The sequence below is a fragment of the Dasypus novemcinctus genome, chromosome 27, assembly GCF_030445035.2.
Source record: "Dasypus novemcinctus isolate mDasNov1 chromosome 27, mDasNov1.1.hap2, whole genome shotgun sequence".
Lineage (NCBI taxonomy): Eukaryota > Metazoa > Chordata > Mammalia > Cingulata > Dasypodidae > Dasypus > Dasypus novemcinctus.
The window spans coordinates 16,520,393-16,808,750 of NC_080699.1; the positions used below are offsets into that span (position 1 = coordinate 16,520,393).

The window sequence follows — 288,358 nt, forward strand, 5'->3', positions numbered from 1 at the left end:
ATCCTTTATCCATTTTAATTGAATTATTTATATCTTTATTGTTGAGTTGAAAGGCTTTATTGTATATTATAGCTACAAGAGTCTTATTAGATATATGACATAAGAATTTCCTTCCATTCTGTAAGTTGTCTTTTCACTTTTTAATTTTGTCATTTGAGGCACAAATGTTTTTAAATTTTGATGAAGTCCAATTATATATATTTTTGTCAGTTGTGCTTTTTGTGTTATATCTAAAACTATTGCTTGATCCAAGTCCATGAAGATTTACATCTATGTTTTCTTCTAAGAGTTTTATAGTTTTAGGGTCCATTTTGAGTTGAATTTGTATATAGTGTGAAAGGGGTTCTAATTTCATTGCTTTGCAAGTATATGTCCAACTTTCTTAGCACCATCTGTTTGAAAAACTCTTCCTTCCCTATTGAAATGTTTTGGAAACCTTGTCAAGAATCAATTGACCATAAATGTAAGAGGAGTTCATTCCTGGACTCTCGATCAATTTTATTCCATTGATTTATATGTCTATCTTTATGTCAGCACAACATTGTCTTGATTACTATAGCTTTGTAGTAAGTTTTGAAACAGGAACTGCTCTTTATCATTACTGTTTTGGCTTTTCTGAGTCCTTTGCATCTCCATATGAATTTTAGGATCACTTTGTCAGTTTCTGGAAAATAAAAAAGCCAACTGAGATTTTGATAGATATTGCATTGGATATGTAGACTACTTTGAAGAATAATAGCATCTTAATATTGTCTTCCAATTCAATGAAAATGGGATGTCTTTCCAGTGAAATGTTCTAACATTTTTTTAAAAGATGTTATTAAGTTTGTAATGAAAGTTTTGTACTTCTTTTGTTAAAATTATTCTAAAGTATATTGATCTTGTATACTGCAACCTTCCTGAACCACTTTATTAATTCTAATAGTTTAAAAAAAAAATAAACCTTCTCTTTAGAGTAGTTTTACATTTACTGAAAAAACTGCAAAGAACACAAATTTCCTCATACATTCCCACTACACGTAGTGTCCCCTAATATTAATGATAGCTTTTCTTTGTGTGTGTGTTTCTTTGTGGATTCCTTAGACTTTTCTTTATACAAGATCATGTCAACTGCAAATAGAGATAGTTTTGCTTCTTCTTTTCCATTCTGAAGATATTTTATTTCATTTCTTGTGTAATGGCCTTGGCTAGAACCAAAGGTAACATTAACTAGAATCAGCACACATGGACTTCCTTGTCTTCTTCCTAATCTTAGGGAGAAAGCTTTCAGTTGTTGCTGTCTGTCTGTAATGACTTCCCTGGGTGAATTCTGTAATATCTGTATTTTTGTCTTGTGTAGCCACTAAAGTCTCTGCTTGGTTAACTTAGTGGTCAGCTAATGCTTGCACAGGTATTTTTTAAAATGCCCTGAATCAATAAGTCTTCCACCTTTGTTGAGTGCCTATATCTTCAATGATCTGGCAGGTAGTTTACAATTCTGCTATAGCTTTCACTTCCTGCTTGCATATAGCCTCAAGATCAGCCGAAGGTAAGAGATTAGGACTTTCTCAGATCTTTCCTGAGGGTGCACAGAGCCCTCCTCATGTACATGGCCTTCTAGATTTCCAGAAATATGTTGGATCTTTTGAAAGCCCCTTAGAGACATCTCATTCCTCAGTATTTCCCTTCAGTTATTTGGTCAGCCTCAACTAGTATCACCACCATAGGCAGTTGTGATGTTAAACAATTGCTGGGGTATTTATTTGTTTATTTGTTTGTTTTTGAATAGGACTGTTTGCAGAGAGAGAAAGCTCTGATTCAGGTTTTTAAAAAAGTACTGAGAATGAAGCTTTTCAGGGAGCTCCCAGAAAGGTCAATTAAGGTGAATTAGTGACAGTTCTCTTGGGATGGGGCTTTTGGGAAGCTAAAAATCCATCTTGTCCCCTTCCAGTGGTTGCTATGCTGCTAGTTTTCATGGCTATTGTAGTTGCTAGGCTGTTGGTTTTCAAGTCTGAGGAACTAGGGTGAAGGGGATGGGAGGAGGACAAGATAAAATGCCAATGGTCTATCTAAGATGCAGCCATTTTTCTTGAATAAACTTTTCTTAGACTGTTGTGAGGCTTGGATGAATTTCTAGAGTTCTGAAAAAGTTGTTTTTGACAGGTTTTTTTTGGGGGGGTGGGTGGCCAGTTTTTATGGTAAAATGTATTCTTGGAGGTCCTTACCCTACCACTCTGTAAATGTTTACAACCCTTTATTCTGAGCTCTTACTCAACCATTACTGAGGAAAGCCAGAAAGAAACAACTCCAAGATGTTTCCAGGAGGAAAAGAAAGTTGGCTTAGTTGATCCAGCCTCAACACCAAGATGCCACTGATGCTGCTATGCCTTATGACCCAGCCATTTGGGCACTGCGTGTATGACCACATATGGTGCCATCAACTGCAAGACCCAGGTCCTATAAATAACCATGACTATGGATGACCCAGCCAATGTTGACAAGGAGTCATTGGGACGTATAGATAGTGGCTATGGAGGTGTGTTCAAGTTCATCTCCAAGAGTGAAATGAAAGCCAATGAGGACCACCTCCTGGAACTAACAAGGAATGACAATGTACCTGAACATCAGTAGCAGTAATTGTGGTGGATAATAACAATGGTGTTTTGAGACTGGGGGTTTCAGTGGAGATGTCAGGTCCCCAACTTTGGCTACTTTGACTGTAGTATGGAGGCATATTCTGGAACACCCAATGCTCGGGAATAATGAGACAAGAGCATATGGAACTTATGCCTTGGACCCAATTACTCTCTGGGAGAGAAGAAAGAAAGTCACTGAGAGAGGTCAGATGAGGGCTCAGAATTATATGAATTTAAATTTAAGATATGTGACTTTGTTTTACACCATAAATTAGTCATGCTGCACATTTTAGTTACACAAATATCAAGAGCCTCATACATCCTGGGAAGATTAATAGCCATTAGGGAATAAGGTTATATTCTTATTAGCCATTAGATCTGTGAAATGTATTCTCCAACAAGTGAGAATAAAATAAACTATAAATGCTATGAAATAATACATTTAAAAGAAACATTTACCATTGAATGGGCACTTACCACGTGCTGCACAAGTACTTTACCTCAAGTTTATCTCAACTTTTCATTGAGATAGTGAGATATCATGGTCCCTATTTTAAAGATAAGGGATTGTGTCAATTTATAAACCCAATGCAATAATATGTTTAAAAGAAAACTATCCAGCATTTAATGAGTACAAGTAGATAAGGCCATTTAGTTGGTGAGATGTCTGACTCTAAAGCACAAGCTGTTAAATGCTGCACTACATGGCCTACTCATCGCCCTGTTCCTTTGCTGTATTAAACTGAAGGTAATTGTTGGCAGGGGTTTCTGGTCACCAAGGCTGACCAGAAACCATGTTCTGTATAGTAGGACAGTCAGAGGTATCAACCAGAGCAAACGGCTGGCTATGTGGCAAGCATCGGAGGATGCAGGCGGCACCACCGGACCCAAAGCTGGCCAAGTTCCTCCCTGCCCAAAACCTATCAAAGGCTGTCAGTGGGTTAAAGTGGAAGTTCCTGGAAAAGACATACAACAGTCATTGTACCCTGCCCACCTCAGCTGAACCAATCCCCACTCCCCCCGGGCACTCAGTTATAGACCAGGCATCAAACATCACTCCCACCTCTGTGGCGTTGCTTGCGACAGGAGCTGTGCCAAGACCACGCAGCTCTCACCCTTCCCTCCACATGACCTCCTTGGGCTTGTCTTTCTTGTTATACCGATTGTACCCAATCGCCATGATTTGCTGGCATTTGGGGCTTCTCAAAGTCTTGGTCATGGATCATGACAGATTTAGCTCTGTGTCCCTAGCATAGAGCACAGCCAGGTACATAGCGTGTGCTGAGCCATTTGTTTTTTTTTTAATTTTTTTTTATTTTATTGACTTTGTAATAATATTACATTAAAAATATATATGTGAGGTCCCATTCAACCCCACCCCCCCACCCCACCTCTCCCCCCCCCCCCCCCAGCAACACTCCCTCCCATCATCATGACACATCCATTGGATTTGGTAAGTACATCTTTTTTTTTTTTTTTTTTTTTTAAAGATTTATTTATTTTATTTCTCTCCTCTTCCCCCACCCCTACCCCCACCCCCACCAACCCCAGTTGTCTGCTCTCTGTGTCTATTTACTGCTTGTTCTTCTTTTCCGCTTCTGTTGTTGTCAGCAGCACGGGAATCTGTGTTTCTTTTTGTTGCGTCATCTTGTTGTGTCACCTCTCCGTGTGTGCATTGTCTTCTTCCTGGGCAGGCTGCACTTTCTTTCACGCTGGGCTGCTCTCCTTATGGGGTGCACTCCTTGCGCATGGGGCTCCCCCATGCGGGGGACACCCCTGTGTGGCAGGGCACTCCTTGCGCGCATCAGCACTGCGCATGGGCCAGCTGCACACGGGCCAAGGAGGCCCGGGGTTTGAACCGTGGACCTCCCATGTGGTAGACGGATGCCCCAACCACTGGGCCAAGTCCGCTTCCCTGGTAAGTACATCTTTGGGCACCTCTGCACCTCATAGTCAATGGTCCACATCATGGCCCATACTCTCCCCCATTCCATCCAGTGGGCCCTGTGAGGATATACAATGTCCGGTGATTGCCTCTGAAGCACCATCCAGGGCAGCTGAGCCATTTGTTGAAAGAGTCCATAAGAGAAGACTATTAGGGATGGGGGCAGGATAGAGGGCTAGGCCTGGAGGTTGAGGCACTACCTACCAAAGGAGAAACCACAATAAAAATAATGATGACGGTGACCACTTATTGACTTTTGACTACTTGTCTGGGATGGTGGAAGACACATGACATGCACTAATTCATGTAATCCTCATGACAACCCTGGAGGTAGATTTATATCCCTTATTTTCCCACTGAGGAAACAAAGGCTCTGGAAGGGCACAGCAGCTTGCCAATGGTTACACCCAGGAAGACATAAAACAAGGACTTGAAAGCAAATGCTCTGATGTCAAATTCCAGTCTCCTGCAGTAGGAAGGGGCAACCAACAGATTTTTCCTGTAGACGCAGCCATGCTCAGGTCCAGCCTTGCACATCAAGGTCAAAGCACAGAGAATCAGACTGTCCCCTCTGGTTGCTTTTTATCTCTAGGAGAGAATCAGGCCAACATCAGAGGCCCATAGAAACCCACCCCCTGAATCAGCCTTGTTACCTAGGGGTACTGAGGAAAGGAAATGGTCACTTAAAATTACCACTAAAAAAGTAGAAATTACACAAATCTGAAGAGAAAGGCCAATACACTTAAACAAATTTTGGCTAGAGTCCTGTCAGTAAAAATAAATATAAACAAAACAATTACATTGCTTAGAAGACCATTTTTCTCTCACTCCAGTGTATTTGCTTAATGGGACTTAAAAAGTTCAGAAGTGGGAAGCGGCTGTGGCTCAATCAGTTGGGCTCCTGTCTACCATACGGGAGGCCCTGGGTTCGCGTCCTGGGGCCTCCTTGTGAAGGCAGGCTTGCCCGCAAACTGTGGAGAGCCACCGGCCGGGACGCCACAGAGTGCTGCCAGCCCGCCAGCGCTGCAGAGAGCTGACTCAGCAAGGTGACACAACAAAAAGGAAGGCAAGCAAAAGCACAGAAGAGCGGGCAGCAAATGGACACAAAGACCAGAAAACAAACAAGGTGCAGGGAGGTGGGGGATAAAGAAAAATAAGTCAATAAATACAGACACAGAAGAATGCACAGCGAATGGACACAGAGAACAGACAGCAAGCAAGCCATGACGGGGGGAGGGGGATTAAAAAAAAGTCCAGAAGTGCCTCTGTAGTGTTACCTACTCTGTGTGCATGCTTTAGGTGGGGAGGCTTATATTTATACAAGGGGGAAGGGGATTAAAAAAAAGTCCAGAAGTGCCTCTGTAGTGTTACCTACTCTGTGTGCATGCTTCAGGTGGGGAGGCTTATGTTTATACAAGGGGGCCCATAATCATAGCAGCTAAGACTTATTGCACCCTTACTCTGTGCTTCTCAAAGTGTGATCTGTGGGTTGGTGCTGGTCCATGATCTGTTTAATGGTGCAAGACAAATAAGTCCAGAAATAATGGGAAAGTATTAACATTTTTATAGCAATTTGGCATTACCAAATTTCCAAGCATGTAATCATTGTCTGAATATAACATTTTTGTTGTGTTTTACAAAAATAGCAGTCCAGGTTTGAAAACAACAACAATAAAAACTGGCTTTTCTGTAGATCCAACACAATACCAATAAAAAATCCAACAGGCTTTTTTTTTTGCAAAAATGGAAAAGTCAATTATCAAATTTATTTGGAAGGGTAAGGGAATCTGAATAGACAAAAACATCTTGAAAAAGAAGAACGAAGTTGGAGGACTCATGCTACCTGACTTTAAAGCATACAACAAAGCTACAGTAATCAAAACTGCATGTTATAGGCACAAGGATAGATATCTTGACCAATGGAATCAAATGAGAGTTCAGAAATAGCCTACACATCTATGACCAACTGATATTTGACAAGGCTGCCAAGTCCACTCGACTGGAACTGAATAGTCTCTTCAGCAAATGGTGGTTAGAACTGGACATCCATATTCAAAAGAGTGAGACGATCCCTATTTCATGCCCTATAAAAAAATTAATTCCAGATGAATCAAAGACCTAAATATAAGAGCCAGGGTCATAAAACTTCTTGAAGGTAATGTAGGGAAGCATTTATTTCATAAACTTTACACCAACTCACAGGCAACGAAAGAAAAATTAGATGAATGGGACCTCCTCAAAGGAAAGAAGTTTATGCTTCAAAGGAGTCTTTCAAGAAAGTAAAAAGGCAGTCTACTCAATGGGAGGAAATATTTGGAAACCACATGTCCAATAAGGGTCTAATATCCAGCACATAAAGAAATCCTGCAACTCAACAATAAAAAGATGAATGACCCAATTAAACAATGGGTAAAGGATTTGAATAGACATTTTTCCAAATAGGAAATACAAATGGCTAAAAAACAGTTAAAAATATGCTCAACATCTCTAGTTATTAGGGAAATGCAAATCAAAACTACAATGAGATATACATTTCACACCTACTACACTGGCTACTATGGGAAAAAAACCAGAAATCTACAAGTGTTGGAGAGGATGTGAAGAATAGGATCACTCATTTACTGCTGGAGAGAATGTAGAATAGTGCAGCCACTGTAGAGGACAGCTTGGCAGTTTCTTAGGAAGCTTAGAACTGCCATATGATCCAGCAATCTACTAGGTATATACCCAGAAGAATTGAAAACAGGGATACAAAGAGATATAAGCATACCAATGTTCATAGCAGCATTATTCACAATTGCCAAAAGATGGAAGCAACCCAAGTGTCCATCAACAGATGCCTGGATAAACAAAGTGTGGTACATATATGTACAATGGAATATTATTCATCTGTAAGAAGAAATTAAGTACTGACACACGCAACACATGGATGAACCTTGAGGATCTTAAGTTGAGTGAAATAAGCCAGACACAAAAGGACAAATGTTGCATGGTCTCACTGATATGAACTAAGGACAGTGAGCAGACTCATGGGAGGTAGAGTCTGGAAGATAAGCCACCAGGAGATAAAATGGGAGTAGAGAATGGTGGGCCGATGCTTATTCTGTGCAGAATTTATAATTAGGTTGATCATGTGGCTTGGAAATGGTCTGAGGTGACGGTGGTACAGCGATGTGAGTGTAATTACCAGTGCTGAAGTGTGTGTGTGTGTGTGTGTGTTTGACTGTGGTTGAAAGAGGGGAAGTTTTGGGTCATACATGTTGCTAGAAGAAAATTGGGGGATTATGTAACACAATGAACTCTGTGGTAGGCAAGGATTGTGGTTAACAATACAAATATAAGAAAGTTCTTTCAGGATCTATAACAAAGGCACATCATGAGGACAGGGTGTTGATAGTGGAGTGGTATATGGGGAACAATGCACCTAAAGTATACTTCTGTGGGATATAAATGTAGTCTTGTTGCCATAGGTGTGTTTTCTGGATTGATAGAGGTCCGCAAGTCACTAACAAAATATTAAACTTACCCCTGGGGAAGTCCTGCTACTTTCTCAAATAAGATAGCAAAAAACTCTGGCATATTTAAGCCTTGACTGATAGAATAAAACAGTCTAATAAGCCAAGCCCTCTATCTTAAGGCGTATACTTAAGAACCTTATCCCTGTAAAAAATAGAGCTTAACCCGTTTATAATTAATTGCCTCCTGAAAACTTCCTTGTTACTCAAATGTGGTCTCTCTCTAAGACACACCCTGCAAATAAATTCATTACCTTCCCCTTCCCCCGCCCCACATGGGACAGGACTGCCAGGGACCAGTCTCCCTGGCACCAAGTGATTATTACTAAGTGTTAATCAGCAGTGCATTTGGAAAAAGACCTTGGGGAAATATTAAAGAGTTTTTATGGCTAAAAGGTTTCAAAGTGAGTCAAGAGGTCATTCCCGAGGTTACAGTTATGCAAGTCTCAGGCAGTTTTCACAAACTGTCACAGTAAATAAAGCCTCAAACAGAAGTGCCCTGGGGACTCTAGGGATGTCTGACACCGTAGGCAAGGCACACAGCCTCAAGAAATCAACTCCCCCTTGACCAGCCCTATCTGGGAATATGTGAAAGTCTATTTCCCCAGTATAACATAGAAATACCCATTTATAATTCCCCTAATCATGATTCTTCTACTCCTTTTATTTGAACCTAAATTTTCAATGCACCTGCTCAGCATATTTCTCAGAGACGTAACTCTTCCGATGGTTCCTATGCCAGCTGAGCGCTGAAACCAGCAGATGTGGCCAACTCCTTCCCTCCAGGCTTAGAGCCTGCCCTGGACAATTAACAAAACGTGGTGGTGGACAAGCCCAACCCCACAACAAGGAGCATCTTCCACTGCAAGCAAAACAGTCCCTTTCCTCTGCCCCATAATCTCCACGTTCCCCTCTCAGCCTGAGGCAGTCAGAGAGGACATCGTCCCCTAATATTGGGGAATGAGCAAACATGGGGGGAGGTGTAACCGTGCACCAAAGTAGATTTATTGTTATTGTAGTAATTATCTTGTGTTCACAGAGTAACTCGTAACAGTCATATAAAAAAAATAGAATGATAAAGTAACTGGTTTTTCACTTTGGCTGGTTTGAGAAGAAAGCTTCTACAATATCACCCTCATTTTACAGATGAGGAAGCAGGCACAGAGAGATTAATCCCTTGTCGCAGGGTACACAGCAAGTAGGTGCTGGGATTCGAACCCAGCTGGCCTGACTTAAAGTCCTTGGTCCAGGGACCATGCGGGGGAGTCGGGAGACGCTGCCCCCGAGCCCACGTCCAGGCCGAGCAGCTGGCAGCCCAGCTCTGCCACTTAACACCTCCGAGGTGAGCAGGGGGCCGCGGAGGGGGAGGGCTCGGGCAGGGGTATTTGGATGATTAATCACTTGCGGCCAGGAATTCAGGGGTCCCAGCCACAGAAAGGAGGGTTCGGCACATCGCGCTAATTACCAGGGCTTCACAGCTGCCATCAATTCACTTTGCGCTCAGGCGCCCTCCGTGGGGACTGATGTGAAGAGGTGTAAAAATAAGTTCTGCTTCCAGCCAGATTAACTCGGGGCTCTGCGAGGCCCCAGCGCCGATTGCCTGGGTTGCAAGATTGATCGGCTCGGGCCCGGGTCCAGCTCTGGAAGGCCACACAGCGCGGGGGGCTGCAGCCCCACCTCTGCCTGCACGTACCTGAAAGTCCTTCCACCCCTTTGCCACCTGCCCAGCTCAGGGATTTTCTGGGAACATTAAAAGGAGACAGTATCTGCAAAATACCTAGGATAGGATCCAGAAAGAAGAGGATGCTTCACAAAGGTTAGTTATTGTTGTTGTTATGATGAGTGTTATTTATTTCTGTTGTTAACTCTTTCGTCAACTCTGTCTCCTCTGACTAAAGCCCGAGTTCCTTGAGGACAGGGACGGTTTCTTGTCACCCTGGGAACTGGCACACCATGGATGCGCTGTCGCTGCTTGTCAAATAAATACATTACTTGCATAAATTGACTCTTGTCAGCATTATTTCATCCATATAACTAACCCATTTCACTCTTACTGGCTTTCTTCATCGCCATATCTGGAAGGGGATACAGCCAAAAAGGACACAGCTCCTGTCTTCAGTGTCTACTGGGGGAGGCAAAAGTAAGCAGGTGATTGGGGCAGTGTTGTGAGTGTTTGATTAGGGTGGGCACACAGGGAGGGCATGGACAGGGCTTGAGGGGCTCAGAAAGGGGTCCAAAGCAGAGGGTGACTCAGGGGAGCAATGATGGCTGAACCGGAGGGGGTGAGAGAGGAGCCCGGGAGAAGAGGTAGGCAGGAGCCAGGAAGGAAGTCCTTCACAAGCCATGGCAAGGAACTTGAACTTCATTCTGGAGCAGTGGGGAACCACTGGAGTGCTTTAACAGCCAGCATTCGGGTAGAGGGGTTAGCAGCGTGTGGGGAGGAGCTGGGGTGGACTTGGTTGGATTTGCAGAGCACCCACAGAATGGGATGGACTGGAAGCAAGAAAGCCTGAGGACAGAGACAAGTTTTGTGAGGTCCAATTTTTGTAGACCACATTTGCCTAAAAATCCAGCATCATCTTTGTTGCCATGGCCAGAATTAGAATGGGCTCCTTTCACCCTTCCACCAGCTGCACAGCGGCTTACATTATGCATGTCAATACTCCAGAGACCAGCAGTGTGGCAGTGTGTGTTTCATGAGTTGGTGAGTGAAGGGAAGTTGTGAATGTTACGTGTGTGTGTGTGTGTGACTGTCCAGAGGTGGTGAGAGGTGTCCATTCTTTTGCAGGGGAATTGAAAAAGCTTCTGTAGGCAATGGGATTTGCTGCGTGAGATGAGAAGAGGCAGGCAGGGGAGGGAGGTGGTGAGAGCTTGGTTAAGCCTGGAAAAGGGCAGTACTTGAGCCTCTGGTGCTTCCTGACAGGCAAATGTCTGTGAATCAGAGGGAAAAGGACTGACGAGGGAAGTCCTGGCAGCAGAGGCAGTGTGTGCGTGCATGCGTGTGTGTGTGTTTAGCACAAGTCAATGGGTACTTTTTGGGTGAATGAGTCCAGCTGCTAAAGGAATTATGAAGGTGGGAAATGACACCTCTGAGGAAAAGCGAAGGAGGTTGGCTCACTGTCCCTGGAGACAGAAGCCAGGGGTGGTGGGGCTGGGTGGGGCTGGGAGACCGTTAGTTTCATTGCTGGTGAAAGAGACAGATTATAGGTGACAGATGGAAATCGTGTTTTCTGTCCCCGTTGATGGAAAGGGGCAATACCCATCAAATGCGATAGTGGGGGCTACGGGGGCTTGTGAGGTGTCCTTCAGGAATTCATGAGGGAAGGGCAGGGATGGGGAGAGGGGCTTCACGAAAGTCTGCTGGGAAGGAGCAGCACTTGTAGACGCCTGCTCGTGGGCCACAAGCCTTCCAAGGCATCCCTGCAGGCCTTGGTTCGCTCTAGAACCTGTAGCCAAACAGCAGCCCGAGCCAGACATGCGCCGTGGGCACCCCTGGACAGAGGGGGTCAGCCAGGAATGGGAGTTACTAGTAGCAATACTACGATGCCTGAGCACTAACTATGGGCCAAGCACTGGCCTGCCTTGTTTTATTAATTCTTCACAACAACCTCGTATGGTAAATAGCAATATTCCCACTTACTACTATGAGGAAACAGCCTTGGTGAGGTTAAGTAGCTCGCTCAAGGTCACTGAGTAAGTACACTTTGGGATTTTTTTTTTTTTTTTGAGGACCCGGGGCTGGAGATTGAACCCAGTACCTCATAGGTGTGAAACCAGTGCTCAACCACCGAGCCACATCGGCCCCTCTGAGTTGGTTTTTTCATTTTCATTTGCTTGTTTGTGGCTTGTTTGTGGCTTGTTTGTGTTGTAGGAGGCACTGGGGATCGAACCCAGGACCTCCCATGTGGGAAGCAGGCGCTCAGCGGCTGGAGCCACATCCTCTCCCCAGCTTTGGGATTCCCGTTCCCTGAGCCTCAACCCCCTCTTCCTCACACCATGCAAAGTATTTTCCTTTTTCTTCCCCCCGCCCCGGGGCATTTCTTCTCCCCTGCTGCGGCAGCTTTGGTGGTGTGTCAGTCCGGCCTGCCCTTCCCTACTGCAGGGGCAGGCAAGTGACACCCAGCGCTCCTTCGTGGGACGCTGAGGAGGGAGGCGCCCGCGGGGGGCCTGCTGGGAGGAGAGTCCCTCCCGCAGCAGCACCCGACAGGACGGCCGAGCGCCCCGCTGCAGGGGTCCAGCAGCCCCCGCCCCCGGCCTGGCCCCGCCCAGGGCCCCCTCCTGGATTTCGGCGGCGCTGCAGCCAGGTGGCCTCCCGTCCGTCACTGCGTGCTGGGCCCTAACGGCCGCCCGCAGTGGCAGGTGGGCCAGCAGGGGACCCTGGCCTTGACCTCCGGCGCCCTCCAGAGCCCGCCCGCCCCGATGCCACCCGCGCTGAGGCGCAGAGGCGAGCCCAGAGCCTCTCTGGAACCCTCAGCGAGGAAGAAGGCGCTCCAGAAGAGCTGAGGAGGCCACCGGGGGCGCCCACCATTGAGCGCTAAGACCCCCAGTTTCCAGTCCTGCGCTCACCCATGCCGCTGGAGTCACCTCTTCCGGTGACTCGGTCCCCAATCCTGAGGGCTACGCGCTGGCTCAGGCCTAGATTTCAGCCCTGGGGCGGCCCCGGCAGGCCCTGCCCGGGCCCGGCTCGGCCTGCTCCCCCACGGCCTCCCTGGGCGTCTTTGCTCCACGCCCTGCCCCGGTCAGGGCCTGATACCAGCCCCCTGAGGTCCTCTCGCCGTGAGCCCCAGTAGGGAAGGCTGAGTTCCCAGGAAAAGGAGCCCTGAGCCCTCTCTGTGAGAGGAGAGCCGGGGCTGGGCCGAGGAGCCACCTCCGAGCACCTGCTCTCCAGGGGCAGGGCTTCTCTGATCCCCTTAGATGGTTCTGCTCAGTTGGCGCAATCAGTGCACAGGAAAGCCAGTTTGGTGGGGAAGATGCCAGCCTGATCATTTTCCAGTCTGGTGTTTCCTTCTCCAACCTGAGCTTCTGCCCTCCAGTTCTCTCAGCACATTTTTTCCTATTTTTCCTGGCTTCGTCCGCTGCTCTCTGGTCCACCTCTTGGGCATCAGGCATTCAGGGTGTGCAGAAGCAGCCAAGAGGCCCAGGGTAGAAGATGCAGCTCTAAGAAAACCTACTTAGAAAAAGGGCAAAGACTTAGTGGTTCAGCACACTCAGCAGTGTGGAAGAGATTAGCTTTCTGTTATTTTACGTTAGAAAGGCAAAACAAATACTAATAGACCGAAACAATCAATTCATTAACCTTGCGATGCCATTTTTTTCATTTGATACAGATTATAATTGATTATGTTCAATTTATATAATTTTTGAATAGGCAATGTATGCAGCTGGTTCGCAAACTAGCCAGTATAAAAACCTGTAGAGAGATCTTCCCACATCTTGTCCCTCAGCTGCCCTGCCCCATGGATAATTCCGAACTGGAATCTTTTAAAATGACTAAAATCTATATTTCAAACCAGTATTTGTCCTCCCCTCTGCTTAGTTTTAATTTAATTTTATGCCACAGATATGAAAAGAAATAAACTATTTTCTCACATTATCTTTTGAGATGATGATCATTGATTTAAAAATAAAAAGTGTAACAAACAATAAACGTTCTTTTAAAAAGTGTGTGTTACATAACTGAGTCGTTCTGTCCCCGAAATTCTTGACTCCGGTGTTTTTACAAGCTGGAGTCTCCAGTGACTTCACATGATCTGAGAAGCTGTTTTGGGTCTTGAAATCCCAGGAATTTGTCGAGCGTCCATTTGGAACTTCAAGTACGCGTCGTCAATGATAAAGGCCACGTGAAGACTCCCCCATGATGGCCATCCACTGTTCAGCGCCCTAAGGATGCTCTCTGGCCGGCTGTACCCTTTGCCCCTCAGAGCCTTGACCCGTCAGCAGGAGAGTGTTCTGGTAGACCACGGCAGGGTCACGTCAAGCAAGCGTGGCCATGCCCTGTGGAGGCTCCGAATGGAAAGAATGGATTGGCGGTCAGGCTGCAGGCGTGGCTGGGGGTGGAGAGGAGAAACAGAGAGTACGGGACAAATGGAGAGGGAGAGTGCCAGAACAAGAGAGAATGGTTCAACCCTGGCCGCTCAGGGGAGCTCTGTAAAGCTTCCCATCCTGAGCCTCACGTCCTAGAGATTCTGGTTTTGTTGCTCTGATGAGGAGCCCAGGCTTGGGTGCACTCTGGAAGCTTCTCTAGGTGATTCTTTCTTTCTTTTTTTTTCTATTTTAAATGCACCAAATATTTATTTATTTAAACACTTTTTAAAATTAAAGTTAATAGTTCACAAAGAACGTTACATTAAAAAGCACAAGAGGTTCCCATATAACCCACTCACCCCCCATCATTTCTGTAAATTGTATTTTTTTGAAATCATATACATCTCAAAAAAATGTTACATTAAAAAACATAAGAGGTTCCCGTATATCCTCTAGGTGATACTGGCAAAGGTGGGTGGGGACCACAGGTGACAGTGATGACCTGAGCTTAGGACCCTTACAACTCAAGCAGTGTTTCCATGCCCTGGAAAGTTCTCGAATCCCTCTCCTTTCCTCTATCCCCACAGCTGCCACCCATCCAGCCCATCAAGACCTCTCGCCTAATCTACTGCAGTGGCTTCCTATCTGGTCTCCCAGCTCCCACCTCCATTTACCCCAAAATTGCAGTCAGAATCGGCTTCTGAAAGCTTAAGCTTGATGATGTCATTTGCCTGCTCTGAGCCCTTTGACAAGACAGATGAGCCCTTGCAGGATCTGGTCCCTGTGTAGCCCTGCAGGCGCCCCTCCCCACACAAATCTGCTTGCACTCCCCAAATATGCTAATCTCTTTCTAGTCTCCTGATTTTCACACATAATTTTCACATCGTGTAACATAAGAAGTTCCAGAGCGTCCCTCCAAAATCCCACCACTGCTAAACACCCATGGCTCTCTCACCTCCAGACTTGCTCTAGCTGCAGAGAATCCCACCAGCCCCTGGTGGAGACACCTGAGGGTTGAGCAGGTGTTTTCTCCTGCCAGATTGCAGAGAACTGGGATGGGGCGAGTGCACGGAGGCTGGAGTTACACACGAGGTGGTTTCTAGGATTAAAGATCACACTGTCCACGTGGTTCCTGAAGCCATTCCACTTGACCAGGGAATAGGGCAGGTTGGAGTGGGCAGGTGAGAGCAGGTAGGACAGAAGGAAGGCCAGGTCAGGATGCCGGGGTCCAGGTGCCAAGTGCCCCTCGGCTCAGACCCTCATTCTGAACTCCAGATCCGGGAAGCCAATCGCCAGCTGGACATCTCCTCTTCCATGTCCCACAGGCACCTTGAACTCTGGACGTCTATATCTGGACTCATCACGGCTCTCCCAAGCCTCCTCACCACTTCCTACACCACGGATAGTATCTCTGGCCTGAGCCAGAAACCTGGGCAGCCCCTGGCCCATGTGTGACCCTCACCAGGTCCAGTGCCTTCTGCACGTTCAGCACCTCTTCTTGGTCAGCCTTTTCCTTTCCACCTACCCCATGCTCCCTCCGTTCTGATGCTCATCATCTCTTTCCTGGACTATCATTAAACTTTTGCCTGGAGTTTCCCTACAGCTGCTCTGCTTCCTGTTGTAGTTTCCTCCAGACGTCCCATAAAAATCCAGGGCACCCTGGAAAAAGCAAGACTCTCCTGATTACAGTCCCCTACTGCTTTTGCGAGTCTGGTCTGTAGGTAGCTTCCTAGAGCCATCCATAGCATACAGGGCCCATGACGACCGCACCCTGCCTCTGTCTGCAGCCTCGTCTCTGATGGGGATCCCCCTCACAGCTCCACCTGCCCACAACGAGCTCCACACTGTTTACTGCTAGGTTGGGCCATGAGGGGTCATGCCTCTGAGTGCCTTTAATTCCTTTATTTTTACATTTTTACACACACTCCCCCCTTTTCCCCTGCCCCCCCAACTTATAATCTGTTTTCTGTCTTTGTGAAGTTGCTATTTCTAGTTGTCCCTTATAAGTGACATCATCCAATTTTTGTCCTTACGTGTGCCCGGCTTAATTTACCTGAACATCGTGTTTTCAAGGCTCCTGCGGGCTGCATTGGGATGTCAATGTTTCTTTCTTATGGCTGAATAATGTTCGTTGTGCTGTGCAGCGCATCCTGAGGGCCTTCCTCACACCACTCTGCCTGGAAAGGCTTTTCTCAGCCAGTGTTCCTGCTCCCTCAGTGCTCCCGCTCCCTCAGTGCTCCCGCTCCCTCAGTGTTCCCGCTCCCTGAGTGCTCCCGCTCCCTGAGTGCTCCCTCTCCCTGAGTGCTCCCTCTCCCTGAGTGCTCCCGCTCCCTCAGTGTTCCCGCTCCCTTAGTGCTCCCGCTCCCTCATGTTCCCGCTCCCTCAATGCTCCCGCTCCCTCAGTGCTCCCGCTCCCTCAGTGCTCCCACTCCCTTAGTGTTCCCGCTCCCTCAGTGCTCCCGCTCCCTCAGTGCTCCCGCTCCCTTAGTGTTCCCGCTCCCTCGTGTTCCCACTCCCTCAGTGCTCCCGCTCCCTCAGTGCTCCCGCTCCCTCATGTTCCCGCTCCCTCAGTGCTCCTGCTCCCTCATGTTCCCGCTCCCTCAGTGCTCCCGCTCCCTCAGTGCTCCCGCTCCCTCATGTTCCCGCTCCCTCACTGCTCCCGCTCCCTCATGTTCCTGCTCCCTCAGTGTTCCCGCTCCCTCAGTGCTCCCGCTCCCTCATGTTCCCGCTCCCTCAGTGCTCTCGCTCCCTCAGTGTTCCTGCTCTCTCAGTGCTCCCGCTCCCTCAGTGCTCCCGCTCCCTCCCACACAGTCACACTCACTCACACACTCACACTCACACACTCCCGGGCACACCCGTCTCAGCTGACACCCTGGAGGCCTGCTAGAGCCCCCCCCCACGGGCAGGAGCCTGTACAGGACGGGTGTCCCCAGTCAGCGCCCCAGGCCCACGGGGGAGGGAGCTGGGGGTGGAGTTCCCGCTGTTGGGCAAAGGAATGAACAATTAGCTCCACAGAAAGCACCAGCAGGAGGGAGGGGGCCAGGATTAACTCTGCCTTGGCCGCACCAGCCCCCTGGCCCGTGGCCCATGTGGAAGCCGAGTATGCCTGAAGGGGGTGGGGCAGCGGCTTGGGGACCTCAGCCTGTGGGATGGCAAAGGGTGGCCGACACCCCTCAGGCCCCTCAGAGCTCCCATTCTTCTTGCTCTGCAGTCTTGGCATCTCAGTTGGAATGTGGGCGTGTTGGGGGTGGGGTGGACATGGAGAGGTGGCAGAGAGGGGAGAAGAGGTCCCCAAGGGGCAGGGCAGGGCCCGGGCTCTGACTGGGCAAGGAGGACGGGGAGATCACCCCTCGACAAACCCCTTACCAGGCCACTGGGCGTCACCATCTCCACCTCCTTGTGCTACAAATCCAGACTCCTACTTCCAGATTGTTTTGGAAAAGCAAGTGTGTGTGTGTGCATGTGTGAGTGAGAGGTGGGGACAGCCACTTCTCCTGCTTGTCATTTACTCGGGACCCCATGACCACAGAGACCCATTTCTCCACAGGGCACACCCCTACCTTGCCCGCAAATGGGAGAAAATTGAGCACAAAGAGCTGTGACCTGGCACAGGCGACCCACTGCTGGCTTGGAGGGAAGCCAGCCTGGCCTGTGGCCTGTGGCCTGGGCTGTGGCCTGTGGCCTGTGGCCTGCAGCCTGCGGCCTGTGGCCTGAGCTGGGGCCTGGGGCCTGGGGCCTGGGCTGTGGCCGCGGCTCTCCTGGCTCCGCTGGGCCGAGGCTCGCCAGCGCAGCCACCGAGGTGCTTTCCCCAACACCGCGCTTCCATTTAACGACATGAAAAAGAGGTTCACTTCTCCAGAAGAGTCCCCCCTAATTGGAAACATGCGTTCTGGCAAAGAGGACTGGAGGAATTCTTGGTGCGTCTCCAACTAAAAGGCCAATCTATCACCCGCTCTGGGAATGACAGCGGCCCGTTCACTGGAGCCTGGAGGACTGAGACGCGAGGCAGCGCGAACTGGGCCTGCCCTGCAGGTAGCTGTGTGGTTAGTGACGCAGATCTAGACACAAAGGGGTGGGGGAGAGGGTTTATACATAGAAGAAGGGGGTGGGTAGGAAAACGTGGACTGCTTCACCCTAAAGCCATAGCAATTTTTTCTCCCGAGAAATGTAACTCAGACTGGTGACATGTGCATAGTTAGCCGGGTGCTCCCTGCTAGGCTCGGGTACGTAAATGATAAACATATCCACGGTATGTGGTGTCGGGTAGAGAAGGGGTTCCCTCTGCTACTTCCTAGAACATTTCTTAGCTTCTCTAAGCCTCTCTTTCCTCATAGATAAATCGGGGACATGATGCCCGCCCCAGAGCTGTCACTGAGGTTTTCTTTTTTAAACTACTTATAAAACTTGCCCAGCACAGCTTCTGGCACTCCACAGTAATGACATCCTTGCAAGTAACTTTTGATGACTTGACTTCCTTCTAGCACTTTCAAGATCTTGACAGCCAGCTAAGGAAGGGAGAAGGGATGGCGCTGCGCCAAGCATTTAAGGTCCAGCCTTGGGTCGCCGGGCCCACGTGGCCTGGGCTGGTCCCTGTTCTCCACAGGCCTGCGGCAGCTCTGCTGGGGTTCACCCCGCCAGCGCTGACCTCATCCTCAGCGGGCAGGGCCTGTCCCCCCCCCACCCCCCCAGTCCTGCTCTCTGTGCCTCAAGGCTTGGGCGGCTTTATTCACCCTCTCCTTCGACTGTGCCTCTGAAAGAAGAGCCAGCTCCCTTTCCCAGATTTGCCAGAAGCTTCTAGGAATCATTACAATGGTAAATATCTATCGAAATAGGAACATTCTCCAGTAGCAGCCTGCCTTTTCCAGCCTGACTTTATTCCTGGATTCTAGAGACAGGATTTCTTGGTGGTGAAGAGCTAGTTTTCGAGACCCTAGACCTGAGCACTAATCCCAGCTCAGTTACATGTGGACCATTTGGCTTTGGGCAGGCCACTTAACTTCTCTGAATTTCAACCATAAAGTAGGAATAATAATAACACCCTTAAGATAATATTATGCAGATTTAATTAGGATCTAATTCTTGGGAAATGTTCAATAAATGGTAACCATAAAAAAGCATACACCTGTAGGTATATAGGTACAGGTATTTGTGTGTCTATGTGTCTATGTGTGCATGTGTCTATCTATCTATGTACCTACCTGCTGTCTATCCACCATCACCTCCTTTTTTTCCCTCTAGTGCTCATCTTTATCCCTGGGGCAGAGAAAACTAGCATATACTCAAGAGTAAGGTCACTCCGCTGGGTCCTAGCATCTACTGCAGGCCCTGCCTCTCATTAGTTGTATGACCCTGGAGAAGCCAGTCATGGAGCTGGTTCTCCAGTGTCTCCTGTGAGGGTTGGGCATAAATCAGGCATTTGCTCTGGACTGAGAGACCAAGAAAGCACTGAGAAGCAAGGCATCTCCCTGGATTTCACACCTGCCAAAAACAAGCTGTGGGAAGGGGGGGTTGAAGGGTCGCTGCTCCCTTTGAACCCAGATTCTCCTCCTCCAGCTTCTTCCCCAGCCTGTGCTTTGGCCCAGCGATCACTTAGACTTTAGGAAAGGGGCCGCTCCAGCCTGGCACAGCCTTTGCCCTCTCGGCTGCCCAACAGGCTCGTTGTGCCTTCAGAGGCCCTAGGTTCCTGCCGCGTGGCAGTGGCTTTCCAGAACAGGTCCCTCCCTGACCCTGGGAGCCCCCCAGCTGCTTTAAAGCTGTCAAGGGGCTTTAGCCGCTTGATCAGGCCCTTGTGGCTAGAGTTGTCCTGCTGAGTGGCCGGTAGAACCCTGGTTCTGACACATGGACAGAACACTTGTAAACACAGGCCCCGGAAAACCAGGAAAAAGAGAAAATTAAGATGTAGCAACAGTGGGGTCCAGAAGAACATAAATTAAGAGAAAGGGACGGGCCCTAATATTTACCCCAGCCCGCCATGTGCCTGGTGTCGTACCTAGCATTTTACTCATGCTCTTATCTCATTCGTATTTCTACAACAGCCCTGTGAAGTAAGCACTATAACCAGCTCCACTTCGAAGATGAAAAACGCTGAGAGCTTTCATGACTTGCTCCAGGCCATCCGGTTGGGAAGTTCTGGTGCCTGGATTTGAATCTGTGTCTTTCTGACTTCACCCCTGAAGCTCTAACCCACTATGCCACAGGGGACTTCCAGGAGCGTCTCAGTCCTCACCAGCCATGTCAGCCGGAGACAGGACGAGCTGCCCTTTATTATTGGGAGAACTGAGGCCCAGACTTTCCCAAAGACTCCCAACAGAGATGTGAACCCCGTTCCACCTCTCGCCAAAGCCTGTGTGAGAGCTGGACCCCCCTCCCTTGCTCCACCGACAGGAAGCGCTGGCTCGGATTCCCTCATGACAGCGCATGTCCAATGGATGGTTGGAGTCTGTGTTACTGAAGAATTTTAATCATGTTCAGTAACACTGACCACTTCTGCCCATTTAATACAAGAAATTTAGCATTAAGAGGAAGCATAAAATTTATAAGGGATTTGTTTAATCTGGTACCCTATAGTGAGAGTCATTTCAACTCACTGAAAATATGATAAGCATTTTGCATTTAAGCAAATAAAAGCCTTATGAGTCCACTGATAATTATGCAACCCCAAATCTGTGGTCTCGTTAGATGAAACGTTAAGTTTAACAACGAACTTGTGAGATTATGACACGTTAAAAGAGGAATGTGAAATATTTATAAGAAAACCACAGGCAAGGATGAAATAGACGGGTTGGGGCCTAATACTTGAGGATGAGAATAATGATTTTGAGCAATCACCAGCTTTACTTTCCGCTCCCTTGCAGTATTCATTACCATCTGTCACAAAAGTCTAGGGATCCAGAAAACGTGCATAAAAATATAATCAATAACCAAGGAACCGTGAGCAGATGAGACAGGCGAAAGTGAGGTACGGATTGCCTTTGGAATGTCAGGAAGTCTTTGCTTTTGGAATGTGCACACCAGGAGCTTAGAGTCCAACCATCATCTGGTTTATCTTCAGCATATATGTTGTTGTTGGTTTGTTGCTGTTTTTTTTTTTTTTAAATAAACTGAGACTCTTCTAGACAAATCCTGGGAACATGCATTATAGGATTATTCTGGGCAGAACCCTCAGTTTTTCAGGTCCCCGCAGTTGCTAGCAGCTTCCCTGCTGAGGCCCAGGCATCAGGGATCAGAGACAAGCCGCCCCTTCTGTGCCCTGTCCAAACTCCTGATCTGCACAAGCATAACAAAAGGGTCGGTTTTTTTTGTGCCACTAAATCTGGGCACAAAACAGCTAACCAGAACGTTGTGGAATCTCCTAAGTTTCAAATGCAACACCTGATTCAAGATTTTAAAAGAGCAACAAAAACAATACTAGGCAGGCCAACATGGGGCAGCCACACACAGAAATGATAAACGGGAAGTTGCTGATGACACGCAGGACGAAAGAAAGAGAACCAGCAGAGATTTCCTTTCCGAGAGGCGGCCGGCACAGTGCTGAGCGAGGCACCCAGAATTGCAACAGGTTTGAAAAAAGTGAACATTAGGTGAGTGAGGGCTCTCGCTGGGAGACCAGGGGACCTTGGCCGTCTGGAATCCCCTGGCTTGTCAGGCATCGTTAACTTAGCCTTTTGAATCCACTCAAGCAAGACACCAATGGCTATTTGAGTTCATAAGTACCAAATATTTGCTCCCTGCAGGGGACCTCGACCTGAGAGGTCTCGTTCCTTTCACCCTGGCCTAGGAGGAGCCGCGCACTAGTTTTCCTGGGTTTGGTTATAAGAAAACACTGGGATGGGCAGGACAAAGGCAGGCCTCATTAGGAGACCAGGCCACTGCATACTGAACCTGTGTAAATAAAGCTTTGTGAACTCATGGGGAAAAAACAAACATTCCCAACTCTTGCATAGGGAAACCCTGCTCATCTCATGGATAGCCTGTTTTCAGTCTCCTCTAGGATTGTGAAACCCACTTACATGAGAGGTTACAGTTAGCGAAGACTGAGGGCCATTCATGGAAACAAATACTGGAGCAAGAAGAGATCATATAGTTCAGACTCCAGATGGGGAAGTGAAGGCCCAGAGAGGGAGAAGGAACTGTTCAAGGTCACACAGCAATTTTCACATTTTGCCATATTATGTATATGTACTTTCTCTGTGTGTGAATGTATATTTGTATATTATAGGTTATTATTTGTATATTATATGCTATATATTTTATGATGTATATTATATATATATGAAAGTTGCAGACACCATAATTCTTCACTCCTGAATACTGTGGCATGTATCTCTTAAGAATAAGGACATAACTACATTGTCATTATTCGACCCAGACACACTAACTTTCATCCATTGGTATCATCTAATACATAGTTCATATTCAGACTTCTCCAGTTTTCCTCAGGAATTTTTGGAGCTGTATTTGGGGAACCAGAGGCCAATCATGGTTCACCTGCATAATGCATTTCGCTGTCTCTTTAGTCTCCTTCAATCTAAAAGCCTCCCACTTTGTTTCTTTTAATGACATTGACATGAATGTCCCATCTTCTAGATTTGTCTGATTCCTTCTTCCTGACGGGATCCCAGTTAAACATTTCTGGCAAGATCCCTGAGTAATTCTGCTTCTGCATCCCTGTAGGAGGCCCGCCGTGGCCGCCGCTCTGTGGGCGATGCTAAGTTTGCCTCCTGGGTTGAGGCGCTGACCCCCGTTCTGAGTAGGTGAGGTGGCCTCCGAGCTGGAGCTGCAGGAAGGCAGGCGTGAGGCCTGAGCTGAGGCGACCGGCAGGCGTCGCTGCTGCAGGCACCGCGGCCGGTTGCTCAGAGCTGAGCCCAGCTCAAGAGGCCTCCCTCCCGAGGGCGGACAGCCTGCATCTGCCTTCACGCCGGGAGCGTGGAGAAACAGGGCGTCAGCGTCTTGGGACCTAGTTCTAATTTTCAGTGAAATTGGGACAAAGTTCCTTTAAGCTCATTATCATTTCTTTTTTTTTTTTTAAACATTTATTTTTTATTTATTTCTCTCTCCCACCCCCCACCCCCCGCCCAGTTTTCCGCTCTCTGTGTCCATTCACTGTGTGTTCTTCTGTGACCGCTTCTATCCTTATCAGTGGCACTGGGAATCTGTGTTTCTTTTTGTTGCATCATCCTGTTGTGTCAGCTCTCTGTGTGTGCGGCGCCATTCCTGGGCAGGTTGCACCTTCTTTCGCACTGGGCAACTCTCCTTACAGGGCGCACTCCTTGCGCGTGGGGCTCCCCTACGCAGGGGACGCCCCTGCATGGCAGGGCACTCCTTGCGCGCATCAGCACTGCGCGTGGGCCAGCTCCACACGGGTCAAGGAGGCCTGGGGTTTGAACCGCGGACCTCCCATGTGGTAGACGGACGCCCTATCCACTGGGCCAAGTCAGCTTCCCTCGTTATCATTTCTTTTAAGCTTTGGGCTTGAAGTCAGAGCATTCTGAAAACTTAGGAAGTTGCTATTGATGGTGACAAAAGGAATGCCTGACAGAGTGCTGTACTTTGCCAGTGCCAGGGGATGATTTAATGTTTAATATGACTGTGGTCAAACCAAGTCTGAACAGAGCAGCAGTCCTGAAGCATTTCCAGCACCGGAGCCAAGTGGCCAGGAGCCCAAAGTGATGTCACTGCAGCTTGCTCTCCACTCTTGAGAGAAGTAACCTTTAGGGCTGGTTGAACTCTTAGACACTCCTTGGTATTTCCTGACAAAGACATTTGGGAAGTCCATTGGAATCACCCACTTGGATCATGTTTTCCAAGGGTCCTTGTCACAGAAACGCTGCCGATACCCGGCCAAGCCAGCCGAGCCCCTGCACGGTACAGTTCCCGACTTCTGCTCAAGGTCTCTCATTTGATTCTCACAGCAGCCCCCATGGGAAGATGGTACTATCCCCATTTTTGCAGACGAGGAAACTGAGGCTCACAGAGGTTACCTGACTCAGGCAAAGTCGCAAAACCATTGAGTGGCCATCATGAGCTCAGGCCTTGCCTGTCCAGGCAGGCGTTCTCTCGCCTGTGGCTTTGGAAGTTGAACAGAGGCCGACAGGTCTTAACTGGGCGGGAGATGGCCGGGAGCCCTTGGCGGCTTGTGTGCGCGCATTGGACGTGGTAGTGACGGTGTGATTGCAGGGGGGGCTGTGTGGTCAGGACTGGCTGGGATGCGACCACCGTCACCGGCCCCTTAAAGCCCCCTGATCACGTTCCACAAGGTCGGGAGGGTTCGTTCCTCTCCACCCACCAATTGTGGCTCTGGAGCTTGGGGGCCAAGGTCACGGGCCTCAGAGGACAGTGAGCCTGGAGCCCAACTCTGCCTCTTGCTGTTGGGTGGCCTTGAGCGGGTTTATTTAATCTTGCTCAACGTAAGTTTTCTCATCTGTAAACTGTGGACGATGATGGGACTTACCTCTAGGTATTTTGGTGAAGATGATTTATTAAAGGTAAAGTGCTTAGACAACAGTGGGCACTCTACAGGCATTAGCTGTTAAGGAATGTGCTCAGTAAGTGCCCAGTCGATACCATTTTGGTGATGCTGGGACATCTCCAGATACAGTACTTGCTATTTGTGCATGGTGTCACTGAGGTCTACATGGTTTTCTTTTCTTTTTTCTTTTTTTCAAAGATTTATTTATTTATTTATCCCCTTCCCTCCATTGTCTGCTCTCTGTGTCCATTCCCTGTGTGTTCTTCTGTGTCTGCTTGGATTCTTGTCAGTGGCACCGGGAATCTGTGGCCCTTTTTGTTGTGTTATCTTGCTGTGTCAGCTCTCCATGTGTGCGGCGCCACTCCTCGGCAGGCTGCACATTTTTTTTGAGCAGGTGGTTCTCCTTACGGGGCACACTCCTTGTGGGGTGACACCCCTACGTGGGGGACACCCCTGCGTGGCAGGGCACTCCTTGCACACATCAGCACTGCGCATGGGCCAGCTCACCACACACCGGTCAGGAGGCCCGGGGTTTGAACCCTGGACCTCCCATGTGGTAGGTGGACGCTCCATCGGTTGAGCCAAATCTGCTGCCTGTGTTTTTCTGACAGAGCCTCAAAGGGGCTAAAGAAACTTCCCCAAAGTATAGAAGCCGTGATTTGTACTAATGAGATGTGCTCTGTGAGCTAATTTTCTATCATGTCATCAGTAGTGAATTTAAGAAAACAAAGATGTGGTTTTTGCTCTCTAGGCACTTACAGTCTGTCTGGGGGTGGCAGGTGAGAGGCACAAAAATTCACTCATTAAAGGTGAAAACCAAGCAAGGAAACAGGGGCCACGTGGAGTCCCCTGGGAGCTGAGAGCACGGGGAGGAGCTGAGAACCGGGGCAGCAGGCCAGGCCTGCCAGAGAAGGGGGGACTGCAGCGTGGTACTGAGTTCGCACTAAGGCTTTCCAACCCCCTCCTTTGCTGACCAGCTTGGAGAAGACCAGCTTCAGGGACAAGCGCCGCCTTGATGTGACTTCAGAGGGCCTCCCAGGCCCTGATACCACAAGGTGGCCAGCTGCCGTTCTCTTAGACGGTCCAGGTAGATGGTGCAGGAGGGACAGTCACAGTAAGGCTATGCACAAGTCAGGGCAGGTCTGTCCCTCTATCTGTCTGTCCACCCAACTATTTGTTTGTCCATTTGCCTGTTACTCCATGGATCTCTTCATTTGTCTGGCCATCTCTTTATCCATCCATGTTTGTCTATCCATTCATCCATCCATCTATCCAACTATCAGTCCAATCTGCCATCTATCTGTCATTCTGTTATTTTTTCCATATTTCTATTTGCCATGTTATTGTACAAAAGATTTGCATGAATTACAGAAAGCACATGCCATAATAAAAACAAACAACCAAACAAACCTAGGATCAGGAAAATACAGGAAGCCATAAAGGGGAGACTGGGAAGAAGGAAATAAGGTTCAGAATATGTTAGAAGGACCTAATTGGTTGCTGCTATTATTGAACCACAAATTTCTCTCCTGGTTTTTTTACAGTTATCTTCACTGAAGAAGAGACAATATACCAATTGCTAAGGGGAATAAAACCTGACCTTTTTCCCAGCTAAAAAGAGAGTTTATCTCAAGAGGCTTCCTTCAGTTTCGGTGGAGTCTGGTGGTTTCATCCAGTGGTCTCTAAGTCAGACATCAGTTTAAAACTCTGAGGCCATCACTCAACAATTGTGTGACCTTGGGCAAGGGACCAGTCTCTGAGTCTCCGTCTCCTGAACTGTACAAATAAGAAGAGAATAGGACCCAACCACAAGTGGCTGTGGCTGGGTTGACTAAGATGGTGTGGGACATGTACATGGCAGCAACCGCTAGTTTGGAACTGGATCAGGTCTTGAGAGCATTCTGTTGAATGTGGTTGGGTGCTTGAAGTCGCCCAGCTTCTGCGCGTAGAGACCATGGGGAGAGGCAGAGCCCAGGAAAGCCCACTAGCCCTAAATGCGCGGAGGAGAGCTCTCTTGCCCCGTGGTCTCTCCTGGAGATTAGCAATCTGCTTTGTCCTTGTCCTCCAGGGTCCAGGCAAGGGGGAGGGTTTGGTCAAACTGCTCCGACTCCGTGGCCCCAGCTGGAAAGCAGACCGAGCAAGCCATGGAGACCACCTGCTCCTACCAGCGGCCAGCCCTTAACATGTAAAGATGATTCATTGCACAGGAGAGCAGATCTGCATCCCTCCCCTTGGCTGGGATTCCCTCGATCCCTGGGTCCCTTGTAGCTGACAGTATTTCACTCTTAACCTTGCAATCTGCCTGGGTCTGATTTGCACTCACAATGTCTCCATGCCCCACATATGTGTTGAACCATCTCATCATAAAGAAGGAGGGGTGGAGGCAGGACGGGGTAGGCTCTTCTGCCCAAGAGTGCAAGTCCACCACTTGATGGCCAGTGTGTGCATTTGTGCGTGAGGGAGGGTGGGGTGGGAAGGAGAATAGAACCAGTCCGTTTTGTTTTTACTTTCAAGTATCACACAAATGGGCTCTGCAATCCCCTGGCAGCTGGTGGACTTTTGATTCAGCAAGCAATGGATTATATCCTCCAGTTGCGAGTAAAATTACAAATATCTTCAAGATGTTCAGAGCCCTGGGAAAGGGCAGCCAACTCGTGTTGGCTCTGTGGGCTGCCTCCTGTCCACGGCAAGTTGCAGCTCCTCTCTCTCCAGAGGGGAGATGGGAGAATGGGGAAAAGAATAGCTGGCATCCACGACAGAGACCCGAGAGGAGGGCGACCTAGGGACAGAGCCTGGGCCAAGTGCAGGGCAGGGCAGCGACGGGAAGGCAGAGCCAAGCCACACGGGCCTTTTGGGTTCTGCAGGTGAAGTCCCCTCGCGTCCGTAACTCAGGAAGGGCTGTGTAGAACGTGCTCATCGCTCGGTGGAAGGCTCCTTCATCTTAGCAGCGAATGTTTACCAAATAACTCGCATGTGAGAATAGAGAGCCAAGACTTTGTGGTCACCAGGGTGAGACCAAAATGTAGAGAAGATTCCAAAAGATCAGATACTGATTCATTCATTTAACAAAGATTTACGAAAAATAAGATCCTTAAATGTACGTTAATACCGGGAAATGCCTTCAATTTCTGTTATTTGGAATACTAAGAAAGCCAAGGCCTGTGTTCACCTGCGTTCCCGGAGGACCCTCTTCATGCCTCTACTGAGCAGCCCCCGTGTCATTCTGAGGCTGCTTATGACACGTTAGGGACGGTCCCCCCACTCCTGTAGACAACTCAAGGGCAGAGAGTGGGTTTTGTCCATCTGCTATCCTCTCTTCAACACTTTCCCTGGCCTGGTAATTAGTAGCGTTTAGTGAAGTTTGCTAAGTGAGGGAGGTGAAGGCCGCTGTTCTTTGTCTCTGTTGATGGGGCCCAGCAGCCTGAGCGGCTGGGGCTCAGGCCTCCCTGTCTGACTTCGTTGCTGGGGGCATTCGTGGGCTGGTCCTCCACAGACCGCGCCACCTCCTGACCCCCGCCCAGCCAGGCTCTGCCCCTGGCCTGGGAGCACCCACTTGGGCAGAGAAGAGGCCACAGCAGAGGCACCAACACGGACGTGGGTGACAAGGTCAGTGTTTATTGGGTAAACCCATGAACCTGACGCTGTACTGGTTGCTGTCAGCGACGGGAGAGGGCGGCTTATTGTAACAATAGCCCTTGTGTTACCAGGCTTGTTTAGGTTCTTGGCTGTGCTGCAGACATGAAGTTCAAGAGCACATCAAGTGAGTTAGGTCAGTAAATTATTCAGGTAGGGAGGGATGAGAAATGGGAGAAAATAACAGATCAGGGGTCTGAGGTAGAGAGGAAGGGGTTGAAGAGTGATAAAGAGGACTGATTGACAGGCTACAATTTCCCATTATAGATTATAAATTCCCAGGCAGAGGAAAAATGGCGAGAGTCGTGCGCAGGGGGCAGGACAGGGGCCCACAGGTGTGAGGGAGTGCACGCGAGAGAGCTTAGGCCCTGCGCCTGCCTTTTTGAACTGTTAACTCTCCCACCCCTTTGCTAATGGCAGGGGAGGAGTTGCAGCTGTTCGCCATTTTGAATGCTTATTTCTCTCATCAATCTCCCAGGAGGGTCCAATGATAAAGTCCTTGGGGGATATCCGGGGCTTCTCCTGGCTTCTGGAGGAAGTCTTCTTCTGAGTGGCAGAAACTTGGGGGAGGTCTTCCAGCAGCCGTCTTGGGGTTACTGATGTCCACGTGGACTTCCCGCCAGGTTCCAGATCTGTCTACTGATTCCCTATCTTACCAGCCTGCTTCACTTGTATATTGAGCTCTTGAGCTGACCTGGCCCCTTCTAAGCACGTTCCATGTGTTACCAGATTTTGTCTAGATTTGACTGTGCTGCAGAAATGAATTTCAAGAGCACTTTGGGTGAGTTAGGCCAGTAATTTATTCAGGCAGGGAGGAATGAGAAATGGGAGAAAATAACAGATCAGGGATCCCACGTAGAGAGGAAGGGTCTGAAAAGTGATAAAGAGGACTGAGTTACAGACTACAATTTTCCCTTATAGATTATAAATCCCCAGGTTTACTTGCATAGTGATCCAAACAGGGGAGAAGGCAGCCAGAGTTGGGGTCCAGAGGCAAGAGAGTGTGAGAGTGCTCGTTCAGGCCTTGTGCCTGGCTTTTTGAACTGTTAATTATTCTACCCCTTTGCTAATGGCAGGGGAGGAGTTTCAGCTGTTTGCTGTTTTGATTGATTACTTCGCCCATCAGTATCTTATGAGGCTCCAATGATAAAGTCCACATGGACTCTCTGCCAGGTTCCAGATCCATCTATTGGTTCCCTATCTTACTAGCCTGCTTCATTTCCCCCTCAGAGAGTTTACACCTTTATTTTTAAAGGGGTGCTGAAGGGAGGTGATCTTTCTTCTGTAGCTACTTCCTACTGGTTAGGGGCAGTGGGGCCTACCTGACAAGGTGTAAAATCCTCCTGCTATTCTATCTCAGTTGGAGAAATATGGATCTGGCATCTTGGGTGAAGCTGGATGAAGTCCCCATATGGCTAGCAAGATGTTGATTCTGGTGAAAATAAACTTGATTAGAATTTTGAGAATATATGGTCTCACTAAGAGGACACTGCACCACAGAAGCCTGCATTTTCCTAAAGTTTGTGGGAAACAGTATTCTTTCTTGAATTATTTTATGTTGTTGGTTAACTCTAGAGAGAAATTGCAATAGACAATGGGGTTAGGTATAAATTGCCAATTTCAGTTCCTATGGTAGGAGAGAGGAATGGGAAGAGGCATTGCCCTTTTAGTTAAGTTAAAGGAGATGAAAACAGACAAGGTTTCTTAAAGGATGTCTGTTTTGCTCTACCACTAACAATAGGCATTTGGGCTAGAGTTAGAGGAAACAACTAACTTTGACATAGACACTACTTAGTTTTTCCCTCTTGAAGAGGTATTTCAGGCTGTTCTATGACTGGCACTCGTGTGTCCCATCAGGTGCTTCTGGCGAGCTGGCACTTTCTTGGGCAGTTGGCTTTATTCAGGATTAGTGTGCCAAGCTGGACATTCCTTTAACTTTAATAACTGTGGGAGTAATCAGAACTACAGAATAAAGTTCCTTACATTTTGGCTGTAATTGAGAATGAGGCTCATTTCCTTGCCAAGTTTTGATCAGAACCTGGTTTCAGGTCCTGGATGAGGAAAGATTGTTTATGGACCATCTTAAAGGGGTTAAGTTGAAGTGGGTTTTAGCCACCTCATTTGCTTTTTCCCTTCTGGTGGGAAATGCTTAGTCCTGGTAGGATGGCATATGGACCTTCCAGTCCTCTCCAGGGTATGAGTGGGACAGGTTCTGGAATGAGGGCTAGGAGGGAGAATTGGGTTAAGCACTTTCATTAACTACTTAGAAAATGAAGTTTATCAGGACTTTTAACATGTTCAATATTTTTCTGCATATGATTTAATAGAAATATCACCATAATCATCAGGCATATATCAAGAATGGAATATAGGTATAGTACTTAATACTGGTTAATATACTACCCAATGCATATGTTTCTCTTTGAGCTGCAATTAATAGATTCAAGTTCCAGGCTTGCAATACTTAATATGTTATCTCTCCATGGGAGTAGGCCATAATGCCAATCATGTTTAAGCTCTACTAACAGTACTTTGGTGATCATTCCTGCACTTGGTATGTTCTTCACACAGTCAGCAAACTGCAGCACCGTTGACCCTAGAGAGAAACTAGGAAAGTAGGTTCCAGTATTCCACCAGCCTTGTGCACAGTGTCCTTTGGCACTATGAAACAGTGGCAGTCTGAAGGCAATATCCATTGTACATCTGGCTATATTGAGCCATCACTGGCTGCTGCAGGAGTTTGAACCTGCAACATTGTCTCCATCTACTTCAGGAGCACAACCAGAGATGTAATAGATACCTTTTTTGTTTTAGGGGTCAGTGACCAACCTAGCCAATAACTCAAATGGAGAGGCAACCTGCAGTGTATCGAAGGCCTGGTTTGACTGCACAAGAGAGTATGACAATACTGAAGTCTACCTCTTGATTTTTATAAACTTTCAGCACACTTCCCATGCAATGTGTTACATATCAAATGAACTTTTTAGTACTTTGCTTTTTACTTTTACACTTTTACCATGAAGACATTAATTAGCAGGTATTTTACTTTAGTGGTAGAGGAAAAACTACTTTTTCCATTTTTTAAAATGAAAACTGAAGATTCCCAATGGAATCAAGGTAACTTTTCATTACCACCATTTGAATATGTACATTGAAGTGGCTTCCCAGACAGGTTTCACTGCTATGAAGTTACATTAATATCAATTTAGGTTTCTAGTTAATAATGTCTTCTTAGAACTAGCCATTTAAATGCTTCAGTATGGAAGATGCTTTTACAAACTCTTCATAATTAAGCACAACCACATAGACTGGTTAATTTACCTTAGATTACAATTAGCAACCAATGGAACTTACTTCATGCATTTAAAAGAGGGCAGATCTACACTTCTTTAACTTAATTTCATTACATATGAACTTAGAATTTTCATTTGTTAATTTGATATTAACTTGATGTATGAAGTTATATACTGAGCAAATAGGCAGACATGAAGAGAGTTTGACACAGAAACACAGGACTCACTGTTATAATTTTCACCCCATTACAAAATAAGTTTAACTGTAAGATACCTTTAAAAGATTTCTAAGAAGGTTCCTTTTAATCACTCTAATTTGCACTGTGATGATGCAGTTTTGCACAAGAATTTTATTCCTTAATTACTGGCTATAACCAAAATGTTTCCAATGCTTTCACATAATTTTCTTTTGCTTCAGAACTTTATTTTTTACATTGACTTTAACAGACCTTGGATGAGCAAGACTAATTCTATGTATATTCCCTGAAGCTACTGAAGCCTCAGGGAAACTGGTTTCTCTCATGAATTGCCACTTTTATTTTATTTTATTTTATTTTTTAATTATTTATTTATTTTTTAAAATTACATTAAAAAAATATGAGGTCCCATTCAACCCCACCGCCCCCACCCCGCACTCCCCCCACAGCAACACTCTCTCCCATCATCATGACACATCCATTGCACCTGGTAAGTACATCTCTGAGCATCACTGCACCCCATAGTCAATGGTCCACATCATAGCCCACACTCTCCCACATTCCATCCAGTGGGCCCTGGGGGGATCTACAATGTCCCGTAATTGTCCGTGAAGCACCACCCAGGACATCTCCTCGTCCCGAAAACGCCTCCACATCTCATCTCTTCCTCCCATTCCCCAAACCCAGCAGCCACCATGGCTACCCTTCCCACACCCATTCCACATTTTCTCTGTGGACATTGGATTGGTTGTGTCCATTGCACATCTATGTCAAGTGGGGGCTTAGATTCCACATGGATACTGGATGCACTCCTCCTGCTTTCAGATGTAGACACTCTAGGCTCCATGGTGTGGTGGTTGACCATCTTTAACTCGATGTTAGCTGAGTGGGATAAGTCCAATAAATCAAAGTGTAGGAGCTGAAGTCTGTTGAGGCTCTGGGCCTGGGTGTTATACTATCAGTCCAGAGATTCAAATCCCCTAAATATATCTAAAACCCCAGCACCAACTACAATTCCAATAAAGTAGCATGCAAATCTTGTGAAAAGAGATCCCCTCTGAGTCCAATTCCATCACGCAGAAACACCAGCTCCAAAGAAGGGCCATCTGCCATGGCAGTGAACCCCATTTGCCATGACCATAGAACCCGTGGGTCTCTTTATTCCTCAAAAGAACCAATACCTGGGGTTGTATCTACTTTATCTGTCTCTCAGACTCTGCTCAGTTGTGCATAAGGGGATTCCCTCTGACAACCTCCAGACTCTTTTTTAGAGACTCATAGCCTTATATTCTCATTTCTCCTTTCCATTTCCCCCTTACATTAGGTCAAACAGCATTTTGAAGTCATGTTATTATATGTAGACAGGGATATTCTGCTGATCCGTGTTGAACCTTTAATTCAAGGTCCTTTTCTAGTTGCATCTTCAGCTGGTATGTGGTAGTGATCCCTCGGTGCCAGGGAGGCTCATCCCCGGGTGTCATGTCCCATGCTGGGGGGAATGCACTGCATCTACATGCTGAGTTTGGCTGTGAGAGTGGCCACATTTGAGTAACATGAAGGCTGTCGGGAGGAAACTCCCAGGCACAGTGCTACTCTAGGCCTTATTCTTATTGCAGGTGTATAGAATTGCCACTTTTAGGAACCCTGACAATCAAGGCAGGAGGCCTCCTTCACTTCCCAGTTCTCAGAGATAACAGGACTCCAGCAGCTGCTGAACTGGAAGAGTGGATGTTCAGCCCCAAGGGTCAAGAATTCCACCAGGCAGCAATTTAGTCCACACCTGGAGCCATGAGAGAAATCAGGGTTACTAATCCCAGTAGGACAGGAGACAGGGATGTCTCAAGTTTGCTTTCCCCTGAGTCATAGGGGCAGAAGCTGTTATGAAATAACCATAAGCAAAGGCAAGGGGTGAGGCTAGGCTTGAAGTGACCATAAATGAAGGTATGATTAGTTGAGAATTTCTACTTACAATAGTAGGTTTAGGCTAAATCCTCCCAAATATAATTTCAGTTATTATCCTTCTGTTTTATAATATAAAGGCATCTATAACTGATCTTAACTCTTAGTTATAATTTCTAGTAAGTTTTTACCTAAAGGTGAATGGGTATCTTTACTAACTAAGCCACAAGAATTTTATTAGTAACAACTTTGTGAATTTCTCTGCTTTTCTAGCTACTGAAAAAGTTCCAATTGTGATTTGTACATTAAATTCACTAGCAACACAGTATTGACATTTAAAGACTCATTTTTAGGTTACCTTTCACCGTTATTCGATTTGTAACAGATGAACTCAAAATCTGATTTCCTAGGCACAAGCAAACTGACAAAGTTAAACACAGATTTCAAAGTTGAACGCAAAGTTAGGCACATATTAAAACAGAAGAGAGAATTTTATACCCGTAGCGTTTCTAGTAACGCTTTGATGTTAATTGATGGCATATGAGGTTTCTTATTTTCCAGGAGAGGTTTAGTAACTGGTCTGGATCTTGAACACTAACCACACTTTTTATAGGCACAATTGAGTTTAAACTGAGCAGTCTGAGGTTTATTTTCTCATTTCTTTAAGGAGATACAACATGAGGTTTCTGGGCCTCAGATCTATCTTCTGTCTTTTCTTACACTGGTTTAACTGGAATTCAGGGTTTCATACAGAGGCTGATCTTGGCTATACTGTGGGCATGTAGACCAGCAGTAGGCAGAATTTCCTGATTCCTGAGAGACTCCCATGGGGAGTTTGCTGGTATGCTAGAGGCTGCACCCATTATTCTAGGAAGAATGAAGAAGCACCTTTGAGTCAACCGTTCTGGCATCCCAGAGTCCTAGTCCGACTAAAATGTTCATCACTCCACATAATTTGGAGCTGAAGCTCTGTCCCAGAGTCCTGAGAATTTTAATTTTCAGAGTCTTTCTGGCCCACAAGCATCCTTGTGGGCGACCTAGGTCTTGGGGATATCTGATTCTGGATATCAGATCAATGTTCCCAAGCTGAATTGGTAGGAGACTGAGCAGTGGCCCCAAATCAAAGTGCCTGAGACATCTGTCTCAGGGGATATTAGGCTGCTCTCTGGATGGATGGGCCCATGGAATGGGGGCCATTCAGAGTGCACTGCTCTGGTTCTCAGCACCCCTACATTCCAGGGTCCAAGACTGACTGCTCTCTGAATAGAAGCACCCAAGCCTTCAAAAGTCTTGGGGGACATTTGGAGTTACTTCCTTACTTCCTGCTACCCTGGAATCAGAGACTCAGCCACCAGGCAATTCTGGGGCTGCCTGGACTTAGAAGACAGATCAAATAGATCAAGCTGAATACTCCAAGCTGAATACTGCTCCTTCCTCAGAGGAGGGGCAGAAAGCTTCTTTCTCCTATCCTTCCAGAAGTCTTAGGCATAGTCTTAGTTCTATGACTTTACTGTCTGATAGTTTCCCAGTTATGCCAGCCACCAAAGGCCATTAAATAGTTAGAGATTAACTGTTCTGGCTAACAGGCTTTGGAGCCCCGAGGCAATAGCTTCCTTGCAAGCAAAGGCATTTTCCTAGTTTCACAGTTATTAAAACCTATCAAAGCATTCTAACACAAACCTGTAAAGAGAAATTTAGTAGCAAGAAGTAGGGAGGTAAAAACATGGGTAAAGTTTAATTATGTGGGGGTGTCCTGGCCTGTGACCACCCTGGGGAAGGGAACTCCCATGGCATCCATTGTGGCCCTGCCTGCCGCCCCTGGCGGGCCTGCAAAGGCATGGACCCAGGAAGCCCCCTGGCTCTCTGGCTCTCTGTCACTGCTGTGCACCCCTGAGGGGAGAGGGTGGAAGAAGGCAATGGCCATGGGCCTTGAGGGCAGAGCCAACAGCTGCTAAAAGGGCTTGAAAGAGCGGCACGGTGAGGTCTGTCCTGTGCCCCAGCGCTCCTGATTGGGGTCAGATCTAACAAGCCTGGGTGTGCAGCACGGACACAGAGAGTTCCTGTGCCCCAGCCCCTTCCCTCCCAGGATTACATCCTGTGGGGGTTCATAGGTGAACCTGTTTAAAATGGAGAACCAAAGGAAGCATTAAACATGCTGTAGGCCATAGTTTCACTCACCAATAAGCTTCTGGCTGGTCCACTAAATATGTTACCAGATTTTGTTTAGGTTCTTGACTGTGCTATAGAAATGAATTTCAAGAGCACATCAGGGGAAGCGGACTTGGCTCAATGGATAGAGCACCCACCTACCACATGGGAGGTTCAGAGGTCAAACCCAGGGCCTCCTGACCCGTGTGGTGAACTGGTCCACGTGCAGTGCTGATGCACACAAGGAGTGCCCTGCCATGCAGGGGTGTCCCCCATGTAGGGGAGCCCCATGTGCAAGGAGTGTGCCCTGTAAGGAGAGACACCCAAGCAAAAAAAAGTCCAGCCTGCCCAGCAGTGGTGCCAAACACAGAGAGAGCTGACACAGCAATATGACACAACTAAAAGAGACACAGATTCCTGGTGCTGCTGACAAGAATACAAGTGGACACAGAAGAACACACAACGAATGGACACAGAGAGCAGACAACTGTGGGGGGCGGGGAGAGGGGAGAGAAATAAATTTTTTAAAAATCTTAAAAAATAAAAAGAGCATGTTGGGTGAGTTAGGCCAGTAATTTATTTGGGCAGGGAGGAACGAGAAATGAGAGAAAATAACAGATCAGGGCTTCCATAGAGAGGAAGGGTCTGAAAAGTGATAAAAGAGGGCTGATTTACAGACTACAATTTCCCCTTGTAGATTATAAATCCCCAGGTTTACTTGCATAGTGATCCAAACAGGGGAGAAGGCAGCCAGAGTCGGGGTCCAGAGGCAAGAGAGAGTGAGAGTGCTTATTCAGGTCTTGAGCCTGGCTTTTTGAACTGTTAATTATTCTACCCCTTTGCTAATAGTAGGGGAGGAGTTCCAGCTGTTTGCTGTTTTGATTGATTACTTCACCCATCAATGTCTTCTGAGGCCCCAATGATAAAGTCCTTGGGGAATATCTGGGCTTCTCTTGGCTTCTAGAAGAAGTCTTTGTTCTGAATGCAGAATCTTGGGAAGGGTCTTCCAGCAGCCATTGTGGGGGTTATTGATGTCCACATGGACTCTCTGCCAGGTTCCAGATCCATCTATTGATTCCTTGTCTTACTAGCCTGCCTCACATATGTTACCTCGTTGGAGCCTCACAGTAGTATTTTGAAGTGTGTTCAATTCATTTTACACTGGTGTTTATGTGTGATGAATCTGGACTCAGATGGGATCTCCCTTCATAAGACTTTCATGCTAATGTGCTGGAGGTGCAGTTAATGTTGGGGTTTAAGATATATTTAGGGGATTTGAATCTCTGGACTGACAATGTGATAGCCAGGTCCTGAGCCTCAACAGACTCCAGCACCTACAATCTGATCTATTGGACTTACCACACTCAGCTAAGATGGAGTTGAAGAAGGACAACCACCACACCATGGAGCCTAGAGTGATTACAACTGAAAGTGGGAGGATTGCATCCAGCATCCATGTGGAATCTGAGCCTCCTCTTGACATAGAGGTGCAATGGACACAACCAATCCAATGTCCACATAGAAGAGGTGGCATTGGATTGGGAAAAGTGGACATGGTGGACGATGGGTATGGGGAAAGGCAGGAAGAGATGAGAGGTGGAGGCGTCTTTGGGACATGGAGCTGCCCTGGATGGTGCTTCAGAGGTAATCACCGGACATTGTAAATCCTCACAGGGCCCACTGGATGGAATGGAGGAGAGTATGGGCCATGATGTGGACCATTGTCTATGAGGTGCAGAGGTGCCCAAAGATGTACTTACCAAATCCAATGGATGTGTCATGATGATGGGAACGAGTGTTGTTGGGGGGGGGGGGGAGAGGGGGGGTGGGGGGGTGGGGTTGAATGGGACCTCACATATATATTTTTAATGTAATATTATTACAAAGTCAATAAAAAAAAAAAAGAAAAAAAAATTCATTTTTCACTATTGTTACCGGATTTTATCTAGGTTCTTGGCTGTGCTGCAGAAATGAATTTCAAGAGCACACTGGGTGAGTTAGGTCAGTAATGTGTTGAGGTAGGAAGGGAAGAGAAATGGGAGAAAATAACAGAGCAGGGGTTCCAGGTAGAGAGGAAGGGGGTGAAAAGGGATGAAGAGGGCTCATTTATAAGGTACAATTCCCCACTATAGATTTTAGATCCCCAGGATTATTTGCGTGGCCACATGGTAGAGGAAAAATGGCGAGAATGGCGCACAGAGGGCAGGGAACAGGTCCAGAGGAAGGAGAGCAGGGCAAGAGCCCACGCTCAGGCCTGTTCTGGCCTTTTTTTTTTTTAATTTATTGAAATAGATCACCCACACACAAACATACATAAACAATAAGTGTATAGTAATAGTTGTGAACTTACAAAACAAACATATATAACACCATACAGGACTCTCATAACTCACCCTACCACCAACACCTTACATTGTTGTTAAACCTTTTTAACTAATGATTAAAGAGCATGGTCAAAATATTACTACTAGCCAAAGTATTTCCCCCCAACACTCCCTATTATTATCTTTGCCATTTATATATGAACATACATAAACAATTGAGTATATAGTAAAATTTGTGAACTTACAAAGCAAACATGCATAACATCATACAGGGGTCTCATACATCAACCCTCCAACAACACATTGCATTGCTGTGAGATATTTGTTACAAATTACAAAAGAATATTGTCAAAATCTTACTACTAATCATAGTCCATATCTTACATTTGGTGTATTTTCCCCCAACCCACCCTATTATTATTTTTTAAATATATTTTTTATGACAGAAGTTGTAAACTCATAAAACAATCATGCACATGTGCAGAATTCCCAAGCAACACCTCTTTATCAACACACCACACTGTGGTGGAACATTTGTTACAGATAAGATAATATCATCTGATTGTTACCATGTCCATAGAATACATTTGGTTCACATTTTCCATACTGCCCCATTATCAACACAGTACATATTTGGCATAATTGCAAGAATATTATATTATTACTGCTAACCACAGTCCGTAGGTCACTCCAGTTGTATTTTTCCCATGCATTCCCAATACCCTGCAGTAGTAATATACATTTGCTCTAGCTCACAAAGGACACTTTTGCATCTGTACCACCAACCACAATTCTCATCCACCTCTTGGTTTATTGTGCTGTTCTGTTCCTAGATTATTCTCTAGCATTCTGTCAATTGGCATTTACATCCCTAGACTACCATTTTAAGCCACATCCCCATTTATAAACTAGCTATTACTCACTATTTGTTACCATTCATTTTACACATTTCCACACTTTTACAGTAAGCCTAATTAAAACTTCTACATGCATTAAACATCAGTAGTCCATCTCAGTCCTTCTCTTTTCTCCATGAAGAATCTACCACCTACCCCCAGGTCTTGAAGGTATTTTCTTACAATTTCTTCTAGAAGTTTTATGGTTCTTGCTTTTATTTTTAGGTTTTTTATCCATTTTGAGTTAATTTTTGGGTAAGGTGTGAGATAGAGGTTCTCTTTCCTTCTTTTGGTTATAGATATCCAGTTCTTTCAGCACCATTTTGCTGAATGGACTGCTCTGCCCGAGCAATGTATGTTTGACAAGCTAATCAAAAATCACTTGACCATACATGTGAGGGTCTGTTTCTGAACCATCAGTTTGGTTCCATTGGTCTATGTGTCTGTCTTTATGCTAGCACCATGCCGTTTTTACCATTATAGCTTGGTAGTATGATTTAAAGTCCAGAGATGAGGGTTCACTTTTCCTTTTATGATGTTTCTGGTTATTCAGGACCCCTTAGCCTTCAAAATAAATTTGGCAATTGTGTTTTCAATTTTTTTAAAAAAATGCTGTGGAATTTTTATCAGGGTTGCATTGAATCTGTATATCAATTTGAGTAGAACTGACATCTTAATGACATTTAGTCTTCCAATCCATGAGCATGGAATGTTCATCCAGTTATTTAGGACTTTTTTGATTTCTTTTAACATTGGGTTGCAGTTTTCTGAATACAAGTGCTTTACATCATTGGTTAAGTTTATTCATGACTATTTGAGTTTTATCTATCATATTTTATTTCACCACTCTTTTAGTTACTTTTATTGATATAGTCTTCATTTCTAGACTCTCTTCCAGGCCTCTCTCTCCTGTCTTTTCAGGTGCTAGCACATCCTTTAGTATTTCCTGAAAATCTGGTCTCTTGCTTAGAAATACTCTCAGCTTCTCTTTATCTGTAAATATTCTAATCTTGCCCTCATTTTTGAAAGACAGCATTGCTGGATATGAAATTCTTGCCTGGAAATTTTTCTCTTGTAGCATCTTAAATATATCAGCCCACTGTCTTCTTGCCTCCATGGTTTCTGGTGAGAAATCAGCACTTAATCTTATTGAGTATCTCTTATATGTTATGCATTGCTTTTCTCTTGCTATTCTCAGAATTCTCTCTTTGTCTTTGGCATTTGACATTCTGGTTAGTATGTGTCTTGGAGTAGGTCTATTAGTATTTTTTGTGCTTCTTGGACATGGATATCTATGTCCTTCAGCAGGGTTGGGAAATTTTCTAACATTATTTCTTTAAATATTCCTTCTGCCCCTTTTCCCTTCTCTTCTCCTTTTGGGACACCCATGACACTTATGTTTGCATATCTTTTGCTGTCATTTAGTTCCCTGAGATCTTGTTCAATTTTTTCCACTCTTTTCTTCATCTGTTCTTTTGTATGTTCACTTTCAGAGGCCATTTTTTCAAGATGCACCAATCCTTTCTTCTGTCTCCTCAAATCTGCTATTCTGTGATTCCAATGTTTTTAAAATTTCATTTATTGTGCTTTTCATTCCCATAATATCTGCTATTTTTCTATTCATGCTTTCAAATTCTTCTTTGTGCTCATCCAGTGTCTTAATATCCTAATCTCTTTAGCTATCTCATTGAATTTATTAAGGAGTTTTGTATGAACATCTATGATTAGTTTTCTCAACTCCTTTATGTCATCTGGAGACTTATCTTATTCCTTTAACTGGGCCATACCTTCCTGTTTCTTGGCATGGACTGTAATCTTTGGCTGGTGTCTTGGCATCTGGCTTACTAGACTGTTTATTCTGGGTGCAGTTTTTCTCTTTAGTTTAGGGCTTCCTGCCCTTTATCCCTTGCTGGTTGTATAGTAGGAGCCAAGGATGTAGTTGGTGCTATAAACTGTGGAGGCTCAAGCTGCCCTCATTGCCCCAGGGACCAATGAAGCTTATTCCAACTTTCTTCTTTTCCAGAGGTAGGGACAGAGTCACAGTTGTGTGGAATAATTTCATGCCCCTTTCTCCCCTGCCTGGGATGTGTATGGCACTGCAGGTGTGGGCAGCAATCTATGCTGTGCGGGTCCAAGACGACCGCATTGTGCCGGTAGACTTCAGATTATTCAGTCTGTGCCAGCCAAAGGTACCCTTAGTTACCTGGATAGACCGATGCAGAGCTAGCCAGCCTCCTCCCTGCCAGAGGTGGGGCTGAAGCCTAGGCTAGGGCTGCAGAGTGATCAGGTGAAAAAAACTGGTTCCTACTGTCACTGTGATATTTGGTCAGCCAGGCTTCCCTCAGGCTTGGGGCTGAGTCAAAATGGCAGCCACTGGCCTCTTTCCGACTTGGACAAATTCACACCCCAGCTGTTCCTAGGGTTATTCCTTAGCCATCTGAGTCTACCAATCAGTAGCTGAAATCAGCAGCCAACCATCTCCTTCCCCCGTTTTTGGGAAAAGGAGCTTCCAATTCCAGGCACAGAACAGCTCCCGGGGTGGCCTGTACCACCAGAGCAAGACAATCACCAGCCTCCGTGACTTGGCTGGCAATTTCCCAGAGAGGCTGGCACAGGTCCCTGCAGCTTCCTCCCTGTTAGAGGTGGCACTGGGGGCTAGGCTAGAGCTGTATTCTGACCTGGATGGAAAGAGGCTGGTCCCCACCAGCACTGAGACTTTCAGTCTGCCCTACTTACCCTCATGCCAGGCATGGAGTTCATATGACAGCTCCCAGCCTCTTTCTACTTGGACAGGCTCAGACTTAAACTGTTCTCAGGATTATACTGTAGCCCGCTGAATTTACACCTCCGTAGCTGAAATTGGTGCCCAATCGTCTCTTCCTCCCCCATTTTGGAGAAGTGGAGCCTTCAATTCCAGCTGTGGAATAGCTCCCGAGGCGGCTTGTGCCTCCGGTGGAGGATGGCACCGGCCTCCAGGGTGGGGAGTGCTCTACTTGAGTCTCCTCTGTAGATGGGCAGTCTCCTGCTTCCATTCCTTCAAGGACTTTGCAGGATGCTCTTCTGGCCTCCCGATGCCACCGAACAGGTGCTTCAGCTAGGTCAGCTAGCTCTGGGTGTTTGCTAACTGCCCTGTGGTGGAGCTGATTCTAGGAGTTCCCTACTCGGCTGCCATCTTGCTGTAATCTCCCCTGTGCCTGGCTTTTAAACTGTTAATTATTCCACCCCTTTGCTAATGGCAGGGGAGGGGGCTCCAGCTGTTTGCTGTTTTGACTGATTACCCCACCCACCAATCCCTTAGTGAGGACACAATGATAAAATCCCTACGGAGGGAATATCCGGGCCTTTTCCTTGTTCCCAGGAAGAAGTCTTTGTTCTGGACAGCAGAATCTTGGGGGTGGGGTCCTCCAGCAGCCATCTTGGGGGGGTTTCTGATGTCCAAGTGGACTCTCTGCCAGGTTCCAGATCCGTCTATTAATTCCCTGTCTTACTAGCCTGCTTCACTATGATGTTTTCTTCTTCTTCTAACATGTTCTTGGTGAGTTGCAAAGGGGTAAAAGCAAGATGCTTGCTTGGGGAAGGTCTCCATATCAGGGGAAAGCTCACTGGTGATGTATTCCTGTCTTCCATATGATTCAAAAGTTTTTTCCTTGTAAGGGAGGAAACTGACTTATTTTTTTTTATTTTTATTTTTTTTAAAGATTTATTTATTTTATTTAATTCCGCTCCCCACCCCGGTTGTCTGTTCTTGGTGTCTGTTTGCTGCGTCTTGTTTCTTTGTCCGCTTCTGTTGTCGTCAGCGGCACGGGAAGTGTGTGTGGCGCCATTCCTGGGCAGGCTGCACTTTCTTTTGCACTGGGCGGCTCTCCTTATGGGGTGCACTCCTTGCGCGTGGGGCTCCCCTACACGGGGGACACCCCTGCGTGGCACGGCACTCCTTGCGTGCATCAGCACTGCGCATGGGCCAGCTCCACACGGGTCAAGGAGGCCCGGGGCTTGAACCGCGGACCTTCCATGTGGTAGACGGACGCCCTAATCACTGGGCCAAGTCCGTTTCCCGAAACTGACTTTAATTAACAAAACTGATTTTAACAACAAAAACAGAACTGTGCCAGCTGTCTGTGTAAACTGGCATTCCACCCTATAACTTGTAATTTTTCTGCTTGACTCTGCTAATTATTTTACTTCATCTCAGCATCAGGTAGCTCTCAGGTTACTGCAGCGGTTCTTAAATGGGACTTTGGCTTTGCTAATGTTTTTATTTGTATGGCATCTGGGGTAGATTGAAGTGCCGGAACTTACTTTATTCCCCTGTTATGAGATTACTCATCCACGCCCTTGGTCATTCAGGTTTGCATTGGTTTTCCCCTAGGGCAAGGTTGACTGCCCATAGACAGTGAGTTTGGTCACATGACTGGACACAGTAAAGACTTTAAAAGCGCTTGGTGCTCGCTTTGTTTCCCTTACCTGTCAATTAGCTTCTACTTTTGTCCTCAGGCATAAAGTCGATGCTTGTAAAGCACCCAGCAGGAGGCCCGCCCACATAATGGACTGTTGGGGAAAGGTTGTATTTACTGCAAGGAAGGTTAATTGAAGGTTAATTTAGAAAGTGGTGTTCTGCTTGATAACCTTTGCCATCAGCTCCAGGCACACCCCGCCCCCAGGCTCCTGGCCACCTGTGCCTTCTCCTGTGAGGAGGTGCTGTCCAGCCTGTCCCTGGCCATCTCAGCTCCCACCCGGCGCCTCCTGACCACGGCCTCGAATGCACGCTCAAGGTCTGATGAGGGTAGTTGCTTTCCTCGGAGCTCTCTTGTGCTGTGCACACACTCAGCTTGTGGACTACATCTGCCTCCAACCCTTCTGCATTTCATAGACTTGACTCCCAGACCCTCCTCCCCAACTAAGCCCTGGCTGGGGACCCAGCTGGAAGGCCATGCCCCAAGCACCGGGCAATCAGATGAGCGGGCTGTGTCATCTTACAAAAGAAGAGCTATCTCCTCTTGACATAAAGGTGCAATGGACACAACCAATCCAGTGTCCACATAGAAGAGGTGGCATTGGATTGGGAAAAGTGGACATAATGGACAAAGGGTATGGGGAAAGGCAGGAAGAGATGAGAGGTGGAGGCGTCTTCGGGACATGGAGCTGCCCTGGATGGTGCTTCAGAGGTAATCACCGGACATTGTAAATCCTCACAGGGCCTACATGATGGAATAGAGGAGAGTATGGGCCATGATGTGAACCAATGTATATGAGGTGCAGAGGTGCCCAAAGATGTACTTACCAAATCCAATGGATGTGTCATGATGATGGGAACGAGTGTTGTTGGGGGGACGGAGAGGGGGGGTGGGGGGGTGGGGTTGAATGGGACCTCACATATATATTTTTAATGTAATATTATTACAAAGTCAATAAAAAATAAAAAAATTAATAAAAAAAAATAAAAATAAAAAATAAAAAGTTTTCAATTAAAAAAAAAAAAAACACAAAAGAAGAGCTATGGAGTATCTTCAAAGAACAGATGTTAAGACGAGATTTGTCTGGGGAGTTCAAAAAACAATTCATTGGCTTAATGAATAAACAGTTTCCAAAAACAGTCTTCTGTCATCCTCACTTGAGCAAACACATATTTAATATGTGGAAATCCAACCATTTGCTAGATGAAAGAGAAAGAGGGGGAGATGCACGCATGCTTGTGAGTACACACCCATGCACACGCACACACACACTTAAATGGTCTTGACCATACATCTTACCAACCCAGCCAAGGTTACAGATGCCGAGAGAATATTCCCTTTCTTCAGGTGATGTTGTAAGTTTTGTTTGTTTTTCAAACAAGACCCATAACCCAAGTCACCTAATCCATTTCCTACTCACCCAAAGAAACAGATCTGCTCTAATCCAGGAGGAAATCTTGCCACTGTTAGCCATACTCACAGTTGTGGTCTTTCCAAGGGTATTTTTGACCATTTTTGATGGTGTAAGTTAAGGTTAGTTTTAGATGCATATAACAGAAAAAACTCAAATAAATGACCTAAACACAATGCAAGTTGATTGCCTTTGTAAGAAAGAAGATTAGTTTAGTTTTCACATAAAGGAAGAAAATATTGATTAATGTAACCTGGCAGCCTACTGCCTCAGTCTCCCACTCCCGGGTTAAGCAAGAACAAAGGAAACCAGCTTAAGCCAGTCCTATAGGCAGTAAAAAAAGATGCCCAAGAAAGAGCTAAGTCAATACCAATTCAGCACTAAATTCCAGTCCTTATTTGGCAAAGGGGAGCAGGTAAAAACAAAAATGGTTGAAATGCGATGGGAGGAGCCATTAATCACAAACTTTTGCATAGGAAAGTTAGATCTTCTCGGATAGGCTGCAACTTCTGAAGCATCCAATCTATGGAGAAGCAGAGGAAGGGCTTGCGTGCTAGGCTTAGGGGTATAAATTGTGTCATTTTTCTTTGTTCGGGGCACCAGCCACGTTTTCTGGTTGTGCGCCCCTTCTTGCAAGATTGAGAATAAATTCTTTTCTTTTCCACAATCGGGTGAGCCTTATTTTCTTCCAAAAGAAGATTTCTTTCTAACAGCTTTTTGCACGAAAAGTGTCCAGAGACAAAGGGGCCAGGGCTGGGTCTCAGTTGCCACGGGGGCCCAAGCTCCTCCTGTCTTTTGGCTCCATTATCAGCACATGTTTTCCAGCTCAAGGTTACCTCATGACCCAAGCAGGCTCCAGAAACATCTTAGAGCCCACATTCCAGGCAAAAAGAAGGAGGAAGGGAGGACAGAGCCAAGAGCTGCCCCTCCCAGCCAAGTAAACCCCTTTAAAGGGCCTTCCTGGCAGCTCCACTCAATGGCTTTAGCTTATGTATCACCTAACTGCAAGGGGACTGGGAAATACACGTCTTTGGCTGAGCATATTGTCACCCAGAATAAAATTTGGGATTCTATTAGTATGGAAGAGGGGGGAAAATGAATGTTGGGGAGGCAACTAGCAGCCTTTGCAAAAGCCATTTTCGCCTAGGAGCTCCAGGAGAACAACCTCCTTGAGAGAGTTCTGCAGGGTAGCTCAAGCCTTGAGGTCCCTCCGGGTTGTTTCTGACTTAATGGTCCCTGGAAGGTGGACATGTTGGCCTCGGCTAACTCAGAAGCCGGTAGTGTTACCGGATTTTGTCTAGGTTCTTGACTATGCTGCAGAAATAAATTTCAAGACCATGTCAGGCGAGTTAGGCCAGTAATTTATTCAGGTAGGGAGGGAAGAGAAATGGGAGAAAATAACAGATCATAGGTCCCAGCTAGAGAGGAAGGGGTTGAAAAGTGATAAAATGGGCTGATTCAGACTACAATTTCCCATTATAGATGGTAAATCCCCATGTTTTACTTGTGTGGTGACCATGGCAAGGGAAAATGGTGAGAGCGGGGCACAGAGGCAGGAACAGGCACATGGACTGGACAGGCACCGGGACAGGGCAAAGGCAAGAGGGCAAAAGAGCTTGGCACTTGCTTTTTAAACTATTAATTTTTCCACCCCTTTGCTAATGGCAGGGGAGGAGTTCCAGCTGTTTTGATTGATTACCCCACCCATCAATCCCCCAGGAGGACCCAATTATAAAGCCCAATATCCGGGGCTTTTCCTAGCTCCCAGAGGAAATCTTGTTCTGAAAAGCAGAATCTTGTGGGTGGGGTCTTCCTGGAGCCATTTTGGGGATAACAATGTCCACGTGGACTTCTTGCCAGGTTCCAGATCCATCTATTGATTTCCTATCTTACTAGCTGGCCTCAGTAGGGCACCAGCTAGACAAGGTGTGAGCTTGCTTTGCCCTTTGGGTGGAGAGAGGCTGGTCCTAAGGGCAGAGAGACGGTTTCTTCACCCTCATTAGATAGAGGAAGAAAGCGTGAGGCAGTGACATTGTCTCGGGAAAGAAGGGCCAGTAACAGAGCAGGTCAGGGCTGGGGCAAGGAAAAGAGGCAGAGGTTTGTTCGCTGGGGGTGGAGGGTGGGACCTTTAGCACTTTGGGTGGCAGTGTTTTGGGGGAAGTGTCCTATTTAGGGTATTTCAGAAAACGTTTTAGGAGTGTACAATGTACCCCTTAGGGGGTAGGCATTCTGCTAGTGAGGAAGCTATTATTTCTTTGCCCATCTATAAAATGTACGCTCGTTACAACTTCTGCTGGAGGAAGCCAGCTTTCTATTATCGAACTTAGCACTCTAGAAGGCCTTTGGTCTGATATTCGCAGAGATATGTTCTGAGAAAACACAGCATGAGAAGATAAACAGAGAAGTGCACAAAGGCAGATATACAGGAATGTTCAATGCAGCTTTGTTCATAATAGTGAAAAACTGGGGACAATCCAAATGTTCTAAATGTTCATCAATCCAATAGCATATAAATTAAGAAATAATCATCTAAAGAATGTTCACATGATCTTCAAAAAAGAAAATAATATTAATATATTCATTGGCATGAGATGAGTTCCATGACATCCGGAGGAGTGATCACAAAATCCCACATTTATAGTAGGGTCCCAGTTATTTTAAATGTTATGTATACATAAGATATGCATGTTTATGCATAGAGAATATCACAGCAGATGTTAGCTGTGGGTGGATGAGCCCAGATGTTAGAAGTGGGTGGTATTTCAGACATTTTTTACTTTCCTTGTTTTTTTTTACACTTTCCTATAACGACTGCATATATCAAGTATATGTTATCTCTACAATCAGATACTGGCTATTTTCATTTAGGAAAAAAAAAATACACATAAGAAAACAAACTGGAAGAAAAGTCCCCAAATGTTGGGATTATAGGTGCCTTTTTCTTCCTTTCCTGACTTTCTATAATGTGATTATGATATTTATAATAGGAAAGATAAATTGAAAATTGTTCTAAGAGAGCAATAATCATTGTTTTCTGGGAGGTGGTTATAGATGATTTTGCCTTCGCAACCTCGTGTCTCCATAACAGCTCAACAGCCTGAATGAACGAGCCAACAGACAGGAGCAGGGAATGCCTAGGAAGGAATATCCAGTCCAGGGAAGCAGCAGCCACAGAACCTCACCTGAGCTGACAGCTCCAGGCGTCCAGGGGGCCCTGGAGGCCACCCAGTCTACTTCCTATTAATGCGCGGACCCCTTCTTCCGTATTCTATCAGGGACGAGCCAGCCGTTCCTTGCACATTTGCAGTGGCCAGTGAGCTCTCTGCCATGGAATTCTACTAAGTTCACTGCTGAAAACTTTCTTTATTAGAAAGTCCTTAGCCATATTGATCAAAGTCTGTGTCCTAGAAACTATTACTCGTTGTCCCTAGTTCTGTTCTGTATGAACCAAGAGCAGGCCTATCCTGCCATAACAATTAAAGTAATTCATATATGCTGTTGGATGAAAAAAAGCAAGTTGCAAAAAGATATGCCTGAGAGGAGACTATTTATGTGAATTTTTTAAAAAGAAAAAACTACTACACATAGTTTGGGATATCTGATAAAAGTTTAAAAAACTATGGAAAGGATTTATATCAATTTCAGACTAGTGACTATCTCTTAGGGAGAAAGGGACGAGCAAGGGAAGGTGGGAGAGAGACTTTAGTTATATCTTGTGTAATGATAAGAATACATACAAGCGGTGGACTTGGCCCAATGGTTAGGGCGTCCATCTACCACATGGGAGGTCTGCGGTTCAAACCCCGGGCCTCCCTGACCCGTGTGGAGCTGGCCCATGCACAGCACTGATGCGCGCAAGGAGTGCCCTGCCACGCAGGGGTGTCCCCCGCGTAGGGAAGCCCCATGCGCAAGGAGTGCGCCCCACAAGGAGAGCCGCCCAGTGCAAAAGAAAAGTGCAGCCTGCCTAGGAATGGCACCACACACATGGAGAGCTGACACAACAAGATCATCCAGCAAAAAGAAACACAGATTCCAGTGCGGCTGACAACAACAGAAGCGGACAGTGAAGCAGCAGCAAATAGACACAGAGAACAGACAACCGGGGCCGGGGGGAAGGGGAGAGAAATAAATAAATAAATAAATCTTTTTAAAAAAAAGAATACATACATACAAACAAAATATATATATATAATAACCAACATTTTTTAAAAAATTGGAGCTTAAAAAAATGATCTTTGGGGTCACACTGACCTGGATTCAAATCCTGGCTTCAAGTGGTACAACCACAGGCAAGTTATAAAAGCCCTGAGCATTGGTTTCCTTTTTACAGAATGGGAACAACAATAATATGTATTGTATAGGGTTTTGTGAGGGTCAAATTACACTAGGTAGGTAAATTCTTTAGTATAGTGCTGAGTCTGTGTAAATGCAGAATAAATATTTGCTGAGACTATTGAAGCAATTCATTATCTTTTACCTTGAAAACGTCCTGTAAAAAGGGTAGGGGTAGAAAATGGTAGGATGAGGAGGGGCGGGGAAGAAGCTAAATCAGGACTGTGTTCATAAGTGGTGCTGGGAAAAGCATCACAGGGGAGAAGAACCCCAAGACTGAGAAAGTGCCTACCAGCAGAAGGCAGGGAATGAAACAGCTGGAAGCATTCAGGGAAAAACCACTCAACTCGGCAGGTAACCCAATCCAGTGGAATGAACTGGGAATCGTGGCAAACCAAGACCAAAAGAAGAAAACACATTTACACTCTTGGAAGGAAACGCAAATGGCAAAACAAATCCCCAGAATGGGAGCAGGCAGGCTTGCCCTGCACCCCTGCCTCAGACCCGCCGGCTGCCCAGCCCCTGGGTTACAGCTTTTTTAAGCCTCTTCAGCTTTATGCACTTTTCTGTCTGAAGCCAGATGGAATGGAATGTTACCAAGTTCTCTTCAAAGAATCTTCACCTGCCCCACCCGTTCGCTTTCAGGGAATGGAAAAACTCTGATGACCTTATAGAGTCTTGTGTTGATAAAAATTCTGAAATGATGGTATGAAGGCTTTCAGAGATAGCTCATTGCTTCACAAAGAAGACAAAGGCTAGTCGAGGTAATTCATTACCTTTTACCTTGAAAACGTCACTCTATTCTCCAACTTTTCTCATCTCCTATATCTCCCTTCTTCAGTGGCTCCCACCTGCTTTCAGCTTTATTTATCTGAACAATAGTTCAAATTTCATCATTCCTCTGCTCAAAAACATTCAATAGCAACCCTCATCCCCACCATTGTCCTAAAAAAGTAAAAACCAGTTTTCTTGGTTCAACCTTCAAGAACCAAGATAATTTTGTTCCTCTACAACCTTCTAATTTTTCCAACTTATTTTCTCCTGCTCCTACAATATTGCAATACTATAAACCAACTAGGCACATAGACATATATAGAACACTTCATCCAAAAACAGAAGAAGACACATTCTCAAGTGTACATGGGTCACTCTCTAGGATATGTTAGGTCATAAAATAAGTCTCAAATTTAAATCATGCAAAATATCTTCTCTGACCCCAATGGAATGAAGCTAGAAATCAATAATAGGGAAAGCTTGGAAATCATAAAAATGTGAAAATGAAATCATATGCTCTTAACCAATTGGTCAAGGAAGATATTACAACAGAGATTAGAAAATATCCTTAGGTAAATGAAAATGAAAATCCAACACACCAAAACTTATGGGAAGCAGCAAGGGCAGTTCTCAGAGGGAAATTTATAGCTGTATGCTTACAGTAAAAAGAAGAAAGATACTCTCTCTGCCTAAAGGGGCCTGCACCAAATTTGGTGTGTATTTCTATCTTTCTCTCCCATTTCTCAGCAAGCTCTGTTCTTTCTCCCATTTCCCAAATAAATTCCTTTTACTGCCCTAATTAAAAAAAAAGGAAGAAAGATCTCAAATCAAGTAAGTATCCTAATCTCACATATGGAGGAACTAGAAAAGTAAAATAAAATAAACTATAATGAGCAGAAGGCAGGAAATAATAAAGATTAGAGCAATAAATGAATTAGAGAATAAGAAAGCAATAGAAATAATCAATGAAACCAAAAGTTAGTTTTTTGAAAAGACCAATGAAATTGACAAACTGTTAGCTAGACTGAAAAATTAAAAATGAGAACACAAATTAAAAAATCAGAAATGAAAGGAATGATAGCAGTGCTGGCCTTACAGAATTAAAAAGGATTATAGAATATACTATGAAAAATTGTATGGCAACAAATTAGATAACCTAGATGAAAGGACCCAATTCCTAGAAACACACAAATTACCTAAACTTACTCAAGTTTAAATGGAAGATATCAGCAGACCAATAACAAGTAAAGAGATGGAATCAATCATCAGAAACTTCCCAAGAAAACAGCTCAGGATCAGACAGCTTCAATGGTGAATTTTACCAAATATTCAAAGAATTAACCACAATCCTCAAATTCTTCCAAAAAGTTGATGATGGAACACTTCCAACTTATTCTATGAGGCCAACATTACCCTAGCATCAAAGCCAGATAAAGATACCATAAGGAAAGAAAATTACAAACCAATATCCCTTATGAATACAGATGAAAAAATCCTTAACAAAATACTAGCACACTGAATCCATCAGCACATTAAAAGGATTATACACACGGGAAAAAATACAACTAATGCAAATTATCGACTATAGTCAACAGTAATATTGTTATTTTTTTCATCAATTGTAACAAAGGTATGATACTGTGGCAGTTTGGTATTGTTTATGAATTCCAAAAATAGATATTAGATTGTGCTTGTAAACTGGTCTGCACCTCTGGGTGTATTAGATTTTATTAGATTCAGAGGTTTCACTTTTACTTTATTAAATCAAGATTAGGGCTTTTATTTGACCACATCTTTAGGGTGACTTGGTTTGAATCCGCCCCCCCCCCCACCTTTGTGGGCTATATAAATGGATGCTCAGTCAAAGACAGGGAAGTAAATACATGGAGAATACAGAGAATCTAGTTTGGGATGCTGGAACCCTGGGGAGAGAGCTAAGCTCTTCTGATAGTTTGCAGTGGAAGAGACCAGAGCCCCTAACAGCTGAGATAGCCTGGAAAGAAATGAGCCCCAGGGAGAGAGACAAGCCTTATTCCAGCCTACAGCTGAGATCAGAAGAAGCTGGGACCACAGAGCCTTAGGGGGAAGACAAAGCTGAATCCTCACAGAGACCAGCAACCATCATGCTCCAACACATGGCAACAGACTTTGGTAAGGGGAATAACTTACTCTTTATGACCTTGTGACTGTAAGTTCCTCCCCAAATAAATACCCTTTATAAATGCCAACAGATTTGTGGTATTTTGCTTCAGCACCCCTTTGGCTGACTAATACCAATGCTAAAGATCTGTAATATGGGTGTATAAGTGGAAGGGAATTTTCCTTTTGGAGTAATGAAAATGTTCTAAAATTGATTGTGATGATGAAAGCACAACTCTGTGATTGTATTGAGAGCCATTGATTATACATTTTGTACATTTTGGAAGAATTGTATGGTGTGTGAATAAAACTGCTTTTTTCAAAAAAGGTTTATACAACACAATTGAGTGAGATTTCTCTCAGGAATGCAAGCATGATGGACATAAGAAAATCAATCAGTAAATGCACCACATTAATAAAATGAAGGGAATAAAACCACATGGTCATCTCAATTGACCCAGAAGTTATTGACAAAATCCTGCACTACTTCTTGATTAAAAAAAAAAATAGAAAACTAGGAATAGAAGGATATTTTCTTAACATGATAATAGGCAAATATGAAAAACTTCCTGGTAACATCATACTCTATGGTGAAGTACTGAAAGCTTTCCCTCTAAGATCAGGAACAAGACAAGGGTGCCCACTTTCATCTCTTTATTCATCTTTGTACTAGAAATTCCAGCCAGAACAATTAGGCAAGAAAAAAAACAGAAGTTATCCAAACCAGAAAAGAAGATGTAAGCTCTCCCCATTCAAAGACAACATGATCCTTTATATAGAAAATCCCCAGGAATTGACAAGAAAGTTACTAGAACTAATAAGAGAATTCAGTAAAGTGGTTGGGTATAAGATCAACACACAAAAATCAGTGGTGTTTCTATACATCAGCAATGAGCCACCTGAAAAGGTAATCAATAAAATTCCATTTACAATAGAAACTAAAACAGTCAAATATCTAGGAATAATCTAACCAATGAGTTAAAGGACTTGTGTACAGAAAGTGACAAAAACATTGCTTAAGGAAATCAAAGAAGACCTAAATAAATGGAAGAACATTCTATGTTCATGGGTGGGAAGACTAAATATTGTTAAGATGTCAAGTCTACCCAGAGTGATGTACACATTCAATGCAATCCCAATCAAAATCCCAACAACCTTCTTTGCAGAAATGGAAAAGCTAATCATCCAATTCTTAGAGTAGGGGCTCTGAGTAGACAAAACTGTCTTTTTAAAATTTATTTATTTATTTATTTAAATGTTACATTAAAAAAATATGAGGTCCCCATATGCTCCCCCACCCCCTCACCCCACTCCTCCCATAACAACAACCTCCTCCATCATCATGAGACATTCATCGCACTTGGTGAATAAATCTCTGAGCATTGCTCTGCACCACATGGTCAATGGTCCATATTATAGTTTACACTCTTCCACAGTCCACCCAGTGGGCCATGGGAGGACATACAATGTCCAGTAACTGTCCCTGCAGTACCACCCAGAACAACTCCAAGTCCTGAAAATGCCCCTACATCACATCTCTTCCCACTCCCTACCCTCAGCAGCCACCATGGCCACTTTCTCCAGCTCAAAGCTACATTTACTTACATTACTAATCACAATAGTTCCAGAATAGAATATCAGTAAGTCCACTCTAATCCATACTCTATTCCTCCATTCTGTGGACCCTGGGATGGTTATGTCCGCTCCACCTCTCTATTGAGAAGGGGCTTAGATTCCACTTGGATGCTGGATGCAATTCTCCTGCTTTCAGTTGTAGGCACTCTTGGCTCCCTGGTATGGTGGTTGACCTTCTTCACCTCCCTGTTAGCTGGCTGGGGTAAGTCCAAAAAACCAGAGGGTAGGAGTTGCAAGTCTGTTGAGGCTCAGGGCCTGGCTATCACATGGACAGTCCAGAGATTTAGGTCCCCTGAGCATACACCAAACCCCAGCACTAACCACAGGTCCGGTAAAAGTAACAGGAGAGGCTTGTGAACAAAGATCACATCTGGGTCCAACAGTTTGTGTCACACAGGAACACAAACTCCAAAGTAGGGCCAACTGAGATGGCACTGAACTCCATCTGCCATGACCATAGAACCTGTGGGTCTCTGTAGCCCTCAGAAGAACCAATATCTGGGGTTGTATCTACTTCATCTGTCTCTGGGACTCTGCTGAGGTGGGCATAAGGGCAACCCCTCTGATAACCTCCCAACTCTTTTACACGCTGAATTTGGCTTAGAGAGTGGCCACATTTGAGCAACACGGAGGCTCTCAGGAGGTCACTCTTAGGCACCCTGCAGCTCTAGGCCTAGTTCTTATTTCAGGCACACAGGCTCACAAGCATAGTCCTTAGAGCTCATTGTTGGACCATCCTTCCTTATTGGTCTCAGTCATTGCACTTGGGAGGTTGTTGCTGTTCCATTAGGGAATACGACAGAGCTCCCCTGGCCAGGAACTCAGCTCTCCTACAGCCGTCGTTCCCAACTGTAACCACTATGAAAATACCCAAACATTTTTATGTACCCTCCCAACCACGCGCCCCCCACCAATAACACCCCATTCCAGTGTTCCTCCCCCGTTACCATCAAACCCCTCTGTGGTCCAAACCCCCCCCCTGAAAATGAAGCCCAATATATTGCCAGCTTCCATTAATGGTGGAATGGAATATAGTGATGGGTTTAGAGGTTAGATATAGAATACATACTAATTTAGAAAAAGTAAAAATAAATTGGGGTATCAAAAAATTAAAAAATGAAAAAGCTTTGTTTTTGAGGTTTTGCCTTCCATCACTGCTACTAAGTGTTGTCCTGTGTGCATATTGGCAAGGCAACTTTTTCCATCTCTTCCTCAGTGTCTACTTCCTTTCTTTTTCTTTTTTTTCTTCTAATTATTAAGCTTGTCTTCACAAAAGTTTTAGATGACAGTAATTCATATATACAATATATAGTACTCCCACATATTCAACATCAGACACTTTGTCCCTTCCCCAGCAATAATCTTTTTACATGTTCATACTATATTTACTGCAACTGATGGACAGATATAGAGACAATAGCTTTCAAGCAAGGTTACACTTGAGTTTACATTGTGGTTTATATTTTAGACTATACAATTTTCTAAATTTTTAATTATGTTTTACATTAAGATTTACATTTTAGCCTACAGGCCCCTATACATTTTTGGTGTAATTTAACATGTCCTATATCCATTCTTGCATAATCTTGTGGAACACTTCCATTGCCCCACAGTTACACTGATTCCACCTATTCAATATGTCTTTCCCCCTCCCCTCAGGGCCCACAGTGACAATCACTCTTCATTGCTTGAAGGGCCATGTTCAGAGATACTTGCAACAGTGTTGAGGGCTTGACATGCTCGACTGCCCTAATGCATTGGGAGCCACCGTTTCTGTTGAGAGATACAATTCCCTCTATTTGAGAACATCAGTCCTCCCCAGGATGTGGGTATAACTTCACTCTCACTGTATGGGTCTCCATCCAATGATATAACCCACTATGACAAAATGAGCACTCACACACTCCCTAGGAGCCTGTCCTGTGTCAGATTCTCCCCTTTAAGCATCTTAAACAGGTAACCTTCCTTATTATATTTTTGAAAAAGTTTTCTCAACATTATACTCTCAACCACATACCTGACAATCTCCTATGTTCATATGTTCCCCCACCCTCCCTCCAATTTCTTAGGCCATATTACCCATCCTCCCATCCCTAGCCCCCCTCAAGCCCACAAAGCCTCAGCCAAAGGTAACCCTATGCCCCCATTTTATATCTTTCCTGTACAAATACTTACCTCCAGCTTATTTCACCCAGGTAGGTGTCAGCTCACACCTTCCTCTACCCCCCAAATTCCTTTAAGCCAATCATCTGGTCTCTAGCTCTCTGAGGCAGCTTCGTTTACTTATTTCATGTCATTGAGGTCATGAAGTATTTGTCCTTCAATGCCTGGGTTGCTTCGTTCACCATAAGGTTCTCAAGATTCATCCATGTTATCACATGTGTTTGTAGTGTATTCATTCTTAAAGCTGAGTAGTATTCCATTGTATGTATATACCACATGTTATTTATCCATTCATCTGTTGATGGGCATTTGGGTTGATTCCAACTTTTGGTAATAGTGAACAATGCTGCTATGAACATTGGTGTGCATATATTGGTTTGTGTCCTTGTTTTCAGTTCTACTGGGTGTATACCGAGCAGTGGAATTGCTGGGTCATACGGCAAATCTATAGCTAGTTTTTTGAGAAACCATCAAACTGTCCTCCAGAATGGCTGGATCCTTCTGCATTCCCACCAGCAGTGGATGAGTGTTCCCATTCCTCCACATCCTCTCCAGCATTTGTAGTCTTCTGTTTTTTTCATAGCTGCCAATCTTACGGGAGTAAGATGATATCTCATTGTAGTTTTGATTTGCATTTCCCTGATAGCTAGAGATTTGAAGCATTTTTTTTCTTGTGGTTTTTAGCCATTTGTATTTCTTCTTTGGAGAAGTGCCTGTTTAAATCTTTTTCCCATTTTTTAAATGGTTGTCTTTTTATTTTCAAGATATAGGAGTTCTTTTTATATGCAGGATATAAGTCTCCTATCAGATATATGGTTACCAAATATTTTCTCCCATTGTATAGGTTCTCTTTTCACTTTTGTGACAAACTCCTTTGAGGTGCAGAAGGCTTTAATTTTGAGGAAGTCCCATTTATCTATATGTTCTTTTGCTGCTCGTGCTTTGGATGTGAAGTTCATGAAGCCATTTCCTATTATAAGGTCCTATAGATGGTTCCAAACATTGCTTTCCAAAGTCTTTAGGGTCTTGGCTCTTATATTTAGGTCTTTGATCCATCTTGAGTAGATTTTTGTATAAGGTGTGAGATGGTAATCCTCTTTCATTCTTTTGCATATGGATATCCAGTTCTCCAGGCACCATTTGTTGAAGAGGCCATTCTCTCCCAGTTAAGAGGGTTTGATGGCCTTATCGAATATTATATGACTGCATATATGAGGATCTATATCAGAACTCTCAATTCGGTTCCATTGGTCAGTGTGTCTATCCTTGTGCCAATACCACGCTGTTTTCACTACTGTAGCTTTGTAGTATGTTTTGAAGTCAGGTAGTGTGATTCCTCCAATTTCATTTTTCTTTTTCAATATGTCCTTGGCTATTTGGGGCCTCTTTCCTTTCAAATAAATTTCATAGCTATTTTTTCTAGTTCATTAAAGAATGCTGTGTTGATTTTTAAAGGGATTGCATTGAATGTGTAGATCAGTTTTGGTAGCATAGACATCTTAATAATATTTAGTCTTCCTATCTATGAACAGGGAAGATTCTTCCATTTATTTAAGTCTTCTTTGATTTCCTTGAACAGTGTTGTGTAGTTTTCTGTGTATAAGTCTTTTACATCTTTGGTTAAATTTATTCCTAGGTATTTGATTTTTTTACTTACTATTGTAAATGGTATTTGTTTCTTGATTTCCTCCTCAGATTGCTCATTATTGGTGTACAGAAATACTACTGATTTTTGCACATTGCTCTTATAACCTGTGACTGTACTGAACTCATTTATAAGTTCTAGAAGCTTTCTTGTAGACTTCTCAGGGTTTTCTATGTATAGGATCATGTCATCTACAAATAATGAAATTTTGACTTCTTCCTTTCCAATTTGGATGTCTTTTATATCTGGTTCTTGCCTCAGTGCTCGAGCAAGTACTTCTAAGACAATGTTAAATAGAAGGGGTGATAGTGGGCATTCTTGTCTTGTTTCTGATCTTAGGGGGAAAGATTTTAGGATTTCGCCATTGTAAATGATGTTGGCTGTGAGTTTTTCATATTAAGAACATCATCCTTTATCATGTTCAGAAAATTTCCTTATATTCCAATCTTTTGCAGTGTTTTTATCAAGAAAGGGTGCTGTGTTTTGTCAAATGCTTTTTCTGCATCTATAGATATGATCATGTGATTTTTTCCCCTTCAATCTGTTTATATGGTGTATTACATTGAAAGGACTCACACTTCCAGATTTTAAACTTATTACAAAGCTGCAGTAATCAAAATAGAGTGGTACTGGCACAAGGACAGACCTACAGATCAATGGAATAGGATTGAGAGTTCAGAAATAAATCTACCCATCTATGGCCAGTTGATTTTTCACAAGGGTGCCAAGTCCACTCAATGGGAAAAGAATACTCTCTTCAAACAAAAACGGTCCTGGGAAAACTGGATATCCACTTGCAAATGAATGTAGACAGCTTCTTCATACCATATACAAAAATTAACTCACAATGCATCAGTGCCCTAAATAGAAGAGCTGAAATTATAAGTCTTAAAAGAAAACAGAGGAATATTTTCAGGATCTTGTATTAGGCAATGGATTCTTACAGTGAGACCACAAACAAAAAAAGAAAAAAACAGGGAAACGGACTTTGGCCCAGTGGTTAGGGCGTCCGTCTACCATATGGGAGGTCCGCGGTTCAAACCCCGGGCCTCCTTGACCCGTGTGGAGCTGGCCCATGCGCAGCGCTGATGCGCGCAAGGAGTGCCGTGCCACGCAAGGGTGTCCCCCGCGTGGGGGAGCCCCACGCGCAAGGAGTGCGCCCGTGAGGAAAGCCGCCCAGCGTGAAAAGAAAGAGCAGCCTGCCCAGGAATGGCGCCGCCCACACTTCCCGTGCCGCTGACGACAACAGAAGCGGACAAAGAAACAAAAGCAGACAAAGAAACAAGACGCAGCAAATAGACACCAAGAACAGACAACCAGGGGAGGGGGGGGGGGGGAATTAAATAAATAAATAAATCTTTAAAAAAAAAAAAGAAAAAAATATAGATATATGGGACTTCTTAAAAATTAAAAACTTTTGTGCATCAGAAATATTATCAAGAAGGTGTTAATAATAGGGTGATATAATGGGAACCCTGTATTTTAAACTATAAACCCACAGTTTCTCTAAAAAAACCCATCCTTGTGTTAGTCAGCCAAAGGGGTGCTGATGCAAAATACCAGAAATTGGTTGGTTTTTATAAAGGGTATTGATTTGGGGCAGGAGCTTACAGAAACCATGCCATAAAACATAAGTTACTTCCCTCACCAAAGTCTATTTTCACGTCTTGGGGCAAGATGACTGCGATGTCTGTGAGGGCTCAGGCTTCCTGGGTTCCTCAGGGCTCAGCTCCACAAGGTCAGCTGTAGACTATGAGGCATATGGCTCTGTCTCTCTCCCTGGGGCTCCAGCTTAAGGTTTCAGCATCAAACTCTAACATCAAAAACCCTAAACGCTGTCCTTTGCCATGTCTTTTATCTGTGAGACCCCACCCACCAAAGGGTGGGGACTCACTGCCCTACTGGCGCAAGAGGTTTACATAATTCCTTAATCAAGTAAATCTACGAATCTAATATAATCTAATATGCCCAGAGGAGAAGATCAATTTACAAACATAATCCAATAAGGGAAATTTTTGGAATTCATCAATAATATCAAACTGCTACAGTTCTCAAGAAAGTAAAAAGACAACCTACAGAAAAGGAGAAAATAGTTGGAAACCATATATCTGCTAAGAGTTTAATATCCAGAATATATTAAAAAACCCCTACAACTCAACAACAAATATACAAGCAACCCAATTTAAAAATCGGCAATCAACTTGAATAGACATTTCTCCAAAGAAGATATACAAATGGCCAGTAAGGATATGAAAAAATACTCAACGTAATTAGCAATTAAGGCAATGCAAATTAAATCCACAATTAGATACCACTGCATACCATGTTGAATGACTATTCTTAAAACAAATGGAAAAATGACAAATGCTGTCAAAGATGTGGAGAAATAAGAATTCTTGTACAATATTGGTGGTAGTGTAAAATGGTGCAGCCTCTATGGAAAAGTTTGGCAGTTCTTCAAAAAGTTAAACAGAGCTACCCCATGACCCAGAAATCCCACTTCTCAGTATATACCCCAAAGAATTGAAAGCAGGGACTCAGATAAATGTTTGCATTCTGACGTTCATAGCAGCATTATTCACAATAGCTAAAAGATAGAAGCAACCTAAGCATCCATGAACAGATGAATGGATTAAAAAAATGTAGTTTATGCATACAGTGGAATATTTCTTTGGCTATGAAAAAGCAGTGAAGTTCTGATATATGTAACAACATGGATGAAACTTAAAGATGTTGTCTTGAGTGAAAGAAGCCAGACATAAAAGGATAGTGTATGGTTTTACTTATACGAAGAAATGAGAATATGAAAAAGCACAGAAACAGAAAATCAACTACATGATACCAAGGATAGGGAGGAGGGGGAGTGGGAAACTAATGCATAATAGAACAGGGTTTCTGTCTGGGATGATGGAAAGTTTTGAAAATGGTTGGTGGTGATGGTAGCACAACGTGGAGAATGTGATTAATGCCATTGACTCAATTGCTTGGGAATGGGTCAGATGAGAAATTTTAGGTTGCCACAATTTAGAAAAAACAGAGAAAGACTAAGGAGATGATGACAGTTAAATGCAATACCTGACTTGAAACTTCAAATTAATAGCAGAGAAGAAAATGCCATAAAAACATTGGTAGGACAACTGAAAAATTGGCATATGGACTGTGTGTTTTATATCAATGTTTAATTTCTTCAACTTGATGGCTATACTTAGAATGGTTACATAAGTCAGTGTCCTTCTTCTTAGGAAATGACATGGAAATGATAAGTGTTAGAAGAGCATGATGTATGTAACCTACTCTTTATTTTTTTTAAGATTTAAAAATTTTTATTTCTCCCCCCTTCCCCATTGTCTGCTCTCTTGTGTCCATTCGCTGTGTGTTCTTCTGTGTCCGCTTGCATTCTTGTCAGGTGCATGGGAATCTGTGTCTTTTTTGTTGTGTCATTTTGCTGTGCCAGCTCTCCATGTGTGTGGCGCCACTCCTAGGTAGGCTGCTCTTTTCGTGTAGGTGGCTCTCCATGCGGGGTGCACTCCTTGTGCATGGGGCACCTCTACGTGGGGGACACCCCTGCTTCGTATGGCACTCCTTGTGCGTGGCAGCACTGCAGGTGGGCCAGTTCACCACATGGGTCAGGAGGCCCTGGGTATTAAATCCTGGACCCTCCATGTCATACGCAGATGCTCTATCAGTTGAGCCACATCTGCTTTCTGCAACCTACTCTTAAATGTTCAGAAAACAGAGATAGATATAGATAAATAGATATAGATGTCAGGTTAACAGAGAAATAGAACGATATAACAAATATGGCAAAAATGTTAACAGTTGGTAAATTTGGGTATCTGGGTGTGACCATTTGAAATTATTTTATGAATCCCAAGAAGAGTAAGTTTATATTTGTAAACTAACCTATTCATCTGGGTGTGATACATTTTGATTGCATTAAATTCAACTGAGGGGACTTTGATTAGATTACTTGACAAGATCAATTTAGGTCTTTTGAATGAACTACATAAATGAGGCGTGAATCAAGTTGAGTCTGTGCCCCTTGCTGGATCTGATCTAAATGGAAACAGAAAAAAACTCATTCAGACAGACACAAGAAGAGAGAGTTCTGCCATTTTTGATCCTGTCATGTGAAAGAAAGGAGAAATTCAAACAGCTGAGGCCTCAGAGATGAACCATTTGCCTTTAGCTTACAGTTGAACTTGGGAAGAGAGTAGAATAGTCAAGGCTGATTAAAAAAAAAAAAGCCCAGAAAGAAACAAGCCCTATGCCAGGAAAGAGGGGACTACAGGATTGCATAAGCATGAAGCCCAAGAGGCTGGGTGCACAGAGCTCAAGAAGAAAGTTGAACCAGGAGGTGAAGGCTAAAACCTCGGCAGAGATTGGCCACCATTTTGCTTCACCACGTGGCAACAGGCCAGGATCATCAGAGCTGACTTCGTGAGAAAGCATCTCTGATGGTGCCTCAGTTTGGACTTCTCATGGCCTTGGAACTGTAAGTTTTTACCCCAAATAAATCCCCTTTATAAAAGTCAATGCATGCTCACTTTGGTAGCACATATTCTAAAATTGGAATGATACAGAAAAGATTAGCATGGCTCCTGTGCAAGGATGACGTGCAAACTCGTGAAGTGTTCCATATTTTTATGCATGCCTCTTCTGTCACTTTTAGTGAACCTGTGGTTGGCGCTGGGTTTGGTGTATGCTCAGGAGACTTGAATCTCTGGACTGTCCGCGTGCCAGCTGGGCCCTGAGCCTCAGCAGAGTTGTAACTCCTACTCTCCTGTCCGTTGGACTTACCCAGGTCAGCTGACAGGGAGGTGAGGATGGTCAACCACCACACCAGGGAACCGAGAGAGTCTAGAGCTGCAAGCAGGAGAATCCCATCCATCAGCCATGTGGGATCTAAATCCCCTCTCAATTTAGAGGTGGAGTGGACATCCCCATCCCAGGGTCCTTAGGATGGAGGAATTAAATATGGACTAGAGTGGACTTACTGGTAGTCTACTATAGAATTATTGTGACTCTAGCAATGGAAGAAATTATATTGTCGATATGGAGACAGTGGCCATGGGAGTTGCTGAGGATAGGGAGAGGGAAGAAGAGGTGTGATATTGGGGCATTTTCGGGCCTTGGAGTTGTCCTTAATGATATTGCAGGGTCAGATGTGAGACATTATCTATCCTGCCATAACCCACTGAATGGTCTGGGAGAGAGTGTAAACTACAGCGTAAACTATAGTCCAGGCTGTGTAGCAGTGCTTCAAAATGTACTCATCAAATGCAATGAATGTACCACACTAATGAAAGAAGTTGTTGATGTGGGAGGAGTGGGGGGTGTGGGGGGTGGGGTATATTGGAACCTCTTATATTTCTTAATATAACATTTTGTGTGATCTATATATCTTGAAAACAAATAAATGAAAACACGAAAAAAAAAAAAGCCAATGCATTTCTGGTACTTTACATTGGCAGCCCTTTGGCAAACTAAAACACGAGGGGCATGTTGGAGTTCTATGTTTTGTGTTTGTAATTGTCCTGTAAGTTTGAAGTTATTTCAAAATTTAAAAAAAAAATTTTTTTTTCAAAGAACGCTACGAGATACACTTCTCTCTATTTAAAACCTTCCAAAGGCTTGCTATTGTACTCGGATTAAAGTCACCACCACGACGTCTAAAGCGTTTAGGAACTGGCCCCTGCCCAGCCTCCTCGGCTGCATTACCGGCCTCTCCACTTGGCTCAACCAAACCTTCCGTTCCTGAAACAGGACAAACTTCTCCCTTCTGACGACTTTGCACCAGGTTGCCCTTCCACTGTAATGTTCTTCCCTGCTCCTTCTTGTCATTTAGACATTGGCTGAAACGCGACCAGTCGGTGAGCCCTTTGTTGACCATCAGCCCAGCTCAGCTACCCGCCTGCTCTCTCCAGCTTATGGCTGACCTTTGTCCCATTTGGCTGCCCTGTCCGTCTCTCCCACCATGTAAGATCCATGAGGGCAGAGGCCTGCCCACGTTCACAGCCGCATCCCCGTGCCTAGAACGAGGCCTGGCACAGAGTGAGTGATCAGCGAACGCTTGTCACGTGGATGGATAGGAACTGGGTGATAGACGAGCTGACGGTGGAGGTTCCCTGGTGTAGGAAAGGGCTTTAGGGCAAAGGGAACAGCACAAGTGGAAAGGAATGGCAGGACTGGTTAGACAGCCTTCTGTCCTTCCCATCATGGCACTTGACCCCCTTCGTTGGACTTGCTTGCCTAATTGGCTCTTTTGCGCAAGGGCTGTGATTTCTGAGGGCGGCGTCCTCATCTATCTTGCTCAGTGTCCCGGCGCATTGTGGGTGCTCAGTGAGTTGCTGAATGGAAGAAGGAGGGGTCTGAAAGAAGGGGCAGAATGTGTGAAGCTGGAAAGGCAGTGTGAGGTTGTTAAGAGCCTTGAATGTTGAGCAAGTGATTCTGTGTTTTATCTTGTGAACAGTGGGGAGACAATGAAGGATTTTATTTTGTTCCTTGCTGCATCATTTTTTTCCAAATTGTGTGTTTTATTTTTTGAAATTTTTGAAATAATTGCAGATTCCCAAGAGATTGCAAAGGAAAATAGAGGGAAGTCTCATGTACATTTCCCCTGGCCTCCCCCAGTGCTAACACCATGTACAAGTGTATAGCCCAGGATCAATGAGAAGAAGCTGATACTGCCTGTTTGAACTTTGCCAGTTAGACATGCACTGAGTCTGTGTAGCTCTATGCAATTTATCACTGATGTAGCCTTGTGTAATCACTTCCACGGTCAAGATATTCAGCTGTACCATCACCACAAGATTATTTCCTGTTACCTTTTTATAGCCAAGCCCATACTTTCCCCCATTCCTAACACTTGGCAACTGATAATATGTTCTCCATTTCTTTAAAAATGCTATAATTATGATTTTTGCATGTATGGAATCATGCAGTATGCATTATTTTGTGATCAGCTTTTTAAAAAGTCGGCATAACTTCCTTGAGGTTCATCCAAGTTCTGGCATGTATTGAGAGTTCTTTATTTCTGAGTAGTAATAAATCTATGTACCATAGTTTGCTTAACTATTCACTGTTAAAGAGATATTTGGGTAGTTTCCAGAAAGTTTTCTTGGCCCTTTTCCTATGCATTTACTTGCATATATAGATTCACAAACAAAAAGAGAATTAGCTATTACATACAACTTCACATTTTCTCTTAATATGTCTTAGCACACTTTCCATATCAGAATGTTTTTAGGTAAGAGTAGAGCATGCTTAAGGTTGTTTTCTAGAAAGTATTCTAGTAGTGGTGGGGGTGGGCAGAATTGGACTGGACTGGGAGTTAGTTAAGAAGAGAAAAGGAAACAATTAGGGTATTATTTCAATAGTATGAGAGGGAGAAGGGAAGGAATTAAGGAACTGGCAGTGGGGATGAGGAGGACATGGATTCAAGAGAAATTTCTGAGGTAGAGCTGACAGAAGGAGTCAGAGATGGATTAGATGTGTCTCAATAGACAAAAGCTTGGTGGGGCAGGTGAAGCAATAAAGGAGAGGTGAAGCTGTAGAGACAGTACGTATAGAGTGAACTTTTGGAGAGTATGGCAATAAAATTTGAGCGGTTAGAGAGTGTTTGGGTGGTATAGCATCATCAGGAACTCACAAAGGCCCACATTGCTGGTGCTCTGGTGTCTATGGGACGCATACTAATCCATGTAGTACATCTCTTCTGCTGAGTCAATACATGTAGTGGCTTGGAGCTATGTACCCCAGAAAAAATACATTTAGTCTTAACCCATTCCTGTGGGTGTGAACCTACTGTAAATAGGACCATATGAGGAGGTTGCTACAGTTAAGGTGTAGCCCAATTGAATCAGGATATTTCTTAATCCACTTACTGGAGTCCTTTATAAACAGAATAAAATTCAGACACACAGGGAGAAAGCCATGGGAAGGAACTGGAAGTCAAAAGAACTCAGAGAGGCCAGAAGAGGCTGCCATGTGACAGAAAAACCAAGGACTAAGAATCACAGGCAACCAGCTCCAGAATCCCAGAGTCTTCTGGGAAAAACAACACCTTGAGGACACCTTCATTTTGGACTTTTCCCAGCTTCAAAACCGTGAGTCCATAAATTCCTGTTGTTAAAGCAAATCCCCTGCTTGGTGTTTGTTTTAGCAGCCAAGAAAAGGAAACAACACATGATCCTGGGTACTCCTTTTGCCACAGTACTTGGGCAGCTGCTACCAATTGATCAAAATTAGCTCTTGACTAATGCTTATTTGCCATCTTGGGGGTAGCCAAGGACTGTTGCTTTAGGACAATGAGAAATGCAAGTCTATGAACTGAGGAGAAGCAGCTACTGAAAAAGGAGAGAAAAGGTAAGGAGTGCGGGGACTTATAGCAGATGAAGTGGGAGAGCGCAAGTGGCGAGGTCAGCTTGGAGCAGAATTTTTCTTCCCTCTGAATCAAAAAATAATTGGTTAAGGATGGGTCAAGATGATGGTTGTTGGGATATCCTGGGGAGGGTTGGGACTGAGGTCTCAACTTCCTTAGTGAGGTAGGAGGTCATTGCCACTGAAAGTAAGAGAGGTGATTTGATTTCCCAAAGAGGGTGATCAAGACCCAGAGCACCCATATTTCTCTGCAGTACAGGTCTCTGTCTGATAAACTAGTATCAGTTTACCATTTGGCTTCTCCTGGTAGTAGGTAACTCCATGCAGGCAAGGGTTCCTCTGACTGAGTCCCTACTATATCCTCAGCACTTAGAAGAGTGTCTGACTCATAGTAAGCCTCAAGGAACATTTATTGAATGGATGGAAGAAAGAATCTGAGGAAGAACAGAATGACTGGTGAGCAGCATGGAGGGCTCCTTCCCCTCTCACCGAGCACTTATCTTGTCTCTTTCTGCCAGTGTATCTTAGTAACTCATAGTCAAGTCTTGACTTCCATGCTGCACGGAACACCCGTCAGAGCAAAGTCTGCAACTGATCCCTCTTGTGTGGGTATGACTTAGTAGGTGGTAAAAAATTATTGGTTGAGTGAATGGATAGAAATGCTAAGAGGCTCTAGGTGTTACAAAGTTCCTGTTATGTTGCATTGAAACATGGCTGCATGTGACTTCTAGAAATTGGTTGAAATTTTGCACTTTTCTCTTCCCTTAGACAGTTCTTCAAGTATTTGAATAGTTGTGGTGTCTCCTCAATTTTTCCCCAGGTAAAGACACATTCCTGAGACTCTTCCTCATTCACCTGGGTCCCAAGCCCCCTGATGTCCTGGTGTCTCTGGGAGGGGAGGTCCTCAGTCTCTGGGATGGTTGGACACTTATCAGACTGTGTCTCTGCAGGGAACCCAGATGTCCCTGATATAGAAACATATGGGGATGCCTGAGGTCTAGTTTAGCATCCATTTCTAGTGTTTTAAAGTCAACCTCTGTGTGAGTCCTGTAACAAGGCCAGTCTGTCATTGGAACTGCCTCCTGACACTGATGGACACTGAGGTCCATCTCAGCTCCGCATAACCCATGACCCCAGGGGCCTGTTGAATCAGCTGCACTCTGCAGAAAGTTTGCCTTTATTCCTTTTTGGGCAAGAGTGGGAGAAGACTGACAAGAGCCTCTGGCCTTCCCATGCTGAATGTTAACAGCTGGACTGGTCCGTTCACCCCTGGGCGGTAGGGAGAGCTGGCCTTTTCCCACCACAAGGCAGAAAGGCCTCTGGTTGAGGTTGCTCTGTTGAAATTTTCATTGCTGTTCCCCCCTTTAGGCCCAGGTTACTTGGGGAGTGCATTAGATCAGATCTCAGGTTTCAGTCTGAGGGGAAGAAAATGGCCTGCAAGCAACATAACCCTTGTGGCTAACCCGCAGAGTCCATATTTTATTTTTAAGGCGAGATATAATTAATACATTAATATAATAAAATAATTAGATCTTAGATGTTCAGTTCAAAGAGTTATGACAGTAGTAGACCCCTATGTAACAACTACCCAAAACAAGATATAGAACATTTCCATTGTCCTAGAAAGCTCCTTTGTGGCCCTTTCCAATTGATTCCATCACACTCCTAACCATTTTCTGACTTGTCACTACAGTTTTTCTGTTCTCGAACTCCCTATAAATGGGATCACACTGATGTATTCTTTTGCCTCTCTTTTCTTTTGCTTAATACGATGTGTTTGAAATTCTACCACGTTGTATCTGTAATTCATTCTCAGTGCTGAGTAGTATTCCATTTCATGAATAGATCACACTTTGTTTACCCATTCTCCTATTGATAACTGTTTAGGCTGTTTAAACTTTTTGGCTATTATAAGCTGTCATGAATATCTGTGGACAAATCTTTGTACAGATATATGTTTTTCACTTCTATGAGGTAAGTACCTAGGGTTAATGTGTGTTTAAACTTATAAAAAACTGCCAGTTTTCCAAAATGGTTGTACCATTTTATTCAGTGACCAGAAATGTAAGTTTCCAATTGTTCCACCTCCTTTAGTGATATCAGCCTTTTAAATTTTAGCCGTTCTAGTGGGTTTGTGGAACTATGTCATTGTAGGTTTTATTTGAAGTTTCCTAATGACTAATGATGTTGAGAGCTTTCTCATCCATTTATTGGCCTTTTCTTTGTGTTAGGCCAGTAATTTTTTCAGGCAGGAAGGGATGAGAAATGGGAGATCAGGGGTCCCAGGTAGAAAGGAAGGGGTTGAAAAGTGATAAAGCAGCTGATTTACAGACTACAATTCCCCATTAGAGATTATAAATCCCCAGGTTTTACTTGCGTGGCCATCACGACAGGGGAAAAATGGAGAGAGCGGTGTGCAGAGGGCAGGACAGGGGTCCACAGGCGAGAGTTTATTGGCCATTTTTATATCTTCTTTGGTGAAGTATATTTTTAAGTCCTTTGCCATAAAAGATTGAAATGTCTTTTTATTCTTGATTTGTAGGATTTATTTATATTAATATGCTATTGACTTGTCAGAGAGGTACTGTGAACAATTTCCCCTTGTCTGTGGCTTATGTATTCATTTTCTTAATGATGTCTTCTCATGAGGAGAAATATTTATTTTAATCTTAATTCTTAAGAGCACTTTCAAGTTTACAGAGAAATTGTGCAGAAGTTTTCCCATATTCTCCACTTTCTTGCCCCCAAGTAGTTTCCTGTAGTATTAATATCTAAATGTGGTACAGTTGTTATAATCGATGAACAAATATTGCAATATTATTGATTAGTCCATGGTTTGCAGTATGGTTTGCTCTGTGTGGTTCAGTTCTACAGATTTTGACAAATTCAGAATGTCATATTTTCACCAGGTATACAGAATAGGTTTGCTGCCCTAAAAATGCCACTGTTCCACCTATTCACCTACCCCCTTCCTGCTGGACCCCTGGAAGCCACTCATCTTTTACTGTCTCTACTGTTTTGCCTTTTTCAGAATGCCATAGAGTTGGAATCATACAGTACATGTCTTTCTCAGACTGGCTTCTTTCACTTAGCAGTTCTTCCATGTCTTTGGTGGCTAGAAAGCTCATTTCTTTTTCTGGCTAAATAATATTCCATGGTATGAATGTACCATGTTTGTTTACCCATTCACCTATAGAAGGACATCTTGGTTGCTTCCAGTCTTTGGCGGAAATGTTTAATTTTGATGGTACCCATTTTATCACCCTTTCCCTTTGTGGATAGTGCTGATGGTCTACTTGTCATGAGAGGTTGTTTTCGGCTGTGAGACATAGTAGGTCTGGGAGCCCAAAAAGAACCTGGGATGAATAATCGGGAGTGTGTGGGTATGGCAGAACCTTCCACTTTGGAGTGCACAGCAGCCCTGCAGCTTGCTCCTCTGCAATGGAACAAGGTTAGTTAGTAGTCAGGAGACCTAGATTCAAGGGTCAGCCATTTACTAGTTTGGTAACCAGTATACTCACCTGTAAAATGGGGACAATCATGCTTGCTCAGCCTGCTTCATGGAAAATAGTGGGATTGAATACACTCCGAGAGCCACCGTGTGCTCAACAAGTGGTAGTGAGTGTTATGGAATTGATAACCACCACGATTATCATCATCAGCGTCACTGTAGCCACGTGTTCTGTTTATGTTCTCTAACCCATCCTCCTCCCTCAACCCTCTCTTCTGAGCAGATCACTGCTTAAGAACATCTTTCTCAGGAGGCAGGCAGGAGGGAAAGGTTGCGAGCCTCCAGTCCATGTCCTGTCCCTTGGAGCCTTTACGCGTGCCCGGCACTGAGTCCCGCGCGGGCGGGGGCTGCACGAGAAGCTGCGCGGGTAACGCTGACGGGGACGCAGAGCAAGGCCCCGAGCCTGCTGCCCACGGCGTCTTTCCCGCCTCTAGCGCCTCCTTCCATTACTTTCCTCTATGCATCCCATTTTTAACAGACTTTCCCACCAAAATCTCTTGTATGTGACTCTAAGAATTATAGTTTATCTTGCCAGAGACAACATAAACTACTTAAGAGTCACAGAAATTTTCCTCATGTTGACACACTAAGTTCATGAATTGCCACCAAAAGGAAAGAAAGCTGATATTGCTGCTAGCCTGTGTGGTTTATAACTTACATTATTTTTAATGTTGAAAATTATGTGGATATCTCCATTCCTTCCTCTGGGAAGCCCAAGCACTTGGGGATCTCTGAGAGTCCTTGTTTGAGAAAAGCTCCGTGGAAGTCAAACGGTCTTTCTTGCTTCGACGCATTGTCCCCCTTGGAAAGAGCAAAGGAAGCAGGCAGGGAATCTTTGTATGAAGCAAATGATCACTTTGTGATGGGAATGGCTTGTTTTCCACCTTTCAGATACTTGGAAACGTCTATTCCTGTTCCTCCGCTACTGCCTGGTAACCTGGGGCCTCTTCGATCCATGAGTGTCACGCGGGGCCGTCAGCGCCCCAGCTCTTCACGCTGGCCACTACTGTCAACCCAGGGACCTGCCCAACTGCGATGGCCCCAGAAGCGATCCCAGACAGGGAAGCCATCTCTTCTGGCTTGGTCTGATGGTATAGGGTGCTCCATTCTCTTCTAGAAGAAGCAGCTTACACACTAAAGAGCCACCTAAGAAAGCCACCAGTTGTGTGTGTATGTCCTGAGTTTATAGAGGAGCTGAAAGACTCCAGACCAAATACTCGAAACCACCCCAGACGGGGCCCCCAGGGTCCACGAGGGCATGTGGTCTGCCTGCGTTAGACACCTCGTAGTCAGGAGCGGGAGGAGATAAGGGCAGGAGAGGGAGGTGGGCTGTGGTCCCACCTGGCTATCGCATTGCTCAAGGATGTGTCCAGCAAACGAAGCGTGTTAAGGGAAATGACCATATCTGCAAGGTTTCAGAGCAGAAGTCTCTGTTCTTCTGCCTGATTCTGAGAGAGAAGAGTTGTGGGGTGAGGGGGAGGCAGCAAAGATAAGGGTGGCCGGTGTTCTATTACACAGCTGAGAGGAAGAAGGGGAGAAGCCAAGACCATGCGAAAAGAAGATCAGAGCGAGCGGTTATTAGGCCGTGTGCCCGGTACAGGCAGGCGGCACTGGCCCTTCCTCTTTCCTGACCTCAGATTCAGGGAAAGCCTTTGTGGCTGCGCAGGGCCAACAGGCAGAGGCTGCGGCGAACGCGAGGCCCGGAAGCCCCAGGCTGGGCGAGAGGCGCAGCCCGGCAGCACTGAGCACCTACCCCGGTCGGAAAACGGAGTCACCCAGCCCCAGCCTAGTCACCAGCTTCCCACACTGAGCCCCCTTTTGTGGTCCCATCCCTGCCATCAAGCGTCCCAGGCCACTAAAGCCCGAGAGCAGATGGGCAGCTGCCAGGCCTGCCAGCAGCCGCGTGTGCAGGGCCCGACCTGCCCACATACTTGGCAGGCACTGCCCCACACTCACGCCAACTCGAGCTGGCTGCAAAGTGAAAACCCGATCAATCAGTTGTTTTGTCTACATGACACCAAACCAACCGGTTGTTTACGTAGGTGCCACGTGCCACCAAGAAGTGTTTTGACTGAAACCAGGCACGCTGACGTGCGTAGCCTGTGTTTGACACGGTGGGGAGGGACGGCAAAGCCACACCTAAGAGAAATCTTCAGGCCTGGTCTGCATCAGACGTAAGTGACCCCGGCACTGCGTGTGTGCCCCCGTCCTAGGACCGAGAGTTTTGGCCCACTGCTACGGCTGAGAATAAGGACGGCACCCACAGGTGTCCCTGCATGGAAGGTGCTGCCAAGGGTAGAAAGGAGAAGGAGCGTTGCCATGCAGTGCTTAGAACGAAGAGGATTCGAACCAGAGCAGAAGAGAGAGATCCTCAGGCCAGAGAGGGCTTGGCCCTTGAGAAATGTCCTAGTGAAGCTGGTCTCTGGGTCACCACCTGGACTTGGCTTGAACCAATGGTGGGTTCTGAGCGAGCCTTGATGACGCCGGGAGGGACATGGGCCCTGGAGAGCACGGGGGCACATTCTTCCACATGCCACCACAGAACCTTGGGCCAGAGGGCCCTCCAAGGGCTCATTTGGGGTTGGTCTGTTGATTTCTAAGGTCACACAAATGTCTCTGAGCCTACATAATATTCTTAATCTTTTGACAAAACCTTGAGGCAACATAAGGAAAAAGAACCACAAGTCATGACATCAGATTCTTCCTCCCCCGCAATACATTAAGTGCTTTATCCAGAGCTCACTGCCTGCCTCCCCTGCCTTCCTTCAGCTCTTTCCTCAAACATCCCTTCTCAGCAAGGCTTCCCTGGGTACCTGATCTCAAATGTCACCTCTGCTCCTGCCACTCGCGTCTTTTCCTGCTTTGCTCTTCCTGGCACTTACTGTTGTCATCTAATGGAATAAATATCTCATCATCTGCCTTCCCCTATTAGAATGTAAACTGCATGAGGGCAGGAGTTTTCTCCTTGTCCACAGCTTGTTCGCTGCTGTACCCACTGTGGCTTGGACAGCAGCAGGTGCACAGGCAGCGACCATACGTATCTGTCAAGTGCATTAGTGCTAGTCCTGTCTTTTGAGTAGAACCAGTATCTCTGTTTTACAATGAGGAACTTGAGGCAAGTGTTTCTCTGCCTGCTGACTACCAACATTCTGAGAGAGCCTGTTTCCAGTGTTCAAGTTTGGAGGGGCAGTGGCCATCACTGCCAGCACTGGCCCTCTGCTGGGAAAGTGCCCTCGTGTTCTTTCCTGAGCAGCCATGTCTCTGAGAGGTGGGTCCATTGTGATGTCACCACACACGTGCTTTCCTCTCAGATACCAGCCCGGCTGGAACACCCTCCCTGGGCAAGAAACTATTTATCAAGAGCATACCCAGGGGATGGGACTGCTGCCCAGTGAGCAGAGCCCAGAGGGCAGCAGCAGGTCTCTGGGTGGGGTTACTTAGGGAAGAGCAGTTTCCTTGCAGAGACAAAGGGGTTGGACCAGCATCTAGACAGAAGAGCAGTGAGCGCTTGACCTACTAGCCTAGACCCAGAGGTGGGCGTGGGCAACTAGCTGGGATGGCCCTTACTGTTGGGACTGTGACTGGCCCTGGGGAGGGCCCGAGACTGCCAAGGGCATGTGACTTGTCACCAGGACCAGCAGAGTAGCCATGGACATGGGGTTTAGCTCAGCCGAAGTTTCTGGTCCCTGGGTGGTGGCGAGTCATGCCCAAGTGGGCTCTGTCCATCTGATGCTGACAGTGTCCAGGAGCACAGGCCACGGAGCACCACGGAGGGAGGGAAGACTTACCTCCGAGGAGTGTGGTTTTTGCACAAGCCTGTGACCCTCTTCTGATCTTCAGGAGGTATCCATGGAGTCTCCTTCTTTGGAGGCTGTGCCTGGGAGAGGCTGGGGAGCCTTTTGTCCTCACGCTGCCTGAGGGGAAGGAGTTCCTGGAGCCCTGTTCTGATAGTGGAGGCCTGGGCCCAGCAGCAGAAGGGTGACTGGAGGGAGAGGAATCCCCACACACTTTCTAGGCATGGGGAGACAAAACTGCCTTGAGATGCATCAGGCTTTCCTATCCCACTGTTTGGAATAATTAATAAAATTCCCAGTCAAGTGGGCACTGAAAATTGCTCTGCATTTGGGATTCCCATCCAGGAATTCCAAATGCACTTTCTGTCTCCACAATCACCTATTCCTGCTGCAGTCTCTTAATTATTTCCATTGCTTCCATTTTTATCCTCTCTAATCTGTTCTCCACTCTGTGGCCACAGTGACCTCTGAAGTAAAACAAGTCAGGTAACATTACCAAACCCTCCAGTGGCCACGTTACGTTGGTCAAAGTACCCGAGACTTGCCACACCTCCCTGCTGCTCAGCCTCTGGCCGGTCTTGGGAAGCCTCCTGTTCTGCCCACACTGTGCTCTGTGCACGTGCTGCAGCCTCTGCCGCGAGCCGGTGCCACCCCCTCCCTCCCCTGCCCTGTTCACCCTTCAAATCTCAGTTAAGATGTCATTAAACGCAAACTTTTTCTGACCACCTCCAGACCTGGTGTCCTTGAGTTTCCTCTTCTTTCTCTCCCTTCATTCCATTTTTATTGTGAAATAAAACCCAAAGAACACGGGTGCATGTGTGGACACTGCCCGTTTCCTAGTCAGTGGCATTTCTGACGGTGGAGTTACGGTCACCACTGCCCATTTATAGCAAATCAACTAGCTCTCTGGACTACGGTAGTCTATTTGTTGAATCCCTTTGAAATGGTGGTTCAGCATACACAGAAAGAACACTCCACTAACTGGGAGAAGGCAAAGATGCAGCAGTCATGAGAAGAGCACACTATTTAATGAAGGTACACTGGGGAAAAGGACTGATGTCTTGATATGTGCAGGTGTCAACAGGGCACTCCCATCGGAATGGTCCAAACTTACACAAGAAAATCCTATACAATCAGTTAAACTGCACTGCTGATTCTTTCTATATGAGAATATAGACTACGTCTGACTCGAGGAGCAGAATGAAAACATAATGCTTAAGAAAATGGGGACTTTCTGTCTAAAGCTTGACTTGTTTGGTAAATAGTAAAATTAGAAAAAAATATAAAAGCTAAAACAATCTTGTTGTAGAAAGACTGACTGTGGCTTATGACTAAAACTCAAAGTTCCAATTCAACATTAATTACATTCTGTGAAATTTCCAACATCAAGCAGAAATCGGACTCCAACAATCCTACAAAGGGCGATCTTGCTCTGGTGGGACTGTTCACTCTGCACAGTGGTATTTTATTTAATAGACAGCATGGACTTCATACATATCCATTATCAGTGCCTTTAAAACCAAAGAACTTTAAAAGTTAGCAGCAGTTTCTGCAAGTACAAAAATACACATTTATTACATAACATATGGTAGTAAAATTTGTCAAGATATATTATACAAACTCAAAGCATTTTAGATAAAGCATCAGTCTAATATATTATAGGTTGATGGAGTATAATAAAATGACATGTAGTCTGTCTTTAAATCATACAATACTTTACAGCAATATTAACAAACTATTCACATTTAAGTATTACGGGAGTATCTAAGGGAACACAGAGAGTAGGAATGGCTACTAAAGAGCCTCAGCATCTCTTTTCTTCTATGCTTCAAAGTTGGGTGGGTGATTTTCTACCTGCCAATATGAAAGAAAAAAGGCTAGACCTATTATTTTGGTAAGCAGAGAAGCAATTTCTTTCAAAAGACACTCGGAGCCGTAAGAGTTTTCATTCACATCTTGCAGTTCTGACAGTAGTACGCCGTAAGGGTAAGAGGAGTCCCTGCTGACTTTATAGAATCATACCACAAAAGGTACACATGGATTCTTAGGCTTCTCAATACAGGAGCGGTTGGTTACAAAGTGAAGTCTACTTCCCACCTGTGACTGAGGGCCAGTGTCAGGGAGGAGTTCTTTGGACACAGAGTTCTAAAAGTCCTTTATAATGTTGAGGGCAAGCAGGGCCATGTCCCCGTGAGGTAGGCAGCACCTGTAGCTAATACTAACACTGAAATGACTTCTGTCTTAGAGAAAAACTTATTATAGACTTCCCCCCATAACTGAAGAATGCAACCTTTGGGACAAAAGGGAAAGAACACTTGGGGACAGTATCCTGGTGGTTGGTTAAAAAAATAATATGGAATAAGTTAGTCTGTGGGCAAAAAAGTCCCTCTGATGGTGGACTAAAGAGACAAAATGGATTCTAAACAACTTCTTACAGGCAAGCAGTTAAAATGAAGGAAGGAGCAGATCCATATTTGTTGCCATGTGCCGTCATGCTGACTGGTAAAAGTCTGATAATCCATTCCTAGGCAAGAAGATGTACCAGTGGAGCCTTTAAGGCAAGAAAGAAAGAGTCTATGGATATGAAATAATCCAAGAGGGTGTAAACCATCTATAAGTCATGAAGCATTTGGGACAAAAATATGGAAACACTTTTGGAGGTAAGAAAACCCAAAGCCAAGAACTGTCTAAGGAGAAAGCCTGGCAGCCACTTCACTGGGTATTCCATTCTGACTCCTAATAACCTGCCGTCCTATGAATTGCTCTCTCAACACTCAAACTACAACAATCAGAAAAGGGACGGCTTATAAATGTTTTTTTCTGAGCGGACTGTAATGTAGGCAGGACTGCAAAGACACATTTCAGCAAAAAGGAACCATACTTTGATCAAATGTTGGTAACAGATTCCTGTAATACAGAAAGGCCTGTTGCTGCAGTCTTTTCCTCCACACTCAAGATAGCAAACACTGTCAGGAGGCCATAGGGAAAGTTACATTTTTAGAGAATGTTCCTAGCACAGGCACCTCTGAAAAGAACACTGAAATGAGCAACCATTTTCTTCTTTCTTCTCACAGCTCTGTTTCCTAGAGATTCTGGAGAGCAATACACCACTCCAATGAATAAAAAATTAACCAATACAACCAGCCAAACATAACTATGATATCCAGTGCCCATGGTTTTTGAACCACTCTTTTTCTCCAGCTGCACTGATGGGCTGGTTCCCAGAATGATACTGTGCGGATGTTACTGTAAGATGTCACAGAAATGGCCACTGGCTTAGATTTAAGGGACAGATTCACATGATTTCCTTCATTACCGGACAAGCTTTTCTTCATAACACTTCAATTAGTGGCATTTTTCTTTGCCTATTTATTAAAAACACTCCAGGGAATGTGGACAGGTTCTCTGCACCCTTCCCCCAATCCTTAATTTATGATCTCACAGACTGTTCACATAAGGCGTGTTTCCTCCAAAAAAGATTGCTTTCTCTAAGCCCTCTGCTAGTATCTCTAAAAATGTATGACAGGACCAATCCCATGCTAAGAAGGAAAAGCTTCCCAAACACTTAGGTGACCAAATTTTTTGAGCATAAACTTTTGTTAAGTAGTCTCACATAAAAAGAATCCTTTTGTTGTCCTAAGTAATAGCAATGATTATGCTTATGCTACCTAACTTATACCAAGGAGTCGGAATAGCTATCATCTCTACACTGTCATTAGCCCAGCTCCTGTTCCTGCAGGCCGCAGGTTCTTACTGGGGTTAAATGTCTGTGGTTAAACGTGTGTCCCCATCATTGCAAACCACTGTAGGCCCTGAGTCTGGGCTGGACATATCACCCACAGTCAAAGAGCTGGGTGAGGGCCTTCTACAAGGCAGAGTACCAGAAGAGCAGGGACCACCATCCTCTACTTCCTCCTGTGACTTCATACAAAGCTTGAGTCTGCTTTCCACTAGGCTGAATGGAGAGTTACAGTATTTCTCAGAGTCCCGGCAGGGATAAGAACTATACCACTGTGCTGTTTGCAGAGCGCCAAGCCCTTCGGCTACCCTTAGGGGCATGTCTTTCCGTCTCTCTTGCAGCGAGTTGGCTTCTGGAACATCAGAAACAAGTGGAGGTGGCTCCATGGGTCCTTTTAGAGAACCCGCTTTTGTTTCCTCTGCTCTAGATGCCCTTGCCTTCTTTCTGAGGGACCAGTTTTTTAAACTGGCAACACCATTTCTCAGCCATGTGCTGGGGTGAAGGGTTACAGAATGCATTTGTGAATGCCAATCTACAGTGTCCTTCTTTGTGTAAGCCAGGCAGCTGCTGGCCTGCTCTGATGAGGGACTGGGCATTCCAGAAACAAGGCTGGAACTGCTAAAGTCAGAAGAAAGCTCTTCCTGTTTCCTTTGAGCCTGAAAAGTGCAATCTATTGGAGAGGAAGTTTCAGTGGGTGTAAACACTGAGTGTTCAGAAATCTGAGAAAAAGCACTGTCCTGGGAGCTCACCGATGAGCCAGATGGGGATGTGCCTGGGGAGGATAAGCTGGAATAGCTAGTCCTTGGGCAAATGTTTAATCTTGGGGGTAAAACCTTCTCAGTGTTTTGGTTTATGGCACTACTCTTGCCCACCTCAATCCCCATGACCAAACTCTGATTAATAAGTTTTTGCCCCTCCATTTGCAAAGACTTTTGCCGCTTGAGATACTCTTCCTCTCCGCGCAAGGGGCCAGCATCACAGCTGGTTTTATACTGTTTCTTTGAATAACTCCCCCTGAGATAGGTCAGTGTGCAGTGCTGGTTGTCTATGGTGGGCTCTGAGCAGCGCCGGTGCCTCCTTGGACCCGGGAGGGCATCGGTGGTGTGTGGCAGGGAGTGTCCAGAGGTGTCGGCATTGACACGCCGGTTCCTGGAGGGATCCTGTGTGGACACGTTACTGCAAGACGCCAGAGATATGGCCACTGGCTTGGATTTCAGGGAAAGTTTCACATGATTTCCTTCATTACCGGACAAGCTTTTCTTCTTGACGCTTTGATCAGAGGCTCTTTTCTTGCTGAAGTCAGTGCCTGTGACTAATCTCTGCTTAAAACACATCTTGTCCTCTTCTTGAAGGGGTTGGTTCTGCTTCAGATAGTCCTCATCTTTTTGAGAGAGAATGACATCACAGCTGGACTTGCGTAGCTTTTTCTGATAAAACCCCCGCAGATAGGAAAGCTTGGAATCCAGACAGTCGATGCTGGGCTCTGAGCAGCGCCTCTGCCGCCTCAGGCTCTTGGGAGCTTCGGCTGCGGCTATGGACAGGGAGCTGGGTGTGCACATGCCAGCGGGGGTCGGGGCAGGACCCCGCAGTGGGGCCTTTGGGCACGCCACTGCAATGTTCACTGGCTTGGACTTGAGAGGCCGTTTCATTTGAACGTCTTCATCTTTAGAACGGGCTAGGTCAAAGTCGCTCAGGGTGAGCAGGCCTTCCGCCTCAGGCTGGTCTAGGTCATAGTCACTGAGGGTTAAGACAGAGTCCATGCTTCTGCTCCCCTGGCCCAGTTTCTTCACCAGGTCACTACACGGAGCATCAGCATCGTCATTGAGCTCGTTCTCCAAGCTGTCATAGGAGGAGTCATTCAGTTGGAAGCAAGAGATATCTGTCAAAAATTCAAACCAGGATTAACATTTTTCCTTACCACAAATAAAGCCCATGCTGCCTTACACAATTCTTTATTTAAAAAAATAAACTATCTGCTTAATATAATTCCCTACTCTCAATAAAGGATCTTTTACAATCTTCCCAACTGTCAGTGCAAGATTGAAAAGATGTATACTAGATTTATATCGATTTCTGATAAAATGAGTTTTCCTAAAGTAAGATTTCCTCAAAGTGATAAGGACATGCCATAATACCAAGAAATTTTAAAAATATGAAGGAATATTAGGTGGACCCAGGTTCTGAATAAGACTCTGCCTTCTAACATGGATTGCTGGTGGTTACACCTAATTAACTAGTCTCACAGAAACCATTTACTAACCCAATCAATTTCTCTTCAATAAAGTCCTTTAATATCCATTACCCTAATTAATGTTTACAACAATCATTAAAGTTAGACATTATTGTTATCAACATTTTACAGATGGTGTTCAGTGAGACAGAATCACTGGCCAAAGATAACACAACTAGTAGCTGGTGGTATAGGAATCCATATTCGGAAGGCTGTATGTCTTCAAATCCCTTCCCCCACCCTAATGCTAGTTGTTTTCAAATTGTTTCATTGCATACTAGAATTCTGAGGTGTCTCACGAACCACTAAAAGGGAGGAGAGGAAGAAACAAAAACAGGCAGGGCTCTGGGCCTCCCACTCCTGTTCAACCACAGCAGTTCGTATTTTATCTTAGGGTTCCTCGCTAAGTTTTATTTGAAAGAAGTTCAAACCGTTATACCATAGTATGCTGCCACTAACGCCTTCTTGAAGCCTGGGACCTCCTCTGATACGTTTCCTAACCGTACCACAGTGCCAAATATATTCTGCCCTATCATCAGGCCTTCCCAGGAAGGAGCAGAAGCCCAGAGCCCTCACCCCGTCACCTCAGCTGCTCCGGGCCTGGACAACCAGTGCCTCAGCACCTTCCACCACCTCCTCGCAGACATGTTGTCCATTCCACACAAAAACCAACCAAATCATTCACAATACCTGAGGCATTCTCTCTATGATCACATCGCACTGAAATCTCTCCTAAGAGGGAAGTGATTTCTTCTCCAAATATCCTAAAGCAATTTTCAATCAGATACTGTATGAGCAGGGAAACCTATACAGAAAAGGACAACAGTGAAGTGTTACTTTTCATATAGCATGTTTATAAATCATGTTTTATACACGAATCCCAATTCTAACCAAAAATAAAAATAATTCTGAGAAAAATTCAGATCTCATATAAAAGTATACAAAGCAGTTTTCCCTAAAAAACCTGTGATACTTTCAAGAGTAGTTTGGGTAAAGAAATTAAAGTAATTTTAATCAGTGGACTAAAGTTATTATTTGTGACCTCAGCTTAATGCTAACACTTTTTTAAAAAATAGCTTGTTCTATCTTCAAAATTTGGGCAATTTCAAGTAATCTCCACAGGGTCTTTGGGATGAAGAGACATACCTTTTTATTAAAATATATAAAGCATCAATTTGATAAAAATTTATGAAAAGTATTTATAATGTCAAGAGCAGACTGTCATATATTTTAGAATAGGGGCATCTTTTATGGGTTTGTTGTGAAACAGCAGCAGCTGGAGAGAAAACATGCCTTTTCCTAGCTTGGGTCCCTACCTATGCACTGTGTTAGCTACCTCCCTAACTGGTGGTGCTTGGGGAAGAGGTAAGATTTTACTGGTGTGTTCTGTGCATCCACTGAGGTATACTGGAACCTTTCAGTAGTTTCCTTGCCTTTGTAGGAGAGGCAAAGATGTTAGCCAGGCTTGGCAGGTGCAGTGACTGCCAGGGGCAGGTGGAATTTGGGAGCAAAAGAATGAATATCCTCAAGCCCCATAAAAACTGTCAGATATCAGAGGCCTATGATTTCAAGTAACTATTGAATGAGCTAGATATTACCACCACCTCTACTTTTTAGATGAGGAAACTGTAGATAAGTGTAACTAACTTTGCCCAAAATTGTACATCTGGCAAGTGGTCAGACTGAGAACTGAACCTCGGCTTGTCTTAACTCCAAAGCCTTGGCTTTTTTTCTTTCCATTTTTTTTTTTTTTCTTCTTCAAATCACTCCATGGCTTAAGTCAGTCAGTGTTTAGCCTCCTTGGTGGGAAAAGGTAAGTATTAGTTGCTGTCCTTTTTCTACTTAACAAATTACCTTCTCTACTGGATAGGATTAAACACTTTCTAGTCAGTGAACTCAAATTTATAAAGAGGAGTATTTAAAATATTTAGTAACTCTTTCAGAGTTAATACCCTGAAATTCAGGTTCATAATGGGCACTCAGTACCCCAGGGCATAAAAATGAAAAACTTCATTACCTTTTTTGTAAATTCGTTTTCTAGTTCTGGACTGAAGGAAGTAGGAGGCCAAAGAACACTTGGAGCAATACATACTGCTAAATTAAATGCCGTCATCTGATTGGATGAGGAATGTTGCTCAATGTTGTGTAATACCCCAAAAAGATACCTTAGTAGAACAACATTGGCTCTTGGAAGCTGCTCTAATAGCCTAAAGACAGAAAAATGAGCTCTTTAAGCAAGGTAATTCATTTCAAAACTTTAAATACAGGCAACCCCTGCTTTGCATGGAGAAACTCCTGCAAAGCAAGAACACAGTTGTGAACAGCACGAGTTGCATTTAACATAGTACCATACCAAGAAAGGACTGACTGGACAGGAAAGAGAAAATAAGCACTGTGGATACATATATACAGTACCCTGTCTACACAACCCCTACATCACCCATGTAAAAGAATGTGGAAATACACCTTATTTAAAAATGCTACCTGAAATATTTCCATGAAACTAAAACAATGTCTTTTAACATAGGCAAACACTGTAACATTTCAGAATCTCAATTAAACTTTCAAACACTTCTTAATGAAATTAAACAGCAATTAAATTTAAAGTTTCCCTTACTTCCAAAGAGCACAAAGGAATGCTGACTCTTAGTGAGAACCCAGTCCTTAGCTATTAAGGTTTCCAGTTCCATTCTCAGAGTTTATGCTCTGTTCTGCCATCATTCAAGGTCAATTTTTCTCACTGGTATTACATTCACATAAGTCAAGCTTGTAAGAGTCCCCATTTTCTAACTGATAAGGGATTTTTAAATTATCATTTACCAAAAAAATATATTTTTTATAATATCTAGTATATAAAAACATATATATATATATGTTCCCAAGTTGATACAATTCATGGTTTTTACTTTTTTCAACAAGCAGCTGCAACCTGATTGGGGTAGGGGAGGTAGTCTGACTTCAAAAGCAGACTGACAATGAGGATAGATGCTAGGGATAAATGAAGATATGAAGGACTTTGGAACAGACTGAAAGAATACTGGGTGGGTTCAACGGAAAATAAGATGATGTCTAGCACATGCTTTTGGATTACCTGATTCTGTGGGAGCCCTAAGTCTTCCTTTGAGCTATTTATAACTCTGCAATTTATATACATACCTATCTATAGACTTGAAAATTTTGTCCATCCTCTAACAGAAAAAGGCAGTTTTGGATCTACTTGCAAATTCGTATTAGCATTTCTGATTCAAGTCTGAATCTAAGTTGTGAATCCCTGAACTCTCCTTTGAACCAGTTCCAACATCTTACTGGTTCCTTAATTAACGAATAATTTAAATAAAATCTTTCACGTGTTCATTTTATACTTATAGGGGAGTTATAATTTTACCTTTTTAAAAAATTATCCTTTAACAATTTGCAGGATATAAAGTTTTGGACAATGCGCAAGAAATTACAGAATCTGATGCTATCTCTGCATGGCTTCTGCCAAACTATAACAAAGTGTCACGTGGCCTTGGTTTCTAGTATCTATCACAGTTGTACTATGTTCAGTTGATAAAAGATAACTATCAAAATCAGTGTGTAGGTGACAATTTATATTTGAAAGTAGCTAAAGAAAAAACTGCTAAACAAGTAAATGCAAATAAATGATACTGAGATTCTTGGATTTTCACATAACGGGAAGTTTTGCTAGGAATCTGTGTTTATGGATACTTCTTTCCTAATTTCTCATAATGCAGGAAATATTCAGGAAGAGGGGCGGGGAAGTTCTGCCAGCAATTTCCCTTTGTATTTATATAGACAATATCTTCTTTGTAGTCGGACTGGGACTTTGCAACTCACTCTCTCTTTTTCCTTCACATTTCTCAATGAATTAATTGCCTCTCTGCTATGATCCCACAATACCTTCCAAATGACTCTTGTTACACTGATTATACACGAATATACAAACACACCAAAAGCTAGATGGCTGATTAAATATTTACCAAATTTAAGATTATAAAACTGTAGTTAAGCCAACAGTATTAGCTACTGGACTAATGGATTTCAGCTCCAGTCAGTTTCAGATATACAGAAGGTGTACAATGGTTAAGTACTCTATATTAATAAGATTAGGGGGAAAAGGGTAACAACAATGACAGTAGCCAGCAAAAAAATCTATTTTTATACTGATCCTTATGGATAGCTATGACTTTAATAATCATCATTATTTTAATAGACAAGCTTATTCAATAGACCCTTTTTTTTTCTTTAGTATTTTTGATGTGTGACTAAATTAGAATAATTACCTTTGGATTGTATTTATTTTCTCTTCATCATTTCCTTGATCCATTACACTGACCCAATGATCATAGAGATCTGATGAAAAAATACTTCCTGGAATATTTCGTAGAAAATCCTTGTATAGAGAGAAAATCAAATATTTTAAATCATCTTTCTCATGCCAAATATGTATTGGAGAAATTAGAGAGTGAACATTTCACTGAAAAATTCAGCTAAGTCCTCCCTTCTTTGAAATACAGAGTTTTGCACCAACTCTCTGTTGATATGCATGCGCAGAAACACAAGCTTTGATTTTTTTCCAAACAAAAAGCAGAGAGATATCCAGAGTCTGGATATGGTGGGAAAGATAAAGGACAAACTATCTGGGCTGAAACCTGTTTGTGTACATTTTTAGTAAATTATTACAGCACGACAAGGTCTGGTAGTAAACAATCCTAAATCCTCCCCACCTCCCAAATAGAAATATATATTGTGCTTCCATATTTGAGCCAGTCTCTTAATTCCTGGAAGAAAAGCTCTAAAACAAAAACAAACCACCACCACCGAAGCCAAAACATCCCCTCACACAGAGGCCTGGGTCTTATGCCCTCAGGTGCATAGCTTCATTATTCCTTTCTTTAAATGATAGGTAAGTTCAACTGCAGACATGAAAAAGGCAGGTATTGGAAACATACTAAAATCCCCAATGGATTACTACATGTTTTCCCTTACAACCCTTTGGACTAGAACATCCTTCAAAAAGAGGGGGGGGGGAAATTTAGATATATTATAACTTCAAGCCCCTGAGTTCTGGGGTAATAGAAGTGGAAATGCAAGTTTACTAAGTGGTGGTCTGGAAACTGAACTCATTTTACAAGGCTGAGGTTTTGATGAACAACTCTTACAACTGGTCCTCCTAATATTTTTGAAGCTTTAACTGTTTTGTGCTAGGTCAGGGGGAGGCAATCATATCTCCTTGCCAAGTTACAAGGTATACTGCTTCCACTAGTCTCACCTAATTAGCCCAACATTTCTGATATTAAATGTTAGTTTAAGAAAATGCATCAAGATAAATGTGGGGATTTCACAATTTGTTAATTATTCATTCAGTCATTCTTTACATATTTATTCCTAAGTGCCAGACATTGTTTGAGGTGCTAGGGAAAGAGGAGTGAATGAAACAAAAATAAAGTCTCTATTATCTTAGATATTATATTTTATATTTTAATGACAGTAGTGCACAATTCTATCCAGAGGTGTTTCTCCTTGTATTCCTCATAGATGGGTTCTCATATATTTGCAGGGATAAGGTATTCCAGGCTCTTGCTGGGCTCTGGGAGCCTGGAACAGCAGCCCATCCCTGATGTACACGAAATAACATGTTCACAGCACATGTTTATTACCCTTTTGGCCTTTGAGAATCTTATTCTATTGAGACCATTTGAGGGGCTAAGTGTGGTGAAATTTACAAACAGGATATGACCAAGGGTGTCTGCTGTTTGGTCTCCTTATTAAAAGCCTAAAAGTAAACTCATTTTGGTATTAATCCTACGTTCATTTCTGATCTAGGTCAATTCTCTCCGATGCTTTTGGCATGGTATTAACAAGGCTGAGGTTGCAAAGTCTATTCTTCACCAAGAGCAGTAAACTCTGGTCAGAGAAAACTCGATTTCATGTCTAAGAACTGTACCAATGGTTGGCTATCCTCTTGCAAGTTCCTGCTTACATCATGGAGATGGCCAAAAGTCTGTAACGGGGCAACTTTATAAACTCTTGCTGGAAAACCAAATCAATGATTGTGTGCCTTGCAAAAGGCAACACACAACTTGTTACTTATACATCTCATTTATATTACTAATATAGAAGTTGTGGTAACTTATTACAGTGAGCTTGTTATGTGTACTTCTCCCCTGGTTGCTTATGAGCTGCTCTAGGGGGGATAGACCCTAATCTTCTATGCACATCTCAATGCCAAGTATGGCCCCTGCCATTGCTACAGGTGTACTCTAAGTCATTACTGAACTGTTGCTATTTGTCATATAGTCAAATATTAAAGGTGGACAAGAGAAGGCCAACTTTAGCTGAGATTCTAAGATAATTTAAAAAAACCTCTTTGTGGTTATGTTCTATCACCATATACTTATTTTTCTGAGTGGTTAACAAGTAGGAAGAAGTATTGCTTCAAATTCTTTCTCTGTTCTATCTTCCAGCAGAAATGTACCTGGATATTTGTGATTCAGAGGTTATCATCACAAAAGTCACCTCTTTTTGGGTGAATCTACTGAATTTTAATAATCTCCAACTAATTTTAGCTGCAGCACCCACTTTAAAAGTCAGATTTAGAAGTGGCAAACTCTGTTATTTCAAAATGGGGTAGTCAATCTCTGTGGAAAGCATACTTATGATCTGTCTTGAAGAAAAACATCATTAAATCTTAAACCTACACTTGAAAGATAATGGCTTGTAACATCTCAATGAACTCTCTCCTACAGCTGGAATAACAAGTTACGAAATACAACCACCATCACAGCTGAGAAAGGACATGAGAGGTGGTTCTGAATTACAATCACCAACTCACAGCACTCAACTGTAAGTCTCTTTCTCTCCAAACTAGAGCCCAGGTCAATAGAACTCCAAAATTCATTTGAGATGAGATTACCACCAGATTAAATATGAATTTTTCCATAAAAGTCTGATGGATCAAAGTTATAGTGTCTTAAGCAATTTTATTCCAATATAACTTGTAGACTAAATTTAAGTAAAACCAGCATAAGTGAAAAATTAAAGGAAAACTTAAGTATCATTTCAAAAGAATCTTAAAAACAAGAAACAAACAAAACAAAAGCTCAAAAACTTTTGGTAAAAAGTATCTCCTTCCCTGAAATCACTTGGGAGTAAAATACAGTATCATGATGATAAAACTTCAATTACTTGGAACCCATTTAAACAGACTCGTCAGATCATTTAAAACACTTTTTGTCCTTTGTTTATTTCTGGACAAGTAATATTTCTGCAATTTGAGACACAATTTAACTCTACTTGAACCATGCTGCTTTGTAATAATAGCTTTAGCAATTTAGCACAAAATTTTAAGCGTGGTGCTTTCAAGAGTAGCATGATAAGGAAAATTTTCTAAAACAAAGGATTTTACTTCTTAAATTGAGATGGGAGAAAACCTAATTCTATTTAGGTATATATAGATTTTAAGAAAAGAAAAATTCATTGTGCATGTATATCCTGGGCATATAGGCTAAGCATGTCATTCATACATGTCTTTACTGTACTTCACAATTGCAGAGAAATCACAAACCCAGTGCAAAACAGATTAGAAGACTCTGGCTTGAGTTCTCTGGTTCTTTTGAGTGGTATTTTATTGCAAAAGTCTATAGCAACAGTTGTCTAAGAGCAGATTTGGCCCTTTTAGCAAAATATATCTGATTATTCATAAATATAAGATTCTATGAGCAGCTGGCCATTCTGCTGGAGAAGGCGTGTGCCAAGAGTCTTTTTATCAGTCTTAAAGTCCTGAAGCCTTTGCCCTCCCCCCCTCATTTTCCTTAATTTGATTTTATTGCTTCAGGCCCCAGGATGCAGATTTTGGCCCTACTTCTGCACCTGGCTCCAGTGCCATCTCCAACCCTGGGGAGATGGGAGCCTGAGGCAATTCTATAGAAGCTATTGCTGGAGTCAAAAGCTCTGCTTAAAGCTGGTTTTAACTCTAGTTTTCCAAAAATGTGAGGCATTTCCAAGAATGTACGGAGGAAAACATTTTAGAAGAGCTCTATAACTCTGTAACTTTAAGAATTTTAGTAATGCCAAATGTATAAAGGTAAAAGAAGGCCCAGATGTTGGAGTCATTCCTATTCTGCTTTTAAATAAAAGGCAATAGAAGACAGGGGAAGGAATATATGTGGGCATGATGATTACCCAAATGAATAGAATTTTTAGTGTCCTCAATGAACTTTTTTTTTTTTGTCATTGCTGTTGTAAGGCAAATATTTGCTTAATATGGTAAACATCTGTAATTATTTTCAGAAGTATAATAAAAATTTATTTGTAAAAACATCACCTTCTTTAGGAAAATTAAGATAGTGAGGAAGTATATGTTTGTTTTGGTAAACATCCTGTGTTTTGATTATTATTTCATTTTATTTTTTGCATGGGGTGGCAGGAGTGAAGAATGGGAGGGTGGTATGTGATGAAAATTTTAAAAAACCATATCTCATATGCCATATTATTGGCAGTGGCTTTTAATGACATATGTTGACTTTGTGAAATGTTTTAACATTTTATCAGATGCTAAATCTGTCACTGTTCTCTGCAGATGGGAGTAAAGTTCAAAATGAAAGAAACCAGCTGACTTGATTCCAAGCTATACCATGGGGGAAGATGAAGGGAGAACTCTTCATACCTTTAAAACAGATGCTATCACAAAAATAGATTCACAGTCTAGGTGTGCTTCAACTCCACAATTCAGTTTCTCTTTTAGTTCTCTGCAGGATTTCACATTGGCGGACTGCCTGAAGATACCTTTTGTGAGGGGCCCTTTTTGATTAAGAAAGAAAAGCATATCCTATAGGGAAGCCAAGAGAAAAAAACAAAAATGACACTTCACATTCAAGCAAGGGAACACCCATTTGCCTTCTTCGGCTGTCAAAGGCTAGAGTAAGGATAAAAGCACTGACGTTTGGAGCTGGATGGACTGCTGCAAGGACGGCAGTGAATTTTTTTTTGGTTTCACTAAATCTCTTTTCTCTACTACATTTAACAACTAAAATAATTTTATCTAAATATTTACTCTGATAAGACTTTTCTTTGGTCAATGTGGCATTGAAAAAAAAAAGTGATGGAAGAAACCAGTTGACTTGATTCAAAGCTACATGGGGGTGAGTGAAGGGAGAACTTTTCGTACCTTTAAAACAGATGCTATCACAAAAATAGATTCACAGTCTAGGTGTGCTTTGACTTTCTCTGGCTGCTTCAAGGTCCCTGCTAACCTACCCTTCTCTTACATCACTACCGTTTTTTTCCTTATTCTCTGATATGGACCCTCTTCCCTAAATATGGAAATATTCTTGTATACTTGCTCTTTTTCTTGCTTGTCTTTTCCCTGTATGCTACTCATACTTCATTCCTACTTCCTATATTTACTTCTTTCTTTTAAAATCAGGCTCAGAATCATCTCCTCTAGGAAGCTTTCTCCAATTAAATCACACTGTGATCAATCTTTCATTTTCTTTACTTTCTATTTGTATGACCTCTGCTTGCAGTGTAGGAAAAAAATAGGCATTGGAAACAGGCAATCTATGGGATTTAAAACTTAGTTATGCCTAGTTATTCACTGTGTGACTTTGGATAAATCTCTGAGGCTTTTTTAAAAGAAAGAATGAGGTAATAGCTACCTCCTGTTGTGAAGGATAAGCAATAAAACATCTAGACTAGTAGCCTGGCACTTATATAGGCAAAATACAGCATAAAGAGCCATACATCTAGTGGACTACTTGGAGGATACCTGATACTCCATAAATGTTGCTTAACAGTGGCCGTTTAACAGATCAGTTGAAGACAATACAAACTCAGTGGTTTTCATCTGACAAATTCCATATACAAAAGATTAACACATGCCAGAGGAGGTGCCTTTATACTTAAGCACTTGAAATAAAATATATGTAAGGTTTTCAAAAAGCATAAGATTGAGTAGTCTCTGTTGCTGAAACAATTGAAGACTTCAGAATAGTGTGAAGTTCAAGAAAGGATTTGAGAGAAATGTGATAGAGATAATGCGGATTCTCTGACACAGGGCAGGCTTATGTGGCTCTTTCCTGAAACTGCTGGACTAGATTATCTTTTCCTATTATGTCTGCCTTATGCTTATGCAATAACTAAATCATATTTTTATTTTGTAAAGTAATAATAAAAATAATAAGGATTCTCAGTCAAAGCCAGAGAGTATCTGATTTTTTCCATTTGGGGATACATTTTTTTTCCCAGAGCCCTCCCTTCCTAACCTCCATTCCCATTAGTTTTACAGACCAAAATGAGACTTACCAAGACAGGTTTGGGCAGATTGTCATTCTCACAAATATTTGGCAGAGAAATTCCAAATAGCTGCCCTGGCATAGGAGATGTCGGCGACATAGGCAAGTGGTCCAGGTGAGTGCTAGAACCCCGCCAAAAGGCCCAGTTTATGATAGATCTTCTTCTTTTAAATGTCTTCTGACCAGAATCTAAGGAAGAAGTGAAGATTATTAGAAAAACTAGTTTAATTCATTTCACTTTATTTCTACAGTTTCCATTTTGCAGTATATTCATTACTATGGCTCAAAGAGAAAAAAAAACGCATATAGATGTCCTTTGTTACTGACAACTCAACCTAGGAAATTTCATTACAATATTTTAAAAATTAACGAAGAATCAATTAAGGAAGAATCAAATGTTAACGTTCTTCTCTTATCCATTTCTGGGGATAGGACTGGTCTGTTTGAGTTTTGGCACTGAATTTTAAAAGGTGAGGGAAAAACTCCCTTACTAAACTGTAACAACTTAAAGCAAAAGCTGTATAATACCAATACATGTTTTCCAGTTTAAAGATAAGACTAGTCACACAAAAAAGTTGAAGAGCTTGCATAGATTTAAAAAAATTATACCACAATTAAATAGAGAGAAAAAGAATGGGGTAAGAAGAATGAAGAGCAAAGTCTCAATTTCAATGGTGAAATCCTAAAATCTTTCCCTCTAAAGTCAGGAACAAGACAGGGATGCCACGATACCCCTTCTAGTTAACATTGTGTTAGAAATACTTGCTCGAGCACTGAGGCAAGAACCAGATATTAAAAGGCATCCAAATTGGAAAGGAAGAAGTCAAAATCTCACTATTTGCAGATGACATGATCCCATACATAGAAAGCCCTGAGAAGTCTACAACAAAGCTTCTAGAACTTATAAATGAGTTCACTAAGGTTGCACATTGTAAGATCAATGCGCAAAAACAAGTAGCATTTCTGCACGCCAGTAAAGAGCAATCTGAGGAGGAAATCAAGAAACAAACACCATTTACAACAGTAAATTAAAAAATCAAATACCTAGGAATAAATTTAACCAAAGATGTAAAAGACTTATATACAGAAAACTATATAACACTGTTCAAGGAAATCAAAGAAGACCTAAATAAATGGAAGAATCTTCCCTGTTCATGGATAGGAAGACTAAATAATATTAAGATGTCTATCCTACCAAAACTTATCTACAGATTCAATGCAATCCCAATAAAAATCAACACAGCATTTTTTAAGGAACCAGAAAATCCAGCTATGGAATTTATTTGGAAAGGAAAGAGGCCTCTAAGAGCCAAAGACATATTGAAAAAGAAAAATGAAATTGGAGGAATCACTACTACCTGACTTCAAAACATACTACAAAGCTACAGTAGTGAAAACAGCATGGTATTGGCACAAGGATAGACACACTGACCAATGGAACCGAATTGGAAGTTCTGATACAGATCCTCATATATACAGTCATATGATATTCGACAAGGCCACCAAACCCACTCAACTGGGAGAGAATGGCCTCTTCAACAAATGGTGCCTAGGGAACTGGATATCAATATGCAAAAGAATGAAAGAGGATTACCATCTCACATCTTATACAAAAATCAACTCAAGATGGATAAAAGACCTAAATATAAGAACCAAGACCATAAAGACTTTGGAAAACAATGTAGGGAAGCATCTACAGGACCTTGTAATAGGAAATGGCTTCATGAACTTCACACCCAAAGTGTGAGCAGCAAAAGAACAAATAGATAAACGGGACTTCCTAAAAGGAGTTTGTCAAGAAAGTGAAAAGTCAGCCTACCCAATGGGAGAAAATACTTGGTAACAATATATCTGATAGGCGACTAATATCCTGCATATATAAACATTTTACTAATTGGCCCTAAAACTATCACTCACCCTTTACTTTCCTGGGCATGGTAAGTACACTGTCAGTGTGCACACACTCAGGCGTCAAGCTCATGGACTCTGGAGTTAGAAGCATAGTTAGACCCATGTTTCATCCATGAATTTGGGCAAGTGAGCTTGTTTCCTCAATTTTAAAATGAGAATGGTATTACCCATCCCTCACAGGTCTATTGAGAGGATTAAGCAGGCTAATGTATAAAAAGTACTATTTTTCCTGGGGCATGGGTCACAGCAATCTTGTTAAAAGTAATTTCCCCCACGTATGGTGTCCAAGGCTGCCAAGACACCAATCTCCTCCCCGCAAAATAGGACCCTTCCCCACATCCCCCCCTCCATTTGGTTTAACAGTCCCAGGAGGTATTCGGTCAGGAAGGATTCCTGCTGCTCTGCTTAACTAAAGCGCATCTTCTGCCTGACATTTCCAACTGCCATCATTTAAAATAAATGAAAAAGGAAACCAGCTCCATTCTTAAATCCAGGAGGTGGTTCCTGTATGTCTAGCAAAGTTAATCTGTGCAAATGTTTGTTAATGTGTATGCTGAGTACTTGTACTCGGTATGATTTCCTCACATTTAACTTGATTTTATGTCTAACCTACCCAATTTGTTTATTTGGTTAACTTTCATAAAATTTTTAAGAAGAAATATCTATCTTAAAGTTATATAACCAGCTATTCTATGAGTATAGACAGAGGCTAAGTAGAAATTAAGTCCTATCCTTTACTTTATCATAAACACTTTTGGCCTCAGCTGTGCTTTTTGTTATGTGCATTCTATTTGAAAAGAGTTCATGTTCTTTCTGGGACTGAGAGAAAAAAATTCATTAAAATTTACTTTCTTGCACAGCTTTTAAAGAGTAACAATAGCTTTCTAAACGTCAAAGTATGATGACAAAACCTGCTACTGCTATAAAAAAAATAAGGGTGATGTAAGTGTAAAACAAACTTAATTTCATCTAAATCTAGCTTTCCTAAACCACCCTGGCAAGATTCAGGATAGTGTTTCTTCATGCTTCAACTAGGGAAATTAAATAAAAATATATAATTCTTAAAACTTTGTGCTTAAAAAATAACAACTACAAAAAAAAAAAACTTTAACTGGAAATTCTACTTTGGTCACACAACTCCCCAAATTAAGAATATCTTTTTTTTTCTCAATAGGAAATACATATGGAGGAATACTGGAATGACTGGGTAAACAGGTAGAATGAAAGAATGTGTTCACATTTATCACATGCCATAACATTAAGTCCAATTCCAGTTTAATCCTGGATCTGAATCAAATGTGGAAAGTGAGTCTGCTGTGGGCATAGTACTGGGAGTTCAGTTCAGGCTGGAATCCCAGGGACTACTTGAGATCACACCCAGAACAGATTCTCCTTTAATTCCAAAACTTTCCTGCTCCATTCAAGTTCTTCCATACTAGGTAACTAAGCCACTCAAGCATTCATTTAACTTTTGCTATATTATACACTGGGATAAGCCCCAGGATGGAAGAATGATGACTTCCCAGGCCTTAAGATACCCATATTCTAATAAGACATGCAGCTAAGAAAAAAATCACAATGTTGTTTTTTTATGGGGTATACTAGAGATAAACAAAAATGCTGTGGAAACACAGAGAAGGGGACAACAACCTTGAGGAACAAAGATTTCCTATAAGTGACATTTGAATTGGGACTTGAGGTGAGATCTTGAATGTCTATACCTTAAATCCCCAATTAACAACATAGATGTCTCAATGGGGACCAACCACCCTGAGGATGAGTTATGGCGATCTAAGTCTCACAGGTGGCCTTCTGAGGGCTCTACTGCTACTCTGATTTCAATATAAGACTATTCAGTAGGTGATCTTCCCCACAGTGAGGCAGAAATTTGAAAAAAAAAAAACCCAAAACATATTGGGGGTGACTATTTCACCCAAAGTTAAGTTGATTAATTAGGTTATTTTCCTTAAGCTAAACTAGAGAAGTCTCCCTTAGAAATGGAGCTATAGAGTTAGTCTTTATTCTAATTGTGGCTTACTATATCCACATGGGAAATGAGATTATTCTCATAAAAGAGAACATGAAAAATATCTACTTAAAAACTAAGCAATTTAAATTTATGAGCTCTGTGGATTTTAAATATATCAGACAGATTGTGATGGACTCTGAGTATAACTAGTGGTACTTAGAAAAACAGATCCAGGATCTATATGTTTATAATATTTACTGAAGAAGTATTAGTTCATTTTCCCCTAGTGGAAATCAGGCTAATAAGTGTTGAAGAGATGAAAATGAAGAGAGGCTTGTTCTTAAACTAAGAGGTTTGCCACCCTCTGATTTAGGTGAATAAAGTGCACATTTAATCGAAAACATAGAGCCAAAATCTCAGTTTTCTGTCAAACTTTGTACCAGAGCTTCCCTAAGGGATTTCCTTCAAAATTTTGATTTATGAAAGGAATGGGGTGGGGAACTGATGGGAAAGATGGTGACAGAAATGTAGACTTTAACAGAACATTAAATTTTGATACTGAATTGTTTGGTCATAGACATCAAGAGCAGTACTAGAGGTAGTGGGATGCTGACAGTGTGACAAAAAAATAACTACGTAAAATGGTCTCCATATTGTAAAATGAGTTAGTGCTAACACGTCCACCTAATATCATGGCAGACTGGTTGAGGTTTCAGCTCTACTGTTAAAGGCTTTGTGATCTTAGATACAAAGCCCGAGTCTGCTCATCGGTAAAATGGGATAATAATGTTTTAACCATACATGGTTGTTCTGATACTTAGAATAAATTATTTTTATAAATTGTTACATTCTATGTAGAGATTACTTGCTAACATTACGATGAGTGTCATCACCTAGGAGCTAATAATTGTTTTTAGAATTTCTAGACACTTTTTAGTTTTTCATTCTCTTTAGATACCTTTAGGCTTTTCTACCTCTCATTAAAACACTCTTATACGAGGATATAAGAGGCAAAGGAATAAAGACAAGTCAAACAAGATGGTTCTGTTACTTTTGGGAAGCTCTGGTATAAAGTTTGATAGAAAACTGAAACTAACTGGGATGTTTCTGATTAAATGTGCATTTCATCAGAGGGTAGCAAATTACAATTCTTGGGCCAAATCTTTTTTATAGCCTGTGAGCTAAGAATGGTTTTTACATTTTTTTAGTGTTTGAAAAAAATCAAAGAATTGTATTTAGTGACACAAAAATTACATGAAATTCAAATTTTAAACTGCACAATAAAGTTCTACTGGAATAAAGCCTCATAAATTCATTTATGTATTGGTCATGGCTGCTTTCACACTCAACGGCAGACTTGAGTAGTTGTAACAGAGACTATATGCAGTGCGTGCCCTTATTGCTTTGCACTACTGCTCACTGTATTACCAATGCCAGGGAAACAACTGTATCTTGACGATGTTTCAGGTGCCACATGCATCATGGTACTGCAACATTTTACCCGTCATGTCAAAACAAGAAAGGAAAATGGAATTCTAATGTTGACCTTTTAAGGCACAGTGAAGTGTGGACAATTTTGTTATTGAATTAGATGGCAAAGTATTGTGCTTATTGTGCAGTGATATTAGTTTTGCTAAAAGAATGCAATATATATCCAACATTACCAGAATAAGCATTCATCAAAATATTCCCAACTCACAGGAAAGCAATGAATCAGAAAACTTAGGATATTTAAAATGAAATATGTCCTCACTGCAGAATTTCCTCACAAAAATAAAAAATGAAAAGGAGGCTGCAACAAAAGTAGTTTACAAAAGAAAACCAAAACAAAAAAAGAGAAAGAAAAAAAAGTAGTTTGCAAGTGGCTCATGTGCTAGAAGCAAGGAAAGCCATTTACTTACAAGTGGTGAATTGACTGAATCTTATTTGCTACAGTAGCTAGAGAAATGAGTCAAAAGAAAATAAGTCTAAAACAATTTGCCTTTTGATGAGAATGGCTGCTTGAACAGTTGGGACTTTAGGAGCAATATCAACAATCAACTAAAAAATAAGGAAAGGGGAGTGGGGGATATATGGGGACCTCGTATTTTTTTAATGTAATATTAAAAAATAAATAAAGACCAAAAATAAATAAATAAAAATAAAAAATAAGGCAAATGCTTTCAAGTAACTTCCCCTGGTTCTTGATGAATCGATGGATGTTACCCATGCTGCTCAGTTATGGTTTATCTGAGAAGTTAATGCTAAATTTGAAGTCACTGAAAATTGGCATGACCTCCATTCCCACAGAAATTTACAACATATATTTTCTGAGCTCAAACTACAGTTTTAGCAGTGTTTGATGGACCTTAATCCAAGTGCAAAGTAAATTTCTACATTTAAAAATTCTCTTGACTGTGCAACTGAAGAGTTTTCACCTAACATCTAACCGGAAAGGATTAATCTGCAATGTAATGACATGCTTTTAAAGGCAACTATCAAGAGAAGACTCAAACAAGAATTCTATAAATGCCTCCCCAAAGAGGAATATACTCAATTAAAATTATATGCAGGTATAATGATATCAGTATTTGATAGTGCCTATCTAATCTATGTGAAATGGTATTTTAAAAGATTAAATATATAAAATATCATTACAAATAAGAATATTTGCAATCAGTTTTGATGAAAGGGAATATTAACTTTGAACCCCAATTAAGTGAAATGTTATTCCACAAAAGAATGCAATCCCTTCCATTTGTAGACCTGTGTTATACAAAATTGTACTCAATTATTATTATATTTTGAATTTCAACCATAAAATATTATAGAAATTGGTTTTCTTTCTTGATATATTAGACTTACATAAGATCTTTTATTTTGCTTCTTGGCCTGGACATTTTACTATCTGGTCCTTTACAGGAAAAGTCTGTTGACCCCTGATCTAAATCAGTGACTTCTAAAATGGGTACACATCAAAATCTCCTACGAGAGATTAAGAAAAAAATACAGAACTGGTTCATCTGTAAGTTTTTAGTTACACAGTATCTGATGCTCAGCTATGCTTTCACATCACTGATCTACTAGTCTTTCCATCTCTGGTCCTGTTTACCATGGATCACCTACAGCTGAAACCACCATTATCCATTATCCTTACTACCAATAGGAAGAAACTAAGCAGACGATGCTGTAGTAGTTTGAGGCTGCATGTTCCTCAGAAAATCATGTTCTTTTTTTTTTTGAAATCAAGATGAGCCACCTTTGTCTTTTTATTTATTTATTTTTATTTATTTTTTTATTGACTTTGTAATAATATTACATTGAAAATATATATGTGAGGTCCCATTCAACCCCACCCCCCCACCCCCCTCCCCCCCCAACAACACTCGTTCCCGTCATCATGACACATCCATTGGATTTGGTAAGTACATCTTTGGGCACCTCTGCACCTCATAGACAATGGTTCACATCATGGCCCATACTCTCCTCCATTCCATCCAGTGGGCCCTGTGAGGATTTACAATGTCCGGTGATTACCTCTGAAGCACCATCCAGGGCAGCTCCATGTCCCAAAGACGCCTCCACCTCTCATCTCTTCCTGCCTTTCCCCATACCCATCGTCCACCATGTCCACTTTTCCCAATCCAATGCCACCTCTTCTATGTGGACATTGGATTGGTTGTGTCCATTGCACCTCTATGTCAAGAGGAGGCTCAGATTCCACATGGATGCTGGATGCAATCCTCCCATTTTCAGTTGTAATCACTCTAGGCTCCATGGTGTGGTGGTTGTCCTTCTTCAACTCCATCTTAGCTGAGTGTGGTAAGTCCAATAGATCAGATTGTAGGTGCTGGAGTCTGTTGAGGCTCAGGACCTGGCTATCACATTGTCAGTCCAGAGATTCAAATCCCCTAAATATATCTTAAACCCCAACATTAACTGCACCTCCAGCACATTAGCATGAAAGTCTTATGAAGGGAGATCCCATCTGAGTCCAGAGAAAATCATGTTCTTAAAGCTGGTCTATTCCTGTGAGTGTGAACCTATTGTGGGTGGGACTTTTTGATTAGGTCACTTCAATTAAGAGCCTTTTGATTAGGTTACTTCAATTAAGATGTAGCCCAGGATATGTCTTAATCCTCTTATTGGAGTTCTTTATAAATAAGATGACTATGGGAGAAGGAAAGAGAGAGAAGACAGAGAGAAAGCCACAGAAGCAGAGAGAAAGCCATGGAAGCCAGAAGCTGAAAGCAAGAAACCTCAAAGAAAAGGGAGAGGCCAACAGATGCCGTCATACACCTTGCTGCTTGACAGAGGAGTCCAGGATTACGGCAGTTGGTCTTCAGGGAGAAAGAATCACCTGATGATACCTTGATTTGGACATTTTCACAACCTTGAAACTATAAGCTTGTAAACGAATAAATTCCCATTGCTAAAAGCTAATCCATTTCTGGTATACTGCTTTTGGCAGTCAAACAGGCTAAAATAGATGCCTACAATATAATTGAGGAAGTCATTGGAAAAGTTGGGGTAAAACCCTTAGGATTCCTGAGTCCTGATTACAGGTCAAATTAATTAAAGCAAAATTGACAAGGAATCCAGAGAAATAGTTTAAAAGATCATGGGTACAAAGGTATAAGAATAGGAGAGTATTATTTTCCTCAGTCTAGGTATAAAGGCAATGTTCCCTTTGTATCCTTAATGAGCAGTAACAATAAACCTATTCATTCATTCTCAACAAATATCTAGTAAGTACTTATTTATATATGCCAGGCATTGTCTCATATGCTGGGGATAAAGCAGTGAACAAACAGATCAAAATTCCTGCCTTCATGGAGCTCACATTTTAGTAGATGGAAAATCATTACATCTCCATAATGCCCCTTTAAAATGACCCAAAGATTCCAAGTAAACAGCCTGATAGTCCAAAAACTCAATTTCCTACTACAGGAGAGATGTTGACTGATACAGGTACAAGGTAAGTTTGGCACAGCTGGTATGGACAATATGAGGGGAGTCTGCCTGATGGTTTCAATAATATTTTATGAATTTTGAGGTCAGGTCATCAACTGAAAGTGACTGGGTTGGATGTACATGTGTGCAGGGATGGTTTCAAATAGTCATCTCAGGGAACAGGAAAAGTGACTTGGAGAAACAAAGTTAAGACTGCCCAGGCAGTATGGAGTGTCCACTTGAGGTTGGTGATTAGGAGTTTATAGTGATGCCAACCTGCCCTGCTGTTATATGGTCTCCTCTAGCAATATTCAGAGTTCATCTAGAAGCAGGATTTTACTAGAAGTCTAGGAAGGAAGGAAAGTGTGTCAAAGAAGCTGAGGTTATTGGTAAGAAAGGAACTACTATCATAACCATGGAATCTAAAATGGATTAGGGACGAAGTAAAGATAGGGGAGATTAATGGCTGAAGAAAGTGGTAGAGCTCAATAGGTCAGAAAGAGACCAAAGGAGTCTAGGCTTCCAGGGAGGCAAAACATAATGAGCAAAGGCTGGAGCAAGGGGAATGAGGGCAGTAACATTCTTTTTCCCTAATAAAATGTCAAAATCTTGATTCAATGGGGTGAGAAGGAAAGTAAATTTCACACTAGTGTTGCAGTTGTTTTAGAAACAACTGGATGTTTTAGTACAAAAATAAAATTCTAAATTAAACTATTTTAAATGCATTAGAGGAGGTTCTCTTTTAAAAGGATCCTGGTGTTGTATTAACAATTAAAGCAAGAAAAATTTCATGAGTATAGAGCTGATTTAATTTATGTTTCTTCTATGTTTGGATAGCTGTGTGAAAATTTTAGATCATTCTGCAATGCGACGAAAAAACTGTGAATGATTTCATTAATGATACGTCCGTTGGATCATATATAGATGAAGAATTTCAGGTGGTTAGGACGATGCCAATAATCTTTCCAGGACTTTCCCACTGGGTGGCTGCGAGATGGCCTCAGTGATACCATCCCTTTAAACACTCCTTAGTCCTGGGTTTGCTTGCTTGCAAAAAGCAATGTCACTGTTCATTAGAAAACCCACTTAGTTCAACCTGACAAAGGCACCTGCAGAAATAAAGCCTCAGTTTTCCACTATCCCACTCTCACTTTTTTGTGTCCATTTTCTTGTTTTGCACACAATTTAACTTTCAGACTGAGGGCTTAAAACTCAAACCTGTGTTATGTTAACTGGCAATCCTCCTACGTTAAACATCTCTTTTATAATTCTAGAGTTTTTATTTTGGGGTATATTCAAGACAGCTATGGACCTGGGAATTCAGATTAGATTAGGAGGCTAAGGAGAACCTTCTGAGGAAATCATCTTAGTCTTCACAAACCTATCAGTACCAGGATCCCAAGAGGCCACTGCAGTCTCCTGATACCCATCACTGCCAGCTTCCCTTTTATTATGTGACCATTTAGGAGAAACATACAGTGGAGAGGTTACAGTACAAAGAAGCACTGAAACACCTGCAGAATTGCCTGTTGTCTCTGGTTCTATAGTGGGCATAAGGTTAAAGGGGATCTACTGGCACATGGATCGACCAAAAATTTAAGTTCCAACACCTACTCTCCAGTTCATTGGACTCACCTAGGATAACTAGCAAGGAAATGATGAGGGACAACACCCATCCCAAGGAACAGAGAATGTCTGCAACTGCAAGCAAGATAGTTCCATCCATCTGCTCCATGGGATCTAAGCCTCCTCTCAATTTTAGGGGCAGAGTGGGCATCACCATTCCAGAATCCTCAAGACTGGGGACTAAACAATGGACTAAAGCAGACTTATTATTATTCTACTATAGACTTATATTATTCTAAGAATGGAAGAGCTCTTATTGTTATTTTTGGTGTAAAGGCAGTGGCCACCAGAGGTTCTGAGGGATGGGAGAGGTTAGATTAAGTGTAATATGGGGGCATTTTTGGGACATTGGCATTGTCCTGCATGACACTGCAGTGACAGATACAGGCCATTGTATATTTTGTCGTAACTTACAAAATTGTGCAGGACAGAGTGTAAACTATAATGTAAACTGTTGTCCACAGTTAGCAGCAATGCTTCAATATGGGTTCATCAGTTGTAACAAATGTACCACACTAATGATGAATGTTGATGTGGTATAGAAGGTATAGAAGGGGGTGGAAATGGGGCATATGGGAACCCCTTTATAATTTTTATGTAACATTTATATAAACTAAGGCTTCTTTAAAAAATAAAAAAAAAATTAATTAAAAAAAAGTTTTAAGAGGAAAGAATAGTGATGAAAGAAAGAGAGGACCTATTGCTGCTGGCTGCCGATTCCAAGTCAGTCACACCCATGGCTGATTTACAAAACCATCTTCCTCTCTAAAACTCCAACTTTCCTTTCAAAACATTTAGCGAAGTTGAAAGAAAAAAAACCTCATCTGGCTGATAGTTTGGGTCTCTGCCCTATGTACTAAGTTTGTTTTCAGGAATGAAAACTTTTGCTGGCAGCGGGCTCGACCAAGGAGGAGTAGCGACTCACCACTCAGTTGCTGGGCCACAGCCGGGCGGCAGGGCTTCAGGATGAACTGACACTGCATCTCCCGCGGCAGCTGCTCCATGAGGAAAGGTTCTTGGAAGCTGGAAGGGGTGGCGGAGTCCTTTGATCTCTGTGTCAAGAGTGCAGAGTCTCGAAGATGGCTCATTTTAATTCCATAGGGATATTCATGCCCTACAAAGAGAAAAGTTTAAATGGAGGCTTCAGGTTGACTGGTGATGGGTGTGACCAAACCTACCCTACTGTGAGCATGTGTGCTACTCGCTGGACTGCAATAAGCTCCTGAGATTTCAGGTGTAAAGAAGCCTTTTACTGGCTGAATGATCACCATGCACCCTCCTGAGACTTGGAGAGACCACTGCCTAAAGCAGGTGGTTCTAACAAAGTATTTTTAAGAGGAGGAAGGGGGAAAAAGAAAGAAAGAAGTAAAGAAAATCTTTTCAAAAATCTTGTTTGGAATGGACAGATCCATTTGTGAGTTGACTTTTCCTATGTTTGCATCTAAGAATATTTAAAGGTATTTTACTTTCTTCTTTGACACTAACTCGATTGGTAAATCTTCAGATAATCCTTAAACTCTCTCAGCCTTAAATCCACAATTTAAAATATATCTGCCCTACTTATCACAAAGTGTTATAAGGATTAAATAAGTAAACAACAGTGGTTAAAATTATTTAAATAACAGGGAAAAAAACCTGTACGTTTTACTATTATTATTATTCTCTAACACAAAATGTCTGAAAAGATATTTCATTACTTTTTATTATTTTTACAATTAAAAGCTATTCAAGAACACTGGGAAGTGGTTTGTTTGATTTTATGCTTCTTCCCAACTGCTCTCAGGTTGGTGTTTATAGGCAATAACTGAAGGAACACTGTAGAATGTCAGAAACATACAAACAAGATGAAAAAGGGTATTTATGTATTTACAAACTGGAAAAACCCTGGACATTGAGAACTGACTGCCACAAAAATTTTTTGCTCTTTCATGCTCTAAATAATTGTATCCTCTTAAAGTAATCCGTAAAGACCATTGTACTGTAGATTAAAATTTCTTAAAATACAAGGAGTAAGTTCCCTTTTCATATTCCTGATTTATCACTGAACATAACTCAGTGAATTTTCCCTTTTCTTCTCGCATAAGCATACAATGCCAATGTTCCATTATACTACAGCAATTTCCAATATTAAGACAAAAAAGGCTCTAATAAAATAAAACCAATTTACAGAAAAATCAGCAGTTAATCTGCAGTTGAGGAATGCAAGCCATATTAAAATATACAAGAAGAATTGTTGTTAAATAAAATCAAGGTTATTAGTGAGAGCTAGCAATGGGGCTTGAAGCCTGAAAGTTACTGTGTTTATAGTTTTAATTAAATTTGTACATTTTATTAAAACAATCATTTTTTTAAGTATTTATTTGATTTTAATAACTTTAATCTACTAACTTTTACAAAAATGTTAACATTAAAAAGTTTGGTGTTTTAAGATTACTCATATCATTTAAAACATCCTCCATTACACAGTAGTAACCTTACAGCTAAGTGGCTGTGAGCATATGATATGCTCTGCACAATATCTGACAGATAGTAAGCACTTTAAAACTGTTTGCAGAAATCACCATCATCATAATTGTTTTCATCATCTCAAGATATGATAAAGATACTGTCCCTTGTTTTAATTGCTCTATTGCTGTTAACCACACTGAATGTACTTACTGATCAAGAAATGTTTTTAAAGTAAATGATACAAATGCTTCAGGTATAACCTATTTACCAATAAGTCCTCAAGAACAAATGCTGGAAAATTTGGGTAGAATAATAATAATAAAGTAAGTTAGTGAAGCAGTAGTTGTTGGTAAGTGTGGAGACTTTCAGATGTCTAAATGGGTTAATCTAATTTTCTTTATGATGTCTAGGAGTTCTGGGAACAGTGCTCACTGATGAACTGAGGCATGACTGGATTACTCGCGGTTTTCCAGAGAGGTAGCACAGTAGGTAGGAAAGGGAATGGAAATTCAAGAACTGAATATGAAAACTAAATGTATGGAGAAAGAGGAATACTAATATTTATTGCTTTTCTACATTAAAAAAAAATGTAAAAAGATTGGGCAGAACAGCTGTTTGTAAGCAGAAAAGCAGAGGGGGAAATTTACATGTTTTTTCCCAACTATCCCATGACTGCTTGAATGAAGAGATATTATTTGTCTGGTACATAGTAAATACTTGATAGATATTTATTAAATGAAAAAAAATAAAGTTATAAGTTATAATTTTTAATAGTATTTAAGCTTAGGACCATATGACCAATTCTCAGAGACACTTAGAATATAATTAAAACACAATCCTATCTTAGATTTTCCCAGAAACTTACCAATGAGTGGGTATGGTGCTTCTTCTCTGCCAGAATTGACCCATAACTGGTAATCTCTCTCAGAGCCCTTGAAGATAAATGTCACAGTAAATTTTTCAAGTTTGGTACTTTCTTTGCTTTGCTGAATTGTTTTTAAAAAGTCCTCTAGGAGAGGATAAAGTAAAAAACGTTTTGAATGAAGATTGAACAGATATTAGTCAAGCCTCTTGGCAATATGTCATATGCTTGCCCTGATGCGCTAAAAATCATGGCTTTGCCATCTGTTATAATGGAGGGTCCCAGCCATGGTGACTATGACACCAGACACCCTACAACTCCACACACTATCAGTTCAACTCTCACACTACATCCCCTGTTAAAAAGATTTACAAATAGAAAGTACAATAGAATAAAAATTGTTTTTTTTTTAACACTTTAAAGTTAATAGATCACAAAGAACGATACATTAAAAAACATAAGAGGTTCCTATATAACCCACTCCCCACCCCCCCACCCCCATAATTTTTGTAATTTGCTTTTTTTAAAAGATACGCACATCTAAAAAACTGTTACATTAAAAATATAAGAGGTTCCTGTATACCCACCACATCCCCACCCCACTCCTCCCACACCAACAACCTCCCCCATTGTTGTGGCACACTCATCGCACTCGGTGAGCACATTTTGGAGCACTGCTGCACCACATGGATAACAGTTTACCCTGTAGTTCGCTCTCTCCCCCAGTACATTCAGTGGGTTATGGCAGGATATATAAAGTCCAGCATCTGACCCTGCAGTACAATTTAGGACAACTCAAAGTCCCAAAAAATGTCCCCACATCGCATTTCTTCTTCCCTCTTCCTGCCCTCAGCAACTGCTGTGGCCACTTTCTCCACCTCAGTGCTACAATTTCTTCTATTACTAGTCACAATATTTTTATAGTAGAATATCAGTATGTCCACCCTAATCCATATTTTATTTCTCAATTCTGTGGAACCTGGGATGGTGATGTCCACTCCACCTCTAGATCAAAAGGGGGCTTAGATTCCACACGGATGATGAATGCAATTCTTCTGCTTGCAGTTGTAGGCACTCTTGATTCCCTGGTGTGGTGGTTGACCATCTTCACCTCCCTGCTACCTGACCTGGGTAAGCCCAATGAACCAGAGAGTAGGAGTCGCCATTCTGCTGAGGTTCAGGGCCCAGCTGGCACATGGGCAGTCTAGAGATTCAAATCTCCTGAGTATGGACCATCCCTAGCACCAACCACAGGTTCAGATAAAGTGACAGAAGAGGCATGTGTAGAAAGGTCACACCTGAGTCTAGCTCCATCACATTCAGGAGCACAAATTCCAAAGTAGGGCCCTCTGACATGGTACAGAACTCCAAATCCATCTGCCATGACCATATACCCTGTGGGTCTCTGTAGCCTCCAGGAGAACCAGTACCTAGGGTTGTATCTACTTTGGCTGTCTCTGGGATCCTGCTGAGGTGTGCACAAGCGCAATCACTCTGATGACCTCTCGACTCTTTTTTGAAGACTCTTAGCCATATAAACTCATTTGTCTTTGCCATTTTCCCCTTTTATTCAAGGTCAAAAAGCAGTTTTTAACATATGATCCTACATGTAGGCTGAGATATTCTGCTGGTCTGAGTTGACCCTTTTATTCAAGGTTGCTTTCTAGTTATATCAGCAGCTAGTGATTGGTAGTAATTCCTCAGTGCCAGGGAGGCTCATCCCCGGGAGTCATGTCCCACACTGGGGGGAAGGTAATGCATTTACATGCTGAGTTTGGCTTAGAGAGTGGCCAAATTTGAGCAACATGGAGGCTCTCAGGAGATAACTCTTAGGTACCCTGCAGCTCTAAACCTAGTGCATATTTCAGGCACACAGGCTCGTAAACATAGTCATCAGCATCAAGGGCTCATTATTGGACCATCCTTCCTTGTTGGTCTTTGCCGTTGCACTTGGGGGATTATTGCTGTGCCACTGGGTAATGTAACAGAGCTCCCCTGGGTAGAAACTCAGCACTCCTTCAGTTGACATTTGTAACTGTAACTACCCAGCATATCATAGACTTCACCCATGTTGGCACCAATTCACACCTTCCTCCCCCACCCCCCGACTTCTTTTAAGCCTACTTCCAGTCTCTAGCTCTCTGATATATGCTTGGTTTGCTTGTTTCATATCAGAGAGGTCATGTAGTATTTGTCCTTCAATGCCTGCCTTGCTTCACTCAGCATAAGGTCCTCAAGATTCATCCATGTTATCACATGTTTGTACTGTATTCTTTCTTATAGCTGAGTAGTATTCCATTGTATGTATATACCACATTTTATTTATCCATTTCTCTGCTGATGGGCATTTGGGTTGATTCCAATTTTTGGCAATAGTGACTAATGCTGCTATGAACATTGGTGTGCATATATTGGTTTGTGTTCTTGTTTTCAGTTCTTCTGGGTATATACCCAGCAGTGGAATTGCTGGGTCATATGGCAAATCTATAGCTAGTTTTTTGAGAAACAGCCAAACTGTCCTCTAGAATGGCTGGATCCTTCTTCATTCCCACCAGCAGTGGATGAGCGTTTCCATTCCTCTACATCCTCTCCAACACTTGTAGTCTTCTGTTTTTTTGATAGCCACCAGTCTCATGGGAGTAAGATGGTATCTCATTGTAGTTTTGATTTGCATTTCCCTAATAGCTAGTGGTTTTGAGCATTTTTTCACTTGCTTTCAGCCATTTTTATTTCTTTGGAGAAGCATCTGTTCAAATTTCTTGCCCATTTTTTTTTTAAGATTTATTTATTTATTTATTTATTTCTCTCCCCTCCACCCCCCACCCCAGTTGTCTGTTCTCTGTGTCTATTTGCTGCGTCTTGTTTCTTTGTCCGCTTCTGTTGTTGTCAGCAGCACGGGAATCTGTGTCTCTTTTTGTTGCGTCATTTTGTGTCAGCTCTCCGTGTGGGTGGCACCATTCTTAGGCAGGCTGCCCTTTCTTTTCGCGCTGGGCAGCTCTCCTTACGGGGCGCACTCCTTGCACGTGGGGCTCCCCTATGCAGGGGACACCCCTGCATGGCACGGCACTCCTTGTGTGCATCAGCACTGCACATGGGCCAGCTCCACATGGGTCAAGGAGGCCCGGGGTTTGAACTGCGGACCTCCCATGTGGTAGATGGACACCCTAACCACTGGGCCAAGTCTGCTTCCCCCTTGCCCATTTTTTAAAATGGTTGTTTGTCTTTTTATTTTTGAGATATAAGAGTTCTTTATATAAGCAAGATATTAGTCTCCTATCAGATATATGGTTACCAAATAATTTCCTCCATTCGGTAGGCTGACTTTTCACTTTCTTGACAAACTCCATTGAGGTGCAAAAGGCTTTAATTTTGAGGAAGTCCCATTTATCTATTTGTTCTTTTGCTGCTCGACCTTTTGGTGTGAAGTTCATGAAGTCATTTCCTATTACAAGGTCCTGTAGATGCTTCCCTACATTGTTTTCCAAGGTCTTTATGGTCTTGGTTCTTATATTTAGGTCTTTTATCCCATCCTGAGTTGATTTTTGTATAAGGTGTGGGATGGTAACCTCTTTCATTCTTTTGCACATGGATATCCAGTTCTCTAGGCACCGTTTGTTGAAGAAGCCATTCTCTCCCAGTTGAGAGGGTCTGGTGGCCTTGTTGAATATCATACGACTGTATACATAAGGATCTGTATCAGAACTTCCAATTCGGTTCCATTGGTCAGTGTGTCTATCCTTGTGCCAATACCATGCCGTTTTCACTGCTGTAGCTTTGTAGTATGTTTTGAAGTCAGGTAGTGTGATTCCTCCAATTTCATTTTTCTTTTTCAATATGTCTTTGGTTATTAGGGGCCTCTTTCCTTTCCAAATAAATTTCAGTTTTTCCTAGTTCCTTAAAAAATGCTGTGTTGATTTTTATTGGGATTGCTTTGAATCTGTAGATCAGTTTTGGTAGGATAGACATCTTAATATTATTTAGTCTTCCTATCCATGAACAGGGAAGATTCTTCCATTTATTTAGGTCTTCTTTGATTTCCTTGAACAGTGTTATATAGTTTTCTGTATATAAGTCTTTTACATCTTTGGTTAAATTTATTCCTAGGTATTTTATTTTTTAATTTACTGTTGTAAATGGTATTTGTCTCTTGATTTCCTCCTCAGATTGCTCATTATTGGTGTAGAGAAATGCTATGGATTTTTCCCTTGCGCATTGATCTTATAACCTGTGACTTTACTGAACTCATTTATAAGTTCTAGAAGCTTTGTTGTAGACTTCTCAGGGCTTTCTATGTATGGGATCATGTCATCTGCAAATAGTGAAATTTTGACTTCTTCCTTTCCAATTTGCATGCCTTTTATGTCTGGTTCTTGCCTCAGTGCTCGAGCAAGTAATTCTAACACAATGTTAACTAGAAGGGGTATTGTGGGCATCCCTGTCTTGTTCCTGATCTTAGAGGGAAAGATGTTAGGATTTCACCATTGTAAATGACATTAGCTGTGGGTTTTTCATATACACCCTTTATCATGTTCAGAAACTTTCCTTCTATTCCTATCTTTTGCAGTGTTTTTATCAAGAAAGGGTGCTGTAATTTGTCAAATGCTTTTTCTCCATCTATAGATATGATCTGTTTATATTGTGTATAACATAAATTGATTTTATGTTGAACCATCCTTGCATACCAGGAATGAAACCCACTTAGACATGGTGTATAATTTGTTTAATGTGTTGTCGAATATGATTAGCAAGTATTTTGTTGAGGATTTTTGCTTTTAAGTTCATTAGAGAGATTGGTCTGTAATTTTCTTTTCTTGTGGTGTCTTTGTTTGGCCTTGGTATTAGGGTAATGTTGGCATCATAAAATGATTTAGACAATGTTCCATCTATTTCGATTTTTTGGAAGAGTTTAAGCAAGACTGGTGTTAGTTCTTTCCAGAATGTTTGGTAGAATTCACTTGTGAAGCCATCCCGCCCAGGGCTCTTCTTAGTTGGGAGGTTTTTAATGACTGATTCTATCTCTTTACTTGTGATTGGTTTGTTGAGATCATCAATTTCTTCTTTCATCAATGTAGGCTGCTTATGTATTTCTAGGAATTTGTCCATTTCCTAAATTGTTGTTCTTGTTGGAATATAGTTTTTCAAAGTATCCTCTTATGATAGGTCTTATTTCAGTGGGGTCAGTGGTGATATCCCCTTTCTCATGTCTTATTTTGTGTATTTGTATCTTTTCTCTTTTTTCTTTGTTAGTCTAGCTAAGGGTTTGTCAATTTTATTGATCTTCTCAAAGAACCAGCTTTTATTTTTTCCAGTGCTTTCTTATTTTCTATTTCATTTAGTTCTGCTCTTATGTTTGTTATTTCTTTCTTTCTTCTTTCTTTGGGGTCATTTTTTTTTTTTTTTTTTACTAATTCTTCCAATTGTGCAGTTAGTTCTTCAATTTTAGCTCTTCTTTTTTGATGTATGAATTTATGGCTATGAATTTCCCTCTCTGTACAGCTTTTGCAGCATACCATAAATTTTGCTATGTTATTTGCATTAGGTTCAAGGTAGTTATTGATTTCTGTTGAGATTTCCTACTTGATCCACTGTTCTTCTAAGATTGTGTTGTTTAATTTCCATATCTTGGTGCCAAATCATTCCATTGTGGTCAGAGAAATTATTTTGTATGATTTCAATCTTTCTGAATTCATTGAGACTTTCTTTGTGGCCTACCATGTGGTCTATCTTGGAGAATGATCCATGTGCACTTGAGAAGAATGTATATCCTGCTGTATTTGAGTGTAATGCTCTGTATATGTCTATTATGTCCAGATCCTCTAATATACTGTTCAAAGTCTTTGTTTCTTTATTGATTCTCTTTTGAGATGTTCTGTCCAAAGGTGACAGTGGTGTGTTAAAGTCCCTCACTATAATTGTAGAGGCATCTATTCCTTCCCTTAGTTTCTCCAGTGTTTGCCTCACGTATTTGGAGGTGCTCTTGTAAGGGGCATAAATGTTTATGATTGTTCTTTCTTCTTGAAAGATTATCCTATTCACTAATATGTAGAGTTCATCTTTGTCTCTCACAATAGTTTTGCATTTAAAGTCTATTTTGTCCAATATTAATATAGCTACTCCTGCCCTTTTTTGGTTATTGTTTGCCTGTAAGATTGTTTTCCAACCATTCACTTTCAATCTCCTTGAATCACTGGGTCTAAGATGTGTTTCTGGTAGACAGCATATAGATGGGTCATATTTCCTTATCTAATCTTCCAATCTGTGTCTCTTAACAGGTGAGTTTAATCCATTGACATTCCGGGTTATTACTTTTAAGGAATTACATATATTAGCCATATTTTCTTTGGATTTGTGTTTGTCATATGTTGTTTGATTTTTTTTCTCTTTTTGTCATTTTAGTTGTTCTTACACTCTCCTCCAAATCTGTCTCTCCTGTTTTTCTCTTTCCTCCTGCAGAACTCCCTTTAATATTCCTTGAAGGGCAGGTTTCTTGTTGGCATACTCTTAGTTTCTGTTTATCTATGAATATTTCGACCTCTCCATCATTTTTGAATGCTAGCTTTGCTAGACAGAGTATTCTTGGTCGGAAATTCTTTTCTTTTAGTATCTTAACTATGTCATACCACTGCCTTCTTGCCTCCACCGTTTCAGATGAGAAATCAGCACTTAATCTTGTGGAGCCTCCCTTGTATGTGATGGTTCTCTTTTCTCTTGCTGCTTTTAGTATTTTCTCTTTGTCTTGTGTATTGGATAATTTGACAAGTATATGTCTTGGGGTAGGCCTGTTGGGATTTATGCTCTTTGGGGTGCTTTCTGCTTCCTGGACATGTACATGCATCTCCCTCAATAGGTCTGAGAAGTTTTCAGTCATTATTTCCTCCAATGCCCCTTCTGTCCCCTTTCCCTTCTCTTCTCCCTCTGGGGTGCCTATAATGCATATGTTTGTGCATTGTGCTTTGTCATTCAGGTCCCTAAGTCCCTGCTGGATTTTTTCTATCTTTTTACCAATCAATTCTACTATCTGATTTCAGATGTACTGTCTTCCACATGACTATTCTTTCTGCTGCCTCTTCAAATCTGCTGTTATTTGCTGAGAGTGTTATTTTTTTATTTCTTGGATTGTGCTGTTGATCCCCATCATATCCATCCCATCATTATCTTTTTGAGTATGATTACAATTTCTTCTGTATGCTCTCCAAGTGTTTTCTTAATATGCTTAATCTCTTCCTTCACTTCATTAAATTGGTCCATGATACACATTTTGAGAGCTTTAATTAGTTGTTTGATGTTCCACTCCTCTTCCTGGTTTTTAGTTTGTCTACTGGATTGGGCCATGTTTTCCTGATTTTTGGTATGGTCTGTAGTTTTTTGTTGCTGTCTGGTTATCATTTTATCTTGTTGGGTTTATGCAGCTGATTAGCTTCTTCATCTCGGGGTTCAATTAGTTGTTTTTGTGTGCATGTTAAGTATTCTCTTTGTCTCTTGGTTCTTATTCTATTTCCTTTTTGTTGGCTAAGTTCCCTTGAGCAAGCATTAATTTTGCTGCAGTCTCTCCAGATCGAAAGCCAGACACCTCCTGCTTTGTAGGTTCCTGAAACAGCCTGCTCCTGCAGGATTCCATCACTACTCTGCCGGCCCTGGTGTCCATGTGGGTCTTTGGCAGAGAGCTGGGCAGAAACTTTTCATTCAGCTGGCAGCAACTTGGTGAGCCCTGCATTTAGCACAGCCACTCCTGGGATGGCAAGGGGACTGCAGGGTGGAGGTTCCTCCTCTAGCGGCCTGTCTCACAGTAAACAGTAGAGTCCCCTTGCTGCCCCTGAGGACAGGCACCTCCTTTCTTTTAATATAGTGTCTAAAATCACAATAATAATCCCTTAGAACGGGTATAACCTAAATAGCCTTCATTCTCAATTAATTTGAATTAGAATTTTTCTTTTTTGATCTGAGATCGATTACTTTACCCAAAGGTAAAGCATAAATTAAAAAAGGAATTTTTTTGTCATTAAGTAATCTCCCTTCCTACCCCTAAAATCACTCATTCTCTTCTAAGATACAATCATATAGGTTAGAGGTCAATGCAGAGGTGCTTGCGTTACCCAGTGCATATAAATTTATTATTATATTTATACTTTCTTTGCCAAAATATTCATTTATTTCAATAAATTATACAATACCCAAGAAACAGTAGTTTACAAAAGAATGGTTACTGTATTTTAATTGTTTTTTAAAAATGAGTCACAGCTATATTTGGCTTAAGATTTTAAAGTCCCATAGTATGTTCTAAATATAATTTACGGTATTATTATTTTTGTACACCATTGCTGCTTTCCAAGCTCTGACGCTTCCAGATGCTCACTCTCTCTAAGAATAGACAAAATTCAGTGCAGATTTTCTCTGACCAAACATTTGATATGGTTCTCAAACTGAACGGTGAGAATTGTTTGTTGCCAACAATTTCCATGGCTAGCAACTAAGGGGAACTATACAGTGGAAGTTAATGGCAATGGCTGTATGTATGAACAGGTAAATTAGAATTTAATTATAGTTTAAATATATTATTAAATTTCATGAACAAAGTAATCAGATTTCTTATCCCAAAATCTTGGTTGACTTGAGTTACTATATCATTACGTACAAGGAAAATCTAAATAAATTTAACACTATAGTATATCTTAAACACATCATATCACATCAGTTACGGTGTTTTCATGTTTACAGAGAATCTCACTTAATGAATAGCATTATGCAAGTACTTCCCTTAGTTTTTATCCTTCTGAAAGTCACTCCATTATAGTATAGAAGTACTCATTTGTGTGATGTTTATATATAGGTAGGGAGGAGATGAGGAGGTTTTCCAGTTCTGTTTCCCCTGCCTCACCTTTAAACATTCCAACCTTCTCAACTAATAAAATGTCACAAATGCACCCTTGCCCTATAAAACATAAAGAAGCAGAAGCTAAAAGCAAAGTAGGGATGAGTGTGGTATGTGAAACTCTTCAAATCCATGATCTAATTCAAAGCTTGTCTTTCAATTTCCCAAATCATAAAGAGTACCAGCCATCCTGCAGCTAGGGACTATGGTTTCACGTGTTATTTATGTAATAATCCTACTACAAAACAAATCCTTCAGAATTCATTATTCTGAGACTGATTGAGTCTTGGGATAATAATATAATAGGTCAGGAAGGGGAGGAACAAGGGAAGGAGAGAAGGAGAGGACAGTCAATTAGAGAGAGTAGGAAGGTGAAACTTTATTAAGAATCTTACACCCTTCCAAATATTTGTATATGTATATAGCATATACAATAAAATATACTGTCACTCTGAAATTACTGTCCAATCTCATTACACTTTTCAGTTCTATTCCATTTTAAAATGAGAGTAGAAAAGCACTCATATTAGGTTAATAGTAAAGCTTTATTGTCCTTATTTTCTACGTTTCATGGAACAAAATATGACCTTGGTATCTCTAATATCAGCACTCTCATGATAGAAGGAATAACAACTATATGAATGAATCAAAAATATCAAAGTCATTCTTTGCCATAATTATCACAATTTTTCTGTGCTGCCTCGGCATCCACCTTACTTGGGCCAAGCCACTGGCCTCAACATTGACCTTCGAACAGCTTTCCAGTCCTATGGGATTAAACTTCCCCCAGACGCAAACCCGAATTTGCGGCCACCACCCAAACCACCCACACATCTCACCCCAAGCCCAGAGCTGCTCCCATATGATAAGCTAACCTCCCAAGAGTCCCCCCCCCCCCCCCCCCCGGTATCTATGGGTAACAGGTCTTGATTTCCCATTGTGTCACAAATGACCTCTACCTGGAATCAAATTTAATATCCAACATAACTAATTTGAAATAGTTTCTGGTTAAGAACATCTAGTAGAATAACTTACAGTTATCCCTAGCATTGGTAGTGACATGTTGATAACGTCATTCGCTGTATCTGAATTCATTACTGTTAGAGTTTTAGACTGCAAAAAAGAAACGAGAAAAACAGCTATAAATAAGGAATTTAGAACAGGTAAACAAATAATTATTGTCAAATGATTATCCAAAGAAAATCCTGATTTCAAGTGTTGACAGAGTAAAGCATATAGCAAGTAGAATACAAACCTTCATTATAATTTACTTTCATTTCCTTATATAATATGCTTTTTTAAACAAATCAATTTTATGGATAAATATTAAGGCATAAATCCATAGGAAATGTAAAATCGGTTGTATTCAATATAGTCACAAAATTGTACATTCAAACTCCAATCATTTTTAGACATTTTCATTATACCAGTAATAATAGTAATATTAAAAAAGCAAAAGTCACCAATCAACCAAACAAAACTCATCACTTCTCAATCTCTCTCTGATTCCTCTGCCATACATTGCTATTCTGCTTCTTTCTCTATAGTATACTGGTATATATATTTTGTAAGAACACTCTTATATATACAGTATCACCCAAATTCATAGAGGTTTCACTATGTTATACAGTCCTATATTATATTTTTTTAGCTTTCCTTCCAGTAATATATATGTCCTTAGGCTTTGCCTTTTAACCACTGTCATATCCATATAATAACTTCGCCAATCACAAATACCATGATGTTTCCATTCATTTCCAAAGATTTACAAACAATCTTCTAACCAATTCTCCATAGATTAACCATCAACTTTCCATTCTCTATCCTCATTCTATTTTCTGGTCAAGTATATTCTAATTATTAATTTCATGAATTGACATAATATATTTAGTTCATAATAGTGCAATCCTACAGTATTTGTCCTTTTGTGTCTTACTTGCTTGATTCAACATGTCCTCCAGGTTCATTCATGTTGTCATATGCTTCATGACTTCATTTCTTCTTACCAATGCATACTATTTCATCATGTGTATACAACACAATTTGTTCATCCATTCATCAGCTGATGGACACCTGGGTTCCTGTACCATTCTACATTCCCACCAACAGTGAATAAGGGTTCCTATCTTTTCACATCCTCTCCAACATTCACAGTATTCTAGCTTTTTAGTAGAGGCCAGTCTACTGGTGTGAAATGATATCTCACTGTGGTTTTGATTTGTGATTCCCTAATCACTAGTGATATGAACAATTTTTTTTCATGTGCTTCTTTGCCATTTGTATTTCTTCTTTGGGCAAATGTCTTTTCAAGTTTTTTGCCCATTTTTTAATCGGGTAGTTTGCCTTTTTATTGTTGAATTGTGTGATCTCTTTATATAGCATGGATCTTTTACTAAAGATTTATTTATTTCTCCCCGCCCCCCCCACCCTGGTTGTGTGTTTTCTGTGTCTATTTGCTGCATCTTCCTCTCTGTCCGCTTCCATTGCTGTCAGCGGCATGGGAATCTGTGTTTCTTTTTGTTGCATCATCTTGTTGTGTCAGCTCTCCGTGTGTGCGGTACCATTCTTGGGCAGGCTGCACTTTCTTTTGCACTGGGCGGCTCTCCTTATGGGGGGCGCGCTCCTTGCGTGTGGGGCTCCCCTACACGGGGGACACCACTACGTGGCACGGAACTCCTTGCCTGCATCAGCATTGCGCATGGGCCAGCTGCACATGGGTCAAGGAGGCCCGGGGTTTGAACCACGAACCTCCCATGTGGTAGACGGACGCCCTAACTACTGGGCCAAGTCCACTTCCCTATAGCACGGATTTTAAACCCTTATTGGATATGTGACTGCCAAATGTTTTCTCCCATTGTGTGCATTGCCTTTTCACTCTTTTGACAAAGTCCTTTGAGGTGCAAACATGTTTAATTTTGAGGAGGTTCCATTTATTTATTTTTTTCTTTTGTTGCTCGTACTTTGGGTTTACAGTTTAAGAAACTACCACCTACTGCAAGAGCTTGAAGATGTTTTCCTACATTTTCTTCTAGGGGTTTTATGATTGTTGTTTTTATATTTAAGTCTTTGATCCAGTTTGAGTTAATTTTTGTATAAACTATGAGACAGGGGTCTTCTTTCCTTCTTTTGGATATGGCTATCCAGTTCTTCCAGCACTATTTGTTGAATAGACTATTCTGGCCCAGCTGGGTAGGCTTCACAGCCTTGTCAAAAACCACTTGACCATAGACAAGAGAATCTATTTCTGAGTTTTTGATTTGGTTCCATTGGTCAATCTATCTGTCTTTAAGTCAGTACCATGCTTTTTTTACCACTGTAACTAAGCAATATACTTTAAAGTCTGAAGTAAGAGTCCTTTAACTTTGTTCCTCCTTTTTAAAAGACATTTGTGGCTTATAATACGCCTTTTAAAAAAACTATTTCCCTTAAAATAATGTATGGCTCACAAAATACAAGAGCTTAAAGCAAGAAAGACAAAAATGCAATATACTTCTAAGAGAGTATAGTGACCGAAAAAAAAAAAAATCAGTGAGGCTGGTCCTCTGCAACATTTCCATAAGTGCATTTCATTAATATAAGTGGGTAATAAAAAAGGGAGAGAGCTGGATCACTTCTGATTTCTTCCCAAGTACCATTTTCCCAGAATGGGTTTTATTACTTGCAGGGCATAATGCCAGTTTAGATAAAATCAGAATAATAACTTGTTTAAAGACAATCAAAGTTTAGAATTTTTAAAAATCACTATTTATTGAGCACTTTGTATCAGGCATTATGGCTACTAAGAGTTTCATTGTTGATATGATACATATGATATTACTAGATTAATCAGCAATTAAGCCTGTGTCACTGATAGACAGCATTTAAATGACACAAATAAGTAGCATAAATGGAAACAAAATGATATAAAAACAAAAATGACATAACAGTAGAACTAGGTGAAATCCATGGATCACTTAGCAATCACTTGCCCTCCCATTATAGCATATTTTCTCTATGAACAAATTACTTGATATGATAGACTGCCTGTTAAAGTGGTCTGCTAATTAGATTTTTATTTTTAAAAATAATTTTAAATGCATTGATTTCAAATTGTGCAAAAGTGTCTCAGAATCCAACAGGAAGGGCTTATGGCTCAACCCAGGGTCTTCTGCCAGAGTGGCATAGGTACTTTACAAACTGAACTTCAACTTGAGATATAACTTTAAGAGCGGCTTCTCCTCATTTTGTTTTAAACCTGAAAATCACTCAATTCAATGAAAAAAAAAAAAACTCCTGTATGTAGTCTTTTGTAAAGTGAAGATTTCATCTTCATGATAAAACTAATAAATCACTCCCTGGTGTATATGGTTTCTAAGATAATGTTTCCTCTTAACAAAAGGCACATATGCTCAAAACATTAATTACAGGATGTATATTTCTCCTGGCATATAAAACAAATGAATTTCAGTGGATACAGCTCTTTACCTAATAAACAAATAACAAAAACAAACAAAACTGAAAATGGGATTATTCTGATCCATATTAGCTGAATTCACTGACAGGTTGTACATAATTAAAGGCCAGTGATAAAGAATACTTCACATACATCCACTCCTATTTGGGGGAATCACTCTTTCTGGAATCAGGGCTCCTGGAAAGGAGAATCTTACCATGAAAGCAACATCAGAGGGCAAAAGACAGAGTGGGTCACACCATCACTGCCTTATCCAAGGTATTGGTGTTTAAAAACAGAGCACCCAACCTGCTCTTGTCTCCTTTTCCAGAATGAGAGAGGAACAGCAGTCCTTTCTCAAGCACCTTATTTTCCACATAAATAGTGAAAATTAAAAGTTTTAAAAAAGGATTCAAGGGATTTTCCACAAAAATCCTGAATATAAGCAATTGCCATAATAAATGAATCAAAACAGAAATAATAGTTTTCTTTGCTACAGAAGATCTCTGTAGTTCCCTACAAAAAAATGTGAATATTTCCCTTAAGCAATGGCATCTGACACTCAGGAGTAGGTCAGAACATTTGCATAACATTTGCTTTTGGCCAAAACATAACTGGTTTGCACTACATATTTTTCTTCACCCAAATAAAACTATTCTGCATGATCCAGAGCTGCTGTGAAACAGGACAATCAATAGAGTCATAAAAATACTAATTTTTTTATGACTAATTTTTTTTATGAAGTTGTGAAGCATATGACAACATGGATGAACCTGGAGGACATTATGTTGAGTGACACAAGCAAGACATGAAAGGACAAATACCGGATGATTGCGTTATATGGGTATGACCCATATAATGGTGGGTGAAAGGGTAAGCCTAAGGTCATGTATATTACTAGAAAGAGAGCTAAAAAATATAACGTGGGATTGTATAACATTGTAAAATACAAATATGGGTGATATTGCATATATAAGACTTTGTACAAAATGTAAATACAAATAAACTAGAGAGATGGAAACAACAGCAGCTATGTACAGCAAGGGAAGCATAGAGAGATTGAGAAGTCATGATATTTTTATTTTTGTTTAATATTATTATTACTATTAGAATAATGAAAATGCTCTAAAAATGACTGAAGTCATGAATACACAACTGTGATTATACTGAGTACCACTGATTGCACACTTGGATGGATTTGTGCTTTATTAATATGTATCAATAAAGTTGATTTGTTTAAAAAATACTGTTGTCTGTTTTAGTCCTCATTGGTAACATCTTGGCTCTTGTGCTACAATTCCAGGCATCAAATTACACTCCATAACTGAGCATAAAGACTTAATTTTTAGGTTACAGAAAAGTCACAAACAGAATACACGGGATTCCTACATAACCAATGCCCTCCCCTTTTCCCTCTCTCCCCTATTAATAACATTTTACATGCGGATGGTTCATTTGTTACAACTGATGTACAAATATTGAAGCATTGCTACTAACCATGGTCAAGGTTTACATTATGATTTACATTTTGGACTGTTAGTGTTTATAAATTTTGATGAAATTTAAAATTGTTTGAAGACAAAATGAAAAAAATAAGACCCTGGGTAATATACAGAAGAAAATGTCACTCTACACACAAGAAAACAGATCTTACAGTGAAGAAAGACATAATGCCTAAAAATTTTTTTTATTATTTCAAAATTAAAAAAAATTTTTGTATTTTAATTGTTATTTTAAAAACTATAATCCCATTTTCTTATTAATTTTAATTGGTTATTTTGTTGGTTTCAGTTTTGGAGAGGTTTTGGATCACAGAAGAGTCACAACTGTGGCAGGGGAAGATCACTGGTGTGGGGTGTTGGTGATGGGAGGATGCATGGGAGGGATTTCACCTGGCACATATCTCTAAGGCATATGAATGTGTTCAAGTGTTCATGGCACATTGTCACAGTGGGTGGAGATCCACACAATAACCAAAAGAATATCAAATTCCCATCCTGAGAAGCTCTGCTATATTCTCTAATGGAACAGCAAGAATCCCCTGAGTACAGGGGTGGTACCTAGTAAAGAAGAATGGACCACTGTGATGGGGCCTTGATATTGATGACTGTACTTATGAACCTTTTCTTTTGAAATTGAAACTTATTCTAATATTATATGTTGCCTAAGAGTTACTTCCTGAGGGCCTCCTTGTTGCTCAAATGTGGCTGCTCTCTGAACCAAACTCAGCATGTAAGTGCACTACCTTCCCCTTGGCATGGGACATGACTCCCATGGATGAGCTTCCCTGGCACCAAGGATTATTACCAAGTGTCAACTAGCAATGCAACTGGAAAAAGACCTTGACCAAAACGGGGAAAGGGTAAATACAAATAAGTTTTTATGCCTAAGAGATTTCAAAGTGAGTTGAGAGGTCATTTCAGAGGTTACGCTTATGTATGTCTCAGCAGGATCTCATTAACTGCCACAGTAAATAATGCCTCAAATAGTGGGGTTCCTGAGGGCTCTAGAGACAGCCAGACACTATAGGCAGGGCAGATAGCATAGGAGTTTGGCACCCTGTCAGCGGGCCTTACTTTGGAATTTATGCTCCCCAGTGTGACAGAGTTAGAAGATTCATTTGTGGCTTCTTCTCTATGCATGGCTCTTCTGCACCTTTTATTTAAACCTATAGTTAGTACTATACTTGATAGGTGTATGTCCAAGAGATTCAAGTACTTTGTCTATCCATGTGCAAGTTGGGCCCTAAATCTCAGTGGAGGTACAACACTAATCTCCAGGTCACTGGACTCACACAGGGCAACTAAAAAGATGATGATGGACAACGCCCATCCCAAGGAAAAGAGAGAGTATGCAACTGCAAGCAAGATAGTCTCATCCATCTTCCTCATGGGATGTAAGCCCCCTCTCAATTAGGGGCAGAGTGGGCATCACCATCACCAAATCCTCAAGATTGTCTAAAGTACACTTACTATTATTCTACTATAAACTCATAGTTACTCTAGAAATGGAAGGACTTTTATCATTTATGTGGAGGCAGTGGTTCTGAGAGAAGGGAGAGGGGAAAAATAGGTGTAATATGAGGGCATTTTCGGGACAATGGAATTTTCCTGCATGACACTGCAATGACAGATACAGGATATTATATATTTTTGTCATATCTTACAAAATTGTGTGGAACAGAATGTAAACTACAATGCAAACAATAATCCATGGTTAGTGGCAATGCTTCAATATATGTTCAACCATTGTAACAAATATACCACACCAATGAAGGATGTTGTTAATGTGGGAAAGTATGGGAGTGGTAGAAGTGGGGCATATGGGAATCCCCTACATTTTTCATGTAACATTTATATAATCTAAACTATTTTTTAAAAATAAATTTTAAAAAGTGTATTAAAAAAACCCTAAGTTTTGTTTGATTGATTAATATGACAAACATGGTGAGGCAGAAATATGCTGATCCCTTAAAACATCATCTCTTCCAACTCAGCCATGTATTAACCTGAGGGATTCAATGTCTAATCACTCAAAGAGTAAAGAACTTTCCAAGACCACTCCTTACTTAGGAAGTGACAAGCTGGAAAAAAATTGTTTAACACTAATAGGAAATACCTCCTCATAGAAATGACTTTACCGCAAGTGTCTGCAGGTATTAATATTAAAAGGATTTAGAGAAATATTAATGCCAGAGGAGGAAAGAGATATTTGAAAAGCAATATTCTTACCAAGATTAAATGTTAACTACTGTAGTTAATATGAATTTATTTGGTTTACTTTTCCCTGGAGTTTTCTTTTCATATATACAAAGGTATACAAATACCCAAGAAAATGCATTTTCCCACAATGGTAGTTCTAAATGCCTACCTTCCATAGCACATACATATTCTATTTGTCTGTCTCCTCAGACAAATGTCTGCCTGCCTGCCTGCCTCTCTTTTTATCCATGTGTTCTGCCTTATACAGAGGCTTGGAATTAAATTTTCTCACTTAGAAACACTTACATAGGCACAATTCCCAATGTCCTTGGCGAAGATTTTGAGGGGAATGCTCTTCGGGTAGTCCTTCTCTTTCTCTAGATTGATGTATCTGATCAAATGCAACAACAACCCAAAACAACACCGAGTCAGATGGATTTGGCTATGGGCTTATTTAAAAATCAATCTATTTTGCTAATATTTTCACTAAATTTATTTTTAAAAGAAAACAGATGGAAAGACTCCACAAAGTCAGACTGCATTATGGGTTGAAAAAAGATTTTAAAAATCTCAGGGCATTAAGGCATGGGCACAACAAAGAATGGGCCGTCCATGTCAAGTGAGGTATGAGAAGCACCATCAGATTGAGGCAACTCAGAGTGATGCTTTATCCTCAAAGATTTCCTGCCTTCTCTGGACAAGCCCAGCACCTTACTGATAAGTACAGGAGCATATGTAATACTGTAATAGAATAAACCGAAACAAAGGTATTTTTTCATTTAATTTTACTAACTGAAAAAGTTTTACTCATTCCATTTTACTTTCATTTCACTTTGGTTATCCCACAGCTTAGAAAGTTGAGATGAGGAAGTAGGGAGGAAAGAAAGGGAAATGGGATTAAAAGATGAACCTAAATTGAACTTTTTTGTCTATATGCTCAAAGGTAGGAAAAAAAATTGACAATCTGCTTAGCATAGAACTCTGCATTTATGAAAATTTAATCCATGCTTTGGAAAAATGGTTAGCTCCAATTGGTACATTGGAGACAATGTAAAGAGACAGGAGAGAATATTGAGTAATTTTTGTCTAAAATGATCTAACCAGACCTCAGTGCTCTCCTTCCTAGAAAGTCAGAAACACATGTAATGAGAGAACATTATTTACAGTAAGTAGTAGCTAGTATACAATCTAAACAATTTATTTTGAGGATAAATGAACAATTTTTAGTAAGGAGAAGGGTGAATAGTTTAGGGTACATCTCTGCAGAGAATATTTTAATTTATTTACAACAGTTAAAGATTAAAAAGATGTATATTAAAAATACCTCTGAAGTAGAGAAAGCCATTTTTCCTTTTGTTCTGGAGAACTGCAAGCAAAGAAAACAGGAGGAAAAAATTAAATCATATAAATTACTTATGCTAACATATTTAAGATCATCAATACAGATGAAAATACCAATAGCTTGCTCTTACTGATGTAGCTGTGCATGTGAGCTACAACCTCAGCATAACTGTGTACCGGAGAATCCTGCAGTGAAATCCCTTTTAGGAAAAACTATACAATCAAGTATAGTTTTATTAAATCCTTTTGGATGGCTCCAAGAGAGACCCACCGGCCTTCTTCACTATTCTTTTACAAGTGGTATTATAGCAATGTGAGGAGCTCGTATAGTGGAAAGACTACTTGACTCAGTATCTAACACCTGATTTCTAAAAGTATATATATGTAGGTTATGGGGTCGCGGAAAAGTCACTTAACTTCTCTGAGCTTCACGTTTCACTTCTGTAAATCTGGGTGAATTATATCTCTATTTAGAGTATTTTTGCAGCTTTTAAGTGCCTTACAACTTAAAAGTATGATTAATATTGAGACTAAAGCACACTTAAGAAATATGGCATATGGATGGAAATATCTTGGCCAGAAACCAGTTTGTCAGGAAAACAAACATTTATTTCTATACACAAATAGCAGAATTATAATTTAGTAAATTAGTTCACAGAAAATGGATTTATAATTCCTATAATCTTCTGATTAAGATAAACTCATTACAGCTAAATTACTAATGATTAGTAATTTTTCTGCTAAAGCTACTGCTGCATTTAATTTTAAAGTCAAAATTAATTTAAAGTTTATTCCTGTATGGTTTTGTCACTCAATAGCTTTTACAATCTTATTTCAATCTCTTTAGAGAAGCTGAATATTTTTCTGTTCGAGAAAATATGTTTAATAAATACTTGTAATTTGTTTCTAGCTTTGTTGCTTAGGAACTTTTTCCATGAGCAATTTCCCAGGATTGGCTATCAGAAAGTGCTTTATGTCTTTTTTTTTCACCATACAAACTCTATTTTTTCCAACTCCTTACTATCTTCTGATAATTTCTCCTTTCTAAATAGAAGGTTTCTAGGTTCAACTATGTCAGACCTTGGATTTATTTAGCAAAATCTGTTAAAAACAAATGAGTTTTTTTCAGACCCATTAAAACTTTTTACAAAGCAGTTAAAGAAAATTTTCCCTTTAGATCACTTAGTATCTTTTTAACCTTTTAACTTTTATTGCCACATAAGATATATACAGAAAAGTACACAAAGCTTAAGCGTACAGCTTGAAGAATTTTCACAAATTAAAACACATCTATGTAACCAGCACCCAGATTATGAAACAGATGAGCACCTTGGAAGGTTCCTTTGTGCTTCCTTTCAGGTACCAGTTCCTACTCCCCTGACTTCCAACACCAAGGAACAGTTTTGCTTATTTGGGTACTTCACATAAATGTAACCACAGAGTATGTACTCTTTTGTGTTTAGCTTTTTTCATTCAACATAATGTTCATGAGATTTACCCATATTTTTGAGTATAGTTTTAGACTGTTCATTCTTACTGTTGTATAGTATTCCATTGTTTGAAGATACAACATACTTTAGAAAGATATTATAAAGTATGTCAAGTTAATCTGAGAATGATTTATGTGTGATTGTCTTATATTTTCCCGTGCTCCATGGAGGAACCCAGGACTCATCTTTCCTTAGTAATTCCTAACTTCAGACATTTTTACAGTACTAAAAACAGAAGTATTTTAAAGTCAATGGCTATCTCAGAGTTTCATAAACACCTAAGTTCATTAGGAAAAGATAATGATAAGATCAAAGCAGTGAATCTTGGAGAAAGAAAAACAACAAGGCAGCTCAGAAGAGTCCCTCAAATTTGAGGGGATGGAGATGTGTAAGCCCTGAGAGTGAGTGGGAAACCCTTTGTCACTCTTTTACTGAGGTGCCCTAAGGAAATGGAAAGGCCTCAGAGGAGCAACTAGGGAGGCCTGGTCCTAGGCACCAAGGTCTGCCTATCAGCAGATACCTGTACCTCACATACGGCGTGGAATCAGAGAATCCTGGACATAAAGCAGCAAGCGTGGGCATAGAAAAAGATGACATTAGCAGTGACCACAATAGATTGAAGGTCAGAAGCTTTTCATACAATTTGGAGGCATTGTAGAAGTCTCAACTTGTGGTTTGGACCTAAGAAAATAGGAGTTCCTAGTAAAGAGGAACATTTGATCTCCTACCAGCTTGGCAAGGTAGGTACTCAAAGTAAGATTTAATTTGACCTATATAATAAATGGGCTTTTCCTGCACACCTGAGTTTGTAGATGAATGATTTATTCTAGGTGCTTAAGTTAAAATACACTTCTGATTCCTCTTCTAGATAAATCATTGTCAGATTTAAGTATTTCCTTGTCATTTGAACAATGTTTCCATTTTATTTTACAGATATATGTAAAATCAAAGTGCAGTGCTTCTTTTTCTGGAAGCCATAGATCATAGGTTTGTGTATCAGAATACACGTAGTGACAGATATATGAAATTCCTTTTGTCTTTAGCCTGTTTTGAGACTTGATGATCTACACTGTTTCCCAAGGTAAAGTACAGAAAGGTCACATTTATTGTTTACCCTTCTTCCAATTCAGCTCAATTCGGATTCCTCACAGGTTCTTGCAGTTGTTTGTCAGTCTTAGATTTCAAAGATATCAGCTTCTACTTTTTCAGTTCTTTATAAATACAGTGACTGCTTCTTTAACTGCTAGTCTCAGGAAATTTAAAATTGACCTAAATTTCCTTAATATTTCTTCCACTATTACTGATCCTCTTCACTTCTTTCTAAAGATCTGAGTTTGGCCCTGATACCATTTCACTTCAGCCTGAAAAACTTGCTTTATCATTCTTTATAGTATAGGCCTGCTGTCAATGAATTATTATAGTTTTAAAAATCTTTATTTCATTTTCATTTTTGAAGGATATTTTTGCTGGATATAGTGCTCTGGGTTGAAAGTCTTTTTCTTCCAATACTTTAAAGCTATTGTTTCATTATCTTCCGAAAAAAAGTCCACAGTATTTCAAATTGTCCATATGTTCCCTATATGTAAGGTACTGGTTTTTCTGGCAGCCTTCAAGATTTTTTCTTTATTTTTGGCCTTCATCACTTTGTTTATGACATGATTGGGTATAATTTTCTTCATATGTACCCTGTTTGGGGTTCACTGAGCTTACTGAACTTGTATATTTATGTCTTTTGCCAAATTTGAGAAGTTTTCAACCATTATTTCTTCAAAAACTTTTTCAGCCCCTCTTTTGGGATTCCAATTACATGTATGTTATACTTTTGACATTGTCCTACAGGAATATTTATTTCCGTTTTTTCAGATTGGACAATTTGTATTGCTCTATATTCATTTCACTAACTCTTTCCTCTTTCATGTCTATTCTTCTATTAACAGTAAGGCCACACAGGGAATTTTTAATTTAAGACATTCCATTTCTCAGTTATAGAATTCTTACTTGGTCCTTTTTAATATTTTATTTCTCTGCTGAGATTTCCTATCTTTTCACTCATTTCAAGTACATTTTCCTTTAACTTATTGATTTAAGAGCTCCCTTAGAGACCTTTTGTACTATTCCAACATCTCGGACACTTCAGGATTGGCCTCTATTGATTGTCTTTTCTTTTCCTGATTCTTCGTATATCAAGAAATTTTCGATTGTATATTGGACATAATGAATGTTTTGTTTAGAGCCTCTGAACTCTATTATACTTGTAAAATAGTGTTGATGTTTTTGCTTTGGCAGGCAGGTAATATGGTTAGACTAAAGCTGCAAACTCTTTCTTGCCTATGGTGGGCAGCAGCTCAGATCAATTTTTTTAGCCTTGGCTTCAAAGCTGCTCTGAATCTGCCCATGCATGTGTGGTTCAATGATCAGCCAGAGACTAGGGTACAGTCTATATACAAAATTTGGATTTCCTTCTCTAACTCTCTCCTTCTTGAGATTCCAACCTCATTTTCCAGTGGCTTTGGTTGACCAGAAAAACTGCAAGTTTTTGGCAACATTTTAGTTGCCCCACAGGATGATGTTATTACATCCTTCCCTGAGGCTAAATAAATCCTCAAGAACAGGAAATTCACACAGTGCTAGTGCCCTCTTCCAAGTTTCAACTCTACTAAAAAATGTGCTAACTTCTATGCTCCAGAACCTTCAGAGAGTATAATGGTTTGAAGCTGAATGGGCCCTAGAAAAGTAGGTTCTTAAAGCTAATCCAGGCAAGTAGATGTTGCTCAAGCGATTGAGCTCCTGTGTACTATATGGGATGTCCAGGGTTTGATTCCAGGGCCTCCTGGTAAAGGCGAGCTGGCCCGTGCAGGAGTGCTGGACTATGCAGAGAGCTGGCACAGCAAGATGACACAACAAAAAGAGACAGAGAGGAGAGACAACAAAAGATGCAGCAGACCAAGGAGCTGAAGTGGCACAAGAGACTGAGCACCTCTTTCCCACTCCAGGAGGTCCCAAGATTGGTTCCTGATGCTGCCTAAAGAGAAGACAAGCAGACACAGAAGAATGCACAGTGAATAGACACAGAGAGCAGACACTGAGGGGGTCAAAAATAAGTAAGTAAACATTAAAAAAAAAAAAGCTAATCCATTTCTGTGGGTGTGAACCTACTATAGGTAAGGGCCCTTTGATTAGGTTACTTCAGTTAGGGTGTGGCCCAGGGTGGGTCTTATTCCTCTTACTGGGGTGCTTCATATACAAGATGAATACAAAGCGAGAGAGATGGAAAAGCCACAGAAGCAAGAAGCTGAGAAAGCCAAGGAAGTAAGAAGTTGAAAGCAACAAAACCGGGAAGAAAAAGGAGAAACCAGCAGACGCTGTCATGTGCTTTGCTATATGACAGAGGAGTCCGGGAGTACCAGCAGCTTATCTTCAGGAAGAAGGTTATCATCTTGATGATGCCTTGACTTGGACATTTTCATGGCCTCAGAACTGTAAGCTTTAAACTAATGAATTCCCATTGTAAAAGCCAATCCATTTCTGGTAATATTGCATTTTGGCAGCCTAGCAAATTAGAACAGGTAGTTTTCGTTTGTATTTTGTTTGGAGTTTATAGTTATCTCTAGAGTGGTTAATCTGTTAAGAGTTCACTGTCATAAGAGAGGTAGAGGGAAGCGGACTTGGCCCAGTGGTTAGGGCGTCTTTCTACCACATGGAAGGTCCACGGTTCAAACCCTGGCCTCCTTGACCTGTGTGGAGCTGGCCCATGCACAGTACTGATGTGCTCAAAGAGTGCCGTGCCACACAGGGGTGTCCCCTGCATAGGGGAGCCCCATGCGCAAGAAGTGCGCCCCGTAGGGAGAGCCGCCCAGTGCGAAAGAAAGTGCAGCCTGCCCAGGAATGGCACCGCACACACAGAGAGCTGACACAAGATGATGCAACAAAAAGAAACACAGATTCCCATGCCGCTGTCAACAACAGAAGCGGACAAAGAAGAACATGCAGCAAATAGACACGGAGAACAAACAACTGGGGTGGGGGGAGGGGAGAGAAATAAATAAATCTTTAAAAAAAAGAGAGAGGTAGAAATCCTTAACACTTTACTTTTTTTCAACAAACACCTAATTTTGAAAAAATTGTATGTGTTCTAAACAGTTGCAAAGATAGTACAGAGGTTCCCGAATACATCTCATCCAGTTTCAGTTTCTCCTAATGTGATCATCTTACATTATCACAATACATTCATCAAAACTAAGAAATCAATATTGGTGCTGCATTACCATTGTCTAAACTCTCAACTTTATTTGGATTTCCCTAGTTTTTTCATTAATGTCCTTTTTCTGTTCTAGGATTCAATCTGGGACACCACATTGCATTTAGTTGTCATGTATGGTCTGGGATAGTTACTGTCTTTCCCTGTTTTGAGGTGTACAGGTCAGGTGTCCTATAGAATGTCCCTCAATTTGGGCCTGATATTTTTCTCCTAATTAGGCCAGAGTTACAGGTATCAGGGAGGAAGACTACAGAGGTAAACTGCCCTTCTCATCACATTATATCAAAGGGTACGTTATAGCTACACAGAATCACTGGTGATGTTAATCTTCATCATTTGGGTACTTTGAGCAATACAATGCATGTATTTTTTCTCTCTCCTTAAAAAAAGTTCCATGGAAACTCCTTCATTAAAGACTTCATGTAGTATCACTCGTCTTGAAACTGTTCTTTTCACTTGTAACTCCAAGAAGATTAATAGGAAATGAGTATCTCTAGAGAAATCTTCCACAAGTAGAAGATACACAAAGAATGATGTAAACATATGCTTCTTCCAAATAAGCTTTTAGAATCTTCTGGTAGGTCAAGAGTACATAATAAAATTTAATGACATATCTTTCCTTTATTAGAAGATTAGCGGCTTGGGAAATTTTAGTTACCTGGCTTTAGAATGGTTCCTGAGGAATCTGGTGATATGAGGTGAACCGAAAGAAAAGCCCTACATGTGCATCCATGAACATTCACTCTTCACGTGTAAAGCAAGAACTGCATTAAGGTGTGGTTGTTCAAAATCACAGATGTGTGTTTTGGTATGATGACCCTGAACTGAAGAGTCCCAATTAAGCATGTTTTGTTTAAGAAGATAAAAACTCTCAAGTCAGACATTCTCCAACTGTATCCCAGTCTAGAAATGACTCTTTGGAAACAAATTTTCACTCCTTTAAATCATCCATTTGCTTTTGTGTCATATCCCAGAAATCACAGAGCTAAATGCATACTTTACAGGAGCTATGTATTAATAAGTACAGGCTAAATTGTGTTTCTTACCTGAAAGTGGCCACGAAGTTCACAGTGGGCCAGCCCAAGACAAAGGATTTCATGGCATTGGTGTTGCCTTCTCCTACTTCATCCACGCAGCTTGCGGTCCACATGTCACTTAACTTTATTTTATTTTTTATCTTAAAGTTGTTATTATATCTAGAAATATAAAAACCAAACAGTACCTCTTGTTATTTTGTTTCTTAAATGTAATGGGAGCTCCTGTGCTTGTGATAAGGGGACCATTTCACTAATCCGGGGCAAAGAATGTCTTAGTCACTGTTTTTATCTTGAGTGTCTAGCACAGTAAATTGTAACATAGTAGACTTTTGCTTATTGTTTTCTGAGTGAATCTTGGCACAAGAAGGCCTTGGGAACATTTGGTGAATTAGTCCTAATGTCTGCATTTATGGCAGCAGTGGCCATAAACTGGCCATTTATTTTTCTTTAAGTAAGCATTACATTTGGATTAAAAATACAATTTTAACTTTGCTGCGGTCTTAAAAATTAATTTATTTATAATTTGCCTATTTTTTAAAAAAATTTAAGTGCCTGAAAAAAAGATTAAAAATACCCATGATTTAATAAAAAATTTATAAATTTTTTTCCTTGAGATGGGCTAAAATATATAACCAGGAAGTAATTAAAAGAATTTATAATACATTTTCCACTGAGTCATTACAAGATTATATAGCCTTTTGAATCACAGGTTATTTTAAATTTCCCTCAAATTTTGTTCATACCGTTTTCCCTATATAATCTGGCTAAAACTGAAAAACTATATCCTAAAAACAGAACCCCAAATTAACAAAAAAAGACACCCTTAAGTAACTATTATATTTAAGTGGGGCAGACACACTTAACATTCATCTCTGTGGACCCAGAAGGTGATCTACTTTAGGACAGCAGTGAAATTGCTTTTTTATGAATTCTACCTAATCCCCCTCACGCCTCTGATATGGAAACCACCATATCTCAAGACCTAATTGACAGATGTGATGGACCTGCGTCTTAAGCAGATGGAAAAACTAGGAAGGATAAAGAGAATGCCTAGGGAAGCAAGGGTAGTTCCTATCATTCAGAACTCTTTGTGGAAACACTAAAAGCTAAAATGAAACCAAAGACACCTTATATGGAAATATCTTTAAAACTCCTCTGATTCATGGAATGTTTAAAACTAAAACTCTTCAGTAGGATTTATGAAATGAAAAAAGATTTTGCAGGAGCTATATATAAGGATAATCTAGATTCAAAGCCTCATTTATGCTTCCAAAGGGTACAATGAATTTAAGTGTAACAGAAAAGTGCCTTGCAAGGCAATGGCTTCTTACTATACTTTAATATTTTTCACCTTATTACTATGAATCTTTAGTTTTTTAAAAAATGAAACAGACTCAATTACAGAAAAAATATTACTTTCAGATGGCAATTATTTAAGTTACATAAAATTATTTAAGTTATATAACCTTCTGGAAGGAAAGGTACATATTTGCTGGATTTCACACATTTGTGTTTTCTAATGTTATTCTCTCTCTATATTAGATACCTCAGCTACCATATGGGAAGTTCCACATGTATTGAACTGGAAAAATAATCATTCCAATAATCTTCTCCATAGATCAATAAAGTGCCAAAATTATCACACCCTTGTTATCAAAGACAGGAGCTAAATATCCAAATAATGATTTCCCATTCTCCAATAATAACAACAATAATAATGGCTAATATTTATTGAGAACTTACCATGTGCCAGTCACTGTTTTAAATATTGTACACACACACTATTTATTTGAATCCTCAAACAACTGGATGAGGTAGATATTACCTCCATTTTATAGTTAAGGAAATGGGATAGAAAGAGATTAAGTAACTTGCCAAAGTCAAACAGTTTAAGTAGCAGATCCAGAACCTCAACTTGGGTGGTGATAACTTCTGAGCTCATGCTCTTAACCATGCTGAATGAGTAAAAAGCCCCTGGATATTGCCATTCCTATAAAGCACCTGGATTTTAGACATTATCTTTCCATGAAGTTCCCTCTAGCTTTTCTACCTCAGTCTTATTTTTTCATCTTTCCAGAATTATAAGGCTTTTAAAATTAAACTGTTTATTATGGAGGGGTGGGGCAAAATCTCATGAATTTTATGTTCATAAATCTAGATTGGCCAGCTTGAAAATATTTAGGACAAGTGGACTGTCCTGGAGTCAATGGGTTTCTTTAGAATTTTCACTTTGAATTCTCCAACAGTATTAGATTATTCCAATAGAAATTAAAAAGTATGTACCTAAATTGAATTAGCTGAAAATATAAAACAACCAAAAAATGAATTCTTTATTTCTACAGTGTAGACTGTTACTATAAATTTATTCAGATGACAGATATAGTTCTTTTATTTCCTACCCTTTAATCTTTATAGTGGAAGAAATAGCCAGTGAACTGTTAAAATATACAGGATTCCAGGGAGATTTCCCCCTGAACTATGATGACGACATTATATTAAATGTTTAGGAGTAGAGATCATGATATATTCCACATTATCTGATGGTAATTCTATTGATAATGAATTAATGATCAGTACTTTGTTCCTCTTCATCCTTTTGACATAAACAGAACTAACTATTGTTTCTCCATTTGTTTAGAAAATAAAATGTGAATCTGGTTATGGCTTAAAGAGGGTATAAGGTGAGTATAGTTATTTCCTTTCAGTAATTTCCAAATGGACGGTATGTGGCTATAAAAACTGAGAATACTCCCTTTTTTCTAAATACTTTAATAAGTACAAAACAAACCTTGTTTTAAAAAATGAGAAGCCATAATTTTCCTGCAAAAATAACTTATTTAGCTTTCTAAAAAAATATAAAAAATAGCTCCTAAGGGCTTTAATACTTGTTCTAATGTATTATATACCCCAGGCTGAGAGCCTGACCGCAACCTCATAAAAGCCAGAACCACCCAGCTAAACCACTCCCAGATTCCTGACCCAGAGAAACCATGTGAGACTTTGTTTCAAGCTGTTATATTTTGTGATAATCTGTTATACTGCAATAGATATTTCCTACAGCCTCCAAAGGTCCTGATGATCTGACCCTTGTCTACTTCTCCAGTCTCATCTCACATCACTTTCCGTGCTCATTAAGCTCCAGTTACACAGTTCTTTTAACTCTTCTAAAGGGCCAAGCTTTTCCTTCCACCTTTGTACCTTCTGTTCCCTCTACCTACAATGTCCATTCTTCCAATATCTGAATATCTGGTTGCTTTTCAACCTTCAGTGTTTTTCCCCCCTTAACTACCCCTACCTAACACACATTTTGTCTTTTTCTTCACTGAGCTCCTGATTTTCTCCATAGCACTAATCACAACCTGTAATTCCAACCTTCCCCCCCCCCCCCCCCCCATGCATTAGAATGTTAGCTCCTGTCAAAATTCTTCATTTTTATCTCCCTCATTTACTCAGGGCATGGCACGGAACAGGACTTAGATGAATACTTACTGAATGAATAAGGGATTTAAACATTTTTCTTTCCAAAAACAAAACAAACAAAAAACCCACTTCGGATATGAACTACAGTAATAGAGGCCAGGCAGTCTTACATTAAGCTCTGGGTAGGAAAGTTATCTTTGTTAATGCAGATGCAATTTTATAATGATAATCAGGAGAGAATATACAGTATACTTACTTGATTTTGGCCACAACCAACAAATCATTAAACAGGAAAAGATACCGCTCCTGCCTCTGCAGGCCTCTTTTGAGTTCTACCCGGCCATCAATCAGCAGAGTCCTACTGGCGCACACAAATGATGACAGAAATGCACATGTGTCCACACTAGCAGAAGGACTTTCCCTGTAATAGACCAAACATCACAGATCAGTTAGTCAAATGATTAAATATAGGATCAAGTTTTTAAAAATAAAATTCTAGTTTATAGTTGGGGAAGAAGAGATGAGTTCAATTTTAAATATACTTAGTTCAAAATTATCAGTGGACCAGGCAGCATGGAGAAATTAGGCAGAGAGTTGGAACTTGGAAGAGATGTTAGTCATACAAAGACAGATACATAAATAACGCTATGGGAATGGCCAGCACTGCCAAGGAAGAGAGCACAGCTTAAGAAAAGAGGCAGAAACAATATCCCTAAGTAAAGCTATAATCTGCAGATGTGAAAGAAGGAGACACAGTAAACAAGGTGGGGACTAGCTGATGATGTAGCAGAAAAAGGAGAATAAAAGACAGTGATGGTCAGAGTACAGAAACCAGTAGGGGGGACAAGTTGAGGTCTGAGAAGATATCTGGGTCATTGGGACCTTTATGAAAGTTTCAAGAGAATGGTGAGGACACAGCTCAAACAGCCTGGGAGCTAAAGGCAGGAACTCTGATGATCTTTTAGCAGCTTAGCACTAGAAGGTGACTTGTGGGTTTCTAAAGGAGCACAGCTGGAGAGAAAGGAAGTGGAGGAAGGCAAAGGAACCAGAAGAGCCCTGCGAGTCAGTATCATTATCCTACAGATTTGAAAACTGATGCGCAGAGTAATTTGAAAAAAAGTACTCTGCTATTAAGTGAAAGGGATTTCCAAGTAAGTGTGGTTTCAAAGCATGTGCTTTTTACAATTTCATGCGGTTTCACAAGGCCAAGCACTCCTGTCACGGCCTCCGACCCCTCCTCTGCCCACTGTGACTGAGCTCAGAGACGGAGGACGTACAGGCTTGGGGAAGGGGTGGCTTAAATCCAAGCCTTTTTGGTATGAAGATAATATGGCAAGTTACCTAATTGCCCCAGTAGCCTCACCTGTAAGATAAGGTATTGAACCAGAAGACCTGTAAATTCCTTTAATAATTTGAATAGGGGACTCAATAATGTGCCCCCAAAAAGTGGAAGTAAGATTACTGATGAAAGGCAAACAGATAAGGATACAATTAACTACCTCCTTGAGAGCAAACTCATGCTAAATAGTTGATACATGTGTGGCTAAGCATATTTGTGAGTCACCTCAGGGTAACAAACCAGAGTTGAAATAAAATAAAAGGCAAACAATAGTAACAATTACAACAAAAAGGAAGGGATATATCTTGACTAGTCTAAGAATAAAAGGAGCTCAAAGAACAAGAATTTGTGAGGGCCTCCCTCAAAGTATAGAGTATAAGAGATCATGCCCTGTCACTCTAAGTGGTTCACACAGCAGCTATAATAAATGGGAATTCTGGCTTTTCTAGGTTTCCTGGGTTCGAGTAGCTTAGGTCCTGGTATTTCATCTTCTCTGGATATGCTAAAAGGCTGAGGACCGTATGTACACTATTCTGATAACTCTGAGGTTATGCCTGAGTGACCAACCATCCCTTCCTCTCTTATAAATGGTTCTCTAATTGTAGTCTCCCCACCAGCAGCGTCAGCATCAACTGGGAACTTCTTAAAAATGCAAATTCTCAGCCCCCAACTCAGATTTAATGAATCAGAAACTCAGGAAGGTGGACTCAGAATTCTGTCGTCTAGCAGGCCATTCAGGTGATTCTGATGCATGCTGATGTTTGAGAACCACTGAATTATAAGGACTCTACAACACATTTTGGCTTTAACATTCTAAAATTAAATAATCTTTGTATTCAAAGTAAGTAGAATACACTTCTACTTCAGCTAAGGTGAATTTCTGAGTCCTCTTGTCATTCCCTGTGGTTTCTGAGCCTTGATTACCTTTCCTAATAAATGGATTCTATTATTTTCATAATTACTAATTAAGCACATATTTGTACATCTTACAGAGATGTAGAGGTGAATGACAAGGCAAGTAAATCAGAGTCCTTTGAGAGAAAAGGGGAAGGGAACATCTATGCTAGATACTTTAGATAGGAATTAAGCAGACAGAAAAGGAATTAACCTTAGAGAAAAATCTTTTCTACCTCAAATTCTTCTTTTAAAAAAATATTTTGCAAGATAAGGGGAAGTGGAATGGAGGTGGAGAAGCATAACGGCATCTTTAAGCACACAATGATTTTCAAAGTTGTAGAAAACAAAAATAAGCCTCACTTGCTCTTGTCAAAATTGACCAAGGACAAGGCTAACAAGCAATGAATGGGTGAAGGAATGGCTAAAACATCATTTAAACAACTTTAGTTTCTTTATTGCAGGACAAGAAACCGTTGTAAGGGAAAATCATCTTTTTGTATTTTGCTTTTAGGTATTCAATAAATAACTGCTTTTTTATAATAATGATAAACCATCAGATAACAGTATGGTCTAAACCTGGGGTCCTCAAACTATTACTTAAAGGTCCAGACCATAACTAATTGAGGTTTTGTGGGTCATAGAGTCTGCAGCAACTACTTACAGAGCCTCTGCCCATGTAGTACAAAAGCAACCATAGCCAACATATAAACAAATGTGTGGTTATGTTCCAATAACATTTATTTACAAAAACAGGTAGACTTAACTAGGTCATAGTTTGCTGACCCCTGGTTTAAACAATAATTCAAAGACTTTTAAATGCTTATTGCTAAAGGCTTATCTGAAGTAAATGAATAATTTAAATTTTTCTTGTTTGGGGTTAGTGTAGGCCAAAGATTGATTAATTAGGCTACTAAAAAAAAACAACAACTTGCATTTTAAAGCAATTCCAAAGGATTTTCATACACAGTAATTCTTTTGCCATCTAACAACAATGCTTTCAAATAAGTAGATTTGGTGGTAGTGTGGGAGAGAAACTATAATGAAAATATTTTTCTTTTTCTGTGTGGACTATGTCAATGTACATGTCTACAGTATGTCATTTTAAAGATCTACATATAAGCATGCCAAGAGTTGCTTCAAGTCTTTAGCAAGCTAATAAGCAGTTGTTAAAAAAAGAATCCATGTAGTACTCCGAAATAAAAATAAACACTTCGGCACTCACATAATTTAAAAGAAAAAAATCTTTTATAGAAGGAAACAAAACACAAATAACCTTTATGTTTTTTGAAACTGTAGTCTTAGTGTTACCTACTTTAAAAAAATGTATTTCTCAGTTATGTGATTCTGAAGTGTTTATTTTCATTCTGAGTGCAATGTAGATGTGTTTATTTTAGTCTCTTAGAGTATGGAAATGGGAAGGGGTTTAAGATTATAACCTTCAGTTTAGCCTCTTAGTATAGCCTGATTAGGATTCACAAGTTATAATTAACAGAGTTCTAAAATGATCCAACAAATATAAGCAGATCCTAAGAATTAACCTGCTGCTGCTTCTTATGTATTAACAATCCATTTACAAATGGGTTTGTTGGAGCCATTTCTGAAAGGAGTTTTAGGACCTTAGGCATCTTTTATTAAAACTTGGCCATAATAATCTTTCTTAATATTTATTACTAAGGCTCATTCTAAAAGTTAGTCTACTTTTAGGCTTAGATTTAGAGGTGGTTTTGCATCACCTTAAATCACAAAATTAGAATGCAGAATGCTTTTTGGACATGTCTATATTTATAAGTAGTAATTAGAGCTTATGATGACAAGTACTACAGAGGATTTTGGATAACCTCAGAGCCTAGTACACAGTAATCAGCACATGGCCATAACTCGTAATCATCAAATAACTGAAATAGGATTTACCTTCCAAAGTATCTCCCCATCTCTCAGAGGCCATTTCAAATACCATCCACTTCACAAAATCTTTGCTTGGCATCTTTTATCTGGTATCCAGGACTTAACATATTTTGCCTTAAATATTCTCATTTGACATTTATTGAGCATGATTACGATATAATTACTTACAATAGTGGTAAGGGTTGCAATGCAAAAGTAAATAATGTGATCAGTGCAAATAACTCAGGGGCCTTTCCTGGGTGCCTGTCATGTGCCAAGTACTGGAGACAGATGCAGTCCTAGGCCCCAAGGAGTTAGCAATCTGGTAGGGAATCAGGCAAGTAAAACAAACACAATGATAAACTAGTGCAAAGAAAGAAATGCAGAGTGTTGAGGGTTCACTGAAGAACAAAGAATAGAGGCCCTAACTGAGACTGGATTTTATAAGAAAGGTTCCACAGACTTGAAGGATGATTGCCTGCTGAAGGCTGAAGGGCACTGTAAGTGAAGGAAAAACATGTCAAACATGCATGGTGTGCTTCAGTAACTGTCAGAAGTTGAGAAAGGCTGGAGTAGCAAGGGCAGTGAGGAGAGCCCTAGAACCTAGATGCTTTTCCTGCCTTGTGAAGAAGCTTAGACTTTATCTGATAGCACTAGAGAGTCTTAAGCTGGACACTATAAACTTGTATTATTATGTTAAGAAAAATAGAGGGCAAGCTCAGAGGTAGGGAGGCTATTAGGAATTTACTGCAGTAATTATGCAGTAAATGTTGCAGAACTGAGTTGGCAGTGAAAAGGAAAAGATGGGAGAGAATATTTTTAAGGGATATTTATAAAATACAGTGTTAAAATGTGCAAATTGATAGCCATGGGAGGTGAGAAGCAGGGTGGTATGCCTCCCAGGTAGACAAAGATGGAATTGACCAAGAAAAAGAATACAGCCTTACTCTTCAGGATTTATTTATTTTTAATTTATTTTTCATCTAACCAAGATTGATGGGATAAAATATGCTGAGCAACTATATGTGTCAGCTAGACATTATGCAAAATGGTGAAAATACAGGGTAAACAAGTTAGATTTATTCTCTGATCTTGTGCAACTTTGAGTCTAGTTATATATTCAGCTATCTCCTTGATGTAGCCATCACTGTTGCTCAGTTCAATTTCTAACAGAGTTTGAAAACCACAGCCCATGGTCATATTTTATTTGACCTACACAGAGCTTTCAAATATATTTGCTCTTGAATGCTGCCCAGTGTACCGCATTAGCTCTCTGCCGCTTCTTTCTCTCTTTATAGCATCTTTCAGGACCCTGAAGGCAGTTAAGTCTGTGATTCTTTTTTTTTTTTTTTTTTTTAATTTTTTTATTTTTTATTGACTTTGTAATAATATTACATTAAAAATATATATATATGTGAGGTCCCATTCAACCCCACCCCCCCACCCCCCCTCTCCCCCCCCCCCCCAACAACACTCGTTCCCATCATCATGACACATCCATTGGATTTGGTAAGTACATCTTTGGGCACCTCTGCACCTCATATACATTGGTTCACATCATGGCCCATACTCTCCTCTATTCCATCATGTAGGCCCTGTGAGGATTTACAATGTCCGGTGATTACCTCTGAAGCACCATCCAGGGCAGCTCCATGTCCCGAAGACGCCTCCACCTCTCATCTCTTCCTGCCTTTCCCCATACCCTTTGTCCATTATGTCCACTTTTCCCAATCCAATGCCACCTCTTCTATGTGGACACTGGATTGGTTGTGTCCATTGCACCTTTATGTCAAGAGGAGGCTCAGATTCCACCTGGATGCTGGATGCAATCCTCCCATTTTCAGTTGTAATCACTCTAGGCTCCATGGTGTGGTGGTTGTCCTTCTTCACCTCCATCTTAGCTGAGTGTGGTAAGTCCAATAAATCAGATTGTAGGTGCTGGAGTCTGTTGAGGCTCAGGATCTGGCTATCACATTGTCAGTCCAGAGATTCAAATCCCCTAAATATATCTTAAACCCCAACATTAACTGCACCTCCAGCACATTAGCATGAAAGTCTTATGAAGGGAGATCCCATCTGAGTCCAGATTCATCACACATAAACACCATTTCCAAAGAGGGGCCATCTGCCCTGGTAGTTAACCCCATCGGCCATGACCATAACTCCCATGGGTCTCTTTAGCCCTCAAAGGAACCAATATCTGGGGGTTGTATCTGCTTTATCTGTCTCTCTGACTCTGCTCAGTTGTGCATGAGGGCAAACCTTCTGCCAGCCTCCAGACTCTTTTTTAGAAACTCGTAGCCATATAAACTCATTTCTCCTTTCCATTTCCCCCTTACTTTAGGTCAAACAGCATTTTAAATTCATGGTATTTTATGTAAAGTCTGTGATTCTGCCGTATTAATTACATTTTTTTTTAAACTAGCTTAATTTTCAAAATTGAGTTCTTTTTTATTGCTGTAAGATACACATAATGAAAATTTCCATCTTAACTATTTTAAAGTGTACAGCTCACTGGCACTTAGTACATTCACAGTGTGCGTAACCATCATCACTATGTACTTTCACAATATTTTCATTACCACAAAAGAAAACCTGTACCTATTAAGCAGTCACTCCTCATTCCTCACTCCCTTCAGCTCCTGGCAACCAGTAATTTGCCTTCTGTTTCTATGGATTTACGTTTACCCCATATTTCACATAAATGAGATCATATAATATGTGGCCCTTTTGTGTGGAGCTTCTCTCACTTAGCCTAATGTTTTCAAGGTTCACCTAGGTTGTAGCATATATCAGAACTTACTACTTTTCAGAGCTGAACAATATTCCATGGTATGGATACATCTCAGTTTGTTCATCCATTCATCATATTTGGATGGATATCTGTGTTGTTTCTATCTTTTGACTATTGTGAAGAGTGCTGTTATAAACATATGTATAAAAGTTTCTGTTTGTGCAAGTAGATGTGGCTCAAGCAATTGGATTCCCACCTACCACATGGGCGGTCCCTGGTTCAGTTCCTGGTGCCTCCTAAAGAAGACAGTGACCTGGTGTGATAGGCAGGTGTGGCAAGCTGACACAACAAGATACACAAGAAAAAAAACATGATGAGAGACACAACAAAGCAGGGAGCAGAAGTTCTCAGTGCCCTCTAGAGAAGATCAACAGAACAACGAGCTGATGTGACAGGTTGGTGCAGCAAGCTGACACAAGATGATGCAACAAGAGACACAGGAGGAAGAACATAATGAGAGGTACAACAAAGCAGGGAACAGAGGTGGCTTAAGTGATAAGACACCTCTCTCCCACATCAGAGGTCCCAGGTTGGGTTCCCAGTGCCTCCTAAAGAAACGAAATAAGATGAACAGACACAGCAAGTGCAAACAATGAGGGTGTGGGGAGAAATAAAAAAATAAAATAAATCTTTAAAAAAAAGTTTCTGTTTGAACACCTATTTTCAATTATTTTGGGGTTATACTTGGAGTGCAACTGCTGGGTCACACAGTAATTCTATGTTTAATGTATTGAGCAACTGCCAAACTGTTTTCCATGGTAGCCACACCATTTTACATTTCTACCTGCAATGTAGGAAGGTCCCTATGTTACCCTTGACTCTTTCCTCTTTTACTCCCCACAATCACTTCTTATGTTTTAAGGATATTCTAACTAAAAAAACAAAATTTCTTAGATTCAAATCCTTATGACTCCTCCTATAGTTTGTAAAGGATTCCTAATGCGCTATCTACATTTACTGCTGTTTTTTCTCCAATCTATCAAAAATTGACCTTCCTGATACATGTTATCAGTGATAATGGCATGTGTACTGTTTAAAGAGTTAAGACCATCTGACTAACCTGGCATTCAAGTCTAGCATCAGTTTTGCCCTATCCAGCTATGAAATAGTAGGTTAGAACTCTCTATTGGCTATATAAGTGATAATTCTGGTGACTCTTAAAGAATAAATTAGTCCAGAAGTAATTGGTGACAAAAAGAAATGACTATTGAAATGCAGCTACAAAAACCATTATCAACATCAAAACTTTATCATATTCCAATGAAAATCTGCCCATTAGATATTTGTGGCTATTTCACACATGTCAGAATAAAGAGTACACTTTCAGCAAATCTAGTCTAGAGCAATTATATGTCTTATTGATGGGATAAAACACAGGAATTACATTTCAATAGTCATCACTCTGATAATATCAAATGCATTCAAATTACCCAAGAAAACTGTATAAAGAGACAATAGCATGATGTGGTTGCATGCAATGCAAATTGTACTTCCACTTCTAAATTAGCTTCAGTGATTAAAAGATGAATCATGTAGCTCATAAATAGTCTGCATTCTGACTTTGGCATTATGAGAACACTGGTCTAGTGATAATGATGTTAATATCAGGTTCAAAATTAACTGAGATAGGATAAGGGCTTGGTAAGATAAGATGATAGATAAGCAGAGTGAGAAAGAGCTTAAAAGAGAGAAATATGCAAAGGAGAACTTTAAAATTACCATTAAAAATGCTGATTGAAACAGCGTGCATATGTGATATGAGATCAATAAACTTACATCAACACTTTATGATACAACCTAATGAGTAAGGGAAATATAAACATAAATAAGCAAAGACGAGAGAAGAGTAAGGTGGAAGAAAGGAGTAAGGGACTCAGAAGGGCACTTAATAAGCAGAGTTACACTAACAAAGCAAGATCCTCATACAAAAAGATATTATTTCTAAAGAAGGAAATAAACTACCTCATTTCGTCATGGCCTTGACACAGAAGTTGCTCAACAACATCTATTAGAAGTTCACTAGTTTACAAGACATTACAAGAAAGGCGTGAATAAGCTGTTGTGAGTATTGTCTCTAAAATTTAAAAAAGAAACAACTTACAAATACTTACGTATAATGATGCAAATCTACTTATCAGAGGAAAAACCTGAGTTTTGAAACTTAAACTCCCCAGTGAAAATACAACTCTTCAAGAAGAATAGTTCTACTTCATTAAGAAAAAATGAATAGCAACAGATAAATCCCAGTTAATGACTGGAGAAACTTCCAAACTAATTTAGTCACTTTTCAGTGGACTGTTGACTTAAAAAACACTACCTATCTTCATTACCAGTCAAGTAAAATTGCTTTTGGTCACTTCTTGAATTAGATACTAGTAATGCCAAACATACTCAAGCTATTCAAGAACATTTATGTGTACTGTGATTATAATATGATGTAATTATTATATGCTAGTTTGCTTACTGACTTGACAATGAACCACATCACCAACATGGTGACTGCACACTCCAGCAGTGTGGATCAGGTAATAATTATATAATGGTACACTGAAAGGAACAGATCTGATTAAAGATAGTTCTGCCTACAATTTCTAGATATACTAAAAGGTAAAAAAAAAATCATCCTATAACTTCTGATTAGGAAATTAAAAAATATCAATTATATCTTTAAAACAGAAAGTGACTTACCTATGTCATCTACTACCTCCAACTCATTTTTATGCCAAAATTTCAATATTCAAGTTGATACATAAACAAGTTGATTCAATTAGTTGATTGGCAACTAACAGAAGAGAGTTAGTTTTGACAAGAGCCTTTAATTATTATTCTGCCAAAACACCTACCTGGTACATTTCATGATAAGAACCACATAATAAATACCAGCTTTATTAAAAAAAAATCAGTGCATTGAGTTGAAGTCTCTTAAGAAACAACTCCGTAAAGGATTTTGAAATAAATTATTGCTTTGGATAAATTCTTGCTTTTGATAAATTAATTTCAGATTTAGAAATCATTTGATAAATGAAAGAGCAAATATTTTTTTAGTGGATGGTAAATAGAAAGTAGAATATATGAGAGGAATATATTAATCCAGTGTGTAGTTTTCTGTGTTGAGATGGCTAAATTATTTAATGAAAGTTTAACTTTTATTTTTAAAATCCGAAATCATATTCCAGATGTACAAATAAATACATCAGTCACTTACATATTTAATGATTGCCTATAGTTCATTAAGCACTACTGAAGGCACTGGGGACATAGGAGCCAATAAGTAGTCAGGAGCCAGGCAAAGAATCTCACTTTTTATTCTGAGTGAGATAAGAAGGAAAAAGGTTTAAACAGATAACTAATAGGTTGTACATAATGAATAGACTGGAGGGAGCCAGTAGTGGAGGCATGTTAAAAGCATCCCCTTGAAGAAATTTTTAAAAGGAAATCACAGTATGAATTGGCTAAAATTCCCTAACTAAAAAACTCATTGAGGGCGGCAGACTTGGACCAGTGGTTAGGGCGTCCGTCTACCACATGGGAGGTCCACGGTTCAAATCCCGGGCCTCCTTGACCTGTGTGGAGCTGGCCTATGCGCAGTGCTGATGCACGCAAGGAGTGCCCTGCCACGCAGGGGTGTCCCCCGCATAGGGGAGCCCCATGCGCAAGGAGTGCGCCCCGTAAGGAGAGCTGCCCAACGCGAAAGAAAGTGTAGCCTGCCCAGGAATGGTGCCACACACACGGAGAGCTGACACAACAAAAAGAAACACAGGTTCCCGTGCTGCTGACAACAACAGAAGCGGACAAAAAAGACGCAGCAAATAGACACAGAGAACAGACAACCAGAGTGGGGGGGGGGGCGGGGGGGAAGGTATGGGGAGGGAAATAAATAAATCTTTTAAAAAAAAACCTCACTGGGGGTTTTGAAATGTAGTAGTTTAGGAAAGAGAGAGGATAGTGATCTGGAAGATGGGAGCTATGGAGGTGGCAAGAAATAGTTTGATTCTGGATATATTTCAAAGGTAGAACTTAATAGGATTTGTTACAGATTGATTGTTGGCCTGATCAACTGAGGTGGGGATGAGGAATTTGGTTTTGGATATATGGCTGAAATACCTATTACTTCAGTGGAGATGTCTTGTAGGCAGCTGGTAACGTGGATAAAGGATGCAGGAGAGAAGTTCAAATTGGATTTACAAATTTAGGAGTCATCAGGGTTTAAAGCTATGGAAGAGATCAGGTCACTCAGGGATTTAGTATAGATGGAGAACAGTATTGAGTCCTGGGGCACATCAACATTTAGAAGTTAGGAAACAGAAAACCTAGCAAAGTAGAATGAGCTGATTATCCTAGTTAAATAGAACCAAGAGGCCAAGGGAAGAAAGAAGAGATGGAGGTGTCAATTGCTGCAGGAAGGTCAAAGACAATTTGACCACAGGATGTAGTGTTAAGGAGGTCACCAGTGACCCTAACAAAAACAATTCTGGTTGAGAGGTGGAAGGCACGACTGTTATAATAGATTTAAGAGAGGAGTGAAGACCGCATTTAGTGAACTCTTTCAGGAGTTTTGATGTAGGGAAGATAAATGAGGCAGCAGCTAGAGGGGTATTCTAGTCAAGGGATGTCTTGTCTTGTTTTCATGTATATTTTCAAAAATCCACAAGTAACAAATAATATATAACGAACCTCATATATTCATTACCCAGATTCAACAATTACCAAGAATTTGTCACACTTGCTTCACCTATCCCTTGTATCTTGATGTTACTCTGTAGGAGACAAAGGCTCAAAGGATTTTAGGTCAGTTCCTGAGTATTACAATGTGAGTTTATGGTAGCTTCAGGACTACGGAGGGAAGGAGAGGACATAGAATGGGACATCTGAGCCTTAGATTCCTTGTTCGTGAGGAGATTAAATACATCCCTGCCAATAACTTAAAGTCTCTTCTGCAGTCCTGAAAATGCCATTTTGCTATTAATACCTATAATAGGGGCAAGCACTATTCTCACTGTAAAACAGAATCCAAAAGGTATATTGCACTGAGATGCAGTATGTTTTGGAAAGTATTCAGACTATGAGAGTCTTTGGTTGGAATGCCTGCTCTGCCATTTACTGGATGCGTGCCCTTGCCCAAGTTACTTAAAGTCTCTGTGCCTTACTTTTTACCTGTAAAATTGCTACTCAACCACAGCCTGTAATGATCATCATGTACACTGAGGAATACCATCAATGCCTTTCAGAGAGGCACTTAATATCAATGTGGCAGATGAATTCATGTCTGCTAAAAGATCCTTTTACTGACATACTTTATTCCTAAACCATATTTTGTTAAATAGCAAATAACCATTAAATTTCATAAAAATAAAAGTACATCCTTGGATTTAAGCTATTTTAAACTTATAATACAGTATACTTTATAGCTTGTGGGCACAGTACATGTTAAATGGAGTGCTTACCTCTGTCTTTAATCTGACAAATGTCTCTGGTAAAAAAAGAGAATATGTAAGCTGGAAAAATGGTATCTATGTATAGGATCATCATAATTAAAATGAATATAACAAAAGTATTTTATAAATCCAAATGTTATTTGCTATTATTTCTTCTTATGACAGAGAAGGCTTTACATTTTTTGCTATTGAGAAAAAGTTCCTACAGCATTTTTAAAGGAAAAATAAAATTGGGCTTCCCCAATGATTAAAACCAATCTAAGCCATTTATTCTCCTAATAAATTATTTATTCCACTCAAGCAAAATGCTAGGCTCTGCAGAGAACACCAAGATCAGAGAGTGTTCACTCACCAAGCACTAACAAACTAGTTTTTAAAAATCCAAAAAACCCAATGAATGTGGGTATTTCAAAGTAATGTACAACATAACAAAGATAATGTAAAATTTCATGGGCATTCATGAATAAATAATTCCAATTTGGTTTTACAATAATATCAAATTTTAGATAATTGGTGATTCTGCAAAGTCACCATATAACATGTTCAAAACCATATTCAATTTTTGGAAAGTGATAATAAAATGGTATAGGCCATTATTTGGTGGAGCTATTATAAAGTTCTACAGTATTCTTTGGTGATAACAGATACAACTACTAAACTTAATAGAACATAAAAAGTTATTTCATAATTATAGCAGGCATGCTAATAAAATTACAAAGACAATTACAACTAAACATAATAGGATATAAAAATTACTTCATAATTAAAGCAGGCATTCTAATAAAATTATAGAGAATTCTTCCCCAGTTCCAGAATGCAAAGCATGCTTTCTCGTGCTTGACAAAGTGACTATTATGAAACACTAGCAGCTTTACGTGAAGTCACTGTTGAAGTTAAGAAAGAGTTAATATTAGGAAAGAAGTGAGAATGCTTTTCTTTGACAGCCAGGCTATTTCAGTTTTCAAAATGAGTATGTTTTAAAACTACTTTGTACACTAAAGCCTTGAATAACCACCAAAAAGCCAGATGCTTTGTGTGTTCAACTCTTGGAACTAAACAACCGTTTTGCCTATCAAACACTGGATAGGAATATATCAGAATCTTTGGTAACTGAGGGTTTAGCCATTATTAGGGACACCAGTAATTACGATGCCAGATAAACAGATAGGCTCATAGCTCCCACACCATAATCTGAAATGCTTTTTTAAATAAGTAAATCCCTGATGTTAACATGCAATAAAATATTCTAGTTTGTCTCTTTCTGATAAATCACCCCAAAAGTCAGGTATCTGAGGTTTCCAGAAAACCAGGTTGTTTACCTTACTGTATTAACACTCACTTACTCTGGGGGGAGTAAGGAGCTCCTGGTGTCAGCTCATGCTACAGGGCAGTTAACAATCACCTAGAGTGATCTAAAGCACATGTTTGGGGGCCCCAAGAGACCAGAGGAGTATCCTGCAACATCCTTGAAAGTATGGAAGGAGGAAACTGCCCATGTGTATTGAGGATTAGCGAAAAGAGCACTCCACAATGCAGAGATTGGTACCTGTGGTATAAGCCACCTTGGGAACTATTATGTGGCTGAAATTGGAAGCTCCATTTCCCAAAAAACGGGGGAGGAAGAAATGGTGTAGCACCAACTTCAGCTGCTGATTAATAAATTCAGTAGACTAAAGTATAATCCTAGGAACAGCTAAACTTTGAGCCTGTCCAGGTCAGAAGGAGGCCGGTAACTGCCATTTTGACTCTGCCCCCAGCATGAGGGGAAGTGGAAATCACAGTGCTGGTAGGAACTGGCTGCTTTCCACCCAGATCGGATTGCAGCTCTAGCCTAAACCCCAGCCTCTCCTCCTGCAGGGAGGAAACTGGGGACCTGCACCCTCTCACTGGGAAACTGCCAGCCATGTCCCCGAGACCGGCACCCATCCTACTTAAGCAGCACAAGCTGCCTCAGGCGTTATTCCATGACTGGAGTTAGAAGCGCCATTTCCCATAAACGGGAGGAAGCAAGAGCTGTCCACCGACTTCATCTACTGATTGGTGGACTCAGCTGGCTAAAGTATAACCCAAGGAACAGCTAGGGTTTGAGCCTGTCCAAATTGGAAAGAGACAGGTAGCTGCCATTTTTAATCTGCCCCTGGCATGAAGAAAAGTGGGGCTGACTGAAAATCCAGTGAAGTTAGGGACCAGCTTCTTTCCATCCAGATTGGACTGCAGTCCTAGCCTAGGCTCCAGCCACACCTCTAGCAGGGAGGAAGCTGGTGGGACCTGCACCAGGCTCTCCAGGCAACTGCAGGTTCTTTCAGCTGACACAGACTGAATAGTCAATCTCCTGGGGCGGCATCCCTGAACTCCAACAGGATAGGAGAGAAGCTGGGTTTCCTTGGCCTCTCTGGGCAACAGCAGGTGTCTTCAGCCCACATGAAGTGGTTTGTTGAGTGCCTTCAAGTCCTTGTCCACCTCTGTCCCCCCATAGAATAGGAGGGGCTGAGGGAACCCCAGCCTCTCAGGGCAACTGCAGGCACTTTTGGCCAACCCCCAATAGGACAGGAGGGGTCTGGTGTCTCCATAACCTCTCCAGACAATGGTGGGTACTTTCAGCCTTCAGGGCCTGAACTGTTAGGTGTTGGTAGTTCTGTTTCCACCCACCTAAGGGCAGAAGGGACAGTATTCCCTTGGCCTCTCTGTGCAGTTGCAGGTGAATTCAGCCCACACAGATTAGATTGTTGGGTACTCCAGACGGTCCATTCCCACCCCTAGTAGGGAAAGGGTCTGGTGCTATCAGTTTATCTAGGCAACTGTGGTCATTTTGGATCCACACAGCAGCCTGCTGCCTGTAACTATAGCTCCATCCCCACCCAAGGTAGGTGATGAAAGGGTGTAAAGCTTCATCAGTCTCTCCAGGGAAGTACAGACTGTCTTGTCCTGCCCAACCTGGATTATTATACATGGCTGCAATGGCTGCAGCTCTGCCCCTACCCATGACAGAGAAGAAAGGTGGGAGAAGCTTCATTCATTCCCAGGGCAATGTGGGCAGCTTCAGCTTCCATAGCTTGCAGCACCAACTATATCCTCAACTCCTACTACAAAATGAGCAAAGAAGAAAAGAAAGTCCTAAATTAAAGGGAGAAAATACAGCCAGAATAAATACATCTAGCAAGCCAGATGCGAAAACACCAACAAAAAATTACAGTCCATACCAAGAAACAAGAAGATATAGCCCAGTGAAAGGAACACGATAAGCCTGCAGCAACATAAAAGGAGTTGAGACAACTAATCATACATGTTCAAACAAATCTCCTTAATAAATTCAATGAGATGGCTAAAGAGATTAAGGTTATTAAGAAGACATATGGAGAACACAAAGAAGAATTTGAAAACATACATAGAAAAAGAGCAGATCTCATGGGAATGAAAGGTGCAATGAATTAAATAAAAAATACACTGGAGGCATATATATAACAGCAGATTTGAGGAAGCAGAAGAAGGGATTGGTGAGCTCGAAGACATGGCCTCCGAAAGTGAAAATACAAAAGAACAGATGAAGAATGGAAAATATTGAACAGAGTTTCAGGGAACTAAATGACAGCAAGAAATGTGTAAACACACATGTGAGGGATGTCAAGAAGAAGAAGAAAAGGGAAAAGGGGCAGAAGGAATATTTGAAGGAATAACAGTAGAAAATTTCCCAACTCTATTGAAGGAAATAGATATCCATGTCCAAGAAGCACAACATACTCCCATCCAAAAATCCTAATAGACCAACTCTGAGACACATACTAATCAGAATGTCAAATGCCAAAGACAAAGAATTCTGAGAACAGCAAGAGAAAAGCAGTGCATAACATATAAGGGATACCCAACAAGAGTAAGTGCCGAATTCTCATCAGAAACCATGGAGGCAAAAAGGCAGTGGTATATATTTAAGATTCTGCAAGAGAAAAAACACCAGCCAAGAATTTTATATCCAGCAAGATTGTCTTTCAAAAATGAGGGTGAGACTAGAATATTCAAATAAACAGATTCTGTGAGAGTTTATTAAAAAAAGACTGGCTTTGCAGGAAATACTAAAGGGAGTGTTACAGCCTGAAAAGAAAAGACAGGAGAGAGAGGCTTGGAAGAGAATCTAGAAATGATGAATTTATCAGTAACCGTAACTAACTGCTTTTTGGGTCACAAAGCAGATCTCAAAAATTTCAACAAAATCAGTAATAAAATGACAGATAAAATGCAAATATCAAAATGGATAAAATAAGAATTGCCTTTGCAGTGATAACATTGAATGTTAATGGATTAAACTCCCCAATCAAAAGACCCAGACTGGAGGAATGGATAAGAAAATATGAGCCACCTATATGGTGTCTGCAAGAGACTCACCTTAGACCCAAGGATACCGATAGACTGAAAGTGAAACACTGGAAAAAGATATTCCACACATGCAGGACTAAAAAAAAAAAACAAAAAACAAAACCAAAAACCAAAAAAAAAGCTGGGGTAGCTATACTTATATCAGATGACATAGACTTTAAAAGCAACGCTGTTATAGAGACAAGGAAGGACATTAATAAAAGGGATGATTCACCAGGAAGAAATAACAATCACAAATGTATATGTACCTAACCAGGATGCCCCAACATACATTAGGCAAACACAGGCAAAACTGAGGGGAGATATAGAAATCTCTGCAGTAATCATTGCAGACTTCAATACACCACTCTCAGCACTGGATAGAACATCTGGGCAGGGGATCAATAAAGAAACAGAGAGCTTGAATAATATGATAAATGGACTAAACCTAATACAAATATGCAGAACATTGCACCACAAAACAGCAGGATATACATTCTTTTCAAGTGATCATGGATCTTTCTCAAGGATAGGCCACATGTTGGGTCACAAAGCAGATTCATCAAATTCAATAAAAACAAAGTTATACAAAAGCACTTTTTCTGATCATAATGGAATAAAGTTTGAAATAAACAAGTGGCAGAAAAAGGGAAAATTCAAATACATGTGGAGATTAAACAACACACTCCTAAGTATCAGTGGTCAAAGAAACTGCAAGAGAAATCAATAAATATCTTGAGACGAATGACAAAGAGAATACAACATATCAGAACTTATGGGATGCAGCAAAGGCAGTGTTGAGATGAAAATTTACAGTCCTCAATGCTTACTTTAAAAAAGAAGAGCTAAAATCAATGACCTAACTACACAGCTGGAAAAACTAGAAAAAGAACAAATTAATCCCAAAGCAAGTAGAAGGAATGAAATAACAAAGATAAGAGCAGAAATAAATGAAATTGAGAACAAAAAAATAGAATTAACAAAACCAAAAGTTGGTTCTTCAAGATTAACAAAATCAACAAACCTTTAGCTAGACTGACTAAGTAAGAGAGAAGATGCAAATGAATGAAATAAAAAATGAAAATGGGAACATTACTACTGACCTCACAGAAACAAGAGAGCTCATAATAGGATACTATGAACAACTTTATGCCAAAAAACTAGACAATGTAGACAAAATGGAAAAATTCCTAGTAACAGACGGACAACCTACACTGAACCTGGAGGAAATAGAAGACCTCAACAAACCAATCACAAGTAAAGAGATTGAAACAGTCATCAAACATACCCAGAATGAAAAGCCCAGGACCAGACGGTTTCACAGGTGAGTTCTACCAAGCACTAAGAGAAGATTTAACACCAATCTTACTCAAGCTTTTCCAAAAAACTGAACAAGAAGGAATGCTATCAAACTCATTCTGTGAAGCCAGTATAACAAAGCCAGATAAAGATATTATGAAAAAAGAAAATGACAGACCTATTTCTCTAATGAATACAGATGCAAAAATCCTCATTAAAATACTTGCTAATTGAATCCAACAACACATTACAAGAATTATCATAATCAAGTGGGTTTTATACCAGGCATGCAAGGCTGGTTCAACACAAGAAAATCAATCAGCCTAATACACCACATTAATAAATCAAAGAAGAAAAATCATATCATCTTATCAACTGATGCAGAAAAGGCATTTGACAAAATACAGCATCCTTTCTTGATAAAAATACTGCAAAAGATAGGAATTGAAGGAAACTTTCTCAACATGATAAAGGCATATATGAAAAGCCCACAGCTAAAATTGTACTCAATGTTGAAAGACTGAAAGCCTTTCCACTGAGATCAGAGACAAGACAAAGATGCCCATTGTCACCACTGTTGTTCAATACAGTGCTACAGGTTCTAGCTAGAGCAATCAAGCAAGAAAATAAAATAAAAGGCATTCAAATCAGAAAGGAAGTAAAACTTTCCCTATTTGCAGATGATATGACCCTATATCCAGAAAATCGATAACAAAGCTGCTGGAGCTAATAATGAATTCAGTAGTGTGTCAGGATAAAATATCAAAATGCAAAAATCTGTGGTGTTTCCATACACTAGTAATGTGCAATCTGAGGAGGAAGTCAGGAAAAAAATTCCATTTGCAATAGCAACTAAAATAATCAGATATGTAGGAGTAAACTTACCCAAGTATGTAAAGCAGTTATATTCAGAAAACTATCATGTATTGCTAAAAGAAATTTTAAAAAGACAGAAATATTGCAAGAACATTCCATGCTCACGGATTGGGAGACTAAATATCATTAAGATGTCAATTCTACCCAAATTGATATAAAGATTCAAAGTAATCCCAATAAAAATTCCACCAGCATTTTTTAATAAATGGAGAACACAATTATCAAATTTATCTGGAAGGGTAAGCGGCCCCGAATAGCCAGAAACATCTTAAAAAAAGAAAAGTCAAGTTGGAGGACTCTCATTTCCAGGCTTTAAATCATATTACCTAGCTCCAGTGGTAAAAACAGCATGGTATTGGCAAAAAGAGAGACACATAGATCAAATGAACTGAACTGATGGTTCAGAAACAGACCTTCACATCTCTGGTCAAGTGATTTTTGACAAGCCTATCAAATCCACCCAGCTGGGTCAGAACAATCTTTTCAACAAATGGTGCTGGAAGAACTAGATATCCATTGCCAAAAGAAAGAAAGAAGACTCCTATCTCATACCTTATAAAAATTAATTAAAAATGGATTAGAACAAAAAATGGATTAGAGGCCTAAATATAAAAGCAAGTACCATAAAGCTCCTAGAAGAAAATGTAGGGAAACCTCTTCAAAACCATATAAATGGGGACCTCCTCAAACTTAAACACTTCTGTGATTCAAAGGCCTTCATAAAGAAGGTGAAAAGGCAGCCTACTCAATGGAAGAAATTATTTGGAACCACATATCTGATAAGGTTTTGATTTCCATTCTATGTAAATATAAAGAGATCATACAACTCAACAATAAAAGAGAGAGCAATCCAATTGAAAAATGGGCAAAAGATTTAATTAGACATTTCTCTGAAGAAGAAATACAAGTGGCCAAAAAGCACCTGAAAAAATGTTTCATATCGCTAGCTATTAGGGAAATGTAAATCAAAACAACAATGAGATATCATCTAACATTGCAGAGAATGTCCATTATTAAGAAAACAGATGGCAATAAGTGCTGGAGAGGATGTGGAGAAATAGGAACATTCTTTCACTGTTGGATGGGATTGTAAAATGGTGTAGCCTCTGTGGAAGAGAGTTTGGCAGTTCCTCAGGAAGCTAAATATAGAACTGCCATTTGATCCATCAACTCCTCTACTAGGAATATATCCAGAAGAATTAAAAACAAAGACACGAACAGACATCTACACACTGATGTTCATAGCGGCATTATTCACAATTGCCAAAAGATGGAAACATTCCAAGTGTCCATCAACCAATGAAAGGATAAGCGATATGTGGTATATACATACGATGGAATACTATGCTGCAGTAAGAAGAAATGAAATTGGGACACCTAAGGTAACATGGATGAATCTTGAAGACATTATACTAAGCATAGTAGGCCAGACACAAAAGGACAAATATTGCATGTTCTCATTAATGTGAACTAAATACGAAGAATAAACACATGGAGTTAAAACCTAGAGTACAGGTTATTAGGACATAAGAGGAAGGTTGAGAAGAACTATTGATGCTTAATGTATATAGAATTATTAAGTTGATTGTAGAAGTGTGGAAATGGATAGAGTTAATGGTAACATATTATAGTGAGTAGCAACTGGTATTTAAATGGGATTGTGGGTGAAAAGAGTAGTCTGGGGAAGTACATGTCAACTGAAAGAAAGCTAAAGAATAATCTAGGGACTGAATAACACAGTGAACCCAGAGATGGATGAGAATTGTGGTTGAGGGGACAAATGTAAGAGTGTCCTGTGACCTAGAACAGATGTACATCACTATTGCAGGGTGGTGAGAATGTGGAGAAGCATGGGAAAACTACAATTGGTGTGACCTATATACTGTGGTTAAGAGCAATACTGTAATATTCTTGCATGAATGCTGAAGAGGCACTGTGTTGATAATGGAGGTGTATGGAAAAAGTGTGCCAAATATATGCTATGGACCATGATAGGTGGTATTAGTCTGATGATATTTCCTTATAATTTCTAACAAATGTTCCACCACAGTGTGGTGTGTTGGTGAAGGGGTGTTGTATTGGAATTCTACATGTGCATGATTTTTTGCAAGTTCACAATCTCTGTTAATAAAAATGTATTTTTTAAAAACATGGTGGGTTTGGGGAAAATACACCAAATGTAAGTAGGTACTATAGTTAGTAGTACTATTTTAACAATGCTCTTGCACAGTTTGTAACAGATGTTTCACAACAGTGCAAAGTGGGAGGGGGGAAAGGGGAGAGGAAAAAAAAAAAGACCATGTGATTTGTCAAAGGCCACAAAGTTGCTTACTGCAAAGTCAGACCTGGAACACTGGTTTCCCCGTGCCAAACCAGGTAGGCTTTGGATTAGGCAAGAGATTTTGGACAAATGTGGTATTCTGGCAATACTTTTCATCCAGCTTTTTTCATGGTAAGTGGTCTTTGCCTATTTTTCCATTTCTCTGATTGAAATAGTTCACAATAAAAAAATGTGTTAAAGGTTACTGAGAACAGGAAAAATTTCACAGTTTAAGTTATCTATAATACATTACTTGGTCTTTCTCCTCTCTAAATACAGAACTACATGAAACAAAAAAACCTCTGTATCCTCAATAGATTAGCAGTATCTGACAGCATAAGTGCTCAATCATTATTTGTTGTCTGAATTTACTCATTGCCTACAAATGTGCTACTAGCACTTAATTATATGTTATCTCTTATGTTCTCTCTTCTTTTGTATCTGGATACCACGTTTCCTCGACTACCTGGCAAGTTCCTATTGATCTTTTTAACCACACTGTGTAGCAAGCTAGAATTCATGTCTTATTTCTGATTCCCTGTTCCTAGAACTGTGTCTAGTACATAGGACTTAAGTATTTATAGAATGAATAGCTAAAACAAACAAAATTGTGTGCTTACCTTTTTTTACACTAACAACAGTAAAATAAGAATCATGCAAATACTCTGGATCATTTCAGAAACCAAACCCTACCCCAGAGCCACTTTTGTCTGAACATGTAGTGGTACTAAAGCTTTTTAGCAGAAGTAGGGTGAGGGTGGGAAAGCGAGGTGCTTCTCTCTTTTGGTGGATGATTACCACAGTTCGAAAATCTGGTAGAGCATGGAGTAAAGTAACTCTTTCGAGAGGAGGCAGACACATCTGATTATTTGCTCCCGTCCTCTATCTGACTTTACTAGTGTAGTCATACCTTTACATCCATACCACCCTATTTGTGGAATTCTTTTCCATCAGTGTTGCTAAATAAAAATAAAAGAGGAGGGGAGGAGAATTCCAGAAAGATGAATGTTCAACTTTACACAATTTAGTTCATAGTGGCAGAGCTGTTTTCAAGTGATCAAAGCATTCCAAAAAGTGAGAGAAAGCTAAATGCTATTAGAAATAACCTAAGCCAACTGTCTCTCTAGCCCGAATTAACAGACTCTAATTTGGTCCTGCTCTCTTAAAGATGGGCTGCGTGCACATGTACAAAAGCCTGTGCCAAGATATCCAGTAAGATCTTGGAACTCTAACCCCCAACATTAGAGCAAATCTTTTACTCTTGCTCCTTAAAAAACACAAAAGCTGGCATATACTCAAAAAATGTTTGATTTGAAATCCAAACTGAACTGAAGAAAAACAAGAAACACTAGTGTTCTTACTGGATGCTGGTCATGGGCAGCTTTCATATTAAAACCATGATAATAAAAGTCCTGTCATCATTCTCAAGATTATTTCCCTAATGTTCAATTATCAAAAAATTAATCACAATTATCATGAATTAATGTTAAATAAATTTCTTGATTTATATTTTACTCAAAGGCTTTTAAAAATAGTAATGGAATACTTATAAATAACTGCTGATGCATTTTAAAGTGTGAAACCCATATATTGAAGGCTGGAAAAAATAAAAATTGACAGCTCTACTAAAAAAAACCCTCATATTTTAAGTTATTTTTCACATAACTAAAATGACATCATTCCCTTAACAAAACAGACGCATGCATTTCATCTGTGTTGCTGGAGCTGAACACACACACATGTGGCCTGATTTATTTCCAGGCTGAAAATTTTAGTGCATTACTATAAGGTGCTTCCCCTGATCATTAAGCACAAGTATCAGAGGGGACTCAGTGGAGAGAGGTTAGTGGGAAAGTGCTCAACATTTCTATCATTCCTAATAAAATTACATTGGAAATAAATTCCAAGGTTTCTGAATCTAGGGGGTCAGAAGATTTGAGAATAGATTTTCAGGCAGAGCACAATTAAATTCCAGCATAAGTTTCATTCTTCTCATTCTTCAGAACAAGTTTCTTCACTGACCTCAACTCTGGATATCTACAGGGACAGTTAGTATTCCACAAAAAGAGTCAAATGAACTACATTTCAGCTGCCTAGGATCCTTTATTCTTTTCATAACCAGAAAGCTACGTAGACTGTCTCCTGAAAGAAAAGAAAGCAAAAGGGTGGGTTGGGGGAGGGGGCGGTAAAGGGAGCAAGCCTTCCTCTCTTCTGGGACCAGAGTCTAATGTGCCCAAAACATTACCTGAACAAATAAGGATGCCTGCTGTCATCAAGCTTACAATCAAATGAGACAAGTCAAGTGCACATGAAACAACTAGAGGATAAGTTTTAAACCAGATGGTACCAACTACAAGTATACTAGGAAGTGTCACTGTCTTGTAACAAAAAAGAATTCTAGACTGAGATTTGATAGAAATGAGATTTAATTCTAGCCTTATCAATTAATTACTAGCAATATGGGACAGGGAGGATGACAGATGTACATGAATTACATTAGGGTTAATGTGTTTTATATTGCTATCTAATGTAAGCTCCATGGAGGAAAGAATTTTTGTCTGAATTTGTTCACTGCTGTGTTCCCAGCAATGCCTGGAGATGGTCAACATATATTTGCTGAGTGAATTGTGATGATGAATGCCCATTTTCTTATGGTCTTAAAAAGCCCCTTATAGACAGTCATGGCCTCTTCTGAAGTAGGCTGATATTCCTAGCTACCTAGGAAGGGCAAGTCTCTGAAAGGGGTGAGAGTGCCTATCTCTGGCCTCTCAGTGGAGCTCCTTGGGATTGGCACAGGGACGACGAGGAGAAAGGGAGGAAAAAACAAGATCTAATTTATAGAAGAGGCATGTGGTAGCCTTTATCTCCCTTAGGGCCCTTAGGGCCAGCACTTCCCTGAATGTCTTCCATGGAATGTTAATACAGATCTCATCAAGTAAGGCCCTCTCTGACTATCCTACCTAGTCGTCTATCTAATTACCTTGTTTTTTTCCTTTCTTTCTCATACTAGACACCACTTTCTAATACTCTTAATTTGTTTATGTGTTTTAGTATCCACATCCTCCCATGAGAATGTAAACTCCATGAAAGTAGGGACCTTACTGCTAAATACCCAATACCTAGAAAAGTAACTGATTTATAGTTGACATTCACATATCTGTTAAATAAAACTACTAACTGCCAGGTACTTTTCTAGGAGATGAATGAAACAGATAAAATGTCTACTCCTTCTGAAGTTCACATTCTGTGAAGACATAATATATAATATCAAGAAAAAGAAGCCTAAGGGAAAAACCAGACTGGAGATGTTTATTCCCTGTTTTCTAGAACCCTTAATACACTATTGTGTATGGTGAGAACTGATGATGAACCTTTCCTCCCCCAAGTCAAACATCTAACAGTAGTATTTTTTCCTGAATACACACTGGGAAATGCAGTCCTGTGCCCTGCTTAGGTAGTCTCATCTGCCTTGCCTTGGCTGTGAGGCTGTCACTAAGGGAAGATTCCTCTGTCTACACTTGGGCCAGAGCATTAAACAGCCAATGTGGTGGTAGTGGTGATAACTGGGGAGACTATTCTTAAGTGGACTATGGAAGTCAAGTGACTGAGTTGAGAGTTCCAGTCATCCCTTCCATCTGGATATTCTCCCTCCACTATCAATGTAGGAGGATCTTGGTTTTATTTATCCTACTTGAGATTCACTGAGCTTATTAATTTTCCAAAATTCTTGCCCCTTATATCTTCAACTATTTTTTTGCCCCATTTTTTTCTCCCTCCTCTGTCTGGTACTACAATTGCATTATATTAGACTGTTTGATATTGTTGCACAGCTTTTGAAAGCTTCACTTTTTTCTTTTTGTTTCACTTTGGAAATTCTCTATTGACCCTTCTTCAAGTTTATTTATTCTTTCTTCAGCTGAGTTCAGTCTGTTGAACTCAGACTGAACTCAACATGCCTGTTGAAGGAATTCTTCATCTTTGATATCATGTGTTTATCTCTAATACTTTCATTTGACTCTTTTATAGTTCCCATCTTTCTGCTGAAATTATCCATCTGTTCATACATGTTGCTCACCTTTTCCACTAGATTGTGTTAATCACAGTTTTCTTAACAACTCTGTTTGATAGTTCCAACATCTGGATATCTCTTCTAAGTCTGATTGACTTGTTATCTTTCAACACGTTTTTTCCCCCTTGTGTCTTATAATTTTTAACTGAATACTGGATACTGTGATAGAATAATTAAATGGAGACTGAGGTCAATAGTATTTACTTGTGGAAATGGAAATGTCTCTTCTTCTTAACATAAGAGGTTGAATCAATTTAGTCAGTAGTTGAGCTGGGTTTGGATTTTGTTATTGCTATCTTTAACCTCAGTACACCACAGCTTCAAATTCTTCCAGTAGTAGGATGCTGTTACCTTGTATTTTAGAGTGAGGCTCAGGATGACAGAGGGTTTTTCTCAGAGTTCTTGCTCAACTTTCAGTTTTCAGCAATCACAGAATGGCTGTGCTACAAAAGAGGGTCTTCTGTCAGTTCTTGCCTCTTCTCCAGCAGTGGACTCCTGGTGCTTGCTACTTGGCGTTAGTCTTTTAGTGGGGACATGTGGGTTCTCAATCCTCCTAGTCCATCTCAGTCTTAGCAGAGCAGGGACACCTGGACCTCTGAGGGTCTTCTCATATTCCTGCCCCTCTCAAACCTCCAAGGCAGTCAAACTCTGCCTTCAACCAGTGGCAATTCTTAGGAAGAAGGAAGTTTCTGGCTTCTCTCTCAGTGGGAGCAGACCTCTATTATATATTAATGCAGAATCCTGAGCCCAAGAGGTTTTTCTTGCTGTTTTCACTTGGACAATTGGCTTTTACTTCCCTTCCCTCTCCAGAAGCAGTGGGTATTTACCTGAGTCCTGTTGCTGAAGAAAGAGAGCCCTGGTTCTCCTCCAGTGGCACATAAGTTTTACTTCTACTCCTTCCCCCGAAACAATGGAACTTCATCTGGGTTTGCAGCATGAAAAAGTTTGCTGTTCCTCCCTTAGTGGCTCAAGGCTTTTGCTAAGTAAGGCAGAAGATTCTGAAGAAGTCCTGCCTGACTCCCAGAAGAAACCAATCAACTTCATACTTGAGCCACAGAGGGGAGCTGTCGTTCATCTCCTAAAATCACTGGAGGGCCACGGAAAAGAGCCTGCAAGTGAATATAAAATATAAACTCCCTTGGTGTCTGGAATGCCCAAACTTTAAAGTGGTATACTAGCCAACACCTGGTCTTTAAGAAACTCACTAAAGTTTTGGCAGATTTCCTATTATACACTTTGATGGTGACACCCTCTTCCTTCTCTACATGCTTCCAAAGGTGAAACTAGTGTTCGATTTCCTCTCAGAGGGGCTTGCCACTCTTTAGAATGTGGTTTACTTGATTGTCCTGCAAACTCAGTTCACTAATGGGTTCAAGAAAAACTGTAATTTTGAAGATTATCTGGCCTTTACTCATATTCAAGAGAAATGAAGATCTCTTGAGGTTTTATTTTTATTTTATTAATGAAAGCAGCAGTTCCAAGTCATTTAATATTTTTCAACCCTAGGTCCTTAAAATTTGTTAAACATTTTTCTTCTGTCAAGTCCATTCCAGTTCTAAATTTCCAAGACTAAAAAGACCATAAAAAGGAGATAAATTAGGATAGAGATTATGTTACAATGCGTGGTGAGAGACTTATAACATACCTTAAACGAAAAATATGATGGGAATGTCCTGGGATGGATGGGGGAATCTTGGAGAGAGAAGACAGGAAAATCTCGCCAGGAAAGGTATCACAAGGCATAAACTGAACTGACTCTCAAAAAAGCAGAAGGGGAATATATCCAAGGCAAGGAGAGGTAAGTAAACCAGAGAAGTGTGTGGGACCAAAGATACAGGCAGGAAATGCAGTAGATGAGAATTAAGAGCATAAATTCTGGAGGCAGACAGAGCTGAGTCTGAAACTTGGTCTGCCTTCAAAACTGTGTAACTTTGGACAAGTTGCTTAAGCCTTTTAAAATGCATTTGCCAGTCTGTCAGATGGAAGTATGAATGCCTGTCCCTCAGGGTTGTTGTAAGGATTAAATGAGATAATACAAGTGAGGTGCTAAACTGAACACGTGGAATGATGACGGCTGTCATGACAGGCAGCAGGGGCTTCCTTCCCATCAGAGTGGGGCCACCACGTATCCCCGGAAGAACTAGAAACCAAAGAAGCCTAGAGGGTCACTTCTTTCAGGAAAACAGTCATTACACTATGTGGTCTAAGTGTACTCTTCTTTCTTAAGATATTACAGTTCCTATCTCCTCGTTGACATAATGTATTAGGACATATTTTTAAAAGAAGCTCAGGAGAGAGACCCTCCTACTGGAAAACAGCAGGTTAAAATTTATGCCTGGCAAGTAGGAAGAACTACTCATTTAATCTGTTTCACTGCCTCCACGTGGGAGGGAAAGCAGATTAAAAAAGTGATAGACTGAAAAATCACTCTTATTTGCAGGGCAGAGTTAAACCTAAGTTCACATACTACAAATAGAGTGAAACACCAATATATTATTATTCAGCAATGACTTCATTTCCATACTGAGGACTAAGGTTTTAGTCCATGTCTACGACATCCAAGACTCAGGCTATTGCTATTCATTGTGTGTTTTTGTCTCAAGCAACTAAAGCCTGCAGTAGCTCTTCAGACAATTAGTAATACAAAAAAGGCATAGAAATTGCCTTCCTAATGTTGCTAAGCCTCATTTTCTGGGCTACCCTACCTGGTTCTTGCTTAATCACTTCTGAAATTGAAGACTTCACATAGAGATGCCCTAGGATGGTGGTTCTCAAATTTTATATATTAGAATGACATAGAGGGCTTTTTTTTTTTAAAGATTTATTTCTTTTTTAAAGATTTATTTATTTATTTATCCCCCCCCCCCCCCGCCCCGGTTGTCTGTTCTCTGTGTCTATTTGCTGCGTCTTCTTTGTCCGCTTCTGTTGTTGTCAGCGGCACGGAAATCTGTGTTTCTTTTTGTTGCATCATCTTGTTGTGTCAGCTCTCCGTGTGTGTGGCACCATTCCTGGGCAGGCTGCACTTTCTTTACACTGGGCGGCTCTCCTTACAGGGTGCACTCTTTGCGTGTGGAGCTCCCCTACGCAGGGGACACCCCTGCGTGGCAAGGCACTCCTTGTGCGCATGAGCACTGCACATGGGCCAGTTCCACATGGGTCAAGGAGGCCTGGGGTTTGAACTGCTGACCTCCCATGTGGTAGGTGGATGCCCTAACCACTGGGCCAAGTCCGCCGCCTGTAGGGCTTGTTAAAACATGGAATGCTGGTCCCCATCCTGGAATTTCTGATTCAGTGTGGGATGGAGCCCTATAATTAGTAGTTCTAACAAATTCTCAGGTGATGCTGATGAAGCTCCTGGTCCCAGGACCACACTTTGAGAACTCTACCCTAGGAGGTTTTGTTTTCAGTTACCTGAAAGGTGAATCAGTAGAGACCACTATCACAGGCCATAAAGAGGACTGTGAGAAAGAGAGACAAGTAAGTAAACAATAACAACACAGTGAGGCAAGGGGTACATAGAGGGATGGATTGTTCTTCCATCAGTTTTTGAAAGGGGTTGAATCCCTGGGCTTAACTTGGTGGGGGGGGGGGGTAGACAAGTGCTGGAGGTCAACCTTTTTCCATATTATTTTCATCAGATCCTGGGAGAAGAGAGTCAAATTATCAAAGCCCATCAGCAGTAGCTCTACCCTACATGAGGAAACACAAACCCTCAGGGTAAATACCCTGACCTTTCCCAGAAGTTTATTCCTCTCAGAACCTAAAGAAGTTACACACATTTCCATGTACATATTTTCAATGCCTTTGAAAACAAGTTGTGCTATTATGCCTCTAGAAATCTTTAAAATAGTATAGCTTCTTATCTGCCTAGAACAGATTAGGTAGGAGTTTCCTTTTAAACAAGGGAATTCTGCCTACTATGTCATGTAGCTGAAGCAACAATATCAACCTCAATAGTTTACCCTTCATATTCCTGGTTTTCTATGCGTAGTTGCAAGAGACCTTCTTTTTACACTATGTGTAAGATCTTGTGTATAAATTCTCCCATTCTTTCAATAGACAGTACTGTTAGGAACAGAGGTTGTGGAGTCAGACATGTGAATTCAAATCCTGGCTCTGTCACTTTCTAGTTGTATACCTTAACTTTTCAACTGTATATAAGCCTAAAATATCCTTATCTATAAGTGGAGATAATTAAGACTATCTCAAAGCACTGTTGTGAGGTTAACTGGAGAAAGGTACTGAAAGCACTTATTTACTGTAACTAGCACTTAGTAGCACTTAGTTATCTACTGCTATTCAATATCACAAAATTTAAATTCTTGCCCAAAGAACAGGATTTGGTGGGTGTCAAAGTGTCTCACAGGTTACTAGTTTCAAAGGAAAAATTCCTTTACAAAGGATATCAAGACACTTTAAGCAAGTGGAATAACCTGAAAGTTAAGTACCACCTGAAGTACATGAAATAAACTATATCATCTATGAAGCATTCTTGCATATGATGATTACCTAAATCTAATCAAGCACTTTGACTTAACTACCAGTTTATAGTAAATATGGGAGGAGTAAAGGGACAAGTTAAGTGACAACACAAAGAAACATCAGACAAATCCAGAATGTGGGCTGTGGTGGCAGACCTCCAGGATGTCTCTCAATGATCCTTGCCTGCTGGTATTCACATCCTCATGCATTCTCCTCCCACCTCATAAAAGCCTTGGTCCTTGTGACCAAAAGAATATGGGAGAAGTGATAGCTAACCACTTCCAAGATTAGGATATTAAAGAAATTGCAGGGAAGTGGACTTGGCCCAGTGGTTAGGGAGTCTGTCTACAACATGGGAGGTCCACGGTTCAAACCCTGGGCCTCCTTGACCCATGTGGAGCTGGCCCATACCCACTGCTGATGCACAAGGAGTGCCCTGCCACGCAGGGGTGTCCCCCGCGTAGGGGAGCCCCACGCGCAACGTGTGCGCCCCATAAGGAGAGCCGCCCAGCATGAAAGAAAGTGCAGCCTGCCCAGGAATGGCGCTGCCCACATGGAGAGCTGACACAAGATGATGCAACAAAAAGAAACACAGATACCCATGCCCTGACAACGACAGAAGCGGACAAAGACGACGATGCAGCAAATAGACACAGAGAACAGACAACCGAGGGGAAGGGGAGAGAAGTAAATAAAAATAAATAAATCTTTAAAAAAAATAAAGAAATTGCGACTTCCATCTTGGTCTATGTGCCTCTCAGATCACTTACTCCGGGAAGAGTTAGCTGTCATGCTGTTACAATACTATGGAGAGACACATGGAAAAACACCAAGGGCACCTGCCAAGAGCCATGGGAGTGAGTCCCCTTGGTAGCAGATCCTCCAGCCCTGGTTAAGTTTTCAAATGAATGTAACCTCCTAAGAGATCCTGAGCCAGACCCACCCAGCTAAACTGCTGCTAGATTTCTGACTCTCCAAACTGAGAAATATTAAATGTTTGTTGTTTTAAGCTACTATATTTGGGATAATTTGTTACATAAAAATAAGCATTTAATACATTCTTGTATTAGTCAGCCAAAGGGGTGCTGAAGCAAAATACCAGAAATTGGTTGGTTTTTATAAAGGGTATTGATTTGGGGTAGGAGCTTACAGATACCAGGCCATAAAGTATAACTTACTTCCCTTACCAAAGTTTGTTTTTACATTTTGAGGCAAAATGGCTGCCGACACTGCAAGGGTTCAGGCTTCCTAGGTTCCTCCCTCCAGGGTCTTGCTTCTCTCTGGGTTCAAGGTTCCTTTCTTCCCAGGGCTTGCTTCATCCTGGGCTCAGGGTTCCTCTCTTCCCAGGGCTGGCTTCTCTTTCCTCTGTGAGCTTACTTCTTGGGGCTCCAACTTATGGCTCCAGCATCAAACTCCAACATCAAAACTCCAGCATCAAAAACCCCCAACTTTGTCCTTTGCCATGCCTTTTATTGGTGGTGACTCAACGCCCTAATGACATGGCACAATCAAAGCCCCAATCATAACTCAATCAAGCCCAGGTACAGACCAGATTACAAACATAATCCAATATCTATTTTTGGAATTCATAACCATATCAAACTGCTATAATGGTCTACTGAATAGAAAAATCAGAATTTAGGCCTAGTCTCTCCAAAAAGCTAATGAAATTGGTCTGAAAAAAAAGGGGGTGGGGTGGGCAAGGACTATTTGCACTATATTCCAAAAGACATAACAACCAAATGCAATTGTGAAGCATGATTTAAATCCTGGTTTAAAAAATAATAGCTAAAAAACTTGAGGGGAAGTTATGAAAATTTGAATATAGACATATATTAGACAATGTTATAGTTTTCTTATTGCTAAAGCAAATACCATGAAAAGAGTTAACCTAAACAATGGGAATTTATTGGCTCACGGTTTGAGGCTAGGAGAAATCCAAAACTGAGGTGTCATCGGTAAGGTAAAGCTTTTTCCTGAAAACTGGTGTTCTGGGGCTGGCTTCCAGTCTTCTTAGTCCTTTGCTTTTCTGTCATATGGCAGTGCACACGGCTGCGTTTTCTCCTTTTCTTCCAGGTCCCAGTGACTATTTATTTATTTGATTATTAGGGAGGTTGTGAGATTAAAAAACAATCAAGCATAATGTGCAGAATTCCCATACCTCATGCATCCAGCAACACCTTAAATTGTTGTGGAACATTTGTTACAGATTATGAAAGAACATGATCAGATTACTACTACTAACTATGGTCCACAGAGTACACTTGGTATCTTTTTTCCATACACTTCTATTATTAACACTATGTATTATTACTGTACATTTGTTACAGTTCATGAAAGAATACTCTCATATTTGTAATGTTAATCATAGTCCATCTTCCACCACATGGTCCACTGTGTTATACAGTCCCATGCCTTGTATAGTTTATCCAAAGTGTATGCTTAGTGGCTCTCGCTTTCATCACAGAGTTGTGCAGTCATCACTCCAGTAGATCTTTGAACATTTTCCTTAGTCCAAAAGAAAACATCCCATACCCTCCATTACTGACCGTTAGTGTTGCTATAGTACCTTCTTTGACATTGATACAAGAATATTACAATATTACTGTTAACTATAGTGCATAAATTATATAATTGTATTTTTCCCATGCATCAATTATTCTTACCACCTTGTAATAGTGATATACATTTGTTCTAGTTCTTGTATTTATATTATAAACCACAATCCTCAGCCACCTCTGGGTTCATTACATTGTTCAGTCCTTAGAATATTCTCTAGCTTTCTTTCAATTGACAGTTACACATCCCTAGACTATCCCTTTCAGTCACAATCCCGTTTATAAACCAGCCATGTTATGCTCACTATAATGTTACCATCAACTCTATCCATTTCCACACTTTTATAGTCAAGCTGATTGAAGATTCAACACACATTAAGTATCAGCACCCCTTCTCAAGCCTTATCCTATCTCTTAGTAACCTACAGTCTAGGTTTTAACTCCACATGTTTATGCTTCGTATTTAGGTCATATTAGTGAGACCATACAGTATTTGTTCTTTTGTGTCTGATTTATTTCACTTAGCATAATGTTCTCAAAGTTCATCCATGTTATCGTGTGTCCCAATTTCAATTCTCCTTACAGCATCATATTGTTTAATTGTATCTATTCATTGGTTGGTGGACACTTGGGTTGTTTCCATCTTTTTGGCAATTGTAAGTAATGCCACTATGAAACATCGGTGTGCAAATGTCTGTACACACCACTGTTTTCAGATATATTTCTAGTAGAGGGATTGCAAGATCATATGGCAATTCTATATTTAACTTCCTAAGGAACTGCCAAACTGTCTTTTACCTAGGCTGCACCATTCTGTGTTCCCACCAACAGTAAAGAGGGTTCCTGTTTTGCCACATCCTCTCCAGAACGTGTTATTCTCTGTTTTATTAGTAATGGCCATTCTATGAGATGTAAGATGATATCTCAATTGTAGTTTTGATTTGCATTTCTCTAATAGCTAGTGATAATGAACATTTTTTTCATGTGCATTTTTGCCATTTGTATTTCCTCTTAGGAGAAATGTCTAAGTCTTTTCCCCATTTTAAAAATGGATTGCTTGCTCTTTTATTGTTGAGTTGTATGATCTCTTTATATAGCATGGAAATCAAATCCTTATTGGATATGTGGTTTCCAAATATATTCTCCCATTGAGTGGGCTGCCTTTCAAGTTTTATGGTTCTTGCTTTTATATTTAGATCTTTGATCCATTTTGAGTTAATTTTTATATGGGCTGTGAGATAGGGGCCGTTTCTTTCTTTTGAATATGGATATCCAGTTCTCCCAGCAATTTCTGTTCAATAGATGCTTATGTTCCAGCTGGGTGGGTTTGACAGCCTCATCAAAACTCACTTGACTATACATGTGAGGGTTTGTTTCTGACCATCAATTCAGTTCCATTGATCTATGCATCTATCTTTACGCCAGTACCATGCTGTTTTACCTACTGTAGCTAGGTTATATGATTCCTGAGAGTCCTCTAACTTTGTTCTTCCTTTTTATGATGTTTCTGGCTATTCAGGGCCCCTTACCCTTCCAAATATATTTGATAATTGAGTTTTCCATTTCTTAAAAAAAAAGCCTGTTGGAATTTTCATCAAGATTGCATTGAATCTGTATATCAATTTGGGTAGAAATGACATCTTAATGCTATTGTAGTTTTCCCATCCATGAACATGGAGTGGCCTTTTAAAATTTCTTTTAATAATGAATTGTAGTTTTCTGAATACAAGTGTTTTATGTCCTTGGTTAAGTTTATTCCTAAATATTTTATTCTTTTTGTCACTATTGTAAATGTACTTTTTTCCTGACTTCCTCCTCAGATTGCTCATTACTAGTATATAGAAAAACTACTGATTTTTGCATATCAATCTTGTATCCTGCCATTCTACTGAATTAGTTTATTAGCTCTAATAGCTTTGTTGTAGATTTTTTTGGATTTTCTAGGTATAGAATGACATCTTCTGTGAATAACAAAAGTTTTACTTGTTCTTTTCCAATTTGGATGCCTTTTATTTGTTTTTCTTGCCTGACTGCTCTAGCTAGAACCTCTAACACTACATTGAACAACAGTGGTGACAACAGGCATCTTTTTCTTGTTCCCAATCTCAGTGGGAAAGCTTTCAGTCATTCACTATTGAGTATAATGTTAGCTTTGAGTTTTTCATATATTCCCTTTATAATGTTGAAAAAGTATCCTTTAATTCCTGTCTTTTGAAGTGTTTTTATCAAAAAAGATGCTGGATTTTGTGAAATGCCTTTTTTGCATCAAACGAGATGATCAAGTTTCTTCTTTGATTTATTAATGTGTTTTTTAATGCTAACTGATTTTCCTGTTTTTAACCACCCTGGTATGCCTGGGATAAAACCCACTTGATCAAGATGACTAATTCTTTTAATGTGTTGTTGGATTCAATTAGTGAATATTTTGTTGAGGAGTTCTGAATCTGTATTTACAGGGATATGGGTTTGTAATTTCCTTTTTTTTATAATATCTTATCTGGCTTTGGTATTAGGGTACTATTGGTTTCATAGAATGAGGTTAGTATTGTTCTTTCCTGTTCAATGTTTTTGGAAGAGTTTGAGTAAGACTGGTATCAAATCTTCTTTGAGTGCTTAGTATAATTCACCTGTGAAGCCATCTGGTCCTGGGCTTTTCATTTTGGGGAGTTGTTTGGGGACTATTTCAATCTCTGTACCTGTGACTTGTTTGTTTAGGTCTTCTATTTCTTCTAGGGTCAGTGTAGGTTGTTTGTATATTCCTAGGAATTTTTCCATTTAATCTACATTGTCTAGTTTGTTGGCATACAGTTGTTCACAGTATTCACTTATGATCCTTTTATTTCTGTGGGGTTTGTAGTAATGTCCCCATTTTCAACTCTGATTTTCTTTATTTGCATATCCTCTCATTTTTCTTCATCAGTCTAGCTAAGAGTCTGTCAATTTTGTTGCACTTCTTAAAGAATCAAATTTTGGTTTTGCTAATTCTATTTTTTTTTTTTGGTTCTCAATTTCATTTATTCCTGCTCTTATCTTTGTTATTTCATTCCTTCTGCTTACTTTGAGCATAGTTTGCTGGTCTTTTTCTAGTTCCTCCAGTTGTGTAGTTTGGTCACTGATTTTAATGCAAGCACTGAGGGCTACAAATTTTCCTCTCAGCACTGCCTTTGCTGCATCCTATTGGTTCTAATATGCTGTGTTTTCGTTTTCATTTGTCTCAAGGTATCTATTGATTTCTCTTGCAATTTCTCCTTTGACCCACTGATTATTTAAGAGTGTGTTTAATCACCATGTATTTGTGAATTTTTGTTTTTTTGCCTGTTGTTGGTTTCCAGCTTTATTCCATTATGATCAGAGAAGGTGCTTTGTATAAGTTCAATCTTTTTATATTTATTGAGATCTTCTTGTGATCTAACGCATGGTATATCTTGGATAAAGATCATGAGCACTTGAGAAGTATGTGTATCTTATTGTTTTTGGGTGCAGTGTTCTGTATATATCTATTAGTTTTAGTTCATTTATCATATTATTCAAGCTCTGTTTCTTTATTGTCCTATGCCCAAATGATCTATCCAATGTTGAGAGTGTTTTATTGAAGACTCCAACTATTATTGTATGGACAGCTATATTTCCTTTCAGTTTTGCCAGTATTTGACTCATGTAATTTGGGGCATCCTGGTGAGGGGCATATACATTTATGATTGTTATTCCCTTCTGGTGAATTGCTCCTTTTATTAGTATATAATGACCTTCTTTGTCTCTAGTAACAGCTTTGCCTTTAAAGTCTGTATCATCTAATATAAGTATAGCTACTTCTGCTGTTTTTTTGGTTATTGCATGCGTGGAATATCTTTTTCTAGCCTGTCACTTACAATCTATTTGTATCCTTTGGTCTAATCTGAGTCTCTTATAGAAAGTCTGCAGATGGTTTATATTTTCTTATTCATTCTGCCAGCCTGTGTCTTATGATTGGGGAGTTTAATCCATTAAGATTCAATGTTATTTCTGTACAGGCAGTTTTTGTTTCATCCTTTTTGATCTTTGGGTTTTATCTGTCATATCTTGTTTCACCACTCTTTTTACACTTTTAGTTACTTTTAGTGATATAATCTTCATTTCTAGACTCTTTTCCAAGCTTCTTTTTCCTGTCTTTTCTTTCCAGTCTGTAGGACTCCCTTTAATATTTCCTGCAAAGCCAGTCTCTTCATTACAATTCTCTGTTACTGTTTATCTGTGAATATTCTAAGCTCACCCTCATTTTTGAAAGAAAATCTTGCTGGATTTAAGATTCTTGACTGGCAGTTTTTCTTTCAGTATCTTAAATATATCATACCACTGCCTTCTTGCTTCCATAGTTTCTGATGAGAAATCAGCATTTAATCTTATTGGGTATCCCTTGTATGTGATGAATCTCTTTTCTCTTGCTTCTCTCAAGATTCTCTCTTTATTTTTTACATTTGTCATTCTGATTAGCACATGTCTCAGAGCAGGTCTATTCAGATTTATTCAGATGGAAGTACACTGTGCTTCTTGGACACAGATATCTATGTCCTGCAATAGGCTTCAGGAATTTTCTACCATTATTTGCTCAAATATTCCTTCTGCCCCTTTTCCCTTCTCCTCTCCTTCTGGGATATACATGACATGTCTGTTGGCATGTCTCTTGCCATCACTTAGTTCCCTGAGACCCTGTTCAGTTTTTCTGCTCTTTTCTTTATCTTTCATATGTTCACTTTCAGATGCCAAGTCTTTGAGTTCACTGATCCTTTCTTTTGCCTCTTTAAATCTGTTATATGCCTTGTCTTTTTTATTTCCTTTACTGTGCCTTTCATTCCCACAAAATCTCCCATTTTTCTATGTATGTTTTCAAATTCTTCTTTGTGTTCATCCAGTCTTTTTTTTTTTTTAGGTACTGGGGATCGAACCCAGAACCTTATACATGGGAAGCAACCGCTCAACTGCTTGAGCTACATCTGCTCCCCATCCAGTGTCTTCTTGATGTCCTTAATCTCTCTAGCCACCTCACTGAATTTATTAAGGAGATTTGTCTGAATATCTATGATTAATTGTCTCAACTCTTTTATGTCATTTAGAGGCTTAGTTTGTTCCTTTGGGCCATATCTGTCTGTTTTTTAATATGGGATTGTAATTTTTGTTGGTGTCTTCTTGGCATTTGATTTACTAGTGATACTTATTCTTGGTCCCTTGTCTTTATTTGATTGGCTTTGTGCTACAGCCCCTCTTTGATACCTGGTTCAACTTAATTTAGAATTTTATAGTGGTTCATGTTTAGCCAATCTGAATTTTTCAGCTCTTTTTCATCTGTTGCTGGTGGTGGAAAGGAGCCAAGGATGCAGTTGGTACTACAAGCTGTGGAGGCTGAATCTGCCTACATTGCCCCTGGAGCCAATGAAGCTTCTCCTACCTTTCTCCCATCAGTAATTCAAGCCATGCAGACCAAGACTGTCTGTAATTGTACAAAGAGACTGATGAAGCTTCATGCCCCTTCCTCCCTACCTAGGGTGGGGAATGAACCATAGGTATGGACAGCAAACTAAGCCACATAAGTCAAAACTGACTACAGTTGCCCAGGTAGAATGATGAAGCATCAACCCTCCTCCTCCCCTGGCAGGGTGGGAATGGAGCCTCCAGTATGCCCAGCAATCTAGTCCAGGTAGGCCAAAAGTGGCTGCAGTTGCCCTCAGAGGGTAAGGGAGCACTGTCCCTCCTCCTACTCTGTCAGAGGGGGTGGAGCCAAAAACATGTCCAATAACCCAGTTTGTATGGGTAAAAAGTGACTGGAGTTACTCAGGAAGGCTTAGGGTACACTATCCCTCCTCTTGCCCTGGCAGGGGCAGGGATAGAATCATAGAAGTTTCTAATAGTCTAGTCTATGCAGATTGAAAGCAGCTGCCATTGCCCAGAGAGGCTAGGGAGCAGTGTCTCTTCAGCCCTGTCAGGAGTTGGTAGAAACTCCTGGAGTGCCCAGAACTCTAGTCTGTGTGGGCCAAAAGTGCTTGCAGTTGCCCAGAGAGACTGAGGGTGCAATATCCCTCCTTCTGCCCTGTCAGGTTCATGAACGGAGTCAGAGATGTTTCCAACAGTCTAGTCCATGTAGACTGAAAGCACCTGCAGTTGCCCAGAGAGGCTGAGAAAGCACCGTCCCACTCTACAACCTAGACCAGAGCTGTAATCTGATCTGGGTGGAAAGAAGCTGGTTCCCTACCATCACTGTGATTTTCAATCAGCCCTGCTTCTCCTCATGCCAGGCACAGAGTTAAAAAGGAGGCCCCAGTCTCTTTTTGACTTAGACAGGCTCAAACTTTAAGTTCTTCTTAGGCCTGGACTTTAGCCAGTTGAAATTAATTACTAGTTGGTAGCTGAAATCGGGGCCTGACCATCTCTTCCTCCCCTGGTTTTGGGAAATGGACTTTTCAACTCCAGTTAGGGAAAAGTTCCTGAGGCGGCTACCAGCAGGGGATGGGCACTGCCTCTGTGGTGTGTAGTGCTCTACTCACTAATCTTCACTGCAGATGGGCAGTCTCCTTTGGTTCCTCCAAGGATGCTGCAGGATACTCTTCTGGTGTCCTGGGACTCCCAGGCGGTGATTTAGATAGCGCTGGATGATTACTAACTACACTCTAAGACAGTTGACTATTGGAGCGCCTTACTCTGCTGCCATCTTGCCCCTTCCCTCCCCATGGACTTGTGACTTCTTGCTTCTTATAACTTTCTCTCTTCTGCCTGAATTTATTCTGCTTATAAAGGACTCCAGTAATAGAATTACGACCTACTCTGATTAAGTTGGGCCACATTTTAACTGAAGTAACTTTATCAAAAGGTCCTACTTACAATAGTTCATACCCACAAGAATGGATTAAATTTAACAAAATGTTTTTCTTGGGTACATAGCTCCAAACCACCACAGATGATAATGAGGAAATCATATTAATTTTCTTAGATATGATAATGGTATTGTAGAAGAGTGTTATATTTCTAAGAACTGTATGTAGAACTACTCTGGAATAAGCATTATGTCTACAACTTACTTTGAAATGGATTAAAAAAAATACAGAACTAGATAGATGAATAGAGATGAAACAAGTACAGTAAATGTCAATAATGTGAGTTAGAATCTCTTCAGTGAGCATATGACTTTTCATTGTACTATTTTATCAATTTTCCTTTATGTTTAAAATTTTAATTAAAATGTTAGAAAATGAATGCTCCCCTACTATTGGGAATTGAATCACGTCCCCCACAAAAGACATAGTCAGTACAGTATTACCTGGTCCTGTGGGTGTGATCCCATGTATAAATAGAACCTTTGAATGTTATTAGTCAAGATGTGTCCAAACTGAATGAAGACAGACATTAATCCAATATTGGTGAAGTCCTTATAAGTAAAGGAAATTGGACACAGAAAGGAAGCCACGGGGAGCAGCCAGAATCTGGAAGTCAACCATCCCAGAAGAGAAAGGAGAAGACACTGCCATATGCATCTTTTTTTTTTTTTTTTTTAAGATTTATTTCTCCCCCATCTCCCCTCATTGTTTTGTGCTCACTGTCTGCTTTCTGTGTCCATTAATTGTGTGTCTGCTTGTCTTCTCTTTAGGCAGCACTGAGAACTGATCCTGGGACCTTCCGGAATAGGAGAGAGGTGCTCAATCTTTTGTGCCACCTCAGCCCCCTGGTCTGCCACGTCTTTTATTGTCTGTCCTCTGTGTCTCTTCCAGTTGCAGAGTGCTAACCCCTGTGGCATGCTGGCCCAGGCAGGAGTGCTGACCTGCAGCAGTGCTGGCCTGCAGGGAGTGCTGGTGCAGCATATGCATTTTTATGTCAAAGAAAGCCAAGTACCAAGGACCTCTGGTAGCCAGCCCTAGACGATCAGAGTCTTTGAAGAGAAAGCATTGCCTTACTGTTGCCTTAAATTTTTTTACTCCTGCTAGCCTCAAAACCGTGAGCCAATAAATTTCCATTGTTTAAGCCAACCCATTGTATGGTATTTGTTTCAGCAGCTAGAAACTAAAACATCACCAAAAAATTAGCGCTCTTTAATTTTCATTTGAATAAAAATATTGCCCATGGAGGACAAAGAATTCATATTTAGAAGTTAACTGAAAAAGGCCCTTTTAAAACCAGTAAGTTCTGTTTGCAAGTTTAGTCAAATTTTACCTCTTACTATAATACAGATGAAATATCTTCTGATTCAAGTGCCCAGTTTAAGAAAATTTCAGTGACTCTCTCACCATTAATATATCCAAATTATACTTAAAAATGACATTGTTGAAACAATAATTCATCATTTATTTTCACATAAAGGACATTTTATATTCCTACATTGCACTGGTGAGTTTTCATTTTTATAGCTTGCATTCCCTACAATGTTTTCATAGCACAGTAAATAGAGTTTATTTAGTGCTCTATATAATTCAAAATATGTTTTATTTTACATCAATAGGAATTTAAATTGCAACAACCCTAAGAAAAAATACAACATACTCTGGTAGTGAGCCTGTGACAGAAACAGAAATGCTTCTATATCACTGGTAGGAAAAGAAATGAATAACCCTCATGAAGGAAAAATGTAGCAATATCTAGCAAAATTATGTATGTATTTTACTCTTTGACCCAACAACCCCACTTTTGAATCAATCCAGAAAAAATACAAAAAGACATATGTATAGGTCATTCATTGAAGGATCATTTATATTAAAAGACTAGAAACAATTTAATCATTTGTCACTAAGGGATTGGGTGAATAAACCATTGTATATCTAAGCAATGAATTACTATGAAGCTTTGGAAAGGAAAGAAAAATATCTCTCTATCCTAGCATGGAATGATCCCACAGATATATTGCTAGGTGAAAACTGCAAATTGGAAAGTGTATAGTATTGTATTGTCTATCTAAGAAAACAAGATATTATATATACATATATTCATATCTGCTTATATTTAAAAATTGAAAGGATAAGCCCTAAGCCCTACTTTTAAATACCAATGGCAAAGGGAAAAGACAAGGTTGATGAGACAGAAATAGAAACTAAACTTATTTGAATGTATCTTGTTTTAGCAGATTCAATTTGAACTATATAAATATTTACATAAATATAAACCAAGTAAAATTTTAAAGAACTCTAAAAACAAAATTAGTCGAATCAATCAAAATTTGTGCCAGGTTAATGGCATAACCACACAGAGAAAAACAATTCCTAGTGATTTAAAAAAAAACAGTAACATAACTGTACATCACTACTGGGTATACCATAAAGATATAATTGCCAAAAATAATCTCAATTTTCTGTAATCACCTTAGTGGTGGTAGTGTTGATATTGTTATTCTGAAACTGTGGTGTATATATTGTAAAATATTGTAATTAGGTGATATTTTAATTCCTACATTACCAGAGTTACTGAGAGTTATTTTCAGCATGAAAGAAAGGACACAAATGTTAGAATAGGCAAAGTAAAAAATCTACAGTCCTGAATCTGTATTGGAAATCAATATTAATTCAGTCATGGTATATTTTATTTTTAAAGAAGATAAATTTTCTTTGTGATGCCCACTGAAAAGACTAGAAATGATGACCAACCCAGCAGCAATGAATGAATGCCCCTCGTGTCCAAATTCTAGTCTTGAAATACCATTTACTATTAAAAAGAACCAATGCTCCTTGGAGAAACACCTGATTCCAGGTTTAAGGCAGAAAATATAGAAGATGAACCAAGAACACCCTGTTATACTAACACATTTTTTAAGCAACCTATGATCCAAAGGAAAAATCAAAAAGGAAATTAGAAAGTATTTTATCTGAATGAGAATGAAAACACTACATATCAGAATTTGCAGGATGCTGCCAACGTAGTGCTTCAGGAAAATTTTATGCCATTGAACACCTATTTTATTAAAGAAAGATCTTAAAACAATGATTTCAGCTTCTATGTTAAGAAACTGGAAAAACAAGAGCAAATTAAACCCAAAACAGCAGAATAAAGGAAATAATCAGGATCAAAGTAAAAAAACAATCAATAAAATAAAAAATCAAAAAACAGGAGAAAATCAATGACCCAAAAGTTGTTTTTTAAATGAGACTGTTGATAATACTATTAAGCTTTTCCTAGACTATGAAGAATTTTATGCCATAAATTTGAAACTTTAGATGAAAAGGAAAAATTCCTTGAACTATATAAGCTACCAAAGCTTACTCCAAAGGAATCAGAAAACTGGAATAGTCCTGTATCTATTTTTTTAATAGGTTTTTTTTTAATTCCCCCCCCTTGTGGCTTACTTGCTATCTGGTCTCTGTGTCCACTCGCTGTACGTTTTTCTGTGTGTCTGTATTTATTTACTTTATTTTTATTTATTTCCCTTCCCCCTTGTGGCTTGCTTGTTGTTTTGCTCTCTGTGTCCATTCGCTGCTTGCTCTTCTGTATTTTCACTTGCCTCCCTTTTTGTTGCATCACTTTGCTGAGTCGGCTCTCTGCAGTGTTGGGCTGGGTGGCACTCTGTGGTGCTTGTGGGAGGGCCTGCCTTCACAAGGAGGCCCCGGGAAGTGAACTCAGGACCTCCCATATGGCAGACGGGAGCCCAAATGATTGAGCCACCCGCTTCCCAGTCCTGTATCTATTTTAAAAATTGAATGTATAGTTAAAACCTTACCACAAAAATCTCTTCAGGCCCAGAGAGCATCACAGACAAATTCTACCCAACATTTAAGAAGGAAATAATGTTACAAATTCTTGCAGAAAACTGAAAGGGAGGGAATACATCTTAACTAATTCTTCAAGGCAAGCATTATTCTTGAACTATAACCAAACAGACATTACAAGAAAACTAAAGACCAATATCCCTCATGTACACAAGTGCAAAAATTCAAAAAATGCCTTTTTGAATCAAATACAACAATATGTGGAAAGGCCTAAGTGGGGTTTATCCTAAGAATACAAATCTGGTTTAACATTTCTAAAATTGATCAAGATAATATACATATTAACAGATTAAAAAAGAAAAATCATGTAATCGTCTCTATAGATGGTGAAAAACGTGATAAAACTCAACAATCATTCGTGATAAAAACTCAGCAACTTGGGAACAGAAGGAAACTTCTTTTGTCTTTGCTCCTAAGATCAGGAATAAGACAAAATGTCCACTATCACCACTTTCCTTCAACATTGTACCGGAGGTTCCACAAGAGCAGTCAGTCAAGAAAAAGAAATAAAGGGCATCCGATTAGAAATGAAGACATCAAACTGCCCTGTTCACTCTCTCCCAGGCCATTCAGTGGGTTATGGCAAGATATATAATGTCCTGCATCTGTCCATATAAACTATAATCCATGCGGTGTAGTAGTACTCCAAAACGTATTCATCAAATGCAATGAATGAAAGAGGTTGTTGATGTGGGAGGAGTGGGGTGGGGTGGGAAGTGGAGTACATGGGAGAACCTCTTATTTTTTTAATGTAACATTTTGTGTGGTCTATGTATCTTTAAAAAAAAAAGATAATAAACAAATTTTTAAAAATTGTCCTGTTTATAGACATGATAGCTTATGTAGAAAGTTAAATGGAATCTATAAAAAAAGCTATTGAAACTAGTTAGGAGTTCAGAAGGTTTCAGAATATAACATCAATATACAAAAATAAAATGTATTTCTACATAAAAGCAAGAAATACTGAAAAATAAAATACTGATTATAATAACATTAAAATATGAAATACTTAGGGATAAATATTACAAAAGATGTAAAAGATCTATATACTAAGAACTATTAAGATATTAATTCTCTCCCAAATGATCTACAGATCTAGAGAAATCCCAATCAAAAATCCTAGTAGGTATTCTGCAGATAACATGCAGCTTTCCAATTATAACAAAATTAAATTAGTAATCAATAACTTAGAAAGGTATCTGGAAATTCCCTAAATATTTGGAAATTAACACAAACAAAAACCCTTGGTATAACAGGAAAAATTCACAGGGAAATTAGAGAACATTTTGGGGAGCCAATATAGCTCAAGTGTTTGAGCACTGGCAAACCACAACAAGGTCCAGGGTTCAATCCCTGCCCCGCTACCCTGGAAAAAAAAGAAAACATTTTGAACTAAATGAAAACAAAACATCCAAATTTGTGGGATGTAGCTAAAGCACTGCTTACAAAATAATGTGCATGCTAGAAAAGAAGAAAGGTCTAAAATCAGTGTTCTGAGTTTTCATTTTAAGTCACTTAAGAGACCAAAGAAAACCAAAAATAAATGAAAGGAAGAAAATAAAGACATGAGCAAAAATAAAAGAAATAGATTTATTTAAATTCCTAAAAGAAAAAAAAGGACAAAAATATTAACAATTTCCAGACTCTGGACAATAAGTTCGGAACAATGATGCCTGCAAAAAGGGAAACAAATGAGGTGAGCCCTGAGATTACCCCAGATTGCTGCCTGGAGAGATTCCATTCCAAAGTACAGGGAACAGGAAGTCAAACAGAGCCAGCTTGAGGAGACATAATTGAGAATTCAAGAAGGCCGAAGTGGCTAGATTCATAAGGGAGGGTCAGCGAAGAAAGAGTTGCCAAGAAACAGAGCTCTGCAGGTTTGCAAAGGGTTCCTCCTCTCATTTTCAACAGAGAACTGATCAGTGCATATGTATAAGGAAACTACCTGGGGCTGAGGAAATAACTATTGGAAAGAAGCAGGTAAATGATTATTTGAACTCACACAAGGCAGAAAATAGTTCACATTCAACAGTGAAAGTGAGGAAACTTATGAACAGAAAGGACATTGAATGGAAGATAGGATTTTTCATATAAAAAAATTCTAATGAATCTACAATAAAATGCTACTAGAATTAATAAATAAATTTAATAAGGTTGTCAATGGACAAATACTATAAAAATTCATGCTTTGGTTAGCAATGAACTGGAAGTTGAAATTTTAAAATGTTACCATTGGAAAGCCAACTTGGCTCAATGGATAGAGCATCTGCCTACTACATGGGAGGTCCACAGTTCAAACCCAGGGCCTCCTTGGCCCATGTGGAGCTGGCCCATGGGCAGTGCTGATATGCGCAAGGAGTGCTGTGCCATGCGATGTTGTCCCCCGCATAGGGGAGCCCCACGTGCAAGGTGTGTGCCCTGTAAGGAGAGCCGCCCAGTGCGAAAGAAAGTCCAGCCAGCACACACAGAGAGTTGACTCAGCAAGATGACGCAATAAAAAAGAGATGCAGATTCCTAGTGCTGCTAAATAGAAGCAGACACAGAAGCACACACAGCAAATGGACACAGAGAACAAAGAACTGGGGTGGGGGGAGGGAAGGGGAGAAAAAAACTTTAAAAAAAGTTACCATTTACAATAGCATAAAATGCCTAGGGATGAATTTGACAAAATATGTACAATACACTGAAAACCACAAAATATTGTTCAGATAAACAAAACCACCTTTATGAATGGTTAGACTTGATACTGTTAAAATGGTAATTCTTTCCAAATTAATCTAGCAAATAAATACAATCACCATTAAATCTCAGCAGAATTTTTGTTGTGGAAATATCAAACTGATTCAAAACTTTTAATGGCAATATAGCACCTATAATAACCAGAACAAATTTGGAAAATAAGAACAAAGTTGAAGGACTTATACAACCTGATTTTAACATACATTAAAAAGCTACAGTAATTAAGAAAACAGTATGATACTGTCATAAAAAAACAGTCTACAAAGTCCAGTATGGGTGCATACTTACAAAGAAAACTGATTATTTGACAAAGATGCAAAGGTAATTAAAAATAGAGAAAGTACAATCTTTTCACAAAAGAGGCTGGAACAATTGGATTGCACATGCAATAAAGTAAACACTGGCCCTTACCTCACATGATATACAAAACCTAACTCACAACCAATCATAGCCCTAAATGTAAAATCTTAAGCTATAAAAATTATTGAAGAATACATAGGAGAAATCTTGACCTTGGGTTCAGAAAGGACACACAAAGCAAAAAGTAAAAAAAGAAAAAAGGATGATAAATTGGACTTCAAAATAAAAAGCTTTACTCTTCAAAAAACACAGTTAAGAGGATGAATAGGCAAGCTACATACTAAGAGAAAATATTCACAAAGCATATGCCCAACAAAGAACTTAAATCTAAAAAAGTGCTGTCCAAGAGAATTTTGAGATTATGGAAATATTTTATATCGCCGTTGTCCAATAGGTAGCAATTAGTCATATGTGCTAATGAGTACTTGAAGTGCACGTGGTGAGTGCGACTGGGGGAATGAATTTTTTGTATTTAATCTTAAATAATTTAAATTGTCAGCAGCTAGTGGCTGTCACATTGGACAACACAGATTTAGAATGTGTAAAGAACACATAAAACTCAACAATAAAAAATGAACAGAAGATTTGAAATGATACTTCACTAAAGATGTATAGATGCCAAGATAAGTTCATGAAAAGATGCTCAACATTGGCGGCGGACTTCGCATCTGTCTACCACATGGGAGGTCCGCGGTTCAAACCCTGGGCCTCCTTGACCTGTGTGGAGCTGGCCCATGCGCAGTGCTGATGCGCACAAGGAGTGCCCTGCCACGCAGGGGTGTCCCCCATGTAGGGGAGCCCCACGCGCAAGGAGTGCGCCCCATAAGGAGAGTCGCCCAGCGTGAAAGAAAGTGCAGCCTTCCCAGGAATGGTGCCGCACACACAGAGAGCTGACACAGCAAGATGATGCAACAAAAAGAAACACAGATTCCTGTGCCGCTGACAACAAGAGAAGCGGACAAAGAAGACGCAGCAAATAGACACAGAGAACAGACAACCGGGGTGGGGGAAAAGGGGGGGAAATAAATAAATAAATCTTTTTAAAAAATTTTATAAAAGATGCTCAACAACATTATTAGTCATTATGGAAATAAAAACTAAAATCACAAGGAGATATGATGGCATACATGTATAAATGATTAAAGTTAAGACTGACTATACCAAGTGTTGCAGAGGACGCAGAGCAAATGGAACAGTCACACATCACCGGTGGAAATGTAAAATGGTACAATCACATGGAAAACAATTTTTGGAAAAAGTTCCAGAGTGAAAATATATTTCATTTTTTGGAATTAAATTAGGAAAAGATATTTTTTTTCAACCACTCTGTTGCAAAAACTGGATATCCATAAGGAAAAGCAACATACTTTGGCACTTACATTGTAACATGCACAATAATTAACCCTGATAGATCACAGGCCTAAACTTAAAAACTAAAGCTATAAAATTTTTAAAAGGAAAAGTTTTTTATCTTTGAGACTTTCAGGTATTCAAATATTTCTCAGATAGGTGAATAAATGCACACACTATAAGAAAAAAAGTAAAAACTTCAGCTTCTCAATAAGCATTGTTAAGAAAATGAACACACAGTTTTAGAGGAAATATTTGCACTACATATATATGACAAAAAACTTATATCCATAATATATAAAGAACCCATACAACTTTATTAGTTTACGAATAAAGAAATAGGCAAAAGGATCTGAATTAAGAATACACAAAGAAAATATACAAATGGGCAATAAACACATGAAATAATGCACATAAATATCATGAGTTTTTTAGAAAAATGCAAATTTAAATTACAATGAGATATCATTACATACTCACTAGAATGGCTAAAATCTACAAAACTTTAATTTCTAAGTTTTGGCAAGGATGTGGAGCAATTGCAACACTATACATTGCTGGTGGGTATATAATATGTTACAACAACCTTAGAACACAGTGTGGCAGTTTCTTTTAAAGTTAAACAAATACCATATGACCCAGTAATTCCTCTCCTAGGTACTTACTCAATAGTGTGAAACTATGTCTGCATAAAGACTTGTATACAAATATTCATAGCAACTTCCTTTGTAATAGTCCTAAAATGCAAAGAATTCAAATGTCTATCAAAACATGAATAAATTTTGGTATATTTTTTATAATGTAATATTACTTGGCAATAAAAAGGAACAAACTTCTGATACATTCAACATGGATGAATCTCAAAAACATTCTGCTGAACCAAAGAAGACATAGGCAAATGGATTTGAATTAAAAGTATACAAAGAAAATATACTGAAGAAGTAAATATGATGAAGAACTATATTGTTAGGTCCACTTGATAAAAAGTATAATATACCAAGAAGATATAATTATCCCTAAATTTTATGGACCTAACAATATAGTTTCCTCAAAACATATAAGCCAAAATTTAATAAAATAACAAGAAGAAATTCACAAATCCACAACTGAAGTGGGAAACATTTTATACAGCTCTTTTAGCAAGTGGCAAAACAAGAGGACAAAATATTAGGAAGGATTCTGATGATTTACATAACAGGTAATGTACTTTTCATATATCCATGCAACATTCATAAAAACCTGCCTCTGTATTGTCATTTTTTTTTAAAGATTTATTTATTTATTTAATCCCCCCCACCCCCTACCCCCTCCCACACCCCTGTTGTCTGTTCTCTGTGTCTATTTGCTGCATCTTGTTTCTTTGTCCGTTTCTGTTGTCGTCAGCAGCACGGGAAGTATGGGCGGCGCCATTCCTGGGCAGGCTGCACTTTCTTTCGCGCTGGGCGGCTCTCCCTACGGGCGCACTCCTTGCGCGTGGGGCTCCCCAGCACGGGGACACCCCTGCGTGCCACCGCACTCCTTGTGTGCATCAGCACTGCGCATGGCCAGCTCCACACGGGTCAAGGAGGCCCAGGGTTTGAACCGCGGACCTCCCATGTGGTAGACGGACGCCGTAACCACTGGGCCAAGTCCGTTTCCCTATGTATTAAGTCATAAAGCAAATTAAAAACTTTAATACCACCCAACCCACAGTCAACCACACAGATATTAACACTGAAAACTACAGCTGAAGTGACCAAGATGCTCAAGGGTGACATTCTCCCAGAGAATCTTTGAAAAACTAGCAAAAACTGGTATAGCCACTTTCCTCAAAACTCCAGAAAAACAGTAAAATGGCTGCAGTAACTGGACAAGTGCCAAATCAAGAAAATTCAGCTTTAAAAATGCTATGAGAAGTTCCTGGCACCCTTGCTGGTTCCTCCTCCACCCCATTCCCAGCAAGGTAAGAAGCCAGTCTGCACTCATATTGTTGGTCTCTGGCCCAGTTCTGGAGGGAGTAGAGTAATCCCTACAAACACACCAGGGTGCCTGTAGGTCAGGGCCAGTCTATCAGGGGGCAGCCTGAAAGATGAAGCCAGGAAACTCCTCTCTGGGTCCACCTCCCCGAACTTGACAATTTGCATGCTGTGAAAGCAGTATAAGTCAAAGAGGCCTGGGGCAAATAATTACTGGCTTTAAGACAGTCAATATGGCTCCTAGGATGGATTAGTGGGGAAATCTGGATTCCTGTAAACTGGGAAATTCCTAAGGCCATGAGTGAGCACAAACCCTAGATAAGAGGCAAGCTCAGGAAAGAGGGAAAGGATCCCTACTGCACTTTTACCTCAAGCTGATCTTCTTGAGAGGAGGGCTGAACTCTGAAGGACAGCACCAACCAAAGCAGAGCCAATGAGCAAAGACTGTAAAAGGTGTTTCTTTGCTTTGGCTTGTTTTTGTCAGCCCTTGGCACTCAAGGAAATTGTTGTTGTATAACTAGGTAGATATAAACTTAAGGAAAAGAAAGTTCAGAGACTAAAGCCCAGATTTAACACATTAAAATATTAAAATGTTCTGTGTTCAACAAGTGATTACAAGACAAAGAAACAGGAAATGATGGTCCACCCAGAGGGACAACATAAAAATTCAGAATCCATCAACAAAGAATACCAGACTTACTGGACAAAGACTTAAAAAAATGATCTTCGGTATGCTCAAAGAGAAAAACAAAAACACAGAGAAAGAACTTAAAGATTTCAGGAAAATTATCATGAACAATATAAGAATCTTAATAAAAAGATAGAACTTTTAAAAAGGAACCAAACAAAGGGGGTAGAGCCAAGATGGTGTCAGAGTAAGGAGCTCCTGGAGTTAGCTCATGAAACAGGGCAGTTGGTGGTCACCCAGAGCTACCTAAAACACCTCTTGGAGGACCAGGAGACCAGAGGAGTATCCTACAACATCCTTGAGGGTGGAAGGAGGAGACTGCCCATCTGCACAGAGGAATCATGAGTAGAGCCCTCCATGCCGCAGAGGTTAGTGCCCGTGGCATGCAAGCCGCCTCGGGAGCTGTTCAGTGGCTGAAGTTCCATTTCCCCCAAAAGAAACAGGAAGAAAACACGGTGTGGCACCGACTTCAGCTACTGATGAGTGGATTCAGCGGGCTGAAGTAGAATCCTAGGAACAACTCAACTTTGAGCCTGTCAGGGCATAGGGAAGCGGGTGGCCATCATTCTGACTCCGCCCCGGGCAGGAGGGGAAGCAACGCTGACTGAAAATCATAGTGCTTATAAGGACCCAGGTGGGACTGCAGGTCTAGCCTAAATCCCAGTCCCACCTCCGGCACAAGTCTGACTGTTGGGCACCTGTGGCTCCACCCCCATCCCCAAATAGGACAAGAGATGGACTGTGTTTGCCCAGCCTCTTTGGGTAACTGCAGGTGCTTTTGGCCCACACAGCCTGGTCTTTCCACAGCCTTTTTGGGCAACAGCAGACCTTCAGCCTGCATGGACTGGACTACTGGATGCCTATGAATCCACCCCCACCCCCAACAGGATAGGGGGGATCTGGTGTCTCCACAGCCCCTCTGGACAATGGTGGGTACTTTCAGCCAACAGGGACTGAACTGTCGGGTGCCTGTGGATCCAACCTCATGCCTTAAGGGGATAGAAGGGGGCTGGTGTTTCCTCATCCTTTCCAAGCAACAGCAGGTATTCTCGGCCTAAAGGGACTGAACTGTTGAGCACCCACAGAACCACCCCCACCACTCAATAGGGTAGGAGGGAGCTGGTGCTTCCTCAGGCCCTCCCAGCAACAGGGGGTACTTTCAGTCTATAGGACTGAACTGTTGAGCATCTGTGGTTCTGTTCCCACCCTCTAAAGGACAGAAGGGATAGTACTCCCTAAGCCTCTAAGGACAACTGCAGGCATATTTGGCCCACAGAGATTAGATTGTCAGGCACTCCAAAGGGTCCATTCCCACTCCCGGCAGGGAGAGGGTCTGGTGATACAACAGTTTACCTGAGCAACTGTGGTCATTTTGGACCCACACAGCATAGACTGCTGACCAAAATTATAGCCCCATTTCTGCCTAAGGTAGGGGAGGAAGGGGTGTGAAGCTTCATCAGTGTCTCAGGTGACTATAGACAGTCTTGTGTCCAACTTATATACAGTTGTATATTATTATATACAGTTACAGCTCTGGCCCTACCCCTGACAGAGGAGAAAAGTGGGAGAAGCTTTATCACTTCCTGGGGTAACGTGGGCAAGTTTCAGCCTCCATAGCTTACAGTACCAACTATATCCTTGGCTCCTACTATACAATCAGCAAGGGAGAAAAGATAAGAAATCCCTAAACTAAAGGGAGAAACTGCACCCACAATAAGTACATCTAGAAAGCCAGATGCGGAAACACCAACCAAAAATTATAATCCATACTAAGAAACAGAAGAGATGGCCCAATTAAAGGAAGAAGATAAGCCTGAAGATAACATAAAGGAGTTGAGACAACTAATCTTAGATGTTCAAACAAATCTCCTTCATCAATTCAATGAGATGGCCAAAGAGATTAAGATTATTAAGAAGACATATGGGGAGCACAAAGAATAATTTGAAAGCATACATAGAAAAACAGCAGATTTTATGGGAAGGAAAGGTGCAATAAATTAAATTAAAAATACACTGAAGGCATATAACAGCAGATTTGAGAAAGCAGAAGAAAGGACTGGCACACTCAAAGACATGGCCTCCAAAAATGAACAAACAAAAGAATAGATGAAGAAAAGAATGGAAAAAATTGAATAAGGTCTCTGGGAACTAAATGACAGCAGGAGATGTGCAAACATACATGTCATGGGTGTTCCAGAAGAAGAGAAGGGAAAAGGTGCAGAAAGAATATGTGTAGAAATAATGGTGGAAAATTTCCCAACCCTAGTGAAGGACATAGATATCCATGTCCACAAAGCACAACGTACTCCCATCCGAAAAAATACAAACAGTCCAACTCTGAGACACATACTAATCAGAATGTCAAATGCCAGAGGCAAAGAGAGAATTCTAAGAGCAGCTAGAGAGAAGTAATGCATCATATATAAGGGATACCCAATAAGATTAAGTGCCGATTTCTCATCAGAAACCATGGAGGCAAGAAGGCAGTGGTATGCTATATTTAGATACAGAAGTAGAAAAACTGCCAGCCAAGGATTTTATACCCAGGAAATATATCTTTTTAAAAAGAGGGTGAGATTAAGTTTATAGATAAACAGAAACATGGAGTTTATAACAAAAAGACGAGCTTTGCAAGATATACTAAAGGGAATGTTACAGCCTGAAAAGAAAAGACAGGAGAGAGAGGCCTGGAAGAGTCTAGAAATGACAACTTTATCAGTATCAGTGACTAAAAGCATCAAAAATAAAACGATAGACAAAATGCAAAGATCAAAATGGATGAAATAAGAACAGCCTTGACAGTATTAAGATTGAATTTTAATGGATTAAACTCCCCAATCAAAAGACATAGACTGGCAGCATGGATAAGAAAATATAAGCCATCTACATGTTGTCTGCAAGAGACCCACCTTAGACCCAAGGTTACCAATAAATTAGAAGTTAAAGGTTGGAGAAAGATATTCCATGCATGCAGTAACAAAAAAAAAAGCTCAGGTAATTATACTTATCTTGGATGATACAGACTTTAAACACAAAACTGTTACTAAAGACAAGGAAGGATATTACATATTAATTAAAGGGATGACTCATCAGGAAGAAATAACAGTCATAAATATATATGTACCTAACCAAAATGCCCCAAGATACATGAGGCAAACACTGGTAAAACTGAAGGGAGAAATAGAAATCTCTAGAATAATAGTTGGAGACTTCAATACACTACTCTCAGCATTGAATAGAACATCTGGGCAGGGGATCAATAAAGAAACAGCGCCTGAATAGTAAGATAAATGGACTAAACCTAATAGATATATACAGAACATTGCACCCCCAAACAGCAGGATATACATTCTTTTCAAGTACTCATGGATCTTTCTCCAGGATAGACCATATGTTGGGAAACAAAGTAGATCTCAATAAATTCAACGAAATTGAAATTATACAAAGCACTTTCTCTGATCATAATGGAGTAAAGCTGGAAATCAACAAGTGGCAAATAAAGGGAAAATCCACATATATATATGGTGATTAAACAACATACTCTTAAATAATCAGTGGGTCAAATAAATTTCAAGAGAAATCAATAAGTATCTCAAGACAAATGACAATGAGAATACAACATATCAGAACCTATGGTATGCTGCAAAGGCAGTGTTGAGAGGAAAATTTATAGCCCTCAATGCTTACATTAAAAAAGAAGAGCTAAAATCAATGACCTAACTACACAGCTGGAGGAACTAGAAAAAGAACAATAAGCTAATCCTAAAGCAAGCAGAAGGAATGAAATAACAAAGATAAGAGCAGAAATAAATGAAATTGAGAGCAAAAAAAGAGAGAAAATTAATAAAACCAAATGTTGGTTCTTTAAGAAGATTAACAAAATCAACAAACCCTTAGCTAGACTGACTAAGGAAAAAAGAGAGAAGGCACAAATAAATGAAATAAAAAATTAAAAGGGGAACCTTACTACTGACCCCACAGAAATAAGGGAGATCATTAAGAGGATACTATGAACACCTTTATGCCAAAAAAACTAGACAAGGTAGAAGACATGGAAAAATTCCTAGGAATGTACAAATCACCTACATTGACACTAGAAGAAATAGAAGACCTCAAAAAACCAATCATAAGAAAAGAGATTGAAACAGTCATCGAACAGCTCCCCAAAATGAAAGGCCCAGGACCAGATGGTTTCACAGGTAAGTTCTACCAAGATATTAAGAGAAGATTTAATACCAATCTTACTCAATCTCTTCCAAAAAATTCAACAAGAAGGAACACTACTAAACACATTCTATGAAGCCAATATCACCCTAATACCAAAGCCAGATAAAGATATTATGAAAAAAGAAAATGACAGACCCATTTCTCTGATGAATACAGATGCAAAAATCCTCATTAAAATACTTGCTAATTGAATCCAACAACACATTAAAAGAATTATCCATCATGATCAAGTGGGTTTTATACTGGGCATGCAAGGCTGGTTCAACACAAGAAAATCAATCAGCATAATACACCACATTAATAAATCAAAGAAGAAAAATCACATGATCTTATTGATTGACGCAAAAAAGGCATTTGACAAAAATACAGCATCCTTCCTTGATAAAAATACTACACAATATAGGAATTGAAGGAAACTTTCTTAACATGATAAAGGCCATAAATGAAAAACCCACAGCTAACATTGTACTCAATGATGAAAAACTAAAAGCTTTCCCGTTGAGATGAGGGAGAAGACAAGGATGCCCACTGTCACCACTGTTGTTCAATATAGTACTAGAGGTTCTAGCTAGAGCAATCAAGCAAGAAAAAGAAATAAAAGGCACCCAAATTGGAAAGGAAGAATTAAAACTTTCACTGTTTACAGATGATATGATTGTATATCTAGAAAATCCTGAAAAATCTACAACAAAGCTGCTAGATCTAATAAATGATTTCAGTAGAACATCAGGATACAAGATCAATACGCAAAAATGAGTGGTGTTTCTATACACTGATAATAAACAACAATCTGAGGAGGAATCAGGAAAAAAATTCCATTTACAAAAGCAATTAAAGAATTTTATATTTAGGAGTAGACTTAACGAAGAATGCAAAGCACCTGTATTCACAAAACTATAATGCATTGCTAAAAGAAACCAAAAAAGACCTAAATAATTGGAAGAACATTCCATGCTCATGGATTGGAAGACTAAATATCACTAAGATGTCAATTCTACCGAAATTGATATACATATTCAATGCTATCCCAATAAAAATTCCACCAGCATTTTGTAAACAAATGGAAAACACAATTATCAAATTTATCGGGAATTGTAAGGTAGAAACATCTTAAAAAGGAAAAGTGAAGTTGGACGACTCTCACTTCCAGACTTTAAATCATATTATCTAGCTCCAGTGGTAAAAACAGCTTGGTATGGCATAAAGATAGACACATAGACCAATGGAACTGAACTGATGGTTCAGAAACAGATCCTCACATTTACAGCCAAGTGATCTTTGACAAGCCTGTCAAACCCTCCCAGTCGGGGCAGAACAGTTTATTCAGCAAATGGTACTGGGAGAACTGGATATTCATAGCCAAAAGAAAGAAAGAAGACACCTACCCCACACTTTATACAAAAATTAACTCAAAATGGATCAAAGGCCTAAATATAAAAGGAAGTACAATAAAGTTCCTAGAAGAAAATGTAGGGAAACATCTTCAAGACCTGGTGGTAGGTGGTGGATTCTTAAACCTTATACCAAAAGCACGAGCAACAAAAGAAAACATGGATAAATAGGACCTCCTCACACTTAAACATTTCTGTGATTCAAAGGACTTCATCAAAGAAGGTAAAAAGGCAGCCCAGTTGATGGGAGAAAATATTAGGAAACCACTTATCCAATAAGGGTTTGATTTCCATTCTATATAAAGAGATCATACAGCTCAACAATAAAAGAGTAAGCAATCCAATTTAAAAATGGGCCAAAGATTTAAATAGACATTTCTCCAAAGAGGAAATACAAATGGCCAAAAAGCACATGAAAAATGTTTCATATCACTAGCTATTAGGGGAACGTAAATCAAGATATCATCTAACACCACATAGAATGGACATTATAAAAAAACAGACAACAGTAAGTGCTGGAGAGGAGGTGTAGAAAAAGGAACACTCCTTCACTACTGGTTGTGGGATTGTAAAATGGTGCAGCCTCTGTGGAAGACAGTTTGGCAGTTCCTCAGGAAGCTAAATATAGAACTGCCATACGATCCAGCAATTCCTCTACTAGGAATATATCCAGAAAAACTAAAAACTATGACATGAACAGACATCTGCACACCAATGTTCATAGCGGCGTTGTTCACAATTGCCAAAAGATGGAAATGCAACCCAAGTGTCCATCCACCAATGAAAAATAAACAAAATGTGGTATATACATACGATGGAATACTATGCTGCAATAAGAAGAAATGAAATTGGAACATATGTGATAACATGGATGAGTCTTGAAGACATTATACTAAGCATAGTAAGCCAGATACAAAAGGAGAAATATTGCATGGTCTCATTAATATGAACTAAATACAAATAATAAACACATGGAATTAAAACCTAGAGTATAGGCTATAAGGAGATAAGAGGAGGGTTGAGAAGAACTATGGATGCTTAATGTAAGTAGAAATTTCAATTAACTAGACTGTAAAAGTGTGGAGATGGATAGAGTTGATAGTAACACATTATAGTGAATAGTAACTGGTTTATAAATGGGATTGTGACTAAAAAAGGTAGTCTGGGAAAGTAAATGTCAATAGAGAGAAAGCTAAATAATAATCTAGGGACTGAATAACACAGTGAACCTAGAGGCGGTTGAGAATTGTGGTTAAGGGTACAAATGCAAGAGAGTCCTTCTGTGAGCTAGAGCAGATGTACCTCACTACTGCAGGGTGATGGGAATATGGAGAAACATGGGAAAACTACAATTGGTGTGATCTATAGACTGTGGTTAACAGCAATACTATAATATTCTTGCATCAATGCCAAGCTGTACTGTGTTGATAATGGAGGTGTATGGAAAAAGTGTGTCAAATGTATGCTATGGACCATGACTGGTGGTAATAGTCTGATGATATTATCTCATAATCTGTAACAAATGTTCCACCAGGGTGTGGAGTTGTATGGGAAATCTGCACATCTGTATGATTGTTTTGCAAGTTCACAACATCTGTAACAAAAGTATATTAAAAAAAAAACAGTATGGGTTTGGGGAAAAATACACCAAATGTAAGATAAGGAATATAGTTGGTAGTAATATTTTGACGATACTCTTGCATAGTTTGTAACAAATGTTTCACACCAATGCAATGAATTGGTGGAGGGCTGATGTATGAGACTCCTGTGTGTTGTTATGTTGTTTATTTTGTAAGTTTGCAATCTTTACTATATACTTATTGTTTATGTGTGTTCATGTATGTATGATACACTTTAATTTAAAAAAAAAAAAAAAAAAAAGGAACCCAACAGAAATACCTGAAGACAACAACAACTGAAATGAAAAATACCCTAGAGGCTTTCAACAGCAGATTTGAGCTGGCAGAAGACAGAATCAATGAACTTGAAGATAAGACAACTGAAATAATTCAGGCTAAGAAGCAGAAAAAAAGAAGAATGAAAGGAAGTTAATGGAGCTTAAGAGACCTGTGAGATAACCTTCAAGCATACCAATTGTATTAGTCAGCCAAAGGGGTACTGATGCAAAATACCAGAAATGTGTTGGTTTTTATAAAGGGTATTTATCTGGGGTAGGCGCTTACAGATAGGCCATAGGCCATAGGCCATAAAGCATGTTCCTTCCCTCACCAAAGTCTATTTTCACATATTGGACAAAGATGTCTGCCAATGTCTGCAAGGGTTCAGGCTTCCTGGGTTCCTCTGGGCTCAGCTCCTGTTTTGTCCACAAGGTCAGCTGTAGACTATCAGGTGAATGGCTCTGTCTCTTTCCCCAGGGCTCCAGCTTAAGACTTCAGCATCAAACTCCAACATCAAAATTCCAACATTAAGAACCCTCCAACTCTGTCCTTTGCCATGCCTTTTATCTGTGAGTCCCCACCCAAAAAGGGATGGGGACTCAATACCCTAAATACGTGGCCCAATCAAAGCCCTAATCATAACTCAGTCATGCCCAGGTACAGACCAGATTACAAACATAATCCATATCTATTTTTGGAGTTCATAACCATATCAAACTGCTACACCAATTTATAAATTATGGGAATTACAGAAGGAAAAGGAAAAGAGACAGGGCAGAAGGAATTTTCAAAGAAATAATTGCAAAAACTTCCCAAATTTAAAGAAAGACATGAATATACACATTCAAGAGACCCACTGATTCCCCAAACAGGATAAACCCAGAGAACAAAACCCAGACACTTAACAGTCAAACTGTCAAATGCCAAGGATAAGGAGAGAATTCTGAAAGTTGCAAGAGAAAACCACTGTGTTATGTACAAGAGAGTGCTGATAACATTAAGTTCCAATTTCTCACCAGAAATCATGGAAGCAAGAAGGCCATGGAACAACATATTTAAGGTGCTGTGAGAAAACAATTGCTAACCAAGACTTTTATACAGCAAGACCATCTTTTAAAAATAAGAGAGATTAAGACATTCCCAGATAAACAAAAGCTGAAGGAGTCTATCACCTCTAGAATTTATCTTACAAGCAGTGTTAAAGGGAATTCTTCAGACTGAAAGAAAAGGGCAGTAAATAGTGGATTAAAGCAGCATAAAGAAATAAAGACCTATGGTAAAGGTAACCATTTGGTTAACTATAAATGTTAGTACAACCATATTATAGTTTTTCATATGTAACTCCACTTTTATTTTGTACAGGTTCTAAAATGAAAATGCATAAAAAGTAACAGTAAACCTATGGTTTTGGATATACCATGTGTACAGATATAATTAGTAAAATGTTCAACAAAAAGGTGGGGGAAAGAAGGGTATAGAAACAGAGTTTGTATATGTTACTGAAATTAAATTGGTATCAGATGAAATGTAAGTGCTATAGTTTTAGGATGTTAAATTTAAGCCCTATGGTAACCACAAAGAAAATACTTGAAAAATATATACAGAAGACATGAGAAAGGATTCAAAATGGTACAACAGAAAAATCAAATATATGTAAAAGCAAGCATTAATGGAGGAATTTAGAGACCAAAAAAAGGTATGACTTAAAAAGACAAAATAACAAAACTGAAGAAAGGACTGCATTATCAGTAGTTCCTTTAAATGTAAATGGATTGAACTCTCCAGTCAAAAGGCAGAGACTGGCAGAATGGATAGGAAAGCATGATCCAACTACATGGTATTTACAAGTGACTCACCTTAAATTCAAGACACAAGCAGGCTGAAAGTAAAAGAATAGAAAAAAAAACATACCATGGAAATAGTAACCAAGAAGAACTGGGGTAGCTAAACTAATATTAGATAAAAACAGACTTTAAGTGAAAAAATGTTATGAGGATAAAGAAAGTCACAATATACTGATAAGGGGGTCAATTCAAGAAGAAGAATAAAGTTATATTTATCTATGCACCTAACTGCATAGCTCCAAAATATGTGAAGCAAATATTGATAGATATGAAGGCAGAAATAGGTGGTAGAGAGAAATATATGGTTTTACAAAGATACTTCAATATACTACGCCACCATTTTCAATAATGAATAGAATGTCTAGAAAGATGATCCATAAGAAAACAGAAGATATGAATGATACTATAAACCAACTAGACCTAATATATACAGAACACCTCACCCAACAGCAGCAGAATCCAGGAAAGCACTGAATCTAGGAAAAGGCTACTAAAATTAGTAGGATCTCTTGGTGTCCTGGCTGACTCCTCCTTCACCTCTCACTGGTTCAGCACAGAACTGGCCTGTACTTCCAGTGCAGATCCTGGTGTCAGGTTCAGAAGGAGAAGTGCAGCCTTTGCGTACATACTAGGTGTATGTATACCTGGCCCAATCTGTCTGGTGGTAGTCTGAGGGACTTGCCATACCAGAACTCGCCTTATGTTAGAAGGCAGCTCAGAGAGAAATTCTACAAAATACGGTGGAAAAGCATTCAAGTTATGCTTCCTAGGGTAAGGGATTACTGGCTGTAGGAGACACAATACAGTGCCCAGGATCCTTGAGGAAACTGTTTCCTAGTGGAGAGGGGACATTTGTGAACAGGGGAATTCCTAGGCCACATGTGTGTTCCCAGACAAGATGCATGTGCAGCAAGGATCAGGGAGCCCCCTACACTTTGGCCTGGAACTATTCTATAAACTCACTACATGGATAAATCCTACAGGAGAGCCTCCTAATTGAGGTGGGACACACCTTAACTCAAATAACCACATCAAAATGTTCTTAAAAATGGGTGCACACCCACGGGAATGGATTAAATTTAAAATGACGTTTTTCTTGGGGGCACACAGCTTTAAATCACCACAGACATCATAAAACATATCAATATACACATTACGAAGAAAAGAGGAGAGAGAATGAGAAGAGAGAGTGGCAGAGAGAATATTCAAGGAAATAATGGCTGAAACCTTAACAAATTTAACGAAAGCTATGAATATACACATCCAAGCTGCTTAATAAACTTACAGCAGGGTAAACCCAAATAGATCCATGCTGTAGCATATTATAATTAGACTATCAAATGCCAAAAAAAGGAGAGAATTTTGAAAGCCACAAGACAGAGACAAAGTGTCATGTACAAAGGGAGCCTCAATAAGATTAACTGCTGACTTTGCACTAGAAACCATAGAAGCAAGAAGGCAGGGGGATGACATATTTTAAGTGCTAAAAGCAACAAGTTGCCACCCAAGAGTTCTATATCCAGCAGAAGTGTCTTTCAAAAATGAGGGAGAGATTAAGACATCCCAGATTTTTAAAAGCTGAAGGAGGTTTGTTACCACTACAGCAACTATAAAAGAGATGATAGCATCCTACAAGTTAAAAGGAAATGATAACAGACAACAGATCAAAGCCACATGAAGAAATAAAGATCTCTAATGATGCTAATGACATGGGTAAATATAAATGCCAATAATATTGCATTTTTGGTTTGTAACTCTACTTTTTACTCTATGCTATCAAAAAGGTAAATGCTTAAAATGAAATCAGGCAGGGTCTGCCGGGACATGGCTCTGCATGGCTCTACCCTTACTCCAACGATGTGCCCGTGCTCGTGAGTTCAGGCACGGCTGTGTCAGCTTCAAAGCCCCACCAATGTACACGCTGCTGTCAGGCCTGTACAAGTACATTTTAGAAGGACAAGTACTGCATCCTCATCCTGGGCCTGGACAATGCTAGGAAGACGGCCTTCCTGGAGGAGTCAAGAATGTGATTTCACAAGAACTATAAAGGATGAGTTTATCCAAGATCACGACCACTGTGCGCCTAAATATTGGCACTATGGACAAAGCGGGGAGAGCCTTCCTCATGTTGTGGAACCTAGGGGCACAGGATAAGCTGCAGTCTCTGTGGAACAAGTACTATGCTGAGTGCTGTGGCATCATCTATGTCATGGGCTCCAATGACGAGGAAAGGCTGGCTGAGTCCAATGGAGCGTTTAAGAAGATGGTCACCAATGAGGCACAGGAGGGTGTCCCTACCCTGATGCTGGCCAAGAAACAGGACATTGAGACTTGCCTCTCCAGCCCCAAGATCAAGACTGCCTTTAGTGACCATGCCTCCAAGATCCAGAAGCAGGACTGCCTGACCCAGGCCTGATCCCCCTCACCAGGCAAGGAGTGAAGGAGGGCATCGAGCAGATGGTGCAGTGCACTGTGCATCACATCGATGCAGCATGGCCCTGGTGTCAACAGCTTGCCTAGAAGGCTGGAACTCTTCCTGCCAGCTCCTAGGCTACCATTCCTTGGGGCTAGGGTCTGCTCTGTTTCCTCCCTTTCGGTGCTTTGTTATTTCTCTAAGACAAACTTCTCTCTCTGTCCAGAAAAGCATACTTATCTGCAGGCTTCTGCCTACGGCAGATGGGGAAGCAGGACCAGAGCTGGATTCTGCTCCGAGGATCTTGGCTAGGGCCTGCAGTGTGTGGGACATGGATGGGGCTGCAGGTCCCCCGAGGGCATGCTGCAGTGTGGGGAGGCGAGCTAGCTCAGGGAGGCAGGCTAGCTCTGGAGTGGCTACACCCTGCCCAGGACCACCTGCCTGGTGCCTGGGTGGGCTCTGAGGGGGGTACGAGTCAGGCCTTCTGGCCATAAGGTGTGTCTAGGCACATGGCTGGGAAAGGGGATTTCTGGGGATTTCCAGAGCTTCCGAGTGAGTAGTCAGTGCAGCACTGCCATGCTCTTATGACCACAGCAGGCTGTAGCTTTGGGGCCATCAGGCACTCCTGAGTACCCATTCTCCCACCAGGGAAGCCAGTAGCCCCTTTTCCCCTCTGATCACTGGCTGGGGTCCTCAGTTCCCACATGACCCCAGGGCAGGGGAGGAGGGCACACCTGCCTGGGAAGCTACAGTCCTTAGTGGCCTGGTGTCACTCAACGTTCATCCCCAGCGGGATGAGCTCACTGACTGGCAAACTGGGAATTTGTGCTGGGATGGAGGGGGTGTCCTTGTGGCACCCCCCTGGCAGGTGGAATAGTGCCCTCCCCCAGTTGAGGAAAGTGGGGTGCTATCTGTGGGCCCCAGGCTGGCCTCTGAGAGCACAGGTTCCCAGGTGGGCAGGTTGTTCCCAGAGGTGCCCCCTGAGCCCCTCTGCCTGGCAGGGTCATGCCCCAACCCACCTCATGTCTGTGCAGACTAGTCATCTATGAATCCCCGTTCCAGGTCCATCCCCCGCTGGGGACATTCCCCACCTGCCCATGATGTTGGTCTTCAACTGGCCCCACGTGTGCCCTACAGGTGCCAGCAGGGCTTGTGGGTCTCCTTGTGGCCAAGGGCTTTGCCCTGCAGGGTTGTCTGTGGTCAGAGGGCCATGTGTGTTCGTGCTGGCTGAGTCAGGTGTATACACAATAAAAACAGGTCTCAGTGGGAAAAAAATGTAATGATAAATCAGTGATTTGAGACTTAGAGTGAATAACTATGTAATCTGTGATAAGAACTACATAAAGATGTAGGGATGTGGGGGTAGAGGAACATAGATTGTGTATACTACTGAAACTAAGTTGGTTTCAAAACAAACAAGATTGTTATAGATTTAGGTTGTTAATTTAAGTCATATGGTAACTACAAAGAAAACATCAGAGAATATGCAAACTCACAGAAACAGAAATTAGAGTACAGCTTACCAGAGGTATGTGTGTGTCAGGGCGGGGAGTTAATGCATAATGGGTTTAGGGTTTCTGTTTGGGGAAATGGGAAAGTTTTAGTAATGGAAGGTGGTGAAGGTACTGCAATACTACGAATGTGATTAACCCTATGGAATGTTATGTCTGCGAGTGGGTGAGATGGGAAAGTTTATTTGTATATATGCTCCTACAATTAAAAAAAAAGAGCAACTAAAGCAGAAGTTCTTAACCAGGGGTCCATGGATAGGGGGTCTGTGAGCCTGAATTGAAAAAAATCAACTTATTATGTTTATTTTCTCTGACCTCTAACTGAAATATAGCATTTCCTTCACTTACGAATGTATGCAATAAATAATTTACAGTAGTATTCATTTCACCTGAGTGGCAAAGGGGTCCATGGAACAAAAAAAGGTTAAGAACCCCTGAACTAAAGAGACTGACAATTAAATGCAACACGTGATCCTGGATAGGATTCAGTAAGGAAGAAGAAAAGGCTCAAAGGGACATTATTGGGACATAAGAAAAAACTGAAATATAGACTATAAGCTTTCTATCAGTGCTAAATTACTTAAACTTCATCCTTGCATTTAAGGTGGTTACAAAAGTTGAGAAGTTTGATATTATTTATAAATTCCAAAAATAGATATTGGATTATATTTGTAAACTGGTCTATTCCTCTGGGCATAATAGATTGTGTTAGATTCAGAGGTTTCACTTTCGAATGACTAAATTAAGCCTGGGGCTTTGATTCAGACAAGTCAGTAGGAAGTTGAGTCCCCGCTCCCTTGGTGGGCAGACACTCTCACAGACATAAACACACATAGAAGACCAACACAGAGAAAGAGAGACAGTTCATTAGACACAGCAGTGGCCCCAGGAAGAGAGATGAGACTGTGTCTACAGCTGACCTAGTGGAGAGACCACTAGGTCTCCTAGTGGAGAGACCAGAGCAGCTGAGCCTGGAAAGAAACAAGACCTGGGGAGAGTGACAAGCCTTAAGCCAGCCTACAGCTGAGATGGGAAGAATGTAGGACCTCGGAACCCTCACAGACATCACCCGCCTTCTTGTGTCAAAAAGCAGCAGCAGACTTTGGGTGAGAAAGTGCCTCTTTTGGTACCCTGAGTTGGACTCTTTAGGGCTTGGTAACTGTAATCTTCTACCCCAAATAAATACCCCTTATAAAAGCCAACAGAGCTTTGGTACTTTTACATCAGCACCCCTTTGAATGACTAATACATAAGTGAGCGCCACTGTTCTTAGTAAATATTTATGGCAGTAATGAGTGCTCAAGGAGCACATAATGTATATGCCCTACACTCAAGTGTTCAGAAAATGGACTGAGAGACAGATGGACAGATGGATTAACAAAAAAATACAACAAACATGGCAAAAAATAAATTGGTGGATCTGGGAATCTGGGGGAATGAGTGTATGATGAAATTCTCTCTTCGGGGTTTGTATTATTTTTATAATTATCCTTTTTTAAGTTTGACCATATTTCTAAATAAAAAGTCTATTAACACAAAGAAACAAGGAGAGAATCAACAAAACAAAAAGTTGGTTCTCCGAAAAGAGCAATAAGATCAACCAACCTATAGCTAGAATGACAAAGAGAAAAAAAAGATGCAAAAACTACAATCAGAAATGAAAAGGGGACATTTCTTCTGATCTCACAGAAATATAAAAGGATCATAAGAGAATACTATGAACAACTATACACAACAAATTAGATAAACTAGATGAAATGGACAAATTCCTAGAAATACACAAAGTACCTATAGTGACTCAAGAAGAAACAGAAGGTTTCAAAAACCTCCCAAGAAAGAGAAGTCCAGGACCAGACGGTCTCATTGGTGAATCTTACCAAACATTCCAAGAAGAATTAACACCAATCCTGCTAAAATAAAACGCTTTCAAAAATTTGAGGAGGGAACACTTCCTAACTTATTCCATGATACCAAAATCATTCACATAGCAAAGTCAGATTAAGATACCACAAGAAGGGCGGCGCACTTGGCCCAGTGGTTAGGGCGTCCGTCTACCACATGGAAGGTCCGTGGTTCAAACCCCGGGCCTACTTGACTCGTGTGGAGCTGGCCCATGCACAGTGCTGATGCGCGCAAGGAGTGCCTGCCACGCAGGGGTGTCCCCCGCATAGGGGAGCCCCATATGCAAGGAGTGCGCCCCGTAAGGAGAGCTGCCCAGCGCGAAAGAAAGTTCAGCCTGCCCAGGAATGGCGCTGCATACATGGAGAGCTGACACAACAAGATGATGCAACAAAAAGAAACACAGATTCCCGTACCGCTGACAATAGAAGCAGACAAAGAAGACGCAGCAAATTGACACGAGAACAGACAACCGGGGTGGGGGGAGAAGGGGAGAGAAATAAATAAATAAATAAATCTTTAAATTAAAAAAAAAGATACCACAAGAAAACTACAAGACCAAAATTTTTTATGAATATGGATGCGAAATTTCTCAAAAAAAAAATGAGCAAACCAAATTAACAGAATATTAAAATAATTATACACCATGATCAAGTGGAATTTATTCTAGGTGTACAAGGGTGGTTCAACATAAGAATATCAATTAATGTCATATGCCACATTAATAGTACAAAGCAAAAAGCACATGATCATCTCAATTGACACAGAAAAGGCATTTTACAAATTTTAGCATCCTTTCTTGATAAAAACACTAAAAAAACTAGGAATACAAGGAAACATCTTAACATAATAAAAGGCATATATAAAAAAATACACAGCTAATATCCTACTCAGTGGTGAAACAATGAAAGCTTTTCCTCTAATATCAGGGACAAGACTAGGATGCTTACCATTACTATTCAACATTGTATTATACTAGAAGTTCTAGCTGGAGAAATTAGGAAACAAAAAGAATAAGTCATCTAAATTAGTAAGAAAGAAGTAAAATTCCCTATTTGCAGATGACATCATCCTATAGATAGAAAATTCTGAAAAATTCACAAAAAAGTTATAAGAGTAATAAAAAAGTTAAACAATGTGGCATGATACAAGCTAATCTTGTTTCAGGCAAGACCTAAAAATAGAATCTCCTTGTTAAAATAAATTTAATATTAGATTCTAGACTCTGCATTTCTTTATCTCCCATCTTCTACCATCGTCAAAGAGATGCTACTAAGATAATATGTATTTCTACTTCTGCTGTTACTACTGTTACTACCACTAAAAAAAATAATAAATACCCTAAAATATATAGTAGGGATTACAGGTTAGGGACTACTTTAAGAACTTTATATATATCAGATGCATTTAGTCTTACAACCCTATAAGGTAGATACTATTATTGTTATTGCTTAAAGTGTTTACACAAGGTCATATTGCTAGTAAGGAACAGTGCCAGGATTAAAACCTGGCAATGTGGCTCCAGAGTTCATGCTCATATCTAGCATACTCCATTTGTTTGCATAATGCAAAGAATATTCCACCCAGACCACCGACCAGACCAGTGACAGCAGCAGTTCCGTCCCTGTCACTAATCAACTGATGACCTAGGGGGAGTCTTTGACTCAACCTCCACTATATAATGATCCAGGCTCAGGGATCTGCTTCTTGTTATATAGTGCTGTGAGGATAAATAGGTATTTTTTATTAACACATTTGACTTTGTTAGATGAGCCAGGGAGGTTGAAACTTGAAAATGAAATATATCTAAAGGAAGGAAAGAAGGCAACTAATAATAACCAAGTCACTCTTCTCAGCATTTTCACTTATATTCTCATATTATTTTCTATGATACAGCTATCATGATCCTTATTTTACAAAGGAAATCAATGAGAATCAGAGATTAGGTAATTTATCCAAAATCATAAAGATGATTGAGGATCGATGCAGCTATAGCCCAAGTACTTTCTTCTGTACCACAATGCTTCCCTTGGGTTGCCTTTTTCTCCTCTCAGCAACAGTAAGCAACGATTTACAAAATATGTAGAGTACCTAGAGCAGAGTCTTGCAAATAACAGATATGCAATAAATTGATTTGGGGGTGGGGATGGAAATGAATATCAATTTAAGTGCTACTGGATTGTTATTTAAAACAATACAAAGTGGGTACATTTCAGGGCAACTTCTACAAGGTAGGCTGATACCATAACAAAACAAGTGAATTTCTGGAGGGAAAGTTTCTATGACAGGATTTCATGCCTAAATACACACAAAGAAATACCAAAAATATGCCAATATATGTGGTGTTTCCAGACCACATGTATGAGTTTTGTGGTATTTTGCTGTATGAAACAACTTAACAATGACTCAGAATCATTTTTGTTAAAAGTAATCTCCCCTTTTACCTAGTCAGAATTTCACAGATATTACCAATGAAAGTTTCTTATGTATTAGCTATTTAAAGAAGGGCAGGAAAGTCAGAAATTGTTACACTAATTTATTAACTTCTTTTTTTTTTTAAAGATTTATTTATTTATTTATCTCCCCTTCGCCCCCTCCCCACCTCAGTTGCTTGTTCTCTGTGTCTATTTGCTGCGTCTTCTTTGTCCGCTTCTGTTGTCAGTGGCACGGGAATCTGTGTTTCTTTTTGTTGCGTCATCTTGCTGCGTCAGCTCTCCGTGTGTGTGGCACCATCCTTGGGCAGGCTGCACTTTGTTTCGCATTGGGTGGCTCTCCTTACGGGGCGCACTCCTTGCACGTGGGGCTCCCCTATGCGGGGGACACCCCTGCGTGGCAGGGCACTCCTTGCATGCATCAGCACTGCGCATGGGCCAGCTCCACACGGGTCAAGGAGGCCCGGGGTTTGAACCACGGACCTCCCATGTAGTAGACAGACGCCCTAACCATTGGGCCAAGTCCGCTACCCTTAACTTCTTAATTGGCTTGGAAACTGTCACTTTTTCATTCACTAATTCATCACCAAATGATAATAGGTCACCAAACATGTACAAGCCATTACTTTGTTAATAAATGCCAGTGACACTAAAGGACACATGACTTATAAGAGGATTCTAATATAGTATAATGAGTGCTATCATTACAAGATACACAGGGTGATAAAGGAGCATGAATGTTGTTTATGAAGGGGTTTGAGGAGTTCCTGAAGAAGTGACATTTCAGCCAAGGCTAGAGAGTATGGGGTGCTTAGGAAACTGTGAGTAATTAAGAATGATTAAAATTCAGTGTAAATGTAAGAAGTCTTGATTTGTTGAATTTCAACAAATTGTAATTACATAACAAGAGGATTAGAAGGGTTTTAACAGATAACACAGTCCAAAACTCTCATTTTAGTTTTAAGCAAACTAAAGCCCTCTTATATAAGTGCCCAGAGTTTTACAATGAGTATGACTAGTACACTGGTGACTATGTCCTTAAACTGAGAACTGAGTAAAAACCTGAGCGCAGTCACCTTAGAAAACCTCTACCCTTAGTGTGAAAGATTTCTATCATCTGCTCTGCCACAAAATATAATAATTGCTAAGAGAAAAGCACCACTAGCTGATCTGAATGATGTCCACATACAAATGACAAAATTTATAAACTGCCTCCTATTAGGTAATGTATGGGTTGATCAAAGGACACTGGAGATAAAACTGTGTGTAACACATAAATACCATTAACTCACCAGTCAATTTAAGTCTTTCCTCCTCTTTAACCTAGCTCTTGTTCATTAAACTCAATAAAAAATTGAGATGCAGCAGCTCTTAACTGAAAGGATCTACATCCCTGAAGAGTTTATTAAACACTGGATAAAATCTTTATCATCTATAAGGCACTAATTACTAAGAAACAAGTTAACCAGGTGAAACCAGTAAAAATATTAATGTTCTACCACAAAGCCAAAATGAAATATTAGTAAATAAATACTATTTTGCTTCTGCCCCCATGTTGCATACAAATCATTTATAGGTTAAGTTTCCTTGATATTACATGTCAACAGATAGTAATGATCCTTGCCAAGTACTAGAATTTTGTTGTATAAAATTTTACTTGGCATAGCTGTGCTGTAAGCTTGGACTTTAGAAAATTTTGTTTCCTGGGTACACGTGACAGAAAAGCAAAATTCCCATTATGAAAATCTGAGTTATTTTTAACAGCTTTGGAAAAAATTAGAAACGATTCACTTTATAAAACAATTTACTGTAGGATTCCTCTAAAATAGCAAGTTCATTAAAAATTCATGAAACTCTTACTTACATAACTTTAAGAGCATCAATTAGAAAAAGGTAAACAAAATTCAAAGACATACTTGCTAGGATTCTATCTCTTATTTTAAAAAAACTGTAAGAGACTTGAAAATGAAAAGAACTAAAATCTCTATGTTGAAGTATAGAACTCTGAGTTAGAAAGGTTGGGGAACCATCAAACTAGATGACCTTTAGGGTTGTTTCAAACCTTGAGATCATATTACTTACAAATATTTTGTACCCATTCAGGGTCTACCCACCCAAGACCTTCATAGACTAAAAGCATTATTTTTATAAGATAAGTGAAGGTCCTTTTCTCCTATGCATTCATATTGCTGACTTACAGAAACTCAGAGGGAATAAATTGAACATTAAACATACATAATTCAAATTTAAATATTTTCCTGTGGTTATTTTGATTCAAAACCCAACAATTTTTTGCTTCCACTGAAGTGGAAGGCAGGTGTGAGAAGGGGAATGGCTGTATATTCTTATTTTAGTTCTCTTACCCAAAATCATCATAAATGGCATTTTCCAGTAAGTGAGGTAATTGTTAACATTTTTCCTACCTTGGCACTTCATCTACATCAAAGTTTCTCAACTCTATTAGACCCAATGCCCCTTTTGTTATACAAAAATTTATACATATGCATTTGTTTTAATCTCTTTTCTATCTTGAAATGAAATTCACAGATATTTAACTTACAGACAGAATTTCAAAAATATCAATGAACTACCCTAACAGTAATATAATGGGAAAAAAAAGAAAATAATTAATAATAAAATATATTATTTTATTGAAATATTATTTCCATAGGTATATGCTCAAGAATGATTATACAATGAAGTAGTCAGAAGCTTACACCTACTTACAATGATTGTATTTACATTTAAGAGAAGTAAGAAACAATTCTATACAACAAATGCAGGAAAGTAGTACAGCAAAAGTGATTTTTGGAAATGGTTCTCAACAATACAAAATACAATTATCTCTTTTTTACAAGATGGCTACATTTCTGGAAATTTCAGTGTTTATTATAACTGTATAAGAATATTTCAATTTATATATAAAAACTGAGCTAGTTACTAGGCACCAATAATTATACAATTTTATTTCCCACTTTCACAAGGATGTCATGTGCATGAAAGGATATCTAGGCATCTCTGGCTGCTGCACACTAGATCACTAAGACAGACTAAAATGCTCCACAAAAACCCAAAATGTGTCTTAGGGATTAGTACCACCCATCGAAAACCACTAGTCTATATGAACTTTTGGTACCTACATGCGTACTGAGTTAACAGATTTTTGCCCTAGGTTTAGGGGTAGCTGGGCCACTGCTGACCCTTGATCTCAATCAGGTTAACACCTCTTTGATATGAAGAGTACTCTTAAATGAAAAGCTTAGCACACTTCTATCCCAGAAACTTCCTATAAGAAATTTTACCTAAAATTGTTCATTAAACAAAGAGAGGACAATAAAGCTCATTTTACATGTATAGTAGAGAATTAAAGATAGCTAAACTGATAATCACAGGTATAAGTATACCTTCACTTTAAGTAAAGGCCATAAGTAAAACTAGGTATTTACATCATACGTTAGGTAGGTAGTCACTATGAAAAGATTTTCAGAACAGAGGAAATCATCACAGGATTCCTTTGAATTCCTTTGAGTTAAAATGCCATTTAAAAATGAATGACTAAATTAACACATGAATAGTTATTCAATTTCTACCTTCACATATTAATTTAACCAACAATGCCTATAAGAAATCAATATTCCAGTTTTTAAAATCTTAGTATGTTTAACTTCCTTTATATCTAAAATGGGCAAAAATTTTCCCTTATCCATGAACCAGCATCACCTCATGAATAAAAAACAAAATAAGCAAACGTTTGTGCTTAACTAAACATTTATGGTTGCTAAAATAATTCATTTTTCAGTATTCTGATTTACAACTGTTCTTACAAATAAATTTTGGCAAAATGTGGAATCTACATGTTTGTGATGTGATGTGATGTGAGATGCACTTCGTAATCAGTTTTAAAGCAACATATCAGCTCTAAAAGGCTTTATGATTCACATGAAGTATAAGCTTTATTAAGTAACCTCAGAACAGAAGTACTACTATTTTCCATTATCAAACAGAAAATTCTGGTGCTGATAAAAACCCAACAATTGGCACACATGCAAAAAAATAATAATAATGTGACCTGAAAAACATATCTAATACAAAGTTCTAAGCACATGCCAAATATGTAATTCAAAACTTTTCACTTACTTGGTACTAGGCAGTTTTTGAAGGGCTTTGTCCAGGATGAGAGATGGAGCACTCTTCCTCCTTTCTGCTAGTGTTTTCATTTTCTGTCGGGGGGGAAAAAAATTCAAAGTGAAGACCACATGGCTTGTAAAGCAAGTAAAGCCCATTTTCATTCCAAGTCAACACATTTTGTATTGCCTTTCCTTGCCTATCAAAGAGTTTATTATTTCATTAGGGAGACAACATTACTATGTCTAAAATAAGATAGTGTCAAAAAGTGGTATGGACAGTAAGTAATTTTATGGCCAGAGAATAAGGAGTATAATGTTGACCAGAGTGTTTAGAAAAGCATCATGTAACCATTATCATCAATTGTAGTTAAGAGATACATTGCTGCTATGTGTCAGGTCCCAGTCTAAAGGGATGGCATGGATTATCTCATTTCTACTGCCAAATGTCATTCAGGTAGATACTACTATCCCTATTTCATAGGAAGGATAGGTCCCAAGCTGAGCTTGAAGAAAAGATAGGATTTGGAGAGGTCAAGTAAAGGAAAGAAAACAACAGTTAAAGCAAAGGCATAGAGACCAATGATCCTTATAAATCATTTACTCAGCCTTTAAATTTTGTCTTAAATTAAAAACATACATTTGGAAATCCCTTCTTCAAAAGAGATTTTTGCTGTAACAATCAGGTGGTACATAAATTACAGGATAACTGGGATAATTCAGGTATTGTTACCACTGACCTAAAATTTGTGCTAAATCTTTCAACTTGAATTATCCAGCTACTCTCTAAAATCAATCTTATATATTTAGCACCTCTAGATATACACAGAAGGCCTACCACTGGAGATGGATAAGTAAACTTAATTCACAAACAGCTATGAATGGAAGTTCAGGCTTGTTACTTATTACCAATGCCATTCTTTTTTTCTTTTTTTAAAGATTTATTTTTTATTTCTTTCCCCTTCCCCCTTCTCCCCCCACCCTGTTGTCTGCTCTCTGTGTCCATTAGCTGTGTGTGTTTCTTCTATGTCCTCTTGGATTCTTGTCAGTGGCACCAGGAATCTGTCTCTCTTTTTGTTGCATCATCTTGCTGTGTCAGATCTCCACGTGTGTGGCGCCACTCCTGGGCAGGCTGTGCTTTCTTCGTGTAGGGTGGCTCTCCTTGAGGGGTGCACTCCTTGCATGGCACGGCACTCCTTGTAGGCATCAGCACTATGCGTGGGCCAGCTCACCATATGGGTCAGGAGGCCCTGGTTTGAACCCTGGACCTCCCATATAGTAGGCATATGCTCTATCAATTGAGCCAAATTCGCTTTCCCCAATGCCATTTTTATGATATACCCTCTTACTCTCTTCTGGCCAGAGGTTTTACCACTGCCTGAGGGCTTAGACCAGCCAAGTATGGGAAATGAATGCTGTCCTAAAAGGAACCATATAGCACTAATGAGCTGGATCAGTATCAGTATCCCATTACATGATTCATCAAGAAGTTGCTTCTTAGCTAGTAAAATATAACCTATATTCTAACATAGGAAAAGAGGAATAATCACCCAGTTAGAAGGAAATGAATACTGGACTTCTTTCCCCTAAAATTCACCATCCCCTCAGAGATTTCTCTCAAATTTTTGTTCTCATTAATGCCTTGGTCTCAGAATACCTTACATCTCAATCAGGAGTTATTAACCATGAGGCAGCTTCAAAGCAGTTAAATTACATAAAAAATTTCTGCATGATGTATATTTGATGCCTTCCTTCTTGTGAGAGAACCCACAGCTTTCGTCAGATTCTCAAGAAGAATGTGTAATCCTTACCAATCCCAGTGACTTCAATAACCTAGTTTATATAATACACTGTAGCTTGCAAACCTCATCCCACTGTTTCCATTAGTTGACACCTCTTAAGAGCCTAACCCCTAGGGACCTAACATCCTGAGGCTAGTGTGACTAAAGGTGTTACAGGAGAAGGTGAATCTGGAAGTCAAGTATTTGTATCTCAAGTTCCAACTGCCCTCCCCAATTTGAAGAGCTTACATAGCTTTTTTTTTTTTTAGATTATTTATTTATTTCTCCCCCCTCCCTCCATTGTCTGCTCTCTGTGTCCATTTGTTGTGCCTGCTTGTATTCTCATTAGGTGGCTCTGAGAACCAATCCTGGGACCTTCCAGAGTGGGAGAGAGGCGATCATTCTCTTGCGCCACCTCAGCTCCCTTCAACTCGAAGAGTTTAATGCTGAAAGACTGGATTGATTTTACTAAGAAAGGCAGTAGGCTTTTTTTGTTGTTGTTTTCATATGCATCAAGCTATATTCCAGATTTTTTGCAGGATTCAGTTTCAGTTTCAGGGATGTACTTGATTCCTACTCCCTGTCCTGCTTCCTTTAGTCAACCTATTTATTACTTTGAAATCTTCCTAATCCTTTCAGCTTTACCTGGCACCATTCCTCTCTGCCTGCTTTGACCTTTAGGGTATGCCTAACCTGCCCAGTTGGGGCCACAATCTTAAGACCTCTCTCAGCCATCTTACTTCCACTACCTTTAGCCCCATGACACCACTGTCAGCAAGCTCCAAGCCCCCAAACTAGATCTTCATTAGTACATGATTTCTAATCCTGAGCTCCTTGGCTTTCAGGTTTTCAAAGAATTTAGAAAGGTTTCAAAAGACAGCCACAAAAATGATTTCAAATGTTAAGAAAAGAAAGAGCCTATGAGAAAAGTTAAATAAATGATTTTAAGTTCTTCATTTGGAAATAGTAATAATCTCCAAATTTATGCAAAGTTATGCAAACTACAGAGGATAGTAAATATCTTCAAGGAAGATAAGGCAAACAGAAATGCGTTAAACTGCAGAATGAGAATCCAGGTTGATCTTGGGTGTGGATTTTGAGAAATTTACAAAAGCTGTGAACTAATTTTTCAACCCAAGTATGAATTACTTAAGGATTCATGAACCCCAGATTTAAAAAAACTTCTGATATAAGGAAATCTTTTTGAGAGTGATGGCTATTAATCATGGGAATGGGACAATAAAGAAGGATACTTTCAAAATAGGAGTTTTTCATGGGAACCTAATATAGAGGATCATTTGTGAACACAGTGATCAGACTGTGTTTTCAGAATTATAAAACGGTCAGATATATGAAGAGTCAAATGCTGAATGGATCCACCTCATCTAGTGGATTCAAGAGAATGCAATCAAACTACAGGCAGAACATTATTTTTATTTGAAGTACTATTGTTTGTACTGAGACTTACTCTACAACGAATGAGATATGCAGCTAAAGACAGCTCAGTCACTTCTCTGTGTCACTATTTCCGTAACTATAAAATGGGAAAATCTGGAAAATAGGTCCTTAGGTTATTCTATTTCTGATAGTCTTACGTTGAATGTCCACCAAAGATTCGTCCTACATATGCAAGAAAATAAACATTACATGCAGCATACGTTTAGGGTTAACAGGATTCATTTCTCCTATAAGTAATAAAAAAAAATCTTAAGAGCAGCCAATATAACCAGGGGCTTAATAAAAATATTTAGGTATTACTTCATTCAAAATATGCACATGTCTGCTTTCCTATTACTTTTGAGCAGAAGAAAAAGCATCAATGATGACATCAAAACAATTCACTGATTACAGACTGTTTTCAGGCAATAAAGATGTGCTTTTCTTCTTGTTTATAATTTGTTTATAACAACTATGTGAAATTTAATACACAGAAATAGAATGAGACTACTAATTCCTTTACAAATATATAATAGTACAAACTTGTCAGGACAGGGTGAGATTATGTTTATCTGGCACCAACAAATTTCACAATCGTTCAATGACAAGGAAAACTATCGATGACTCTGCCTCACAGGAAAAGATAGGGAAACTTAAAAGACTATGTTTTGTTAGTTTAAAAATTACAATCCACAATGTGATTTTTCAGAATGCCCAAGAGCTTGATCTTCATATCTAGATGACTAGTGTATGCCATTCTAAAACTGAGTATTTTTAAAAAGGTAATCTTATTTTTTTCACTGATAAACTATACATTATATAAAAAAAATCAATTGCATCAATCTTTTGGAAATAACTGTGCATAAATTATCATTTACTGAGTCTTTTTTTCTCGCTTTATTTTACTTTTTTTATTTAGCAAATTTTTTGTCTTTTTTTTTTTAAAGATACATAGATCACACAAACTGAGTCTTAAGCAGCCAAAAAAACTAAACAAGAATTTTTTGTGAGCTGAAAAACAAACATGAAGCAGCACGTACCCTCCCAGCAGGGCGGAAAAGATGGGGAAGAGCTTGAAAGAAGTTGTAAAACAGAATAAATAGCAATTAAAATTTAAAAAGTGTCTTTTCACTAACAGCCATTTAATAGGGAAGAAATTAGATCTTTGATTTTCTTTTTTTTCTTTTAATTTTTTTAATTCATTTTGTAAAAATATTACATTAAAAAAATATGAGGTCCCATTCAACCCCACGTAGATCTTTGATTTTCTATGCTATATTCTCTGTAGCTTTTTCAGTATTGTAGGTCAAAAAGCCTATTTTGCCCAAGAGTAAGTAAATAAAGATAATAATTGAAGGTAAGAACCAAGTATCTGTCATTCATTTTTTTCTTTAATATTTCAATAACAGCATAAAACTGCAGCAACATGACCAGGTAATCTACAATGTGTTTTCTATTTCAGGTCTTTTTTAATAAGTTGGATTAACTACGTATTCAATATCCCTGCACTTCCAGGTTACCTAATAGATTATGTTTCATTTATAGAATTTTCATATTATATTATTTATATGTCTTCCCTTTTCTAGTAGGAGGGACCATGTCTTCTTTCCCAGCTTTCTCTCTTTCACAATTATTTCCTGAATCTTTACTCTATAGTAGGCCTATCTTTTCATTCCTAAAGCCTAGTACAACACTTGGCACAAGCCACATACTCAGTAAATGAAGATTTTACATAATTTTTAAAAATCCACCCATTTCCCACATCCCCACCATCATCCCCAAACACACTCACAGAAAAGCAATCAAACCCTTAAGAGCCTGTGCTAGAATGCTATCAAGGAAAATGTAAGCATTTGCTATGGAACTGAACAGAAAAGAGTCATCCCTGTACAATGTAAACTATATCTTTTGAATAGTGCTGACACCAAATTTGAACACATGGTAAGCATCTGTCTAATGAGAAATTAAAAAGTTAATTACCCTTCGATAAATGGTGCTGGGACAAGTGGATATTATAAACATATTAATGAATGAAGTTGGACTCCTACTTCATACCACATACAAAAGTTACCTCAAAATGGACCAAAGATACAAATATAATAAGCTAAAACTAAAAAAAATCTTAGAAGAAAACATAGGCATAAATCTTCATTAACTTGGATTAGGAAATGGCTCCTTAGATATGACACTAAAAACACAAGTAACAAAAGGAAAAACAGATAAATAGGGACAATGTCAAAATTAAAAACCTCAGCGCTTCAAAGGACACCAAGGAAGTGAAAGCAACCACAGAATAGGATAAAAATTTTGCAACTCACATATCTAATAAGGAACTTTTATTACAAGGGACTAGAATTTATGAAGAACTATTATAACTCAATAATAATAAATGAATAACCCAATTTAAAAATGGGCAAAGGATGTGAATACACAGTTCTCTAAAGAATATATACAAATGGCCAATAAGCACATGAAAAGACGCTCAACATCATTAGCAATCAGGGAAATGAACATCAAAACCATAATGAGATACCACTTTATACCAACAAGCATGGCTATAATTGAAAAGACAGATGATAACAAGTGTTGGTGAGGACAGGGAGAAACTGGATCCTTATACACTGCTGGTGGGGAGGTAAAATGATATAGCTGCTTTGGAAAACAGTTCGGCAGTTCCTCAAACAGTTAAACATGGAGTTAGTTACCCTATGATCCAGCAATTCCACTCATAGCTACATACCCAAGAGAAATGAAAACAAAAACCTGTACCCAAATGTTCCAGCCACTATTGTTCACTTTCAGCAGCTCCCTGGAGTAAGCAGGATCAATCACCAATGCTCTCTGCTTAATAATCACTTACAGGGCAGTGTTTCACCAATTTTTTCACATGATAGCCCAATTACAAAATTGTATCTTTTCATACAACCATGGCACACCATGATAAACAAAGGGGCTCTCAGCTGCCCCAGTACCCAGCCACCTGCCTGAGGGCTAAGGTGCTGAATGTATCAGAAACATCTATAATGGTTGGGAAGCTCTGCCTTACAGCAGCCCCTCACTTTCCTCATGCAGAGGGGAAGAGTACTATAATCAAATCCAAAAAACCTAACAGTAAAAAATCATGTTAAATGAGACTATAAAACAGGTCCAGATACATCTACATTCAGGAACAAACACTACACTTAGAGGAAGAAGGTGAATGCAGGAGTAGAAGAGAGATTACTCCGGGGTATAAATTAGGACCTAAATAAACAGGAAAGCAAAAGGTTAAGGAGTAGCCAGTTTTCCCAGATCTTTGAAACATGAGCTGATGTGGACACACATTCATTCCACTTTTCGAGTCCACACACAAGTGACCGGATATCCAGATAAAAGCTTTACATTTCAGGTGTGCCATGTGACAATTATCTATCAAAATTAGGTCAAGGCTGCTCAGTGCACCACTGACATATAGTGCTGATGGGGCCATTTCAGGTTTGGTTGGATGTTTTTAATCTAAACTTGTTCCAGATAAAGAAAATAAGACTGAAACAAAATTATGAAATAAACTGGGCTGTGTTGTCTACAAGCTCTGTTATTGGTGGCTAGCAGAAGGCAATTACCTCTGCACTGTTTCCAGCCTCCCACATTATGGCTAAGTCTCCCATAAGTAAAAAAAAAAAAAATGAAGGTCACCCCCATCCTACTTTACTTCAGAAAGCTGCTGCTTACCACTAACAAATTCAGAATTTACTCTGCAGGCTTTTTGAACACATTAAAGCCTGTAGCGCCCTTGTGATCTTGTCCACTTGTGACACCAGCAGAAAGAACAAGAGAGCAAACTTTTCCCTCCATGAAAGTTTATTTTAGAGGTTTATACCAAGATTTTCTGGGTTTGAGTCACAAAACTCCATCAAATCACTATAAAATATGCATTTATTTCCTCAAAGCACTGGGTATATAAGTGTGCATATATATTTATGTATATACACATATATAACTTTGATATTACATATACTTATTTTTGTAGACACTACCATTTATAATATGTTTTCATGGCAATTTAAATTGAAATCTAGTATATTTTAGTTGTCTTCTAGGAAGGCAAGTTTTATAATTACATATTTTTAAATAAAATTTTTGTGGTCCTATAAGGCATAATTTGCAATTACTGGAAAAAGGACAGCCACCAAATCCTGAATGGGAGGATAAGAACTGTGAAAGAATTCAGACACTTAAATTATTTCAGGTGGAGAGGATTTCATTTTCTGTAGGCTGGCTCATGTCTCTTCAGTCTCTTGAACATGTTCTACCTTTTGTCCTCTACATCTTTCAACAAAGCACAACAGTGAGGGACTGCTGAAATCACAGTGACAAATTGCTTCATGACAATCTTTACTTCAGAACCTAAAGCAACAACTGTACTAGGTATTTAGGTATCTGTGACTTGGGAATTTTCACTCTTTGAGTTACAATGGTCTATTTTAACACGGGGGATTTAGTCTTCAAAATTAACAATTATTTAAAAATTAACTTATTGAACTATATCACCCACACACAAATATACATAAACAATGAGTGTATAATAATAGTTATGAACTTACAAAACAAACATATATGACACCATACAGGACTCTCGTAACTCACTCTACCTCCAACACCTTACATTGTTGTTAAAATTTTTTAACTAATGATTAAAAAGCCTTGTCAAAATATTACTACTAACCAGTGTATTTTCCCCCAACCCTCCCTATTATTATTTTTATATCATTTATATATGAACATACATAAACAATTAAGTGTATTGTGAAAGTTGTGAACTTACAAAGCAAACATGTATAACACCATCATAAGGGGTCCCATATGTCAACCCTCCACCAACATATTGCATGTCATGAGATGTTTGTTACAAATTATGAAGGAATACTGTCAAAATCTTACTACTAATCATAGTCCTTATTTTACATTTGGTGTGTTTTTTCCCCCAACCCACCCTATTATTATTTTTTAAATATATTTTTTATGACTTAAGTTATAAACTTATAAAACATTCATGCATATGTGCAGAATTCCCAAACACGCCCCCTCTATCAACACACCACACTGTGGTGGAACATTTGTTACAGACAGTATCATCTGATCGTTATCATGTACACAGTATACATTTGGTTCACATTTTCCATACTGCCCCATTATCAACACAGTACATCTTTGGCATAGATGTACAAATATATTATTACTGCTAAACACAGTCCATAGGTCATTCCAGTTGTATTTTTCCCATGCATTTCCAACACCCTGCAGTTGTGATATACATTTGCTCTAGCTCACAAAGGACATTCTTGCATTTCTACCATCAACCACAATTCTCATCCACCTCTTGGTTTACTGTGCTGTTCTGTTCCTAGGTTAATCTCTGGCATTGTCAATTGGCATTTACATACCTAGACTACCATTTTCAGCCACATCCTCATTTATAAACTAGCTATTACTCACTGTTTCACCATCCATTCTACACATTTCCACACTTTTACAGTAAAGCTAATTAAAACTTCTACATACATTAAACATCATTAGTCCACCTCAGTCCTTCTCTTATCTCCATTAAGAATCCACCACCTACCACCAAGTCTTGAAGATATTTTCCTATAATTTCTTCTAGAACTTTTATGGTTCTTGCTTTTATTTTTAGGTTTTTTATCCATTTTGAGTTAATTTTTGGATAAGGTGTGAAATAGAGGTCCTCCTTCCTTCTTTCGGCTATGGATATCCAGTTCTTTCAGCACCATTTTGCTGAATGAACTATTCTGCCCAAGCTGTGTGAGTTAGACAGGCTAGTCAAAAATCACCTGACCATACATGCGAGGGTCTGTTTCTGAGCCATCAATTTGGTTCCACTGATCTATGTGTCAGTCTGTATGCCAGTACCATGCTGTTTTTACCACTATAGCTTGGTAGAATGATGTAAAGTCTGGAGATGAGGGTTCACTTTTCCTTTTATGATGTTTCTGGCTATTTGGGACCCCTTACCCTTCAAAATAAATTTGATAATTTTGTTTTCAATTTTTTTTTTAAATGCTGGTGGAATTTTTATCAGGGTTGCATTGAATCTGTATATCAATTTGAGTAGAATCGACATCTTAATGATATTTAGTCTTCCAATCCATGAGCATGGAATGTTCTTCCAGTTATTTAGGACTTTTTTGCTTCCTTTTAATATTGGGTTGCAGTTTTCGGAATACAAGTGCTTTACAACATTGGTTAAGTTTATTCCTATTTGAGTTTTATCTGCCATATTTTATTTTCACCACTCTTTTGACACTTTTAGTTACTTTTATTGATATAAACTTCATTTCTAGACTCTCTTCTGGGACTCTCTCTCCTGTCTTTTCTTTTCAGGCTCTAGCATACCCTTTAGTATTTCCTGAAAATCTGGTTTCTTGCTTAGAAATTTTCTCAGCTTCTGTTTATCTGTAAATATTCTAATCTTGCTCTCATTTTTGAAAGACAGTATCACTGGATATAAAATTCTTGGCTGTAAGTTTTTCTCTCATAGTATCTTAAATATATCAAATCACTGTCTTCTTGCCTCCATGGTTTCTGGTGAAAAATCAGCACTTAATCTTATTGGGTATCCCTTATATGTTATGCATTGCTTTTCTCTTGCTGTTCTCAGAATTCTCTCCTTGTCTTTGGAATTGAACATTCTGATTAGTATGTGTCTTGGAGTTGGTCTATTCAGATTTTCTTGGATGAAAGTATGTTACGCTTCTTGGACACGGATATCTATGTCTTCAGCAGGGTTGGGAAATTTTCTAACATTATTTCTTTAAGTATTCCTTTTGCCCCTTTTCCCGTCTCTTCTGCTTCTGGGACACCCCTAATATGTATGTTTGCACATCTCTTGCTGTCGTTTAGTTCCCTGAGACACTGTCCAATTTTTCCAATTGTTTTCTTCATCTGTTCTTTTGTATGTTCACTTTCAGAGGTCATTTCTTCAAGTTCACCAATCCTGTCTTCTGCCTCCTCAAATCTGCTATTATATGATTCCAATGTTCTTTAAATTTCATTTATTGCACCTTTCATTCCCATGAGATGTTATTTTTCTATGTATGCTTTCAAATTCTTCTTTTTGCTCATCCAGTGTCTTCTTAATATCCTTAATCTCTTTAGCCATCTCATTGAATTTATTAAGGAGATTTGTTTGAACATCTCTGAATAGTTGTCTCGAGTCTGCTATGTCATCTGGAGACTTACCTTTACCTGGGCCATTTCTTCCTGTTTCTTGGTGTGGATTGTAATCTTTGGTTGGTGTCTTGGCATCTGGCTTACTAGAGTATTTATTCTGGGTGCAGTTTTTCTCTTTAGTTTAGGGCTTCCTGCCCTTTATCCCTTGCTGGTTGTACAGTAGGAGCCAAGGATGTAATTGGTGCTATAAACTGTGGAGGCTCAAGCTCCCCTCATTGCCCCAGGGACTGATGAAGCTTCTTCTAACTTTCTCCTTTCCCAGAGGTCGGGACAGAGTCAGTTGTGTGGAATAATCCAAGTCATGCAGGCCTAGACTGGGGTTGCCCAGAGAGACTGATGAAGTTTCACACCCCTTTCTTCCCTGCCAGGGGCAGGGATAGAGCTGCAGTGTGGGTAGCAATCTATGCAGTGTCGGTCCAACATGACCGCAGTTGCCCTGGTAGACTTCAGATTATTCAGTTTGTGGCATCCAAAGGTACCCAATGTTACCTGGATAGGCTGGTGCAGAGTTAGCCAGCTTCCTCTCTGCCAGAGGTGGGGCTGAAGGCTAGGCTAGGGCTGCAGGCTAATCTGGGTGAAAAACACGGGTTCCTACCATCACTGCGATATTTGGTCAGCCCTGCTTCCCCTCAGGCTGGGGGCAGAGCCAAAATGGTGGCCACCGGCCTCTTTCCTTTCTGACTTGGAAAGATTCACACCCCAGCTATTCCTTGGGTTATTCCTTAGCCATCCAAGTCTACCAAACAGTAGCTGAAATCAGCAGCCAACCATCTCCTCCTCCCGTTTGGGAAACGGAGCTTCCAATTCCAGTCACAGAACAGCTCCTGGGGCAGCTTGTTTCACCAGAGTGGGACAATCACTGGCCTCTGCGGCTTGGCTGGCAATTTCCTGGAGAGGCTGGCACAGGTCCCCGCAGCTTCCTCCCTATCAGAGGTGGCACTGGGGTTTAGGCTAGACCTGCAATCTGAACTGAATAGAAAGAGGACAGTCCCTACCAGCACTGGGATTCTCAGTCCGCCCCGCCTCCCCTCATGCCAGGTGTGGGGTTAAGATGGCGACTCCTGGCCTCTTTCTACTTGGACAGGCTCAAACTTTAGCTCTTCTCAGGATTATACTTTAGCCTGCCAAATTTACTCATCAGTAGCTGATGATGGTGCCCAACCGTCTCTTCCTCCCCCATTTTTGGGAAGTGGAGCTTTCAATTCCAGCCATGGAACAGTTCCTGAGGCGGCTTGTGCCTCCAGTGGAGGATGGCACCGGCCTCCGGGGCATGGAGCGCTCTACTTACAAGTCTTCTCTGCAAATGGGCAGTCTTCTTCTTCCATTCCTTCAAGGATGTTGCAGGATGCCCTTCTGGCCTTCTGGAGCCCCCAAATATGTGCATTGGCTAGCTCAGATAGCTCTGGGTGTTTACTAATTGCCCGGTAGCAAGAGCTGACTCTAGGAGCTCCTTACTCTGCTACCATCTTGCTGGTTTGACCAAAATCAACAATTATTTTTTATACAAATGAGTAAAATAAAAGATTGTCCTTAAATTTCATTTCTAAAAACTGCAATTTATTCTGTTCTAATATATAAATATTAGATCACAAAATTGATTTTTCTTTTGTAATATTGAAATTCACTACTGTGTAAACAATGAAGCAAGAGTTTTTTTCCTAGGCTCAAGATTCATGGCATAAAATGATCACTGAATTTAGAGAGTTTCAACTGGGTTGCCTACACATCTGATTTTCTACAGTGGGATTCTCTGAGGTATAGGACTCAGAGGACCTTTACCTAACTCTGAAACACAGTTTTGTTAGTTTGTCTGGAGACTGTGCAAAGCTTTCCAATAGCAAGTAAGACCGAGATTATCAGCATGGAGAAGAGGCCTCAAATAAAGCATGTGAAAATGACAGATACCAAGACATAAAATGCAGAAATGTATGAAAGTAACCAGATCAGTGATAATGTTGTTTAATTGTCATTCTTAGCCTACATGTCCCTAACATTTACCTAACACAACATTAGATGATAAATGTAGGGCATAGAGACTGCTCACAAAGAACATTACTTCTCAGGGGAAGAACCACTCAAATCTGCTTTTCTTAGCTGGTTATACATAATCTAAATCTACTTTCTCCTTCCATGCTAATAATAGCAAAAGCTGTTATAGTCTAGATGGAAAAAGAAATGAAGTTGGAGGATCTGGGTTGAAAATACGTTGCTCACTAGATGTAGATTTGGCAAGTCACTCTGAAGGCTCAGTTCCGTCTTTTGTAAGAGAAAGTTCATACATACCTCATATAATTGATACGTATTATATGCAGTTAGGCATTCATTTAAAGATGTTTGTGAATGCCCTTTATATTCCATAAGTTACAAAGTCAGCCATTATCTTTTTACTCAACTTTCTACTTTATAATATTGGATATTTAAGGCCTCTTCTTAAGGATGACTGCTTTGAAGGAAAACATTCACGCATATACATGTGAAAATTCTAGCATTAAATTTTTAAAAATAAATTCATTACTCTACACCTACTTATATGTGGTAAAAGATACTAATGACTTCTGCAGACTTTTTCTTTAGTGTTTTCACATACTTTCTTCTTTTAACCACAAAAAAAGCAAGAAGATATTGGATCTATTCTAAAGGAAAACAATGGAGGGGGCTAGATAGGATATGGGATTTTTCCTTTTGGAGTAATGAAAATGTTCTAAAATTGACTAAGGTGATGACAGCATAACTCCGTGATGAATATGAGAGCCACTGAGCATACACTGTGAATAGACTGTACAAAGCATTGACTCTGTATAACACAGGGAATCCTGTGGTGGAAGATGAACTGTGGTTAACAGAACAAATACAAGAACATTCTCTCATAAACTGTAACAAGTATATACTACTAATACAGGGTGTTAATAATCAGGTGGGTTATTAATACACCAAATGTAAGATATGGGCTACAGTTAGTAGTAATATTTTGAAGATGCTCTTTCGTAATTTGTAATGATTGTTTCACAACAATGCAAGGTAGTAGGTTAATGTATGGGAATCTTGTATGATGATACATGTTTGTTTTTTAAGTTCACAGCTTTTACTATACACTTAATGTTTATGTACATTCATATATGAATGATAAAGTTTTTATAAAAGTAATTTTGTGTTATACACAGATATTGGGGTTTTTACCCTAATTTTACAAAGAAATAAAGTATAGTCCGAAGTTCAGAGGCCATACCAGTGATAAACGTCCTTTCCTGATTAACCTAATTCTATTTTAATAATTCCATACTCCTCCAAAACAATCTCACGTATCTGATTTTATGCAAATCACTTTATGAGTAACTCCAGTAAAGGGCTCAGCAGGATGTTAGTTTAACCATTGGCATAATATTTTTCTCAGTATTGAAGAGTAAAACTAAGGCTTACTCACCAAGATGTTTCATTCAAACCCCCATATAAGATATACACATGGCCAAAGTCAGTTCTGGGGATGTTCCAGTATGAGCTGCTATAAACAGATTTGGAGTCAGAGAATGTAGAAAGAAAAGACAAAATGAAGTGTACGACAGCAGCTGCTACATTTGTTAGAGCTATTTTTAAATTATTTCGCCTTGCCTGAGTTTCTGTGCCTCTAAGTCTCTCTTCCCTAGCCCAACATCCATCTTATTTAAAAAGTATTTGGTTAGTACATGAAACCAAAGAGTCAGGGTGTTTCAGTCTGACACAAGTCATTCCTAACTGAAATGATTCTAACATGTGATTCTATACCATTTCATAAAAACTGTTCTGTCCAAACATGGATATAATCCTCAAGAATGCATTAATATATTCCAGCAAAATTAAAAGCATTATATGTATGCTGCTATTATATTTTAAGCTCCATTTCTAGGTATTACTGTACAAATCTATTTTGCAGTCTTTAAAAGAGCCTCAGTGATGGAAAGTCTGTCCTCCAAGGGTTGATTTAATTTTCGGAAACAGTCAAATCTTCTGACTAGTGAATAAAGGTGGATGATCCAGCTAGGTAATTCTGCTTGAAGTTAAAATAATAAATATGGCCATAAAATGAAAAGATCAACTTCTTACACAGCTGCAAACTACCTCCTCAAACACACCAACCTCTTTCGTCATATTTCAGGATTTTTGCACGTATTTTCTATACTTCCAGGGAAAAGAGCTTTTTAGCTTAATCTTTTTCACACTTAAAAGAGCAAGAATCCTTTAAAAGAGGCTTTCTTTGAACATTCAAATGCAGTGGTCTAGCTCAGCATCTACATTCGTATAAATCAGGTATATTTGTTTAATAACAGTTGTCACCATCTACTAATTTTTATCATTGTTTTTGTCTATTCCTGTATACCTGGTGCTGTCTAACACAGTACCCCCTAGACACATATAGCAATTAAAATCTCATTAAAAATGAGTAAATTTAAAGAAAAAAGTCAATAAACTGATTTAAACAATATTAAGTACTTCTATCCTTTGAAAGACATTGTTAAGAGAATAAAAATACAAGCCACAGACTGGTAAAAAATATTTGCAAATAACATATCTGATAAAGGACTTGAATCAATAATATATAAATTACTCAACATTCAATAGTAAGCAAACAAACACTCCAATTAAAAATAGGCAAAATATTTAAATAGGCACTTCACCAAAGATAATATATGGTGGCAAATAAGGTGACATGAAAAGATGTTCAATAACATTAACCATTAGGGAAATACAAATCAAAACCACAATGAGATACCACTTTACATGACTAGGATGGCTATAATAAAAAACATAATAATAAGTGTTGGTGAGGATGTGGGGAAATTAGGTCCTTATACACTGCTCGTGGAAATGGAAAACCACTTTGGAAAACAATTTCACAGTCTTCTGAAAGTTAAACATAACCCAGTCATTCCAGGTCTAGGTATTTACCAAGAGAGATGAAAGCACGTATCCATACAAAGACTTGTACACAAATGCTCATAGCTTTATTTGTAACAACGCCAAACTGGAAACAATCCAAATGTCCATTAATGGTGAATGGATAAACAAACTTGTGATCTACTCATATAATGGAAAACTACTCAGTAATGAAAAGGAAGGAACCACTCATACAGGCAAAAACACAACCAAATCTCAAAATAATTATACTGAGCCAAAGAAGCCAGACCACAAAGAATACATTCTGTATAGTTGCATTTATCTAAAATATTAAAAATGAAAAATAATCTATAGTGACAGAAATCAGACCAGTGGTTGTCTAGGAATGGGGAGGGAAGGTAGGGATTAGAAAGAGGCATGAGAAAACTTTAAGGGATGATGGATATATCATTATCTTGATGTGGTAATGATTCCACAGGTGTATACGTATGTCAAAACTTACCAATTTGTAAACTTTCAATACATACAGTTTACTCTACGTCAATCATATTTCAATGAAGGCATTAAAAAATTTACTTTTTCAGTTATACCAGCCACATTTCAGGTAAGTGGTTATTGGATATCAAATTGGACATTGTAGATAAAGAACAGTTCCATCATTACAGAAAGTTTTTATCAGATAGCATTGCTCTAGACTAGGGGTGAGCAAACTACAAAATAGGGACCCACCTCCTGGTTTTCTAAATAAAGTTACATTGGAACACAGCCATGTCCATTCATTTACATATGGTCTATGGCTGCTTAAGCATAACAATAGCAGAGTTAAGTAGGGGCAGTAGAGACCCTATGGCTTACAAACCTAAACCTAAAATATTAAATATCTGGTCCTTTAAGATTTGCTGAGCCTGCTCTAAATCATAAACAGACAGGGGCCAAACCTGTTCTGGTGACTCTTGTACATACCCCAACCAAGATTTACTGTATACGTAATATGTAGCAGGCACTATTACAGGCACTGGGAGGCAGCCTTAAAAAATACAGATAAGATCCTTACTCTCATGGTATTTATAATCTGGTGAGGGGTGCAGGTAACATTAATAAGTAAATAAGAAAATATCAGGCAAGGGTAAATATTGACAATAAAAGAGAAGGTATAGAGCATGACTGAGAGGTCACTTCCATTTAAGTAGTCAAGACGGGTCTCTGGGAGGAAGTACATTCTGGACCATAGGAAAGGGTTAACCATGCAAAGACCTGGGGCAAAAGCAGAGGGAATCAAAACACCAAAGACCCAAAATTGGAGTGGATTTGATGACTTTATCTGTGTCTGGAGAACACACAAACAAGGGGGAAAAGGTAAATGAGGTGGGAGAAATAGAAAGGGCTGAGAAAAGGGATATGAGTTTTATCCTAAATGTGATCATGGAAAGCCACTTTAGGATTTGAAACAGATGAGTGACACGGTCAAATTTTCATTTTTAAAAACCACTCTGGTGCTGGGTCATGAAGGGCAAGAAAGATGTCAGAGAGACTAGTTAGGAGGTTTCTGCAAAGGTACCAGTGAGATGGTGATGGCCTGGCTTGGACTATAGTGGCAGCAGTGGAGATGAAGTGAAGGATTTCAACAAACATTTTGGAGTTAGAACCAACTGGTCTCTCTGATGGACTGACTGTTGTAGAATGAGGAAATAAGAGGGACTGAAAATAAATCCTAGATTTCTGGCTTGAACAACTGGGACACAGTGATACGATTTACAGGTCTGAGAAAAATTACAATTAATTAGAGCTAACATTTATTGAGAGCTTATATGTTAATATTCACTCATTTTCACAATTTAATCTCCCCAACAACCCTGGGGAGGTGGTTACTCTATTATTCTTTCCATTTTACAAATAGAAAACTAAAGAGGTTAAGTAATTGTGCAGGTCAGAAAGCTACTATCAACAAAATGTAAACTTGAATCCAGGTCATCATACTCCAAATTTCACCCCACTGTAAAAACTGTCTCCTGACATCACTTTCTAGGAAGGAATATGAACTATGTTCTAGGCAGTGGCACAGCAGCAGTGGATTAAGTAACAGACTCCCAAGATGACTAGCATGAAAGATGTTATTGTTTTGCTTGTTCTTTAAGTCCTATTAAGATCACCTCGACTTTCATAGAGTAAAAGAGGTAATATTGTCTCGTACTTTTAAAAGCACTTTTCTGGTATTATCTCTTTAAGTCATTTCACAAATGAAGAACCTGAAACAAAAATTAAGTGATTTGCTCAAGGTTATAAAGAGAGTGACAGAAGAGAACTAAAAGCCAGAATGCATTCTATACAGTGGTCTAATCCAACAGACTGGTGTCTTTCAAGTTTTTTACCATTAGTAAGAAAAAAATTTCATATCACTCTTCAAAATACACATACATATATGAAACAGAAAAAGTAGGTACAGAAAATAGTCCTTATTCTTATTAATGCACTAATATTTTCTATTTTATTTCATTTTTTTATAATGCTGATTGCAATCAGCAATTTCAATAACAGTAACCCAAGCTTTAGTAATTAACATTACAACCGTACGGTAAGCTTCTTTAGAAGTTAAGTCTTACAACTCACTAAGACTACTAAGCACCCAAAAGCAAGACAAATCAGCATGTCAACACAGATCAATCTGTGGAGTATTTGGGATACATGAAGACTGTGGTCCATAAGAGTATATAAATGGCTGTGATTCTATGAGCTACAGTTGGAAATTTTTTTACTTTTTTTTTTTTTAGGAAGTACCAGGGATTGAACCTGGGACCTCATACATGGGAAGCGGGTGCTCAACCACTGAGCTACATCCACTCCCCTGGAAATTTTTTTTTATTATTACTTTCCATTGCTGATCTCAAGGACTGAAATCAAACAGACATGACTACTAATATGTAAAACATGCATAGGTGCACCTTTCTGAAGTGTATAGAAACACACACACATATTAAAAGCAAAAAAATAAAACAGCTCCTCAACCTCCTGATCCTTCTCCTCAAAAGGGGATAAAAAGCTGTAGGAAGACCAAATTGGCAAAACTTCCTTTCAAAAAGGAAAAAGAAAGGAATGGTTTGGAAATGGGACACCCCATTATGTTTTATAATTAAGCACAGCATCTTAAGAGCAATGGCTATGCTGAGTAAAAAGAACACGAGAAAGAGAGCAAAGCAACCCTTCCTTTTATTGGACAAGTACTACTGATAAACGGTCAGGCTCCTCTCTAATGCCTTCTCGCTTTGCCAGCTTGCTTAATTACCCTTAGGAAAAAAGGGAAGAAAACTGTTTAGGAAAACAAATCTTTGATCATTCCCAGTTCCTAAGGTTTAAGAGACACGTCAATTACTGAACATTTACCTTTCCAAATGTAGGGCTAACCTGGTGCGTTCACATATTTTACCTGGGAAGATCTGATCGCACACACACAAACACACACACATCTCGATCGCTGAAGGGGAAAAGCGACAAGGACGAACCGCAGTCTCAATACATCAAAGGCTGAGCCGGCGCTACAAGCCCATACTTCATCAAGTTCACCGACAGCCAGAGACGGCTCCGCGACACAGTCAAGGTCCTGGGGAGCTGACATGCACTCCTACACTAGCAGCCCCGATCACCCCTCTCGTCAAACGACTTCTAGACAAGCCAGGATCCTGGGGGGAAGATTTATGAAAGGCTGGAAGATCCTGCCAGGCAGGGCAGCCTGCCTAACCCCTTTTTAGGCTCTAATGATTCCTTGAGAATGATTCTTTAAGAGATTTCTTAAGCAAGAGTCAGATGGTCTCTTTAATCCCAACCTGCTTCCAGGGAAGCTGAAGGGGCACCACCACGACACTGAACGAAAATAGCTAAATATCAAAAGGTCTTGTACGGGGTTGGGGGGGGGGGGGAGCGGGGACAGACATGGCTAGAAACCCCCAAATCAATTCCTAGGAGAGCCGACCTGCAGCGACCGGTCCACGTGCACTTGCTGAGGGGATCATCCCAAGAAACCTGATCCCGATCGCAACCCGCACGCCGCACCGCTGCTGTTTACCGGAATGGAACGCTACAAGTTGTCGCTCCCTTCCCTCCCCCCCCCCCCCCCCCCATTTGACAGGGAGCACGCACGCCGCCCCCACACCGCCCGCGACCCCCCGAGCCTTTTCCACCTCCGGGCAAAAGCCCCTCGCGCTCCTCCACCGCGGCCCCCGGCCCCCAGCCAGCCCGCTTCTAGGCCAAACCGAACCTCCGAGTCCCCTCCGGGGCGACCGCTGGCGTCGCACCTCCCACTGCGACCACCACCTGGGGAACTGACGAGCCCCGGGAGCCTCGCGCCCAGCGCGGGAGACCTCTGCCCGGACCCTGCGGTGGGGCCGCGCCGCCCGCCGCCAGGTGAGGGCTGAGCCCGCCGCCGGCCGCCTACCTTCCTCAGGGCGGGCTGCCGCGCGGGGCCGGACGCCGCCGGCCCCGGCCACCTCGCCGCCGACTCCGCCCGCGCTCCGGGAGACCTCGCCGGCGCCGAGAGGCCGAGGTCCCCCCTGGGGGCCGGGGCGAGGGAGCCCCCGGGCCAGGCGAGCGCGCCGGCCCGAGAGAGGAGCCGGGCGGCCGCGGCGGCGGCGGAGGGAGACCGGCAGGGAGGCTGCGAAGTCGGCTCCGGGCGGCTGAGGCGATCGGGGCGAAGCCGCTGAGGGGGGAGTCGGGCGGCGGCGGCCGCGAGGCCGGGCGTGAGGGGCCGGGGAAGGCGGGAACGTCCGGCAGCGGACGCCGCGGGGCGCGAGCCTCGAGCGTTACACGCCCGCGTCGTCCGGCTCGCGCGCGGCGGTGGCGGAGGGCGCGCGCTGGCTGCGGGGGCGGCGGCGCGCGAGGGGGGCGCGGACCCCGCTCGGCGTCCTCACCTTCTTGGTGCAGGGGCCTCCCGCGACCTTAGACACGCCTGTCAGCGACGAGGAGCGCCTCGGCTGCCCCCGTAGAGTCTCCTGCTGGGGGGACATCGCTTCCATGAAGAAGCCCTTCCAGCGGCGGCCAGCCCGGGCGGGGGCTACGCGGGCATGGCCTCTTGGACGGCGGCCGCAGGGCCGAGGGGGCGCGGCCGGCGAGCTCAGGCCAGGAGCCGGGCCCCGGGGGCGGGCAGCGCGCCTCCCGTCGGGGCCATGGACCTCGGCCTGCGCTCCGCGCCGCGGGCTGGAGGCGACTGCCGCCTCGAGCGCCCGTCCGCGCCGCCGCCCGCCCCGCCTGGCGCCCGCCCCTGCGCGCCCCGCGCCGCGACCCGCCCCCGGCCGCCCGCCCGCCCCCGGGCCTCCGCCCTCCGCCCTCCGCGGGGCGGCCGGGCCGGGCGTCTTGACACACGCACACACATATAGATCTCTCTTTCTTTATATGAAGGCACTGACGACCGACTGACCGTCTCAGTCCGCCACTCCGGGGTGGGTCCGGCCCGAAAGAGCTCGCCGGCCTGTGCCACGAACCGGGGCCTCTAGGGCACCGGCCCGCGCCTCTGCCGCCGCCTGGCGCAGCCCACCGCCACCCGGCCCCATCCGTGCGCTCGTGGCGTCCGCCGGGGAAGGCGCCGCCGCAGCGCTGGCATCTGCGGAGCTCTTGCGACCTCAGCCTGAGCGGAGGAGTTGCAGCGATTGCTGCATTCGGCGGACTGCGGAGCGCTTCCCCCCATCTCGCGCGCTCTCTCTTTCCCTCCAGAGGCTGTATAAATTTGGAAGCCCGCAGCATCGCCTGACCTCTTGTGCAATCCCGAAACGTTAGCCTGTCTGGGGCAACCCTCCTTGGCCCCTGCAGCCAGCCGTCAGCAGCCCCTGAACCATTTGCCCCAGCGGTTTCCGCTGTCTGCGGCCTGCAAAGACGGGGGGCATTCCAAACATGAAAGCGCAATTGGAAAAACGCAGGCAGAGGGAAGACTCTGAAATTTGGCCTCGCTTTTGAGAAGGCTACAATATGTGGAAGTGTTTATCAGATATCTGTGCCGAGAGCATAACTTCCTGTCAGCCCAAATAGTGGCAAAAAAAAAAAATTTTTTTTTTGAAGGCCAAAGAATGATCAGAGGGAGGGGATTTGGAGCTGACCCGAGTTGATTTGAGTGTTGCTGCACTTTGCAGGGCTGACTGATTGGTGTGGATGATTCGGTAGGTGGCATTCTTCCCTTGGAATCAGGACTGTCTAAAGCGTGGATTCGCGAGGACACACTCTATGGTACTCGGTTACTGGAGGAGGTTTATTTTGTTTTTGTGGTTGACCAAAATCGAGGTTCCTGCGGGTAGGGCTGTTATCAGGACAGGTTGCAGAAGAATAGGGTTCTGGCCGGCTCGGTTCCAGGCGTGAGACTCTGTCCAATACACACACAGCACCTCCACCAAACCCTGGAAATGTTTATTGTGGAAATAATGGGAAGAAAATGTTCCAGCCCATTTCAAGTGTTGTTCACAACACATTGTTTCAAGTGGGTTTATAGAGGCTTTATAAATCTTGCATTTAAATACATGTATTTTATACATTAGTTATATATTAAGTTAGCCCCTCCTGAATTAAGATATTTATAATATATATAAATATATACATACGTAAACAAACACAGTTTTTGAGAGTGACTCACCTTTTGCTGCCGAGACCCTCGTGCAGTTACAGGACTTTGCACCCACTATAGAGATTATCATGAATTTTACACTGCAGAGATCTTTGCAGTTCCTTTCACTTCTTGTTGAAATCATCCTTTTATGACTTGTTACCCTCTTTTAATGCCTATCATGAATGGATGCTCCCAGTCTCCCTGGCTCTGCTTCAGTTTAAAAATTTCAGTCACACTTAGCGCCTAACATTTCATGGAATTTACTGTTTTATGTTTAGTGTTTAATATCCGCCGTCTCAGAGAAATGTAAGCTCCCAGAGGGCAGGATGTTTGTGTTCTTCAGAGTTGTATCGCAAGCACCTAGAGCAATGTCTGGCATAATAAACATTTGTTGGTTGGATGAATGAGACACAAAAGGGGTATGAGACTGATCCAGAAGGCCAAGCTAGGTGACTGTTTCACCCAGAATCCCACGTACTATCAGGCGGTGGTGGTTTTTTTAAAATTTATTTTGTTTTGTGCTAAATACATCATATTCCAAAATAAAAGTATTATTTTTGCTGCACCTGTGGAAGATTCACTTTCACTTCCTAATTTGTTAGTACTTTTATTTCAATATCCATTAGTTTTGATTTGCATTGAAAACCAACATTTTTCGTTTCCTAGCTGCTAAAACAAATACCATACAATGGGTTGGCTTAAAAACAGGAATTTATTGGCTCAAGCTTTCAGAGGCTAGAAGGCTTGCTTCTTCCCCGGGTTAGTATTTTCTGGCTGAATGGCAATCTTTGGGTTCCTTTACTTTTCAGTCATATGGCACTATATATGACAGCGTCTTCTTCTTTCTCTTCCAGGTTCCACTGAGTTGCAACTTCTAGGTGCTCCCCATGACTTCTCTCGGTGTGTCCAATTTCCTTTGCTTATACGGTCTTCAGCTCTGCTGGATTAAGGCCCACCTTCATTGGGTTTGGTTACTCCTTAACTAATAACATCCTCGAAGTTCCTGTTTACAAATGGGTTAACACCCACAGGCCCAAGGGTTGGGACCTGAACATGCCTTTTGTGGGGGACATGATTCAACCCCCAACTCCATCCATCCCTTTCCCATACGGAGTTTTAAGACAGGTCCCACTTTCTAAAGAAAATTGAGTTGGCTCAGATTAATATTATCACCAAAATACATAGGACTTCGTTTTACACAAACTCAACACACACAAATTCAGGTATACACAATTGGCAATCAAGAAAAAGGCAGAGAGAGTTAAATTTTTAAAAATTATTTCTGATTTATTTTGTTTACTTATTGTTACTAGAGTGTTTATTTGCTTTTTAAAATAAAAACTGATATGTTCATGTAAGAAACATTTGTTAAAAAATGCCATTTTCAACTTACATGAAGGTTCTTGGAATGTATTGGTCACATAAAATGAGGTCCTACTATGATGTTTTAAGTACACAAATCTGATCACATCACTCCCCTGCTTAAAACCTTCTTTGGCTCCTTGTGTCCATAGGATAAATCTCAAATGCCATAATATGGTATAGAAACCTGTATATAATCTGACAATTCCCACTCCCACTTCTGTCTCTTCTCCTCTCTTACCCTTTTTCAGCTTTCACTGTATTCTTCATCCGCATTTAACTATTCACACTGCCAAGAATTAGCCTTGACCTGGCATCTTTGGAACATTGAACCTATTTTTCCCAATGCCTGGAGAGTTTTCTTTATACTTACTTATCTAGTGCTTAGTGCATAGTAAATGCCCAAAGGGTATTTGTTAAGGAGATGAATCTTCAAGACTCAAAACAATAAGTACCTTAGGAAAATCTTCCTGACTTTTTTCTCCCTACTTAGCTACCCTCACACAACAACCACACACATATACACAGGGTTAAGTGTCCCTTCTCTAGTAGTGATAGCTAACATTTGTTGAGTGCTTACTTTTTGCCAGACACTGTTCTAAGCATTTTATGCATATTAATTCAGTTAAATATTCATAATAACCCTATGAGGTATATTCACTTAGTATCTACATTTCACAGATGAGGAAACCAAGCCACAAAGATGTTTCATAATTTATTCAAACAGCTTTTATGTGGTAAAGCCAGGCTTAGAATCTGGGAAGTCTGTTTCAGACCAGTGCTCGTAACCACTGGGCTATACTGCCTTTCCTATAAAGCCTTGGGCTTCCTTTCTGTATAGAACATCTTACGCTATACTGTTAGCATCTTTTGCTCTTGTCCAGAGCTCCTTGAAATCAAAGATTATATTTTATTAGTCTTTTCTTCTTTGTACCAAATGCATAAGTATGCTCTCAATGATATTTTAATGACTTATTTAAGAATGAATAAATGAGATATTAGAAACAACTGGGAAGCAGCTGTAGCTCAAGCAATTGCGCTTCCGTTTACCATATTTAGGACCCAGTTCAATTCCTGGGACCTCCTGGTTAAAAAAAAAAGCCATCCCAGACCTAAGCAGCAAAGCAATGCACCGAAAAAGACAACGACGCAACCAGATAGATAAAAAAGAAGAAACAACCATTTTCACCTCCATCATTATGCCTTAGTGAAGCCATGTTCACTTCACTGTGAATGTCATGTTGTGTAAAACAGTGGTGCCAAAAAAAAAAAAAAGTGATGACAAGGCAATTGAGGAAGTGTAATGACCGTCTGACACAAGCAGGATGCATCCAGAATTTTGAAATAAACCTTAAATCGAAATCTAAGAATAGCAACACTTAACAGCTGAGAAACACCAATAGCAGCCCTTTAACAGGAAATAATCTAAGAATCAAGCCAAAATGTTTGCCAACCATTAGGCTGAGTAAGTGAAGACATTTAACTCTGAAAGCAGATATCCATGCAAATAATTCAATTAATGTATATTTATTGTGTGCCTACTATGTACCAGAGGCTGTGACAGCACTTGGGGGGTACAGTCACAACAAACCAACAGGTATAAGTCCTTGTCAGCCCCCAGCTGTACACATGAATCATTGGCAGTGCTACATAAACACCCTTGATCAGAGGTTGCAAGCTGATGGCCTATATAATGAATTTGGGCATTTTTCCCAGCATACACTCCCCCCCCCCCCCCCAGTTTTGTTACCACCCTTAAAAATCAAGATAGTTCAATAAAAATCTGGGTTCTCTTGAAAAAAAATCTGGCAACACTGAGCCCACCTTCTCCGTGACAACAATCAGTTAAAGCTGTTGTCTGTATTATATCACTTAATCCTCAAAACAACCCCTTGGGAGTTGTACTCCCACACATATTGCTATCCCTAGCACTGGGGAACTGCTAACAGGTATGCTAATAGAAAATTAACAACAACAACAAACTGGCAAGAGAGAAGAAGCCATGAGAAGAAATCAAGCTGGTAAAGACCTAGATATAACTGGAAGGGAAAAAGCTCTTTTAAGAAGCTTGTCTAGGAATGGAGATGAGAAAGGACAGTAGTTATCAGAGAAAGCTGGCATCTGTTTTAATACCAAAGTAGGAAGCAGCTCTGTTAAGAGTGAGATAGAGGAGAGATGTTAGTCTTCACTTAGAGAGCAAAGCAGGGGAAGAGTGCTTCTAGGAAAAGTGGTCAGTAATGACAAGAAGACTGATGAATATCTTTTGAACTTATCAACCACAAGATCACTGGTGACCTTATCTAGAGCTGCTTGAATGAAATGAAGGTGCTAGGATTGAGAAATGAAGAGGAAGCAGTGAATGTGAACAACTTTCTTAGAAAGTATGGTTGTGGCACGAGAGATGGCAGGAGCTGGAGGGAATATGGGTTTGAAAGGAACCTGTATGAATCCAGAGTAGACATGAGTATATTTAAATACGAAGGGAAGGCATCAGGGGTGAGGCTAACCAATTGAAGACACTGGGGCCAGGAGGATGGGACCTTTTGAGCCAAGATCAGAGCAAGAGCACTGCTTCCATGATCAACATTGGGAAGCCAGAAGGAATGGGTTCCAAGGCCAATGTGCTCTTCTTTCTCGAAGTAGGAGGCACTGGACACAGTTTGAGATTAGACACTCAGTGAATATTTATTTAATGAATCTGTGAATCAGTAAATTCTGTGGAGATTTAGGAGGGAATCAAAGAGTTGGAAACTGAAGGAGAGTAAAAAAGTGTCTGCTTGAACAGACACTCAAGAATGGAAATAAGCAAGTACAAGGCGATGTTGAAGGCTCAGTCAGCTTATGTAGCCGTGATTTTATAATGGACTACCCACATTGAGAAGGTTTCTCTTCAACAGGTCTAGAAAGTAGACAACTGGATTCATTCAGGGAGAAAGTTTGTCACGTGGGTGTGAGAACATGGGGCAAGAGAGTTGAAAATACTGGTGTAAGAGTACAGTAGTTGATGTGGTAGACCACAGACCAGGTTTCCCTCCTTACTCCTTGAAAATCACCGATGCATCTTTCTTTTGGTTTCAGTGTCAAAGATCTTTGTGGTCTTATCTCTTCCCCCCACCCCCATCCTGAGACACTCAGGCATTCACCCTCAGGCTTCCCGCTGCTCTTCTTCTCTGAGACACTTTCTGTGTTCTTGCCCCTATCCCCTGTACCTGCTACTAATTAGGTCTCTATTTCTTCTTTAGATCTCTATCTACATCCCATATCCCTAGTGAGCTTCCAAATGGACTCATTTATAAGACTCATGAACACCTCAAACTCAATAGGTCGAAGACTCAATTCATTAACTCTTCTTCCTCTCCTTCCCCACCCTTACCAGCTCTCTGTAACTGCCACCATCATCTCTCCACTCTTGTCTAGTATATCTGGGAACTGTTCCTTCTTTTTCCCATAGCAGCACCCTCAGAAATTTTCTGAACTGGGTTACTCCTAAAGAGACTTCTTGCCTCTAGTCTCACCTTTCTCCTGTAATAACACATGCCATCTGTTTTTTTCAGATTTTTTTCCTCTTTTATTTTCTTTTAAATGTTACATTAAAAAAGAGTAAATGGGAGTGGAAGAGAGAAGAGAAGGGTTAGGGAAAGAAGGGGAAGATGAAAAGTAGAGAGGAAGAATATTTGGACCTGAGGCTAGAAAAAGAGCTTTGGGCCAGATTGTGAAAGATCTTGGATTCCATGGCAAAAATTTGGACATTCTTCTCTAGGGAAAATTGTAGATAGGGCACTGAGTGCCTGACATATTTCAGGTATACCTCACATACGTGATCTCATTTAACCTTCACAATGACCTAGAGAGTAAGTATGACTTGACTCATTTTATTTTATTTATTTTATTTTATTTTTTATTTTAAAGATTTATTTATTTTTATTATTTGTCTCCCCTCCCCCCTCCAACCTCTCCCCCCTTTGTCTGTTCTCTGTGTCCATTCGCTGTGTGTTCTTCTGTGACCGCTTCTATCCTTATTAGTGGCACCGGGAATCTGTGTTTCTTTTTGTTGCATCATCTTGTTGTGTCAGCTCTCCGTGTGTGTGGTGCCATTCTCGGGCAGGGTGCACTTTCTTTCTTGCTGGGCGGCTCTCCTTATGGGGTGCACTCTTTGCACATGGGGCTCCCCTACGGGGTGGGGGGACACCCCTGCATGGCAGGGCACTCCTTGCACGCATCCGAACTGCACATGGGCCAGCTCCACATGGGTCAAGGAGGTCCGGTATTTGAACTGGTAGGCGGACACCCTATTCATTGGGCCAAGTCTGCTTCCCTACTTGACTCATTTTAAAGATGAAGATGAAGCTCAGAGAAGTTGTGACTTTCTGAGGTCACACAATAAGTGGTGGAGCCAGGATTTAAACCCATATCTGATTGCCCATATTTTTAAGATAATAGAAGTATTATAGTAGTATTTGTAAGAGATACCACTCATTGACGCCTAACTTTGATGGAAGGGAAGATAAAGATTTGGGAGTCAAACCCTGTGTTAGGCACTTTACACATAATCTTCAAAGTGGCCCTGATGGCTTGTGTTTTTATGCCTATTTTACGAATGAAGAGCCTAGTGCTCAGAGATATTAAGCTACTTGTCAAAGGTCATAAAGATACTGAGTGCAAGAGTCAGAATCAAACCCAGGACGCCAAAGCCTGTGCTCTTAACCTCTGCACTGGGTCCTTACGGCTGAAGAGCATCGTAAGTTGTATTGCTATCCATTTTCCTATAAGATAAAACCAGCAGGCCTATCTGACCCCAAACCCTTCTTGGGTAGTCCCTGGTCAGTTTTCTTGCTGGTCATGTATGTTATAAAGCAACTTAATATTTTAACAAGAAACAGAAAAAGGAGGAGAAATATCTGTTTTCCATCAAAGTTTAGGTTGCTCTATGAGCCAGATCAAATTAATTAACTAATCATTATTTATTGTCTACCATATGCCTTGTGTTTTTGCCCATTCTTCAAGCATAAGCACAATCGCTGACACTTCTCTCCCCCACAGATCACTTTGGGGTTCTTCCCTTTTTTCTTTTTCCCAGGCATTTCAGTTGACTGCCTGTTTATCAGACCTGTCTACATGCTTATGTTATAATTCTCCAGAGGTTTGTGGAAGTAGGCCCTTTTAATAATACTCCTAATTTACTGCTTTATCTGCTGCAAAGGTGATTATTGTCTGTGCTGATACGGTCGAGATAGGGAGTTCAGTCCCATGAATAGGTTCAATAAGTTGTGCAAGAATGCTCAGCTAATAAGTTGTGGAGCAGCATTCCAGTCCAGTTCTTACCCTCAAAAGCATGATACTTAAATCCTTTCTCTTACATCCTCCTTAAACTATAAATGAAAATCAACTGTAGCATATTGGCAATAGAAAAGTAACAGATCTAATACTAGTAATCAAACAAAAAATGACTTTGCAAAATAGTGCTTACATCAAATAAAAGGAAGGTAAGTTAGAGTGGACATTCTGAAAGAATTTCTACTTTAAAGCCTGTTTTCCAAAGCATTTTATATACAACACTAGTCTCTTAAGATGCTTCTGAAAGAAAGGATTCCACAGTCAAGTGTTTGGAGATATTACCAATGCAACAATGTACATTATAAAATAAAATATATATATTAAAAACTCTGATAAATTCTGCAAAAAAAAAAGCCACACACAAACACCCCAGCTTAATCCCTGATTAATCATTTTTCTGCCTCTATATAGTTAACATTCTTTACACAGGCCTATCACGAACACTGCCTGGTACACAGTGAATTTTAATGGAGTTGGGATGAGACCATTGGTCGTGTTCTTATTTCATCACTCCCTCTCTACTGATTCCCAAAGACCAAGTGCAATAGCTTCTACTATTAAGTCAAGGATGACTCCTTGTAGCATAGGACCTACAGGCCACTCTCTTCTCTTGGCAACTATGACACTGTACTTCTCATTCATTCATTTGTTCATTCACTCATTTCACAAATAATGTATTGATTACCCAGTTTGTGCTAGCCACCATTTTAGGCACTGGAGGTACAAAATGTACAAAATGAACAATTTAAAGAAGTTTCCTAACCTCCCGAAACTTGCATTTCACTTACTCTTCTATTTCTCTAACTTCCCTATGTCACTGTCACTGAGTTCTCTTTTCTTACCCATGTGTTTAATATAGACAGCTCCCAAGGTCCTGCCATTCAATCTCTTTCTCTTTTCCCAGTGTTTACATGTGCATGCACATGCACACACACACATGCACATATTCCAACTTTTGAAGAGAAGGATAATGTCTTTAGGGCCCACAAATGTCTGTTGAATAAGTGAGTTTATAAATTTCTGAGTAGTGGATATACCTATAGCTCTTATACAACCATCATGCTTGTTCAAAATGAGGATTGTTCTCTGACACACAAATGGAATGGAGAAGGTTTTTATCTTCTGTGATAAATAGGTCTGTGTTGAATGAGGGAAAGGCAGAAGTGGATTTCAGAGGACTTTACCATATATGTAAAAAGAGAGACTTAGCCAATTAGCAAACATTTTTTTTGAGGACTTTCAATTTCCTGTTAAGACCTGGTTAGGAAGATGGCAGGTTAAAATTTTATCATAGAGTTTCTTTCCCAAAGTATATAGCAGATGATCACAAAGGGTTTTTTAAAAAGTCACATAATTATTGAAATAATGAAAATGCTCTAATAATGATTAAAGTGATGAATGCACAACTAACTATGTGATTATACCAAATACCACTGACTATAAGCTTTGGATGAAAAGTATACTTTATTAATAAGTATCAAGAAAGTTTATTTATTTTTTGAAAAGTCATATATAGCCAGCTTTTAAGAAGGAAAGAAGCATAACCTAAGTTCAAAATTCTCAAAATTGGTTCTTAAGCACTGAAACTACCTTGGGATCTTTTGAAACTAAGTGATATTTGGCTCTCTTCTCTAGAGATTCTGCACTGAGATGCAGAGTGAACATCAGGGTTTTTAAAAACTCCATGTGCATCCAAGGTTAAAAACCATTGCCTAGGCCAAACATTTAAAAAAAAACTGGTTGGGGGGGGAATGGGGGCAGGGAAAGGATTTTGGAGCACAATAAAAAAGAGCAGTAGGGCTGCATTCCTGACCTCACCCTACATGCTAGAGGGTGAACTTCTGAGTTGCCAAATATAATTCTCCATCTTATCTTTAAATCTATAAAAAAAAAACAAAAGGACTAAGTTCTTTTTTTTTTTTCTCCCTTCTGATAAAAAATTAGTGGAAAGTGCTACTAGGGAGAAAGAGGTTATAATGAAAATGGAATAATGAAGCTTCCTCTCTCTGATGGGAAGGAGGACCCCAGAGCCACACACGAATTCAGGAAATGATCCAAATATTGAAGGTCCTCCCCATTGGAATGGTGTATCATCCTCCACCCCAACTAGAAACAGAAAACCCTGGCATAGAATATATAGACCAAAATCTCAGAAGAAATAACAGAGCATAAGCAAGATGAAACAAAATGAACAGAGAGTTCTGCAAAAATATTATAGCACAATATTAAATCATGCATTACATGCAGAAGACTGAGTCCAACCTAGGTGAAAACATAACTTTGGGAATAGAAAATATTTCTTCATAAATGCTACATTCTATAGAACAACTTAATGAGAACCAGTATTCAAGGAAACAAGAGCTCAAAGGTGAGGAGACAGAATGAAATGAAAGGGAGCTTGCATACATAAGAAAACAAAATAAGCATACAAACCAATGCCATCACACACAAAAATTAATTAATTAATACAAAAGTTTAATCTGAAGCTCAAATGAGCATCTCATATTCCTGGTAAATTTAGTACAGGATGAGTAACATCAAGACATATCCTTATTAAACTATTAAACATCAAGGTTCCATTATAATGCAAGCTCTATAGCAGCAGGTAGTTTTGCTCAATGCTATATTGCCAATGCCTAGAACCATGACTGGCAAGTTGTAAGTGTTCAGTAAATATTTGTCAAGGGAATGAAAGGATTAAAGATTTCTCACTTATTTAAGCATGAAAAGCAAATTACCAGCAAGGAGCAAAAGCTTAAGGCAGGCATGGTTTCAGATTTCTCCACAGCCAGAAGAAAACAGACTAATGTCTACAAAGTTCTGAGGGGAAAGTGATTCAAGAATATTATAATCAGTGGAGAGGATGTGGCTCAGGCAGTTGGGTGCCCACCTCCTACATGGGAGGTTCCGGGTTCAGTTCCCAGTGCCTCCTAAAGAAGACAGACAAACAATGAGCAGACATTGAGCAAAAACAATGAACACACAACAAGAAAAAACAACAAGCAGACAACAAGCAAAAACAACAAGCAAATAACAAGCAGACAGCAAGCAAAAACAAAAACCAGCAGGGAGTGGATGTGGCTCAAGCATTTGGGCACTCACCTTCCACATGGGAGGTCCTGGGTTTGGTTCCCAGGGCCTCCTAAAGAAGAAACAAGCAGACAAACAATGGGCAGGCAACAAGCAAAAACAACAAGCAAACAGATGAGGGAGCCGTCTTGGCAACGGTTGGGAGGGGATATTTTACTTGACCAGAATGGCCTTCTGCTATAAGGACAGCAAGCAGACATTCACCAACATTAAACAAATTTTTTAGAAAGCACAGTGTTATGGAAAGAATAGTTTGATAATTAAACTCTGGCCAGTAAAGAAATGAATTAAAATAAAGAATTCAGGAATACAGAAACTATAATAAAATAACTGCTGAGTGAGTGAGTGTTGAGTCAATTTGAGATAAAATACTAAACAATTATGGAATCATGGTACCAGAACAAGATGTAAATGTGGCTTAATCTTGTCAACATAAAGATAAGAAATAAACTTTTTTAAGAGATCAGAGAAAGGGAGAGGGAAAGAAGACTGTCAATGTCTTTAAATCATGATATCAGTAGATATTGTCTAAAATTGATCATTGTAGTCTTATTTTAAATGACAAATCTTATAAATATTTTAAGAAATGTTATCTCTTGTGGTGGAGAAATATTTCATTTGAATATGACAATTTACTGCAATTTATTTTCTTTTATCCAATTCAAGGGAAATGAAATTTATTTTACTGTCTAGTCATACATCCACCCATACGTACATACATAATACATATATTCATCTACCTGTTATAGTAGTATTTTTTTTCAAAGGTTTATTTATTTATCTCCCCACCCCAGTTGTCTGTTCTCTGTGTCTATTTGCTGCATGCTCGTCTTTGTCCACTTCTGTTGTTGTCAGCGGCACGGGAATCTGTGTTTCTTTTTGTTGCATCATCTTGTTGTGTCAGTTCTCGGTGTGTGCGGAGCCATTCCTGGGCGGCTCTCCTTACGGGGTGCACTCCTTGCATGTAGGGCTCCCCTACGCGGGGGCCACCCCTGCGTGGCACAGCACTCCTTGTGTGCATCAGCACTGTGCATGGGCCAGCTCCACACAGGTCAAGGAGGCCCGGGGTTTGAACCGTGGACCTCCCATGTGGTAGACAGATGCCCTAACCACTGGGCCAAGTCCGCTTCCCTATAGTAGTATTGTAAATGCCTAGAATTATATTCCTTTAATATTAATAATAATAATGTATAGAGATTAAAGTGATTTTAAAACTTGATTTTCTGGATTGCTTGGTCCTTCATAATTAGCATGTATCAACTTTACAAAAATAATAGATTTTTCTTTAAAATAAAGAAAAATTGGAAGCTAATCTTTTAAGATGTTAACAGTTGTTAATTCTGAGTGTGGGACTCTTTTATTGTCATTTTCTTCTTGGACTTAATATATATTGTTTATTTCTGAGAAGTGTTAATGAATGATTTTTTTGAAGAAAACATTTTTAGAAACCGTTCAATAAACACAAGCATTTGAAAATAGGCATGCTACTTAAGGTCCACATTTCAAAATAAAGTTTCAAATGAATTTTCCCCTGGATTCCTAAATTTTAATAGTGGAGAGTTCGATAGAAGTTAAATTGATAGAATGCTTAATAAGAATAATTGCAAGATTAAAAGTCCCATTTGGGGACAAGAAGGGAAGAGAAATAAAAAAACAAAGAAAAAAAAAGGAGAAGAGAGAAAGTGAATGATGATAACTGAATGCCTACCGTGTGCTCAACACTGGACTCAGTCCCTTACATGTATTTAGTCTTCTTAATAAGCCAATGAGATCAACACTAGTCATTTTCCTACTTTTAAAATGCCCAGATTGTGTAAATCAGAATTCTAACATAGGTTGTGTGATTCCAGAGTCCTTTATATTCATTTCCTCATTTAATCCTCAAAATAATTCCATGGAAGACTTTTTTTCACCACAGATCAGGAAGGTGAAGTTTAAAGGATAAAATAATTTTCCTAACTCACCTGAAAGAGCTGGGATTCATTTCAGGCCTGTGTTAGTCAGCCAAAAGGGGTTCAGATGCAAAGTACCAGAAATCTTTTTTTATAAAGGGTATTTATTTGGGGTGAAAATTTTTATAAAGGGTATTTATTTGGAGTAAAAGCTTACAGTTACAAGACCCTAAGAAGTCCAACTCAAGGTTACTTCCTTACCAAACTCTGTTGCCACATATTGAAGCAAGATGGTGGGCTGTGTTTGCTAAGGTCAGCCTTCCTCTTTCCATTCAGGCTACACGGGTCCAACTTCTTCTGATCTCAGCTGTAGGCTGGCACAAGGCTCATCTCTCTTCCCGGGACTCATTTCTTTCCGTGCTCAGCTGCTCTGGTCTCTTCACAAGGTCAGCTGGAGACTCTCAGGTGAATGTTTCTTGGCTCTTCCTGGGGCCTCCGCTGTGTCTGTGGAGCTGTCTCTCTTCCTCTGTGTATTTTCTGTGTGTCTACTCTGTCTTCTTGACTGAGCCTCCCTTTATATAGCCCACTGAGGAGCAGGGATGCAACCCTGCATGCCCTAATGAAGTGGTTGAATCAAAGCCCTAATGTTGATTTAATTAAGTAAATGTAAAGCCTTTGAATTTATTTCAATCAGAGGGTATCATGCCCAGAGAAACAGACCAGTGTACAAACCTAATCAATATCTCTATTTTGGAATTCATAAATAATATCAAACTGCTACAAGGTCTATATAATCCTACCACTCATGGATTTTCTACTGCACCAACTTTAATGTGTGTTTTGGATGTGTGTGTTGTGTACAATCACACATATGCTATCACAGAAACAGACACTTTTACATAAATGTAAATTATTTTTACATAAATAATTAGTTTGATTCTATTTCTATCCATTCCCATTCCCTCCTTTCTTTTTCTTGGAAACATGCTATGCAGAGAAACCTCAATTCCTAAGACTTGCACTTAACAGCCCAATCTTGTGATCTAATAAACATGCTCTAGGCAATTTTCATTCAAGATCAGAACTGAACTTTGTGACTACAGAGCTTATTGGTTCTAGATGTGCTACAGAAACAAAAGAAATTGGAGAAAGGCAGAGCACGGGTGAGAGTCTCACAATATAACAAAACACTGTTGTTCTACTTAATTCTTCAGCCTAGAGACAATTTTTCTCAATCAAAACAAAACAAACCTAACTAACTCAGGTTTCTCAGCCTCCTCAGATACTTGTTTTACTCCTCCTTTATTGTCTTCACTTCCTTTCTTATCTTTTTCATTTCCTATTCTTTTACCTCCCCCTCCCCCTTCCCATCTCCCTCCTCCTCCTTCTCTTTCTTTTTTCTGAGGCATATATAAACATTTTAAACTTTAGAGCGAAAGGTTTCCAGTTACTATAAGACAGCCAGATGTGGACTGTTTCACAGTATGATTCTCTGAAGCAATAGCCAAGTGCTTGTGTTTGTGAATTAGAAAATAGAAAATAACCTTTGAGGGTCAATTGCTTTGGGATGGGTTCTGGGAAATTAAAAGTGTTTGATGCATGTACAGAAGTATATAAAACATACAATGAAAATGCTTCAAGGATGAGCAAATCAATGAATATAGATTTTATCTTCATGTAAGAGAAGAACTTATGAGTTAGTAATTTATGACCTGGTTTATCCTACTGTGTTATGAACCCACATTCTGAGGTAATGGGCCATGGAAAGAAAGTCCCACTGTGATTTGAATTTTTTAGTTTCTTGGGGGGAATGATGTGCCATGTAAGAATCATATATGGAAGAAACAAAAAGTATCAGATGCTTCTCCCAAATTTTAAATCCACAGAACTTAAGTTCTTCTTTATGCAAAATGGTAAATTTTAGATTATCCAGCAATGGATCCAGATGCAGTTTATCTCAAACTGTAGAAAAACCAAAAAGTAACTTATATTCGGTTGAGGAAAGTGTTAATTTTTGTTTTATAATCCAAGTAGAGTTCCTTTGTTAATTTTACTGTGTTTAGGGTACCGTTAAAATTCGTCTAATTTCCTAAAATAGTTAATGTTGACTGGCTGATTCAGAACGGCAACTGGTCTAGGAGTATAGCTTTGCAAATAGATCTTTCTCTGAGTAAGGAACACTTAAATAGCAATTAACCTTGAATCTGTTCACTCCATTACTTTCAACACCTAAAAGTAGGTTAGGCTAACAAAACCATTTTATAAAATGGCCATTTGAATGGATATTTTTATAGTTGATTCAAAGTATGAATTCTAAAAATTGTCATATTCCAAAACTACCGAGGAGACTTGCAATGTTTATGCTGAGGAAGAATAAGCAGCTACTCCATTAAAATGTATTTCAATCTCCACAAGCATGTTTACCTTGTATTTTACAGTCATTCCGAGTTCTTGGATTTTCATGTGCAATATCGATATCCAATATCTCTTGGCTACCTAGCATTCTATTTAAACTAGAAACTTACCCTTAAATATAGATTTCTTAAAAATACCCAAACACCTAGATTTATGGATTTGTTGCTGCTACTTTCCTTCTATGAGCCATTAGTACAAAGCATGGAATGAAGGGAAGAGAAAATCCAGTTGGAGTCAGAAGATCTTAGTTTGCTTTCTGGCTTCCCTTCCCAATGGTGTAAACATAGACGAGTTATTTAATTGCTCTGAACCTCAGTTCAGGTACATCTATTCCTAACTGCTAGGATTAGTTGGTATTATAATGAGATGAATGTAGGTTAAAGCATGCTGTGTAGTGTAAAGCACCACACAAGTGGTATTTATTATTATCGTCAGTTTAATATAGACATGAACTTCCCTGAACCTTAAAAGCTCTAGGTTAGAGGCCTCAAGTTATTTCTGGAGCCAATGGACAGGCACTGGTTGTATTTCTGAGGGGAGCAGAGAGAGACTGAGAGGGAGAGAGAAAGAGAGACCCTTCCTTTCATCCTTCCCAAGTCATGCAAAAAGCCCTCACCAAACCAGAGTATGCAAGTAAGAGTGAAGTAGTAGGAAAGCACTCTCCTGTAAGTTAAACTGGGCAAGACCTTTCTTTCCTATGTGAGCTCATCATTAAGGCACTGAAGGCTGCTCTGAGTCCCTCTGATAATGTACCGCAATGTTAAATCACTGAATGACGCCAGAATTCAAAGGAAAGAGCAGGAAGAGGACACGGAGGAGAAAAGAAAATGCTTATGTCGGCACGTCGAAATGCTTCAGTAATCAGCAACGAATGGGAGGAAATAAAGCGTACGTGAATGTTTAATTGGGCTTTTAGCAAATTAAATTTGTCAGAAATGTGCTTAAGCATGTGGCATTGCTTAAGGGCTAACCCTATCGGGTCAGGCGATCCGACAGAGCCTTTTGTTTGCACACTGTGTGTGGCAGGGAGGGGAGAGAAATACACATTCATTTCCCCGAAGGAACATACGATGGCTGCATTAGAACAGCAATGCGTTTTCTTTTAAGTCTTTTGGTTACAAAGAAACACTAGGCACTCTCTACATTGAATCCAGGGACAAGGTGAGAAAATAATGCTTTTCAGAAAGAAAACATCAAATGAAGATATATCCAGTGTATCACAGACGGTGTTGCTTTAGGCATACTGTTGCTCTGTAGGGGGATATTAAGAGAAGGCAATATAAAATTACAGCTGATACGGCATTTTTATGTTATCTTGACAGGAGCATCAGCAGGACTTAGCTTAAGCAAATATTAGCACTCTTCCCAAATGCTAATGAAATACTAGTAGAGAAACTGGGGTATTCTAAATTTAAGTACTTTATTGACTGCTGCATCACACATATAGGCTTGTTCTATGCTCGGAAAACACAGACACGGTCACAGAATGGAGCCAAGTGGCACGCACCCCCCCCATCACATTCCAGGGACTGTCATTGTCTGAACTTGCTGACCTTCAGGCATCCAGAGCTATGTTTAAGTAAGTAAGTAAGGTAAGAAAAGGAAAGAAGAAGGGGAGGGAAGATGAGAGGGAAGGGCAGATGTTTAGACAAGCACTGGCTTGTGTGAAAGAATGATCTAAAAATGTGGTGGAAAAAAGTTAGGCCTCTACCACTTTAGTTAGAAATAGCCTATAGTGGAGAAGAACACAACCAAGCACTTTACATCCTCTTCTGTAGTACATAGTGCAAATTGATTGGAATGCCCTTTGTGATTTCTGTGACTGCCTTTCCTAAGGAAGGAAATCTATTGCAGATGAATAGTTTAATGGCCTAAAAGAGCATTCAGGAGAGCGGCTTAAGCATAATTAAATTTCAAAAACAGGGTTTTCCCAAACCGCAGATGGGTTGAGGAAAGTGATAGATAACACAATAGTCTCTTGGATCAAATTGTCTTTGTAGAGTGATTTTTCACATGGGCAGATATGGTGTGTGTGCCTCTGATAGTTCCGTGGTATTGAAAAATCTATTCCCTTCTCTACAAAATAAAGATATTCTACTTTGACCTCAGGGAAATATTTGTATGTATCTCATCATTGAAGCTATGGTCTAGTATGCTAAAAATGTTCCTATTCATTTTTCAAGTCTGTCTACCTGATAGATTGAACAATTATGTTCCAGCCCATTGATCGTCTATCAGAAATAGAATTAGCTTCTCATTTTTTACAAAAAGGATCTCTTGGATTTTCTATTTTGGAGATATTTATAATGATTTTTATTCTGACAGATTAGATTTGAGGTTGATGGAGAACACATTGGTAGATTGTCCAGGTTGCAGTTGGAAATACTGGCTTGCAATTCAGGAGAAAATTTTCTCCTGAAAATGTTAAAATTGGGAATCACATATTTGGTCAATAAAACTTTGAATTGAAAATTGATAAATATTCAAGTAAAGACATAAATAAATACATGGGAAATCTGAGGTAATTAATATACTCTGATTTGGGAGCAATTGTGGCTCAAGTGGTTGAGCACCCACCTCCCACATGGGAGGTCCTGGGTTCGGTTCCCAGTGCCTCCTGAAAAAACAAAAACAACAAGTAAAACAGATGAAAAAAAAAATCAGGTGAGTTGATGTGGTTCAGTGATTAAGCGCCACTGGCTTCCCACATACAAGATCCCAGGTTTAATCCCCAGCCCCTGGTATCTCAAAAAAACAAAAACAAAAACAAAAAAACCCACAAAAACAAAACTATGATTAAAATAAAGTAAGTAACTTGTTAACAAGTGACTGGGTAGAGGAGGAGTTTAGACTGGGTGGTCAAGAAACTCTTTCAGAGGAGGTAACATTTAAGCAGAGATTGCAGCCATGTGAAGAACTGGAGGGAGTGCAATGCAGACAAAAAAACAGTACATTAAGGATAGTTTGATGATGCTCCAATCCCTGACCCGACTGGATCATAGGAGATCTTTAAAGCTTGGTCTAGAGGTCAGAGGTGAAGGAATCAAAGATTCAAAGCAAGAAGAGTATTCAATGCACCATAGCATCGGCTTCGAAGATGGCAGGGGATCATGTGGCAAGGAGTGAGCACTGCCTTTTGGACAGGCCCTGTGAACTTGATCTAAGCGTGTTTCACAGATGGAAGACAGGTCCAGTTTGTTTGGAGCATGGGGACGCAGGGGGAAAAGATGGGAGGAGAAATTAGCCATAAGCACAAAGGTGTTAAGTAAAACCCTGCCCGTTAATGGATAAGATTCCCTTTGGGGGTTCTTTGGAGAGAGAAATAAAGAAGAAACTAGAGAACAGCCACCAGGTTAGGACCAGATATAAGGGGGATACCTGCCAAGGAGCCTGAGAAGGTTTTCTTGGTAAAGAAATCTGGAGGGGAAATTCCCAAAGTCTCTGAAAACCCTGGGATTCAGGGAGGAAGTTCTCAAGAATGCCCTAGTTGCCAGCAACATTAACTGCCTCAGAGGCAACATCTAAGGTAACATTAGACTTTACCCATTGAAAGCTGTCAATGTCCAGTTTTATGTCATTTTCTCTGTGTATTTGTGTGTTCCTTTGTTTCGCCAGCAGGGAAACAGCGGGCAACCTAGAGCTTCACCTGTTTGGAGGGTATGTTTAGAATCCTCTAACTTCAAAGTACAGCATTCTCTAATGTTGTGAGAGGTGTGTGTTTGTGTGTGTGTGAGCAGAGTAGCTGAAGCGAAGGTAAAACAAGAGGCATGGAGAAGCAGTCAAAATGTATTAAGAACTCATAAGTGAAAAGTTTAAGCAAACAAGCTCTGGTTTTAAATATGGAATGCGAATTGAAAATTACTAAGGCAGATGCTTGGATTTTAGCAGCTTATAATTGGATCTGTCACATGTTCCAGTGTTAGTTGCAGTAGAGATTTTGTTCCTTGAAACTGACTTTGTGTGAAGTGCAGAAGAGGTTAGCAAGAGCCGGGCAGCCTCAGTGGAGGGTGGTGACTGGGATGAAGGGGAAAGTTAGAGGTAATTCCAAGCAGCCAAAGAATTTTTTTTTTCCTGTCACCAATTGTTTTTTTTTTTTTATTTTAATTTTAGTAACAAACACAACCTAAAATGTCCTCCTCTAACCACATTCAGATATGTAATTTAGTGGTGTTAACTACATTCACAATATTGTACAGCTATCACCATCATCCATGACCACAACTTTTCCATCACCCCTAGCAGAAATTTTGTACCAATTAAGCTTTAACTCTCTCTTCCCTGTGCCCCACCGTCCCCAGCCCCTGGTAACCTGGATTCTAGTTTCTGACTCTAACTTTGCTTATTCTAAGTTTCTTATCATTGACACCATATAATATTTGTCCTTTTGTGTCTGCTTGGATTTTAATTGGGAAGGTATTGAAGCTGTAGATCAATTGAGGAGACTATTTTAATCCTTTAAAAATTTCAAGTCTTTCCATCCATGACCATGGACTATCTCCACATTAATTTTTCTTAGAACTTTTTTTTTGGTGTTTAGTCTATAGATCTTGCTATATTTTGCGTGAAATTTATCTCTAAGGTGTTCATATATTTTTACTGCTATTGTACATGGTATGGTTCTGTTTTTGAATGGATAAATATAATTGAATGTTATTCTCCTGACAGAATATATAATATAGTAATAATGTATAAGCCACAGCTGAATAGTAACAATTTGGGTAAATCTCAGATACAGAAGGTAAAAATTTTATAAAACTTCATAAGAATATGTACAATACAGTATTTCTATTGTATTAGTCAGCCAAAGGGGTGCTGATGCAAAGTACCAGCAATCTGTTGGCTTTTATAAAGGGTATTTATTTGGGGTAGAAGCTTACAGTCACAAGGCCCTACAGAGTCCAACTCAAGGTACCATAAGAGGTACTTTCTTACCCCAAGTTTGTTGCCATGTATTGACAGCATGCAACATCTATGAGCGTTCAGGCTTACTCTTCCTCTTAAGTCTCCGTGGTCCCAGCTCCTTCCATTCTCAGCTGTGGATTGGCATAAGGCTTGTCTCTCTCCCCAGGACTTGTTTCTTTCCGGGCTTAGCTGCTCAGATCTCTTCACAAGGTGAGCGGTAGGCTATCAGGCTCTTTCTCTTCCTGGGGCCTCTACCGTGTCTAATGAGCTGTCTCTATTCCTCTGTATTCTTCTTCTCTGTGTCTGGTTTTTATTTTCTTTTCAATTGATTGTTGCTTATTAGGGCTCCATTTGATTATTTTTTATTGGCCTTAGATCTTGTGACCTTGATAAATTTACTTATTCTAGTAGACTTAGTGTAGATTTCCTTGGATTGTCTGTATACACATTTATCTAGGGATTAAGGCAACTTTATTCCAACATTTGTGCCTTTTATTTCTTTTTCTTGCTACTGCACTGGCTAGGACTTCCAAAATAATGTTGAATAAAAGTGGTGAGAAGAAGCACCCTTGTTTTTACCTGATTTTATGAGGACTTCATCATTTAGTATGATGCTATTTTAGGAATTTTATTAATGCCCTTTATCAGATTGAGGAAATATCTTTCCATTCCTAATTTTCTAAGAGGTTTTTTTATTTACTTAAATCATGAATAGGTATTAAATTTTGTCAAATGCTTTTTTTTTTCATCTACTGAGATGGTTATATAATTTTCCATCTTTTTTCTATTGATGTGGTGAATTGCATTTATTGGTTTTACTAATATTGAACTAATCTTGTATTCCTGGGGAAAATGTCACTTTACTGTAATGTATTATCATTTTATGTAATGCTGGATTTGATTTTTATTGAAATTTAATATTTCCCTCAATTATGAATGTAGGCAGCAAACCACAATGGTATCAACAGTGCTTTTGTCATAGGTATCAATAGAAACCAACTGATGCAGGTGTCTTGACTATGGATTACACTCTTCGGTGCATTTGGATATTATTGATGGTGGTGATTAGACCCTCTGCTAACTCATATTACTTAAGGAGTTAAAAAAATAATATCATGAATCTATCTTTTTGTGTTTGAATATGATCCTTCAATACAATGTTTTATTGGCAAAATAAGCTATTTTATTTTATACATTTAAAACACTATTCTGAAGACAGGAATCCCTGGGCTTTATCAGATTGTCAAAGGGGTTCCTGACCCCATAGTTTAAGAATCTCTGGAGTAGACCTGAAAATGTTAGAATCTTTATCTTAAAACTTCTGGGACTGGATGGGATTACCTAGAGAGAGAGGAACAGAGAGTGGGGAACAGAGCCTGATAGATCTCCAACATTTCAAAGTCTGGTAAAGGAAGATGATCCCTCAAAGGAGAATGAGAAGGGGGGTAAGAGGAAAATCAAGTGTTTGTGGTGTGAAGAAGCTCAGAAAAGAGTTTATGTAACCACTTTAGACGCTGTTGAGAAGTCATATAAGATGGTGTAGAATTGGGGTACTGGCAAAGTCAGGTCCCTAAAGAGCAATGGGAACAAAAGTACAAGTGGAGGAGGTTGAGAAAAGAAGGAGAGGTGGGTTAGTAGAAACGGGTATGGAGAACTTCTTCAAGGAGTTTTGCTGAGAATGAGAGCCAAGAAACAGAGTAGTGGCTAGAGAGATATGGCATCAAAGGAGTCAAGTTTGTTGTTCAAAGAAGGGAGACATTAAGGCATGTTTGTAGGTGAGAACGTCAGATATTTAGACATTTATTTAGATATTTAGACAGATATTTAGAGAGTCAGATATTTATATAGGAGAGAAAAATGGTACAGTTTGCAAAGAGGTTGGTAGAAAGATCTTTAGGCAATGAGGTTATTTTGTTTCTATTGGATTTTATGTTTTCTATGAAGTATGAGGTGAAAACCTTAGCTGTAGAAAGGAGGAGGAGTTAGAAATTTGAGGAAAGGAGAGGAGGTGTGAAATAGATGTGGATGGGGGAGTTGAAAATTAAATTTACTAGGGAAATATAATAATATTGTTTTCATGAAAAACAGTCCACTTAACTATTGGGTTTTCTGACATTTTCCAAGTAATTCTAATTAGGTGTTAGGACCGTCTTCAGCCACTGTTGTCAAAATAAATATTATAGAAAAATGGGCAGTCTTGGAATCCTTTATTTAGCTTCCCCCTCATGAAGGGCTGGGTAGCTTTTCATAGGAAAGCCCAGAACTTTATCACAACTGGTAAGTTAGAACATAGCTCTTGTCTGATCCTACAAAATCAGATGCTGTATGCAAGAACTATACTATATAGATTATTTGGAAGTAGTAAACATGTTTGAATGCTTAACATTCATCTAGATTCACAAGTTTTCTCTAAACTGTATTCCCTCATCCTCTTACCCCTCACCCCCATACATATCCTTTACTTAATGTTATAGCAGACATTTTCCTTCATATGTGGCTCTTTAACTTCAGCCTATTTCAGTGCTTGGACCATCACTTCCCATGTAATGGACTGAAATGTGAGCACTGGCTTTTGGCATCTCTAAGTTAACCAGAAAGGCAAGAGGAATGTCTGAGTATCAAACCAAACTTGTATTTTTATAAAGCATCTTGCTTGTTAGAAGAGATGGGAAAGGAAATATTGGAAAAGCACATGGTAGCTTAATGAAATTTTGGGAAAAGAAATTAGTTTGCATGGAACAGCAGCTCTTCCAAGAAATGGCTACTTTAGCTTTGGTTGTTCCTACCTACTTTTTATTTTTGGACAACAAAATTAACCTAACAGCTGTGGTCTATTGTAGTCAGCTGGGCATCTCCTTCACCAATGGGCTGGTTAGCTCAGGCCCCCGAATGTTTCCATCTCTAGTGCGTTCTTCTGAAACACAATCCCTTGGTGACAAGGGACTTTGATTTAAGGTCGTGAATGAGTTCTTTAACAAATCTGCACTGGTCTAAAATTTCGGTATCTCTAAGGCGTAAACCTACACTGGAGGTTGGTGGTATGAGTTTGGGGAATCATTTCTCAGCCACCTAAACTCTAAAATAGGCCAATATGGATGGTTAGATGCTAAATTGAGGGGACTCAATTTCTGTGAGTATACACCATGATCAGAATATTAGGGTTGAAATGAACCTTCAAGGTCATCTAGTTCATTGGTTTCTTCATTGGTTTCACTGACCAGTAAATTTTTTAAAATATTAAAATGTTGGGGCAGGGGCTGGGGAACAGAAAAGTTGCCATTAAAAAAACATTGCCAATTAATAACGTTAAACCAAACTAAATAAACAATCCTTGTTCCCTAAATCTTTACCGGCTATTATCCTCTTTTTGTTTTTGAAAAAAGGATAACCAAACACAGAAGGACATAATAATCTAGACTCAGAATTGTTTTCCAAGAAAGAGTGGTTGAAAAACTTACCTCCTACCTTGACTGCCAACCTTCACACCCTTGGGAACCATTGATCAAATCCAACCATGTGGCTATGCTCTACAGGGTTCCATCCCAATGGTCAAAAAACTTATGTGTAAAAACTTTCAAAGACAGAGGACACATCATTTCTATAAATATTCCCAAAGATTACAATAGGTCTTTTAGTGGCAATATCACATTGTTCTTTATGATTATGTGACAAGCTCTCCTAAGTTCTGGGGTTAGAAAGATAAAAGGTTTAGTTCCTGCTGTCAAAGGGCTGACGATGTACTGAGAGAGATAGACATATAGATAATTAAAATGTATGTGATAAGAGCAATTATAGAATTCAACATACTCGGAGTGCACTAGGGTTTGGGGTAGGTGTCTGGGTCAGGTAAGGCTTTCCGGAGGTAGCCTTTAGCCAGGCTAAGTGTGGGCAGGTGGGGGCAGGGTAGGGGGGACAGAAATTTTCTAAGCATGAGGAACAGCATGTGCAAATAAAAATTACCATGATATGTGAAGCTTATAATGGACCAAGTGCTTTATGAGTTATCTCAATTGATCCTCATAACAATCCCAATAAGTAGGTATTCCTGTGATTTATCAAGGCTCAGAGAATTTAATTAACTTCCCTGAAGTTACTCAGCTAGGAAGGGAAAGAGTGGATTAGAAAGCAAGTCAGTTTGACTTGTCCAAACCCATGCTTTTAAGTTTCACACCAGATTGTTTAAGCATGGCGTTTTATAGAATTAATGTAGACTCCTAAGCTATATTTTCCTTTCTGTATGGGGCAGTTGGTCCTCGGGCTGAAAAGCAGGAATCTGTATTAATCACCACCACAATGCATTTTGTTAGGAGAGTTCTAGGTAACAAGGACTGACTCAGATGGTTCAGTATTTTAGCTTCCTGCAAATAAAATTTTATAATGACTTATTTGCTTTGTTTTCAACATTTGGTATAGTTTTAAAGCAACGAATTATTTCTAAAAAATAAACAAACAAAAAGAAACTAGTATGAAGGTGACATAATCAAATAATGAGCAAAAATATGCATATCTGACCTCACTATGTGGATATCTTTACTTGGTTATACTTGGGTTTGGGGACTAGATCCTAATTTTTTCATCTTCAATATTTGTTTTCTCTTCCATATTCAAGTCACCTACAAGTTGCTTTTGTGCTTTAGGGTTTTGTTTGTTTTTGTCATCTACACACTGATGAAGAAAATGCCCCAGGGGCCTACTCTCTCACAGGGCTGAGATCCTTTGCCAAGAGTATGGCACAGGCTGAGGTCCTCAGAAAAGCCAGTGCTGACCAACTGGCTTTGTGAGGGACGACTTAAGGACTGCTGGCCTCCCTGCAGCCATCACCGGCTCCACTGGAGGAAGGTCAGCTTGCTGGAAGGCAAGGTGACCATTTTATCCTCTGCGCGTCCTGGGAGGCACTTGGTACAGTGCTGGGCCCTACTAGCTGTTCAGAGCATGTTTATTAAGTCAGTATGAATGAGGCACAGGCTACGAAATGTATCTGTTAGAATTTTGGAAAAGCACAATAGCTTTCTCAGATTTAACTTTTGATTGTCTACAATTCTTAAAACAAAAGAATTTCTGTACTGCTTCTTAGAAATAGCAAGGAGGGAACAGGTAAACTGCATTTCACTCCGTAGCCAGGCTGGAATGAAGAATATCAAGGAGCAAGTGAATGGTTGCAGAGTTCAAGTATGTAGATCAAGAAGATAAAAAACTACAGGGAGGCAATAGGGTCAGAGAAGTGCTGTGACACTGTGTTCTCTAACTGTTCTTATCCAAATTAAAATATGCGGAAGGGACAGAACTAAGGGCTGAACTTTAGTGTCAGTCCTCTAAGTAAGATATTGATCCATTAGTCAGTCCCCTTTGAATACGATGATTTAACTGGTCACTTGTGGACCTCCTTAATCTTGTCCCCAAGTTTATAAATGACCTTGTAAAATGACCTGCTCTTGTTCAGATTCACCAAGTGTTTGACACTGTCAGCCACATCTTCCTTTTAAAACTTTTAATGGGTATATTTAGAAACCTTTACCTGACAATTAGAGAGTATAAATTTTTCTCAAGCACCCATGGAGCATCTGCAAATATTGACCACATTCTAGGTTAAACTAGACATCTCAAATATTAAAGGATCAGTGCTATACAGATTATACTGTGTACCTACAACATAATCATTGTATAAAATTAATCAACTCCCCCCTCAAAATAAAAACCCTTAGAAAATACTTAGAACTGAATGATAATGAACGTAAAATAATTCAAAATGTGTGGTACAGATAAAATAGCAAAGAGCTTTAAATACTCTCATTTAAAAAGGAAAAAGCCCAAAATTTAATAAAAGCTAAGGGTCAAATTTAAGTTAGGAAAAGAACAAAACTGGTCTAAAGAAAGTAAAAGTAGGGAAACGGACTTTGGCCCAGTGGTTAGGGCGTCCGTCTACCACATGGGAGGTCCGCGGTTCAAACCCCGGGCCTCCTTGACCCGTGTGGAGCTGGCCATGCGCAGTGCTGATGCGTGCAAGGAGTGCCGTGCCACGCAAGGGTGTCCCCCGCGTGAGGGAGCCCCACGCGCAAGGAGTGCACCCGTGAGGAAAAGCCGCCCAGCGTGAAAAGAAAGAGCAGCCTGCCCAGGAATGGCGCCGCCCACACTTCCCGTGCCGCTGACGACAACAGAAGCGGACAAAGAAACAAGACGCAGCAAACAGACACCAAGAACAGACAACCGGGGGAGGGGAGGGAATTAAATAAATAAATAAATCTTTAAAAAAAAAAAAAAAAGTAATGAGATAAGACAAGCTGAAACTTGAAAAGCAGAAAATGAATATATGATCATTTAGATAAATATAGCCAAAATTAATAGACAAATATCTGGACAAGCTAAAAATGAAAAAAAAGTAAAATAAACAAAAACAATCTTAGATATTAAAAAAGGTCATAAAACAATACAGCAGAGTTAGTAAAAGATAACAAATCTTTTACGTTTTACCCGTCAAATTTAAAACATATAAAAGATACACGTTTTCAAGAAAAAATAGAGAACCTGAATATAATTCAGAATAATTACCAACCTTCCTAGAGTGATTATATTCTACTTTTTTATGAATGAGTTCTACAAAACTCTAAATAACAAATAATTTCAGTCTCATACAACTTCTTCCCAACTCATTTTATAATACTGAGTAATTTTTATCAAGTTTAGATAAAGAGTGTAATTGACAGTCAATTAAAGGCATATCCACTCATGAATTTAGATGAAAAAAATCCTAAAAAAAAATTGGCAAACTGAAACTAATAGATCATGTTAAAATTGTTATGATACATATATTTGCTGTCAGAATATTAGAAGATCTAATAAAGAATTTCACCACATTAATAGAAAGGGGAAATTTTAAAAGTTGATATTCTTAATAAATGGCAAAATATATTTAATAAAAAGTCCTTTGCCAAATTAGGAACAGAAGAAGGTATAATACTCCAAGCTACAACAAATAGTATATGTAATGATGAAATGTTAGGAGCATTCTTTTTGAATTAGAAATAAACATGGGCTGCCTTGAATCATTGTTTGCATTCAACAATGTTCTAGAGGTCCTAAAAATGAAGCAAAAACTCTGTGGGGCTTCCAACTGTTACAGTTCCAAGAGCCAGAGTCCTGCAGGATATGGAAGCTGTGGCAAAAAGATGGGGTTCAGGGCTGGCACCTCAGGCCTGCCCACTGCCTTCTGAGGAAGAATTCAGATGCTGCCTCCGTCCCCAGGTTGTCCCTGAATATTGTGAGTAAATAAGAGTTGAGGACGTTAGTCCAGGTTGGCTGACTGGAGATGAGCGACTCTAACACTGGAGCAGCCTGCCGTTCCTGAGCCTGGGAAGCAACTTGTATGACAGGCATGATGGGTCTAGAACTAATCCCCACATTTATAGAATCCTTGAAGTCCAGATACGCCCCAGCAGACAGAATTATTTAACCTTCGTGCTTACTTGAAGAAGCTCTCCATCCTGGAGCCAGCTGCGAGATATTCTAGTTTCTGAAGGAAGTGACGCAGGTGCTATGTCTGTCTTCAGTCACTCAGTCTTGTTAACAGATGAACAGCTATAGACAGACTTTGCTCCCTGGGAGGCTTTGGGAGCTATGCCTTTGAGACTCAAGCAATTATACTGGGGCGTGGAACTTGGCAGTCATCTAAGGAGCAATCCTTTCCCTTCTTGAGAGTCCACCCCTTGCCACCACGGTCTCTACCTTTCCCCCTTAACTCCCTGGCTCCTTGCATATTCTCCTCCTTTGTGGCTCCTCCTCAGCCTACCCCTTATGGGTTGGTGTAGCATAACTCTCTGCTCTACGCCTTCCTTTCTTCTACTCTGCACACACAGCTCCTCCCATCCCTGGCTTCTGTTACTGTCAGTGGACTGGTGTCTCCAAAATCTCTAGCTCCAGCCCACATAGCTCTCTCATATATTGCAGTCTGGTGCATCAAACTCTGCATTGGCTCCCTCTATTTGGATGTCCCGCTGATATCTCAAATGTAGCATTTCTAAACTATGCCAAAATAGTTTTCCCAATGCCTGCCCGTGCCCTACATTCCCTACTTCAGCGAACAGTACCTCCAATCTTGCTTCAAGCAAGAGGCGATGTGATAAAGTGTTTCAGCATGTGCGCTTTGAGGTAAGAGTGTCAGGAGTTGGCGCTGACACTTACTACAAGTGTGATTTTGGAGAAGTTACTCAACTTCTCCGAGCCTCAGTTTTCTTGTCTGTAAAATGGGGATAATTAGGACTTAACCTTAAAGAGTTGTTGTAAGAATTAAAGAAGGCAATGCCCATAATGTACCTAATACAATGCATTACAAAGTAAGTTCTCAAAAATTGGTAGCTGTTTTTATCATCATCATTCTTGGGTCCTCCTCCTTCTCATCTCCCATGTCTGATGTACTATCCAGTTGTCAATTCTGTCTTCTAAATAGCTTCCCATCCTCACCTCCACCTGCCTAAATCAGAGCACTGGCATCCTCCCCTGCCTAGGATGCCTCATGGCCTCTTAACTGGTCTGCTGGTTTCCAACTTTGCACCCCCTCTGATCTGACAGTCTATTTTTGTGACCTTTAAAAAACGTGTGGAAGCGGACTTGGTCCAATGGATAGGGCATCCACCTACCACATGGGAGGTCCGTGGTTCAAACCCCGGGCCTCCTTGACCCGTGTGGAGCTGGCCCACGTGCAGTGCTGATGCGCGCAAGGAGTGCCGTGCCACGCAGGGGTGTCCCCGCGTAGGGGAGCCCCACGCGCAAGGAGTGCGCCCCGTAAGGAGAGCTGCCCAGCGCAAAAGAAAGTGCAACCCACCCAAGAATGGTGCAGCACACACGGAGAGCTGACGCAACAAGATGACACAACAAAAAGAAACACAGATTCCCCTGCTGCTGACAACAACAGAAGCGGACAAAGAAGAAAATGCAGCAAATGGACACAGAGAACAGACGACTGGGGCGTGGGGGGCGGACGGGGGGCAGGGGGGGAAGGGGAAAGAAATAAAAAAAAGCAAAAACATGAATCTGATCATATAGCTTTCATGCTTAAAGTAATTCAAATCTGCTACTCGGCTAATTGATCCCCACATCCTCAATAAGGCATAAAATGGCTGGCCCCTGTTTTCTTCTGCAGCCTCCTGTTTAGTTATTTCTTTCCTCACCCATAACTTTCAGCCATCTGTTCCCACTTCTGGTTTTCTCTGCCTGAAACCCTTCTTCCCCAATATCTCCCATTCGCCGCCCACGCCTTATCCTGTTGATCCTCTTTCCTCTTTCAGGTCTTTGTACACATATCATCTCCTCTAGGAAATATTCCTTGATTCTCAGGTCTGGTCCTGGGGCTAAGGTCTCTCTTAGAGTTCCCCCACAATCTCTCCCACTATATTAGTTTCCCAGCTGCTGAAGGCTTAACAACATGAATTTATTGGCTCACTTTTTCAGTCTGGAAACCTTGCTTCCTTCCCAAAGTCAGTATCTTCTGGCTGACAATTTTTGGAGTCCTTGGATTTTCTGTCTCTTGGCAATGCACATGGCGGCATCTTCTCCTTTCTTTCCCAGGTTCCATTGACTCTGGCTTCTGGTGGTTTCCCTGTGGCTTTCTTTCCATGTCCAGTTTCCTTTGCTTATAAGGACTTCAGCCAGATTGGAGTTAGGCCCACCCCCATTCAGCTTGGGTACCCCTTACCTAATAACATCTTTGAAAGTCCTATTTACCAGTGGGTTCATACTCCCAGGACCAGGGGTTGAGACCTGAACATGCCTTTTGTGGGGGGCACGGTTCAATCCCTAACATCCACCATTGTACTTAGGATATTACACTGTGATTTTTCACTTGTTGGTATTAACCACTAGAGTTGCAAACTCAGGGCCCTATAAGGGCAAGGAAGGTAAGGTGAATAAGTGAAGCAGGTTTAGCATAAGACAATAAGGAGCGGTGAGAAATATGGTAAACTGTGTGTTCCAACGAAAGGAGAGCGCCCGTTACCAAGCTTCAGGGGATAACTGCCATGTGGGATCCGGGCCCGAGGGATCAGATGCTTTGATTTTTAAAAGTAACTTAAAAATTTAGGTTTTAATATGGACATTCCCAACTTAAATGATGCCAATTAATTAAAAATGTTTTAAAAACATCGTGTTGGCCAAACAATATTTGCTTGCTATGTATGATTTGTGAGCCAACATTTGTAACCCCTGCCCTAGCTGTATACTCTGGGTGGGCAGGATTATATTTGTCCTGCTTATTGTTATATCCCTCACACCTAGCACAATGTCTGACAGGACTAGGAGCTCAGTAACTGTTGAGCAATAAACCAACTAGCCCAGTAAGCTTGTCAGAGAAAATAAGGGGAGATGAACTCTGTATCTTCTAGGTGTTCACAAACCATTCCTTTAACAGTCCATTTTAAGAGCCCAGGAGTCAGATCAAGGGACAGTATTCCTTTAACAGTTCGGGAATCACATAAGAGAATGACGGCATCCACTTTCATTCCCCTTTTAAAAACCAAAATGCTACTTTTTTTTTTTTTAATTACAAAATGCTACTTATATTTGCATTTCACTAGTATTCTAATACCCTTTCTCAACTTCTCTTTGGAGATTACTGGTATGGATATGGTGACTCTGCTTGCAAGACTTCTAAGTATCGCTGGTTTTAATCCACTGAGGCACTTGAACTCATTGGAAGCAAGCAGATGATTTTCTACAATCTCCTCATCCATCCCACCCATTTTTCTACCCTTTTCAACATGGAGATACTTTTCCTTGAAAAACAGAATTGAGCTCTAATTTCTCATTGCTATTCATTAACCTTACACCATCATTCCTAGGTTAATGCCCAAGATTATTGTTACTGTTAACCTATAATTGAACAAATTCCAAAGAATGATCGCAGAATTGGCCCAGAATAGTTATTGCAATTTAACAAAGGAGTCTCCTGGATAGAACTTGAACCAAAACCAAATAGGACAGATGGTTTCATTCATTTATTCAACAACTATTTATTGATCACCTGTTATATGTCAGGAAATTACACAAGGTGCTATGAATAAAGAGTTAAATGTTTCTGACCTGAAGGAGCTCACAATTTAGGCGGTTGGGAGGCGGTGAACTGGGGGAGTTGGAGCAGTGGGATAATCAATAGGCACCTGAGGGCTAGGAAAGAAGGTGGTGATCGTTAGGAGTAAGAGTGAACCATAAAAATGATTTATATTCCTTATTTGATAGGGTTCCTGGATTAGTAGATCTGGGAGTACTGTGCACAGACTGTATCTTGATTTTAGCAAATCGCCATCGTCTATTACCTACCACGGCACCTCCTCAGTCGAAATTCTGATGAGCAAAATTGAAAACATGGGCTGAATGATATACAGTGAGGTGAAATTTATAGTTGGCTGAATATTGAAAGGGTGATCAATAACTAGGTACTAATGTGAAGGGATTTCTTCTTTGGTGACACAGGGTTCCTTGACTTTGTCCTCTTTAGTAGAACCTAGTGAAGATGTGGAAGGCAAACATGCATTAAATCTGCCGGTGACACCAGGCTGGGAGAGACAGTTAGGATGACAGATGACACTAAAGATTTAAAGCAATGCTAACAGGTGGAATGATAGGCTTAAAGCAGATGACATGTAATGTGGAGAAAAGCCACATCTAAAAATTCAATTACGTAGTATAAGACTCAGAAAACTTGAATAAGCAATAATTCTTATGACAAAATCTGGACGTTTTAGTTGACTATGAGCTCCATATTAGCCAATAGTTTGATACAGCTAGGAAAAAGTTAATGCATTCTTATGTGACACACAAGATTTTAATATAAAGATATACTCATGCATATAGCTAATTTAGCAAATACTAAAGTTATTTGTTTAGCGTCTCTCCCACTAGATTGTGATGTCCTTGAGTTTAGGGACAGTAACTTGTGTATTTACATATTTGTAAGATTTAGCTCGGTTCTTGGAATATAGTGAATGCTCAGTAAATAATTGCCCGATGACTAAGGAATAATAATGTGGAGAGTAGCACTTTAATGTGATTAACTCATTTCATCCTTGCAATAAACCTACCGAGGAAAGTACTATTATTATTTCCATTTTACAGATAAGGAAACTGAAACTGCAGTGTGCAGCCTATGAGGTAGGAGGCATGGAAAAGCTAAATAAACAAATTTTTCAAAATCTTAATATAGCAAAGGGCTTCAAACTACCCCCTTCAGTGTTTTTCCAAGACACAAGTAATTTGTCCAAAGTAACACCTAGTAAGTGGCATGGCTGAGAGTTGAACCCCTCGCTCTGAAACTTTTGCCCTTCCCCCCTAGCTTTACTGCAATATTTACACAATAATATGCTATTGTACTGCATGCCTCAGCACATCTTAAGGTTCAAGCATTAATGGAGATTCTTGACCCTCTCTCCTCCCTTCCTGTTTATCAAAAAAGGATTTAAATTGGCTTATAAAAATAAATGCAACCAAATGAAAAAAAATAAATGGAGACATTCTAGCTAAAGGAACATAAAAGTAGCTAAATAAGATGGAGCTCTGGTAAGATTAGTATAGAAAGTACAGGGAGGTTCTTTCTCTCTTGAAATTCTTTGCAACTGCCACCTCCGTAGTTATAGTTCCATCCCTTCATCCTCTATTGCATTTCTTGTCTATATCATGCATTTGGAACTTTATCATACACTTCCCACAGTTGGTAACTGTCATCTCCTTAGTGTGATCATGTCCTTCTTGAGGCAGGGACCTTGTTCTATTTCTTTCATATTCTTTCCATCCCTAAGACAATGCCTGATTCACAGTAGATTCTCCATTCACACCTATTCCATTAAAAGGACTTTCAATTATTAAATTTTCTCATTTCCTCTTTTTTTTTCTCCTTCTCTTTCTGTCTTCCTGGCATTCCAGGCAAAATTAATCATTCTTCCTCAGTGCTCCTGCAATTTTTTTTTCTTTTAATACTGCTACTCTAACACTTTGAACTATTAGTTATGTGTCTCTTTCCCCCTAAACTGTGAACTATTTGAGGACACAATTTATTTATACTTTTATTCCACTCTGAGGTCAATTCCTAGTAAACGTCAGGAGTCAATAAATGCTGGAAGGAAGGAAAGAAGGGCGGAAGGCAGGGAGGATTTCTCTTTCATTCTGGTCACTGAACTGCTGAGCAACATCAGAATGAGGGTAGGGGAAAAAAATTTAGGTGTCAAAACTGCATCATGAAAGAGACTTGACAAGGGGGAATGGTTGAAACTACTTGGTGTAATGAGATTTTGGATTTTTTGTGTTTCGCTTTTTTATGCCCACTTTCTTTGTTTTATTTTGTTTTGTGTGTGTGCGTGTGTGTGTGCCCACTTTATTTGAATAGCCTTGGGATTAAGAGTATGGAACCTGGGTTCATACCCAGCACTGCTTACTACTAAATGGCCAAATAACTCTGGGATAGGTATTTATTTCCATGTTCCCAGTCTCATCATTTGTTAAGTGGTGGCTGTAGCGTGAATTAACTAAATATTAAAAATTATTTATTAATTAATATTAGTTAACTAAATCTTTAGAAACAATTTAGAATGCTACCTGGCACAGAGAAAGTACTATAAAGATGTTTGCTCTCATTTTGGTCCATGGTTTTGAAAGATTGAAGTTCTTGTTTTGTATTGCGAAGTCTGGAATGCCAGCTACTAGTCAAGCATCAACTGCCCTTTTAGAAGTGGAAACTTTCCAGAACTTGCTTTCAGCCAGGATCCTCTGCACTTCCTGGAATGATGCTGGTCATAAAAGCAATGCTCTTAGAAGATAATGAAGTACCACATGATTGCAAAGTTGAGAATGTCTAATCCCTAGAAATACACCGAAGGAACTTGGTTTAGATTTGCCCTGTGCTTGAGAGCTAGTGGGTATGAGGCAGGCAAGGGTCCAGCTCAGCGGTAGCTCACGCTGGAGAGAAGCGACCCTGGGAATGGAAGCATGGCCCCGCAGAACCTTCTGACTCAGCTGTGACATTCCTGACAGCTGGACACGGGTTTGTCTCCGGGAACCGAATCCAAGTTTATAAATTCCTTAAGTTAAAAGTGATGGAACAAAGGCGTCTGAAGCCATGCTACATTTTTATTCCTGTAACAACAGCTTAACTTTGTGTAGTCTTCTGAAGTTTATACTCTTTCCAATCTATTATCTCATTGGAAGACATAAAGCAGATATCTGTAAAAATCTGTAAAGATATCTATAAAATTGATATTCACAATGTAAAAATAAGGATTAAAAGGGAGGTAAAAATTGATAATACCCCTCACATCATAACTCTCTGATAGGGTATGAGTTTTTTTAAGAGATAAAGAAATATTATTTCCTAGGTCAAAACAGCTTAGGAAAACTAGAATTATTGAAAGGAATAGCTCAGCTCAGTAAAAAGAAGCAGTGGCCCCAGAACATGGATCAAGTATTTGGATTTGGCTACACTGCCTCGGCCTGTGCCGAAAGTCATGGGGGGCACCTTCCTCCAATCCCATGATTTGCTGCTTCAACCCTGAAGGAGGAACTTGACCCCTCCCCACCAAAGTCTGATTGGCATTTGCTTCAGAGCCCCCCTTTCCCAAGCTGCCCAACACTCTCTACAGCCCACTCCAGATACTCCTTCAGTAAAAGGTGATGGTCAGGGGGCAAATTCAATTAAACTCAAAACAATTCTATTTAACTCTGAGTTAAATTCAGTTTAACATACATGTACGGTGTCCCTTTCTATGTGCTAGGCTCAGGATTTGGGATATAAGGAAGTTAATATAAGGTATTATTCCTGCCTTCAAAGAGCTCACAGTTTAATGAGATAGATACATAAAACTAATAATAACAGTCAGACTATAAGGTGTTGCGTAAGAGACAAATAAAATGGGCAATGAGAGCACAGACGAAAGTGCAATTATTTCTGATAGGGAGAGCCAAGTGCCTTGACATACAGTATCTCATTTAATTTTATGAAGTGGCAAGGTGGAAATTGGCTCTCCCCATTTGAGAGTCTAGGTAACTGAGCCTGAGACAGGTAGCCCAAGAGTTGTGCAGGAAGAAATCGAGCAAGTTTAGACTCAACTCAGATCTGCTGAGGCCAGAGCTTGTCTTCATTCTACCACATCTTACTGACAATCCCAATTTTTGATAGCAAATCTGTAAACTTCCCCTGTAGGGATCCTGAAACCCCCCATGGGAGAGCAATAGCTTGTGCTTAGATGACCTGGGTTTACCTTGATGTTATTTATGTCAGGAATTGGAACAGTTCAGTGGACTCGTGCAGCTGGGCGATGAAAAAGGCTGTATTAGGGAAAGAGAGTCCGCAACGGCAGTACGCTCAGCGTGAAAGAGGTGCAAAATCCCCGAAACAGCTCCAGGAGGGCTTCTATGTCTGTGACCCCTCGAGCACATCTGTACCACTGCCAGCTGTGACAGGCCCAGGATGTCCTCTTCTCAGGCAGAAAGAGCACGCACTGCTGAGCCGCATGCCTGTTCCAGAACCCTCATGCTGCAGATGCGATTTGCAGCATTCACCTTGGGAAGCAAGTACTTCTAAGTGATGCCTAGGAAAATGACCAGTTGTGTTTGCTTACCATTAGAATGTGGGTCTGACTTGGTTACCATGGTTACAGGGCACTCTGAAGTCAGCTTTCACTCAGATCGGGGATCCTGTGTTTTTTATCCATGGTGCATGCTGTACTGTGACCCAGTATTCCAATCCAGCCCCGTCCAAGAAAGGGTCTGTACCCTTATGTGTTGTAGTCTTCCAGGGCAGGGGTTTGGGCAAGGGAACCCTATTTACAAAATGTTTTCTGGTGTCCTTTTATGATTAAGTGAAATGCTACCTCTTGAAAGCAAAACAATATTTAACTCCTCACGGGAGTTGAGACTCGCTTCAGGGAGAGGTCACTTACCCTTAATGGGTTAGTGTCTTTGCATTTCTCCTCCAAAACCTTCAGAATTCATCAGCATTGCTCTCCTTCATCGCTCCAGAGTGGGGGGCTCCAAATACCGTGCTTGGTGTCAACTCTGTCTATCACTACCCGAGGCAGAGCCCCACCAGCCCATGACATTACTTGCCCTGCTAGCAGGATGACCTCTGGGACAGCCGGCCTTCAGAAGCTTGCTCGGGGCAGCCCACCACATTCTCCCCATCACGTGTTGAGCTGCTTCCATGTGTGATACATTAGGCATTCCCAGAAAGTACTGGCAAAGACGCTGTGGACCTTAAACCAGGCATGGCCCTCATGCATCTACAGCCAGCGCCCCAAGGGCTGCCCGCCCACTTTCTCCCCTTCAGGGCATGTTACTCAGTTGGAGTTTGCTCTCAGGGCCACTACTGCATCCCCTCACCCCTACACACACGCCCTTCTCTTTCAAAACTGCCCTTGACCATCACTTTTAACCCATTTCATCAGGAAAGGTGAGGGATTCATGGAGGATAATAGTTCCTGGATCCCATAACCAACTCTGTGGTCACAACAAAAATTGTTCTTTGCCATCACATGTTATTTTGATTCAACAGTATTTGCAGTGGCCTCATTGGGTTCTTTCTGGAAAAGATCATGGAGCCTTATCTTACTCTGGGTCTTTAAAATAAGGACCCCTTCTTTGGCTCCCCTAAAACCCAGGCAGCAGGCAGCCCTGGCAGGCCCTCAGAGCAAATAAGGCCTCGGTATTTCATATTCCCTCTGAGCACTGGCTGTTCCCCTGGGCGGCCAGGCACATGGTCCTTCGGAAATCAAAGAGCAATAAAATGCAGTTTGAGCTGGTGAAAGTTAAGACGTTTCAGGGACTGTGGGTTTGTTTTTTCTACAAGCATAAATCTGACCACACCACTGTCAGTAGCTCCTCCTCGAGGACAACAAGCACTGTTGCGGTGTTGTTCAGGGGTGGATCTCGCTTAAGATAAAGAGATCAAAGGAACCATTTCCTTGCTTTTTCCCCAGGGCCCTAGTAGGATTCCTAGTGGGGAAAGAAGAGGTGACAAGTCGTATTTCCCTGCAGCCTGATTTCAGTTGGGAGGAGATGAATTTAGTGCTTGTGTGGGTGGACATGAGCAAATTTGCAGAATAGCTTGCATTAACTGTTTATTTACTTGTTCCTTTGGAATTTGGCCTGCAGCCTAGCAGCCAGTTAATGGCCAACACTCAGCAAAAGCCGGGTGTAGAAAAAAGGGAAAGGGTGCGCTAGATACCCCTTCTGCCTCTTTCTTTTTTTTCTTTTCTTTTCTTTTTTTATTATTTTTTAAAATATTACATTAAAAAAATATGAGGTCCCATTCAACCCCACCGCCCCCACCCCCCACTCCCCCCACAGCAACACTCTCTCCCATCATCATGACACATCCATTGCACCTGGTAAGTACATCTCTGAGCATCACTGCACTCCATAGTCAATGGTCCACATCATAGCCCACACTCTCCCACGTTCCATCCAGTGGACCCTGGGGGGATCTACAATGTCCCTTAATTGACTGTGAAGCACCATCCAGGACAACTCCACAAAAAACGCCTCCCCATCTCATCTCTTCCTCCCATTCCCCGCACCCAGCAGCCACCATGGCCACCCTTCCCACACCCATGCCACATTTTCTCTGTGGACATTGGATTGGTTGTGTCCATTGCACATCTATGTCAAGTGGGGGCTTAGATTCCACATGGATACTGGATGCACTCCTCCTGCTTTCAGTTGTAGACACTCTAGGCTCCATGGTGTGGTGGTTGACCATCTTCAACTCCATGTTAGCTGAGTGGGGTAAGTCCAATAAATCAGAGTGTAGGAGCTGAAGTCTGTTGAGGCTCTGGGCCTGGGTATCATATTGTCAGTCCAGAGATTCAAATCCCCTAAATATATCTTAAACCCCAGCACCAACTACAATTCCAATAAAGTAGCATGCAAGTCTTGTGAAAAGAGATCCCCTCTGAGTCCAGTTCCATCACGCAGAAACACCAGCTCCAAAGAAGGGCCATCTGCCATGGCAGTGAACCCCATCTGCCATGACCATAGAACCCGTGGGTCTCTTTATCCCTCAAAAGAACCAATACCTGGGGTTGTATCTACTTTATCTGTCTCTTAGACTTTGCTCAGTTGTGCATAAGGGCATTCCTTCTGACAACCTCCAGACTCTTTTTTAGAGACTCGTAGCCTTATAAAGTCATTTCTCCTTTCCATTTCCCCCTTACATTAGGTCAAGCAGCATTTTGAAGTCATGTTATTATATATAGACAGGGAATTCTGCTGATCCACATTGAACCTTTAATTCAAGGTCATTTTCTAGTTGCATCTTCAGCTGGTATGTGGTAGTGATCCCTCAGTGCAAGGGAGGCTCATCCCTGGGTGTCATGTCCCACGCTGGGGGGAATGCACTGCATCTACATGCTGAGTTTGGCTTTGAGAGTGGCCACATTTGAGTAACATGAAGGCTGTCAGGAGGAAACTCCCAGGCACAATGCTACTCTAGGCCTTGTTCTTATTGCAGGTGTATAGGCTCACAAGCATAGCCATTAGTATCAGGAGCCCACTGTTGGGCCCTCATTCCTTCCTGGTTCTTACCGTTGCACCTGGGGGACTGCTGCTGCTCCCCCAGGGACCACGACAGAGACCCCCCGGCCAGTAACACAGTATCCCCCCAGCTGTTGTTTTTAATTGTTTCCACTATTAGTATATCTAAACATTACCATGTATCCTGGACATATGCCCTGTATAACTCCCTGTCAACCATATATAGCCTGTCAATAACATCCCATATCAGTATTCCTCCACTGCCATTGTTGAACCACTCTGTGATCCAAAACGTCCTGTAAAGTGAATCCCAACAATGTCAGTTTCCCTTACTAGTACAATGGAATATAGCGATGAGTTTAAAGGTTAGATCTAGAGTACATATTGATTTGGAAAAATTTCTACATCCTATCTTTTTCTTTTCTTTTTTTTCTAATTATTGAGCTTCTCTTCATAAGAGTCTTAGATCACAGTAATTCATATATACAATATACAGTACTCCCACAGATCCACCATAAAACCTTTTCCCTTCCACAGCGATAATCTTTTAACTTATTCATATCATATTTCCTGAAACTGATGTACATATTCCGAAACAATAGCTTTCAAACAAGGTGACATCTGTGCTTACAATGTGGTCCATACTTTAGGATGTACAGTTTTCTAAATTTCTTAGTTATCCTATGTTTTACATTATGGTTTACATTATTAGTCTGTCGTCCCCTATATGTTTTTGGTGTAATATTACATGTTTTATATTCATCCTCGTGTACTCTCGCAAAACTCCTCTCTTGCCCCCACATTTACCTTGGTTCCATCCATTCCACATCCATTTTCCCCTCCCCTTGGGGCCCATAGCGCCAGCCAATCTCCATTTCCCGAGAAACCACGTCCGGAGATACTTGTAGCAGTGTTCAGGGCCTGACTTTCTCAACTGCCCTAATGCCCTGGGAGCCACCCTTTCTCACGAGAGATACAGTTCTCTCTATTTGATGGCATTAGTCCTCCCCAGGATGTGGGTCCACCCCAACTCTCACTTCTTGGGTCTCTACCCAATGGTACAACCCACTCTGGCAAAATGAGCCTTCAGCTGTTCCCCTGGAGTCCGTCCCGCATCAGACCACCCCCCCCTGAGCATCCTAAACAGGTAACCCTCCTAATTATATTTAGATACGATTTTCTCAACATTTTACTCTCAACGAACACCTGACACTCTCCTTCTGCCTCTTTCTGCTCCTCTCTCTGCACCACGGCACCTCACCCCCGTCCCCCCCCCCCCGGCCCCCCCTGTACCCACCAGATGCCCCCAGCCATTATGTATGCTGTCTCTCTCTCTATCAAAACCTTCTCTGGAAGGAATCTGAATTTACTCATTTATTCTAAGTTATGAGACATCATCCCAAGGGAAAAATAGTGTTTTTAAAAAAAAATTCGGCAGTATTAGAAAGTGAGGCAGTCTTCACAAATACGTTTTCCCAATTAATGAAAACTACACTTTCAAATGCCAATAAAAAATTTTATTGGTTTGGATAGAAGCATTTAAAAATGCCTTGCATGTATCAGCTATCTTCAAACACTGAGGATACTAAAAATAATAACCAATTGAGTAGCATTTTCCAATTGCAAAATGCTTCCTCAAATATTTTCTCATTGATTCTCACAATTTTTAAAGAACGGTGTTCAATTTATGTTTACATTTTAGTAGGCATTGCTCTATTGTAGCCCCCCACCCCCTATGGTCACACGATGATGTCCTCCATGCCTATTCAAGAGTGTACAGTATTTGCTCCTTCCCAAGGTCCCCAATGTGCTTCTGTCACTGTAGTGTCAGCTCCTGTTTCTTGTTTATGGGGGAACCTGAATCTAGCCACTCAGCCACTTCCACCCAACTTGGTTCACTATCCTTCTGTGGCCGTTTGATATTGTTTATGAATTCCAGAAATAGATATTAGATTATGTTTATAAACTGGTCTGTCCCTCTGGGCATATTAGATTACAATGGATTCAGAGGTTTCACTTTTACTTGATTAAATAATGATTGAGGCTTTGATTGGGCCACATCAGTAGGACATTGAGTCCTGTGCCCTTGGTGGGTGGGGATTCACAGAAAAACCACACAGCAGCGAAGGGAGTTTGGAGTTTTAATGCTGGAGCCTGGGAAGTAAGTACATAGAGGAGCAGAGAGAAGGCTCGATTAGACATGGGAGAGGCCTCGGGAAGAGAGATGAGCCATTTGCCTGAAAGTCTACAGCTGGTCTTGTGGGGAAAGCTGAGCAGCTGAGCCCAGAGAGAAATGAGCCACACAGAAGAGAGGAACCCAGGAAGCCTGAACCCTGGTGGACAACAGCCATCTTGCTCCAATATGTGGCAATAGACTTTGGTGAGGAAAGTAACTTATGCTTTATGGCCTGTGGGCTTCTATCCCAAATAAACGCCCTTTATAAAAGTCACCAGATTTCTGATATTCTGTATCAGCACCCCTGTGACTAACACACCTTCCTTCAGCTGCTTCTACATGCCTGCAGTCTGGGAATTTGCTTATTAGAATAGTGTCTTAAAATAAGACTGAACAAGCTTATCCATTCACTTCAACTTGGTTCTCGGAGCGACTTTATTTCTGATGTACAAAGCTTTAGAATTCTCCCCTCTGCCCATGTTTTAGGCCACTGACCCAATTTTGTCTTTTACATACTTCTATCCCCATTTTACATACTTCCATCCCCAGAATGGATCTCAGTGTCAGCCAGGCCCATGACACTTTAATTAGGATCCCCTAAACCTTTGCTTCTGAGGAAGTCCAACTATCAGGGGCCTCTGACCCTGCCCTCAGCCAACTGAAAGTTCCTGGGGAAATTCAGGAAACCATGTTCAATAGTAGATACATTTTCATTTTCAAACATTGAAAAAGTAATGCAATATTTATCGAAAAAGTAGATAATTTTGAAATGACCCCTTCCCCAATAAAGGAAATAAATTGGCCATAATCCCTATACTCTCACCTAAGTTCTTTTTGGCAGTTGGGTATATTTCCTTCCAGTCCTTTTTCTATAAGTGTGTGTATGTGTGTGTGTATGTGCATTTAGATAGGAAATATTTTTAATTTTATAGTTGTCTTTTTTCCCCCTTATGTTTATATCATCGGCATGTTATTTGTCATTGCATAGTTTTGTGTTCTTTGTTTTTGTTTTTTATCCTCCCCTGCCTTGCGGCTTTTTGTATGCTGTCTGATCTTTGTGTCCATTCGCTGTGCATTCTTCTGTGTCTGTGTTTATTTCTATTTATGTCCCCTCTCTCCCTTGTGGCTTGCATGCTGTCTGCTCTCTGTGTCCATTTGCTGCACGCTCTTCTGTGTTTTTACTTGTCTCCCTTTTTGTTGGGTCACCTTGCTAAATCAGCTCTCTGCAGCACTGGCTGGCTGGGCAGTGCTCCGTGGTGCCTGGGCCAGTGGCTCTCTGCAGCGTGCAGGCGAGCCTGCCTTCACAAGGAGGCCCCAGGATGTGAACCCAGGACCTCCCGTGTTGTAGACGGGAGCCCAAATGATTGAGCCACAGCCGCTTCCCCACTGCATAGTTTTTATACCCATCATTTAAATTATTCCATAATGCTTTATCAGTTATAACTTCTTTTCTTTTTTATGGTTTGTGATATAAATAATGCTGTCCAAAACACTGCTATAGTTGTAACATTTTCTTTAATTATGAATATTACCCAACTAGCTCTTGGAATTGGAATTACTGGATCAAATGGCAAGAACATTAAAAAACTTGAAGCTTCGGGAATCGTAAATCTTTATTTCCTCACTTTAATTTTTCTCCTTTCCTTCTAAATATGCTCATTAATGGAACTTTTATCTTGTGTCTACTTCATGTCAGGCACTAGGTAGACCAAGAGAAATAACACATGGTTGCCACCCTCAAGGGACGCTCAGTTCAATGCCATCCTGTGACTGATGCCACTTGATGGAGTGTGGCACAGAATAAAAAACGACTAGCTCTTGACAGAGGAGACCAGATGTTTGCATTACAATTTAAAGAGTGAGCAGGAACTCACCAGGCAAAGGCACACAGAGCCTGAAGAAGTATGCTGTGCTCAGAAAACTGCAAGTAATTCATTGTCATTGGAACATGTGGGGGCTCGCTGGGGTGGGCGTGGGGCATTGAAAAGCAAGAACACCTGCTACAATTTATGGCCAGCTATTTATCAAGTACTTGCTAAATGTTTGATAGACATCTCGACCATTCATCACAACAATCTTGTGAGGTAGGTGTCATTAGCCCCATTTTATAAATGAAGAGTATCTAATCACTAAATCCTCATAATTATTGTAGCAGAACCAGTGTTTGAATCCAAGTCCCCCTGGATTGTCCAAACTATCATGTGGATGCAAGGGGAAGCATTATGGGAGCTAAAACCAATAAATAAGGAAAGCCTGGCTCCAGACATCCTTCTACCCTACTGCTTCCTATGAATGGCCCTTTTTTTAGGCAGCAGGAGTGCTTACACCATCTTCTGTGCTCTTATTGGACCCATACATATTTCCCTGACAGCACTCATTATATATATTGCTGGTGCCTGTTTGTGAGTTTGGTTCTCCCATTAACCTAAGAGTCTAAAGTGTAGACACCGTTTCTTATTTACATTTATCTTCTCAGCCACGCTCAGGGACCAGCAAAGAATAGGCACGGAATCAATGTTAGCAAACGAATGAAAAATTTGTGAATTTTAATCCAGATTTCAGTGGTGTGCTGGAACAGGCTCTTACTGGCTTGTGATTGTCAATCATTACCTTTTTCAGTAATTTTCTGAGCTGGTTGTTAAACAAAGCCATTATTAAAAATTAAAGCGGATGTGGCTCAAGCAATTGGGCTCCCATCTACCCTATGGAAGGTCCAGGGTTTGATGCCCAGGGCCTCCTGGTGAAGGCAAGCTGACTTGTGTGGTGAGCAGAGAGCTGGTGCAGCAAGATGATGCAACAAAAAGAGGCACAGAAGAGAGACAATAAGAGACGCAGCAGATCAGAGAGCTGAGGTGGAGCAAGAGAATGATTGCATCTCTCCTACTCCAGAAGGTCCCAAGATGAGTTCCTGGAGCCGCCTAATGAGAATACAAGCAGACACAGAAGAACACACAGCAAATGGACACAGAAAGCAGACAATGGAGGGATGGGGGAGATATAAATAAATTAAACAAATAAATCTTAAAAAAAAATAAATTATATAAACCTACAATTTAAATAGTTATATTGAAAGGAAAAGTAATACATAGGTCAAAACTCATCACTTCCTAATTGTTTTACTATATTTCACTGTTCGCTGTGCTTTTGAACTTACTTCATCTATTGTTTCTGTATGGTGGAACTGTTTTACAATGACACACATCTCTAACTCTGTGTTCACATTGGGAATTTTAAATTGGGAATAGGGCTGATCGTCTCTTTCCTTTTGAAACTCCTCCCTAACATTTGTTTAGTTTGTTGTGCTGATTTCCCTTTTTCTCTGATCATACCTCTTTCCTTTGCTTCCCCTTTTCCATCTTTCTGTTTTTTAGAAGTTCTTACTTTGGTCCTCTTAAATTTCTTATTTTTGGTGATTTCACCTACTTCCAAGGTGAATTTCCCATCATTGTACATATTACTTCACATTTGTATCTCCAACCCCAGCTTCACCTTATGGTTTCAAATGCAATTCTCATTTCCAATTAAATGCTGGGTATCCTGAGCTTTATATTCTAGAATATGCCTCAAGCTGAACCCATTATCTTCCTGAGACAGCTCTCCCACCCCTCTCTACCATTTAGACCTCCATAATTATGCTGATGGCAACTTACTTTCCTCATCCTGAATTCTTAATATTATCTTTATTTCCTTCATCTCCTTCCCCCCTTGACATTTTCCTTAAACTCTTCATCTAATAGCAGCCTTTCTTCTGTTCTCCTTCCTACTGGATGTCGTAAAGTTGAAATGGCTTGACCATGTTATGCCTTGTGTTATAGTTCTTCATGCACTTGTCTTACACTTCTTAGATAACAAGTCTTTAAAAGGCAGGATGTGGTGTTTAGACATCTTGGTATTCCTCAGAACATCTAGTAAATGATCTTATACATTGTAAAATGCTTTATCTTTAGTCATTGAATTTAACTGAGTGAAAGCCTGAAGGACCTTATGATTAAATTGTATGATTAAATTATTTGAAGTCTTAAAGGCTTCCTTTGCCTAATTTTAAGGTCTTAGTTAGGGCTTGCAGAATTGAGATTGCCAGATAAATAATTTCAAAGGAAGAGTTCTGTGGTAGGCTGATTGCATGCCCTCTCCACCCCAACAGATGTTCAATCCCAATCCCCAGAACCTAGGAATACGCTGCCTTATACGGCAAAGCAAGATAGACCTTGCAGATGAGGTTAAGGTTAGCATCTGGAGGTGGGGAGGTTATCCTGGATTATCTGGGTGGGTCCAACACGGTCACAAGGGCCTTGATAAGAGGGAGGCAGGAGGGTTAGAGATGGGACACCAGCAGCAGGAGTCAGAATAATGTGGGGCACAAGCCAAGGAATATGGGCAGCCCCTGGATGGGGAAAAAGGCAAGGAAACATCTTCCCCTAGAGCACCCCGTTGGGACCTAACTCTGCCAACACCTTGATTTTAGCCCAGTGAGATCTGGTGCTTCTGACCTCCAGAAGAGTAAGATGGTCAAGCTGTGTTGTTGGAAGCCACTATGTGTGTGACCATTTTTTACAGTAGCAATAGGAAATGAATACAAGGAAAGTAGTACATTTTAGTACTGGACAAAGCCAAAGGAATCAGTTCTTAATGGTGGAGTTTTAGGGTTTGGCTACTGCATAGATGGTTTATGAGGCTGAATGACTCCATAGCAAGGAAAGACAGGCCTCGGAGGCAGGAAGTTTACAAGTGAGCCTGTGAGGTTCTGTCAGAGAATGAGTCATCTTAACCCCAGGAGCTAAATTAGCCTTCAGAGAACGAGAAATCAGAGAGCAGGAGGCTTCCCGGGGAGAATTCCTTTCTAGAGCCTAAAGTGTGAAGTTAGGCCATGACACAGCTACCTCATAACTGAGCTGGGACCAGAATCCAGATCGTTTTACCTCTAGTCAGCGTTGTTTCCTCCCTGCTTCACTTTAGCCACTTGTATATATTTAAATCATTGTTGACAAATGTCACCTTTCATTCTTTAAAAATAATTTGGCTGATGTGATCATGCATATTAGTTATCTGTTGCTGGGTACCAAATCCCCCCCAAACCTAGTGGTTTAAAACAACAGCAAGGGTTTATTATCTCTCAGAATTTCTGTGGGTCAGAAATCCAGGGGTGGCTTGGCTGGGTGGTTCTGGAGCCTGGTCTCCCAGATTGCCGTCAAGATGTTTCCCAGGCTGCAGTCATCTGAAGGCTTGACCGAGGCTGGCGGGTCCACTCCAAGGTGGCTGTTGCTGGAGGACCGTGCTCCTCTCCACAGGCACCTCTGCACAGGGCCACTTGAGGGTCCTCACAATATGGTGGCAGGTATCCCCCAGAGCCAGGAATCGGGGGGAGAGAGGGGTGCCTTTTTTAAATGACAGCTTCAGAACTCACGTAGCATCACTTCCATCATATGATTCATTAGAAGTGATTCATATTCAAGTGCAGGGAAATTAGACTCTACTTTTTGAAGGGAGAATGTTAAAGAATTTTTGGCATTTTTTAAAAAATCACCATATCATGCCTTAACCAAATAGCTAAAACAATGACCAATTAACACATATAAGGCAATTTGCATTTTACAAAGTATTTTCCTATGCATATGAAACACACATACATATGAATATACATATATATATCTAATCTGAGCCTCACAAAAGCTTTGCAAGACAGGTTTTTTTGATCGTTGTTCCCACTTTACAGAGAAGGAAAGAGAGTTTGAGAGAGCTAAAAGACATGCCACATCCAGTCCTGTGACTCAAAACTCATGGTCTGTTTTATCTCCTATTTTCACTTTTTATTTCCCAATACCAGTGTCCTTATGGTGCAAACACAAGAAGAATGTAGAATATGTCCCTTTTTTCCCTACCTACTTTGATGGTTCATTAAGAAGAAGCATGTCTTAAAACACAATGTTTCTTGTGAAATGATCGACTTAACTTTCAACCTTCCACCCATTTCCCACCTACCCCCTTTTGCTCTCCTGACCTGCATCAAACACACACTAGAGTAAGGTGGTCATATAGAGAGCTGGGCTGCACCTGCCAGCTCCTGCGTGTGATTCTTAGTAGGGCACAGGGGCTTCCTTCCTCTAAAGCACAGGTGCCCCTGGAGAGAAATAGATGTTATCACTTTAATTCACAGGGTTGCCTGCCTTTCCTTAGAGCCCAGTGGCTCTACCAAGGGTAAAGAAAGGAGAAGTAATATTTATTGGTGGTCTGATAAGTCCCAGCTATGGTGCTGGTTACTTTCACAAACTGGTGAATTCCTTGAGTAGGGGAATTATTCACCTTTGCCTCCTCTTTATCCTTTGCTGAATTCTTCTCTTCTCCCAAATTCTAACCAATGGATTTCCAAAGGGCTTGGTTCTTGCTCCTTGTTTCCTCTCCAGCTATATTAGCTGTTGGGAAGTCTCATCCAGTCATAGCTTTAAATGCCATCCATATCATGATGGCTCCTAAATTTACATTACTGGCTCTTCCCTCTCTCCAGAACTCCAGACTCACATATCCAGATACATACTCGACATCTATATTGGCATCTTAAATACAATCTGGGGAAGCAGACATGGCTCAACTAATAGAGTGTCTGCCTACCATATGGAGGGTCCAGGGTTCGATCCCCAGGGCCACCTGACCCACGTGGTAAGCTGGTCCATGTGCAGTGCTGCCACACGCAAGGAGTGCCGTGCCTCACAGGGGCACCCCTGGGTAGGGGAGTCCCATGTGCAAGAAGTGTGCCCCGTAAGGAGAGCTGCCCCATGTGAAAAAAGCACAGCCCACCCAGGAGTGGCGCCACACACATGGAGAGCTGATACAGCAAGATGACACACAAAAAAAGACGCGGTTTCCCAGTGCCGCCAGATAATGCAAGCAGATGCAGAAGAACACGCAGTGAATGGACACAGGGAGCAGACAATGGGGGGGAAGGGGAGAGAAATAAATAAAAAATAAAATTAAATAAAAATAAAAATCTTAAACAAAAAACAAAAAGCACAATCTGTACAAAACTGAACTTTTGACTCCCCCCCCCCCCCATTAAACCACTTCTTTCCATTCAGAGGAAACAATGTCAATGTTAATCCAGTTGCTCAGCTCATATCTCAAATATCAAATATCACATATTTCCGATTTCTCTCCTTCTCTCATACCTTACATCCAATCCATCAGAAAATTTCGTGAATACAAAATCCAACCACTTTTAGCACTTCCGTTACTACTCCGTGAGCCCTTCTCACCATACTTTCTTCTAACTTTTCCTGCTTTTATACTTTTCCCACTCCTGTCTATTTTCTATTTACTCCAACAGGTGGAGTGATCATTTGAAAATATAAGCCTTATCTTGTCACTACTTTGGTCAAAATCCTCTAATGGAGAGATTATGCTTAATTTGTACAGAATTTCTGTTTAGGTTGATTGTAAAGGTTTGTAAATGAATAATGGTGATGGTAGCATGCTGTTGTGAGTGCAATTAACAGCACTGAATTATATATGCAAATGTAGTTAAAAGGGGGAAATTTTAGGTCATATATGTTACTCAAATAAAAATTAAAAGATAAAACATATGACTGTATAACACAGTGAGCCCTATTGTAGATGACAGACTATAGTAAATAGTATAAGTATAAAAATGCTTGTTCATGAATTATAATCAATTATGATGCTAATACAAGGCATTAATAATAGGGTGGTATATGGGGAAAATACACTTAACATAAACTGTGGATGGTCATTAATAATAACTATTTTTTAAAAATTTTTTAATTTTTAAATTTATCCCTACCTCCCACAGCTTGCTTGCTGTCTGCTCTCTGTGTCCATTCACTGTGCACTCTTCTGTGTCTGCCTGTTTCCCTTTTGTTGCATCATCTTGCTGCACCAGCTCTCCTTGGGCATGGCCGTCAGCTCTCCATGGGCATGGGGCCAGCTTGTCTTCACGAGGAGGCCCTGAAACGCAAGCCCAGGACCTCCCATATGGTAGACGGGAGCCCAATTGATTGAGTCACAGCCGCTTCCCTAATAATACTATTTTAAGAAGCTTTCATCAGTTTTAACAAAGGTACCATACTAATGCAAAGTGCTAACAATTGGGGGATATATGGGAATGCTATATTTTTTACATGATTTCTCTTTAAACCTACAACTTCTCCAATGAAAAAAAAAATACAACATATTTCACAGGCCTGGGTATTGGGTGTTGTAAATGAGGTAATCCATGTAAATTGCTTCACATAGTGCCTAGAACATAGAATCTCTCAATAAATGCTGGCTACTACTCTTGTTAAAAAATAGTGCAATTATTTTAAAAAGTGCTTTCATCAATTGTAATAAATACACCATGCAGTGCAAGGTGTTGGTGGTGGGGTGGTGTATAGGAATCTTGTATTTTATGCATGATTATTCTGTCAATCCATTTCTCTAATAAAAAAAATTAAAAAATAAACAATAAAAATAAATTCTCTTATGGCTTCCCACAACACTCAGAACAAAATCTGGACTTCCTTCCGGCACCCCCAGTGCCCCACACAAGCTGACCTTGCCCGCCTTTCTGAGCTCACTGCCTTGCACACTCACCCTTGTTCACCATGCACCCACCACATGGGCAGCCCTGCTTGTCCCTGAGCATGCCCAGCACGCCCACACCTCCTGATGCCTCTGCTGGAAGCCTTGTCCCCTGGGCTTGCTCCTTTACTTCACTCCGCTTTCTGCCTGAGTGTCACCTCCTCAGAGAGGCCTTCCCTGGTCAGTCTGCTTAAAGCAGGCCTACTCTTCTCCCCTCACTTTTTGCCCCCTTCTCTCTATTTCTAGTCACAGCGCTTAGCAATACCTATACCCATTTGTTGGGTGAGATGTGTTTTCTGCCAGTCCCCTTCAACAGAAAAATAAAACAAACAAAAGTTGCAGCTTTGCTTTTGCCTCTGCTATATCCCTATTGCCTGGCTGGTGGGTGGTGCTCAGGAAATATGTTTTGAACACATGAATAAATAAATTCATCTTATGCCTTGTGTAACTTCAAATCTGGAATATAAGAGCTGCTCAATAATGTCTAATTGAGTTATCTCAATTATCATCTAACTAATTGGAAATGTAAATATTTTATCATTTTGCAGATACGAATGCAATTTGCTTAACGGCACCTAACTGAACAGGAATTTGACTTCTCATCTCTGCCACTGCAGAGCCTCAGTCAGTTCCACTTCCCTCTGGCGTTCTACTTCTCTATATTGCCTCTAAAGTCTTGGGGTGGTTCAGATGATAATTAAAGGCTCCTCTACATTGTGTCCATCTGAGAGCGCTAAGGAGGACTCGGATGGATGCTATCCGGGTGTAACCTAGAGAAAGCAGGAGGCAAATTCTAAATAGCAACTCTTCTTGTCACTTCCCTCCTCAAAGAGTTGTTCCAGCATGCATCCTGTGAGCTTTTCCCTGGCAATCAACAAAACACCCCAGAAATAGCAGTAGGAGACCAAGTCTAGAAGGCTTCAGAGCCCACATCCTGTTGCAGTTCTCTTCTGGTCTCAGGAGAGGAGACGGTGGAAAGAGAGAGTAAATATTAAATGACACTGTACAACATACATGCTGTATATGTCATCATATACATTTAAACATGCTCAGAAATCTGTGGGTGGGGGTGACTGTGGTCCTTCATATTTGTGGGAAGTGTTAGTGAACCAAATCAATTCCTTTTCCAAAGTCTTCAATGAGACTTGCAAACAAGGCTATTTAGCAGAGCTAGCGTTTACTTCGGAGCTATTGATTCCCAAGCAATAGGGCGATTTTCTCTAAAAAGCCACCTTCGGTTACTCCAGCCCCAACGAGCCACTCCATCCCTTGCTGTTGGGCTTTGTATCCTGGTCTCCAGTTATAAAGTTCTTGAAGTGTTTTTGACTCTTCAGCGGGTACAGAGCTTGGCTCCCTAGCAGGACTGCCAGCTCCTTGAGGGCAGGGACCATAGTGCACATTTCTCTCTTGCCCTTAGAAAGCCCTTTCCTTCCCTCTCTTATTCGCTATAATCAACATAGTGGATTGCTGTGGGGATTCCTGAAAGAATCCCTGCCAAGGTAAAAGTATACCGGGAGGTCTCCTACCCCACTTTCCCACTCCTAGGGGTCTAGAGCTGTTTGTGCTGTGTTGGCCCCGTGGCACGTGTGCTGGGACAGAGCTCTGGACACCTAGACACAGGCTTCCCTGAAGACTGTCTACACAGATCACACCGGAACAATTAGATGCATGCCTTGGTTTCCTGCTCAAAATCCATTTATCCACTGGGACAAAAATCTCTTCTTGAAACTTAGTCCTGGCAATCCGTGGAGTCCCCTGCTGGCCTCCTCTTCCAGGCCAGAATCTGTTCTCTGCCTCACCCAACTTCTGACTGGAATTCTGTGTTGATGAGAGCTTTTTGCCTCCACCCAAGTGAGTATAACACAGCCTTGACCTGGGCTCTCCTGGCACCTGCCATTGGGATCACCCACTTGGTTTGGTTCTGAAGAACCACATACTTTTGGACACGTGGATGTAGAAAACAAACCCTGAGGCTCAGAGACCTCTTGCCCCAGTCCTTAGTTTTACTTGTCCTCCTTTCTCACGGACCTATACCACTGAGTTCCTTGCCTGTCTTACGCAAAACATTAAGACAGTAATAGAGGAAGTACTTAATAATTCCAGCTGAGTGTAAAGAATAAGCATTTCTCTGTTGTGAATCTTTTTGCATTAAAAGAAATATTGGTCACAGAGGTTGTTAAGATCAGCTTCATGGAGAAGAAACTGAAGGTTTCCTTAGAAGAGGAAGGCGAATGTTGGAGACGCCAGAAGCTGCTCTGTATTCCCTAGTAACCTGCTGCTGCCCAGTTGTCCACAATTCCAAGCCCCTCAGGGTCTCTGATTTGACCTATCAAGATACTTTAGATCTCCATAGGCTTCTAGGGTGCTAAGCCGCACTAAAAGTCAGACTTCTGCACTCTGTGTTCACTTGGCCTCTGTCCTCAGAGCACCCTGCCACGTATGCTCTTTCCAGGGGTGTTAAGTGATGACCATTCTTGCAATCAAAAAGGACAGCTGGGAAAAAACCCACATTTGTATACAAAGGTGCTGCTCATGACCCTAACAGCAGGACAGCACCCTGAGTCAGTTTTCCAGGAATGGAGAGAAGTCTCCTCTCAACTCTACACACTTTCTTGCTGAGCAGTCTGGGGACGGTGGGGAAAGCACAGGATCCGTCATTTTAAGGCTTTGTTAGGAGGTCCAGTTCTCTCACTCCCTTGGCCATTTAACCTCTTCCAGTTTCACTTTTCTCTAACCATCTCATAGGGCTGTGACTGATGATTAAATGACATATTAAAGAACTTGAAGGAACATAAATGTATTTCCTACATTTTTAGATATTTAGAAGGTAATAACAAGAGTCAAGGTCAATAAGATAGTTAGACATTGTTTTTGTTTCCCAGGCTGCCGAAAGCAGATACCATAAAATGAATTGGCTTTAACAATGGAAATTAATTAGCTTATAAGTTTACAGTTTGCGACTGTGAGAATGTCCAAATCAAGGCATCATCAAGGTGATATTTTCTTCCTGAAAACCAGTTGCCAGAGATCCCTGGCTCCTCGCCACATGACACAACACAGCGCCGTGTCTGTTGGTCTCTCCCTTCTCTTCTGAGTTTTGCTGCTTTCATCTTCTTGCTTCTGTGGCTTTCTCTCTCTGAGTCATCCTGTTTATAAAGAACTCCTGTGAAAGGATCAAGACCCATCCCGAGTGGGGTGGGTCGCACCTTCACTGACATAGCCTCGTCAAAAGATTCTACTCACAGTGGGTTTACACCCAAGGACTGGATTAAGAACATGTCTCTCTGGGGTACCTACAGTTCCAAGCCACCTCAAACATGGTCATGAAATCGAGTTATTGTTTGGTGCAAAGCTAGCTGCTCATCTGGGCATGATAGCCCTAACTTTCTAAGGAAGAAAACCTTCTCAGTGTGGCTTTCTCAGGGAAGTTGACCCTGAAGCAAGGATTCAAGTGTGCAGACTTTATTTGGGAGGTGATTCCATGAAACACAAGTAGAGGAAGGAGGACGTGATACAGGAAAGGGAACGCAGCCAAGAAGGTGTGTTAGTAAGCTGGCTGCCAAGGTGGGTAATTGAAACTTTTCTCATGGGAAAACTCTCAGTGACAGCATAGAACACATACCTCAGAATAATCTCACATGAGGGGTGAGTGAACTGGGGTATTTATCCACTCACTTCCATCACTCATTGCTTAAAGATTACTCGGGTGGAGGTATTGATTCTTGGTACTCCAGCCTCTTATGTGCTTGTGTATATATGTGTGTGTGTATGAAGGGGAGGGTATATAGTTACCTTCTGGAGAAACCCTTCCGGAGAACTGGCAATTGGAGGCTGGAGCATGGTGGGCAACATATGACAGAATCTGCTACAAAAACTACCTACGGGACTTGAACTCTACGCCAGGCACAGTACTGAGCATTTTCACATACAATCCTCTGTTTCTGATGTGGAACCCATGGCTCAGAGGGGTCATCTCTAGTTCTGTACTGAGGTCAGGGATTATGGCAGGTACCTCTTGTATTCCCAGGGTTAGCCACCGGACCCTGCACCTCATTGATGCTTCTTAAATGTTTGAGCTTGAAGATCATAATGATAAATTACACAAAGCCAAGTGGTTGGTGATTGAATTGGGAATCATATTTTCATATCCATGGTATAATTGTATCTGAGTTTCACAATAACATCATGATTATTTATGAGCAAGCATTATTATAAAACAGATTATATACATGAGAAGTCTAGGACTAAGTTATAGGGGAAAATGATATATTTGAAAGGTAGGTAATTTTCAAAATTAATTTTTTTATCTGGAATGCTTAGTTCACACAAAACTTTCAGTAATGATAATAGCTAATAGGTAAGTCATCTAAAGGATAATATATTCAACAATGCCTGGAAATTAGAAGCAAAATTCCTTTTTATTTAGTAAAGGAAATTTAATATAAACTGTAGAAAATGGTTATATGTGCTTTAATTGTTCTTAAACTGTTTTTATAGAACTGTTGCCACATTTCCAGCATTTTAATGGAAACTTGACAGGAAAAAAAAGACTCTGTGAACTTTTTCTTTTTTTACTAAGGCAAATAAATAAATAAAGATGAAACTTTGTACATGCATCTGAAGCCCAGATAAGCGCTCCTTTGTGGCTCTCACTAGTATAGAAAATTCTATTTAAATTTTCTCTCTTCCCCTTTGCTTTCAAACCTGTTTCAGTTAGCCTTGGCTCCCACCCCCTCCTTCCCCACTTATAAAACCAAACGGAATGTTTGTACCAAAGGGACAAGTCTGTGCAGTGACTCAGAGGAAACAAGTGTTTATAAACCATGTTTCCCTAAAGCCTCAGCACAAACATGGCCGTGGCCCAATTCCAGATGGGACAAGGCAGTGCTCCGTGGTGTGGCCTCGGGAAAGCTGAGGGACCCAGTCAGAAACAAGACCTGGGCTGCAAATGGCCCCAAGGCAACACAACATCTTGGGGATCTTTCATCTCTAAGAGTCAAAACAAAAATTGCTGAGATTAAGTCATATGAAGAAATTTTGAGGACTTACTCTCTTTGAATTTTTTCAGTGTCGTTTGGCTGGCTATCACTTTCTTGCTGTCTAATTCCATGTGCCTATGAGGTGTCTTCTTTGTGTAATATTTTTGCCCTAGACCCTATGGCTTGGGGTGACCATATCTTCCTGAGATACAAAGGAATACAAGGATGGTTTGCTTTTAAAATTTTTTCCCTTTATTTTTTATTAAATTTTTAAAAAATATTTTTTAAATTTATTTTTAAAAGATACTTAGATTACATAAAATGTTACAAAAAAAAAAAATAAGGGGTGCCCATATGCCCTGCTCCCCATACCTCCCAACCTTCCCCACATAAACAACTTCTTTCATTAGTGTGGAACATTCATTGCAATTGATGAACACATTTTGGAGCATTGCCACCAATCATGGGTTATAGTTTACATTGTAGTTTACACTCCCTCCCACTCAATTCTGTAGGTTAAGGCTGTATATATAATGGCCTATATCTGTCATTGCAATGTCACTCAGGACAATTCTGAGTCCTGAAATTACCCCCGTATCACACCTCTTCGTCTCTCTCCCTGACTTCGGCATCTCCAGTGGTCACTGTCTCCAAATCAATGATATAATTTCCTCCATTGCTAAATTACATAAATGTTACATTAAAAATATAGGGGCTTTCCATATATCTCACCCCCCACATGCACACTTTCCCCCATTAACAACATTTTTCACTAGTGTGGTACATTGTTGTAATTAATGAACACATATTGAAGTATTGTTACTAAGCACAGTCTACAGATTACATATGGCTTACACTTTGCACTGCACAATTTTATAGGTTTTGTGAAATGTATAATGGCCTGTATCTGCCATTGTATTATCTTGGAGAACAGTTTCAAAGTCCCCTAAATGCCCCATGTTGCACCTATTCTTCCCTCTCCTTCCCGTCAGGACCTCTGGTGACCATTGTCTTATGTCAATGTTACAAGTTCTTCCATTACTAGAATAATACTTTAGTCCATAGTTGCATTCCCCCCATATGTTTGTTCATTCCTCAATCTTGAGATTTTTGGGATGATGATGCCCACTCCACTTCTGGTTGAGAGGGGCTTTGATCCCATGGGGCAGAGGGATAGAACTATCTTGCTTGTAGTTGTAGACACTCTATTTTTGGGGATGGGCATGGTCCATCATCATCCTTTTGTTAGTTATGCAGGATGAGTCTGATGAATTGGAGGGTAGGTGTTGGTTGCAACTCTGCTGAGATTTACTTTTAGCTCTGAAGTCAGTCAGATTTAGTTTTGAATCCCAATTCACTGCTTCATACTTCACTTGAGAAATAGTCACTAAGGGTTTATTTTGTACCAAGCATGGTTCTAAGTGTTGGGGACAAGGGAGTGAGCAGGATAGGCATGCTCCTTGCTCTCCTCATCTTGGAAGAAATGGGGGAGGGGGCGTGACGACAGAGAGAAAGGATCTGACAATGATAGATAATGAGAGTGTTATTAATATAAACTAGGGCACAGCATGGTGAGGTGACTTAAGCTGAGACCTGACTGATGAGGAAGAGCCAGTCAGGAAGCAAGCATTCCTGGCACTACCACACGCCAAGACCTGAAGGCAGGAATAATCTTGGCCTATTTGAGGAACAAACCAAGAAGCCAGTGCTGCTGGAGCCCTGGGAGTGAGAGGAGAGTTGTATGAGATGCGGTTGGAGAGCTGGTGGATAAAAGATGGCCACCCATTCTTGGAGTCTCCTCCCATAAAGAGGGGCCTGTTTCCCCTCCCCTTGATGCTGGACTGGCCCCTGACTGTTTTGCCCTGTAGAGTATGGCAGATGTGAGGCTGAGTCAGTTTTGAGCCTCACCTTTAAGATGACTAGCAGCTTCCACCTTGGTTCCTTGAGGCCCTAAACTGACATGTAAGAAGAATGACCACTGGCAGGAGAGACTACATGGAGAGGACGTGAGAATACATGGAAAGGTGAGGGGCCCAGGTGACCCCAAACCTCCAGCTGTTCCAGCTAATGTGCCAGGCATGTGGGTGTAGCCCTCGTGGACTAACTCAGCTGCCAGCTAAATACCAAGCGTGACTTTAGTAAACACCTCATGAAGCAGAAGAACCACCAGGCTGAGCCTTGCCCAGAGTCCTGATGCACAGTCACAAGATAGAATTCAGTGGTTATAATTTTAAGCCAGCAGTGTTTAGGGGAGTTTGTTTCATGATGGCTAGAATGGAGAAATAGGCTAGAGCCTGGTTATTTTGTATTTGAGCCAGGATAAAGAGTTTGACCTGAGATGAATGAGAAAACATGGGAGGAGTTAGGCAGAAGGTGCAGGGCTTATAGGAGCTACATTATCTTTTTAAAATTATTATTAGAGAAGTTATAAGTTTATAGAAAGATCCTGCAGAAAATAGAGTTCCCATATATCACCCCGACCCTATTATTAACACTTTGCATTTGAGTGCTACTTTTGTTGCAATTAATGAAAGAATATTATTATAATTGTACTCTTAATGATAGTCCATGGTTTACATTAGGGTTCCCTGTTTGTGTTGTACAGTCCTATGTTTTTTAAAGAAATTTTTATTCTAGTTGCACACACACATATATAAGCTAACATTTCCCCCTTTAACCACACACACAAGTATATATACCCTACCTTTTAAAATTTAGTTTGACTTTAAGTTTTACTCTTGATTTACTAACTCTTTGAAAAATTAAACCAAACCATCTGTGCCTTGGAGTCTTCAATTGTAAAATGAGAATAACAATAATATCTACGTCATAGTGTTGTTTGGGAATTAAATGATACAAAATCATTAGCATAGTGCCTAGCATTTGGTTAAAGGCTCAACAAATGGTGGCTGCAATTGTTATTATTTGTCAAGCTCAGCTTCCTCCTGAAGAACTGAGGGGACTCCAGTTATACTCAAATTCCTCTGAATTAGTTCAGGAAGTCCTTAGAAGTCTCTTGCATCTGCTTACATATTGGGGCCTTTGTCAGTTGATACCTCTCTTTTCCATCAGAATTTGCTAGGAAAATTGCCATTTTGTACCTCATAGCATCCTCTCCTGAACTTAAGTTGTGGTAGCCTGACTAGCTGGTGGCCCAGGCCTCGGTGGTCTTTGTTGACGACACTTTGTCCCCTCGACCTGGGGTGTGCCAGGCTGCTGCCTGCCTCTCAGGATGTCAGTGGGTGGACTCAGGCCATCGCCACGCCTAAGTGGGGTAAACAGCCTCACTGCCCCTTGTGTAAAAAAGAAAAAAGCCCAAAAGAGTGATTCCTTGAGCTTCTGGATTCCTACACAACTTTTAGTGCACGACTATATTGTATTATAGTATATATTATATTAAAAATTATTTCAGTGAAAACTATTATAAGGAGACATAGTTCTCTTGTGAATTGATTCCCAGTGAGCTTACCCACTGACCCTCCAGTAAGGCATCTGTCAACCCTCCCTTCACCAAAACTCTACTACCCTATTTTGTCCATTAAATCTGTTTTTCCCAATGCTATGTTGGAAAACTTTAGTTCATCTCATTGGAGATGCCCAGACAGAGAAAAATGTTCTTGGTTAAAAATATCCTTTCCATATCTCCATTTGAGAGATTCACAGTGCACATCAATATATTAAGGACCTCGAAACACACTCCACTAAGAATGCTGTGTCACTTGGCTTAATCCAGAACTTCATAAACCTACTGCATCACTGAACTCTATGGAGAACCAGTGTTCTCTGAAATATTGTTTGAGAAAATGCTCTTTTAGCTCTCTCTCCACTTCCAGGGATGGTAAACTTTTCTTTTACTCCATCTCTTTCCATTATAATAATGCCTAACTAGTAACAAAATATTTTGTTCTTGTGGGTATTAGGGAATAGTGGAAGTAGATTATCTGGGTTTGAATTCTGACTCTTACCTGCTGCATGAATTTGAGCAAATTGCTTAATTTATTGTGCCTTAGTTTCTTTCTATATAAAATAAAGTTCATGATAGTACTTTCCTCAATAGGGTTGTTATGATTATTATTAATGATATAATACACCTAAAGTGTGTTTCACATTTTCTGCTCATGCAAGTTAGCTGCTATCGTTATAACTATTATATCATCATCATTATCATTATTTAAAACGAGAGTCAACAGTTAAAGGTTTAAAAAATGTTCTTTTATATAAAGAAATATATAAAAATATAATCATAAATATTTATTATATTTCAGTCATTATACATTAGATATACCCAAAAGAAAAGTTATTCAACATGTATAAGCCTTACTTTAAGCCAACAGTTCATTCTAAGGGGCTTAAAATTCTGTAGTTCATCATTTCTCTTTATGTTCAGGAGAGCTGTGTAGGGTGGAGTAGAAATCAGATGAATTCCATTTTCTAAATGAGGCCTTCGAGGTATATAGAAATTTTGTTTTTGTATTTCTGATGGCAGAAGTGGAAAGACACAGACCAGCTGTCAGGGGAGGAAACATGGAGGACCTTTCCAGGGTTAGCAGTCACTGCTGACATTCTTTGATTTGGTCAGTCAGAGCCAGCCTCCAAGAATGGGAGCAGCGGCTCCTGAGGGCCAGGGAGCGGGATCCAGAATGGGGTCTTCTGGGAAGTGGATTTGGCCCAACAGATAGGGCGTCTGCCTACCACATGGGAGGTCCAAGGTTCAAACCCAGGGCCTCCTGACCTGTGTAATGAGCTGGCCCGCGCGCAGTGCTGAGGCACACAAGGAGTGCTGTGTCACGCAGGGGTGTCCCCCGCATAGGGGAGCCCCACGCACAAGAAGTGCGCCCCATAAGGAGAGCCACCCAGTGCAGCCTGCCCAGGAGTGGTGCCGCACACACGGAGAACTGATACAGCAAGATGACACAACAAAAAGAGACACAGATTCCTGGTGCCACTGACAGGAATCCAAGCGGACACAGAAGAACACACAGCGAATGGACACAGAGAGCAGACAACTGGGGTGGCGGTGGGAGGGGGGGAGAGAGAAATAAATAAATAATAAATCTTAAAAAAAAAAAAAGAATGGGGAAAAGTAAGGCCCACCTTTTCTCGTTGAAGTGAAGGGGGGAAGTCAGTTTTGAATTGAATAAGGATAAACTGAAGTTTAGTGATAAAAGAACCAGTTGCATAGGTGTTCACAGTTCCCTGGACCTTGGTCTCCACAGCCGTCTCCCTGACCTTCTGTGTATTTTCTTATTAAGGGAAAAGCGAACTAGCTGCTCTGCTCAGCTCCTCATGCCTTGCCTTTCAGGTAGCGGCCCAGATACGAAGGATTCTGTACATGAGGGAATATTCTAAAAGACTGTCCTTGAAAACTTAAATCTCTACTAAGAGCAAATGCTCATATTTAATTATTTAAAAATCAGCAATAATTATTGTCCTTGTGAGTTTCGTATTTTATAGGCAATATGCTCCCATGATATGTCTTCTTTTGGGCTAATGTATTGATGGAAATGATTTTATAACATGAGCACAAGTGCTCCTTACACAATGTTACAATAGCTGTTTTCAAAATTTTTGGCCAGCTTTCTTCACTGCATTCTTTCAATTCTTGAAAAGAGTATGATTTTCTTAGAATTGGGAAGAGAGGGAGTGCTATGAGGATCATTGAACGCCTCAGGAAATATTGGTTGAATGAACTAATGAAAGAGTGAGTAAATGAAATGTCCCTCCCTCATTAAATTATCTAGGTACACTAACGTTCAAATTACTGGATAAAGTTTTCAATCTTATATTCTGTTAGTCACTGAAAATTGCCTTTTTAAAAAAGTCCTTCAACAAAAATCAATTTGGAGTTCATTTCAGGAGCAACTCTTTCTAGAATACAACATATGATGTGACTCTAAAGAAATCCCTTCCTTCTTATCCATTGCCATTTTAAGAGAATTTCATATGTTGGCAAAAGCAAGAAGCCAAGTATCTCTCAAAATGCAATGCAGACCAATTGCCTACTGCTATTTAATGAAAAGGAAACAAAATTGATCTTACTTTGAACTTCTATATAAATAAAAATATTTTTAAACCCTCAGGCCAGAAAACTTCCCTAGAGTAATACAGGATGGATGCTTGACATTTCTTTCTTTAAAAAAATATCAATATCAACTCTTTTAATATATGATTTTCTCTTTTGTGCGAAATCAAGCAATAAAGTAATTATTAGTATATATAGCATACATAGCCATTTTTGTTGGTTTTTTCTCATAAACTTATACTATAAGATTTATCTCAAAGTGAATAAAAATAAAATTATATAAATATTTCTATTGGCAATATATATTTTTCCTGCTGTTTCATGGAGCCAAAAGAGTGAGAAAAAGATTCACTGGGAATGTAATTTACACAGACCATCTTAGAATATTTTTCCTACAAATGACTTTATATTTGGGATGAATCTTCCTGCAGTTTCTAATTCAAGCCATGTGTTCTGGATTTAATATTAGGATTCACACTCAATTCTCTTGTATGAATGATAGGGAACAGATCAAAGAGCTCTCTAGTAATGCAACGTAATTATGAAAAAAAGAACCAAAACAAGAATGAAGTTGCCATAGATTTCCGTAAGTATAAAATTGGCATTGAGCTTATTGTTCTGAGTATCTATGAATTAAGGTTAAAATGTTCTTTATGAAAAAAAAAGAATCTTTAAAACATCCAGCAAAACTTAATTTCTCAGCATTTTTGTTCTGTAATTACTGGCATCCAGAAACAAGCCACGTAACAACTTTCTAGATTGTCTCACTCTCTCTTTCATGGTGTGTGTATGACAATAATTCTATTGCTTTGCAAAACACAAAACATCGAGCTTACGGGAAAATGGCAAAGTTTATGGGAAAATATACCAAAGGTTCTTAATTTAAAGGATTTATCTCTGAGATATTTTTCTATTCTACACCCTCTCAATTGGAAAGTATGCACTGAGTCTTCCTTAAAAATATGTGAGCAAATCATTTACTGAACCCCTCCTATGTACCCAGCACTGTGTTAGGCTGGGAGCAGATGTGCCTCAAGCAGTTGAGCACCTGCTTTCCATGTGGGAGGTCCTGGGTTCGGTCTCTGGTGCCTCTAAAAAAATAAACAACAAGCAAACACATAAAAAAAAAAAACCACGTCAACTCGGGGGGGCCTATGTGGCTCAGTGCTCAGCTTCCCACATACGAGGTCCCAGGTTCATTTCCCGGCACTGGTGCCGTGAAAAAAAACCCTTATGGTCTATTTGGGGCCAGTGTATTTACAAAGATGGATGCTGGTGAATGAAAAGAGGTCATGCAAAGCCATGCCTATCTAGGAGGCGAATGGAAAGATCCAGCTGATGACAGTAGGTGTGCTTTCCTGCCTCTGTGTCCTTGCTCACGCTTCCCCTCCACCTAGGTAGCCCTCCGCTGCTTTAGAAACCCTAACCGTGCTCTAAAAACTGGCCCCAAGCCATCTGCTCTAGGAAGCTTTTCCTTATTACCCTAGTCAGACCTGGTCTCGGCTTGCTTTGTAGTGCTCCCTCTTTTTCTATACTAATCCTATGGCAGTTATTATATAGGTTCATATTGTTATTTAGGTACATTAGCCAAAAATATCCCCTTCGGTTCCTAAAGGACTGAAACTAGGTCTTTGGCATCTTTGGATGCTCCACAGCATCTAGAACAGTGTCAGCCGTTCTTAGTATATGTTTATCGCATGGGCGATTGAATGATTAAATGATCAAATGATTGAGTCACAGGATTTTGCACAAAAGTGCCAAGGATATTTGTATTGTATGCTACAGTTTCCCAAGGCCTTTCCCACAAATTGTCTTTCTTAATTCAATAGGTAGTTATTTTTTATCTTTGCAAATTTACAGCTGAGTAAGCCAAGGATCAGAAAGGCTAAATTATTGTTTAACCCCACACAGAAGTAAGTGGCAGGGGTGGCATCCCAGCCCAGGTCCTTTGGCTCCAAGTCTAGTATTCTTTCCATTCCCTCCTTCTATTTCCTGCAATAATCATTCTCTATTCAGAGCAGTGTCTATTTAAAGGCTTCTTACATCTCTATAGCTGTAGATTGTAAGCAGATTACAGGACTAACACAACTTCCCACTGTTGGGATTTGAAGGACTCTTGTGCCGGTAGGAGAATCAGCAACGCTAGTGTCTCATCCTGTGCGAATGTTCTTTAGCTCCAGTTGGAGGTCCATTCAGATGACAAGGTCCTTTATCTCTCTCCAGAGAGCAGTTAGATCCTTCAAATTCCTTCATGTATTTCTTTCAAATATCAAACTGATGTCCACAACTTGAAATGCTTTCCTATTTAATCCACCATTTATTTTATAAATAAGACTCTGTTACAACTTCTCCATTATACCTCACAGTTTGCTAACATTCATCCAAGCAATGGATATTTGTACATGCCCTAAAGTTCAGGTTTTGGGCTCTCCTATTGCCAAATGGTTACATAAAATAATGCCTACCTACTTAAGAGGGAGATTGGCAGAGCGAAAAAGGGCTTAGCTTGGAGTCAGCAGATGTGAATCAACCATCTTTTACCCACTCAAACTAGTTGTGTGATGCTGGCCAATCCTATTGCATGTGAGTCTTTGTTTCCCCATGTATGATAAGGTAGGATTGGAATGTCTGATCTCTAAGCTCCTTCTAGCTGGGACTTTTTTGATCATTTGTTCAGTAATAAAGCCCTATGCGTCCTAACGGGTACAGGAGAATCAATTTAACACAATTAAAGACATTTCTGCCATTGACAAACTGTGGAGCTTAAAATAAGTCACTTAAGCTCTCCCTTGGTTAACACATTTCTAAGATAGGGACAATAATAGCTCCTTTATAAGATTAAGAAAAGAAAATCTATGAGAAAGACCTTTGTAAAATTCAATACACTATACAAATATCCTTGGACTCTGCTGCTCAAGCATAAAATGCTATTTTGTGATATAAACAAGCTCTGTGACCAAAGATGATACAATTTCCATTATCCTTCCTGGACCAGTTTTAAATGATTTATTATATATCATACTATAATGTATATATACATATATACACGCATATATATATCTTGAGAATTACCTGAATCTCTAATAGGAATATAAGCTTCTTTTTCTATTTTGTTACCACTATATTCCCAGCACCTAGAAAAGAGTATATAGTAAGTGCCCAAAAGATATTTGTTGGGGAAGCAGATTTGGCTAAATGGATAGAGCATCTGCCTACCACAGCGCCACTCCTGACCCATGTGATGAGCTGGCCCACACACAGTGCTGAAGCATGCAAAGAGTGCTGTGCCACACAGGGGTGTCCCCCGTGTAGGGGAGCCCCACATGCAGGCAGTGCATCCCATAAGGAAAGCTGCCCAGCTTGAAAAAAGTGCAGCCTGCCCAGGAGTGGCGCTGCACACGGAGAGCTGACACAGCAATATGACACAACAAAAAGAGATACAGACTCCTGGTGCTGCTGACAAGAATACAAGCAGACACAGAAGAACACACAGCAAATGGACACAGAGAGCAGACAGCTGGGGGAAGGGGGGAGGGAGAGGCGGGAGAAATAAATAAAAAATAAATCTTAAAAAAAAAAGATATTTGTTGAATAAATGAATGAATGAGTAGAATTTTGTTAAT

General features: G+C 40.5%; 1 protein-coding gene, 1 non-coding gene and 1 pseudogene across 4 annotated transcripts; 2 read left to right on the forward strand and 1 right to left on the reverse strand.

Moving 5' to 3' along the window:
- The first annotated feature begins 62,049 nt into the window (after positions 1-62,049).
- LOC111761314 (U6 spliceosomal RNA) lies at positions 62,050-62,156 on the forward strand. Its single transcript, XR_002794714.1, has one exon. It is a non-coding gene; the product is annotated as a U6 spliceosomal RNA (small nuclear RNA).
- Positions 62,157-74,206: 12,050 nt separating this feature from the next.
- ARHGAP20 (Rho GTPase activating protein 20) lies at positions 74,207-224,893 on the reverse strand. 3 transcript variants are annotated; one of them, XM_071212324.1, is made up of 15 exons: positions 224,650-224,893; positions 203,614-203,696; positions 132,017-132,181; positions 128,350-128,499; positions 121,539-121,580; positions 120,521-120,605; positions 113,117-113,194; positions 103,216-103,282; positions 100,828-101,016; positions 89,475-89,653; positions 87,838-87,999; positions 83,453-83,562; positions 81,184-81,373; positions 79,857-79,971; positions 74,207-78,815 (listed from the first exon to the last, which is right to left on the reverse strand). In XM_071212324.1, exons 2-15 carry the CDS (start codon positions 203,691-203,693, stop codon positions 76,957-76,959), a joined length of 3,471 nt encoding a protein of 1,156 aa, XP_071068425.1. In that variant the 5' UTR covers positions 203,694-203,696; positions 224,650-224,893; the 3' UTR covers positions 74,207-76,956. The 3 variants fall into 3 exon arrangements, with proteins under 3 accessions (XP_071068425.1, XP_071068424.1, XP_058145347.1); XM_071212323.1 differs by having other exon boundaries at positions 224,319-224,810; XM_058289364.1 differs by lacking the exon at positions 224,650-224,893 and adding an exon at positions 223,813-224,136.
- On the forward strand, positions 193,134-193,637 carry LOC105744952 (ADP-ribosylation factor-related protein 1 pseudogene; annotated as a pseudogene).
- Positions 224,894-288,358: the final 63,465 nt, after the last annotated feature.

Bases quoted from the DNA above. Each gene is read 5' to 3' on its own strand.
- ARHGAP20 (XM_058289364.1), bottom strand. From the start codon at position 223,917: ATGGAAGCGATGTCCCCCCAGCAGGAGACTCTACGGGGGCAGCCGAGG. The intron at 128,500-132,016 runs GTAAGTATACTG...TTATATTTCTAG, and splicing joins TTGGTTGTGGCCAAAATCAA to ATATAATAACAACTTTAAGA. The intron at 83,563-87,837 runs GTATGAAGAGTT...TCTCTATACAAG, and splicing joins TGATAGCATCTGTTTTAAAG to GATTTTCTACGAAATATTCC.